Source organism: Diceros bicornis, chromosome 10 (genome assembly GCF_020826845.1).
Source record: "Diceros bicornis minor isolate mBicDic1 chromosome 10, mDicBic1.mat.cur, whole genome shotgun sequence".
In the NCBI taxonomy this organism is placed as follows: domain Eukaryota; kingdom Metazoa; phylum Chordata; class Mammalia; order Perissodactyla; family Rhinocerotidae; genus Diceros; species Diceros bicornis.
The window spans coordinates 5,475,371-5,763,728 of NC_080749.1; the positions used below are offsets into that span (position 1 = coordinate 5,475,371).

The following is a 288,358-nucleotide window of genomic DNA, read 5'->3' on the forward strand; positions in this document are numbered from 1 at the left end:
TCCCCATGACTTATTTATTTTATTACTGGAAGTTTATATCTTTTGACCCCCTTCACCCATTTCACCCACCCCCACTCCCTGCCTCTTGCAACCACCAATCTGTTGTTCTCTGTATCTTTGAGTTCGGTTTTCTTGTTTGTTTTTTAGATTCCACATATAAGTGAGATCATATAGTATATGTCTTTCTCTGTTTGGCTCATTTTAATTAGCATAATGCCCTCAGTGTTCATCCATGTTGTCACAAATGGCAAGATTTTCTTCCTTTTTATGGCTGAATAATATTCCATTATACATATACTGCATTTTCTCTATTCATTCAGCCATGGATGGGCGCTTAGGTTGCTTCCGTATCCTGACTATTGTAAATAATGCTGCAGTGGACATAGGGGTGCAAATATCTTTTTGAGTTAGTGTTTCTGTTTCCTTCAGATAAATTCCCAGAAGTGGGATTGCTAGATCATATGGTAGTTCTATTTTTAATTTTTTGAGGAACCTCCATACTGTTTTCCATAGTTGCTGCACCAGTTTACCTTCCCACCAGCAGTGTATGAGGGTTCACTTTTTCCACATCCTCACCAACACTTGTTATTTATTGTCTTTTTGGTAACAGCCATTCTAACAGGTGAGGTGTTATCTCATTATCGTTGCATTTCCCTGATGATTAGTGATGTTGAGCACATTTTGATGTCTCTGTTGGCCATCTGTATGTCTTCTTTGGAAAAATGTCTATTCAGATCCTCTGCCCATTTTTTAATCAGATTGTTTGTTTTATTGCTATTGAGTTGTAGGAGCTCTTGATATATTTTGGATACTAACTGCTTATCAGATAGATGATTTAAAAATATTTTCTCCCATTCAGTATATTGCCTTTTCATTTTGTTGATGGTTTCCTTTCTGTGCAGATGCTTTTTAGTTTGATTTAGTCCCATTTGTTTATTTTTTCTTTGTTGCCTTTGCTATTGGTGTCAAATCCAAAAAAATCATCACCAGGACTGACATCAAGGAGTTTACTGCCTGTTTTCTTCTGGGAGTTTTATGGTTTCAGGTCTTACGTGCAAGTCTTTAATCCATTTTGAATTAATATTTGTGTATGATGTAAGATAGGGGTCCAGTCTCATTTTTTTAAATGTGGCTGTCCAGGAACCACTCTTAGCCCTTAGATGTGTGTTTAATTAGAAGCCTGCCCCTCAGGCCACAGCTGTGAAGATAAGCAAATAGGCCTCTTTCACAGAAAGTCTGGGAGCCTCAGTCTCTTGCCTCTCTGCTGCGTCCTGGGGGTGGTAGCTGGTTAAGAACTCTTTTTCCATTTGTTAGGGTCCTGTGGGACCTGCGAGCATAAGCCCCGCTGCCACAAGAGCCAGGCAATCTAGAGGTGTTCCCTGGGCAGCAGCAGCAAAAATCAGGGTGCCAGAGGAGGGTATGATACGGGCTCAATACAGAGTTGACATAAGGGAAGCCATATTGTAGAGGGGAAACCATATTGTGACTTGAAATGACCTCTGACTAACTCTGTGGATTTTATGGCCCCTCTCAGCTGCTATAAGTTGATAATTTTATTCCTTTGAGTTCCTTAGGAATGTGATGTGATGACCCCCAGGCAGAGAGTCTATGCTGACAGCCATCATCAATGACAACTGAAAGATCAGGGTGTAGGGCGTTGTTCCAGTCCCTGGTGCTTGTCAAGTAAAGCAAAAGACTCAGGAACTAAGACCAGATGGATGCCCCCACCCGGAGACCAGAGGCCTCCATGCAGCAATCAGATTGGATGCCCCCACCCTGGAGCCAGATGCCTCCCCCTCCATCACTCAGAGACCAGCCCTTTATGTAACTGGCCTGTGGTCTTTAACTGGCCTGTGGTCTTTGTTCTGTAAGATGGTTCTTTGAGACATTAGTCAGCCATCTTCCCCCTTGCTAGCAAGCTGTAATAAACTGCCCTTTCTTTTCCACCATCTTGCCTCCTGATGACTGGCTTTTATCTCATGGCAAGCAGATCGTGCCCTTTGTGCAGTGACAGGTACAAGCTGCTTTCTGGGAGATACCCGCCACCTGGAAGGAGGCAGAGGGAGAGTGCAAAGATGGCACCCACCTGCCTCTGTCTTTGGAGGGTATTTCAGTAGGCCTCTAGATGTGTGCTAATTTATTTATTTATTTATTTATTTATTTATTGTGAGGAAGACTGGCCCTGAGCTAACATCTGCCAATCCTCCTCTTTTTTTTTTTTTCTTTCGCTGAGGAAGACTGGGCCTGGGCTAACATCCATGCCCATCTTCCTATACTTTATACGGGACGCCACCACAGCATGGCTTGACAAGCAGTGCATCAGTGCATGCCCGGGATCTGAACCAGCAAACCCCGGGCCGCTGTAGCGGAGTGCACGCACTTAACCTCTTGCGCCATCGGGCTGGCCCAGATGTATGCTAATTTAAATGTCTACCCCTCAGGCGGATGCTTTATGAGAAGCAAATAAGTTGCTTTCACAGGAAGTCTGGGCGCTACTCAGTCAGCTGCCTTTACGTTGGGCTCTGGGGTGGGTGAGTCTGCGCATGTGAGCCCTTTAAGAACTGTTTCTCAGTTCTCTATAGCCTTATGGGTCTCATGGATGTAAGCCCTGTGGGCTTCAAAGCTAGACGCTTTGGGCGCTCATCTCTCAGGTGAAGGTCTTAAAATTTGGGGTGCCAGATTTGGGGTTCAAACCCTTCTTTCCTCAGGAAAAAGCTTGGAGTTGTGAGTTCCTTTTTTTTTTTTTTTTGTGAGGAAGATCAGCTCTGAGCTAACATCGGTGCCAATCCTCCTCTTTTTGCTGAGGAAGACTGGCCCTGGGCTGACATCCGTGCCCATCTTCCTCTACTTTATATGGGATGCTGCCACAGCACAGCCTGACAAGCGGTGCATCAGTGCGCACCCGGGATCCAATGTATATGGAAGCATGTTTTCCAACTGAGCCAGGCCGCCAGCAGCAGAGCGCGAGCACTTAACCGCTACACCATGGGGCCGGCCCGTGAGTTCCCTCTTGGTTATGGGTCGCTGCACTGGAAGTGGGGTTTATGTTGAGGATGTGTCTCAGCCTCTCCTACCCACTTCAATTTGGGTTTTGTCTCATTTGCTCATTGTGTAAGAGTCTCTCAGCTGTGTTTTTTTTCAGAGCATATAGTTCCATATGTATCTGTAGATTCGGTGTGTCTGTGAGAGGACGTGAGTTCATTGCCATCTTGAAACAGAACCCCCAGTTCCCTCTCTTCATTCTTATCTTTTTAATCTGCATTTCCTGCTTTTACCCTTGCTATTGATCTACCTCTCATTCCTCTTTTCAAAGCACTGGTTTTGATTTTGTTTCCTGGCTCCAGTTCGTCATGTACCCTTCTGTTGTTGTCACCGATTAATTGCCGCAAGGAACTCAAGGGAGGTTTTGGAAGCATTTAACTGTTTCTCCAAATTGTTTTTTTTTTTTATTATGTTAAGAGATGCCATCAACAACCATCCTGAACCAGACAGAGCCTACTGCAAGAGCAGCACCTGCGCAGACGTGCCGAACAAGTGCCCAAGAGATGATCTTTGCCTCATCTTTAATGCTAAGATCTCCTCTTTGAGGGGAGCTTAGGCCTTATTACCATAACCTGCAATGTATATGGAAGCGTGTTTTCCAACTGAGCCTGCGCAAGTGAATACCCACCTCTCCCTTTTGAATATTCATTCCCCGTCCAAAATAAAAGGCCCCTTTTTATTTGTGTTTGGAGAGAGCCATGACTTTGGAGATGATTCTGCATGATCTCCTATTTACTGCAAATAAACGCTACTTTGTGTGACAACTACTTCTGGTGGAGAGTCTAATTTTAACTCACCAGGAAGGAATCTACTTTGTTTTGGTAACATTGTTACACTGATTTCTGCCCCCTTTTCTTTATATTTCCTTCTCTCTTGTTTCTTTGGGTTTGTGTTACTTTTTCTAGGTTCTTAAATAGAATTCTTGTGTCACTTGCTGTATTAGATTGCTGTATTAGATTACTGTAAAAAAGTACCACAGACTAGGGGCTTAACCAACAGAAATGTATTGTCTCACAGTTCTCGAGGCTAGAAGTCCAAGATCAAAGTGTCAGCAGGGCTGGTTCCTTCTGCTGGCTGTGAGGGAGAACCTGTTCTACGCATCTCTCCCAGTTTCTGGTGGTTTGCTGGCCATCTTTGGCGTTGCTTGGCTTGTAGAAGCATCACCCAGATTTCTGACTTCATGGTCACTTGGCGTCTCCATGTATGTTCACATCTTCTTCCTTCTTGGTGTGTCTATATCCAAATTTCTCCCTTTTTATAAAAATGGTAGTCATATTAGGGGCCCATTCTTCTCCTGTATTACTTCATCTGAACTAATTACATCTGCAGTGACCCTATTTCCAAATGATGTCACCTTCTGAAGTCACTTTCTTAGGATTTCAACATATGAATTTTGGGGGGACACAGTTCAACCCATAACACTTTGTGATGGTTAATTTTATGTGTAATCTTGGCCATGGTGCTCAGATATTTAGTCAAACATTATCCCGGACGTTTTCTTTGAAGGGATTTTTTGGAAGAGATTAACATTTAAATCAGTAGACTGAGTAAAGCAGATTATCTTCCATAATGTGGGTGGGCCTCATCCAATCAGTCGAAGGCCTTAATAGAATAAAGACTGACCTCACCTGAGCAAGAAGGTAATTCTGCCAGCAAATGGCCTTTGGACTAAAACTTCCACTCTTCTCTGAGCCTCCAGCCTGCCAGTCTATCCCATAAGATTTTGGACTGGCCACGTCTCCACAATCACGTGAGCCAATTCCTTAAAATCAATCGATGTCCTCTCTCTCTCTCTCAGATATATATAGGAGATATATATATAATCTCCATCCTGTTGGTTCTGTTTCTCTGGAGAACCTGGCTAATACACACTTGCTTTTAACTTTTGTTTCTTGATAAGTGTATTTAAAGATATAATTTTCCTCTATGCATTGCTTCAGCTGTGTCCCACTATTTAACATTTAATTCTTACTCTTAATTTCTCACTAATATGTTGGTTTGAAAACATATAATATTTTCAAACTATTTTTTGTTATTAATTTTTATTTTCATTGCCTTTTGGCTGAAGGATATGTTCTGTATCATGTTGGGCCCTTGTATTTATTAAGGCTTCCTTCATGGCCCAGTATATTTTTGTAAATTCTCCCAGTGTATTAAAAAAGAATTGTTCAAGCTTATTAATTTTATTGTCTTCATCTTCTATATATCCACTTATTTTTAAATCTGTTGGTTTCTGAGTTTTTAAAAATCTCCAACTATAATTATTTATTTCTCCCAGTACCTCTGTTAATTGTTGGTTCACATATTTTGCAGTTACATTGTCAGAGGCACATGTTATTTTATGATGATTATGTCTTTATACATGATTGATTCTTTTATCAGTATTTAATGTTCATCATTGTTGTTTACATTTTTTTCCTTGATTTCCATTTTATCAGTTATTAAAATCACTATCAGCTTTCTTTTCATTCAAATTTGTATGGAATTTCTAGCCTTCTTTATTTTCAGTCTTTCGGTGTTTTTAATTTTTAAGTTGTCTGTAAATAATATATTGTCAGGTTTATTTTTTTTATTCTGAGAATTCTCTCTTTTAATTGGTAAGTTTAACTGAAGTACATTTATTATTATTATTTCTATCTTATTCCATTAACTGTCCTTTCTTCTTGTTTAATTTATAGTTTTACATTTAAGTCCATTTTGAGTTAATATTTTTATAGACAGTTCCCAATTTATGATGGTTTGACTTATGATTTTTTCAATTTTATGATAGCACAAAAGTGATATGCATTCAATAGAAATGTACTTCAAATTTTGAATTTTTATCTTTTCCCGGGCTAGCAACATGTGGTACAATCCTCTCTTGTGATGCTGGGCAGCACCAGCGAGCTGCAGCTCCCATCAGCCTGGCGATCACGAGGGTGAACAACTCATACACTCACAACCATTCCGTACCCAGACAACCATTCTGTCTTTCACTTTTAGTACAGTATTCAATAAATTACATGAGCTATTAACACTTTTTTATAAAATAGGCTTTATGTTAGATGATTTTGCCCAAATGCAGACTAATGTGAGTGTTCTGAGCACGTTTAAGGTAGGCGAGACCAACCTATGCTGTTCGGTAGATTAGGTGTATTAAATGTTTCCCACTTACGGTATTTTCAACTTACGGTGGGTTTATCAGGACGTAACCTCATTGTAAGTGGAGGAAGATCTGTATAAGGTGTGAAACTTAGGTTGAGGTTCATTTTTCGGCCTATGGATGCCCCATTGTCCCAGCACCGTGTGTTGAAAAGGCTCTCCTTCCTCCATTGAATTGCTTTTGCACTTTTGTCAAAAATCAGACGGCCATTGTGTGGGTCTATTTCTGGGTTCTCTATGTTGTTCCATTCACCTACGTGTCTCTCCCTCCACCAATACCGTGACACAGTCTTGATTACTGTAGATTATACGTCATGACACTGGGCAGAGTGATTCCTCCTAATTTATTCTTCTTTTTCTAAAGTGTTTTAGCTATTTAAGGTCCCTTGCCTTTCCATATATATTTTATAATAAGCTTGTCTATGTCTACAAAAAAAAAACATGCTGGAATTTTGATAGGAATTGTGTTAAACCTATAGATTAATTTTGGGAAAATTGACAGTTTTACTGTGTTGCGTCTTCCAATATGTCTCTCCATGTATTTAGTTCTTCTTTAATTTCCTTCATCAGCATTTTGTAAATTTCACCACACAGATTACATGTTTTGTTAAATTTATATCTAAGTACTTCATTTTCTTTAGAGTGATTGGAAGTGGTGTTGTGTTTTTAATATTGGTTTCCACATGTTCATTGTTAATATATGGAAATGCAATTGAATTTTATGTGCTGCTTATTTATTTTGATTCTCTTTCTTTGCTTTCTGTTAGATCAACCTTTTTTGCATTGGATTAAAAGTTGTATTCTCGGGCCAGCCCCAATGGCCTAGTGGTTAAATTTCAGCGCACTCTGCTTGGGTGGCCCAGGTTTGGTTCCTGGGCATGGAACTACACCACTTGTCTGTCAGTGCTGTGGCAGTGGCGCACAAAAAAAAAAAAAGAGGAAGATTGGCGACAGATGTTAGCTCAGGGCAAATCTTCCTCAGCAAAAAAAAGAAAAAAGTTGTATTTTTGTTCTTGTTTCATTTGCCCATAGGAGCATTTCCAGAGACTTTAAATGTTTGTTTGTTTTTATAATTTTCACTAGTTTTGCTGGGGAAAAGGTCAGTAGGTCTCCTCATGCTGTGATGCCAGAAGTTATCTTGCCCAAGCTAGTTAGCTGTCTTGACAAAAACTCACCTGGGGAATCTTTAACAGGGGCAAAGACTCTCTCAATCCCTCATGTCCCACTGCAAGTGTGGAGGACACTGGCCCAATACACTAACCAGCAAATGGTCCCAGCTCCGGGCCTGGCTTCCTCCCAGTTCCGAGCAGCCCCACCTGTCCCTTTGCTGGGTTTGTAAGGAGGTGGATCCTGCAGGCCCTGTCTCAGGCAGGCCTCTTTTCCTGTGGCAGCACGTGGATAACTCAGCAGGTCCTGGTGTCTCCTCTGGTCTGTAAGCAGCAGCCATGGTCCTGACGAGCCAGGTGTAATCACGAGTCAGGGCCTCCTTTACTATGGACGGACTTGTGCTATACTTTCTGAGATTGCTGGGCTTCATTCTCATTGGCCCTGAGAGTCGTAGAACTAGCACCTACCCCAGCAGAAAAGGCCCTTAAAGATCATTTCGTCCAGTGGTCTTCAACACCATCACACATTAAAATAACCTGGGGAGCTTTAAAAATATCAATGTCTGGGTCCCCTACCCTAAATCAATTAAACCATAATCACTGAGGGTGAAATTGGACATAGATGTTTTTGAAAGCTCCCCAGGAGATTCAACTGTACAGCCAGGATTGAGAACCAGTGCTCTCATCTAATCCCTTCATTTTGCTGATGCCCAGAGAAGTGACTTGCCCAAGGCCACATAGAGAGTTAGACTAAGTTTACAACTTTAGACTAAGTGTCCTGGCTTTGTCTCGCCACTATCCCTTTGTATCAGGTACATCCTAACTTATTTCTGTGTCTCATCCAGTAACACCTGTAAGGCTAGGTCAAGACAGCGCCTCTTGATTACTGCTATTCGTGATTATGGAACATTGTTCTTGAACAGCTTCCCCAACGACACTGTGAGCTCATTCTGGGCTGAACCAACCTTCTGGGTCCAACTAGACCTTCTAGGTCTCTGGCTACTTCCGCTACAGGGCTGATGATGGCTCCACACCAGTAGGTGCTCAAAACAGCTGCCTGGAGAACAGACAGGAGTACCTGGGTTGGGGAGTCAGACCGAGATTTGAATCGTGGACCCACCCAGTAAACCTTCCTGAACCTGTCTCCTCCTCTGTACCACGAGCTCAAGTCTCACCTTCACAGTTGGGTTTACTGTCACACCTCAGCTTCAGGACCCCTGACTTGCACAGGCTCCTTCCAAGGCCCTGGCAGGGGCTCTCACAGTTTGTAGTCACATTTTTTATTCTTTTCCATAAAGAGAGCCCCCACCAAATGTTATCAGCTTCAGGCCCCCCCAAACTTAGATCTGCTCCTCCCTACCCCATAGAGTTGCTGTGGGCATTCCATAAGATTCTGTCCATAAAGTGTGGGACATGCAGTAGATGCTCAATAAACTTCCCTCCAGAACAGCCCAGAAAAAGGATGGAAAGACAGAAGCTGGTGTGCTTGCTGCAGGTCCCATTTAATGTCCCACATATTGCCATTCAACAACCCAGCTCCCATTCAAGAGTGGCCTCTGGGGCCCAGACACAAGAGGGAGGGAGGCTACGGCACCTGGCTCTCAAGGGAGGCATCCGCAGCTCTGATGTGGCCGTGGATCCAGTCGAGGTAGCGGCTGACTTTAGTGTAAACGCCGTAGTTGTGGAGGCGCCCACAGCCCTCACCCCAGCTCACCAGGCCCACCAGGAACCAGGTGCCACGGAAGAAGGCGACCATAGGCCCCCCACTATCACCCTCACAGGCGTCCCTCGGGTCCCCAAGGATGCCCGCGCACAGCATGTTCTCAGAGACGACGTTGTGCATGGTCCGGACGCACTCGCTGTGCGGGACCACAGGAACCTTGATGAAGTTGAGGACAAAGGTGCGGTTTCTCTTGATCTCACTGCGGTAGCCCCAGCCCGTCACCACTGTCTCCTGGCCGACCTGGGTGAGCTGGCGCTCCGAAAGGCCGCTGTCCGGGAGGCAGATGGGCACAATGGTCTGCGAGAGGGTGGCAGGCTGGGCCAGGCGGAGCAGTGCGATGTCGTTGTCGCTGGTGCTCTTGCTGTAGTTAGGGTGGACGAGGACCTCCTTGATGTCCAGGTCCACCTCCCACTTCTCCCGGCGCCGCAGGTCATACTCCCCTGCAGGGCAGAGGGGCTGTCAGAGTGGGCTTAGGGGAGGCCGACACAACTGTTGAGCTCATGAAGGCCCTGGGGGAGGGCAGGAAGTGGGTCCACAGCTGGAGTGGTCACTGCATGTCCCAGGCACCACCATGGGCCACATGTCTGCACCTCGGATCCCTATCGAGGGTAATGGCCCATGGGTGTCAATCCTAAGGGGGCAATATGCTGGTCTGAATTCAGGACTCACTCACAGACGGAGCAGGGGGGCCTGGGAAGTAACAGCAGTGGACAGTCAGCAGGGAAGCCCGAGACTCCCTGGAAACCCGCGACACAGACCAGAGCCACAAAGGGATGTGTGACTGCAGCTGGAGAGCCAAGACTCTCCTGCCAGCAGTGCCTGGCCTGAGCACAGGGCAGGGACACGCCATGATGGGGGGCATGGCAGGAGCAGCAAGACCCAGAGAGGAGGACCAACGGGACACAGCTCTGCCAGGGAGGAGAGATCTGGACCACACACGAGAGACAAGGTCCTCTCAGGCAAGGCTGATGGTTCCTAGAAGTGGAGGGGAGGGGCACTGGGAATTCCAAGTGGAGCTCCATGGGAGGCCACAGGCCACTGGTTGTGCTGCAGGTAACTGTAGGGAGTGTGAATTTGGTCATTCTCAATACACCTTTTCCTTCTTTTTTGCATATAGAGTGGAGGGAGAGCCCCCTCCAGAAGTTGGTATAAAGTGGGGCTTGGCTTGGGGGCCCCGGACTACTGCAGGGAAGCAGCAGGCTGTTGTGGCAGATGCCAGGGCCCCTGCTGCACAGCTCTACCCCCGTCAGTCCGTGTGAAGCATGGCCCTGAGGCTGGGCCAGGTGGCTGCCTTGGGGGTCTCTGTGCCTGAGGGTGCTGGGGGTCCACACACACAGTCTGCTCCAAGTGAGAGTGAAGAAGCAAGTGTGTGTGTAACCCCCTCACTTGCAGACACATGTGTGCAAGCACCCGGGCCCAGATTTGAAGAGGGCACCAGAGAATCCCCTACTTGCAAAATACCAGGTGTCACTGTGTCTAAAATTCCACCACAAGAGAGGTGGGGTGGGAGCACAGAGCCTCTTCCTCTAAACACCTTCCGTGGAGCTCAAGCAGCCCAGAGACCAGGGTCCCCAAACCCAGCCAGCCTGAACCGGTGGCCCCCTCCCGCCTGGCTCCAGCCCGCACCGAGCCTGACGAAGAGCTTCTTGGAGTCCTCCATGCAGTGGGCTGCGGTCAGCACCCAGGAGGTGTGGATGAGCACCGCCCCGCAGGCCAGCTTCTTCTTGGAGTCCAGCAGGATCACCTGGAATGGGGGTGGGTCGTGACGTCACAGCACAACTCCAGGTCCGGGCCCCTGGGTCTCAGCACAGCACCTGGCACAGTTCTCAAACCTAAGGCACCAGCTGCAGGAGTAGATCTTTCCTGGGTTCCCTGGACATGGGCATGGGAAATGCGGGCATGGACTTATGGCTCTTTTCTGGCATTTTCTATTTCTGCATGTTTTATGGAGTTGGCCTCTTCCAAGGTATCTCCCTGCCTTTGCCCACGCTGTTCTTATAGTCATCCTCAGCAGCACCCAGAGAGTCCTTCTCTCCCTTGGGGGTTCAGGCTGGGCCTCGAGTCCTCTGGGAAGCCTTTGAGGCCCCCAGGCTGCCTTGGGTATCCCCATCAGGGTTCCCTCAGACTCTGTCCTGCTGGCCATCCTGACTCTGGTCCCTCTGGATTGCCGTGTGTTCAGGGGCCTGACCATCCTGGAGTCTGTGAGCTCCCCAAGGCCTGCCAATCCCCAGCTTATTGATTTCTGTACCCCCTCTCCATGTGCCCGGCAGAGAGGGGGCCAAATAAGCGTTAGTTCCCACGGTGAGGCTGGAGAAGTACCCAGGGGTCGACCCTCCTTCTTTGCCCTCCCCCACTGAAACACTTCTCCCATCAGCCAAGCCTCTGCCTAAAACCCCACCAGCAAAGCATTGTCTTTCCAGCTCTTTTTTAAAACTATAACTCTCCTTCCTGCACATTCCCCCAAGCCCCGGGCCCTAGCCGACCCTGCCCTGGCTGCTCCTCTCCCATTGGGTTTCCTCCAACTTTCCCTGAACCCCCCTTAGCACTCGCCACCCTTCCCACCCCCCCCCACCCCCCGCCACAGAGGCAGCATGTCCCCTCCCCGTTTGTGCATCCTGAGCAGGGACTCCCAGCAGGGACTCCCAGCAGGGACTCAGTGACTCCAGACCCAGCTGAAGAGGGTGGCTGTTGCCCCTCCTCTCACCTGCCAGGGGCTGTCTCCCCATCCGGTCAGCTGCCCGTTGACGAGCCTCGGATCTAACTGGTCTACTTGGTCTGTGTCACGTTTCAGGTTCTTGCGCTTCTTCTCCATTCGCTTCCCTGGCCTCCCACAAGGGAACGTCACTGAAGGTAGGGGAAGCTGGTGAGTACCTGCTGGGCACTGCTCCGGAGACTGCCCTCCTCCACCCTCCCGTCTTTGTCCACCTCCTGCCTGCAGGCTAGTTTGCTGCATTGTGGAGTTAAAGGGATAAATGATGCTTAGTCACTCAATTATATTAACCTGCAAACCCCTTGGGTCAGTCAGTCAGTCAACAAGCAGTGCCACCTAATGGCAAAGGTCAGACACTACCTTGGTCATAGCATCACTACCTAGCTGTGTGCGCTTGCGCAGGTTGTTAAACTTCACGGAGCTTAGTATACCCCAGGGCCGTTGGGAGTAATCGTGAGATACATAAGTAAGGTCTCATGCTGGGATGCTGCCAAGCTCCTAACAGAGGTAAGAAATTATGGGGAGGAGGAGGTGGGCATTCCTGGAGAGCCTCAAAGTAGCTCTGAGCACGGCTGTGAGGTCCTCTGGGCAGAGGAGATAGCACATAACAGAGAACTGAGGGCTGGGAGGTCTGCCAGGGGCTGCTCGTGAGGGCCCCTTCACGCTAGGCTGAGAGATGGAGACCTGTTGTAGGAGCAGTAGGAAACCACCAGCCAGGGAACTGCATCATGGCAGAGAAGGGCGACGCGACAACAGCAACAAAATTCCAGAAGCTGGACAGCAGATGGACATGGTAACTGACTTGGCTGACTGAGAAAGCAAAAACCTCAGCCAGGGACAGGGGATGCCAGAAGCAGAGCTCTGACCACAGACCCCCAGGAAGCCAGCGCTTCTGCAGGACACAGCGCAGAGGGGACCACAGACAGGAATGGTGACAGTTTGTAGAAGAAGCTGCTAGAGCCCTAGACCTCTGTCCCGACCCTCAGCAGTAGCTTGACTGCCCCCTCTCACCCCCGCAGCAGACCATAGGTGTATTCTTTGCAGAGGGTGAACCAGAGACTGTCACCTGGGGACTCCAGTCACTGCCACAGGAAAGAGTGGCATGCAAGGCTGACCAGAGGGAGTCACGCAGACCTGCAGACGCCAGCTCCCCTTCCCCACCCTGCTCCAAGGGGCTGGAAGCCAGGCCAGAACCACCCAAGCCAGAGCCTGGAGGATTCCTCTCAGAACTTGGCCTGAAGTACAGACCTAAGGGGCTGGGCAGGAAGGGGTCTGCCAGTGACCTGGGCCTTCGGGGCCTCACAGGAAAGCCCACAGGCCGACAGGTGCACCAGGCATTGCTTTGCAACTTCCTGAGAATCTCTACTTATTTCAAAATAAAAAATTAGAAATTTTTTTCAGTGAAAGGACTAGAATATAAGCTGTGGGAGTTTCCTGAAAGAGGAGCATGAAGTCAGAGATGGAAGGTAGAAGAGAGAATAAAACTAGCAGATCCGCCCAGAGGAAAGAGACCGGAAAAACAGGAGGTCCAGAAAGAAACAAGGGAAAGCAGAGGGGAGATCATCAAAGAAACAACAGAAGAAATGTTCCTAGAGGCGGAAAATCCAAATTTCCCCTTAAAAGGGTCCACCAAGGGCACTGTGCAACCAAGAAAGAGGGCCCACACCAGGGAACACCTTGCTGAAATTCATTATAACAGTTGTAAAACTCAGACTGCTTTGTACATATATAAATTTGATAAAAATTAAAAGGTATAAAAAGGAAAATTTAAAAAGAAGGCTGAATCATGGGTCCCGTCTCTTCTCAAGGAAGCCAGAGGTGAAGGGGGAACGGGATGCTGGGCTGGACCCGGTGTCTTAAGGAAATAAAGCCCCCCCGGATAGAGGGAGGACGATGCTGGACACCTGGCCTCCTGCATCCGCTCAGAGTTTGGGAGATGAGCTACCTATGGGCTTAAGCTCCAGGAGTTGTTCCCAAGGTGAGCAGGGGGACCTGGAGGAAGTCGGGCAAGCCAGGAAAAGAGCAGGCAAGAAACCAGCCCAGGGCAGCCTCTCTCCTCTTGGGCTGACTGCACTGCAGGAGCATGTGGGGGGCGGGCCCGTCTCCCTTGACTGGGACTCCCCGGAGTCTCCCTGTGCCCCGCCCCGCTCAGGGGCTCACCTTCGGGCTCACACTCCCGGTGGTCGTCTCCCAGCCGGTAGCCGGGCGCGCAGCCGCAGCGGCGCCTGCCCTCCTCCTCCAGGCAATAGTGCGCACAGCCGCCGTTGTCCACGGAGCAGTTGGAGAAGCGCGCCTCTGCGCGGACAGGAGGGGCGCGGGAGGGTACGGGGCACGGTGGCACGGCGCGCCCGGCACCCCCCGCCCCCCGCCGCCCGGCCGTCCCCCGCCCGCCAGGCCGGCCGTCTCACCGTGCACGCAGAAGCGGCCCTCCCAGCCCCGGGCGCAGTCGCAGCGGAAGCCGCCAATGCCGTCGATGCAGGTGCCCTGCCCGCAGCACGGGCTGTCGCACGGGTGCTCCGGGGGCGGGGCCGCGCACTGGTCCCCGTCTGCGACATGGAGTGGGGGTGGGGCGTCACTGGTGCCGCCAGCCTCTTCCCTGTCTCCACAGCGGCCCAGAGACCCCGAGGGGGCGCGGGCGCCGCAGCCAGGGGCCTAGAGCGCACTCACCGTGGTGCTTGGACCAGAAGGCCAGCTGTGGAGAGAAGGGGTAGCGTCAGGGGTCGTCCGCCCATGTGCGTATATGGGGAGCCTCCCGGGTCTGGCCCAGGTGGGGCAGGGGAGCCTCTTAGGGGGCAGGGTAGGGAAGGGCTTCCAGACAAAGAGGAATCAACCCCTGCTTGTCACCAGCCACTGGTGCAGCTGCACCCTGAGTAAGGCCACGCTCCTCCTTGCCCGGCCCGGCTCCCTGCCCATCTCCACCCCACATCCTGGGCACAACCTCCCTCCCCTATGCAGCTGGAAGCCTGCTCTCTGGACTGTGCCTGCTACCTCAGCAGCCTCTGCAGTGGAAGGACTCAAATCCCCCACCAGGCTGCTCTGCCACCAGCCCCCATCGCTCCTCTGGGCTTTTCCCATCTCTCAGGCATCTAGTCTCTCCCTAAGCCAGTGTTCTCAAACTTGAGTGAGCACCAGGATCTCGCTGGTGAGACACAAATTGTCAGTTCAGAAGATCTTGGGCAGCAGAGAGTCTGCTTTCCTAACCAGGTCCCTGGTGGTGCTTCTGCTGCTGGTCCGGGACCACCCCACCCTGAGATCCACTGCTTGATGCATGTGCCATCAAGTCACCCCATGGCAGTGGCCCTGCCCCGCTGACCAGGGAGACCTTGGGGTAAGGTGGGGGAGCCATGAGAGGGACGTGATGTGTTCAGATTGCTCCTGGAGAAAGTCTTTTTGGCATCTGCTGAAGAGGCCATTTGGGAACAGAGGCAGTGGGGATCTGGTCAGGGAGGAGGCAGCTGAGGGCAGGAGAGGAAGTAGACTAGAGTTCCCCCTTCAGACTTGAAAGCCCTGAAGGGGAAGGGGGTCCCTACACTCCGCTTGGAAGAGGACCCCAGGGGGTGGCACAACTCCCAGGTCCTAGCAGCTGAAGTGAGCCCTTGGGGATGGAGGGGGCCTGAGCCTCATATGAGGAAGCCACCTCCCTGACCAAGTGCCTCCTACCACCTCAGGGCCACCACCACGGGGCCCTGGGGGCCACAGAGGACACAGACCGTTTCCTCAGATCCCGTCCCCTGAGAATGTGAACTGAGGCACAGAGTGAGTGTTTGTGAACAGACCTCAGGGCGTCTTGGGTCCCATGCACCCTGATCAGCAAGTGCATGTGTGGAGGCAGAGATGGTGGCCTTTTGCTCACAGAGAGAGAGAACGGGGAGGCAGTGGTGGCCACTTGTGGGTGGAGGGTGGACTGAACCACCTACAGAGGACTTGGGTGGGAATCTCAGCCTAAGGGTCCCCCAAACTCTCTTTTACTGGAGCTAATTGCAGAGTTCTGTTTCTTGCAGGCACCTGTGCCCTGACCAAGACCGTAGGGCCAACGTCCTAGTCATTCCACTCACCAGCCCCGAGAAGCTGGGAGGAGAAGGGGCTGGTACCCATTGCTTCCAGGGACTCCAAAGAGGGCCTCAGCGGTCGGGCCCCAGCCTGCTCCTCCAGCTCCCACTGGCTATCAGCCCACCCCGCACCTTCTCCTCTGAACCCAATCGGGTGGCCTTACTGTGTCGTCCACGTCTTGGAAAATCTCCCGGGCCTCCTCAAAGTCACAGATCTCTTCCCTGCACTCCCGCTCCAGGCTGCCAGCCCGCAGCTCCTCCAGGAAGGAGTTGGCGCGTTTGCGGATCCGCAGCACCTGGTGGGCCTGCTCACTGCTGGAGAACACTGAGTCTGGGGGGGTGGGGGGGAGAGCACTTTGGTGGAGGGGCCTGAGGTGGGGGGCCCATCTGGGGACAGCCTGGGGACGTTTCTGTCTTGGGCCCCTCAGGACTTATAACTCCAGGTAACGGTGCTCTCCCCTGCTCCTCTGCTCTCTTCCTCCACACGAAGCAGATGGGCAACCATTGGAGGACAGGGGACGTGACCATTAAGACCTCCCTTTGAACCCCAGCCTGACCTCCATGTGACCTTGAGCCAGTGTTGTTACTTCTCTAAACTTCAGTTTATTCATCAAAAAAGTGAGGATGAAATAATCATGTAAAACACTTAGTACAGTGCCTGGTCCAGAAGTGAGTGCCCCATGACATGTGCTGTTGTTGAGACTACAAAGTGAAATCAGCCTCAGTGTCCTCCGAATATACCTGTGCAGCCCCAACTTGACACTGTCCCTCCATCCACCCTCCCCTCCCCTCACGGAGCATTGCCCATGCCCTCCCCTTGGGCAGGCACACCTGGAGAGCAGCAGACCTGTCACCCAGTGAGCATCACCAGATGTCTCCTGGGCTCCGAGAATTATCTGTTTTGGATACAGGGGGACAGCTAGGATGGAGGGATCAAGCCAGGGGGTGAGCAAGAGAGGCTCAAGGGGGGATGCAAAGGCCAGGAAAGGAAGGTACACCTGAGCTGAGTCTGGACAGATGAACCAAGTGGCCAAGTGGTGGAAGGTGGGGGAGGAAGGGCCCCCCAGGCGGACAAGCAGCTTGAGAAGAGGCACAAATGTAAGAAACAGCCTGGTGTGGCTCAGGGGAAGGTGGGGACTGTAGAACAAACTGGACAGCTCACTCCTCCTGCAGGCCTCCCCGAGCATCCTGGCCTCCTCAGGTTGGCTCTGGGGACCAGGGCTGGGTTGGGGCAGTGGCACCACACATGTGCTTTTTAGGAGAAGAGGCCGCCCTGGGGCAGTGTGGGTGGTGGCCTGGGCCTGGGGCTCTCAGAGTTGAGGGAGTGAGTGGGTGAAGTGGAAGGCCCAGGGGACTCTGTGCCCCACTCCCCAGGGAGGAGGAAGGAGCTTCAGGACAGACCGGCCCTGCCATCACCACAGTACTTTGCCCGGAGGCCTGCTGCTGTGTTCTAACAGCTGGCCTGACTGGGACTCATCAGTTAATTCATCCCTGTTCCACCCGCCTCTTGTTTCACCCTGAGGCTCAGAGGAGATGGTGGAAGGTGTGCAGGGCTGGGCAGGTGCCAGAGCATGCTGCATGAAGGTCCCGAGGGTCCTGGGGAGGGTCCTGGGGGAGGAGAGTGGCCTTACCAGGAGGTGCTGGTGTGCTGGAAATTCCCCAGATGGTCACGGACAGTAAGAGGCTTGCGAGCTGCCACATTCCGGAGTTGCTGATACCTGTCTGAGGAGGACGTCTGAGCTTCCGGCAGCCCCACCAGTCCCTGCTCTGCCTTCCATCCCCAAGGTGGGAGCTGAATGAAAGGGCCTCCGGCGTGTGCTGATTGCCAGGGCAAGAGTGGGGCCAGGGTCCCTGTTCCCTAGACAGACAGCCACCTGGTGCCTCAGTCTCTTTCTCCATACAGGGCTAAGTCACACCACCCGAGTCTGAAGGGTGAAGAGAGAGAGAGGAAAGGCCACAGAGTCCTGGTGCAGACCAAAGGGGACGGAGCACAGAAGGGCCAGGGCAGGCGTCCTCCCTTGCCCCATTTTCCGGTGAGGGTTGGGTAATGGCCAGGCTAAGAGTAATGCTAACATTTATCAGACACTCGTGGTGTCTTTCCAGCGATTTGTATGTGGTTCAGAGGGCAGGCCACCAAGTCAGACCACCGGTGCAAATCCCAGCTCCAGGACAGCAATGTTGGGCAAGAGGCCTAACTGCTTCGGGTCTCAGTTTCCTCATTTGTAAAATGGATAGAAAAACTGTAGTTCTGCCTTATAGGGTTATTGTGAGAATTAAATGAATTATCCACATAAAGCTCTTAAAATACGATTAGCACATAGCAAACCCTCAGTAAACATTAGCTATTATTGTCTCAGTGAAGGCTCACAGCTGCCCAAGAGGCAGGTAATGTTGTCACCTCACTTCATAGCAGGGGAAATTGAGGCTCAGAGGAGTGAAGTAGCTTATTAAAAACCCATAACCAGGAGCTAGCAGAGCTAGGACTCAAGCCCAGGCCTGTATGGCTCGGGGCCTGGAAACTTAACCTGCCCCAAACCACGGGGTGCAGGCATGGCTGCAGAGGTGGCCCTGCCGGCCGGGCGGAAGCTGAGGGGCCCCCATGGCCTCCAAGAGCAGGCCGGGCGGGTAGGCCCGCTCCCGTCGGCACCTCCTGCTGACCTCACTTTCCACCTTCGCTGACACCCTCTGAGGCTGGTTCTGACATTTGTTTAAATCAGACGCCCCAGGTGTGGAGGTGGGGGTGGGGTGAGGAGAATGGAGGGCCCCGGGCTCCAAGCTGCCTCTGGTGATGCCTGGGCCCTGGAGGCCCTTGCCAGCTTCCACTTGCCTCGCAGTCTGGAAAGAAGGAGGCGTGTGATGAGGGGGTCCCTTGTGACTGTGGCACCCAGGCCTGAGGAATGCCAACCAGTGCCTTGGTCTGGCGGGAGGCAGAGCCTTGATGTCCCTTTACCCCAAGCTCCAGCCAACCTCTCGAACCCTGGCTCAAGGATTCAACCTTCACCCCCACTCAGTCCTCCTCCAGCCCCCTCATAGACCTGCCTCGAAGGGGACTTACTGGGGTGGGCCAGGGAGAAACTGCAAGGTCGCCCTCCTGCCGCCATGACAGCCTGGAACTTGAGTTAATCCATAACTGCAAATATTTGCTTGGCCCTCAGAGCCGAGGCCTCCCTCTCCACAGATAAACAAACAAGTTCCCAGCTCAGGATGGCTCAGTTTGCCCAGAGCCCCCCTCCGCCCACCAGTGGTGCCATCCAGGAGGGAGGGAGGTGAGGGACGGGCGCTGTCAAGACTGTCTACAGATGTGGTCTCATTTTAGCCTCATAGTGGCTGGCTGAGGGAGGGACATTGTCCCCATTTTGCAGATGGGGATATTTTTACCCGGAGATAATGCAGTTTGCCTCAGATCAGCACAACTGGTAATGATTCCATATTTCACCAAACTCAGGATGCCATTAATTATAAGATGCACCTATTTTATGTGCCAGGATGAAAGGAAAGAAACGTGGTCAATCACACAATGACACGCCATCCCGATTTCTGATTTTCGTGATGTAAAACATGAAAAGATATGCCTTTCGGGGTCCCTACCATATGGGTGCGGGCCCTCAGCTAGACTTGCAGCTCCCAGCCCTCCCTCCCCCCGCAGTTCCTGTCACCGCTATTAGCAGATGAGGACATTCAGAAATCATTTACTTGCCCAAATTCACCGAGCTGGTAAGTGGCAGGCCTGGACTAGAACTCAGGTCTTCCTGGCACCTTTTAGCCACCTTTGTGAACAACTGAGAAAAACAAACAGGATTCCAGGAAGGCTGCAGTCAGCTCATGGCTGGGATGCCAGAAAGGAGAAGTGAGGAAGTAAAGGGTCGTCCTGGAGCCTTTGCCCAGGTCCTGTCCTGCAGTCCGTCAGCATTTATTAGGCATCTTCCTCCCGCACTCACTGTACCGGAGACACCCCCACTTCTTCCATACCCAACCCCCTCCTTGGAGGTCTGGACTACACTCCTCAAAGTCCCAGCCCCTGCACAGGTCACATGACCCTGCCCCGCTGGCCTCTGGTGACTGCACCGGGAAGTCACCTGACCCAGGGGTCAATCAGGTTCTCTCCCCTAGTCTGCAGGAGCAAAGCCTCAGAGCCCTCATTCCACTGTGAGCACTAGACTCAGGAGATTTTGAAGCCAGTAGAGGAAGCTGATGAGGAGGAAGATGCAGACATGCAGAGAGAAGCTGAGACATGAGACCATGGAGACCTGGAGAGTCCCAGGGAACAGCAGGGATGGGCCCCTACTTCTCGATGATTGGGGCACATCCTGGCTTTGGGTTCGTGAGGGTCCTCCTGCCCTCCTAGGAAACCCCTTCTTTCCTTAATTTCCTTAAATTGACTGAAGCAGCTTGTGTTCCTTGCAACCCAACGCCTCCTACTGAGGAACAGCACATACCTGAGCTTCAGACATACAAGGCCCTGTGCGGCCCACACAGCCCATTCAGCAGGCAACGAGGAACACGGTGCAAGTCTAACAAGGCAGGCCCACAGGGCAGAGGGCAGGTGCTGGTACAGATGGTGATGTTTATGGAATTCAGAGAAGGGAAATCAGCACAAGCTGGGGTGGCCTGGGAAGGCTGCCTGGAGGAGGTGGAGCTTCAGCTGGACTCCTGAGGGCAGGCAGGACCCACGTAATAGAGGCAGGGCCCTTAGGGGGGGAGGGAGCAGGAGGCACAGGAGACACGCAGTGGGGGAGGTGTTGGAGGTGGGGAGGAGTGGGGGGAGGGTGGGAGGTAATAGAATTCGGAATGGAGCCTATGGGAAGTGGGGAGCCAGTGGCTGTTTGTGAGGGTCTGTGGCAGCCGCCTAGAGAAGGGGAGGCGTGGTCCTGACAACTCAGGAAGCATGGAGACCATGTGCACAACCACACAGCTGAGGAACTTGTAAAAATGCCTCCTGTGCCCATGGGCTTGCCTCAGGGGTCCTCCCCCGTAAGTCTGCAGAGTCATCGCTCCGGGCTCTCCCCACCTCCACCTTGCCTACCAAGTGCAGGGCGTTGTGGGTGTTCCCTGGGACTCCTTCCCTCCTTCCCTTCCCCACCGAACTCCTCACCTTCCACTTGCTCCCCAGCCTAGCACAGCTGATCAAGTGAAGTTTATGTGGTGTCCACACGCTGATCCTGAACCTGAATAAGGGGCTTTGCCTGAGGCACCCACATCCAAACCAGCCCAGATGCCCAGACCACTGGCACCCAGAAGAGCCAGGGCAGCTGCAGTGGGAGAAGTGACCAGTGCTGCCAAGGCCTCCAAGGCAGCCCAGACCAGGTCGGCAGGGCTCCTCTTTCAGAGCTCTTCCTGCCTGTCAGCCTGCTGGGGCGCTGCAGTGAGGGGTGCCTGCATCATGGCCTCCTCATTGGCTGGAGGGCGGGAGACCCGGGTCACCTCCCTGAAGCAGGGACGGTCCCCACTACCAGCTATTCCCGCGTTCTGCTGGCTCTGAAAGGCTGGCAGCACCTGGAGAGTGCTGCCAGGAATCCACGCGTCTCTGCTCACCTGCCGCAGGTTTCCAGCAGAGGGCGCTGCTCTGTCCGCGGAAGAGTCCAGGCGCCGTTCTAAAGGGCGCCTCACCCCTTGGTGGACGCTGCTGATTGGCCTCCTCTGCTGGGGTTCCCTTTCCATCTGTGTCCCCCCACGCAGGCACGAATTTAGTCTGGCCGACTCCAGAGGCTAGAGCAGGACGTGGGTATCGCAGCCAGCTGTGATTTAGAGAGAGGAAGGGCATTTGTGAGCAGGAAACTTGCTGCACTTGTGAGGACGCAGGCAAAGGAATAAGAACCAAGGGCGTGGGGGGAAAAACAGACAGCCAAAGCTATCAGATGGCATCGAGCGGTGGGGTGTTCAGAACCCTCGCCTTGGTCTGGCTCACATGAGTTTACACCTCAACTCGGCCCTTCCTGGCAGGGTTATTTGACTTCCCGGGGCCTCGTGTCCACATCTGAGAAGCGAGACCAAGAATCGCACTCTCCTCAGGTGGTGGGTATGAGGATTAAATGAAATAGTTTCTACAAGCTGGGCAGGGCCTGAGACTTCACAGATCAGTCGACAACGATTTCCTCTCTTGGCTCCCCACGTATCCTGGAGAGGTGAGGACCACGCGAAGCTCTTCGACGATCAAACTCCGGGGGGAAATGGGTGTCCCCTTTCATGACTGCCCGTGAAGGGCAGGAGGAGGTCGACCAGGAAGGGGCAGAGAGGAAGGGACAGCTGCCACTTTGGCGCAGCTTAGCAGACACCGGCTCTGAGCAGCCCGAGTCATCCCTCCTCCCCGGCTCTGGGGTGTGTTGTCACCCGGCGTTGGCCCCGGCGCTGGTAATCGTGCCAGGACCAGACCCGAGCTGCTTGGGTTGTGGCTGGGGCTGAGGGCTAACAGGACTGCCATTCTGGTAGCCCACGCCCGCTCCCCTGTGCTGTCCATTCACCCTGGCATGGAAGCCACGCTGCTCACGGCTCACCCGGGTGGGGAGGGGAGGAGAGAAACCAGAGAGGCCCTGGGCAGCTCCCCCTTAAGAAGACGTGGTCCGTGTCAACAGCACAATGACACATTGATTCATTTTTTAAAAAATCAGGTTTGAGGTATAATTTACATGCAAAAACATCGTTCTTTTTAAATGTACAGTTCTGTTTGTTTTGACAAATATGTGTAACCACCACCACAGTCATGATATGGGACATTTCAATCACACTCAAAAGAGCCTCTGTGCCCCACTCCCAGCCCCTGGCAACCACTGAGCTGATTTCGGTTGCTTTTTCTAGAATGGCATATAAATGGAATAGCCTTTTAAGACTGGCTTCTTTCACTTAACACAAAGCTTTTGTGTTCTTTCGCGATGATGTATCAGTAGTTTCTTTCCTTGTATTGCTGAGTCGTTTCCATGATATGGATGCACCACAACTTGTTATCTAGTCACCACTTCTTGGCTATTATTAAATAAAGATGCTAGAACAGTGGTGTACAGATCTTTGCGTGGCCTTATGTTTTCATTTCTCTTGGGCAAATATCTAGGAATGGGATTGCTAAGTCACGTGGGAAGTACATGTATACTTCTGTTAAAAAGAAAAAAAAGCCAAACTGTTATCAAAAGTGGCTGTACCATTTTGTGTTCCTACCAGCAACAAATGAGTGTTCCAATTACTCTGCATTCTCCCCAGCACTTGGTGTGGTCAATTAGTTTTTTTTTTTTTTTTTTAATTTTTAACTATCCTAATAGGTATGTTGCGCATCTCATTGCAGCTTTAATTTTCATTTCCCTAATCCCTAATGAGGTTAAGCATCTTTTCACGTGCTTATTTGCCATTCATATATCTTCTTTGGTGATGTATCTGTTTAAATCTTTGGCCTATATTTTTATTGAGTTTTGAGAATTTTTACATATTCTGGCAACAAGTCCTTGGTCATATAAGTATTTTGCAAAACTTTTCTTCCAGCCTATGGTTTGTCTTAATTACTTAACAGTGTCTTTTGATGAGGAAATGTTTTTAATTTTGATGAAGTCCAACTATCAATATTTTTTTATGGTTCCTGTTTTTGTGTTCTACCTAAGAAATTTTTGCCTTACCCAAGGTCACAAAGGTTTTCTCTTATGTTTTCTTCTAGAAGCTTTATGGTTTTAGCTTTTACATTTAGATCTCCAACATTTTAAATTTATTAATTTTTACATACCACATGAAGCAGCGGTTGATTCATTTTTTTCTATATGGATGGTGGTTCCAGCGCCACTTGTTGCAAACACTAACCTTTCCCCCATTGAATTGCCTTGGTACTTTGTCAAAAATCAATTGACCGTATATGCATGTGTCTACTTCTGCACTCTATTCTGTTCTATTGACCTACATAGAGGTCATCTTTATGCCTACATCATCTGTCTTAATTGCTTAATTGCTACTATAAGACTCCAGTAAGTCATGAAATCAGGTAGTGTAAGCCCTCCAGCTTTGTTCTTTTTCAAAATTGTTTTGGCTATTCTAGGTCCTTTGCATTTCTTTTTTTTTTTTTTTTTTTGTGAGGCGATCAGCCCTGAGCTAACATCCACCAATCCTCCTCTTTTTTTTTTTTTTTTTTTTTTTTTTTTTTTGCTGAGGAAGACGGCCCTGGGCTAACATCTGTGCCCATCTTCCTCCACTTTATATGGGACCCCGCCACAGCATGGCTTGCCAAGCAGTGCCACGGTGCGCGCCCGGGATCCGAACCAGCGAACCCCGGGCCGCCGCAGTGGAGTGCGCGCACTTAACCGCTTGCGCCACCAGGCCGGCCCAATCCTTTGCATTTCTATACACATTTTAGAATCAGCTTATCAATTTCTACAAAAAAATGCTTGCTGAGATCTTTTACTGGGATTGAGTTGACTGTATAGAACAATCCGGGGAGAAGAGACATTAATATTGAGTCTTCCAGGGGCTGGCCCCATGACTTAGTGGTTAAGTGCCCATGCTCTGCTACTGGCGGCCGGGGTGCGGATCCCGGGTGCGCACCGACGCACCGCTTCTCAGGCCATGCTGAGGCAGCATCCCACATACAGCAACTAGAAGGATGTGCAACTATGACATACAACTACCTACTGGGGCTTTGGAGAGAAAAAGGGGAAAAAAAGGAGGAGGATTGGCAATAGATGTTAGCTGAGGGCCGGTCTTCCTCAGCAAAAAGAGGAGGATTGGCATGGATGTTAGCTCAGGGCTGATCTTTCTCACCAAAAAAAAAAAAAAAAAAAAAAATTTGAGTCTTCCAGTCTGTTAGTGTGATATTTCTCTCCATTTATTTAAGTCTTTGTTCGTTTCTCTCACTAATGTTTGGTAGTTTTCAGTGTACAGGTCTTGAACCTATTTTGTTAAATTGATCGCTACTTATTTCATGTTTTTAAAATGCTACTGTAAATGACAGTTTAAAGATTTCACTTTACCATTGTTGCTAGTATATAGAAATACCATTGATTTTTTTATATTGAGACTTTTTTTCAGTTTTATTGAGATACAATTGACATATAACATTGTATTAGTTTAAGGTGCATAACATAATTTGATATACATATATATTGATATATGTGTATATTGATTTGATATGTGTATATACTGCAAAATGATTATCACAATGTTTCGTTGCTATCCATCACCTCACATAGTTACAATTTTTTTTTCTTGTGATGAGAACTTTTAAGATCTACTCTCTTCACAACTTTGATTTATATAATACAATATTGTTAACTATAATTATCATGCTGTATATTACATCCCCAGGACTTATTTATCTTATAACTGGAAGTTTGTACCTGTTGACCATGTTCACCCATTGTCCCTACTCCCCATCCCCTACCTCTGGCAACCACCAATCTGCTCTCTTAATCTATGAATTCAGTTTTTTTAGATTTGACATATATGTGAGATCATGCAGTATTTATCTTGAGACTTATTATTTCATGATTCTACAAGCATGTGCTAGGAAGATCGACAATCCTAGCTTGTCTGGGACTGACCTGATTTTAGCACTAAAAGTCCTACATCTGGTAAAATCTTCCGAGATGAGAAAACTCCCAGTTTTCAGTGATGGATACAGAAGGTTAGGGGAAATGTACAAAACACAAATGTGACCCCAAAAACAGGGGCTGAAAGCAATACTGGTTTTAGTGCCAAATGGACACAGCACTGTCCCTAGTCTCTGTTGCTGAGGACGACGACCATGACTTACAGTTCACGATACAGTAATGGGTCATCTATTATTACACCACTCCTATGACGCAACTTAAGTGCACTCTCATCTGGAGCAGGAACATTCGTTTTGCCTGTGGATTAACTGTTGTGTTTTGTGTTGAGACAGTGCTGGTTTAATTTTTAACATGGTGAATATTGTGACCATGTTTTTTAAGAGTTCAGATAACGAAAATGAGAATGACTACGATACCAATGCCAGTATGAACCAGACATCGTGGTCATTTACACTAAACGACTGTGTTACTTTAATGACAGCTGGAATAACACGTACACTGGGTCAGGAAGGTAGATAATCAAAAAGAGCGTACTGCACGATATGCAGAAAAGAATCTGGGATTGGGCCTGGTGGAGAAGGGAATGTGAAAGCACGTGTAGAAACTGATTCCCACAAATCCCCAATGAGACAGGCAAGTACTTCTAAATTAATCAGAAAGGGTTTTTTGGTCTCCCCAAAAGACACCATTTCTCAGTTGAACATAGTGGCTGCTGAATTGGCTTGGGCATACCACATGAATGAACACATTGCTCCTTTGATTATTCAATGAAACGAAGTGAAGTTATGTTTCCTCGTGCAGAGGCTGTACTTGAAATAACCTGGAGGGGAACAAAAGGCGACATTTTGATCACAGATGTGTTGGCCCTTTACAGTGTGGAGCTGATTCTGTCAGATCCTGCCAACAATCACACTTTCCACAGTATACCAAGTGCTGAGCCAACTCATGGCAATACAACGATGTTGGCCTACCACCTGAGTACTTTGATTTGAAAAATGGAGTTTCAAATTATCTTTTTGATTTCTCTGAAGATTTTAATGAAACTTCAGAAAAAATAAAACAAAGAATGTTGATGATATCTTATCTGAATACAAAGGAGACTTGGCTCATCTGACCACACAGTTGGCAGACGGTGCAAGTGTAAATTTTTGCAAATTCTGTTCCGTCTATGAACTCTTACCAAAGAAAATGAAAAGATCTTGCCTGCTAATGTCCTGCACACCTTGTGCACAACGTTGGCTCACAGAGTGTGGTTTGCTTCCTGTGATATTGAGGCTTCCATTGTGAAAGGTTTGGTTACCTCTCAGTTTCCTTCAAATATGCAAAAGGACTTAATGAGACATTTGACCTTCTGGAAATGAAAGGAGAGGGTCTCCTTTAGACATGTGCCTACAAGATGACTGCCATTGCTGCCACTTGTAGAAGAGATGTTAAAAAGTTAGCCTGCCATAAAATCATATTTTCCAAGTGTGGGATGAGAAGAATGTCCCTCTCTGCTTTGGAAATCTATTGAGAAGGAGAGTGGAGAAAGGATTGCAGTCAAACAGAAATTTATAAACTGTTCCTCCAAAACTGTTTGATGATCTTGGAAGAGGCCATAAAGATCCTAAAAAATGATGAACTGACTGCACCTGAGTAGTTCAGTGTTACGTGTAGTAGTGACAAAAACTCATATAATGAAAAATGTCTCCATTTTTGGGAAATAAAATATCACCAGAAAAGGACAACCAGTTTAAACAAGATTTTCTCATTTCTTTACTAAAACTGGAAGTTATATGTAATCCAACTTTAATTTCACAAGTTTAAATATCTCTGTGCATTAAAACAATTTTCTCTGAGAGAGACAGGTTTAACTTAGGACATCCACTGTGCTTTGACATGTTATAAAAGGATGGACATTTTAGACATGGATATCCTACATGATGAATTTAGAGATGCAAAGGAGTTGTCTGACAAACAGCTGGCCTACCAAAACCAGACTGTAGATACAAAGTAAATGGACATTTTTGTCGAGATGGAAACTAATCCCTACTGGTCTAAAAGCCTGCTGTTGTTAGTAAGATCCTAAGTAGTCCACGCTCACATGATTCTGTTGAGAGGGTTCTCAGCTTGATGCCATCACACCAGACTGACGCAGGAATCCGTGTAACGTGGGCTTAATAAGAGCAGGGCTGCAAGTCAAAGATGGTTACGTTAGACCATATTCAGTTTCATCACTACATTAAAAGTGTCTCCTTGGGGCCGGCCGGTTGGCTTAGCGGGTAAGTGCGTGCGCTCCGCTACTGGCGGCCGGGGTTGGGATCCCGGCGCGCTCCGACGCACCGCTTCTCTGGCCATGCTGAGGCGGCATCCCACATACAGCAACTAGAAGGATGTGCAACTATGACATACAACTGTCTACTGGGGCTTTGGGGAAACAAAGAGTAAAAATATCCTCTGTATCATAGGACAGAAATGTCGTCGTTGTTTTTCATGAAATGTTGGTAATATGTTTAATTAGTCCTATTGTATTTACATTCTCCTTTTAAAAAGTCTTACATGTATGTATCTTCTTTAAAAACAGCTTTCAGTGCCGGCCTGGTGGCATAGCGGTTAAGTTCACATCTTCCACTTCGGTGGCTCGGGATTCACCAGTTCACATCCTGGGCTGGGACCTACTCACAGCTCATCAAGCCATGCTGAGGCGTCCCACATAGAAGAGCTACAACTCTACAACTATGATATACAACTATTTACGGGAGCTTTGGGGAGAAAAAAAGAAAAAGAGGAAGATTGGCAACAGATATTAGCGCAGGGCTAATCTTCCTCAAAAAAAAAAAAAAACCAAAAAACTAGGCGCTTTAGAAAAAAAAAAAAAAGCTTTATTTTTGTAGAGCAGTTTCAGGTTCACAGCAAAATTGAGAGGAAGGTACAGAGATTTCCCACATACTCCCTGCTCCCACACATGCATGGTCTCTCCCATCAACATCTCCCACCAGAGTGGTACATTTGTTACATCTGATGAACTAGATTGATACAGCATAATCACCAAAGTTCATAGTTTACATTATGGTTCACTCTAGATGTTGTGCATCCTGTGGGTTTGGACAACTGTATAATGACATGTATCCATCATTATGGTACCACACAGAGTATTTTCACTGCCCTAAAATCATCTGTGCTTCACCTCTTCATCCCTACCTCCCCACCCCCAACCTCTGGCAGCTACTGATCTTTTTACTGTCTCCATAGTTCTGCCTTTTCCAGAACATCATATAGTTGGAATCATACAGTATCATACAGCCTTTTACATGTATGTATCTTAATACAAAATTTAAGTATCCAATAATGAGTTAAAATAAATTGCTGTATCAGAGAACAGAAACATTACAAAGCTATTTTTATATTTTTCACACATATTTGTTTAATTAGTCCTACTATTATTAATACCATTGTTACTAATCTTATTGTTGTGTTCAAATAATAGCACTTATGCAACAGAAAAGTAAATAACACAGAATATATAATTACCAATAAACACCTTTTTTTATATTTTAATATGATGTAATTCTAATATATGTGATTTCAAATAAACTATTTTTTCATATTTCTGTTAAAGTAACACATATACACATATGTGTATAATTATTTTTTACATAACAAGTGTGTAACTTATTTTTTTAAATTATTTATTTATTTATTTCCCCCAAAGCCCCAGTAGATAGTTGTATGTCATAACTGCACATCCTTCTAGTTGCTGTATGTGGGACGCCGCCGCCTCAGCATCGCCAGAGAAGCGGTGCGTCGTGTGTGCTGGGGATCCGAACCCCAGGCCGCCAGCAGCGGAGCACCAGCGCTTAACCGCTAAGCCACGGGCTGGCCCTATAACTTATTTTTGACATATTATGTTATGATGGGTTTTGGGGTCTAGCATGGCTGTGTCCCAGGCTGGATCTCTAAAGCCAGTCCCCTGAAAGCAAGTTCTACTTGCTTCTCTGCCCTGGTTTGTTTAACCCCCGGGGAAGGAGGGCCCACTAAGTCCCGGTCGCCGCCCTCAAAGGGTCACAGTCTGCTGATGACGCCAGGCACAAAACAGGCAGGCACAAAGCAATGTCGAAGGTACCAGGTCGGAAGTTCCCCCAGGTCCCTCTGGGGCAGCCCTAACCCAGCCCCGTGGAGGCCCTCTCTCTGGGAATGCTTCCCGGAGGAGGCAAGCCCGGCTGGACTGCGGGGGCGGAGGAGAAAGGGGGCGGGAGGTAGAGGTGGCTGGCGTCCGAGGACGCGCGAGTGAGGAGGCGGGTGGAGCCGGCCCTTGGGCCTCTCCGGGCCCCCAAGGGCCCGCCCCTGGGCGCCCCCCGTCTTTCCGGGCCCGCCCTGCGCCCGGGGCCGCCGTCCTCCGGGGCCCAGCCTCCGGCGAGGCCATTGCGCCACTCCCGCAGCTCCGCGGAGGTCCGGGCCGGCAGGGCTGCTCCTGTGGCGGGTGTGCGCCCGGCCCGTCCCACTCGCGCGCCCGCGCCCGCGCCCGCGCCCGCCCCCGCCCGGCGCCCCGCCCCGGCGCCTGCTGGCCGCGCGCCGCCCGCTGAGTCAGCCGGTGAGTCAGCGCCACCGCGCCGGCCGCCGCGTCTGGGCCGGAGCGAGGGAGGGAGGAGGGGGAGGGGGGGAGGAGAGGGGAGGGGGGAGGAGGGGGGAGGAGGGGGGAGGGGGGAGGAGAGGAGGGGGGGAGGGGAGAAGAAGAGGGCGGGCAACTTCCAAAGCAGGGTTCGCGGCCTGCAGGCCAAATCTGGCACGTCTTGATTTTGTTCACCCCAGGAACTAACAATGGTTTTTACATTTTTTGATGGTTGAAGAATACCAAAAGATGAATATTTTGTAATAAATGGAAATTATATAAAATTCAAAGTTCAGTGTCCATGAAAAGTCTCATTGGAGCAGCAAGCTCGTTCGTTGCCTATGTTCACTGCTGCTTTGCAGGACGACGGAGTGGAGCCGTGGTGAGAGACTGTATGGCCCGCAAAGCCTAAAACGTTTCCCATCTGTCCCCTTACAGCAGGTCTGCTGCCGCATTCCAGAGGGTGCTCAGGCTTCGCTGTTAGGGAGGCAGTCTGTCTGGGAGAGCATGTGCTGGGGTGAGTGGGGACTTGGGCCTGCGGGACTCCCCCCTGGGGAGCCATCCAGCCCTGCTCAGCTACCCCAGGGTTTGTCACCTGGCAGGAGAGCCCTCCTCACCAGTGCCCTCCATGAGGGCTGACCTCGCTCTGCTCTCGGGCAGGGCTATCCCCGCTGCAGCCTGAGGACCCAGGTTTGTCCCGCACCTGCTGTCTCTGGGAACCCTACAGTGTGGTGTGGCAGGGTCCCCATGGGGCAAGTGCTCCCCGCTGAGTGGTTGTTGCTCCTGGTTACCCATTAACCAGCCAGTCCTCACACAGAGTTTCAGGGAAGTCTGGCCTCGGATATTGCCTGGTGGCACCCAGGAATGTGACATGCCTGGTCACCTGTAGCCTGGGGTAAAGTGTCTCCGTGATCCAGGTTCCAGCCTTAGGAAAGTTGTGGCTTAAGGCAGTGTTTCAAACCTTTTTTTAAACCTCAACCCTCAATAAGAAATACATTTTACATCACAACAAAGTTTCACAAAACTATCTACCCCTGTTTCACCTGATGGACTCTTGGTATTGTCTATTCTGTTTCTATTTTTTTATTTTTTAATTTTATATATTTATTTTTTTGTGAAGAAGATCAGCCCTGAGCTAACATCCATGCCAATACTCCTCTTTTTTGCTGAGGAAGACTGGCCCTGGGCTAACATCTGTGCCCATCTCCTCTACTTTATATGGGACGCCGTCACAGCACGGCCTGACAAGCAGTGCGTCCCTGCACGCCTGGGAACCGAACCCGTGAGCCCTGGCCGCCAAAGTGGAGTGCGTGCACTTATCCGCTTCGCCACCCAACTGGCCCGCCGTTTCTATTTTTTTTAAATGATAATCATAAAATACTAAACTGATTTTGTGGTCTACTAATAGGTTGCAGCCTATACGATGAAGAATGTGTTTCAGGGCATCCAGGCAGACATACCGTCTTGTCTATTTTTTCAGTACAAAGCACAGCAGCAGGAAAGGGCCTCCTCCACCTGTTGGCAGAGGCCTCCTGGCTCTCAGTCTCCACCACTCCCCTTGACTTCCTCTGACCTAACACAGAGCCCTCAACCTTAATGAGCAATAAATACACGGACCTGCGTGTTGATACCTAATGCGCATGAATCCTGGTAACTGTGATTACCTGGGGTGGGGAGGGGCAGAACCGGGAGTACAAAGAGGCCTGACTTTTCACTGTACTTTGGTGCTGTGAGAATTTTGTTGCATATATATTACTTTAAAATTTTTATTTAAAGACATTTCAAACCTACAAAAGGGTGTCAGAAACAAATGTAACAGTCCTGTACCTACCATGAAGTTCACGCACTCTGCTTTCCTCCCGTTCCACCCTCCCTTCTCCTCCCCACAGACATCTCCAACCAGCCTCAGCACTCCGGGGGTTGGATGAGGCCTCAGAATTCTTTTTTTTTTTTTTTTGTGAGGAAGATCGGCTCTGAGCTAACATCCATGCCAATCCTCCTCTTTTTGCTGAGGAAGACTGGCCCTGGGCTAACATCTGTGCTGGTCTTCCTCTAAGCCTCAGAATTCTTAACATTCCTGGCAGGCCTGACAACTGGTCATGTCAAAACTTGAGCTGAAAGTTATTTGTCATCCTGTGGACTGTCTCCTCCTGACACTGTCTACCAGCACCCAGTCTTTTTGTTTTGAAAGTTTACACTTAGAAAAAAGTTACCAATAGAGCAACCTTCACTCATACTCCCCCAATATTAAGTTCTCATATAACCACAGTATAAGGATCAGTCAGGAAATTAACAATGATATAATACTATTAGCTCATCTACAGACCTATTTCAGTTTTGCCCAATGTCCCACTAACGTCCTGTTTCTAGTCCCGGATCCCATTCAGAATCCCATGTGGCATTTAGTTGTCATGTCTCGTTCGTGTCCAATCTGGGACAGTTCCTCAGTGTTTCCTTGTCACTGTGATGCTTTGGCCAGTTGTTTTGTAGGATATTCCTCACTTTGGGTTTGTCTGATGTGTTTTCATTACCAGATTGAGGTTATGCATTTTTGGCAAGAGTACCGCAGAAGAGATGTCGTGCCCTCCCGGGGACACCGTATCAGGTGTTGTTGATGTGTCTAATTACTGGTCATGGTAACTTGGATCTCTCAGTTAAAGTGGTGTCTCCCTGAGGTTTCTCCACTGTAAAGTTACTATTTTCCTTTGTAGTTAATAAACATCCTGTGGAGAGATGCTTTATGACTATGTAAATATTCTGTTTCTCATCATACTTTTTCCCACTAATTTTAGCATCCATCAATGATTCTTGCTTGTAACATTACTGTGGTTTTTTATCAAATGGTGATTTTTCTATTTCCATTATTAATTGGAATTCTACTGTAAAAAAGAGCTGTCTCTATCCCCCATTTATTTATTCCATAATCTTTATATGTGTATGGACTTTTGGATATTTATTTCATTCTATGGATTATAATCCATTATTATTATTTATTTTTGCTCAAATTGTACCAGATTTGGCTGCTGGGGGCCCCTGTGTCCTTTGGTGTGCCCCCATCATCCTTTGAGCACTTCCTTACTGTCTACCACGAGATGGTCCAGGCTCATCTGGTACTTTCCCTGCCCCAGCCCTGGAATCAACAGTTTCTCTAGAAGCCCTGGTTTGCTTTATTAGAGAATGGTATTTAGAAAGTAGGATCTAGGCACAGTCAGCTTTAACTTGGTTAAGTGAAAATGCAGAACTGGGCTGGCCTTGGGGCAGCTCGGGAAGGAGCGGGGCAATCTGCATGGTGCGAGGAGAAGCAGGGTGACAGAACGCAGAGCCAGTCAAGGCAGGGCTGCTCAGTTGTTGGCTGGGAGCACCTGTGGGGAGCGTGGCCTCCATGCAAGTAAAGGATGGATTCAGAGCAGCGCCCCTGGTCCACTGGGCAGAGCTTGTCTCTGGGGTGTGCGCCTGGGACCTGGAGTTGGGAGGGAGAGGATGACTTTTATTTTCTCCCTTGTATCAGTACTGTATGAATTTTTTTTTTTAAACCATAAGCATCTATTATTTTAAAGATAGTACAGAAAATGTCTACTTTTCAATTTTTTATTTTTATTTATTTTTTTAGTGTTTCCTTCTCTCAAATTGAAGAACACTGTGGATGGACTGTTGCAGTGGAGTTCACCCACCACAAATGGGTCTTTGCCTGGGGGTCCATCTGCACTCCAGTGCCGAATGACGAAATCCTTGGGGCTCAGAGGGAGAGGCGCTTTCAAACTCTCCTGATTGTCACCACAGTAAAAAAATGTATCTTATGACGTGTCCTCCATACAGACTTATACTCAACTGGAACAAAATTTCACAACACAGTATTCACTCTTCTTACGTGTGACACATTCTATTTTCTATTCCATGCAGGTTATTCCCACTATTTTGATTTCACAGCATACTAATGAATGGATCAGGACCTGTAGTTTGAAAAACACCTCTCTGGGCCAACCTCTTGTTGTGTGAACAGGGAAACTGAGGCCCTAAGAAGGGGAGTGAGTGCCCAAAATGCTGTGGCTTTTCAGGATACATTTACTTACGACCTTTAAAACAATGCTACAATTTTATAGCTATTGGGGAGAAATAGGTGTGAATAATGAGTAGATTTTTTTTTTTTGGTGAGGAACACTGGCCCTGAGCTAACGTCTGTCACCAATCTTCCTTGTTTTTTTTTCTTTGAGGAAGATTGTCCCTGAGGTAACATTTGTGCCAACCTTCCTCTACTTTGTACGTCGGATGCCTCGACAGCATGGCCTGATGAGCGGTGGGTAGGTCCGCACCAGGGATCTGAACCTGCAAACCCCAGGCTCCCGAAGCGGAGCATGCGAACTAACCACTATGCCACCAGGCTGGCCCCATGAGTAGATTTTTAAAAAGTGTCAAGAGCTGGATGAAATTAGGCTAAAGGTCTTGAACCAGAGATTTCTGCCCTTATTCAGTAGCCCCAAATTCCTAATGTTGGAGGGCTTAAGCTCTTTAAAATAAATGATTTGGCCTTCATTTGTCCATTTATCTACTTACTCAGCAAATACTCACAGATGGTCCTAGGCAGAAGCAGGCATGCAAGATGGAGGTGTGAGGGCCTTGCCCTCAGGGTGCTTTCCGTCTACTGGGGGGCAGATGTACAAGCTGCCACAGAGGACCCTGCAGTTCCAGAGACGTACAGGGTAGGAGTCAGGGTACTGAGGGAAGCATGGGGGCTCTCAGTCTGGCAGGATGGGAGTGTGACCCTAGGAAAGTGATCTTCTTGAACCTCAGTTTCCTCCCCTGTAAAATGAAGAAGATAAGACCTGTCTCCCTGAGTTGTGATGAGGCTGGGGAGGGCCTCAGGAGAGCATGGCCTGGAGGCCAGCAGCATGAGTAGGAGAGAAGGCATTCTGCAGGGGACCTGCAGGCCTGAGGGGACTCAAGGGGCTCCCGAGGTGGGGCTGGTTAAGGACCTGGGCCTGGAGAGCAGGGAGTGATGAGAATGAGACGGAGGGTCTAGGAGGCACAGAGGCCCCACGATGCAGCCTTGTCTGCCTGCCACACAACAGAGTTCAAACTTCACGCCATGGGCAGTGGGAGCCACTGAAATGCTCTGAGAAGGGGAGTGACATCACCAGATTTGTATCCTTTACACTGATTCAAACAAGAGATTCCTGTAGCCATAAGGAAACCGGTGGTCAAAATCTGACACTGTGCAGTGCCTGGAAGACACCCTGTGCGGTGACTCAGGTAGAGAAAAGGGAAGCTGGAGTTTCCAGTGAGCCCTGACAGTGAGAGCAGGCAGGCTGAGGCATGAAGGCAGCTGCACCCTGCACCCCACCCCGGGCAGAGACCTTCAGCACTTTTCTAACTGCAAGACATGGCCCTGAGAGCAGAGAGAATTCTCCAGTCCTGTCCTCCGAGGGGCTGCCCTAGAGAATCACATCAGTCCCCGACCCCTTTGGACAGGCTAGGCATTTGAGCATATAAGGTGGGGTGTCATCGTGAAGATGTACAGGGGTCTGTACCACACAGACCCCAGTTCGAATCCTGCCTCTTCCACTTACAAATTAGGTGTCTGGGAAAGCTAGTTAACTTTGCCCTGGACTAGTTTCCTCATTGTCAAACGGGGGGAGGGGGTGAGTGTGAATGAGTTAATCTTTAAAGTCTGCTGTGAGCCCCCAATGAGGAGTCGCTCTTAATGTGATCTCATATTCTCCTTTTACACATGAGGCGGCTGGGGTCAGAGAGGTTAAGTGACTCGCCCAAGGCTACACAGCTGGCAGAACCAGGAGCCCAGTGGTGGTCTGACTCTCTGTAGCCCATGTTCCTTCGGGGAACACGCAGCGATCCCACAGCAAGGAGAGCCGGCCGCCTACACCCAGCCTGAAATGACGGGTGCCTGCTGACCTAGTCCTGGGGCCGGAGTGCGCAGCGATGCGTCACCCCAGCCCGCTCCAGCTGGGAGACCCCTCCTCCCCGGCCGCACACAGGCTGAGGCCTGGTTGCCAAGCAATAGGACAGAACATGTAAATACAAAGCAGTCTCTCGCTGTAACGGCGAGCGTTCTTGCGCTGCTGTCTTTTCCTGGATCCTCCCTCGGCCCTCCCTCCAGCTTCTCCTGGGGCAGTAGGTTTGATCCTCGGGCTGAGTTTCCAGACCAGAGTGAATGCGGACTACAGAGGGTGGACTCCTCGGGTGGACGTGGAGTCTGCCCGGGCGATGAATGGGACAAGGCTGCGCAGGGCTGGGCGGCAGAGAGGTGGGAAGGAGGTGTGGGCTGGGTGAGGGCGCTGGTGCCGGGCAAGACTTCCTGAGAAGGCATCGGAGGGACCGGAGGAAGGCTCCTGCGACGGAGCGCATGCCCACTGCCCGGGGGCAGGAGGGGCTTCTGCTGCTCTGGGAGCCTCAGGGCGGTGACAGCATCCTGTGTGGGTCTCAGTGGCACCTCTCCTTGAGCCTGCACGTTTTAAATTCCACCTCGCATTACCTGGTTACCAGTTCAGCTGAAGACCTCTTGAGAGGGTGGCTCCCCCGGGTGGGCCTCTGCCTGCACACTTGCCCGGCTCATGCCCAAGACTGCCTACATGGGAACAGCTGTTATTTTAGGACTCCTCTCCTGGTCAGGCACTGAACTTGGGGCTGCATGTACATCATCCCGTTAACCCTCGCAATGACATTGTAACGTAGGTATTATTTTTAATCAGCTTTGTTAAGCTTAATTTACATAGAATAAAATTCACCAATTTTACATGTACAATTTGATGAGTTTTGACAAAAGTATACAATCTTGTAACCACTATCGCAATGTTCAAGACATAGAAAATTCCCATCACCCCTCTACAGACAGTACACCCCCTTGGCCCCTGGCAACCACTAACCACTATAGTTTTACCTTTTCTAGACTTTCATATAAATGGAATCATATAATATGTAGTCTTTTGTCTGCCTTCTTTCACTTAGCATAATGCTTTTGAAATTCATATTATCATTGGTTTGTTCCTTTCTTTGCTAGCCAGTTGATGAATATTTGAGTTGTTTCCAGTTGGGGGCTGTTATGAAAAAAGTAGTTATGATATACAAGTCTTTGTGTGGACATGTTTTCATTTCTCTTGAGGAAATACCTAGGAGTGGAATTGTTGGTTCATTCAATAGGTATTATTATCTCCATTTTATAGATGAAAGATCGAAGCTCAGAGAGGTTAAGCAGCTTGCCTGAGCTCACACAGCTTGGCAGAAATTCAAAGGCAAGTCTGACCTCTATGGTGGTCACCCATAGGAAATAGGTATTTTTTTGAGTTGAAAGTACTTCTTTGGTCAGTAATTACTGCAGTGATGTGTGCATCGGCTGAATTCAGCTGTGTTCAGGTTCGCAGCTTGCATAACTAGACTGACACTGAGCACAAGCTGCTGAGCCCAGCACGCGCACAGCGACATAGGTCACTCTTTGAGGGCCTTTCAGCAGGTGACTTTAGGAAGCCTAAGGGGCAGGGCTGCAGGGTTTTTGTTGGTTTCATTTTGTAAAGGTGGTGTTTGCCAGGTGTTCCCACCGTAAAGTTACTATTTTCCCTTTGTAATTAATAATTTGAGAGGAGAGACTTTGAGAGTAAGTACAGTCGTCCCCCCTTATCTGCGGGGGATACATTCCAGGACCCCCAGAGGACGCCTGAAACTGTGGAGAGTACTGAACCCTATATGGACTACATTTTTTCCTATACAGACGTACCTATGATAAAGTCTAATTTATAAATTAGGCAAGTAAGAGATTAACAACAATAACTAATAATAGAACAATTATAACAATATTTCATAATAAAATTTACCACAATTCTTAGCAACTTCAGCATACGTTTTCTTTTTCTTTCCTTATTAAGTCGAGAACTTGCACTTTTTCACCTAAGGGAGCACTTTACAACCTCTCTCTGGCATATCCGAATTGCCAGCTACTCTTGTGCTTTGGGGCCATTATTAAGTAAAATAAGGGTGACTTGAACACAAGCACCATGATACCGAGACAGCTGATGTGATAACCAAGATGGATACTGAGTGACTACCAGGCAGGTAGTGTATACAGCGCAGATCCGCTGGACAAAGGGATGAATCACGTTCCGGGTAGGATGGGGCAAGATGGTGTGAGATTTCATCACACTACTCAGAATGGCTCGCAATTTAAAACTTACCAGTTGTTTATTTCTGGAATTTTCCATTTAATATTTTCGGATCAGGGTTAGCCATGTAACTGAAACTGCAGAAAGCGAAACCGTGGATAAGGGGGACTACTGTATCCTTTTCCTCATCAAGCTTCACCCACTGGTTTGAATATCCATTGTGAATTTCCTAACTCCACCATTCCTTTTACATTTGTTGGTTGGCATTCTTTGGTCAGGGAGAGCTTTCTCTTCTTCCTCACTTATGTTTATATCATTATACCTCCTGAGTTATTTTATTATATGGGATTTAATCCATTACTACCATTGTTTTAATGTTCAACATGTCCCCGATTTGGCCAGAAGCAGTCCCTTTAAGCTGACTCCTGTGTCCTTTTAACACGTCCCCATGACTTTCTGAGCACTTCCTTACTCTATGGTGTAAGATGTTCCAGGCTCTTGTACTTCTGCACCAGCCCTGGTCCCTTTCAGTGGAGAACGGCATTCAGAAACCAATACTGGGGCTTGTGGTTACTGGGCTGTCTGACTTCGAGGCCCCTCAGGCTACAGGGTTTTAAGGCAGCGGATTAGGTGAAAGGCAGGGCCATGAGACTGGACTTGTAAGTGAGGACTCAGCAAAACCAGGCATCAGACTGTAACAGAATCTATAGTAAGTGCTGGGTGCACTGGGTGGGGGAACCCAGGCCAGGCCAACCAGGCAGTGCAATTTCGTAGCTCAGAAATATCTCTACAAACTTCATAAATTTATAAACCTCCTGGGGTGGGTAACATCTTTCTGCTCTTCTTGCTTTGGTGTGAATTACTTCCAGGGCAGAGGACAGGAGAGGCTGGTTTGCAAGGATGGTGGTCGGGGGTCAGGGAGAGTTGGGCCAGGTGTGGCAAGGGAAGATCGGTCTCAGGGGCTCCAGATGGTAGATTGTGTCTCCCACTGCAACAGAAAACTGCATGGATTTCTCCTGCACAGACCCTATGCTGTGATCAAGGCTGACTGGTCGACTGGCTCATAAGAGCCTGGTCATCAGAGTGAACTCCAGGGATTAGAGTGGTGACTCATGTGGGGCCACAATCTCCGAGTTGGTCTCCCTGAAAATAACTGTGCCTCCTGGTGGTGTCTGGGTGCCCTCCATTCTGAAGGGCCCACTAGCTTTGCAGTCGACTAGGGCAGGGGCAGTGCTGGGCCTCTTGTGGGCACAGGTGGGGACAAGTGCTCTCTGTTTCTAATGGCTTTCACACGCCTTACCCTGCTGGTGCCCACTGCAATCCTGGGGCAGGATGCCTTTCTTTTCTGTCTTCCAGATGAGGATGCTGAGTGAGCCCAGCCAAGTAGAGAGGCACCAGTCTCTGCCAACTCTGGTGTTCTTCGTGGTTGGGCCTGGCCATGGCAGCGTGGCCGCTGTTTGAGGGCACAGGGAGCTTCACTCTCTGAGATTGGTCTGAGCAGCCTCAGCAGTCTGGAGGGGCCGTGGGGTCAGTAGCACTGCTGCCTCTCAGGACACTGAACCCAGCCCTGCTCAGCTTCAGCCAGGCAGGCCTATGATGAAGAACCAGGCCTTCAGATGAAGAAAGGATGCCAACCCTTGTGACTTGACTTGTAGGAACCAGCTGTGGAAGGAGCTACATGACACTGGGTAGAGGGGTATGATGAGCCTTAAGGATGAAGATGACTAACTCTACTTAAGGATGAAGATGACTAACTCGTCTCTGCTGGTGTCAGGCCCCTTGATGGTGTACTGAGGGGGCTTAGGATCCTGCAAACCAGCTCTGAGAGGAAGCTCAGAGGGCTTGGAGTGAAGGAAGCCAGTAGTTTTAAGAATGGCAGGGCTGAACCTGAATGGTAGAGCCCCAGGTGCTGGGAGAGGCAGCAGAAGGCACAAGACAGGGAGTGGTGGCCTAGGCATTTGGCAACCAGGGAGGGTCTCTGGGACCTGGCAGTAGGGAGGGACCATGAGACATCAGGCACTAGGGAGGGCCTGACAGATGGACCCCTGTGCAGGGCTGCTCCATGAGGTGTCCCAGGGGCCTAGTGACAGCAACCCAATCTTTCTCTGCCACTTTTTCCTCATATGCAAATAAAAATAATTCTGCTGACCTACTTCTCAGGATGTTTGTGAAAAATAACTAATAAAACATGGTAAATTAAAAAGAATGGGGAAGAGGCAGAGAGAGAAGCAAAAAGAGGAACAGGAAGAGAATAAGAAGACAATATAAACAGGAGAAAAGAAAGAAAAGATAATTCTCATTTTGCTGTCAAGTCACAGAAGTCAGAAGCTAGGAGCGGACCATTACGGGGATGCTGCAGTGGTGCAGACCACCAGGAGGTCCCAAGCAAACGGCCAACTTTAAAAAAACACATCATTATTGTTAACAATTTGATGTTTTAAAAGCACATCTTTTACTATAAAGTCTTAGAAGGCTCTAATTCAGATAACCCATATGATTTAAGCACCTCTGGGTCCTTTCCAGAAATAGGAAGTTCTCCCCCAATGGCAATCTATAATATTCCTTTTGCATTGTATCATGAAAGCGAGCAAAATCAGCTAATGCTGGGACAAAGGCTAAGGGAATGAGAAGGGGCCAGTGATTCCCTGTATGAGTTTCACTTCTCAGATTTAAGTTAGCATTGCTAGCCCACGTGGTCCCTCTCCTTGTGCCTCAAACACCAAGGGCAAAAAGAAATCCCTCTCTCTATTGTGTTCCTCAGCAGCCAAGAAGCTGTCATTAGTCTATATCCCTTTTATGAACATCTTTCATTAAAAAGAAATTAGAATAAAGTTAAAACTTTAAGTATAGATAACAGCTACTCAAATTTATGTTTGTAAGTATGAGGGAAGATAAAGAGAAACGACTTATGCTGTGTAAGTGAAAAAAAGCAGGATACACAATTGCATGTAGAGGATGATCACAACTACTGAACACTATCTAAAAATTATCTAAAAACAACACCAGCACAACAAAAATCTACACATAGAGAAAAGATTGGATGGAAATAGAGCTACAGAAGGAATGAGGGATATTTTTCTCATGTTATCCACATTTTCTATTATTAATATGTGTACTATAATGAAAATATGTAACAAACATAATTAAAAAAATATATGTACTAGCAACTGATAAACGAAAGAATTAGAGATGATCAAGATCATAGAAAATTCAAGACAATCCTCTGTTAGAAATCTTGTCATATGGCCTCTTTCCACACTCAGAAAACTTCTTGGGCAATTCCAAACAGCAGAGATCCCAGAAATGCCTTTTCTTTGGTTGTGGAAGCACTGTGGACTTTTTATCAGAGAATTTACCTTACTAATGTTTTGCTTTTTGAAACAGCAAAGTGAGATTCCACACCAACCGCCTTGGGGATAATAATAACAGACTTGCCACAGGTCATTTATACAGTACATGGTATGCCTAAGGGGCCACTCTGGCTCCCCAAGTCCTGACTCCACGCACTTCTCACAGCAGACACTGTTGGCAGCTATGCTTCAGCTGTCCACCCCTCAGCTCCCTTGTAACCTGACCTGGGTTTCTGTCCAGACCTGGACTGGCAGTGTGCCCAGCCCCGCGGCAAACCTCCTGTGGGCTGAACCTATCATGGTAATGCTGACTCCTTTGCAGGCACAGGCATGTGGCCCAGCCAACGTGATGCTATTAGGAGTAGGTTTAGCTACTGGTGACAGACATTTACTCCTCTGTCATGTGGAAGTACAGAGGAAAGTGCTCCAGACTGGGAAGGGGGTTCTGCTTCATTCCTGTGTGGCCCCTTGTCCTCACTCTTCAAGATGGCCTGTAAGTATTTCAGGATGGAGGAAAGGAGGGAGACAGAGGGGCAAAAGCAGTGGTCCCTTGAGGAAGGGTCTCTCAAGGATGGTTCTTGGACCAATACTTCCACTATCTCCCTTTTGCCAGTACTTGGTCACATAGCCATATTTAGCTGCAAGGGAGGCTGGGAAATGAACTCTATTATGGGGGGCCTATATGCTCAGCTAAAATTTGATTACTATGGAAAGAGGAGCATGAACTTGGGGGCACTGTTAGCAGATTTTGCTGCAAAAACAAAAGGGGCAGTCTGCTGGGGGGCTGATGTGAGATTGTCTTTAATGAAAAGAGAATCCCAAGCACACCTAGCCTCAGACCTTGGTTTCTTAATGTCATTCTCCAATAAAAGGAAATAAGGCCCTCTAGAGAAATGGCTGATTCCAGGATTGGGGCAGGGAATATGCAAGATGAATCTGGCATATCTGGTAATGCCAGAAAGTAAGGAAGCACCCAAAAAATAAAAAAAAAACAACAACAGAAACTCCACAATGATGGGGGCATGTCAAAGGGTCAGAGGAGCCAGTGGAAAGAGCTCCTAATGGCCAGACCTGGAACAATTTGAGCAACAGAATAAATAATGTAGTACTGGATTACAATCCAAAGTGTAAAACAAATATCTGTGAGTCCATATTAATTTAAATAAGTGATTGCATAAGTAACTGAAGGAGAAGAGACAAATCTCACACACACAAGAATTCCAGGGAATTTCTGTAGATAGTCTGCACTTAGGGAAGTGGAGCATACTCCCCACTCCTTTGGTGTGAGCACAGTGACTTCTTTGTGAAGAGTAGAGTATGGAAAGGGGGAAAAAGAGTGGAGCAACCTGATAATCAATACCTCAAACAGGCAATCAAGGTCAACCTCAACAGTCATAATTCATGTGCACAGTATACACCTTTGGTAGGCTGTGGTGAGAATGGCACTTTACCTCTGTGATCTTCATCCCCAAAACCTATAACCCTAGTCTAATCATGAGAAAAGTATCAGACAAACCACAGTGGAGGAAGAGTCTACAAAATACCTGACCGTAATCTTCAGAACTGTCAAGGTCATCAAAAACAAGGGAAGTCATAGCAAGAGGAGGCTAAGGAGACATGATGACTAACTGTAATGCGGTGTCCTGGATGGGATTCTGAAACAGAAAAATGACATTAGGTAAAAACTAAGGAAATCTGAATAAAGTATGGACTTTAGTTAATAGTAATGTATCAACATTGGTTCCCTAATTGTGACAAATGTACCATCCTGATGTAAGATATTAATAATAGGGGAAACTGGATGTGGGGTATAGGGGAACTGTCTGTACCATTGTCTCAATTTTTCTGTAAATCTAAAACTGTTTATTAAAGAGAGAGAGAATGAATGCTTCCCCTCCTTCCTGTGTGGGAGGTCACATTTTGGAGCTGAGGTGTCTTCTGCAGAGATGACCATTAACAGCCCTCACCAACTCTGGACCCACCTATTGGATTTTTGTGATGTGAGAAAATAAACTTCATTGTTTAAGCTGTTTGGGGCCAGGTGTCTTGTTCCTTGCAGCTGAATGCATACCAACTGACACTCCTCATATCCCTTTCACAGCCACTACTCTGGTTTAGACCTTCATCTCCTTATTCAAGATTTTTAGCCTGCTCCAACACCCTTCCTTCCTAATCTCCTGGTTGCTCTCTTCCTTCTCTGGCTCTACCCCCTGCCGGCATCTCTCCCAACACCCCAACACCCTGAAGTCAGCAACTCTTGCCATTCCCAGGACAGGGCATGTTCTCTTACACTTCCAAGCTTGTGCACACTTGAATCCCTCTGCCTGGAATGCCCACTCCTCCATCCTTTTTTCTCTCAGCAAATAACTACCCCTGGGTGAAGTTTCAGCTCACCGGGTGCAGTAGGCAGGATTCTCACATGTCCCTGAAGATGCCTGCCTGCTGCTAGACACCGCCTGCATAGCCCTGGGTACTGGGAATATAATGAGCTGCACTCCTATGATTAGGTTACACTGCACAACACAGTTTACTTTAAGAATAGACGATTATCTGGGTGGGCCTGATTTAATCATACGAACTCTTTAAAAGCAGAGAGTTTTTTCTGGCTGGTAGCAAAAGAGGAAGTCAGAGATTCAATGTGTGAGGGAGATTTGACGTGAAAGAAATTCTCTGTTGCTGTCTTTGAGGATGGAGGGGGTCACATGGCAAGGAGTGTTGGTGGGCTCTAGAAACTGACAGCAGCCCCTGGCTGACTGCCTGCAAAGAATTGAGGACCTCAACCCTACAACCACAAGGAACTGAATTCTGCCAACAAGAATGAGGTTGGAAGCAGATCTTTCCCAGGTCTTCAGATGAGAACTCAGCCTAACTGACATCTTGATTTCAGCCTTGTGATACTGGATAGAGAACCCAGCCATGATGCTGTGCAAACTTCTGACCTACAGAACTGTGAGCTAATAAATAGGTGTCATTTTAAGCCACCACATGTGTGGCAGTTTGTTATGCAGCATTAGAAAAACTAACACACCATGCCTCCTCCCTGAAGTCTTCCCTGATTCCTTGGGCACACCTGTAACATCTTCTCTGCTGCTGTGGCATCTCATATACATCCCTTCTATATGGCAAGTCACTTGGTATTATAATGATCCATCTACCAGTCTGCCCTCCTCACAAGATTCTGAGTTTCTGGGAGGTGATGGCAACTACCACTTTATTATTGCAATCCCAGACACAGAGTAGGAAGGCAAAAAATATCTGTTGAATGACGGTTTCACCAAGAAAGAGAAAATCCCAAGATCACTAATTTGTAATCATATATACTGAAATAACCAAGGATGCTGGAGATTTAATGTCTAAGCAAGAGGAAAAGTCACCAATGTAAAAAGGGAACAGAGGAAAGAAAAGAGAATATTATTACTATATGTGTGGGGTGTTTCTAATGAACCAGAAGTGAATGAAGTCCCCAGGTATGGTAGGTGAGGGAAGGGAGGGAAGGAGAGAGCAGAGCTATGAAGAAAAATTCATCTCTATATTACTTAGTAAACAAGTATTTATTGAATGCCTGCTATGTGGTCAGGCCAGGAACTGTGGACGACAATATAGAAGTTTAAGATTTAAATCCCTCCCTCAAGGATATTGAGATCCTCCTTTCTGTGGCACACCAGGCTTAGAACCTTAGAACCCAAAAGAATCTTAAAGACTTTGATTTTAGGTGCATATAAGCTTAAAAGTCCTCCACTTTTTAAACAGGTGGGAGCAAACTGATTTTCTATTTAGCTGTCTATTTTTGAGGTCCTTCGGTATGGGCCCTTCTGTGTGTTGGCTGCCTAATTCTCTGCGGAGGAGATGAACCGTTATTTATCAGATCAGTCTGATAGTCACTCAGGCTGTTTTCAGGCTTTCACTTTTACAAACACCTGTCAATGAACCGTTCCTGCACCTCTGACACTTCTGCTAATGGGTCTGTAATAAAAATTCTAGGAAAGGGACCCAAGCCTTTTGTTATTACACAACACCCTCTCCCTCAGTCTCTGCCCCACGGATGCCAGCTCCCCTGACCCGCTAGGGCCCCTCACTTGGGGGAGTTGCTTACCTCCGGGCCCGGTGGGTGCCGTTCCCATCTCGCTCATTTCAACTGCTGTGGTCTGCAATAGGCAGGAAGGGGGTGGGGTCCATAAAATGTACCGAGAAACCAAGTAGACGCTGGACGAAGGAAAAAAAATGGTACAAGATGTTGCAAGGGGTATTGGAGGAAAGAGGAGATGCGGCGGGAAAGATGCTTTCTGGCTCAGAGTAGCGTGGGTTAAAAGCAATCGCAATGAAGGTTAGTCACAACACGGAGGGCCTCCAACGCTAGCGCGACCTATTTGTACTTTATCCTGTGGGCGATAGGGGGTGAAGGAGGGACTCCGTGGAAGAGATTCGCGTTTTAGACTCTGCACTAGATCTGGGGGTGCAGTGTCAACTCATCTCCCTGGGCCGAGATTTCCACATCTGCTAAAGTGGAAAAGTAAGACTTGCGGGGCCCACCTAGAATGATGGTGAGAACCAAACCTGTAAAACTCAGAAGGCCGATCTCCAGGGAGGAAGTTTACGCTTAGGTGACAAGCCGACAGTAATTTCTAAGTCCTTTAGAAAAAAATTCTGAAACGAGATCCAAAAATTAAGAGGCAGATGGCTTTTCGCCTGCAAACGCCTTGTTATGGCCTCGGAGTGGGTCGCAGCCACTCCTTGCCCGCCACTCCCCGCTCGGCGGCTCGAAGCCCCCGCGGGAGACCCTTCTCGGGATCTGCCGTGAAGCCTTGCCGCCGAGGACTCCCGCAGACGCTGGAGAACCGAGCTGCGCGTGCCCGTGCGCGTGCGCGGAACAGGGGCCCGGAGCCGGCGGCTCGGAGCCAGGGGCGGGGCCGGCGCTGGGAATCCCCACACCGCCGAGCAGGCGGGGCGACCGGACGTGCAAGGGCGCAGCCGGCCGCTGCGCAGGCGCGGGCACGCTCCTCTCGGCCTCCGCGCGGTGCTCCAGGGCAGGCGCGCGCCCGCGGCGGGTTCCGCTCCCGGCGGGCGGAGGGCTGCGCGCGCCCGAGCGGGCCGGCCGTGACGTGCGCCGCTCTACGCCCGACGTCACGGGTCGGTGTGTAGTGGCGGCCGGGCTGCCCTCAACGGCGGTGTCTGACGAGGGCGGTGCGGCTGCTGGGTGCGGCGTTCGGGGTCGCGCGGCTCGTGGCGGCGACGACGACGAGGACGACGACCGGGAGGCCCGGCACCCCCAGCCGCGGAGTCGCCGCTCCAGCCCCTTCTCCGGCCTCCGGCGGCGCCCGGCTCGCGGCTTCCTCCTTTCCTGCCCAGCTTCCCGCGGGCCTCGGGGCCGCGGCGGCAAGAAGCACCGGCCGGCCGCGACGGTCCTCGCGCCCGCCGCCCCGCCCGGCCCGGGCTCCATGTGAAGGAGGGACGGGCCTGACCCGGCCCGCGCCTGACTCCTCGCGCGCCCCTCCGGCCCGCGGGGGCCCGCGGCCTCCCCCCACCGGGGGGCGCGGTGACAGGCCGCGCGGGGGCGGAGGGGCGGGCTCGAAGCGGCGGCCGCTCCTCGGGCCTGCGGCTCCCGACGTCCCCGCGGAGCGGCCGGTACGTGCCTGTGTGTGTGTGTGTGGGGGGGGGGGCGCCATCGCCGCCTGTGAGCAGCTCCCGGGGCGGGGGTTTTGCTAGGGGGTTGCCCCGCTCCCGATGGGCGGACCACCGGCCCCTGCATCCTGTTCTGAAGGCCGGGTCTGAGCGGAGTGGACTGCTGGGCCGTAGCTGTCAGACACGTACCCTGCAGGGATTTTAGAAGGGAGATTGCAGCTGGTCCTTGGGAGAAGCAGAGATGTTACGTGCATGTTACATGTTACAAGCGAGAAAGTGCTTGTCTTTGCACTGCCACAGTGTGGTCATCTATTGATTAGGGTTGATTCCCTCCTCTCCTCTTAGCGCTTGCTGTGCGCCCCGCAGTTGTCGTGCATTGTCTCACTGCGTCTTCTCAGCCCCGTGAGGTGGGTACGTCTCTCCCCATTTTACGGATGAAAAAAATGAGGCTCAGATAGATTAAGGAACTTGCCCAAGGTCATGCAGCTGGTAATCTGGGAAGCCTTGATTTGAATATGATGTCTTTTCTGTAGGACTGTATTTCTGCGTCTTGCAAAAATAAATATTTGAGGAAAATGAGAATAGATGGAGAGTTTCTTCCTGGGAGTAAATTCTAAATTCATAGGTAGATATAGTTTACTTGCCTCTATTTTTTTTTTTTTTTAGTTACTTTTAAAAGATGGCTCCTGGCACCTTTACCTTTTTTGCAGTAGGACTGAACAGAGAAATTTCTCCTCTTATCAAAAAGAAGACATATATTTGGTAAAACTGCATATTTCTTGAAAAGTTTCAATTTTACTTGTGCAGTTTATTCTTAATGCGTACAGGGAACTCGCAGTTGGGTTATTTGCTTGAGATTTCCTTATTGCAAAATTTGTTGCTGGATTATGTGGCAATGGCAACACAGTAATTTATGCATTGTCTTATGCAATATTTCTGAGTTGAGTGTCAAAATTTAATGTGTAGAATATTGTAGAAAGTTACCTTTTAATGGTGTAATTTTTTTCTTTCATTTGTGTTTAGCAACTATCAGTATTTATAAACTAACTGAAAATTCTCATTTTAGCATTAACCTGTACTGTTTCTTTGATTATGGTTAGTGAAAAAGAGCCTTTCCTTTTCTCTTTACAAAAGAAAATGTTGATAAATTCCTTTGAATAATTGAAGCTTTATGTGTAGTTGCAAATGTTTAAGAAATCTATTGATGACCAATTATAGTACTCTGTAATTTTCTTTAGTGTATTATCAGGTTTAAGGAAATTTGTAGTTGAATGTCTTTGTAATGTCTGTAGAGAAAAGGTCAAATTATAGAGTTAACAGGTGGATGGTGCACAGATTGATTTGTTGTTTGGTTAAAATATAAACGTGTGTTCAGTCTTGTTGAATTATGTTGAATATGATATCATTATAGAATGGTTATCTAGTCATGCTCTCCATGTGTGTCTTTTGAGAGAACTAGCTGTTAAAGGCTTATCTTAAATAATTGCATTACATTATAGACTCAATCTTTTAAGCAGTGTTTTAGGTGGAGCTTTCATTCCTAGTGTATCTTATTGCTACCAAAGGGATAAACTGTATTTAATAGATGCTATATTAAAATGAAGTCATGTTTGGTTCTCCCTGGTTGGCACAGCTTTGGTTTCAGGTTTTTTTTTCCCCTTGTAGAATTGGAACTCTCCAGGCTCCCCTTCACCCCTGACTTTTTATTATGAAACAATTTCAAGCATACAGGAAATTGGTAATAGTGAGCATACATATGATGACTCTCTAGATTCAACATTTGTTGACATCTTGCCTTATTTGCTTTATCTGTAAATATGTGTATATTATTTTTGGCTAAACCAGTTGAAACTGAGCTGTAGACATTATGACATTTCACCCCTAAATAGGTCAGCATGCATCGCCAAAGGACATTTTCTTACATAGCCAAAATACCATTATTGTTAATATTATTAGTTAATATTTTGCTATTGATAATTAGGTTAATAGTTTCATATTGATAATTCCTTAATGTAATACAATATCCATCCATATTTAAATCTCCCTATTTGTACTCAAAGAGCCTTTATGGCTTTTTACACCCAGTCCCACCAAACCAGGATCCCATCAAGGTTTATTCACTGCGTTTGGTTAAGTCTCTGATCTCTTCTAATCTAGAACAGCCTCACCTCCCCGTTTTAAAATGACGTTCATATTTTTTAAAAGATCAGGCCAGTTGTCTTATAAAATAAGTCACATTCTTGATTTGTCTGAGTTTTTCCCTTATGGTGTCATTTAGCGTGTTCCTCTGTTCCCCCTATATTAGCTAACAGTGAGCTAGGTTTAAAGGGTTGATTCGTTTCAAATTAAATATTTTGGGCAATAATAACTACTAAGTGATGCTGGTACTTCATATTCCTTCCCATCAGGAGATATGTAATGTCAAGTTCCATTATTTGTGATGCTGAGTTTGATCACTTGGTTATGGGGGTTAAGGTAAGATATGTTTTCCCCACTGCAATTAGCAGGTAATCTATGGCATGATAAATTAGCACTGTAGTGCTAGCCTGTTCTCCAGTAATCTTTCACCAGTAATCAGCATCTGTTGCTGATCCTTGTCAGGCTAACTTTTGAATTTTAGTGTTAATCTTTTGTTGTCTATAGATAGAAACAAAATCACAGGAATGTAAAAAATCCTATGCAGCTAAGTTAATCAGATTCTGATTTCGTGGATTTTTAAGTTTTTTAGTTATGAATTCAAGGTATTTTCTTTTATGAATGTAAATAAACTTGACTTGAGAAAAATAGGAAAAACTCAATGCCTGTCTTTTCCTGTATTCTCACTCAAGGAGTGTGTTTCTTTTTTATTTTCGCTTGAGGAAGATTAGCCCTGAGCTAACTAACATCTGTGCCAATCTTCCTCTATTTTGTATGTGGGATGCCTCCGCAGCATAGCTGATGAGTGGAGTATGTCCGTGCCTGGGATTGGAACCGTGAACCTGGGCCGCCAAAGCGGAGCACTTGGAACTTTTAACCACTTGGCCATGTGGCCAGCCCCAAGGAGTGTGTTTCTTTTAAGTTTTTCTTAACCCATATTTGTTACACAAGAATAGCTAGAAATATAATAAAGGAAGGGTGGATTTACTAAAAAACATTTTGAGAAAACTATTTTCTGGTGTAATGCAAAGAGCACTGGATTAAAAGTCAGAAGATCTAAATTCTAGTCCTAATTCTACCACTGTGTGAAGTTCAAGAATTATAACTTCTTTAACTTCACTGCTTCTTCTCATTTCATAATGATTAAGTTAGTAAACATTTGTGAATTTCTGATAATGAGGCATGTTGGTTACATTTAGAGGTGAACCTCATTGTAGTTAAGCCATATAGAAATAAATCAAATATATGTAATATAAAATTGAATTTATTTCCCAACTAATTAACTGACATTTAGTAGGTGATTGTTTTAAAGAAGAGTTCATAAAAGGATTTACTGAAGTAACACATTCTCTCATTAAAAATACGATTTAATTCATGAGACAGTTTACATGAAGTTTTCCCACACATCTCTTTTGTAAGTCAAGATGAACTGTATATATGGAAATAAAAAAACTTTCCCTTATTCTCAAGTGTTGTGTGGGGTATAGCTCTGTATCTATTTACACATGCACGTATACGTTTATAAGAAACTTGTCAGTGTAATTTTGTCTTTTGTCTTGACTATCCCTGGGATTTATTGGAAACATTGGTTGACTGTGTTTCTCGTGGTGGTTAATCACATATTTGCTTTGTAACATCTCTTCTATTGTTGCCTTTATGGTTGTTTAACACTTAGATTGTACTTAATTTTTTTGTTATACTTTGTCTTCCCAGCTGATAGGATAGAGAGAAAATCTGTGGAGTCCCTCCTGTAACTAGCACACTGCCTTCCTTATAAGTGCTCAAGAGTGCTTTGTTTAGTACTGTAAATTTAAAAAGCACTCTGTGTTGACTTTAACAATTAATATTGACAAATTAAAAGAATAGTTTAAGATATGATTTTATCATTATTATTTTGATAATTCCCAGATTAGGTCTCCTCATTGCCACCACCTCAGGCAGGATGCTCCACTAGCACTGTGTACCTTCCTCTACCATCGTACTCACCACGTTGCACTATAATCATCTCTGTGTCCTCCATTAGGAAGTTAGCTCTTCAAGGACAAGGCAGTGTTTTGTTGATTTTGGTGCCCCAACACCTAGCACAATGCCTGGAGCCAAATATTTATTAAATGAATGGAGAATTGACAGAAGGGACCTCCTTTTCCAGTGTTCTAAGATTCTTAAAAGGTGATGCCGAGGCCGGCCCGGTGGTGTGGTAGTGAAGTTTGTGTGCTCCACTTCGGTGGCCTGGGGTTCGTGGGTTTGGATCCTGGGCACGGACCTAAGCACTGCCTATCAAGCCATGCTGTGGCAGTGTCCCATATAAAGTAGAAGAAGATGGGCACAGATGTTAGCCCAGGGCCAATCTCCCTCAGCAAAAAAAAGGAGGATTGGCAACGGGTGTTAGCTCAGGGCTAATCTTCCTCGCAAAAAAAAAGTGATGCCTACCAACCGCTGATGATTTACAAAATTTTTCTTCTGGATTTACTGGTTGAGTTTTCTTTATTCTCTCTTGTGGTATTATTTATTTTTATTTTGCAAATTTAAGCAACTTCTGCGTTCTAGGCACTGCTTGAGTACTACTTTGAAGATATCCATTTAATGCCTATTAACAGCCCAGCGAATTAGTTACTGTTGTTATGCCCATGTTACAGGGGGGAACTGAAGCACAGAGACAATAAGCAACTTGCCTATGTTCACACTTGTGTGTGGTGGAGCTGGGACAGAATGCAGGCAGTCTGGCTCCAGAATCTGTGCTTCTAGCAACTGCACCATGCCACCTCTCTGCTTTATCAGGGCAACGAGAAACTTGGATTTGCTTTACCAAAGTGATATCATTATCATTCATGGAGTACCTACTATGTCTCAGGGTGGGGAGGGCAATTCCAGAAGGCCTTAAAGAAGAGGCAACAGTTGAACTAAATTAGCAAACCCTATACATTAACTGATTGTGATTATAATATTTATTGGAAAAAATTTAAATATAAAAAAGATAAAGAAGAAAATAAAAGTAGTAAGCAGTTAAAAGTATGAACTTGGGAGTCAGACCTGAATGTGAGTCCCAGCTCTCCTGCTTAACCTCTCTAACCCTTGCTTTCCTTGTCTATAAGATAGAGATAATCATACCTAACTCACAGGTTTGTTATGAGGTTTAAATGAGATAATATGTTTAGTGCCTAGCATATAATAAAGTATTCAAAAAACATTATCAGTTATTGTAAAATCTCCCGTAGTCCAAGTTCATGTCTATCTTGATGTACATGGAAGCCGTCTTATTTAAAGTGATTAGGACTGGTGGTGTTCAGTTTAATTAAAAAAAAATAATATCAGGGGAATAAAAATGACACATTTTTATCTTAAATACTTTATTTTGTTTAAAAAAATGTAGAAGTATAAAGCTGAGTACGTGATCCATCTAGAGTTGTATGATTTTTCTGCCTAGTCTTTTACAGTTTATTCTCCTATACCTACTTTAATAACAATTTTTATGTAACTGTTCTTTGAGTCTGAACATTCAACTTCTTTTTCATAGAAATAACAACTCTCTTTTCACATTCATAATTTCATTGGTTTATGTAATATTTAACTATGTAATTATTTTAACAAGTACATAAACATCTAATTCTTGGTAAGTTGATGAGAGTAGAAATGTACTGTTTTGGTAAAAAATAAGCTTAACTAGTAGTGAACGTTCAGCAGGTTATCAGAAGGCTTTCTAGAGAGAATGGAGAGTGTTGGTTAATTTGCCAAATTGGTTTGTTAAGGAGGTTCGATAAGAAAATGTTGTTTCCTTACCTTCTATCTCTGAGTATATGGATTTATGTATTATACAGATATTTAAACAAAGGATTCAAAGCTACATAGTCATAATATCTCAATTTTATTTCAGCTCATTCAGGTTTTTTTTCATTTGTGCCCCTTTTTTTAAATATTCTTCTTCCTTGGCAATGTGTATAGTTTTTAGATTAGATCTCCATTCTCCTTATTTGTCATCATCTCTCAATATTTTCATCTTTTTGTTATTTTACTTTGCACTCTGGGAGAGTTTCTTGGGTTTGACCTCCATAACCACATTGACAGTTCTGTTCTTTATGCCCTCCAATATACATTAAAAAATTTCGTCTCATGAGATTTTATTTCTGCAGTTGAATCTCTATTATCTTGGCAATCCTTGATCTTGCTGATTTCCTTTTTCCTCTCATCCTTGTTTTGCATCTCAGTCTGGTCTATCCTTTAGCTTTACATTTGTGCTTTATAAAGTCATGTCTTCTGGCCTTGAAGATATCACACAATTTTCTATAAACTTCAGACTGTATCTTGGAAGGAAAGAAGTAGTAATATTTGAGCGTCTATTAAGTGCCAGAAACTTTACACACATTAATATCACAGTAACTATGGTAGTTATATTATCCTGATTTTACAGATGAGGAAACAGGCTCAGAGGTGTTAAGAATCTTGCTCAAAGTCACACAGTAGAGTTGGGGATTTTGTATGGCTCTTCTAATTAAAGCAAGAGTTCCCTAGCCTTCTCTCTGCCTCCGCGTTGCTTACATAGTCTGATTACATGCAGCACTCTCTATGGGCTATGTGTAGTAGAATCTTCTGGGGGTAGGGCCAACATGATTAAAGAAAACATATACTCAAATTCAGATATTATTCTCATCTCTCATCCTGTATAATCGCTGAATGAAAGAGTTCTGAAAAACACTTGGGTAAACTTGTATGATTTCTTTATGTGTATAGTAGTCTCCCTTATCTGTGGTTTCTGTTGCCTGCAGTTAACTGCAGACCAAAAATATTAAATGGAAAATTGTAGAAATAAACAATTCATAAGTTTTAAATTGGGAGCTGTTCTGAGAAGCATGGTGCAATCTCGTGCCATCCACTCCCAGAAGTGACTCATCCCTTTGTCCAGTGTATGCACACGGTATATGCTACCTGCTGGTTAGTTACTTAGTTGCTGTCTCGGTTATCAGATCAACTATTGCGGTATTGCAGTGCTTGTGTTCAAGTAATCCTTATTTTACTTAATGGCCACAAAGCACAAGAATAGTGATGCTGGCAATTTGGATAAGCCAAAGAGAAGCCATAAAGTGCTTCCATTAAGTGAAAAAGTGAAAGATCTTGACTTAATAAGAGAAGACAAAATATCGTGTGCTGAGGTTGCTAAGATTTGTGGTAAGAATGAATCTTCTGTCTGAAATTGTGAAGAAGGAAAAAGAAATTCGTGCTAGTTTGCTGTTGCATCTCAAATATGTGTGTATAGGAAAAAACATAATATATATAGGGTTTGATACTATTTGCGGTTTCCGTCATCCATTGGGGGTCTTGGAATGGAGCTCCTTCGGATAAGGAGAGACTAGTACTGTATTATGTACGTTTTTCAATGGGATGAAAATAAACTGGTCTATTTTAAATAAATGGTATGGGAAGTGTGTTTATTTTTCTGGTATCTAGGAGAAGTAATATGGGAGAGTTTAATGTACTTGGTCAGAGAATTGATGAAATTTTTTGAAATGAGTATAATGAACATTAGGAATTTTCAGTGTGATTTTTTTAAAATTAAGTTTTAGACTGTATTATTTTGAATAGGCTATGAACAATAACCCCCAAATCTCAGTGGCTTAAAATAACAAAGGTTTATTTTTTGCTCATGCTATGTGTTCATTGAGGTTCAATTGGGGGACTTCCACTCAACATTGTGTCAGTGAATAAGCTGGGTAAACTGCAAAACAGGCAAAAAGTTTGAGACACAGATTTGAGTAGAGTCTCAGATGTGCTCCGAGGAAGACAAAGGAGGAAGGGGTTTATAAAGACAAAGGACACAAGCCTACAAAGATTTACAATGAACAGCTAGTGATTGGTTCTGGCATGGGGTGAGCTGACTCGCCAGGATGCAGTTGGTCCTTGGGTTGTATCTAGGCAGATTGTTTGTTCTCGGAATGAGGAAGTGCTTCAAGATGTGACCTCTGGTGTCAGGTAAAGCTCAGAAGTTCAGTTAACATCTGGTGGTGGACGTGGTGTGCATGCATAAGCCCCACTTTCTTAATGGCCTCCCAGCTCCATTTTATGTTAACTCCATTTTATTATTGCCATCCACATTTTCCCCTTTTGATCAAGATCTTTCAACAGAAAGCACTGCAGATCAAATCATTTGATATGTATAAATATATATATATCCCTTGTCACCAGGAAGGCTCATTCTCTGGAGTCATGTCCCACTTAGTGGGGAAAGTGAGATGCTCAATCATCAGTAGGAGTAACGCAGTCAGAGGCTTTGGCTACCCCCGAGCAATACGGAGGCAGTCAGAAAATGAGTCTTAGGCATAGTTTTTATCTGGACAAAGTATTGAGTTCTTAGTTTGGAGTTGCAGGATTGGTTGATCATCTCAAGTTGCTGAGCAATCATTATTCCGAAAGGGGAACACATAGTATGCGATGCCTTTGAGTTCTGTAGCAGTGTCAGCGGTGAGGAGCACTTGGTAAGGTCTTTTCCAATGGGGCTTGAGGGCTGTCTTCCTCTGATGATGCTTCCGGAATACCCAGTCACCAGGCTCTAGATTGTGACCACCAGGATCCTTTAAGTTGGAATCCAGGAAAGTTTTCTTTTATCTGTTGATGATGGGCTTGAACATAAGACATTAGAGACTTACAGTAGCTGGCATACTAATAGACAACAGGGGATCAGCAGAAGGTTGTATACTAATAGACGTTGATCTGCTGATGACTGTCTCATGTGTAGTTTATGTTTTCCAAAGAGGGTACTGCGAACAGTTGGCAAGACCAAAAGCAATACCTTAGCCCAGGGGAGTCCAATCCATAGGTATATAATGAAACCTCAAAGACAGTTCACAGGACTAGAATCTAATATCTACAAAGGTGTAAACATTTTTCTCTCCACAATTACCCTCTTTTTTTAGCAAAAATAATCACAGTAAAACTAATTTTACATTAAAAACTTGGCCTGATATTTTTATATATATATAAAATATTATTTATGCATTACATTATACAATGTACAAATATATATTTATTTTACAAAATAAGAATACTCAGAGTTTCTGAATTCTAGAGGGATTAGGTAGGGAGAAAAAGTAAATGTTTCATCTTCGTTCACAAAGGTATGTCTTACCAAATTGTTGATAGCTTAAGGGAAAAGATTTCTTTAAATCTGGAAAAACAAAACATTAGAGCATCTTTCTCACCTCATGTAGTCCCACGTAATTTAATATTTCTTCTACTTAAATCCAGTTTTTCATTAGTTTTCTCAACTTTGCCTGATAATGGAGGGTGATAGGAACTGTGATAATTCCAAGAAATTTGAAAGATTTTTGTTAATGTTCCTATGATTTGCCCAATGAAGTGGGTGCCTCGATCACTGGAGACTGTGGAAGGTATATCCCAAGTGGGAAATACATTTTCTAACAGTTTCTTTGCCATTGTGAGGGCATCACCTTTGTGGCAAGGGAAAAACTTTAAACCATTCAGAAAACATACATAAAATAACAAGAACATAATGATAACTCATGCTAAGTATCAATTGAATGAAATCCAGCTGCAGGAGCATAAAAGACCCAGAGGGAGGAGTTCTGTGGCCTCTGGGGGACAGAAATAGTTTTTCTTAATGCGCTGCAGTGGGTGATGGAATTTAAAAATGAAAAAATGGGGTTTGCCAGGGAGCTAGGAAGAACCAAGCGGCCATCTTGGGTTTCCCATAGCTCTGACTATTTGTTTAGTTTATAGCCATTGTTTACCCATCTTAATTTCTCTGATTCAGGAGCAGACTTGTCATGTTACAAGGACATCAGGATGGCAAAAGTTTGGCAATAAGGGGTCAATTTTTTTTTTCTGGCAGAACCAGAATGGAATTCATCCATGTGTGTCATAACCTTTATAGATTCTGTTGTTGCTTCCTTTGCATGAAAGTCAGCTAAGGCGCTTTCCTGATTTTCACTGTGAGCCTCTATTTTGATGACAGACAACATTTTATACCAGGACATATTAGACTTGCAGGAATTTCACATAATTTCTAGAACTCTTATACAAAGACATAAAGAAGGCTTAATAGTTATTTCTTAATTGATAATGCTTCCCGTGTAACTTAACATATCAAATAAACCTAATTAGTTTAATATCCCTCTTTTCATAAGGAGAGAGAACAAATCTTTTGAGATGTTTCAGGGATCCTCTGAACAATTCTCAAGTTAGCTAGAGGTCAAAAAAGACTTCATTTAGAATTTGATTTTGGGAAGTTTGTCAAAAATATCCAAGAGGTTTCTAAAATGATTACCTAAATAGGATCACAGACCATTATAAAACTTAATATTTAATTATCTATTTAACCAAAGTGACGAAGAGATTTTGAAGGTAAATATAGAGAGTTATGTAGTTCTGAGCAAAACTGAGCTTTTCTAAGTAATCAAAGACTTGATAAAGACAAAGTACAGGATCTTTGTTTCATAGGCAGATTACATTGAAGGTAAAGAAACTTTTTTTATAATTTCTTATTAAGAGAAGATCAATAATTTGAGAAGATTTTGTCCTTCAGTAGAGAGAAAAGCCAAATTCTAATTTTGCACCAGTATACTTTTGATATTAAAATTCATTTTTAAATAAATTCATTTTAATCTTAGCCAGCTTGACCACGCACTAAAATTTCTTTTTAAAGATTCCTTTTTCACAAACCTACAACTTTCTATGTCTCTTTAGGTTTTGTCCTATCTTTTTCTTTCTTACTTTGGAAAAATAATTTTGTTTTAGGACAAACTTATTTTGTTTTCCTTTAACAAAGATGCATCGTCATTCTTCATACCGTCTCTTACGGAAAACACATATCCTATTTTCCTTGTCTACTTTTCATATGTAGTTGCTTTCTTAATTTCAAAAACTTGCAAAGTTTATCTGAAAAGAAATGATGCAAGGCAGTTGTTACAGAATAATTACAGATTTTACTCTTAGAGAATAGCATAACTGCTTTTGCATTACATTAAATGAATATAAACTCCTTATATATAATATAGTTAAACCATATGCTTTTTTGAAATTACAGTATGAGATTCACTTGTAGCCATAGGTTCATCCTGACATTGCTCTGTTAGACTGGGAATGATAGAACAGGCAGAGGCGCCAAGATCCCCACATCATTGCTGAAGAGAGTTCCTTTAGGTTGAGTAGGCAGAATAAAGATTTGAAAGATGGAACAACAACTTCTAAACTGATGGCAGTGCTATAAACATCTGGGAAGCCACCACCAGAATTCTCAGCCGTGCAAATAGTTGTAAGAAACGGAGGGGCTGGCCTGTGGCTGGTGATTAGGTTTGGCACGCTCCGCTTTGGCAGCCTGGGTTTGCAGGTTTGGATCCTGGGCACGGATCTATACCACTCATCAGCCATGCTGTGGCGGCAATCCACATACAAGTAGAGGAAGACTGGCACAGATTTAGCTTAGGGCTAATCTTCCTCAAGCAGAAAAAGAGGAAGATTGGCAATGGATGTTAGTTCAGGGCGAATCTTCCTCAGCAAAAAAAAAAAAAAAAAAAAAAAGAGAAGTTCTTTTAAACGATTGTTGCTGCCTGGCTGTAAATCTGAAAAGACAAGGCAACAAAGTATGAGCCTATCAGAGAGTGATTACAGCCTGGCCTTGAGGAGTTATCATTGTGTGTGTGTATATAAGACAGAAAGGGTGGTGGTTCTTGTATTGACCTCATAGACCCTTCTGTTGCTCAGATTAATGTGGTATAAGAGCAGTGGCTTTCAAACATGTTAGATCTTTCCATAGCAAGAAATACAGTGTATATTATCCTATATACACTATATATATACTGTAAACAGTATATACCTCCATATATAAAAACATATGTAACTGAAATAAAAATTTAATAAACTGACAGGTATTTCCTATTTTTAGTATATGCTATACATGCATTCTGTTTCGCATCTTATGAAATTATTTTTGTTTATTTACATATATAAGAAATTTGTAATAGACTTATTATGGAGTATAGATAAAATTGAAGATATATATTATCTATTTTGATAAATGTAGATACCATGTACATTTTCTATTTAAATAAATGTTAGTCATAATTTCTCAATGGTCTGTGACTGTAGTTTGAAAAATAAGAAGTTACACTAAATCCTTCCATAGTAGGAGAAAGCTCTCATAAGAGTTCCATTGCTTCTCATCTTTCAAAGGGGCACCTGCTGCTTTACCAGCATTCTCTCAGCATCGGTGCATACAGTTTGCATAGAGTTAATTTACGTTTATTACTCTAAGTGTTCTGACATTTTCTTTTTGGTTCCTTTTGTATTTTCAGCTCTTCTTCCAACTTTCTCCCTCCCTCCTTTCCTCTGTTTGTAATCTTTGCTCTCCAGTAAAAATTAGGAAGCAGGCAATTGTGAATTATTATATATTAGCATCCTGTAGTAGATTAGCAAACCCATAAACATGTTTTATAATTTCTAGAAGCATATCTTTCTTTATAGCAAACTTTTCAGTGTGGCACGAAACGTGTCTGTTGATAGACCCGAATATCTTTTATCTGTCTGTAAAAGAATTAAAAAGTCAAAACCAGACAGGGGCCAGCCCGGTGCTGTAGCAGTTAAGTGCTCGCGCTCTGCTGTGGCGACCCGGGGTTTGGATCCCGGGCGTGCACCGATGCACCGCTTGTCAAGCCATGCTGTGGCAGCGTCCCATATACAGTGGAGGAAGATGGGCACCAATTTTAGCCCAGGGCCGGTCTTCCTCAGCAGAAACGGAGGAGGATTGGCAGATGTTAGCTCAGCGCTGATCTTCCTCACCAAAAGAAAAAACAAAACAAAACAACAACCAGACAAATTTATGTTTAGCAATCAGTGTCTCAGTATACCATCCTATCTGGAAATGGTTTAGATAGTCAATGAGTATCCATTATTTGGTTTAACTTGTATAAGCTTTTATCTCATTTACATTTATTTAAACACTTGTTTTTAACAATTATGTTTGGATTGGACATTAAATAGTTAACCATCATCTCAAGTCATTCCCTCTGCTGACAAATTCTGCAACAGAAACAGCAGGAGCCTACTGACCAGTAAACCCAGGTAGAAAAAGTTGTATGTTTGTGTTACATTCAATATTGATAACTCTGAAGACATGTCTGTTTTTATTAAACAAACTTAAACTATCTTTTATCAAAGATTGTCACAGATCACTTGAACTTGAAAAACATTTGGGTTAGTTTTTATTATATTTAGAAATAATTTATATAAGGACTTACTTTAATTAAATAGAGCTCTTTAGAAATGAACTTGATAATACCATCTGGAGGTAGAAAAATATCACACATACGTAACATATATACGTGTATATAGACAGACACAAACAGAGATCTTATAGTTTTTATTTTAAAAATTTCAGCCATGAATCAGATACAGTAATACAAAGCTCACTAGTTATGAAAGAATAGTTGGATTCAAATTTTGTTTCTGGCAGATGGAACTGCTTAAAAGTTTTATTTTTTGTTTTTTTTTACTTCAGGCTTTACTGATTGAGTTAGCCAGGTTTAGTCATAGGCAATTGTGGGCTGTTATCTCTTGGGGTGTTTACATTCTAAAAACATGGTAAAATTTACAACTTCAAAGGATAGAGAGACAAAAATGCAAGTTTTCTTCTTCCTAGAAGTTTTGGGATAATTTTAATTTGAAACTTTGTTCAGTCTTAGGAATTGAATGTGGGTGAAGGAAGACCGGAGGCAGTGACAGTAATGAAAGAAGTGTTGGCCAACTTTTCTAGCTTTACAAGTCCTTGAGAGAGGTCTGAATTGGCCTTGGTGAATTTAGAATTAACAGTGCTCAGGGAAGCAACCTTTTTGGTGTTTTGTTTAGAGGCCTCAAGATACCAATTAAAATATGCTTCTCATTCAGTTTGTTTAGTTCAGTAACTTTTTCCAATTGAGTGTGCAAGTTAGGAATTTCAAAGGAGCTCCATTTAGGCCAGTGAAGCCTCAAATCTTTCTGAGAAATGTGAATCCAGCGTGATAAAAATCTACACGTAGAATGTCAGTATTCTTTAAACAAAACCAGCAGGAGTTCTAGATGGGGCTGCCTTTCAGCAGTCCCCTTAGAAAATGGACTTCCCATTTGTAGTACTTAGCAAAGAAACATTGGCTCAGCAAAGGAATGAAAACAAACAGAAGTTCCTTAAAGCTGACAATGAAAGGATGGCCAGAACCAGTATCAAAGGATAACCAAATAAAGTCTGGACTTCTCCCAAAAAATAGGAGGTCCAGGCCCAGGAGGACTTACTGCTGGGGATCAGGATTGCCAAGGGAGACAGTAGAGCACAAAAGGACTCTTTACAGGCACCTGTCCGCAAAGTGGCACTGGAATCAGAGGTTGGTTGCTCTGGATCCCACTTCTGACACCATGTAATGTCAATGAATAAGAGGTGTAAACTGCAAAAGAAGCAAAAAGTTTATTTGTGGGTCTTAAGAATTGCAATTTGGGAGACACAGATTTGAGTAGAATCTCAGATGTGCTCCGAGGAAGACAAAGGAGGCAGAGGTTTATAAAGAAAAAGGACACAGGCCTACAAAGGTTTACATTGAACAGCTAATGATTGGTTCTGGCATGGGGTGAGCTGACTCGCCAGGATGTAGTTGGTCCTTGGGTTGTATCTAGGCAGATTGTTTGTTCTTGGAATGAGGAAGTGCTTCAAGATGTGACCTCTGGTGTCAGGTAAAGCTCAAACGGTCAGTTAACATCGGGTGGTGGATGTGGTGTGTGTACATAAGCCTATGTTCTTAATGGCCTCCCAGCTCCATTTTAGAAGCCTAGGCATATGTGACTCCATTTTGTTATTATTGTCCACTTTTGTCATCCTTACTTTGGGTCCAGCTCTGGATCCTCCATTTGGAATCTCACTTGGGAGCAGCCACTGTCTGTAACATTACTTACTGGTTGCCAGCTGTAAACAAAAAGACACACTATATTTTTTCCTTTATATTACATTCAGTACTTCTGACACTTCTGGTCACCAAATGTGTGTGCGTGTGGTTTTCCACACACCAAGCAATTCTGTGATACTGGCAGGGTGTGCTACAATTTAACTCAGTTGTGACACTATCTACCTAGCGATAGTGTCTGATCCAACAGGTGAAGGGCTCAGTCCCACAAGACTGACCTCCCCTTCAGACCCAGTTGCAAGGCTAGGTAGTAACCTGTGCTTCTGATCGACGGGCTATAAATTGGACGTTCCCATCACCCCCTCTTTGGGTTCAATTAATTTGCTAGAGCGGCCCACAGAATTCAGGAACAGTTACTAGGTTACCAGTTTATTATAAAAGGGTATAATTTAGGAACAGCCAGATGAAAGAGATACATAGGGCACGGTGTGGGGAAAGGGATGCAGATCTTCCGTGCTCTCTCCAAGTGTGCCACTCTCCCAGCCACTCTGGGTGTCTACCAACCCAGAAGCTCTCCGGACCCGGTTCTTTTGAGCTTCTAATAGAGGCTTCGTTACCTTAGCATGATTGATTAAATTATTGGCCATTGGTGGTTGAACTTAATCTCTAACCCCTCTTTCCTGCCCAGAGGCCAGGGGATGGGGATGACAGTTCCAACGTCTAGTCATGTGGTTGGTTCCCCCAGGCAACCAGCCTCCATCACTAGGTGCTTTTCAAAAGTCATCTCATTAACATAAACTCAGGTGTGGTTTAAAGGAATTTGTTATGAATGTCAGAAGACGTGTACATTGTTCTTATCACTTAACGAAATTCCAAGGGTTTTAGGAGCTCTCTGCCAGAAATGGGGATGAAGACCAAATATATATTTATCATAAATCACAATATCACATCAGGACAGAAGGAAAATAGAACTTGTCAAAGCGTACTTGTCAAAGCTCGTTTTTAAAGCTTTTACCTGGAAGAAACATTCACCTCTTTACCCACATGTGTTGGTGAAAAGAAGTCTCATGGCTGTACCTGAGTTGAACAGGGTGGGAAGTGCAGTATTTCCATATGCCCAGAAGGAGAAAATCAGGTATTTGTGAACAGCCCTACCGCAGAGGCAATACTGTGGAAAAGGTTTTGAAAATTATTTTTAAAAATTATTAATAGGAGCCAGTGGGAAAAATGTGAGTTGATACTTATTGTTTTTTAATAAGCCTTTGGGAACAGATCTGCAGTCTAAAGTGAAGTCAGGTTTTAATTGTTTCTCTGCTATTATTTAATAATAGTTAAATGCTCCTAGGTCATATTTTGTTTTAGATTTGTGACTTAAAGACGCTTCATTATTATTTGATAAGTTTGTGATTACTCTAAATTTGACTGACTTCTCTACATTTTAATGGTATTTGTGGAGTTTTAATCCAAAATATTTTGTTCTTTTGTTTTAATACAAGGAAATGAAAACAACGTTGTCTGGTTCAATTTAAGGAGAGATTAATATGATTTATATGATGGCTTTAATGTATTTTTAAATCAGTTTAGGCATTTTTAAGTAGCTGTTGACTTCTTTTTAAAATTAGTAATATTTTATTATATAATATGACATTATAATGTATAAGAACAATATGTCAAACAATGTTTACAGAATTTCTGAGTTGCTCAGACACTATAAGGAAACAAACGAAATGGAAGGTAGCTCAACCTTTGTGTTGATAAAAATCTACTTTAAGAGATCCATCCAGTCTGTGAGCAGTACATGGCTGCATTCTAATGACTTCACCCCCAAACGACCATGTCCCTGCGTATATAATCTTGCCCTGTGATTTAAGAAAGAGTATATTAGTTACATGTTCTGAGATCAGGTAATGTATATTATTCAGCATTACAAAGTTATGTCCCATAGTCGTGGACTGTTGCATACTGCCTTAGGGTTGGAAGGTTTACTCAGGGATGTGCCTAAGGGATTTCTTGCCTAGAGTTTTCCTGAAGAGAGTACCACAAATTGTATTCCATACTGTTTGTTGAACACTGATGGTAGGTAGGAAGCCTGAGTTCAGTCTTAAATCTGCCATTAGTTAGAAATAGACTGTGACAGAGTGACTTCAACATTTCTGATTTTGAAAAAGTTGTCCTAAGTGATTTCTTTTTCTTTTTTTTTGTTGAGGAAGATTTGCCCTGAGCTAACATCTGTGCTAATCTTCCTCTATTTTATATGTGGGTTACCGCCGCAGCATGGCTGATGAGTGGTGTAGGTCCGTGCCCGGGATCTGAATCTGCAAACCCAGGCTGCCGAAGCAGAGCATGCCGAACTTAATCACTATGCCATGGGGCAGGCGCCTGCCCTAGGTGATTTCTTAAGGACCTGTCTAGCCTGTGATTCTGTGAGACCTACAACTTAATTGGAAATAGTAAAGAATCAAAAGAGATTTAAGTTTTTTTTTTGCTTGAGAGATTAAGATGACAACAGTCCAGGGAAGATTTGTTATAGGACAGCGTTTGGGAGATAAATAGCTCTATTTATTTATTTATTTATTTTGTGAGGAAGATCAGCTCTGAGCTAACATCCATGCCAATCCTCCTCTTTCTGCTGAGGAAGACTGGCCCTGGGCTAACATCCGTGCCCGCCTTCCTCTACTTTATATGGGACACCGCCACAGCATGGCCTGACAAGTGGTGCATCGGTGCGCACCCGGGATCTGAACCTGGGCCGCCAGCAGTGGAGTACGTGCACTTAACCACTACGCCACAGGGCCGGCCCAGTAGCTCTGTTTAAATGTGATTAATTTGTCAGAGTGAGATCTCTTAGAGGTATTTTATAGCCAGATACTTTGCATTGAACTGTGCTTGACATATAGTGGGCTCTCAGTAAATACTTATTGAAAGAGTGAATGAATACCTTCAGGACTGATGTGATTGAAATCAGAATCACCTGTCAGACAGTTTAGTGCTGAAATCCAGGATAGTAAGTATTGAGCCCTAGAAAATAACAGAGAACTGAATCATTCTCGTGTTACGAATAGGGAACCAAGACTAGTGAAATACATTTTTAGAAATACTTTAGCCAAAACGGGAGGGAAGACCTCTTTTGGAAAAGAAAAAAAAAGTATTAGAAAAATTGTACATACAGTCATCTATGCCCCCTAGAAATTTTAAAATAATTTAGGGATATACTTGGATAAGCCCAAAATGATTACATTAAAAAAAAAAAAATGAAGCTTCCCTACTTCCAGTGGAAAAAAACATTTGGGACAAAGCACACATCAACAAATATTTTTTTTCTCATAATCTTTCTGTATCCTTGTTCTATCTTTCTCCGTCTTCACATCTCTAACAAAAGCATAAAGGTACCTTAAGTGTTCTTAGCTTATTTTCTTCCTAGTTAATAAATTGGTATTGACAAATTGGTATTGACATTTGTTAATCTGATACCCACTCTAGTGTTTTCTCTCATTTAAATCTTACCTTTTTGCAAATGGGAGGATCAAGTAGGGAGGTATGGCTTCGTTAGAATGAGGGACACTTGGGCCTGTTTGGAAGCAAACATGATCAGTGCAGAACTGATAAAAGAAGGCTTGATTGGAGGTTATGGAAAGACCCAGTGGCCTAGATTTGGCTATGTAGGAAGATCTCAGAAGGGGAAATTTGCATAGATTTCTTGGTCAGTAGATTGGGAGGAGGCGAGTAGTTGCATTAGTTACGGTTCAATCAGGGAGGCAGAACTGCTGTGATATTATGGAATAAGGGATTTATGAAATGAGTAAGACCTTACACAGTTGAGGGAGAAACTCGGAAATCGGAGTCTGTAAGGGGGAATTAATCTAGTGGTTAAGATTTGGCACTCTTACTGCCGAGGCCCAGGTTTATTTCCTGGTTAGGGAACCACACCACCCATCTGTGGGTTGTCATACTGTGGTGGCTGTGTGTTGCTGTGATGCTGAAAGCTGTGCCACCGGTATTTCAAATACCAGCAGGGTCACCCATGGTGGACAGGTTTTAGCAGAGCTTCCAGACTAAGACAGACTAGGAAGGAGGACCTGGCCACCCACTTCTGGAAAAATTGGCTATGAAAACTCTAAATAGCAGCAGAGCATTGTCTGATATAGCGCAGGAAGGTGAGAGGATGGCCCAGAAGACCAGACAGGGTTCTGCTCTGCTGTTCACAGGGTCACTAGGAGTCGGAATTGACTCAATGGCACTAACAGAAGGGGAATTGGCGGATCAGAGACAAGTCACTAACCAGCCTTCCTGAAGCAGTGGTGCAGTGGGCAAGTTTTTGCAGGTGAATCTGAGAAGCCAGGTGTGCCTAGCTGCTAGAGTGGGACCACACAGTAGACCTGATAGAAAGTCTATGAAAAGCTTTTGTCTCTGCATAGCTCTGTGGTCTTCCGTCAAGCTTTTGGTGGTGGATGTGAGGTTGCTGTTTGGTCAGCAGGATTGGCAGTCAGGAAGAAGAGCTGCATGTGGAACAGGGGAGAGCCGAGACACGGAGGAATCCGCTGGCAACTCTGCATCAGTCCATCTAACCATGATATTCGGAGGGCAGTTTCCTCCTTTGGCCAGTTCTAACCTGGAACCATATGGGAAGAGGATTCTAGGGAAATATACTTTGAACTTAACCAAGTGGACACACTACAGACTGCCACAGCAGGTGAGGGTGGGGGATGGGGAACCACAGGGCGGGTTGTGGGAGTCCACAAGGATATTTTACAGATCTAGATTTATCCTACTGTGAGAGAGCAAGTTCTTTAAATTCTCGAAGCCTTTTTCCTTTTCTGTGAAATGGGGAGATAATATCTACCTTATGAGATTGTCGTGAAGATTAAATGAAATGTTTGTAAAGCATTTAGCAGAGTGTCAGCACAATGCAAACTACTATAAATAGTAGCTTTTATTATTAGTAACTGTAGTATTAATGAGAAGGGATTGAGAAATAGGAAGGGTGTATTTTGAAAGGGGAGGGGAGAAGTGGAGGGAAGAGAGAAGATGGATGGAGATAATAAAGTAGAAGACATAGTTCCTGTGGTTGAGAATGTTGTAGTCTAGCTGCATAGAACGCATGTAAACATATGGAACAGTTAGGAAGCTATTAAGTGAGGTAATATCCTTTAAGAAAGATGGCTCTGCCATGATGAGTGGAGAGACAGCAAGTGCTGTCATCCCAGTGTAGGTAAGGTTAAGTGGTAATGTTTGTGAAATGCCTAGCACACTGACAGTCCATAGAGGATAATTATTTTCCACTTCTGTCATTTATGGAGGGAATGATGACCAGGTGAGGGGAATAGGGAAGGCTTAGGCTGGGTCCTTAAAAGATGATTTGAACAAGTAGAGAAAAGGGAGGAAGTATTTCAGACAGGAGAATTAAAACGTAGGCATCAACAATGCATGCAGCACTTCATTAGCATAGCTCAGTACCTATTGACTCCTACTCTTTGCTTTTGGTAATTATTTGTAGTTTTTAGAGATTGTCTGTGTTTGCTCCTGCTAGGGTCAATTGCCCACCTCTGGACCATCACTTATGGCCAAGGGTGAGGAACCACACTGTGCTAATTTGGTGACACTTAGTAATCAAGTGGGTGGTTGGAGGTGGTGGCAGTAGAAGGGACAAGTTTCCAGAAGAAGGCCACTATGGGTGAATAACTTCAATCACTCTGGAGCTTTGTTACAGTTTTTCAGTATTATAATTCTACCTTGTTCTCTTCAGTTCCCTGAATTAAGCATTTTATTCTTGTTTATATAATTAATATTTGTTTAGGTTTACTATGTTTACCAATTTCTTTTTTCTTTTTAAACTTTATTTATTTATTTTCCCCCCCAAAGCCCCAGTAGATAGTTGTATGTCATAGTTGCACATCCTTTTAGTTGCTGTATGTGGGACTCGGCCTCAGCATGGCCTGACAAGCGGTGCGTAGGTGCGCGCCCGGGATCCGAACCCAGGCCGCCAGCAGCGGAGCACGTGCACTTAACCGCTAAGCCATGGGGCCGGCCCCTGTTTACTAATTTCTTGCTAGCTTTTTATTCTCCTGGAATGACTGCCCTTCTTCTTGAAGCATATGCTTTAGAAGTTCCTCAACTAAGGGTCTGTTGGTGGTAAATTACGATTTTGGTTTGTCGGAAATCTTTAGCTCTTGTTCTTGAATAGTATTTTAGTTGTGCATGAAAATCTAGTTTGGTGGTTATTTTTCCCTCAGCAACTTGAAGATATTATTCCATTCTGTTTTCTGCCATATAATCAGACATAAAAGGTTATATGAATGTTTTATTAATAGTAATATTTTTTATTGTGGTGTTAGAATATAATTGGCTTTTGAATGGAAATATTCATATTGGTTTTTCTTAATATTTCACTTTTAAAATTCACTAAATATTTATTAAAAATCTTAGGATTGTCAAAGGGAATCAGTAAAATAAGCCTTTAAGAAATTTGTAGTCTCGGAGCTGGCTCGGTGCCTTCCACTTCGGCGGCCCAGGGTTCGATGGTTTGGATCCTCGGCGTGGACCTACTCACCGCTCATCAAGCCATGCTAAGGTGGCATCCCACATAGAAGAGCTACAACTCTACAACTAGGATACACAACTATGTACTGGGGCTTTGGGGAGAAAAAAGAAAAAGAGGAAGATTGGTAACAGATGTTACCACAGAGCCAGTCTTCCTAAAAAAAAAATGTGCAAACAAGAAACTAAAAAAAAGAAATTTGTAGTCTAGTTTTGGTTGTTCACATGCACAATTATTACTAAAATGTTTGACTGCCTTCCCTGTATTAAATGGGGGAAATGGGGTGCAAAGTGAAAGTGCTCACAGTGGCAGTTAAGTTAAATTAGAGAAGTTTTCTTGAATAAGTTGAATAAGTTGTTTTTTTTCTTTTACTTTTTTCTCAGGAAGATTGGCTCTGAGCTAACATCCACTGCCAATCCTCCTCTTTTTTTTTGTTTGAGGAGGATCAGCCCTGAGCCAACATTGGTGCCAGTCTTCCTCCATTTTGCATGTGGGACACCGCCACAGCATGGCCGGTGAGTGGAGTAGGTCTGCACCCGGGATCTGAACCTGTGAATCCGGGCTGCCGAAGCAGAGTGCGCAGAACTTTAACCACTCGGCTGTGGGGCAGGCCCCTGAATAAGTTGTTTTGAGATGGATGTTAGGAGTAAGAATTCCTAATGAGGAGGGAGAGATGGCCTTTCAGGGGATGGGCAGAAGCCCAAGGCTCAGGAAGCGGGATCTATCAAGTCCTTTGGGAAAGGCAAGAACGTTGGATTGACTGAAACAAATGTGTGCTATGTTATGTTGTGGTTGTAGGGACAGTCAAATTTGAGATTTGTTTTTTTAAGGTATTTGTTAATGGGCTAGCAATGTGCAAAGTGCTTTTAGGTGCTGTAGGAGATATAAACATATGTAGGTAATATTTCCTGCCTTCAAGGAGCTTCCTGTATAATGAAGACACCAGCCAGGCACACGTATAACCTTTTTACAAAGCATATAAATGAAAGAGATTATGGAAACTGATTTGATGAGAATTGACTAGCCTTAGGGTTTTATTTTGGAGTTTGAGGTTCTGGCAATATATACTGACTTCAGAGTTCTGACTGAGAAGTGCTATGTTTGATATTTGGGACTTTCAATTTATATGATAAGCAACAGAAAGTGTTCAGTCCTACCAGCAGAATGAGTGTGCTCAGTATAATCCTATTTTGACTATAACCCTGGTCTTGATTTTATTATATCAGTATTAAAGTATAAATATAATTTGGTATTTTGTCATTTTTAAAATCCAGGAGATTAGTGAGGGGAGCATATTGGTATACAGTAGGCATGTGTTAAATGTTGGTTGAATAAATAAACAAATGAGAGGAAATATAATGCAGCATGTGAAAGTGGATTCTGAAAAGAACCTACGGGCCGGCCCGGTGGCCCAAGCGGTTAAGTGCGCACGCTCTGCTGCGGCGGCCCAGGGTTCACCGGTTCAGATCCCAGGCACGCACCGATGCACTGCTTGGCAAGCCATGCTGTGGCGGCATCCCATATAAAGTGCAGGAAGGTGGGCATGGATGTTAGCCCAGGGCCAGTCTTCCTCAGCAAAAAAAGAGGAGGATTGGCAGATGTTAGCACAGGGCTGATCTCCTCACAAAAAAAAAAAAAAAAAAAGAACAAGAACCTAGACAGATTCCAATGCTGAACTTAATAAATGTTAGCTCTTATTATGTCTTTGAGTGTTGCTATGCTCTGGTATTGTTCTAAGTGCTTTACCAAGTAGTATTTAATTTAAATCTTATAATAAGCATATGAAGTGGGTACAGTTACTGTCCTCATTTTACAGATGAGGAAATGGCACTGAGGGCTATTATTATCATTATCATCAATGAATATGGAGTGATGTTTTTGGTAACCCAATTATGAGTTTTTTCTTTCTAGTGCCTGATAGAAATATCAGGGAATGACAATCAGGGTACAGATACCTTATTTACATCAACCTACAGTGATTTGAGAGTTTTAAAAAAGCCTAAACTTTTTAGAGTATTGATTTAAGAGTTACTCCCTTCTCCTTTAAGATAATTTAATAAAAGAATTAAGATTTATGGGCATTTAAAAACTTTCCCCAGCATTCTCAGTTATGGTTTAAGAACTAAGAGGGAAAAAAACAAAACTAAATATATCAACTTAATTTTAACAAACATTTACATAATTATTACTATATGCCAGACCCCTTCTCAGCACTTTACAAACATTAACTTGTTTAATTCCCATGGCAATTCGGTGATGGTATTATACCAGTATAAATTTTCATATTACAGATAAGGAAACTAAGGCAAAAAGAGATTGAGTTATTTGCCTAAGGTCACACAGCTAGTGAGTGGCAGATGCAGATTTCAAACCCAGGTACTTGGGCTCCACAGTCTGAGCTCTTCACCGCTATCCTTGCTGTTGTTATTTTTGTTGGGATCATGACCCATTGAGAGGTACAGTGTGGGTGAGTATGAAGTATTGTTACAGATCACAGATAAATTCAGTTTCAGTGTAATACTTAAAAAAGGAGAAAAATCAGAATTTGTTATTTAGGGGTTAATCTGCCTTTAGCTCTGAGCTATTTGGAGGGAGAGAAGGGAACTGATGTGTATTAAGTTAGAATCTCTATGTCAGGTATTTGTGTTAGGTGCTATACATATTATCTTATTAAGCGCTTAAAGCAAACGTAGGATATAATCTCTGATATCTTTATTTCATAATCAAGGACATGGATACTCTGCATCCACAATGGCCAGAGTCACACACAACTAGGGCCAGGTTTTGAATCTGAGTCCCTGTGTGACTCTAAAACATTATACTACGATACTCTGCTTCCCAAGGAAATGGGAATACTCAAATATGATTTGCCAGATAAACTACATATTCTTTTGAAATATCAATTTAAGAAATGATAAAACATTTTATTAACTAAAAAATCTTTTAGAACTTGATAAGAGAAAAAGGAAGCAAGTACATCTTAAATATGATGATTATCATACATCTTAAATATGATAATTATCATGACAACAGGGACCACTAGATGGAAATTAGATTTTTCTCTGCCTTTCTGAGGATATGCAGGTCTGTTTACAAATGATTGCCACTTTATATGAGGTGTGATCATTCAACCAATTTGAAATTACATATGAGTTATGCCTATTAAGTTATTATTTAGAATTAACCAGGGGGCCAGCTCTGTGGCCTAGTGATTAGAATTGTAGTGCTAGTAGCATTATAGAATAAAATTTTTGTAGCTTGATTGAGGTAATTGACATAAACTGCACATTTAAAGTATATATTGATATATTATTATTAACTAAAGTCCATAGTTTATATTAGGGTTTACTGTTTGTGTTGTACATTGTATGGGTCTTGACAAATGTATAATGGCATATATCAGCTATTGTTATAGTATCATACAGAATAGTTTCACTGCCCTAAAAATTTCCTGTGGTCTACCTTTTCATCCTTCCCTCCCTCCTCCTGAACCCCTGGCAGCCACTGATCTTTTTACTGTCTCCATAATTTTGCCTTTTCCAGAATGACATATACTTGGAATCATATAGTATATAGCCTTTTCAGATTGGCTTCTTTCACTTAGTAATATGCGTTTAAGGTTCCTTCCTGTCTTTTTGTGGCTTGATAGCTCATTTGTTTTTATCACTGAATAATATTCCATTGTCTGGATGTCCCACAGTTTGTTTATCCATTCATCTATTCAAAGATATCTTGGTTGCTTTCAAGTTTTGGCAAAAACTGCTGTAGAGCCAGCCCTGATGGCCTAGTGGTTAAAGTTCAGCTGCCCAGGCTCGTTACCCGGTCGTGGAACCGCACCACCTGTCTGTCAGTTGCCACACTGGTGGCGGCTCACACAGAAGAACTAGAACGACTTGGATATACAACCATGCACTGGGGCTTTGGGGAGGGGGGAAGAAAATCAAGCTGGCCTGTGGTGTAGTGGTTGAATTTGCACGCTCCACTTTGGCAGTCTGGGGTTTGCGGGTTTGGTTTTTGGGTTCAGATCCCGGGCGCAGACCTACACACCACTTATCAAGCCATGCTGTGATGGCATCCCACATACAAGATAGAGGAAGATTGGCACAGTTGTTAGCTCAAAAACAAGAAGATTGGCAAGAATGTTAGCTCAGGGCTAATCTTGCTCATCAAAAAAAAAAAAACTTCTGTAAACATCTATGTGCACGTTTTTGTGTAAACAGCTTTTCAGCTCCTTTGGGTAAATACCAAGGAGCGTGATTGCTGGGTAAATACCAAGGAGCGTGATTGCTGGATTGTATGGTAAGAGTATGTTTAGTTTTGTAAGAAACTGCCAGACTGTTTTCCAACGTGATTGTACCATTTAACATTCTCAACAGCAGCATATGAGCATTTTAGTTGTACAGCGTCCTTGCCAACACTTCAGATGACCATTCTTTTGGAATCTCGTTGTGGTTTTTGATTTGCATTTCCATAATGACTAATGATATTGAGCATTTTCGTGTGTTTATTTGCCATCTTTTTTGGTGAAATGTATGTCCGAATCTTCTACCCTTTATTGCGTTGCTTATATTTCTTTATTGGTTTCTAAGAGTATTTCACATATTCTAGATACAAATCCTTTGTTGGATATATGTTTTGTATATATTTTCTCCTAGTCTGGGGGCTGCATTTTCATTTTCTTCATAGTGTCTTTTGAAGAACAAAAGTTTCTAATTTTGGTAAAGTTCAATGCATTTGTTTTTCATTTGTACTATTGCTCTTCAAAAGACACTGTGAAGAAAATGAAATCTTTGCCAAACTCAAGGTCACTAAGTTTTTTCCCTAGTAATTTTATAGTTTTAGCTCTAGTATTCAGATCTATAATACATTCTGAGTTAATTTTTGTTATGTTATAAGGTAAGGGCTGAGGTATCCAATTGTTCTGCCATCATTTATAGAAAAGATTTTTCTTTCCTCATTGAATGACTCTAGCACATTGTTATTGAGCTATAATTCACATACCATACAATTCACCCATTTGAAGTGTACAATTCTGTGGTTTTTAGTAATGTTTACAGAGTTGTGCAACCACCATTGCATCAATTTTAGAACATTCTCAATACGCCAAAAAGATACTTTGTACCCTTTGGCCATCACCCCCCAATTCTCACATTTCCCCCCAGTCCTCCCATCTTCCCAGCCCTGGGCAACTGTTTACTTTCTGGATCTATAGATGTGCCTATTCTGGACATTTCATATAAATGATATCGTACAATATGGGGTCTTTTGTGACTGGTTTCTTTCACTTAGCATAGTATTTTCAGGGTTCTTCCGTGTTGTCAGATGTATCAGTACTCCATTCCTTTTTATAGCAGAATAATATTTCATTTTGTGGATATACTACATTTGTTTATTCATCAGTTAATGGACATTTGGGTTGTTTCCATTTTTTGGCTGTTATGAAAAATGCTGCTATGAACATTTGTGTACAAATTTTTTTTTTTTTAAAGATTTTATTTATTTATTTTTTCCCCCCAAAGCCCCAGTAGATAGTTGTGTGTCATAGCTGCACATCCTTCTAGTTGCTGTATGTGGGATGCGGCCTCAGCATGGCCAGAGAAGCAGCGCGTCGGTGCGAGCCCGGGATCCGAACCCGGGTCGCCAGCAGTGGAGCGCACTCACTTAACCACTAAGCCACGAGGCCGGCCCCGTGTACAAATTTTTGTGTGGACATATATTTTCAATTCTCTTGGGTAGTGGAATTGCTGGATTGTATAGTAACTCTATGTTTAACCTTTTGAGGAACTGCCAGACTGTTTTCGAAGTGGCTACACCATTTTACATTTCTGCCAGAAGTGTAAGAAGGTTCCAATTTCTTTACATCCTTGTCAACACATTATTATCTGCTTTTTATTATAACCATCCTAGTGTATGTGAAGTGGTATCTTGTTGTGTTTTTGATTTGCATTTCCCTGATTACTAATGATGTTCGAGCACCTATTCATGCACTTATTGACCATATCTGTAGCTTCTTTAGAGAAATGCCTATTCAGATCCTTTGCACATTAAAAAAAGTGGATTATTTGTCTTTTTATTATTAAGTTGTAAGAATTCTCTATATATTCTAAATACAAGTCCCTTATTATGTATGTGCTTTGCAAAGATTTTTTCCCATTCTGTGAATTTTCTTTTCACTTAAAAAAATTAGTTTATTTTTAGGTGTTCTGGAGAAGGAGAGTCATGTTTCCTAATCATCTACATTTTCAGTAAGAGAAGTTTATATAAAATTTTATGCTGATTTTAATCACATACATTAACTCCACCTTAAAAGTTTAAATTTTATCAGTAGGTTAGAAAAGCATTTTCAGAACACCTCTGTAGGAAACAGTATAGCATTGTAGTAAAGAGTAAGGGTGTAGAGTCAGAACAAGTGGGGTTTGATTTCAGCTTCTCTGCTAATAGCTGTGGGACCCTGGGCACACACTTTAACTTCTATACATCTCTATTTTCTTTTTTCTTGCGATATACTTAACATATAACATTATATTAGTTTCAGGTCTATGACATAATGATTTGGTATTTGTATATATTGCAGAATGATCACCACAGTAAGTCTAGTTAACATCCATTAAACACATAGGTACAATTTTCTTTTTCTTGTGATGAGAAATTTTAAGAGCTACTCTTTTAGCTTTCAAATATCCAATGCAGTATTATTAACTATAGTTACCATGCTGTACATTACACCCCCAGGACTTATTTATTTTATAACTGGAAGTTTATACCTTTTGACCACCTTCACCCATTTCCCCCACCCCCGTCCCCTGCATCTGGCAACCACCAATCTGTTCTCTGTATCTATGAGTTCAGTTTTTTTGGGTTTTGTGTTTTGTTTTTTTTTAAGATTCCACATATAACTGAAATCGTATGGTATTGGTCTTTTTCTGTCTGCCTTTTTCCACTTAGCCTGATGCCTTATCTATCCATCTATGTTGTTGCAAATGGCAGGGTTTCCTTCTTTTTTTGTGGTTGAATGATATTCTATTGTGTGTGTGTGTATCTGTCTGACATTTTCTTTATCCATTCATCCATTGATGGACTCTTAGGTTGCTTCCCTGTCTTGGCTATTGTAAATAATGCTGCAGTGAACATGGGGTTGCATATATCTTTTTGAGTTAGTGTTTTCTTTTCCTTGGATAAATCTCCAGAAGTGGCATTGCTGGATCATATGGTACTTCTATTTTTAATTTTTTGAGGAACCTCCATACTGTTATCCATAGTGGCTGCGCCAATTTACATTCTCACCAGTAGTGCACAAGGGTTCCCTTTTCTTCACGTGCTTGCCAACACTTCTTATTTCTTGCCTTTTGATGATAGCCATTCTGACAGGTGTGAGGTGATGTCTCATTGTAGTTTTGATTTGCATTTTCCTGATGATTAGTGATGTTGCGTACTTTTCCATGTACCTATTGGCCATCTGCATGTCTTTGGAAAAATGTCTATTCAGGTCTTCTGCCCATTTTTTAATCGGATTTTTTTTTTTTGCCATGGAATTGTATGAGTTCCTTATATATTTTGGATATTAACCCCTTATCAGGTATATGATTTGCAAATATTTTCTCCCATTTGGTAGGTTGCCACTTCATTTTGTTGATGGTTTCCTTTGTTGTGCCTCTTTTCACTTTCTTGATGGTGTCCATTGAAGCACAAAGGTCTTTCATTTTGATGAGGTCTAATTTATCTTTTTTTCTTTTGTTACTTGTGCTCTTGGTGTCATATCTAAGAAACCATTGCTTAACCCAAGGTCATAAAGAGTTTTTCCTATGTTTTCTTCTGGGAGTTTTACAAGTTTAGCTCTTTTTTTACATCTTTGATCCATTTTGAGTTAATTTTTGTATATGTGTGAGGTAAGGGTTCAGCTTCATTCTTTTGCATGTGGCTATCTAGGTGTCCCAGCACCATTTGTTGAAAAAACTGTTCTTTTCTCATTGAGTTGTTTCAGCACCCTTGTCACTTCCTTGTTTTTGATCTTAGGGAAAGCATTCAGTCTTTCACCAGTGAAAAAGATGTTGGCTGTTTTTCCTAGATGCCTTTATCAAGTTGAGGAAAGTTCCTTCTATTTGTTTGCTGAGAGTATTGTTGTTGTTGTTGTTGTTGTTTTCATCAGGAATGGATGTTCGATTTTGTCAAGTGCATTTTCTGTGTCTGTTAAGTTGATTGTATGGTTTTTCTTTTAGTTTGCTAATATAGTGAATTACGTTGATTTATTTTGCAATATAAGCCAACTCTGCATTCCTGGAATAAATTCTACTTGTCACGATGTATTATCCTGTTCAAATATTCTTGGATCCAATTTGTTAAAATTTAGTTTCAAATTTTTACACCTGTGATAATGAGGTGTATGTTGTTTTTTTTCCTTTCTCTTATCATGTCTTTGGTTTTAGTATCAGAGTGATGCTGTTCCTCACAGAATGGATTGGGAAATATTTCCTCCTCTTTAATATTCTGGAAAGGATCATGTAAAATTGGTATTACTTCTTCCTTAATTATTTGGTAGAATTCACCAGTGAAGCCACGTTGGCTTCTAGTTTTCCTTGTGGAAAGATTTTTAACTACAAATTAAGTTTCTTTAATAGATATGGTACCACTCAGGTTGTCTGTTTCTTCTGGAGTGAGCTTTGGTTGTTTGCTTCTTTTAAGAAATTTATCTATTTCATCCAAGTCGTTTAATTTATTGATATAAACTGTATAATATTTTATTATTAGCCTTTCAATATTTGTAGAATCTAAAGTTTTGTCACCTCTCTTCTGATTTTGGTCATTTGTGTCTTCTGTCCTTTTTTTTTAAACTGATGATTCTGGGTAGTAGTTTAAGAATTTCATGGCTATTTTGAAAGAACCAACTGTTAGTTTTGTTTTCTCTAATGTCTTTCTGTTTTGTTTCATTTATTTGTGCTCTGATATTTATTATTTATTTGCTTCTTATTTTGGCTTCAGTTTGCTCTTCTTCTTCCAGTATGTTTAGCTGTAAACAGAGGTCATTGATTTGAGACCTTTCTTCTCTCTAAATAGGAATTTTCAGTGCTGTAAATTTCCCTCTGAGTACTGCTTTAGGTGCATTCCACAAATTTTCATTTATGAAATTTTCATTTAGAAAATTAAAAATGCTTTCTGATTTCCCTTTTGATTTCTTCTTTGACCCATGTGTTATTTGAATACACATTCAAATTATTGGTTATTTAGTTTCCAAATACTTGAGATTTTCCTAATGTTTTTCAATTTTGTTCGTGGTCAGAGAACATACTTTGTGTGATATGATTTAAAAGAATGTATTTCAAGATATTTAGTAAATTATAATAAAAGTTATTTTATTAATATATGAATATATTGAGGCTTGTTTCATGGCCCCGACATTGGCCTATCTTGCTAAATATCCCACGTGAACTTGAAAAGGAATGTTCTAAAAATGTTAAGTTGATTAATAGTGTTCTTCAGGTCTTCTATAGCCTTATTAATTTTTGTCTGCTTGTTCTATCAAATATTTAGAGAGGGATGTTAAAAATATCCCACTATAATTGTGGAATTGTCTGTTTTCCCTTTTATTTCTATTAGATTTTGATTCATGTATTTTAAAGCTCTTTTAAGTTCATGATTGTGTAGTAGTGTTATATTCTCTTGATAAATTGACTCCTTCATTATAAAGAAATGCCCTTATTTATTCCTGGTAATATTTATTGCTTTAAGATTCACTTTGGTATTAGTATAGCCATTCTAGTTTTATTTTGATTTGTATTCGTTTTCCTTCATCTTACTTTTTTTTTTTTTTTTTTTTTGTGAGGAGATCAGCCCTGAGCTAACATCCGCCAATCCTCCTCTTTTTTTGCTGAGGAAGACGGCCCTGGGCTAACATCTGTGCCTATCTTCCTCCACTTTATATGGGACGCCGCCACAGCATGGCTTACCAAGCAGTGCGTCGGTGTGCGCCCGGGATCCGAACCAGCGAACCCCGGGCCGCCGCAGCGGAGCGCGCGCACTTAACTGCTTGCGCCACCGGGCCGGCCCCCATCTTACTTTTAACCAGCCCTCGTCATTATATTTGAAGTCAGTGTCTTGTCATCAGCAGTCGAATCTTGCTTTTTATAAAATCCAATTTGACCATCTCTGCTTTTTAATTCTGGTATTTAGACCATTTGTATTTAATGAGAGTATCGCTATGGTAGGGATTTAATCCATTATTTTGCTCTTTTCTTTTGGTAATTGGTTCTTTGTTTCCTTTTTCTTCTTTTCTTGGGTTGTTCTGGATTAAATATTTTTTATTTTTGCATTTTATCATTTTTGTTGATGAATAAAGCTCTAGCTTTCTAAAACTTTTTTTAGTGTTTGGCTTAGAGTTTATAGTATATATTTTTAAATGATCACAGTCTGCTTGTAATATAATGTAATATATATCATTTAATGTAGAATATAAGAAACTTAAAATGGTATACTTCCATTCTCCACCCCCTTCCTTTTTGGGCCTTTGTTCTGTTGTGATGCTTTGAATTTTTATATATATCTTCATAACTTCACAATACAATTGTTTTTTAAAGAGATTTTTAAAATATGAAAAAATTTTATGTATATCCGTGTATTTACAATTTCTTGTGCTCTTCATTTCTTTGTGTTGTGCTTGATTTACATTTGATGTCATTTTTCATCTGTCTGAATGAGCCCCTTTAACTTTTCTGGTCTTTTCGAACAGGTCTTCTGGTGATGATTTACTTCAGCTTTTTTTTTTTTTTTTAATATCTGCAAAAGTCTTTATTTGTCCTTTATCTTTAAAAGATGAGTTTTTGGGGTCTAGCATTCTCGACTGACACTTTTTTTTCTTTCAGTATTTTCATGTTGTCATTCCCTTGTCTTCTGGCTTACATTGTTCCCAGTGAGAAATCTGCTGTCATCCTTATCGTTTCATATATATAATATATCTTTTAAGCCATTTGATTGTGATGTATCTTTTTTTTTTTTTTTAAAGATTTTATTTATTTATTTTTCCCCCAAAGCCCCAGTAGATAGTTGCATGTCGTAGCTGCACATCCTTCCAGCCGCTGCATGTGGGACGCGGCCCCAGCATGGCCGGAGAAGCGGTGCGCCGGTGCCCGCCCGGGATCCGAACCCGGGCCACCAGCAGCGGAGCGCGCGCACTCAACCGCTAAGCCACGGGGCTGGCCCTGATTGTGATGTATCTTTGTACAGTATTTTTCCTATTTCTTGTGCTTGGGGTTCGTTGAGGTGTTGGGATCTGTGTGTTTATAGTTTCTATCAAATTTGGAATAATTTTGATATTTCTTCAAATATATTTTCTGTCTTGCCATGCCCTCGTTTGAGGACTTCAGTTACGTGTATATTAGGCTGCTTCAGATTTTCTTAGCACTCACTGATGCTCTGTTAATTTTTTTCCCACTCTTTCTACTCTGTTTCATTTTTATTATGTATTTAACAGTGTTTTTTCCTCCATTTTCTGGTTTACTGTTGTTATCCTATCCAGTGTATTTTTCATCTGTAAAAATTCTATTAAAAAATATCTTCCATGCCTCTACTTAGCGTCTTTCCTCTCCCTCCTTGAACATATGGAATGTAGCTACGACAACTGTATTAATGATCTTGTGTACTAATGATATCATCTGTGTCATTTCTGGGTCTTTGTATTGATTGATTGAGTCATGTTTTCCTGCATCTCTTCATACTTGGTACTTTTTGATTTGATACCACATATTACGAATTTTACCTTCTTGGGCACTGAATTTTTGTATTCCTATAAATATTCAGGTAAGTTACTTGGAAACAGATTCTTTTGTGTCTTGCTTTTAAGCTTTCTTAGGTGGAACTAGAGCAGCAATTAGTCTAGCACAAAATTTTTTCCACTGTTGAGACCAGAGCCTTCTGCCTGCTTTATCCAATGCTCTGTGAATTATGAGATTTTTTAATCTGAAAGTCTGACAGTTTTATGAGGGAATCCCATATGTAAAAGAAATCAAATCAGACCCTCATCTTCTCCACGTCTCACTATATCAGGGAGTATATTTGGCTGAGTGTAGTAAATACAAGGGATTACCAAATAAGGGTAGTAAATACAAGGGATTACCAAATAAGGGAATTAATTTTTTTGTAGAATCAGTCTGGAGACTGAGGGAAGTTGCATGGCCCCTTTTTAGCTTGTTGCTTTGCCATTCTTAGCGTGTGGCCGTGGATGGAAATGTCAAACAAATTGTTTTGTATAATTTGAAGTGTGAAGGTATGGATTGGAGATACAGATTTGAGGGTTATCAACTAGTTTATAGGTGGTGGTTGTAATCATAGGAAAGGATGATGTTGCTCCAAGAGAGCCAATAGAATGAAAAGAGCAGTAGTGTGGGAATGAAACCTCAAATAACACCAAGATTAACAGCCAGACAGTGGAGGAAGAGATTCTGAAGCAGACTGAGGTGAGGTGTGGGGTATGGGATAGGGAATGGAGAATAATGAGAGTGCATTGCCATGGATATTTCAGCTCCTAGCATTTAAACAGCCTTCTTTTTTGAGGGGGAATCATCCACAATATCAGTCTTGATGGAAGTAGCAGTGTCATTTAGTATGACCTTTACTGTAGTAGACCATAATGCGAAGAAGTAGGGAAGTCATTACGTCTCAGTAAAACTGGACGAAAAAAAGTCAGGAAGACAAGATTATATAAGGGCATGTAAGCCTTGGCGAGGACTTTTGAGTTCTTCAAGATGTGATGAGAAACTACCGAAAGGTTCTGAGCAGAGAGAGAATTAACATGCTCTGGCTTTATTTTTTTCTCTGTTTTTTTTCTTTTTTTAATTAAGACTTTATTTTTCTTAGAGCATTTTCAGACTCACGGCAAAATTGAGGGGAAGGTACAGAGATTTCCCACGTACTCCCTGCCCCCACACATGCATAGTCTCCCCAGTTATCAACATCTCCCACCAGAGTGGTACATTTGTTGAACCTAGATTGATATATCATAATCACCCAAGTCCGTAGTTTACATTATGGTTCACTCTTAGTGTTGTACATTCTGTGGGTTTGGACAACTGTATAATGACAAGTATCCATCATTATGATACCATACAGAGTATTTTTACTACTCTAAAAATCCACTGTGCTCCTCCTGTACTTCCCTGTCCCTGCCACTCCTCCCCTATCCTCTGGCCACTACTGGTCTTTTTACTGTCCTCATAGTTCTGCCTTTTTCAGAATGTCATATAGTTGGAATCATACAGTATGTAGCCTTTTCAGATTGGCTTCTTTCACTTAGTAATGTGCATTTAAGTTGCCTCTGTGTCTTTTCATGGCTTGATAGCTTCTTTCTTTTTAGCACTGAATAATATTCCATTGTCTGAATGTATCACAGTTTATTCATCTAGTAATTTACTTTTTAGAAAAGATGACTCTCATTGCTGTATGGAAAATAAATTATATGGGGCCTTGGAGTGAAAACAGGCTAGTTAGACAGGAAGGTGTTTCAGTAATCCATACAAGAGATGATCATGGCTTGGAATGGAGTGGTAGTGGTGGAGATTTGTATTTTTAAGGAAAAGCTAACTGGATTTGCTGATGGGTTGGAATGTAGAGTGAGAGAATGAGAAGAATTAAGATGTTCCAAAATTTTTGTGTTGAGCAACTGGAAAAATAAAGATGCTTTTTTAATGAGATGGAGAAGACTGGGAGGAATAGGTAATGTGTGTGTTTTTTCGACTTTGTTCTCATTCTTAAATTTTTTTCTTTAGAAATAACTTTAAGCTTCAGATGTTGCAAAAATGGTTATAAAGAAGTGTCTTTTCTGATCATTTGAGAGTAATTTGCCAACATGAGGCCTCATCACCCCAGAACACTTTAGTTTGTAATTGTTATCAATAAGGACATTTTCTTACATATCCAGAATACAATCATCAAAATCAGGGAAGTTAACATTGATAGAATAGTATCATCTAATCCACAGAACCCATTCAGGTTTTGCCAGTGGTCTTAGTAGTGTCCTTTTTAGCAAAATAATTCAATCTGGAATCATATTTTGTATTTAGTTCTGTTTCTTTAGTGTTTTTCATCTGGAACATTTCCTCCATGTTTCCTTGACTTTCATGATCTTGACAGTTTTGAAGTTTATAAAGCAGTTAACTTTTAGAATATTCCTCAGTTGGGGTTTGCCTCATGCTTCCCCATGATTCAATTTAGGTTATCTGTTTTTGTCAGGAACATCACAGAGGTGATGTGATATTCTTCTCAATGCATCCTATCAGGTGGTAAATGATTTTAATTTGCCCATTACTGGTAATTTCAATACTGATCACTTGACTAAGCTTTCTGCTAGATTTCTACACTGAAAAAGGTACTTTGTTTTTTTTCCTTTATAATTAGTGAGTATTTTGGGGGAAGGTATTTTGAGACTAAGTATCTCATTCCTCGTCACATTTTCACCTACTAGTTTTAGCATTCATTGATTTTTCTTGGCTGAATTATTACTATTGATGATTGTCAAATGATGATTTTGTAATTTCATTACATTATTATAATTTATTAGTTTACATTCAAGCACTCATGCTTTGAATGTCGAAAAAAGAAAACGCTTCCTCTTCTCCCATTTATTGATTCATTTACTTATAATGTCTCTAGGGACTCACGGATTCCTTTTTTATTCAGTAGGTTGTAATCTGTATTTATTTTGATGCTCAAATTGTCCCATATTTGGCTAGTGGAAGCACCTTCAATTTGGTCATGTCCTTTTGACATGTCCCATGATTCTTTGTATACTTTCTTTCTGGCCCTGTAAGATGTTCCAGACTCATCTTGCAGTTACCGGATTTATACCTAGAATTAACCCATGTTTTCAAGGAGCCCTGGTTCCTTTTATTGGAGATTTATATTTAGAAATCAGCATCTAGCAGATGTACTCATCGTGAGTAGGATGTCACTGTTCCCGGCTCTCAGTGGACAAAGCTATAAAATATATATAGGTGTATATATAGATACAAATGTGTGTGTGTGTACATACACAAATTTACATCTCGATCTATATCCATATCTGTTTCTTTATCTGTAAAAAACCATGATTTCATAATGATATCTCCAATCCCAGTTTAACGTCATAGGGTTTGTTCTTGCTTTACCCCTTTCCATATTTGCAAGAGCCCAAAGGACACTATATTAGATGGGATATCTGTTGAGGGGAGGGTGCAGTAGCAGCCCAGTGTGGTACTATAATTTTTCCTCTCACCACTCCTTTATCTGTGTTTTGCGTAGTTTTACATGTATTTCTGTTTAGTTCTATATATTTAAAAAAAATTTTTTTGAGACTTTCCTTTTTAGCTGTGGATTATTTTGAAGTATGTTGTTTTATTTCCAAATGTTTGGAGATTTTCCTGTTGTTTTTCTATTATTACTTTCTAGGTTGTTTCCATTGTGGTCAGAGAACATACTTTATATGATTTCAATTCTTTTAAATGTGTTGAGATTTATTTTGTGGCCCAGGTCTATCTTGGTGAATGTTCCCTGGGTGCTTGAAAAGAATATGTATTCTGCTGTTATTGGGAGGAATGGGGTGTGTGTGTGTGTGTGAATTAGCTTTATACAATTATTTTTTTAAGGTGCTGAAGAGAAGAAAAAAAATTCTAATAATCATTTAAACTTACTCTCATATTTACCATTTCTAATGTTCTTCATTTTGTCTACTGGATTTGACTTACCCTTTCTGATGTCACTTTTTAGTCTAAAGAACTCCCTTTAGTATTTCTATAAGGCAGTTCTTGCAATGAATTTTCTCCACCTTTGTTTATCTAGGAATGTCTTTATTTCACCTTCTATTTTGAAGATTAGTCTTGTTGAATATATGATTGCTCAACATTTTTGTTTTATTTTTGTCATTTAATGTAATTCCACCTCCTGCCTCTATTATTTCTGATAGAAGTCAGTTGTTAATTGTATTGTTTCCTCTACAAGATGAGTCATTTTTCTCTTTCTGCTTTTGAGATTTTCTTTGGCTTTGGCTGTGATGTATCTAGGTGTAGATCTTTTGATGTTTATTGTGTTTAGAGTTTATTGAGCTTTTTGAATTTTTGTAGATTGATGTTTTTCATGAAATTTGGTAAGTTTTCAACCATTATTTCTTCAAATATTTTTTCTGCCCCCTTTTTTCTTCTCTGCTTCTGGGACATCTGTTAAAGTATGTTGGCCTGCTTAATGTCTCACAGGTCTCTCTGAGACTTGTTCATTTTCTTTCAGTCTTTTTTTCTCTTGTTGTTCAGATTGGATAATTTCTGTTGATCTTTTTGTCGAGTTTAATTCTTTCTTCTGCCATCTCAGAATTACATTTCAGTCCGTCTAATACATTTTACATTGGGGTATTGCACTTTTCCACCCTAGAATTTCCATTTTAGGTTTTTTTTGTTATAGTTTCTCTTTGTCTATTGAGGTTTCCTATTTGTGGAATCATTTTCCTCAGATTTTCCTTTAATTTTTTTAGATATATTTATAATAGCTGCTTTAAAGTTTTTGCTAATTGCATCATCTGGGCCTACCCAGAGTCAGTTTCTGTTGACTGCTTTTTTGAGTATGGGTCACACTTTACTCTTCCTTTGCATGTCTTGTAATTGTTTTTTTTTTTTTTTTTTTTTTGAGAACTAGACATATTAGATAATATATTGTAGCAACTCTGGAATCAGATTTTTTTTTTTTTTTTTTAAACCGACTTGCTTCTACTTACTCTGTGGAATATTATTCCCAATGCTTATTTGGCTGCTATTGTGTTTGCTTAGTTATTTTTGTTTTTCTGTTCGTATTTTTTTAAGCCGGGCTTCCTGGGAGTTACCCTGTGACCACATAACTTAGTGGTCAGTCAGTGATGGGGCAGAGGTTGCACTCAGATACCTCAAGCCTGTCAGGCTTCACCCATCTTCTGGTGGATATGTGTGAATTGGATAGCAGAAATTTAAGGTAATTTCCAAGTGTGCCTCAATTTTTACTTTGTACCTGGCCCTCTTGGGTCTCTACACATGCCCATAGTTTCCTGTCAGCGAGGGATTTGTAGAGAGTCCATCTACCACTTTTATGGCTCTTTCATTTTCAAGATCTTTCCATTAAATTTCTGGTTGGTCTTCCTCTTCCCCCAGTGGAGACACTGTCTTCCTCCTAGTAAAGCAACTGGTTTTACCCATTCCTTTTTGCCCTGTTTTTTCCTTTTATTGACAGTGTCATTCAGTGTGTTTTCATCTTTCACTCCAAATCAGGTCAACCCCTCTAGCAATACAGTTGCTCCATTTCAAGGCCAGCTCTGCCCTGTTGAAAGTTCTTATGCAGACCAAGCTGGGCTAGCGATGAGAGCATCCCCAGGCAAGAAGTCCACAGACTCCCACTGCCTTACCTGAAGTTCTGGTAGTTTTCCATGAATAAATACTTCTCAGTAAATACTTGTTGTTTTCGATTCCTGGGCTTTCGATTTATTTCTGGCCCAGAAATAAACCCACACGTCTTTGGACAGCTAATCTTTGACAAAAGAGCCAAGAACATACAATGGGGAAAAGAAAGTCTCTTCGACAAATGGTGTTGGGAAAACTGGATAGCCACATGCAAAAAAATGAAAGTAGACCCTTACCTTACACCATACACAAAAATTAACTCCAAATGGATTAAAGACTTGAATGTAAGACCTGAAACTATGAAACTTCTAGAAGGAAACATAGGCAGTACGCTCTTCGACATCCGTCTTAGCAACATCTTTTCAAACACCACATCTGACCGGGCAAGAGAAACAATAGAAAAAATAAACAAATGGGACTACATCAAACTAAAAAGCTTCTGCACAGCAAAGGAAACCATCAACAAAACAAAAAGACAACCTAACAATTGGGAGAAGATATTTGCAAACCATACATCTGATAAGGGCTTAATCTCCAAAATATATAAAGAACTCATGCATCTCAACAACAAAAAAACTACCAACCCAATTAAAAAATGGGCAAAAGACCTGAACAGACATTTCTCCAAAGAAGATATACAGATGGCCAACAGACACATGAAAAGATGTTCAAAATCACTAACTATCAGGGAAATGCAAATCAAAACTACAATGAGATATCACCTCACGCCCATCAGAATGGCTATAATTAACAAGACAGGAAACAACATGTGTTGGAGAGGATGTGGAGAGAAGGGAACTCTCATACACTGCTGGTGGGAGTGCAAACTGGTGCAGCCACTATGGAAAACAGTATGGAGATTCCTCAAAAAATCAAGGATAGAACTACCATATGATCCAGCTATTCCACTGTTGGGTATTTATCCAAAGAACTTGAAAACACCAATTTGCAAAGGTACATGCACCCATGTGTTCATTGCAGCGTTATTCACAATAGCCAAGACTTGGAAGCAACCTAAGTGCCCATCAAGGGAAGAATGGATAAAGAAGCTGTGGTATATATACACAATGGAATACTACTCAGCCATAAGAAACGATGAAATCCAGCCATTTGTGACAACATGGATGGACATTGAGGGTATAATGCAAAGTGAAATAAGTCAGAGGGAGAAGGTCAAATACCGTATGATTTCCTTCATTAAGTAGTAGATAATAACAACAATAAACAAACACATAGGGACAGAGATTGGATTGGTGGTTACCAGAGGGGAAGGGGGGAGGGAGGAGGGCGAAAGGGATAATTTGGTACATGTGTGTGGTGATGGGTTGTAATTAGTATTTTGGTGGTGAACATGATGTAATCTATGCAGAAATAGAAGTACAATGATGTACACCTGAAATTTTTACAATGTTATAAACCAATGTTACTGCAATAAACAAAAAATTAAAAAAAAAATACTTGTTTATCTTTTGGCAATTTCCAAATCCCTGAATATTTTTGGCAGTTTGTCCAGTTTTACTCTTATTTTGGGGGAGAAGTTTTGCTGATCTCTTTATTCTGCAGTAGCTGGAAGTCCAGCCAGCAAGTTATTTTTGTTGTCTTCAAAGTATGCCTTGAATCCATCTTTTTTTCATCTTCCCTGCTGCCATATTATTCCAAATGCTTTAATACATCATCATCTCCTTCTGAACCTTAAGTAACCTTATAACTAGTTTGTGCTTCTTCTTTGCCCACTTACAATTCATTCTTTTCTTTAAATAAACTTTTTAGTTTAGAAAAGTTTTAGATTTACAGAAATATTTCAGATAGCACCTAGGGTTCTCATACTCTGCCTAGTTTCCCTATTATTAACATCTTACATTGTTATGATATGTTTGTCACAACAAATGAATCAATATTGATATATCATTATTAACTAAGCTCCATACTTTATTCTGATTTCATTGTCCTTTCTCCATTCCAGGATTTTATGTAGGATGCCCCACATTGCATTTAGTTTTCATATCCCTTTAATTCCTCTGGATTGTGGCAGTTTCTCAAACATTCCTTGTTTTTGATGACCTTGACAGTTTTGAGGAATATTGATCAGGTATTTCATAGAATGTCTCTCAAATTTCATTTTGGCAGGTATTTTTATGAGTTTGGGGAGGAAGACCACAAAGGTAAAGTGCCATTTTCGTCACATTTCATCACATCATATCAAGAGTTGAGTATCAACATGACTTATCACTGTTGATGTTGGCCTTGGTCCCATGGCTGAGGTAGTGTTTGTTGTATTTCTCCATTTTAACGTTACTCCTCCCTCCTTTTACAAATGAAAACACACTAAGCATTCTTTTTTGCTCAACATATATATATATATATTTTTTTTTTTTTTAATTTTTATTTATTTATTTATTTTTCCCCCAAAGCCCCAGTAGATAGTTGTATGTCACAGTTGCACAGCCTTCTAGTTGCTGTATGTGGGACGCCGCCTCAGCATGGCTGGAGAAGCGGTGCGTCGGTGCACGCCTGGGGTCCGAACCGGGACCGCCAGCAGCGGAGTGCGCGCACTTAACCGCTAAGCCACGGGGCCGGCCCTCAACATATATTTTTAACTTTAAGCAGTCTTTGCTCAACATAAATAAATATCCATGTTTTGTTACATGTATCTGTAGTAATGCAAGTAAATCAACTAAATAACATTCAGTGCCTCAACTTGTAATGTATTTATCCATTCTATGATTGATACACATTTTCCGCTATTACTACATTTATTCAGCAGCCAAAGTGATATTTAAAAACATAAATGATCTTACTTCTGCTTAGACTATATTATTGGCTTTCCGTTGTACTACATATGAAATCCAAACTTCTTTAAGAACTTTCTTGGTTGTGGCTCCAGCTTACCTTCTCAATTTATTTCTTGCCACTCGCCCTTTGCTTTGTAAAGTATTAATCACACAGTCCTTCCTGCAGTTCCTGGAGCATGCCAAGTGTTTTGGGCATTTATATGTGCTATTCTTTAACCTTGAAAGTTTTTCCGCTGACTCTTCTTATGACTGGTACCTTCCCAGTTTTTAGAGATCTTACCTATTTACTCATTCACTGAGTTTATTTTCTTCATTGGCACTTTGTAGTTATTTGTTATGTCTTCCTTATTAAAATGTAAGCCCCAAAGCCCCAACAGGGACTTTGTTTTGTTTACTACTGTATATGTGGCATATAGTAGACGGACACTTAATAAAGTTTGGGTTTTTTTTTTTAAGAAATTAGTGAATAGTAGTCCTCAAAGTGCATGAAATGGAGATATTTATAATGTGAGTAGATCACTTAAGATACAAAATGAAATTCTACATTTTAGAAGTAAATGGTTGTATTTGAAAGAAAGCACAGTGTAGGATGAGTAAATTTTAGATTTGATTCTTGTTGGGATTTTGCAAAATGTAAGGGGTTTTTGGTATTTTTTAAATTGTAGTAAAATACAAGTAACACAATTTACCATCTTAACTATTTTAAAATATACAGTTCAGTGGCGTTAAGTGCATTCACATTGTTGTGCAGCCATCACCACCATCCATTTCCAAAACTCTTTTCATCTTGCAAAACTGAAACTCTGTACCCAGTAAACAGTAACTCCTCTTTTTCCCCTGGCAACCACCTTTCTATTTTCTGTTTCTATGAATTTGACTACTCTACGTACCTCATAGAAGTAGAATTATATAGTATTTGTATTTTTGTTGGCTGGCTTATTTCACTTAGCAAAATGTCCTCAAAGTTTATTCATATTATAGCATCTGTCAAAATCTCCTTCCTTTTTAAGGCTGAATAATATTCCATTGTATGTGTATACCATGTTTTGTTTATCCATTCATCTGTTGATGGACACTTGGTCTGCTTTCACTTTTTGGCTATTGTGAATAATGCTCCTATGAACATGGATGTACAAATATCTATTTGAGTCCTTGCTTTGAATTCTTTTGGCTATATACCCAGAAGTGGAATTGCTGGATGATATGGTAACTTAATGTAAAAATTTTTGAGGAACCACCATACTGTTTTCAGTAGTGACTGCACCATTTTACATTCTCACCAATAGTGCACAAGAGTTGCAATTTCTCCACATCTTTGCCAACATATATTATTTTCTGTTTCCTTGATAGTAGCCATCCAAATGGGTGTGAGATGGTATTTTGTTGTGCTTTTGGTTTGCATTTATTTCCCTAATGATTAGTGATGTTGAGCATCTTTTCGTATTCTTATTGGCCATTTGTATGTCCTCTTTGGAGAAATGTCTGTTCAAGTCCTTTGCCCGTTTTTCAATCATGTTATTTGTTTTTTTGTTGTTGAATTGTAAGAGTTCTTTATAATATTCTGGAAATTAACCTGTTATCAGATAAATGATTTGCAAATATTTTCTCCAATTCCATGGATTGCCTTTTCACTCTGTTGATTGTGTCCTTTGATACACAGAAGTTTAAAAATTTTTTAACAGCTCTATTGAGGCATAATTGATATAAAGATAACTGCATGTATTTAATGTGTACAGTTTTATGAGTTTGGACATATACAGACACCTCTGATTCCATCACCACAATCAAGGTAATAGACATATCCAACACCTCCCAAAGGTCTTTGTGTCCTCTCCTTTTTTTGGTGGTGGTAAGAACACTTAGCATGAGATCTACCTTCTGAACAAAATTTTAAGTGCCCAATACCATATTATTAACTATAGGCACTATGTTGTACAACAGATCTCCAGAACTTAATCATATAGCATAACTGGAACTTTATACCCATTGAATAACAACTCCCCATTTTCCTCACCTGCCAACCCACGACAACCACTATTTTATTCTCTGCTTCTATGAGTTTGACTGTTTTAGATACCTTATATAAGTGGAATCATGCAGTAATTGTCCTTCTGTGACTGGATTATTTCACTTAACATAATATCATTCAGGTTCATCCATGAGAAGTTTTTAATTTGGATGACCTCCGATTTATCTATTTTTTTCTTTTGTTGATGGTGTTTTTGGTATCACATCTAAGACATAGTTGCAAAACTCTCATGTCATGAAGCTTTTCCCTGATATTTTCTGTTAAGAGTTTTGTAGTTTTTACCTCTTACATTTAGGTTTATGATTCTTTTTGAGGTAATTTTTGTATTTGGTGTGAGGTGCAGTCTAACTTCATTTTTTTTGTGTGTGGAGATCTACTTTTCCCGTCACCATATGTTTAAAAAACTGTCCTTTCCCTATTAAATAGTCATAGCATCTTGTCAAAAATCATTTGATCATATACACAAAGATTTAATTCTGGACTCTATTCCATTGGTCTGCCTTTACAGCAGTACCACATGGTTTCAATTACTGTAATTTTGTAGTAAGTTTTGAAATCAGGAAATGTGAGTCCTCCAGTTTTGTTCTTTTTCAGGATTGCTTTAGCTATTCGGGGTCCCTTGAGATTCTGTATGAACTTCTGGATGGGTTTTTCTATTTCTGCCAAAAACATCATTGGAATTGTGATAGGGATTGCACTGAATCTGTAGATCACTTTGGGTAGTATTGACATCTTAATATTAAAGTCTTCTAATCTATGACATCTTAATATTAAAGCCTTCTAACCTATGGGATATGTTTCCATTATTTATGTCTTTTTAATTTCTTTAACCAATGTTTTGTAGTTTTTATTGTACAAGTCTTTTACCTCCTTGGTTAAGTTAGAGTATTTTACTTTTTTTGATACTATTCTATAGTCATGCATTGCTTAACGATGGGGATATGTTCTGAGGAATGTGTCATTAGGTGATTTCACTGTTGTGTGAACATCATAGAGTGTACTTAGGTAAACCTAGATGGTATAGCCTATACACACCTAGGTTACATGGTTTAGCCTATTGCTCCTAGGCTACAACCCCATACAGCATGTTACTGTGCTGAATACTGAAGGCAATTATAACACAATGGTAAGTATTTGTGTATCTAAATATATCTAAACATAGAAAAGTTACAGTAAAAGTATGGTATAAAAGATAAAAAATGGTACACCTGTATAGGGCACTTACCATGAATGGAGCTTGCAGGACTGGAAGTTACTCTGGGTGAGTCACTGAGTGGGTGGTGAGTGAATGTGAAGGCCTAGGACATTACTGTACACTATTGTAGACTTTATAAACACTGTACACTAAATTTATAAAAAATTTTTTTCTTTCTCCAATAATAAATTAACCTTAGCTTACTGTAACTTTTTTACTTTATACGCTTTTAAATTTTTTTTAACTTTTTGACTCTTTTGTAATAACACTTAGCTTAAAACACAAACATACTGTACAACTATACAAAAATATTTTCTTTCTTTATATCCCTATCTATAAGCTTGTTCCCATTTTAAAATTTTATTTTATTTTTTTACTTTTTAAACTTTTTTCTTAAAAACTAAGACACACACATTAGCCTAGGCCTACACAGGGTCAGGATCATTGATATCACTGTCTTCCACCTCCACATCTTGTCCCACTGGAAGGTCTTCAGGGGCAGTAACACGCATGGAGCTGTCATCTCCTGTGATAACAATGCCTTCTTCTGCAGTACCTCCTGAAGGACCCGCCTGATGCTCTTCTTGAGGAGGTGTCACTCTTTTCGAAAATCTGTTCATGGTGGTTTGCTTGGTTTGTTTCTTTTTTCCATCATAGTTTTCCTTGTAAGCAGATAATGCCTATGAACATTCCTCTCTATTAATGAAAACTTTCTGATGTTGGAGTCCATGATTTCAAACTTCTTAAGGAGCTTGTTGAGATTGCAAAAGTTTCTGCTAAATCCATCACTTTGAATTTTCTTGGGGGTTCTTCTTTTTCTTCTCCTGCAGTTTCCTCTTCTCTTGCCTCTTCTTCAGCTTTGCATTCCTGTTCCAGTTCCAACAATTCCTCAGTAGTCAGTTCCTCAGGAACCACCTCTAGGAGCTCCTCAATTTCATCCTCATCCACACCCAGGTTAAAGTTGTTTGCCATCTCAACCGCAGCCTTGTTAATTTTTGCAACCTCCTCATCCTTGGCAAATCCTTTGAAGTCATGGACGAACCTCTTGAATGTCTTTTTCCAAATGCCATTCATACACTCCTTGGTGACATCACCCCAAGCCCAAGCAAGATTCTTGATGCAGTCATAGATGTAATCCTTCCGGAATTTTATCAGTGTCTTCCTCAGTTGAAACAATAGCCTGGGCAAAGATCCTCCTCAAGTAGTAGGCATTAAAAACTGCTTTAACTCCTTGATCTATTGCTTGGATCAAAGAGGTGGTGTTTGGAGGGAGAAATACTGCTTTGATATTGGGATGAAGATCACCAATAAAAGGAGGATGTCTGGGAGCATTATCAACAATAAGCAAAATCTTGAAAGGTAGTTATTCTCCAAACAGTACTTCTCCATTTCGCTAGGATAGCAATTCAGGAGGGCATCTTGGGAGAGGAGCTGAGTCATCTGTGACTTCTTATTGTTCCTGTGGTACACTGGCAGTGTGTGCTTATTGACATGCTTGAAGGCCCTGGGTTTCTCACTGTGCCAGATCCCAAAGGGTTTCAATTTGTAGCCTACAGCATTGCCCCCAAGCAAGACTGTTATCCTGTCCTTGAAACCTGGCATTGACTTGGCCTCTTTATGGGTGAAAGTCCTTCCAGGTATCCATTTCCAGAATAGGGGGTTTCATCCATGTTGAATATTTGCTCTGGCAAGAAATTTTCCTCCACAATCAGCTTATCTAGAGTGGCTAAAAAATTCTTCAGCTGCCTTCACATCAGCACTCACAGACTCACCACTCCCTTTCACATTGTGTAATGAATAACGATTCTTGAATCACTTAAACCACCCAGAGCTAGCAGTAAATTCAACATCGTATGGGTCCAGCCTTTTCTTTCAACGTCACAGACAAGCTTTTTAGTTTGGCCGTGATTGTCCTTGTGCTAAGAGGGACACGCTTCTGTGTCTGGTCTTCAATTCAGGTCATTAGAAGTTTCTCCAAGTCTGATATAGGTTCGTCTTGAGTTTTTGTTAGTCTCATTGCCTTCAATGAAACAGATCCTTTAACAGCTTCCATCACTTTGTTCTTGTTCTTCAAGATCGTAGCCATGGTGGAATAGGACATGTCTGACTGGTGAGCAATAACCATCACTGATTTTCCACCTTTGTAGTCCTTAGTCACTTTTAATTTCATTTCCAGGTCAGTCATTCCATGTGTCCTCTTACTGGCAACATTAGTGGTGGATTTTATTCCCTTAGGGGCCACGATGAGCGCCCGATTAAATGAGGCACAAGAGCAAACGATGCGAGGCAAACATGAGATGTATGAGACTGCTGCCGGCGTACTGCGGCATACTGTTTGACAGTAAACTTTTTTTTTTTATAAGTAGAGAGTACACTCTAGAATGACAATAAAAAGTAGAGTACGGTAGGGGCCGGCCCGCTGGCATAGTGGTTGGGTTCACGTGCTCTGCTTTGGTGGCCCGAGGTTTGAAGGTTTGGATCCTGGGTGCAGACCGACGTATCGCTTGTCAAGTCATGCTGTGGCAGCATCCCACATAAACTAGAGGAAGATGGGCACGGATGTTAGCCCAGGGCCAGTCTTATTCAGGAAAAAGGGGAGGATTGGCATGAGATGTTAGCTCACGGCTGATCTTCCTCACATACACAAAAAAAGTATGGTATAGTAAATACATAAACCAGTAACATAGTCGTTTATTATCAAGTATTATGTACTGTACATAATTGTCTGTGCTATACTTTTATACAACTGGCAGTGCAGTAGGTTTGTTTATACCAGCATCACCACAAACATGTGAATAATGCTTTGAGCTAAAACGTTATGATGGCTATAGTGTCACTAGGCAATTAGAGTTTTTCAGCTCCATTATAATCTTATGGGACCACTGTTGTGTATACAAAACATTGTTGACCAAAATGGTGTTATGTGATGCAGGACTGTAAATGGAATTGTTTTCCTAATTTTATTTTCAGGTTTTTCATAGTTAGTTTATAGAAGTGTCACTCATTTTTATGTGTTTATTTTGTATCCTGCAGCTTTGCTGAATTTGTGTATTAGCTCCAACGTTTTTTGGTGTTTGTGTGTAATCTTTAGACATTTCTACATATAAGATCGTGTCACCTACAAACAGAGATAATTTTACTTCTTTCGTTCCAATTTGGATTCGTATTTTTTCTTTTTTGGCCTAATTCCTCTTACTAGAACTTTCGGTACTATGTTGAATAGAAGTAGCAGAGTGAGCATCCATGTCTTGTTCATAATCGGAGCAGGGAAAAGCTTAGGGGAAAGCTTTCAGTGTTTTACCATTGAGTATGATGTTAAGTATAGGCTTTTTAAAATATGGTCTTTATTATGTTTAGGAAGTTTTCTTCTATTGCTAGTTTGTTGAGTTTTTATCATGAAAAGATGATGGTGAATTTTTCTGCATCAATTGAGATGATCATGTGTTTTTTTCCCTTTCCTTCTGTTCATGTGATATATGACATTGATTTTTCATATGTTGAAGTATCCTTGCATCAGTAATCAATCCCACTTGGTTGTGGTCTATAATCATTTTAATATGCTGTTGAATTTGGTTTGCTAGTACTTTGTTGAAGATTTTTGCATCAGTATTCATAAGAGATAACTGGTTTATAGTTTCCTTGTAATGTGTTTGTCTAGCTTTGGTATCAGTGTAATGTTGACCTCACTAATGAGTTAGGAAGTGTTCCTTACTTTTCCATTTTTTGGGAGAGTTTCTGTAAATGTTTAATAGAATTCATCAGTGAAACTATCTGTCCTGGGCTTTTCTTTTTGTGAGGTTTTTGATTACTGATTCAGTATAGGTCTATTCAGATTTTCTATTTCTTCATTATTCAGTCTTGATGGATTTTGTGTTTCTAGAAATTTATCTATTTCGTCTAGGTTATACAGTTATTTGCATACAGTTGTTCACACTACTCTCATATGATCCTTTTTATTTCTGTAATGTTCCCTCTTTCATTTCTGATTTTAGTTATTTGAATCTTTCCTTTTTTCTTATTCTAGCTAAGGGTTTGTCAATTTTGTTTATCTTTGTGAAGAAGCAACTCTTGGTTTTATTGATTTTTCTCTATTTTTGTCTTCTATATTTTGTTTATCTCTGCTCTAATTTTTATTATTTCTTTCTTTATGCTAGCTTTGGGTTTAGTTTGTTCTTCTTTTTCTCGTTCTTAAGATGTAGAGTTAGGTTGTTGATTTGAAATCTTTTTTTAATGTAAGCATTTACTGCTATAAATTTCTCTCTTAGTACTGCTTATGTTGCATCCCATAAGTTTTGGTATGTTGTGTTTTCGTTTTCATTCGTTTCAAGATATTTTCTAATTTCCCTTGTGATTTCTTCTTTGACTCATTGGTTGTTTAAGAATTTGCTGTTTAATTTCCCTATATTTGTGAATTTTCCAGTTTTCCTTCTGCTATTGTTTTCTAGTTTTATTCCATTGTGACTGGAAAAGATACTCTGATTTCATTCTTATTAAATTTATTAAGACTTTTTATAGCCTAACATATGGTTTATCCTGGAGAATGTTTCATGTGGACTTGAGAAGAACATATATTCTGCTGTTTTGGGGTTGAGTGTTCTGTATATGTCTGTTAGGTTCAGTTGGTCTATAATGTTGCTCAAATCCTCTGTTTCCTTATTGATCTGTGTGGTTGTTCTGTCCATTATTGAAGTGGGGTATTGAGTCTCCTATTGTATTGTGTAGGTATGTCTATTTCTCTCTTTAATTCTGTCAGTGTTTGCTTCATACATTTTAGAGCTCTGATGTTTGGTGCATATATGTTTATATGTTTATAGTTGTTATATCTTCATTAATTGACCCTTTTTTCAGTATTTAATGTCCTCCTTTGTTTCTTGACAAAGTTTTTGACTTATAGTCTATTTTATCTGATATTAGTATAGCCACTAGCTCTTTTCTGGTTACTATTTGCATGGAATATCTTTTTTTTTTCTTTTCTCTTTAAACCTATTGTGTCCTTAGATCTCAAGTGTGTCTCTTGTAGACAGCTTTTTTAATCCATTCTGCCAATCTCTGTGACACATTTTGATTTCTTTCTCACTTCCTTTTTGTATATTCTATATTTTCTTTGTGATTAGCGTGGGGTTATATTACATCCTAAAGTTATAAGTTTGTTTTGAATTGAAACCAATTTAACTTCAAACATATACAAAAACTCTGTCCCTATACAGCTCTGTATGTACATTCACCCTGTTTGTTATCAATGTCACAAATTACATCTTTATACATTGTGTACCCATTAATGTAGATTTATAATTATTTTTGTGCATTTGTCTTTTGTATCCTGTAGAAAATAAAAAGTGGAGTTACAAACCAATATTGCAGTAATGTTGGTTTTTATATTTGCCCATGTATTTACCTTTACTGGAGATCTTTATGTCTTCATATGTTTTAAAGTTCTTTCATTTCAACTTGAAGAACTCCCTTTAGCACTTCTTGTAGGGCACTTCTAACGGTAATGAACTCACTCAGCTTTTGGTGGATATAGAATTCTTGGTTGGCAGTTTTTTCCCTTTAGCACTTTTAATATATTATCCCAGTGCCTTGTGGCCTCCAAGGTTTCTGCTGATAATCTTTTTGAGGATCCATTGTATGTGATGAGTCACTTTTCTCTGGCTGCTTTGAAGATTCTCTCTTTGTCTTTCAACAATTTAATCATATTGTGTCTTGATGTGGATTTGTTTCAGTTTATCCTACTTAGAATTTATGGAACTCCTTGGATTTGTAAATTCATGTCTTCTATCAAATTTAGGAAGTTTTTGGCCATTTTTTCTTGAGATAATCCCTTTGCCCCTTTCATTCTTTCTTCTTCTCGGACTCCTATAATGCTTATGTTGATGTTTCATAAATTCCTTATGCTCTGTTCACTTTTCTTCATTATGTTTTCTTTCTGTTTCTCAGTCTTGATAATTTTAAGTGTCCTGTCTTCAAGTTTGCTGGTTTGTCTTTTTGCTTAAATCTGCTGTTGAACCCCTTTACTGTATTTTTCAGCTCCAGAATTTCTATTTGATTTCTTTTTATAATTCCTATCTTTTTGTTCACAATCTCATTTTGTTTTATATATTGTTTCCCTTATTTCATTTTTTCTTTGCCCCTGTTTTTTTTTTTTTTTTAGTTCTTTAAATATATTTAGCACAGTTGTTTGAAAGTCTTTATCTATTAAGTCCATTGCGTATGCTTCTCTACGGCTGGTTTCTGCCAGTTTGCTTTCTTCTTTTGAATGGACCATGTTTTCCTGTGTGTGTTTTGTGTTTTTTTTTGTTACACTTCGTAATTTTTGTTGAAAATTGGTAATTTGAAAAAACAATCACTTCTCCCCATGTTTGCAGACTGGTTCTGTGTCAGACCAGTTCTTCACTAATTAGCTCAGTGTGCTCTGGGGTTTAGGATTACCCCAGTGTGAAGTCTTCTGGTCTTCTCAGACCTTTTCTGGGCATGCCTCTTGCCAAATCTCTCTGTGGCTTTTTTGATTCCTCCATATATACAGCTGCTTTTAGAGGTCTTAAATTCCCAAAGAATCTTACCCCAACTTCTCCTTGGGTCCCTAGATGTTCTACTGTATGTGTCTCTACCTGTAATCTCTTGTTCCAGGCATCTGCAGGTCTGTAGGCCCCTTGCAGTTTTCTGAGTAGTCCTGGCATCTTTTCTATCCCAGCTCTGAGTTAGGTAAAACAGAGAGCAGTCCTTCAAACCCCCAGCTGCTTAGAACATTGCAAAGAAGGTTTGCTCTGTTCCCTGTAGTTTGAGGGAGAGAATTGGGAACTGGGCTCCCGCTTCCTCCAGACCAAGACTGCACAGGGAGGGGTGGAGCAAGGTAAGTAAAAATGCCACAAAATTTTCTTTTATTTTGAATGTAGCTTTTACTTGATTGGATATTCACTTGGTTGTGTAGTCATTTGACTGTTTTCCAGAGTTCCTATAAGGTTACTTTTGTCAGCCTCTGGTTGTTTTTAAATGTTTCCATGGGGGAATTAGGGCTTGGAGCTTCACAGTCCATCGTGTTGCTGAGGTCACTCCTGAGTATCTCATGTCTTCATATTGCCTCATAATAGTTTATTATGTAGATATACACACATTTTTCTTATCAGTTCCTCAGTTGATGGACATTTGGATTGGTTCCATTTTTTGGCTCTTATAAATAATGCTGCAAAGAATCCATTCAGTTTTGAGGAAAAGATACTCTGCATCAAAATACCCTCTCCATTTTATGAAGCTTAAGTAATATTCTAGTAAGTGTCAATATAAATATATAATATATTTAAAATATATTTTTAAATAAACATTTATATATATATTTAGCAGTACATTGGCAGAATGGCATTAGTACATTGGCAGAATGGCATTAGTATTATTGTTAGAATTGCATCACTTTTTAGCACATCTGTCTCTGTTTAGTTTGTATTTTAATTTTGTCTGGAAATACTAATTGACGTTTACAGATATATAAAAATTAATTTGTTGCCCTCTGCATTATCTATTATTGTGTAACTAGTTTCCCCAAAACTCAAGGGTTTAAAACAGCGAACATTTATTATCTCACAGTTTATGTGGAGCAGGAATCTGGGCAAAGCTTACCTGGGTACCCTTGGCTCAGGATTTCTCACAAGGCTGCAATGAAGGTTTTGGCCAGGCTGCACTCATAGTAAGGCTCAACTGGGGGATCACCTGCCTCCCAGTTCATTCATTTGGCTGTTGGCAGGGCTTAAATCCTTGTTGGATGTTGGCTGAGACATCAGTTCTTTGCCATATGAGCCTTTCCATAGGGCAGTTTACAACATGCTGCCTGGCTTTCTTTAGAGTATGCCAGTGAGAGAGAGAGCAAGATGGAAGTCAGTCTTCTTGTAACCTAATCTTAGAGATGACATCTCATCATTTTTTTCATGTTTCTTTTTTAGAAGTGTCACTAGGTCCAGCTGCACTTAACAGGAGGACATTACACAAGAGCATGAATACCAGGAGATGGGATCGTTAGGAGCCATTCCAGAAGCTGCCTACCACTCCCTCTAATAAGTTTTCAGTGTGCCATCTTTTTGAAATGAACGCTTATAGTGGAGATTATGGACAGTGAGGAACATTGTGATATAAAGGCTTTTTCTTAGTCTAAGCCTAAGTTATCTTAGATAAATGTTATAAGTTGTGGGTGACATGAAGTGTGTGGTCGGTATAAATTATTTTCTCTTTTGAAAGTTTCAAAAGATTATGGAGTGTTAATGATATTTCACTATAAAGCAGTTTTTGTTTTTAGCATGTTTTTGTGAGTTTAGTGTTTTAGAAAGTTGTTTGCATTATTGAGTTCCAGAAATAGGTTACTTTAAGTGTGTTTTGATTAGATCCTGGAATGAGAATGATTGTTAGACAAAGGATACATTTCAGAAAATAAAACCACGTGTAATCAAAGTTAAAAAAATTTTTTTAAATGATACATGGAATGTAAGTCATCTTTGCTTTAGATTGAATTTTTATGGGCTGAAATGTCATGAATGCTCTCAATTTCCTGTTGATTTCTCACAGTGCTTTCATACATGTCTTTTAACTTGTAATTTATTTATACCAATAGAATGGAATGAGTCTTCTAATCATTATTAGCTTCTTATAAATGTGAAAGTCAATATCTTGTTAGAACAGTTTAACACATTTAGATTGAGTACCAGTTTTGACTGTCATTTGTAGGTGAAGACAAAGAGGTAAATAAGATTTGGTTTGGTGTCAGTGAATTCATGATCTAATTGTGGATAATGGTGGGCTTAATTATAATGAAATACACTTATTTTAATAAAACAAATAGTTTTAGTACAGTATGGTAAATGCTACAAACAATTGGGTATTTCTTACCTATGTTTTAATGACGTATCTCTGTTAATATCCATGACATTACAGCAGTGTCTTTTTCTTTACTAGTCTATGGGCTTTTTGAGTGTGGAGTGCAAGACTTTGTCTTAATATCTCACTAATTTTCTTTAGTAAGAAAATTTGTGCAGACCTTTTGTTTCCTGTTCTTTTAGATTCAGTTTTCTATCTTGGCAAGCCATTTCCTCTCCTGACTCCTGTCCTCCATCCCCCACCTCTCACTTTTTTGTCTTCTGTCATTCATTCTAAAATCTGCAGCAGCTTTTATGAGCCAGGCACTGTTCTTAGCGTAGGAGGTGCAGTGATCAACCAAATCAACAAAGTGTCTGCTTTTAAGGCACTCACATGCCAGTGGGGGTGGAGGCACAATAAATAAGTAAATTAATTAAGTTAAAAGTATTTTTATATCATCATAAGTGCTATCAAGAAGCAAAAATTGAATGATAAAACAAAATAATACGGTGAGTAGGGGGAATGTTTTAGATTAGATCGTCACAGAAGTTCTCCTGGAGATCTGAGCAGCCATTTAAAGACTTGAGGGAAGACCATTAGGTGTAGAGGAAGTAAGTGCAGAGGCCCTAAGGTGGGTGTTATGACCTGAGCTAAGTCAAATTGGTCATGCTCAATTGTGTTCTTTTAGGTGGATAAAGGTAGCTACCATTAGATAAAGTTAAGTGAAGATCGGCTGCCTTCTTTATGATCTATTAGCTTATAATGAAAAAAAACCTTAGACCAGATTCTGCCATATATAACAGACACTTATTTCACCAACAAATTCAAAAATAGTAAGTGCCATATATTTTATAAACTTGATAACTTCCCAGCTTTCTGTCCTTTAGGTACTTATACCTAGCATGAAAAGTTCACTTAATATATAGATGCAACAAAATGCTAGAGGCAGGAGTTGGTTAATCTTATAAGTGGCATCAAATAACCAGAATCCTCAAAATGAATGACTGGCCTTGGGTACTATATCTTTAAGAGTATAGGCTTTTACACATTGTTCATGCAAGGTATTTTAGCCAGTATGGTGTTTTATTTTAGCCAGTCCCTATATTTGAACCCCACCAATTTCATGAATGAAAACTCATTTCTGATATCTTTTATGCCAAATAAAAACATATAACACACACACTTTTATTATTCATTATGCACATAGCAAAGGTTCTGATGTTGGGAATAAAGGGAATAAAGAACCAGTAGTAACTGGAATGTAGCCTTTCTGAATAAATAATAACTGTTCATGTTCCAGTTTTGTCAGTTGACCTAATAATGGCCTTTATAGCATTGTCTCCCTCTGATACAGGGTCCAGTCTAGTGTCAGGATCCATTTCATTATCATGTCTCTTTACTCTCCTTGAGTCTGCAACATTTCCATAGCCTTTCTTTGACTTTTGTCTTATTGACATTTTTGAAGAATGCAATCTTCCTTTTTGTTTAAATATAGTGTTTCTCATTCTGTATTTGTCTAAAGTTTCTTCATAATTATATTTAGGCTGTGCATTCTCAGAAAACTGCTTAGTTGATGTTGTGTCCTTCCCAGGGTATTACACCTGGAAACACAGGATGTACATCTGTCCTTCACACGTGATATTAATTTTAATCACCTTGTTAAGGAGTTGCCTGAATTCTCCACTGTATACTTACTGACTGCATTAAATTTATTTGAGTAAAGATACCATAAACAAAGTGTAGGGATGAGACGCAGACCATAATGACTCTATCCAACAAAGTTTTTGTATCCAAAATTTTAAAATGTGCAAAAGACTTAATCACATTACAAAAGAGGATATCAAAATAGCTGGTGAAGTAGTGAAATGGTACTGAACATCATTAACATCAGATAAATGTAAATTAAAACTGTAGTGAGATATTACACAACCACCAGAATGACTAATAGGGTTGGTGAGGATGTGGAAGAACTGGACCTCTCTTACATTGCTGGTGGGAGTATATAAATTGACACAGCCACTTTGCAAAAATGTTTGGCCTTATTTGCCAAAACTAACTATATATGTGTCTTAAATATGCTTTTTTTTTTTTTTTAGGAAGATCGGCCCTGAGCTAACATCCATGCTAATCCTCCTCTTTTTGCTGAGGAAGACTGGCCCTGAGCTAACATCTATTGCCAGTCCTCCTCCTTTTTTTCCCCTTTTTCTCCCCAAAGCCCCAGTACATATTCGTATGTCATAGTTGCACATCCTTCTAGTTGCTGTATGTGGGATGCGGCCTCAGCATGGCTGGACAAGTGGTGCGTCGGTGCGCGCCCGGGATCCGAACCTGGACTGCCAGTAGCGGAGCGTGCGCACTTAACCGCTAAGCCATGGGGCCGGCCCTTATATGTGTCTTAGAGACCTAGCAATTCCTTCCTGTGTATATATCCAATGGAAATATATGTTTATGTTTACCAAAAGTAAACATATTATTCAGGTATAGTCAAATAATGGAATATTATTACACAGCAATGAAAGTGAACAAAATACCCATACAGATAATGTGGAAGGATTTTAGAGACATAATAGATATTGAGTGAAAATAAATTCAGAAGAGTGTGTCTTGTATGATTCAATTAATATGACATTTAAAAAGAGGCAAAACTAATCTATGGTAATAAGTGTCAAGATCATGATTACTCTTGTGGGGAAAGGGTGAACTGACTGGGAATGGGTACAAGGGAGCCTTCATGGGTGCTGGAAAATGTCTATATTTTTATCTGTTTGGTGGTTATGTGGGTAAATGCATATGTAAAATATATATCTAAAATTTGTGCACTTTATAATAGATAAGTTCTCCATTCAAAAAATTGGAGTGATAGGTAGAAAAATGTATTCTGCCTTTTTCTGTATGCTTGAAATGTTTTATAATTAAATAAGAATAAAATTATGCTGTGAATTTTTGACTGTCAACACTAATAGAAAACAAATTTGAATTATCAAAAAACGTGGTAATAGTCAAGTACTTGTTTGCCTTTGGAATATGCTCTTATTGTAGGCTTGAGATGTGATTCAATCCAGAACAACATTCAGTTGTTCAAAAGAGGTGCACAGTGTTTCTCAGACTGTCCTGGCTATTACATCCTTTTTGTTGCAACCGGTTTGGTCCTTGTGTAAGGTAAATATTTTGAGCCTGCATCAAACCTAACAGTTTTTTTGTAGGTTTTTTCATAGATTTCATAGAGCTCATAGTTCAGGAGCTCAGGTGCTGTTATATTATTATGAATACTGAGAAAATGAACTTCTCTCTCATGTCTTTCCCCAGAGAAAGATGAGAATAGGTGCTTTAGTTCCCAGGGTTTCCCTGCACGTGTGCGCACTCACACGTGTGTTTGTGTATGTTGAGTGAGTGGTGGGGTTTAGGTTGAAGCTTCAAGGAAAAAAGCAGAGGGCCAACTATCAATAAAGCAAGTCATTGACAACGTATATATGCTCTCAGGAGAGTGGAATGCTGGAATAACTGAGTAGATACTGGCACTGAATTGAGAAGTCTGATATAGCTACATTTGTAGCAGTTAGCCTGTGTTACCCACAGACAATTGACAGAAGAAAAGTTAAAATAACTTGTGGATAAGACCTTTCAGGTACAGGTGTGATTCACCTTTGCTTAGCTTTTTCCTGTTAATTTGTTGTACACTTAATTTTGTAATTTTTTTCATGTTTTTGCCAGTTTTAGCCTCAGAATATTGTTAAAAGTACCATAGTTGTATATATGAATGTAACTTGGAGCTGATTGCTATTAGTTTTATGCTTCCTTAGCTGTTGTGGTTTGGGCAATTTCTATTGCTTTTCCTGAAAGGGATGTTATTGATTTGTTTAATTGGAAAAGTTTTAGTTTTTATAGTATTTTATTTCTGAGATTTGTCTTAAACATTTTAAGTTAAAAACTTTGAATTAAAGGAGCCAGCCCTGTGGCCTAGTGATTAAGTTCGGCAGGCTCTGCTTCAGCGGCCTGGGTTTGGTTCCCAGGTGCAGATCTACACCACTCATCGGCGGCCATGCTGTGGCGGCAACCCACATACAAAATAGAGGAAGATTGGCACAGATGTTAGCTCAGGGCAAATCTTCTTCAGCAAAAAAACCCCCCAAAACAAAAAAACTTTGAAAAATTCAATTGAGGGGCCGGTCCCGTGGCTTAGTGGTTAGGTGCTCACGCTCCACTGCTGGCGGCCCGGGTTCGGATCCCGGGCTCGCGCTGATGCACCACTTCTCCGGCCATGCTGAGGCCGCGTCCCACATACAGCAACTAGAAGGACGTGCATCTATGACATACAACTATCTACTGAGGCTTTGGGGAAAAAAATAAATAAAAAAAAATTAAAAAAAAAAAAAAAGGAAAGAAAAATTCAGTTGAGAATTTAAATTTGTAGAAAGAGAATGTACTGAATAAAACTTCCTCAACCACTTGGTGGTGTTCTCTATGTGTATATTGTAGAGTAGGAGAACTTCCCATGCTAGCTGTTTTCCCAAAAGGTGAACTGGAGTGACATACAGTATTATAGAAAGTCTTCTTGAATGAGAAATAAGAAATGGGTATTCAGGTCCTAACTTTGCCCAGTCTTATGATCTTGAGTAAATTATATTATCCTTTTGGCCCTCAGATCTCTCATTTATAAAATAGAGTTCTTAGACTAGATCTCTGTTTCTCAACTATTTAAAAGTTAGCCCTAAACTTGCCTTGATTAAAAAGCCCTAAAAACTCATACAGCATAGTGGTTGCCTTTAGATGTGGTACTGATAGGGTGATGAAAGGAGCGTTTTCATGTTTTATGTTGTATTCCATGTATTAATATAATTAAATTTTTTCTTTGATAATCCTTTAATGTTATTTGACATTTCAAAATAATATTAGAACTAAAAAGAAATTAAAGCAGTTGTAATGTTTAATTTGTTTTTTCAAACTGTATGTATGCAGCCCCCAACAGAGAATTACTAGAATACGTCAGTGGTTGCAAAGTGGCAGCGTGAAAGGAAAATACGCACAATGGTTTTTGTAAAAATATGAGTTAGTTGCTGATATTTGAAAATGAGATCTCACATTAAGTTTGAAGCTTTCTGAAAATCAGCATATCTGATAATAACTGAGCCTGAATTCCTGTAGACAGCTGTTGACTGAAGCTGAGTAGCTGTTGCTCCTTTAGATGGGCAAATGATCTCTAGTTATTCAGAGAATCTGCCACTTCTTTTATCTCTTTCCTTCCTTCCTCACTCCCTTCCTTTCTCCTGAGATATAATTCATATACCATGAAATTCACTTTTTCAAAGTATACAATTCAGTAGGTTTTAGTATATTCACAAAGTTGTGCAACCATTACCACTGTCTAATTCCACAGTATTTCATGACCCCTCTTTGTGCCTGTCTGCAGTCATTCCCTATTTCCCGTACTCCAGCCCTAGGAAACCACTAATCTGTTTTGTCTCTATAGATTTGAGTATTCTGGACGCTTCATATAAATGCAGTCATACAGTATGTGGCCTTTTGTGTCTGGCTTATTTTACTTAGCATGTTTTCAAGGTTTATACATGTTGCAGCACTTCATTCCTTTTAATGACAGAATATGACTGAGTAATATTCCATTGTATGGATATGTACCATTTGTTTATCCATCCTTCAGTTGATGGACATTGAGTTTTCGCTTTTTGGCTCTTGTAAATAATGCTGTATTGAATGTTAGTGTACAGGTTTTTCTGTGGTTATATGTTTTCATTTCTCTTGGGTATATACCCAGGAGTAGTGGAAATAGTGATTCATATGGTTCCAGTTTCTCCACATCTGCGCCAACAGTTGTTATTGTATGTCATTTTGATTATAGCCATCCTAGTGGGTGTAAAGTGGTATGTCGTGGTTTTGATTTGCATTTCCCTGATGACTGATGATGTTAAGCATCTTCTCAAGTGCTTATTGGCCATTTTTATATCGTCTTTGGAGAAATCTATTGAAATCCTTTGCCCTTTTTATAATTGGGTTGGTTGTCTTATTATTGTTCAGTTGTAATAATTGTTTATATTAGACCCTTATCGTCAGTTACATGATTTGAAAATATTTTCTCCCATTCTGTGGGTTGTCTTTTCACTATCTTGATAGTGTCCTGTGCACAAAAATATTTAATTTTGATGAAGTCCAATTTATTTTTTCATTTGTTGCTTGTGCTTTTGGTGTCACATTTAAGAAACCATTGCCTAATCCAAGGTCGTGAAGATTTATATCTCTGTTCCCTCCTAAGAGTTTTATAAATTTAGCTTTTACATTTAGATCTTTGATCTATTTAGAGTTAATTTTTGCATATTGTGTGAGGTAGGGGTCCAGCTTCATGCTTTGTTCCGCATGTGGATATCCAGTTGTCCATTGCCGTTTATTGAAGACTGTTCTTTCCCCATTGTCTTGGCCCCTTTGTCAAAAGTCATTTGACCATAGATGTTTGAGTTTATTTCTGGACTCTCAATTGTATTCCACCAGTCTTTATCCTTATGTCAGTACTCCCACTATTTTGATTGCTATGGCTTTGTAGTAAATTTTGAAATCAGGAGTGTGAGCTTTCCAACTTTATTTCTCTTTTTCAATATTGTTTTGGCTATTCAGGCCCCCTTGTAGTTCCTTATGAATTTAAGGATCAGCTTTTCCATCTCTGCAGAAAAGGCCATTGGAATTTTGATAGAGAATTGCATTGAATCTGTAGATCACTTAGGGAGTATTGCCATCTTAAAAATGATATCTTCCAGGGGCCGGCCCTGTGGTGTAGTGGTTAAGTTGGCGCGCTCTGCTTCAGCAGCCTGGGGTTCACGAGTGCGGATCCCGGGTGCAGACCTACATCCCACTCATCAAGCCATGCTGTGGTGGCGTCCCACGTACAAAATAGAGGAAGATTGGCACAGATGTTAGCTCAGTGCCAATCTTCCTCACCAAAAATAAATAAATAAAAAAATAATATCTTCCAGTCTGTGAACATGGGATGTCTTTCTGTTTGTTTGTTTGTTTATTTTTATTTATTTATTTAATTTTTTTGTGAGAAAGATCGGCCCTGAGCTCACATCTGCCAGTTCTCCTCCTTTTTTGCTGAGGAAGACTGGCCCTGGGCTAACATCCATGCCCATCTTCCTCTACTTTATATGGGACGCTGCCACAGCATGGCTTGACAAGCGGTGCATCGGTGCGCACCCGGCATCCCAACCGGCAAACCCTGGGCCGCCACAGTGGAACGCGTGCACTTAACCGCTTGCGCCACTGGCCTGGCCCCATTTCTGTATATTTAGATGTTTCAGTTTCTTTCAGTAATGTTTTGTAGTTTTCAGTGTACAAGACTTGTGTTTTTTTGTTAAATATATTCCTAAGTACTTTATTCTTTTTGATGATATTATAAATGGAATTTATTTCTTAATTTTATTTCTATATTGTTCACTGCTAGTGTATAGAAATACAGCTTATGTTTGATTGTTGATCTTATATCTTGCAACTGTGCTGAACTTGCATTAGCTTTAATAGTGTTTTTGTGAACTTTTTAGGGCTTTCTGTATACAAGATTGTCACTTGCAAATAGGGATAGTTTTACTTCTTATCCAATCTGGATTCCTTTTATTGCATTTTCTTGCCTCATCTTCTGCCTAGAACCTCAAGTACAATATTAAATAGGAGTGACAAGACTGGACATCTTTGTCTTGTTCCTGATCTTAGGGGGCATGCATCCAGTCTTTCACCATTAAGTATGATGTTAGCTATGGGTTTTTTCATGGATGCCCTTGATCAGCTTGAGGAAATTCACAGTCTTTTGAGCATTAAGGACAGTTGGATTTTTGTTCATTTATTTTTTTTATTTTTTTTTGTGAGGAAGATCAGCCCTGAGCTAACATCCGGTGCCAATCCTCCTCTTTTTTTTTTTTTTTTTTTTTTGCTGAGGAAGATTGGTCTTGAGCTAACATCCATGCCCATCTTCCTCTACTTTATATGGGACGCTGCCACAGCATGGCTTGGCAAGTGGTGCGTTGGTGCACGCCTGGGATCCGAATCTGTGAACTCCAGGCTGCTGAAGCAGAGTGCGTGCACTTAACTGCTTGTGCCACCGGGCCGGCCTGACAGTTGGATTTTGACACATGTGTTTTCTGTGTCTACTGAGATGATCATTTGGTTTTTGTCCTTTATTCTATCAATGTGGTTTATTACATTGATTTTTGTATGGTGAACCTATGTTGCTTTTGTGGGATATATCTCACGTTTATGGTGTATAATTCCTTTTTTTATGTTCTGGATTAAGTTTGCTATTATTTTATTGAGGGTTTTTATATCTGTATTCACAGGAGTATCAATTTGTAGTGTTCTTATAATGCCTTTGTCTGGTTTTGTTATCAGAGTAATACTGGCTTTAGTATTCTCTCCCTTCTTTTTTTTTTTTCTTTTTGTAATGATTAGTGGTAATTCTTCCTTAAATGTTTGAAGCCATCTGGTCCAGGACTTTTGTTTGTGGAAAGTTTTTCATTTCTAATTCAATTAATCTCTTTACTTTTTATAGTTCTATTCAGATTTTTAAGTTTCTTAGTGAGTTGGTTTTGATAGTTTCTTTCCAGTAGTTTGTCTGTTTCATCTAGGTGATCTCCTTTGTTGACCTACAGTTGTGCATAGTAGTCCTTTATCCTTTTCATTTCTGTAAGGTTGATAGTAATGTTTCTTTAATTCCTGAGTTTAGTTATTTATGTCTTCCCCCTTTTTCTTGTTTAGTCTAGCTAAAAGTATGTCAATTTTATTGATCTTTTCAAAGAACTAATTTTTTGTTTCATTGATTTTTAAAATTTCTATTGTGTTTTTATTTTCTAGTTTATTTATTTCCACTCTAATCCTTTTTGGTTTTTTTTCCTTCTGCTTGTTTTAGGTTTAAAATGCTTTTCTTTTTCTAATGTCTTAAAGTTGAAGGTTAGGTTATTGATTTGATATCTTTATGGATTTTTAATGTAAACATTTGCAGTTATAAATTTCTCTCTTAAGTGCATCCAGTAAGTTTCAGTATGTTTTTTTTTCATTTTCAATCATCTCAAAGTATTTTCTAATTTTCCTTATGACTGTTTTTTTGACTGACATTGGTTCTTTGGGAATGTGTTGTTTAATTTGTACATATTTGTGAATTTCCCAAATTTTCTTCTGTTATCAATTTATAATTTCATTGCATTGTTGTCAGGGAACATACTTCATATGACTGCAGTCCATTTACACTTACTGAGATCAGTTTTATTGCCTAACATATGGTCTGTTCTAGAAGATGTTCTACATACATTTGAGAAGAATGTGTATTCTGTTTTGGAGTTGAGTGTTCTATAGATGTCTATTAAGTTTAGTAGTTTTATAGTCTTATTCAAGTCTTCTGTTTTCTCATTGGTTTTCTATCTACTTCTTTTATTCATTATTGAAAATGGGACATTGAAATGCCTATTATTTTTGAATTGTCTGTTTCTTGTTTCAAGTCTATCATTTTTTTCTTTAGATATTTTAAGACTCTGTTGTTAGGCACATACATGTCTATAATTACTATATCTTGTTGGTGAGTTGGCCATTTTTTCGTTATAAATGTCCTTCTTTGTCTCTAATAACAATTTTTACATTATATTCTATTTTGTCTGCTATTAGTATAGCCACTCCATGTCTCTTTTGGCTGCGGTTTATATAGTATATTTTTTCTGTCTTTTTGCTTTCAGCCTATTTTGTCTTTGAATCTAAAGTGTGTCTGGGGCCAGCCTGGTGGTGCAGTGGTTAAGTTAGGCACACTCTGCTTTGGCAGCCCGGGGTTCACAGGTTCAGATCCCAGTTGTGGATCTACACCACTCATCAAGTCATGCTGTGGTGGTGTCCCACATACAAAAATGGAGGAAGACAGGCACAGATGTTAGCTTAGGGCCACTCTTCCTCAAGCAAAAAGAAGAAGATTGGCAACAGGTGTTTGCTCAGGGCCAATCTTCCTCACCAAAAAAATAAATAAATAAAAGTAAAGTGTGTCTGTATACAGCATATAGTTGGATCATGTTTTTTTAATCTATTCTGCTAATCTCAGCCTTTTTACTGGTTCGTTCATTCCGCTTATATTTACTGTAATTACACATAAGGTAGGATTACATCTGCCATTTTAAATTTGTGTTATGTCTTTTTTGTTCCTTTTTTTGTTTCATTATTCCTCCATTCCTGCTGTCTTTTGTGTTAAATAGATATTTTCTAGTGTGCCATTTTAATTTCCTTATTTCTTTTGCTATTTTTTAAAATTTATTTTTTAGTGGTTGACTTGGGGATTAAAATTAACTTCTCAACTTAAAACAGTGTGGTTTGGGTAATACCAACTTAATTACAGTGGTATACAAACACTTTTATATAACTCCATACCTCCCCTTTCCTTTGTGCTATTATTATTATACTAAGTATAATATATTGTATGCCCAGCAACACACTTATTATTGCTTTATGAAATTTCTTTAAACCTGTGTATTAGTTCCCTGTTGCTGCTTGTGTGGAAAAGAGTTAACATAGCATGCTCACTGCTTGTCCTTAGAATGAACTGTTTATGAGGTCTACCCTTGGCTGGCACCTGAGAACTTGGATTTCAGGAAGATTCTCATCTGCCTGACTGATAAGAATGGTACACTGTGCCTAAACTGCTTTCACAAAGAATATAGTTTATGCTGAACACTGTTTTTTCTGGGAGTCTGGAATTTTGGTATGTGCTAGGCAGAGGGTGCCTATCTGCTCAGCCCCTAATAAAAACCCTGAGTGCTGAGTCTCTAATGATCTTTCCTGGTTGGTGACATTTCATATGTGTTGTCGTAACTCATTGCTGGGGGGAATTAAGTGTGTCCTAGGTGACTCTACTAAAGATCCTTAGGAGTTTGCTTCTGGCTTCCCCTGACTTTGTCCCATGTGCCTTTTCCCTTTGCTGATTTTGCTTTGTATTCTTTCACCATAATAAATTATAGCTGTCAGTGACTATATTGCTGAGTCCTGTGAGTCCTCTAGCACGTTATTAAACAAATCTTGAATACTCCCTACCTACTGCTGTTATTACCACAAATTTGGTGGCTTAAACAACATAAGCTTGTTACCTTAAAGTTTTGGAAGTCAGAAGTCTGAAATGAGTTTTATTGGGCTAAAATAAAGGTGTCAGCATGGCTATGTTCCTCTAGGCTCTAGGGGAGAATCCATTTTCTTGCCTTTTCCACCTTCTAGCAGCTGCCTGCATTCATTGGCTCGTGGCCACCTCTTTCCATCTTCAAAGCCAACAATGACTGGTCAAGCCTTTCTTATGCAGCATCGCTTTGACACTCGCTTTCCTGCTTGTTCCTTTCATTTATAAGGACCCCTGTGATTATGTTGGGCCTAGCCAAATAATCCAGGATAATCTTCCCATCTTAAATTTCTTGATTTATCATATCTGCAAAGTCCCTTTTGCCATGTAAGGTAATATATATGCAAACGTTTTAGGAATTGGGATGTGGACATCTTTGTGATGGACCATTTTTGTACCTACCAAGTTAGATAGGAGAAATAAAGAGCTAGAAAGAAAAAATACATTTATGTTGTCTTTTATCTTTACTTACATAATCATCCTTACTGGTGCTTTTTCTGCATGTGGATTGGATTTACTGTCCAGTGTCCTTTCATTTCAACCTGAAGGACTTATTCTGTATTTCATGTAGTGTTAAGTCGGGTTGTGACGAATTCTCTGTGTTGATTTATCTAGGAATGTCTTAATTTTGTCTTCAGTTTTGCAGGATGGTTTTGCTGGATTGATTTCTTGGTTGACAGTCTTTTTCTTTCAGCACTTTGAATATGTCATCCCTCTGCCTTCTGGCCTCCTAGGTTACCAATGGGAAATCAGTTAGCATCCCTTGTACCTTCTGAGTTTCTTTTCTCTTGCTGCTCTCAAGATTTTGTCTTGCAACAGTTTACTTATGATGTGTCTAGGTGTGGATCACTTTGATTTTATTCTATTTGGAGTTTTTTGAGCTTCTTGGTTATGCAGATTGTTTTTCACCAAATTTGGGTAGTTTCTGGCCATTATTTCTTGAAATATTCTTTCTGCCCCTTTCTTTTTCTCCTCTTCTCTTGAGACTCCCATTATGCATTTGTGGGTGTGCTTGATGGTTTCAGTTGTTGTACTTTCTAACTCCAAAATTTCTATCTGGTTCCTTTTTATATTTTCTGTTTCTTTACTGATACTGTTTGATGAGACATCATTCTCATACGTTCTTTAGTTCTTTAGACATGGCTTCTTTAGTTCTTTGAACATATCTAAAATAGCTGATTTAATGTCTTTATCTAGTTAGTCCAACATTTGGGCTTCCTCAGAGTCAGTTTCTGTTGATTGCTTTTTCTCTGTCTATGGACCATACTGTCTTTGTACGTCTCATAATTTTTTCTTAAAAATGGACATTTTAAATATTGTAACACCTCTGGAAATCAGATTCTTCTCCCTCCCCAGTGTTTTTTGTTTATCATTCTTATTTGTTAGTGACTTTCTGGAACTGATTTTTTAAAGTCTGTATTCTTTGTTCTGTGTGGTCATCGAAGACTGGTCAGTTAGTTTAGTTGTCAGCTAATGATTAGACAGAGATTTCCTTAGATGCCCGGAACCAGTAAGTCTCACAGTCTTTTTTGAGAGGTTCTCTCTGTACTTGCTGGAGCTGGCCTTTGTCATTTTCCCAGGCATTTACAACTCCACCTTAGCCTTCACTTACTGCTGCACAGAACCTCAAGGTGAAAGCCTAGGGCCTTCTTAGGCCTTTCTTGAGTATGCAACAGCTCTGGGCATTTGTGTGACTTCTGGATTCTCAGGAATCTGTTGGAACTTTTCAAAGCTCCCTATTGACAAACTAAAAGAATTTTTCATCTCATTCCTCAGCTTTTCTAAAAAAATTTTTTTTATTATTCTATTGTTTGTCCTAACTGCTCTCCCTTTCCTCAGACAGTTGAGATGTGCAATAGTTGCCCCTGATTGATTTCAACAAATGCCCCAAGCTCTTTGCACTGGAAGAGCTTTGAGTCAGGTTAAATAAAGCCAGTCTTTCAAGAGAAGTCTACCAGCCAACCACTAAACAGGTCAAATAATGATTTTTTGGGGGAATCAGACTTTAAAGGTATTCCCATCCTATTCTGGCCTCTCCAGTGGCTGCCAGGCTGTTCATCTGCACCGTGACTGTGGGCTGTTGGTTTACATTGCAGAGGGTAGGGGGATAGGAATAGGGAAGGTCAGAATACCACAAGGCTCTCTCTTTTTACCGAGATTCTTAAATGCTGCCCAGATTGCTGTAAGCCTTTGATTAATTCCAGAGTCCTGAAAAAGTTGATTCTGACAATTTTTTCTTTTATGGAGGAGAGATTTTTTTGTAGGTCTTTACTATTTTTGTTGATGTCCTCCCTTTTGTCTCAAACATGACCTTTTCTACTCATCTTTATATCTGCCATTGCCCTGTAGGAATTTAAGTTTATTAGATTAACTTTTAGGATTTTGACTCTCAAAAATTCTGTTTTTTTTCTAGCTTAGACAGAAGCCTGAAAAATACTGAAATTAAATTTGATATAAAATAATACTGATCTTTAGTTCATTCTCAATAATTGAGTATCTGGGAAAAATAAAGCACCTCTCCCCAGCAAAATTTGTAAAGTATTAATATTGTATATTTCTCATTAGTGTTATTTAAACTGACTTTTCTTTTTGTGACTGCCTCTTCTTATTATTATTATTAACATGTTCGTCTTTTTACCTCCTAAGGCAGTAAAGAATGCTGATGGCAGAACCGTTTCCCTAATTTTCAGGTTGTCAAGTTGGTTGCCATAATGGGTGAGTTCAAACTAAAAGCATTTTTTTCTATAATTAAAGGAAAAAATGGGAGAAAAAATTTTTCTCTGTGTGTATGATAAACTTTTTTATAAAGAAATTTTATGATGTAGATTTAAGTAATTTTTATATTTACTTAATAGATTTTCAATTAAAGCACTTTTTGTGTTAACTGTTTTGGAATGACCATTTTATGCAGGACATAGTAGGGACATATTCAAAATAAATTGTTAAGATGGATTGTTATTTTCTTAGAGCCTGATGGCCAAAGAGAATACTTGATAAAGAAACCTGACTTTTAAAGGTTGAATAAATGCTGAGGAGTGATTGTTATAATGACCCAACAGTGTTATAATATAGATAGACTGAAGAAAATAGCAGCATTAAAATAATAAATCATAAAATTTTATAACAGACTAGAGCCACATATCATTGGTGCTAAGGGAGGATATGTTGTACAACGCTTGTGAATATCCTGTGGTATCATAATGTTAATGGAAAGGGAGGCTCAAGTATGGGAATGCATTGTGGGTGTTCAGCTTACATATCATTTCGTTTTCTTCTTTACCTCCTTTTCTTTTTTTTCCTTTTCTTCTTGGGGTTGAGGGTTCCAATATGTGGCAGGGATTGGACAGGGAAACACTAGAAAGAAATGGAGCAAATGACCTCCTCTATCCTACATGGGGAAAAATGGACTGAGTAGTTGGAAGCTAAGTTTTTTAAATTAGACTCATCCTGATATCTTAACTCTGGCACGTACTTGCCATTGTTTGTCTTTGCACGCTTTTCCAACCACTTGCTTAACAAATGTATTATTGACTCTTATATGTGTATATATGACATTATAGGCCAAAGAGCTTAAATTTGTCCATGTTCTTTAGTGGAAGGGCTAGCACACTTGCGTGTGTCTACTTGTGGCAAATGTGTAAGCCAAAGCTCCACCTTCCTACTTTTTAAATTTCTCCTCTTCTTTCTCTTTTTGTAACCATGAGTGCAGTGCCATCATGTGGTCCAAATTCTCCACTCTTGTCAGCTTCACTTTCAGTTCTAAATTGGGTATCCTTTTACTGAACTTGTGTCAACTTCATTTTGGTTGCTTTCACTTATGGTCTGAGCTGTGTATTAAACCAATTGATTTCTACTGTACTTCTCGAATGGTACTTCACTAAGCAACAAAGCAAAGAACAGTTAATTGCTTAAAAACATGTACAAAGGTGGTCACAGAAAACCATGAATATTTAAAAGTGTGAATCACAGATGTTTGAATTTTTGATTGAGGATGTTCTCAAGTATAATGAATAAGCATGTAAAGTATCTAATTAACCATTTCTGATAAAAGATTTTATTTGAAATTATTTCCCAAGTATTTTCTGTTTTTGTCCTCAGCTATGTCAGAAACCCACTGCTTCTTCAGTGTGAGTTGGTCAGACTCTGGGATCCTCTGGGCATCTCACTACCTTTTGGATCAACTCATGATCTTTATGTCATTTAACCTGTCTAATCTGCCTAGTACCTGTGACCACCACAGAGATTTTTAATAGAGGAAACAGTCTAAGAATTGTTAAAACAGTGCTAATAGTGTATGTTCATTACTCTGCTTGAACTTTTATGGATTTGTTAGCTTGCATCTTGTCAGTCTCCTCTAAGTTTCCTATTGGGTAGTTATCTACCATGTGATTCTTCTTCAAGCCAGGAAAAGAAGGAGCTCTGTTAAATTGCCCTTCATTTGTATGTCATCTCCTTAAGAAGTTACTTTTATTCAAATGGCCCTCTTTACTTTTTCACATCTATGATAAAAAACTACTCATTTTTTTAAAGAAGGAAATTAGTATGTGTAAATGTGATAAGAGATTTAAACCAAAGCATTCCCAGGCATTTTATTTATTTTAGTATTGTGATATTAAACATGTGAAAATGCCTAAATTCAAGTGTTTAAGTTTTTTCTAATGAAGAAAATAATTAGAAAATAAATACGTTTAAGTATTAGAGTTCTTCTCTCCCCTGTATAGAATTAAGGATCTTACCTTTCTCAAGAAAGTTACATCAGATAATTTTATTCCAGTTGAGATTATTCTCAGCTTATTCTTTTCCTAAGGGAAGATGTATTTTTATCAATACATGACATAGTCTGGCTTGTACCCATGGACAGTACACATGTTGTAATTACATTATACCCGACTGGTTGGTTCAGTTACTCTTTGGCTAAGCTGATATTATGATGAAATTTTACTTTACACAGGATACTTTATGAAGGATTATAAACATTTCTCTAAACATGGAATTTATTAATAAAACCTTTGGAGCCATTAATTTTAATTTTAACATGCAAATTGTTTCACAATAGAACAATATATCGAGTGATATAAAAAATTAATACACATTAGAGAAGTCAGCTATTTGTGTATTTGAAAGACTGCAAAGCCATTGAATTATCACATTCTTTTTAATGATTTCCCCTTGCAGGATAAAGCATGTTTTAATTATTACTATTCTAGAACATAAATTATTGCTCACCAAAATGGTTACATTTTAAAATGTAAGCTGTAAAGTCCCTCAATTCTTTTCTATACCAATTGTTGATTTTCATTAGTAGAATTGATTTGCTAGTGAAAATCAATTAAATTGTTCCTGAAGTTTTCCAGAGAGCATATAATTGGCATTACTAGGAGGCTCATGCTTATGATCTTAGAAAGAAATCTTTGATATATTTGGAAGAGATTAAAAGTTCATAGTTCATGATCCTTTCACTCAGTTTTATGGATTCAGTACTTTGAATGGATTTTTCTTGCATTGTTATCTTTTAAATTGTTACTGGCTGAGATCATTAAATAGTCTGTTAAATGTTTGTAGTCATGTTGAACCTTATGGTGAAGAAGTTCAAGAAAACACTTCCAAATATCAGTAGGCCATTATCCACAGATAAAGCTTTTCTTTGTTTTTGACTGGAAGTACTGATAAAAGAGAAAAACTCTAAAAGGATTCTGTACTTTGAACATAAATGCTAAATCATGATGGTATGATAGAAAGTTGTTTATTTTTTCCTCACTTGTTTTAATTAAAATTTTATATGTCTTGTTGATACTTTGCTTAGGAGTCATAGAAAAGAATTTGTCATTAGTGGGGCTGTTTTGACCCATATCCTAAGATGTTACATCATTAGAGGAGTCAGAATGACTTCTTCTTGCCTATAAATGTCTCATGTGTGGACACCTCGTATGATGCTAGTGCTTGGAGTCTAGTGCAATTTTAATGTTACTTGTCTTCGGTTTTTAAATACTTAAAATTTTATTTCACCAAAATAATAGAAGTGTAGATATTGAGAATGTTCTAGATGTATTTTTGCATTAAATTTCATTATAAATTTTGTGTTTGTGTGTGATAAATACATATTGAAATTACACTTCTGTGTATATGTGATTTTAAAAATATGTAGATGATCAGCAAGCTTTGAACTCAATCATGCAAGATTTGGCTGTTCTTCATAAGGCCAGTCGACCAGCATTATCCTTACAGGAAACCAGAAAAACAAAATCTTCATCACCAAAAAAGCAGGTATTTATTTCAGTAATATTTTAATAAATATATATTGTTTTGTGAATTATTTTCCTTGAATATTGTGATCTTACGGAGGGTTTGTTTCAAGTGTTTAGCTTTTACACTTTTGAATCAAATATTTTGTTATTTGTCATACATTTTTCCATAAGGACATATGTTTTTGAAAAATGGTAGAGTTTTATTTAATATGGTAACTGCTCTCTAAAGCTGGTATTTCATCCATTCTTAAAGCACTTAAGATAAGCAAATTATTTTTATTTAAATAATCTGTTATTCTGTATATAAATGAGAATCATTTTGATTCTTATAAATCAGATTTGTTTGAGATGTCCAATATTAAAACTGGAAATATAGTATTCTATATTTCTCTCTAACAAGATTATCAAATGTCCTATACCCATGATGCCATCACTGGTAGATCTTGGTGCTGTTTCCTCTTGAGCCAGATTCAGCAACTTGGTTCTCGTTTCAGCTCTTTGGCAGACACTATCAATCAATTGGAGTTGACACTGAAAATGAAACCTCCCTCCCCCTCTGCTCTATTTTAAATGAGTGACTAAGAAAAAAATGATTTAGAAATTCTGGAAATTGTATCTGATCTCTGAAATGATTTATCATTTCATTACAGAATGATGTCCGAGTCAAATTTGAACATAGAGGAGAAAAAAGGTAAGGAAAGAAACACTACATGGCAGTTTATTGTTTTAATCAAATGTGTGTCCTAGTTAAAGGCATTAGAGGTTCTTTCTAGATTTTAATGAAGGTTCATTTTGAGAATGGAATAATAATCGTTGGTATTGTGTAACATGTACTTAGACTTAAGACAGAATGTGTCAAAATTCAGGCTAAACTTTAGAAATTATTAATGTTTTTACTTTGCAATATTAGGAAATAAGATCATTGCATAATGCAGCCCTTAAATATTACCATTTTATTTTACTTTTACTCAGTGCAGATTAAATATATTTCTCCTTATCATAATTGTACCATCCCTTCAGATACTATACAGAATTTATGTATATGGACTACAACATTCACAGTTTTGATTATTCTCAAGACACCTCAATCATATGACATGTATTTAATTAGTAACATTGAGGAAGGTGAGTTGGAATGGTGGGTCTAAATTATTTAGCAGAGGTGTAAGCCTAGCCTTCCATTGGATATCTGTATCTCAGTGCAGTGGTGAAGGTGGTGGTGGTGGTGGTTGACATCAAAATTGCTAGCAAGGCCTAACAGTTAGAGAAGATAAGATTTCATTTCTGTTATTAGTGTCTCATTAAATTAACTTAATGAGGGCAGGCTCCATGGCTTAGCGGTTAAGTGCACGCTCTCCGCTGCTGGCGGCCCGGGTTCGGATCCCGGGCACGCACCGAGGCACTGCTTCTCCGGCCATGCTGAGGCCGCGTCCCACATACAGCAACTAGAAGGATGTGCAACTATGACGTACAACTATCTACTAGGGCTTTAGGGGGAAAAAAAGGAGGAGGATTGGCAATAGATGTTAGCTCAGAGCCCGTCTTCCTCAGCAAAATGAGGAGGATTAGCATGGATGTTAGCTCAGGGCTGATCTTCCTCACAAAAAAAAAAAAGGAAAAAAAGAAAAAAAAATAATTTAATGAAAGATCTGTCCTTTTTAAGGACTTTTAAAAAGGTTCATAAGTCATATAACCTTATACAGAGATGTTAAAAAAAATGATATATACCAGATATACCATACAAGTGTTATCCAATCTACTTTTTTCCTAATTACAATTCTTTTATGAACATTTTCTGTTTTAATTTATTTATTGAGTATTTACTATATGCTGGGCCATGAAGGAATAAAGTGAGTGAAACAGACATGGTCCCTCCCCTTACAGAGTTCACAGTCTAGTACAGTAGTCTCCAAGCTCAGGTGCATGCTCCCCAAGGGCAGCACAGGCCAATCCTTTGCAATATAGGAAGAAAATGCTAGAATTTTAAAATTTTAATCCTCTAAAAACATTTATTTTGGGGGTATGCTTACATGATGTGCTCAAAAATGTTGAGTTGATAAGGGTACAGAAATCAAAATTTGAATCCCCGAAGAACGACTTTATTCTTCTTAACAGTTTTGTTGCATTCCATTTTTGGATGTCACATAGTTGAGTTTAATCACTCTGGATGAACATTTTACATTGCTCTTTAATATTCATATAACAGTTTGAGTGCAGATTATAAACTGCAGAACATTTTGAGAATTTTCTTTTTATAATTTTTATTAGGATAGAACAAACTTAAGAGTTTTTTAACTTTGTTTTTTGTTAAGAATTAGCGTGCTTGATCAAAAATGAGCTGTTGTAGTGTTCAAGTAAAGTGAGTGTTTACATTTTTGCTTAATTTTGTATTTGTATCACCCAAGAGATAAGTGTGGCAAGTATGTTATTTATGCCTAAAAAAATAAAATATCTTAAAATTCTGTCTACATAGAATCCTTCAGTTCCCCAGACCAGTTAAACTGGAAGATCTGAGGTCTAAAGCTAAAATTGCCTTTGGACAGTCTATGGATCTACATTATACCAATAACGAGGTAATAAACATGTATAGTTTAACTTTCAGTAGTTCCTACTTTGGAAAGTAGTGTGTTCATTTAAGAGATTGCTTTAGGACTGTTGTGCTTTTATTTAATAATTGATAAGGATATGATATGTTAGAGGAATAAGATATCACAAGTAAATTTGTAAATTTTAACTAATTAAAATGGATTTTTCTGTTGTGGAAAATAGTGAAAGGTGCTACTGTGCAAATAGTTGAATGAGAATCTATTAAAGGAGGAAATAGATGTATTACGTAGAAGTTTGCAGCTTATGTTTTATTTCTACTCTATGTACTTTATTGATGAACTCTCTTTTCTTCTCATGCTCTATACTTCACTACAGAGACAATAGAGCTTTGGTAGTTGGACAGTTTAGTTAAAACTTAAAGGATTATTTTCATGTTGTTAGACATGCTTAGATCATTATGTTTATGTTGGGGAGTCAGTACATGTGATCTTGGGGCTCACTCTGACACTGAGGAGCTCTGTGTTCTGGGGAAACCCCTTTTGAACCTTCTGTAAAAATTGGAATTGGATTAGATGATCTCTGAGGTTTCTTTCAGATCCTATGAGATCTCAAGATCTTGAGATCTTAAAATTTGCAAGGACAATTTACTTAATTGGTGAATTTGTCGTTGGGTTTTTTCCCTCAGAAAATACTTGTTGAATTTCCCAGGCATAATGCTGTGGTTTATGAATTGCAGCCTATCATGGACTTGTGGTAGAAGCAGACAATTAATAAATGAATTGTTTAAATATGTGGAGTTCTTTGAAGGAAATGCATAAAGTATTGTGATAAAGAATAAAGGCAAGGGCAGTAGGTGTCCTATTTAGATAGTACTCAGGAAGAACTAACTGTGGTGGTAGTATTTAATTACTGAGACTTGAAGTGTGAAAGGCCAACCCTGCAAGGAGATTGAGGGGAAGAACATTCCTGGTAGAAGAGCAGCTTGAGAACAGTGCATACCGAGATCCTAAGATAGAAAAGACTTGTGTATTTCAGGAATAGAAAAAGTGCCAGTGGTAATGGAGTGACAGCGGAGAGCTCAGTAAAAATTAATTTGAGAAAACATGTGGAAGTGCTTTGCAAAGGTTAATGCATTGTGCAAATAAAAATATTTGAAAATATTAGATTTTCAAATAAATTATTGTTAATTTAAAGCAAAAGAATATGCTAATGTTGCTTGTCTAAAGAAACGACTTACAGCTGAAAGTGGAAAATATTTTGATAAAGTCAAAATCCATGTCCAAACAAATAATATCCCTGAACAAAATGATGAGTACTATACTATAGTAATACCTTAAAATTTTATTTTTCAAATACTTTTTGGGTTTTCAATTAGCTGTGAACACCTCTTAAGAGTCACCTGGTCCTATCTTGGCACTTATTATTTCTGTTTGTGCTGGCCTGATTTCCAACTGCTAGCCCCTGAGACTCTGAGGGCTTTTCAGAGGTAAGGCCATATGGTTTAGGCTGAAGTACATATAGGGGTGGAGGGTGGGAGATGAGGCTCAAGGAGGGGGTGGGGGTGAGAAGTGGGGATGGATGGCTTCCACTTACCCACAGTGGTAACTTGCTGGATAATACACCCTTTATGGGCCACCTGTTCTTCCCTGTCTTCCCCATTCCCCTACCAGTGCTTCCTGGTATCTCTTCCCACATAAACGGATTTGAACTTGAATCTTTATCTCATGATATGATTCTAGGGGAACTCAGATGTGTATTTGTTTCTGTTTGTTCTAAAATTGTATCATGGAAAACTTTCAAATGCTGAGATACATTAAGACTACAGTATTGTCTTGATCTACCAGCCTAGTAGATGTGTCAAGAAAAATGTTAGTTCGATATGATTTGTTCATATTGTACCTATTCTGGCTCCTAGAATTGCTGTTTCTTTTCTGAGTTGTCCCAATTTGTTTACATAATTTTTTCTAGGGTTTTCTTGAGGATTGACATCAAGCTAACTGATCTATAGTTTTTGGAACCCACTCCCATTTTCTAAAAATTGGAAAATTTCTCCATTTTCAATTTCTTTTTCTCATGCTTTCTGAAGGATTTCTGGGAGTGGTTCTACCATTATATCTGGGTGGCCTCTTGGCAGGAATGTGGTAGAGGAGGCATTAGGGTAAGATTATGTTGTTTAAAATTTTTTGCAATTCAGAGATTCTGTGCGAGTCTGTGATTCTGTGAGTTAACCATGTCCTGATTCACATCATGACAAACCCAATGCATGCCCTTGGACAGTGGGGGTACTAGGGAAAAACTTATAAGGGGTGTTAGTTTTATGGGCCTGTGGACAAGCAAAAAAAAAAAACTCATTTATACTGCTTGTTATTTCCAGTTCTGTAAATATTTTTTTTCTAGTGTAATATAAATTCCTGTGTTCTAAAAGAACCATTATTATATAAACTTGTAGTTGGCCAGAATCAAAACCACCAGAAAATTTATGCTGGGATTGGTTGGATTTGTTAGTTGAGCTCCTCTTTATCTAATAAAATGTTGAGTGTGTGTGTCTCTGTGTTTGTTGTCATGGGGGATAGATGTGGGAGTGTGCAGGCAAAGTAAGTGGATGTTCTAAGATCTTGCCTGTTTTAGATGAGAGAGAAGGAAAGCCTCCTTATGGACTATTTTCATGTTTCATTGTGTAAAGTCAGGAAGATAATTCACTTCTTTCAAATTTAGGTTCTGTTTAATGGTTTTTGGACTCAATTTTTAGTTTCCTTTCCAGAAAGTATTTATATTAACATAAAACTGATTTATCAGTAATAAGCCAGAGGGAAATAGATTTCATGAATGAGGCTGAAATCAGTTCACCAAGCAGGAAAACATTGTGTGATTTATTTAGTATAATTTAGACAAGCTGGGACTTGTTCTTGACTGTTAGTTCTCATTTTAAAATTTGTAATAGGTGACCTTAGAATATATGAGGGATCACATCAGAACCAGAGGTAGTAGTCCAAGATGCTGCTCCAGGCACTTCTCCAGAATGTACAGATTTCATGTTAGCAAACTGAAGAAGAGCAGAATCATTTATGTTACTACTTTGTTTCTGTGATTTAAACTAGTGTCTTTTCCTCCAAAAGCAACAGTATCTTGCAGAAGTAAACAATCCAATTATAAATAACTGTGTAGTAAAAGTAAATATTCAGGTTTTCCCCTCAAATGAAAAATTGGCAAAACAGTCCTCGTCATTGCTTTTAAGTGTTTTTTAGTGGTTAAAATATTGTAAAAGAATGTTGAAAATAAGAGCAAGATGTGCCAATATGGTTCATAATTGATATGAAAATGAAACGAATTTAATTAAGTAGATCAGGCTTGTTCTATAATACCAAACAGTTAATATTCTTTTTTTATTAGAAAAAAATTCTCATAGAGAAAAAAAAGGGCCTGGTTAATAGATAAGCTGTAGTAGTATACAGTTAGCTACAAACAGGAATTGGGAATATAATTTCAAGTACAGAGTAAGTAAATGTAAGCAGATTGTATGATGGAATTCACATTAGTCCTGCTTTGTATTTGTGTCTGATAGCCCTTTAAAACAAGGAATTTTTTCATAAAGAAGTCTGCAGAGAATGAATGCACATCATGTCAGCTAGTGGGTACAGATGAACCTTTCATTCTATGATATTTGTTAAACAGTATTTACCAAGTGTTTGCTCTTTACTGTGCTCTGTGTTAATTGCTGTTGGGGGAGGGGGGGCCTTGTCTTCAAGGAATTTATACTGTGGAGGACCCAAAACTAACTAGGCCTTTACATTTGAATGTCTTATATACTGTGCTATAGGCTAACAAGTGCGGAAATATGTTCACTTGTTATTCTGTCCTTTCAATGAAATGGAATATACTTTGAAGATTATTGACAGAGTCGTCTTAAGCTACTAAAGTTTACTTTTTTTTTTTTTTTTAAGAAAAGAGTATTTTGATTTTAAGTTGTGTGAATCATGCTTTTTCTCATAGACCTCTCAGGTGCTTTTGTCCTTTATAATATCTGATCCATGAGAGGATTAATGAAAGCAGATTTCCACGTTTAGGATTTACTATGGGATTTTTAGCTTTTTTGTTTTAGAGTGTAATGGTTAAGCACCATGGTCAGAGATAGGAGCCCCAGGTGGGCTGTATTGCAGGCACACTACTAGTGGCACCCCTCCATGGCAGCTGTCACAGATGCTCATTATATTTGCTGTGTTGATAAGCACACTGGGTGAGAATACAAATCCGTGGTTACTACTGAAAAAAAACCCCTAAAGGTTTCATCAATGCAGATGGAAGATAAGTACCTTTATTTTATATAGTTTGTGTGTGTACTCCTTAATGATGTTTTGGAGTGAAGATACTGTATCTTAAGTTTAGCAATATTATGGAAATATCCTAGAAAATTAATCTTTAAATTTGTTTTCTAGAAGAATTTAATGATTAATAAAGCAAAAAAAAATTTTGTCCATATTCATTTAATGATTTTAGTGGTGGTAGGATGGGGTCTAGTGGTTAAGATTTGAAGCTCTCACGGCCTCATGCCAGAATCATTTCCTGGTCAGGGAACCACACCACACATCTGTGGGTTGTCATACTGTGGTGGCTGCATGTTGCTGTGATGCTGAAAGCTGTGCCACCAGTATTTCTAATACCAGCAGGGTCACCCATGGTGGACAGGTTTCAGGGGAGCTTCCAGACTAAGACTGACTAGGAAGAAGGACCTGGCCACCCACTTCTGGAAAAATTGGCTTTGAAAACCCTATGAATAGCAGCAGAACACTGTCTGTTATAGCGCCGGAAGGTGAGAGGATGGTGCAAAAGACTGGGCGGGGTTCCGCACTGGTGTACACAGGGTCACTATGAGTTGGAATCCACTCGAGGGCACTAACAACAAAGGGTGGGAAGCGCAAAACATTGTAGATACATACATTCATTCAGAATTTATAATTATTATACTGACAAAAAGCAAGGTATTTTGAGATTTATAATTTCATAGTAATGGAGATGCTCCTGGAAGGACTCAACCGTATGAGATTGCTGCATGATTCCTTATGTTCCTTTTTGTTTAGTTGGTAATTCCATTAACTACCCAAGATGACTTGGACAAAGCTGTGGAACTTCTGGATCGTAGTATTCATATGAAGAGCCTCAAGATATTACTTGTAATAAATGGGAGTACACAGGTATGAATTGGGATTTTTTTCAGTAAGGATTATAGGACTTATGCCTGTAAAAGTCAATATATGAAACACAGTTACATTCTTTAATCATTGATATATTTTCAGTATGATTAAATGTAAACTTACACATTGTAATTGCTCTAGTTTAATATCCTTGCTCCTCAAAACTCTAGCCAAAATTACAAATAAGTATAATATACTGAACATATGAAACTAATAGAAACTGAGAACTTGGGAAGAATTATGTTAGAACCTATATTTCCAAGAGTAGATTTGATGAGACCCACAAACAATATAGAATATCTAGGTTGTATTTGGTAGGGGATAGGATTCTGTTTAAAGCCCTAAAGGGGAAGAAGAACATTAATCACCCTTTTTCCTTTGTAGGCTACTAATTTAGAACCATTGCCATCACTAGAAGATTTGGATAACACAGTATTTGGAGCAGAGAGGAAAAAACGGCTTTCTATAATAGGTAAGAAAGCTAATGTTTGAATCACGAACTGGGTGATTTCTCAGTTTCTTCTTTATCCTTTAATGTAGGGCAACACTTAACATAACCCTAATAAATAGCTGCCCATCTCTGTGCTCGCTGTGGTTTATCTCAGTTAACTATGTTCTAGTATCCGAGGTCCCTTGAAAAGTTATGTCAAGTATATAGGATTTGAAATCTCCAACTTAAATATTTTCTTTCTTTAAATATCTAGGGTATTTTAATGATTAACAAATTCAAATAAAACCTCAGAGAGATTTTAATTGTACAAATAAGTTGGAGGGAAAAAATTAAAAGAAGTAATTCTAATATATTAAATTAATGGATGGACTAAGTTCATAAGCCTTTCTCTTAAGTTTCAGTTATTGCCAAGAATGCTATCAAAATAAAGATTGCTAAGAGTTTCCAGGTTATGCTTTATTATTACTTTATTAGCATTCAGTTTTTATTTGTCATTAATAATACACTGTTATAATGAAGCTTATAGTATAAAGAAAAATGGATCCTGTGTGCTGTTTTTTATAGGAGGCCTATTAGAGAGGCATGGGCTGGACAGAGGGGCTCTAAATTCCCCAATAGTGTGTATCTTCTTCAATTTGTATAAAACATTGATAATCTACATTTTTATATGGTAATGGCATTACATTGCTCAAAAGCCACTGGTATAAGTGTTTTTAACAGGGCAGTGAATGTGGTCATTAAAGATAGCATGAAAACATATATGAGGGATGGATTTGAAGGGGAGAAGTGAAAGAGGAGGCAAAACAGATGAATAGGAAGGAAGCAGGAGAGTGGGACAAAATAAGAAATGTGGTTGGGAATCTAAGACTAGTAACGGAAGAGGATTGTTAATAGCAAAAGAAAAGAGTAAATTGGTATGTGAACCACCAAAAAAAAAATCTGTTATTCATGTTCTGTTTTGGTTGCCAGAAGACCAAAGCTTCTTCCCCCAGAAGAAGCTATTTTATGACTATTTCCTTCTAAGTGTGTCACTTATATAAGTCCTACTTTTGGTTTCAGAAATTCTGGAAATGTGAGCAGCAGAGATAATATACAAATATAAAAATTGCTTGTCTTCTTTTGGATATATTTTGATATAATTTAAAATTTTGGTGAAAGAACATTAGAGATACCTGAATTCAAATTCCAGCTAATTAATGAGATTTGTAACTTTGTCCACATCTTTAAATCATGGGATTGTTGTAGCAATAGAGAGAACCCTTTTTAAAAGTACATTTTGCTTTTCAAACTAGAAAGCATGACTATTGTTAATCATACATTTCTTCATACATTTCTTTCTTTATTCCCTTCTCCTATTTAAAGTAAAAAGTCGCCGGTTCACTTTAGTTGCATTAGACAGAACAAGCTAAATGCACTAAATTGACTTTTTTTTTTTTTTGCCGAGGAAGATTCACACTGAGCTAACATCTGTTGCCAGTCTTTTTTTTTTCTTGAGGAAGATTAGCCCTGAGCTAACATCTGTGCCAACCTTCCTCTATTTTGTATGTGGGACGCACCACAGCATGGCTGATGAGTGGTATAGGTCTGCGCCGGGGATCCAACCCCACGAACCTGGGCTGCCAAAGTGGAGTGCACCGAACTTAACCACTACACCACAGGGCAGGCCCTAAATTGACATTTTAAATTCATTTTGAATTAAAACTGTACTGAATACTTCACTCTTGTTCTACTAATAAATATTCTTGTTGTTTGACTTCAGTGCCAGAGTAAGAAAAAACTGGAAATTGTCAAGTATAAAATTACTGGTCTTTTATTGGCACCTCTTTAAACTTGGAATGGCTTTGATAGATATGACCATTATCTTTTTTCCTTTTTTATTGACAATTATTCCTTTTAATTATTTTCATAAAAGATAGAGGAAAAACTTCCTTTGGAATTGGAAGTGTATGCTGGTGTGGAGGTTTCAACCAAGAGTGCATTGGCTTACCTATTACTAACAAAAATTAAGAAAAATGGGTTATCAAGTAAGGAGATGAAGAAATTTTCATAGCCTCCCCTCCCCCCATTTCCTTTTAGTAGTGAGTATATTGATCTTCTTCAAGGGTATATGGAAGGAATAAAAAATATTAGAGACCATGTGATCATAGTTGTTACAAAGCCTAAATCAACCCCTGGCTCAAAGTTGAGTCCCTAATCATATTAGAGTCAAGTGTAGAAAATTATCTCTTTTATGCACATCTCTTGGTAATCCTTTTGTTCTCTTTCTCCCTATCGCATCACTAACACGTGCTGGCATATACTTAAAATGACCCCTTTCCATAAGGCAAAAAGCCTTTTTGGCTTTAAATCTGACTGGAACTTAAATGCTCACATAACTGCCCCGTATCTTTTTTAATTTCAAAAAATTAGGCGGAAAGTTGAGAAACTGTGTTAATAAACACAGCATTATCTATAGAACCAGGTAAAAATGAAGTGAATTATTGTCTCATAAGAAATGATGTGATTAATTATATGAACTATATTAGATTCTCTGATTTTCTAAACTGCCAAGAAATTCAAATTCCAGAAATATGGCTTGCCACAAAAAAGCCTAATTTTAAGTACACAAGAATAAAATCTAGGATTCCAAATTAAAAACACTTTAATATGGACCAAATGACTAATAAGTAATCTCACTTTAGATTTAGATTCTAAAGATTAAAGAGCGGGAATGGAAAGAACATCATAGAGCCACATGTGCATAGCATATATGTTCATTATGAATAATTTTACCATCACAACACCCCTGCAAAGGAGGGATTTAGTCCCATGTTTACAGAGGAGGAAACAGGTTCATGGAGATTGGATAACTTTCCCAAAGACACACAGCTGGTAAATAACTAGAACTGGGGTTTAAGCTGAGGTCTGCCTCTAAAGCCCATATTCTTTCCACAACATCATGATGCCTTCCATAAATTATGTTAAAAGGTAACATATATTTGGGTACAAGTGACCTCTGGAAGTTCAGAACCAGTGGCATTTATCTAAAAATCTTTATTGTATTATCAACCCCATAATACGTTGTCAGCAGTCAGAAGAACTGCTATACCACCTAATAAGTATAAATGAATATTACAGTGAGGTTAATAATTATAGTAGGGTGGGAGTTTAGAAAGGTAAAAACATTTGAAGTTTTACAGACATGAATGTTCTGATAAGTTTTAAAAAAACTGAATTTCAGTGGCTAAATTGTTCATACTATAGTCCAGAAATTTTGTGTATGTATTTATCAAAACAAAAGTTGGTTCCCTGCTGGTATTTATAAAATCATATAATTTTTCTCCTGTGAGGTCCCACTAGTAGAGATAGAAGCTCCCCTCCCCCGGGATACATTCCGGATGAATTACACCAGGTTGCCCGGAATGGGTCATTCACCAGTATCAACAGTGAAGGAGAGTTCATTCCAGAGAGCATGGACCAAGTAAGCAAAAGTTGAATGTGTTTTTTCATTTCATTTAAAGGGATGTTGTGTGGTTTGGCAGGAATCTCAAGTGTGTGTGTGTTTTACCTCTTCTCCATATCTTCTTAAGTGAACAAAACAATAAAAAATATACAAAAATCCCCACTAATTTACATGTGCTTTTGTGCGTTCATGTATAAATAAAGCTGAAATAAGGCTTGATTTTCTTATCTTGCTCATCCGTAAATGAAGGAATGCATTTGTTTATAGTCCTGGGATTAACATTCAGACTTTTCAATTAACACTTGAAAGATATAGTAAAACTACAGATATTTAACTTTTTGAAACTGAGGTTTGTCAGCTTTCTAAAACATTTTTAAATGTTTTTAAAAGTTTTTTTAGTATTGAGGTATTTTCATGGGGTTGCTGTTGTTTCCTTAACATTACCTTGGCTGCTTATACTATTGCAGGAGTTTACATTTTCTAATAATAGAGCAGTCACGGTGTCATTACTCTCAATTTGAGCAGGGCTATTGTTTAGTTTTCAGTAAGCAAAATTATATGAAATCTTTAGCTTTTAATTATTTAGCTAATAGACCATATAGAGAAAGAATATTTTTCTCTTAGGAAATTTTGAAGTTGTAGCCTACCTAACAAGGGACAACTATGTTTAAAACATTTAAAAATGAGTACGACTGCTACTGGATATGGGGTTCCTTTTTTGGGAACTGTAAAAAGTGTTCTGAGACTGTGGTGAGGGTTGCACAACTCTCAGTATACTAAGAACCATTGAATTGTACGCCTTAAATGGGTGAATTTTATGTTACATGTTATCTCAAAGCTGTTTTAGATTAAAAAACAGTAGCTTCTGGATGTATCACATTGAATCATGGTGCAACTCTTAATTTTTCTAGATGTTGGACCCATTATCTTTAAGCAGCCCTGAAAATTCTGGCTCAGGAAGTTGTCCGTCACTTGATAGTCCTCTGGATGGGTAATGTTGATTGTAATTTTTGTTTTTAAATATATGTAGGTAAATAAGCATATATATAGCATGTTGAATTATCAACTCTTTTGTGCTCCATTCAGAGGAATGTTATTGATACTAGTCTATACTTAACAGCAAATGAATTTTTTGACAGTTTGGACAAATCTCTTAACCTCATGGGGCCCAATATCTTTATTAGTTAAAATGATACCTCATTATAATATTTTGAGTATTCCTGCTTGCCAAAATTGTGTTTGAAGCTAAATACAAACTTAGAATTTATGTACATTTACTTTTAAAACTGTATTGGTGAAACTGCTATCAAATTTTAATATGTTTGGTTTTGGAGATTTCTTGAGTTGTTTCACCTATTAAGGATTATGTTCATTCTGGCACTAAATTATAAATAACTTATATTCTTGGTAATTGTGGCCCAGTGTGTTGGTTGTCATTTAAAATTTAAGTACTTTGGTGAAGTAGCTGTTCAGTAACATAAACTGGGTCAAGTTGCAATGTGAATTTCCTTTACAAGTGCTCCCTCTCTCCTGGTTTCAATAGGATAATGCTCACCTGTAGCACACAAAGTTACCCTGTAACACACAGAGTCAATATCTTTATTAACATCTTTACCTATTTAATCTCCTCTGTGATTGCTTTATGAAAGCAAATTCTGGAAATATAACTAATATTGTATGGGGATATACATTTAATTTTCTGTTACCTGTATACATGAAATCTTTGTGCCCATGTCTACCTCAAGATAGACATTTAAAACACTTAAGGGGCCGGCCCTGTGGCTTAGCGGTTAAGTGCGCGCGCTCCGCTACTGGCGGCCCGGGTTCGGATCCTGGGTGTGCACCGACACACCGCTTGTCCGGCCATGCTGAGGCCACGTCCTACATACAGCAACTAGAAGGATGTGCAACTATGACATACAACCATCTACTGGGGCTTTGGGGGGGTGGGGAAGGAGGAGGATTGGCATGGATGTCAGCTCAGAGCCAGTCTTCCTCAGCAAAAAAAAGAGGAGGATTAGCATGGATGTTAGCTCAGGGCTGATCTTCCTCACCAAAAAAAAAAAAAACCACTTAAGAAATTCAGGAAAATAGTAATGTGAAAGCTATATATTGAGTGCTTAATATTTGAAAAACACTGTCCTGAGCACTTTACATATATATACATATGTGTATATATGTAGTCGATGAGTTGGAAATTATTCTCTCTTCTTTATAGATGTGGAAACAGTCTCAGAAAGGTGATTGGCCAAGGTTGCAACAGCTAGTTAAGTGGCAGGGCTGGGATTGAAACATAGATGTTTCCAAACATCTCTAATTCTAAAACATACCATTCTCACCACTATACTCTGGGTTAATTTTAAAAGCCAGGCTCTCTGCCTGCATGTACCAGATAAGTGTTTAAAAAGAAGTTTCTCTTTTTTCACTTATGTTAACATTTCCAAGTGAGCCCCTTGATATATATATAATACATACATACATGTATATATACATATACATACATATGTATATATGTATCTCCACACATACATACATATAGATATTGATATTGCATAAAGATTTTTTTATATGTCTTATTTACATACTTTGTCTTAATTTAACGTGACATTTTCTTTTAGAGAGAGCTATCCAAAATCACGAATGCCTAGGGCACAGAGCTACCCCGATAATCATCAGGAATTTTCAGGTTAGACTCCACATGCTGAATGTTTAAATGTTTATGTCATCGAATAATGTTTTGGCTGGGAGGGAGAGGGGAATTAAAAAAAAATGTGTTTTTCATCATTAGAAATATTTGACTTTTTTATAATATATAACTCTCTTACATGTCTTAATAGACTATGATAACCCTATCTTTGAGAAATTTGGAAAAGGAGGAACATATCCAAGAAGGTATCATGTTTCATATCACCATCAAGACTATAATGATGGTAAGTTTCTGGCAATTAGACCATAAGAACAGTTTGTTAAAAATCTCAAAGATAATCAAAATAGAAATAAATTTTAAAAAATCTGATAATTAAGTAATACCATTAGAAATAAATTTGTTCCTGGGCCGGCTCCGTGGCTTAGTGGTTAAGTGCTCATGCTCCGCTGCTGGCGGCCTGGGTTCGGATCCTGGGTGCGCACTGACACACTGCTTCTCCGGCCATGCTGCGGCCGCGTCCCACATACAGCAACTAGAAGGATGTGCAGCTATGATGTACAACTATCCACTGGGGCTTTGGGGGGAAAATAAATAAATAAATAAAATCTTTAATAAATAAATAAATAAATTTGTTCCTGAATCACTTAGTTTTCTGCTTAAAAATGTCTTTTTTAAAGAAATTGGATGATAACTAAAACTATAATAACAGCTTATGCCAACATCCGTCATAGTACTTATTTTTCCCTTAGAAGAAAAAGAGTAATTAAGAAATATTAGTTAGAAAATTACTCCTTGATGATGAAATTCATACTTGAATTAGGAAAAAAAAATATTGTTACCTATAAACTTTCCAGTTTTTGTATTATATTTTAAATCATTATTGGAAATGAGAATAAAATATGTATAGTTTTCTCCTTTTTATCCAAAAGTGAGAGTTCTGATTTTATGAATGTGTATATATTTTAATATAAGAGATTATTTGAATTTGTATTCAAATCCTTTCCTTTTTTCCCCATTTTTCTCTTCATTTCTGCTTTCACCTTTTCTCTTTCTTGTATTTTCATTTTTGACTTCATGATTCAATGTTAACAAGGATATTTCCTTGAACTCTTTTATTATTATTTTTTTTGTGTCTGAGGAAGATCAGCCCTGAGCTAACATCCGTGCTAATCCTCCTCTTTTTGCTGAGGAGGACCGGCTCTGAGCTAACGTCTATTGCCAATCCTCCTCCTTTTTTTTTTTGTTCCCCCAAAGCCCCAGTAGATAGTTGTATGTCATAGTTGCACATCCTTCTAGTTGCTGTATGTGGGACGCGGCCTCAGCATGGCCGGACAAGCGGTGCGTTGGTGTGCGCCCGGGATCCGAACCCGGGCCGCCAGTAGCGGAGCTTGCGCCCTTAACCGCTAAGCCACGGGGCCAGCCCTCCTTGAACTCTTTTAAAAAATACTGCTGTTAAGTTTAAAATATATCATCAAATAATCATTGCTATTTCAGTTTTTTAGCCTAGTCACAGGATAAGTTTCTGTTCCTTATGTTACAAATTTTAAATACTTTCAATACAACATATTAATAAAAGTTGTAAGGTAATTCTGTTTTCATTTTGTAGGTCGTAAAACTTTTCCGAGAGCTAGAAGAACCCAGGGGACTAGCTTCCGGTCTCCTGTGAGTTTCAGTCCTACTGATCACTCTTTAAGCACTAGTAGTGGAAGCAGTATCTTTACCCCAGAGTATGATGATAGTCGAATAAGAAGAAGGGGAAGTGACATAGACAATCCTACTTTGACTGTAATGGACATCAGCCCACCCAGCCGCTGTAAGTCATAGAAATTGGCGTAGCGAAATATATAGCAGAACCTTTGCAGAATTTTATAGTATTAAAAAGAATAAATACCAAGCCAGTCCTCAAGGTGAGACCAACTTCTTAAAAGAGGTAAAAATGGTATTTCTAAAAGTGATTGGATTGTTAGGTATAAGCATGGTATTACTGCTAATTACTTTAGATGATTCTGTCCTTGGCTTTTATTAGGAAAATTGTTACCATTTAGTCATTCATTCATTTATTCCACATATTCTTGTTGAGCGCTGGAACTGAGATTTCAAATATGACCTCTAAGATGTGATCTAATGGGGAGAATAATGTGTGGAGAAATAATTATAGTATAGCATTTAATCTAGTTCTTGAACGGGAATGGGAATTCACCAGTTAAGGAGGTCACATGTGCAAGAGGCTGTGGCATGTTCCGTAAATGGGGAATAGTTCATTTTTGGGTGAAGTGGAGGATATCTTACTTGAAACAGTGGGAATAGGACTAGAGTGGTAACTAAGGCCAGTTTGTCAAGTATTTGGACTTGATTGCATAAGCAATGCATAAAAAGATTCATGCTCAAAGATATTTATTGCAGCAATATTTCCATACTCTGAATTCTTCCCTTTTGTGCTAGTGTTGTCATATTTTACTTTTACGTGTATGACCTTACACCACATTGCTGCTATTTTTGCTTTAAACAGCTGTCTTTTAAAGTGGTTAAAAATAAGAGAAGAATGTCTTTTATATATATATATATATATACACACACACATACACCTTCAGTTTACCTGTTTCTATAGATCTTTATTTATGTACATCCAAGATTCTGTCAGGTATCAAATTTCTTCTGCCTGAAGAATTGCTTTTAACCTTTCTTGTAATATAAGTCTGCTGGTAATAAATTCTTTCAGCTTTTGTTTGTTTGAAAAAGATCTTTATTTCTCTATTTTTGAAAGATTTTTTTTTCTGACTATAGAAATGTGGGCAGGTTTTTTTTTCTTTTAGCACTTTAAATCTATTTCTCCATTGTCTTCTGGTTTGTATACTTTCTGAGGAGAAGTCGGCTGTAATTCTTATCTTTATTCCTCTGTCTGCAGTATACTTTTTTCCTTCTGGCTGCTTTCAAGACTTTCTTTTGTTAGAATGAGAGTGTTGCTCTTTCTGGCTTTCTATGTCGTAGGTAAATGAAAAGCTAATTACAAATATTGCTGCAATAAAGATTAGAAATAGTGCATCTTACAATTAGTGGCATCTTAGATTGAGTGAAAGATGCTATTACATTTGTAATCGGGGGAAAAATAATCTCATTGGAAAAAAATGAGTCATGGGGATATGCACATTTTTTGGGTTTAGAATTCTTAGAAAATTGCCTAAAGAGAAAAATTTTCAAAGATGATGTTAATTATGAATTTGGATGATCTTGATTTTTCCTTATATCCAAGCATATTCAATTAAGAATATCACTAATGCAGTATACTCATTTAGTCCTTAACCATTTGTGTGCCACCTGGCTATTCCATTTTAAGAATATGTTCTTTTTTAGCACCTCGTGCTCCAACCAACTGGAGATTGGGCAAACTGCTTGGCCAGGGAGCCTTTGGCAGGGTCTACCTCTGTTATGATGTCGATACAGGAAGAGAATTGGCTGTTAAGCAAGTTCAGTTTGACCCTGATAGCCCTGAGACCAGCAAGGTAAGAATCACTGCACAAGCTACTTTGTCACATTATTAGAAGCATTTTTACTAAAATAAATATAACAATAGAATTTTTTGTTTTTCCTTAATACAAATTATTTGCAAAACAAATAGATAATTAGTTATGTTTATCTACTTTGTACTGTGGATTTTTCTCTTTCAGTACTCATTTATATTCCTAATCTGGTTTAGTGTTGCTTTAGCATACCATCAAGGACTGCTATAAAAGTTATTGTTTAGAGACTTTAAAATGTTTATTCCTTGGGAAGTAAAATTTCAGAATGAAATCACCCAGTGATCCATGAATTTCGAATTTTTTGCTTTTACCAATAATGCTGTAAAGACTTAACAGTGAGTTCTGTCTTTCAGGAAGTAAATGCACTTGAGTGTGAAATTCAGTTGTTGAAAAACTTGCTGCATGAGCGAATTGTTCAGTATTATGGCTGTTTGAGGGATCCCCAGGAAAAAACACTTTCCATATTTATGGAATATATGCCAGGGGTAAGTTAGTACATCCTTCAAAAATAGACATATTCTATTTAAAGTCTTAATTAAGGAAAGGAAAACAACAAAACTTTGATTATAAAATGTTATACCTAGTTAAGGACATTTTGAAAGAGTTTTAAATTAGAGTTAATATAATTTTATTTTCTCTCTTCATCTATCATTGTATTTTTTAACTCATTTTTTACATTGCTAAAAATGTATACTAAAATAGGTTACAGACATGATACCAGTCTATATCTAGATTTCCCTAAGTGCCCTAAAAATATCCATAGTGGCTGGTTTATCCAAACCGGGATCCTGTCTAGGACCACACATTACACTTAGCTGTTACATCCCTTACTCCTCTTTTATTCTATAACAGTTTTCACATGACATAGATTTGACAAAGAGACCAGGCTAGTTGTTCTGTTGACAGTCTCATCTCACAGATTTCTCTAATTACATCCTCATGAAGTTGTTTAATTTGTTCCTTTATCCCCTTATTTCCTGTAAACTCCAAGTTAGAGCTAAAGTCTAAATTAGATTCAAATTCAATATTTTTTAATTAGAATGCATCATAGATGATGCTGTGTATTTCATGTTGCTTCCCATTAGGAGACATACAGTTTCTGGTTGTGCCACTGTTAGTGATGCTAAGATTGACTGCTAGATTAGGGTGATCGACATCCCATTTCTTCCATTGTAAATTTTGTTTTTTCCTGAAGACCAGAAAGTAATCTGAGCTACAGCAGTAGCACATAGGAATATCCATTTCCTTTTCAACCATCCACCTAATGTTTTTAACACAGATTGATAATCATTGCCTGAGTCAGTAATTTCATTAGGAGTTGCAAAATGTGATTTGCAAACTTTGTCATTCCTTCTATGTTTTTTTTAGTATTTACATTCTAATACTAATGATTTTCAAGATGGTGGTGTATTCACTTGTTTAAAAATAACATGCATTCCCATAATTTAATAGGCAGTATATGTTAGAAAAAAGATTTGATTTGTGGGTCTTTAAGGGAGGGAGTAGCTTATTAGAATGGTATGTAGAATGTACAAGGTTGCAATTTAAGCTTATGGATCAATAAAACGGTGGATCAGTATCTGATAGTAATGGTCTTAACCATTCTCAGTCTCACAAGAGCAATAGTAAACTTTGTTTCTTATCGTCATGAATAATTGTTTATAGTGACATCATTGTTACACATCATTGCTACTTTTTATTTTCAAAGATTATGTTGGCAATGTAAATTGGTTTTTTAAAAAATCCCCTTTGGAAAACAAATTGGTGGGATGTATTAAAGGGCATAAAAATCTTGAAGCCTTTTGACCTGGTAATCTCACAGAAATTTTTTCTACAGAAATAATCCAAAAGAAGGAAAAAACTGTGTACATTTATTTTAGTATTATCTGTGATGGAAAAAAAATGAAAATATCAGTGCCCACAGTGGAAGTAAATTATGATGGTATTGTCCAAGAGAATATGTATTAAAAATTAAAATTGTGAAGGCCATGCAGCAAAGTTAGAGGAAGGACTTATAGTAAGAGGGAAAAAGAATATACATAAAATGCTTTTTAATAATGATTATAATATTTTAAAAGTATCTATATTTGGACAGGGACAAAAGAAACTTAGAAACATGAAAATGTGTTATGTTGGAATTGTGATTGATTTTTCTCTTTTATTCAGATTTCCACTACTGTTTGTGCAGTGAATATTTAAATTAAAAATAGAAAATAATTATGAATAAGTGTGAATAGAGACCCAGATTGTTGAAGATAAGATTAATTAAAATGGTTAATTGGTTAGAACTGATTTACATCACAAATAGGGATGGGTTATCTCTATATATTTAGCAGTCTTAAGACTAAACCATGACTATTCAGGAAGAGGTGTTAGATCATGTTTATCATTAGCTACACTTGGTTTTGTAAGAGCAGCTATCTCTTCAAAGTATAGGTTGTCATTCCTTGAATTTGAAAAGCATGTTACTAAATTAATAATAATTCATCAACAATCTAAATGAATACTTATGGCAAGCCCATGGCATTTATAGGCTGAACATATACATATATGTTCCTAGTCTTTCCTGAATCTCCAAGTTTGTGAATGATGCTATATAATTTCTCTCATTAAATTTATTATGATGGACCCTTTTATGCCCTAGATTCAAGCTTTGCCAAAATTGTCATTCCATTCTTCAGTTCTCCCAAATATAGCATTCCATTCCTTTGTTTATCAATAACTACTTTCAGACTAGAACCATAACTTTATTTTCAGTACCTGAACTAGCAGTTGGTTTTTCTGTCTTACACACACACACACACACACACACACACACACTCTCTCTTCAGCTGGCACAGCGCTTCCCATCCCATTTCAGTTGTTCACACTGAAAAAAACATTTTTATGGTACACAGGGGTAAACGGACCATACCAATGGAGCTGTTAGCAGCCATAGGCCACTGGCTCAGCTGCCTGAGGGCCCAAAGGATCCATAAGTCCATCACTCATTTACAGCCTATAAGTATTTTGGGGCTTACTGTTTGGAAACTTCAGTTCTAGCTGTGTTATTTTGTGTATTACTTCAAGTAGAGACACAGTAAGTAGACTGAACAAACAAGCCACATTGAATTATAGGTGTGGGTGGTTGGCTGGGTCCACTCACTGCCTAAGACTTTCCCCACATGTTTTTGCAAGTTTGGGTCAGCAGAATTGCATCCTGCTTGTTCCTTCAGGGATTGCTCATGAATAGTGGAACCAGCAAATGGTTAAACCTGTGAAATCCAAGGATCTACTTTTATATGACAAAATACACTTTTTACCAAAATTCAAGGAAAGGCAGAAACACTTGGATATATTCCCTATTTAAAAGAAAATATTTTATCCCTTAGGAAGCATTTTATTTCCATCTTTTAAAGTGGTGATTATTCATCATATTTGCACAGTGGAATTAGTAGGGAAGCTTTTTCAAAATTCAAGTACCTACATCTCACCTCAGACTGATTCAGCAGTCTGAGATGGCCCCTCATCCTGCCTTAAAAAACACTTAAAAAAATTTGAAATTTCTTTTTAATATATTTTCTTATGTTTTGAACTAGAATATTGAGTATATAAAGGAAAAACTAAAATCTCATATGTGTTCTTGATTTTCTAATTATACCCATTCTTTCTTCTGAGAAGTAAATTAGAAGATATCAATAAAACATTGTTTTAAAACCAGAGTAAGAACAAAATAAATAAAATTAAAGTAGGACATATATAGAAGAGCTAGCAGGAAAAACAAAAAATATATTCAGGGAGAAAAAAGCAAGATAAAAGTACTGGAGAATTTTTGAAAACATGATTGCAAAGGAATAGGAAATAGAACCAACGTAGTCATAGAAACAAGGGCATCAGTCAAAAAATAGTTCCAAAGGCTTCCTTCAGCTATGACCCCTACTCTTTCACAGCTCTAGTCAGGGAATATGGTAGAGTTGTATATGAAATTTGATGTTATATAATGTCCTTACTCAGAATTCCTGTGCTCTCCAACTAAAGCCTCTCGGTTGTGAACTAGGATTCTTTTAAAAATAAAGATTTAATAGTAGTTTTCATTTCAAACCATATCATAGTTTTCTTTCTGTTTTTTTTTTTTTAATCTTAGGGTTCAATTAAGGACCAATTAAAAGCATATGGAGCTCTTACTGAGAATGTGACTAGGAAATACACTCGTCAGATTCTGGAGGGTGTCCATTATTTGCACAGTAATATGATTGTTCATAGAGATATCAAAGGTAAGTAATGAGGTATTTTTAATTTTAAGTACACAGTTCTTTTTTTGTGAATGTGAATGAAACAAGTGATATGATTAAGGAATTTAACATGTAAATTAATACATCTACCTTTAAAATTCCATAGGAAAACAATTCTGCATTCTCACTGACTCAGTCAGTATTTGGACTACTCCTGTTGTTCAGGTCTCCACAAGTGAGAAACTCCCCTGTGGGGGTTCACAGAATTAATAAAGTTCAAATGATCATAAAAATGAGACCATGTTTTCATAGAGCATAGGCCTTAGAGTATAGTGGCTCTGACATCAGATGGCCTGTTTCAAATTCAGGCTTTTTCCGTCCTGTGTGACTTTGGACAAGATATTTCATCTCTCTCTGCCTTAGTTCATTTTTAAGGGGGTGATAACAGTATCTAATCATAGGATTCCTTTAAGATTAAACTAGTTAATGCATATAATATGCTTAAAACAGTGCCTGTACCTAGAAATCACTCAAAAGTTGGCTATGATGATGATATGTTGAGATCATATTTAAAGACATGGGAATGGATGTTATTACCTAGGGAGAGAATAAGAAGAGGGAAGAAAAGAGCCTAAGACTTAGCTTTGATGAACTCCAACTCAGTTAAGCTCCCTGTTTAAAACTCAAAAACTCAGCTGTTTTCAGGAATCCAGTATGTAAGGTAAATGCATGAAGTGAGACAAAAGTGAGTGGTGGAGATGTGTAAAATTTGAGAGTGCTTAAAACTCTGTACTGCAAAGCATACCTGGAGGTTAGATTCTATAAAAACTGTGTTGTGACCCCAAATTTAAAGATCACTTTATTCAGTCAATCAATAAGAATAATAAATACACACATGTATAAATAATAAATATATTTTTCATTGGTCTTTCTAGGGGCTCTTATGAGTTACCAGATATTTACTTCCTTCCTGTTGTGGTGTGCCACATCCTGAATATGGCCATATTCAGGCCAAAGAGAACATTCCTAACCAGTTTCTGGTGATAAAGTAGAATCTTCTGCAGAATGCCTGAGCCAGACCACATGTACTAGAATGGAGCTTACTAGTGAGTCTGAAAGGATAAGGACATGGCTCATGATCTAAAAGAAATAGGAGCCTGTCTTTCATCTCAAGATCTACCCAGTGTAGGCAGACCTCAGTTGTCAAGTACAAAAGCTGATAGCTTAAAGAACCACATAGGGAAATTATTTGATTGTGAATATTCTATTAGGAATAATCTCTGTTCAAGCCAGTCTCTCTTTAGCTCTCATAATGAGACAAGGTAAAGGAACTGAGGGGAGCTACCCCCAAATGGATCCTCTTCTAACCTTGCCAGAAAGAGTGGTGAACTGTCCTGGTAAAATGAGGAGGTTGGAAGCAAACTGATTTAAAAGCATTATAGGGCAAATATAGTGAAAGAGAAAAGTAAGATATAAAATTGGATATGCAGTATGATCTGAAGTTTGTAAAGTTAAAGTATGACCTAGAAGAAAAATTTCCATATGATTAACAGTGGTTGTTTCCAAATGGCATGATGAGTAATAGTTTTCTTCTGCATACTTTTTACTTTTTCTGTATTTCCCAAATTTTTATAATGAGCAGTTTTTAAATGGTGAAGGAAAAAGAAAGATAGTTGATTACTTTTAAGTTTAAACCCATGAGTTCATAGTGAAACTTAGGATAAAAACAAATTGATCCTTGTTTCTAGGGAACCAACTCATTATTTCATAATAGGATTCCTTTATTCTGCCTTTCTTTTATGAACTATACCACTGAGGACCAAATAGTGGATGAAAGGAAACTTATCTTTTTTTTTTTTTTTTTTTAATTTTTCCCCCCAAAGCCCCAGTAGATAGTTGTATGCCATAGTTGCACATCCTTCTAGTTGCTGTATGTGGGACGTGGCCTCAGCATGGCTGGAGAAGCGGTGCGTCGGTGCACGCCCGGGATCCGAACCCGGGCCGCCAGTAGCGGAGCACGTGCATTTAACTGCTAAGCCACAGGGCCGGCCCGGAAACTTATCTTTATAAAACTATTTTGGCTAACAAATGAAGAAGGAATGACAGAATAGTACCATTTTGAAACCACTAATGAATTAATAGATTCATTAAGCACTAAACATTAACAGCTGCTGACATCACTAAAACAGAGACAGTCTAGCATTACATACTTCCTATTCTTACAATACATTATCATCTATGAAGGAGTTTTGCCAAAAAAAAAATTGAACCTGAATCTAATCAAGCCTCTAGGTACAGCTATCAAATTATAGAATTATAGAACATATATATATGACAGATGAACATGTTAAATGACCCTTTGAGATGGAGTCAGCAAAATCTAGACCATGAGAAAGCTATAGGCAAACAACTTACATTCTTCATAAATTGCAAAGGATAAAAAAGAGATTAGAAGGAACTTTAGAGTAGGAAAGACTTAAAAGATGTTATCAGTGAGTCTCAATGTATGGACCTTATTTGGATTCTGATTTTTTTTTAAAAAACTAAAAAAACAGTGTATATTTAATAATATTAAGGAGTTACTGTCCATCCTCTTAAGTGTGGTAAGAGTCCTTATCTTTTAAAGATAGATACTGACCTATTTATTGATCATGATGTCTTCAATTTACTTCAGTAATATGAGAGGGGAAGAGGGAGTGGCTGGCAGTATGGTTGGGGAAGATAGTCCAAATGGTTGTTGGGGCTGGGTTTGATAGTTTGCTTTTAACGTATCGAAAATAAGTTTATTTTTATTTATTTATTTTTTGTGAGGAAGATTAGCCCTAAGCTAACATCCGATGCCAATCCTCCTCTTTTTGCTGAGGAAGACTGGCCCTGGGCTAACATCTGTGCTCATCTTCCTCTAGTTTATATGGGATGCCGCTACAGCATGGCCTGACAAGCGGTGCGTCGGTCCACGCGCGGGATCCAAACCTGCAAACCCCGGGCCGCCAAAGTGGAGTGCGCAAACCTAATCGCTAGGCCACCGGGCTGTCCCCCAAAATAAGTTTTAAAAAATTAGAAAACTATATTGGGAACCTGGCCACACATTTTCTCCTCAGCCCTTTATATAGATGGGCATTGGTTCAGCATTGGAGATTACTCCCCAAAGATAGCTCTCCCTGTCTGTGACCTGCCCAGGACTTTTCTTCCAAGTTCGTAGCCAGTAAAAACTGGCTTGTTTGTTGTCCTTCCCCTGGTTAAATATTTTAGAGACAGTAGCTTTTTTTGACAGAGTCCTTTAAGTATTGGACGGTGGAGATGTTAAATGGGCAGTGCTGTTTTAGAGAATCAGTGGTGCCGTGGCACACTCAGGCTTATGGCATGCAAAATGGTCCTGGAGCCTCCCCTGGAGAGAGGCTTGCAGAGCCTTCATTGACTAGGCTGGGGAATCTGCGGGGAGAACAGAAAGACAAGTGCAGAAGCTCACAGTGGGGATGGACAGTCTACATTCTCTCTGATCTCTTATAGAGATTTTCTCCCCTATTCACTCTCCTTCTTAGAGACATTTTAAAAAAACTAGGTACAAGGACAAATAAGAAGTCTTTTTTTTTTTTTTTGTGAGGAAGATCAGCCCTGAGCTAACATCCGATGCCAATCCTCCTCTTTTTGCTGAGGAAGACTGGCCCTGGGCTAACATCTGTGCCCATCTTCCTCCACTTTATATGGGACACTGCCACAGCATGGCCTGACAAGTGGTGCATCGGTGCGCACCCAGGATCCGAACCCGGGCCGCCAGCAGCAGAGCGCACACACTTAACCGCTACGCCACAGGGCCGGCCCCGTGTCTTTTTCTTTTTTTAATATAAAATGTGTTTAAGGTTATGGAAGACTTAAATTTAAGAATTGAAGTTTAAAAATTAAAATTAGATAAATTAATGAAATAAATCACTTATTTAACAACAGTTTATAGGAAAAGCTAAAAATGAGAATAGAAATAATTTATATAAGATAGAAACTAGACGTATAATTCCAGAAAAAAGATTGAGTTTAAAAATGATAAGTAAATGAGGAAATAGAGAGTGAAAAATAAATAAACCTAGCATCTAGATCTTGGTTTTTGATACCATTCCCCACTAAAAGAAACCAGGGCTCCTTGGAGAAATGGCTGATGCTAGGACTGGTGCAGGAAATACACAAGTTGAGCCTGGAGTATCTTCTAGTGCCAGAAAGTTAGAAAATGCTAAAACACAACCCCAAACCAAAACCAAATAAGAACACAATGATCAGGATATGGCAAAGGGGCACAGGAGCCAATATAAAGAGCTCCCAATGGCCAAAGCTGGAACAACTTGAGCGAAAAAATAAAAGTCATATTGGATTATAAACCAAAGTATAAAATAAATATCCATGTGTTCATACTGATATAAATGAATGGTCGAATAAATAGGGAATAATTCCCTCATGCAGAATAATTCCAAATAATTTATGTAGCTACTCGGCCTGGAGCATAACTCCTTGCTCCTTAATTGTGGGCTGCACATAGTGAACTTTTTCCAAAGATATAGTATAGAAAGGGGGGAAAGAGTAACCTTACAGTGGAGAACTCAACAAACACTACTGCAAGCCGGGTGATCAAAATCAGTTTATAATAAATAAAATTAAAAGTTTATTATAAATGAAATTTTAAACAGAAAGCTCAAAGCTTGCTTAGAAGATTTAAAATATATATAGGAAACTGAGAAGTAAAATTAATATAAAGCAAAACAATATTATGAAAAACTGTAAAATGAACTTAACTAACAATTAAGTTATATATAGCAGGGGGAAAAAAGTGCTGGAAGTTTTTGATTATGAGGGTCCCTCAGGAAGATCCGGAGGTTCAGAAGCTAGCTTCTCAGGGAAATAAGTTTCAGCTTGGGCTTCTTGCTTTATGATAGAGAAACGGGGGCCAAGAGCCTGCTATTGCTTTCTTCATCCTTTGAGCTTCATGCTCTTAGCCCTTTATCCCTTTCTTTTCTTTTTCATCCTCAGTCCCCACCTGCACCAATCCTTTTCAGTGGGAGAACCGTCTTAGGTTCTGAAGCACATACAGCTGACTCTAAAAATTCAGTGTTCATGTAGTAAAGCCTTAATGAGCACTGACTGTGTGACTGGCATTATGCCAGGTACTGCTTGGAAGATGAAAAGCAGCTTAATTTTGGAGACAGGTTGAAGAGTCTACTAAGTAATTCTCTGCTGTTGTTCCTTTACATTATATTCCAAACTGCCAATAAAAATAATGAAATGAGGATATTCTTATTTTTAGGTGCAAATATCCTGCGAGATTCAACAGGCAATGTCAAACTAGGAGATTTTGGGGCCAGCAAACGGCTTCAAACCATCTGTCTTTCAGGGACAGGAATGAAGTCTGTCACAGGCACACCATACTGGATGAGCCCTGAAGTAATTAGTGGAGAAGGCTATGGCAGAAAAGCAGATATCTGGTAGGTTTTGATGCCGGATTTGCCTGCTTTCTTACGTATTTCCACACAGGATGGAAATTACTGAGCCAGATTTAAATTATCTTTTGTACTTTTGAAATAGGATGTCAGGATTACAATGATTAATAGCATTTGAAATATGCCTCTTTGAAGCTTAATAATTGACTAAATAAATAGAGTCTTTAAACCTGTCTTCCATTCTTTAGGAAGGATTTCGTCTTAAGCAAACTTCAGCATTAGAAAGCTATCTTCAGTTTATTTCCCTGAAGAACTGTAAAAGTAATTAATCTTTAATGTTAGTTTTTTATAATTCACTTAGTCTTTAATTGCTTCATAATTTTAAGTTAGAACATAAAATGGCCATTTCCTGCTTTCCACCCAGAAAAGTGTTTAATAGATATTCATTTTAGGCACCTAAAGGCAAACAAAGAATTTCTAATGTTTGTATTCTTTTTAAGATAAAGACAAAAAGTTATATTTAATGTCAGAGAATTATAAAATTATAAAAATTATAAAATGAATAATGTTCTTTGCCTAACCATTTGAGTCAATCCTTAAATTGTGGTTTATTTTCATTGATTTTTATGTTTAAATTACAGTTTTATATAATTATAACCTTTTAATGAAACTTGAAACTTGAAATCAAGTTGTATTTTAAATATGTATGGACTTCGCTCCTGTTTCTCATTTTGTAGTTAACTTGCTTTCTTTCATGATGATATAGTTTGTGTAATGTATTATTATTTTTTTATTTCCTTTTCAGGAGTGTTGGCTGTACTGTGGTAGAAATGCTAACTGAAAAGCCTCCTTGGGCGGAATTTGAAGCGATGGCTGCAATCTTTAAAATTGCCACTCAGCCAACAAACCCAAAGCTGCCACCTCATGTCTCAGACTATACTCGAGATTTCCTCAAACGGATCTTTGTAGAGGCCAAACTGAGACCTTCAGCTGATGAACTCTTAAGGCACATGTTTGTGCATTATCACTAGCAGCCAGTAACCTCTCCTGTGCCTCTACCCAGCTCCCATCTATTCATTCACCTTCTCTCTGACTGCACTTTTCTTTTTTATGAAAAAGAGAGATGGGGGAGAAAAGAAGACAAGAGGGAAAGTGTTTCTCTTGATTCTTGGTTAAATTTGCTTAATAATAATAGTAACCTAAATTTTTTATATTTAATCTTTTTTTCCCTTGCAAGAACTTGAAACTTTTTTTTTTTAATTTTTATAATGTACTGATGTGGTTCAGAGAGATAAAGCACTTTAGTACATAGTCACTCTTTTTAGTACAAATCATTTGGAATACCTAAAGATTGTAGAGTCTTTCCCTGTGTCACTGACAGAATGGTGGTGATGGGGAGACACGAAAAACAAGGAGAAGAAAATGATGTATAATTTGTAGTTTTTAGTGATAATATTTAAAGTAGATCCTCATTTGTGGGGTTGAGCCCTAAACTTGAGTTTAGGGTAGGTACTCAACTTAAAGAATATAGGTTCCTTCTCATATCTGTATTCTTTAGATCCTAACCTCTGTCTACCAAGCTTTTTGCTCAGTAGGAATCTTGATAGAAAATATGAATCTCTAAGAGGTATGTTTATTTGTTAATCCTAACCAGTATAATAAGCAAATACACTATAACAGATCCATGTTACTGGAATCTATAAACCTTGAGGGATAGCTTTCTGATTGAAAAAAAAGAGATCAAGCAGATATGGGAGTCAGTGAGCAAATCTAAATTAAAAGACAAAAGGAGATTGCTCTAATTAAATGTGTGAGTAGTAGAAGAGACCACATTTGCCAGACAACAGAAATAATGAAGAACTAAATGTTGTTTAATATATTTTAAACTATGTTCATTACTTGAGGAAAGTCCTAAAATTAAGGGAAAGGAGAAATAATCAAAATCACGTATACCATATCTTTCGGTTTCCAGCTCCTGATTCCCCATAGACAACATTCTTTAGGAACTAAGAGTTTAACCCAGAGTGTCCATGTGTTAAAGCTAGTGTCATGAGATAAAACCCTTGTTCTCAGGATCACAGACTACTAAAGCACCTCAAAAAACAGTTATGATGTGAAACAGTGGTTCTCAAGGGCGGGGTCCGGGGGGAATTTTGCTTGGCATTTGGCAATGCCTGGAAACATTTTTGGTTGTCAAAACTAGGAGGATGCTAGTGGCATCAAGTGAGTAGAGACTAGGCATACTGCTAAACAAACTACAATGCACAAGGACAGCAGCCCGCCCCTGCCGCTCCCCCACAAAGAATTATCCTGCCCAAAATGTCAATAGTGCTGAAGTTGAGAAACCCTTATGTAAAGACCAGCCCCAGTTATAAACTGAAAACAGCCATTTACAAAGCAAGTTCCTTGCAAAAAGTAAATTTCAGAGAGAAAGTGATGTAATGCATAGTGAGGATTTTACAAGAGCAGATACCTCTACTTCAAGTCAAGGGTCAGTGATCTCAACAAACAGCAAATAGCAATCCTGTCCTTACCAGCTGTGTATTGCACCCAAAGCAGTATCTTCCATTTTACAAATGAAATGAGTTTAAACACGGAGCCTATTGAACTCAGCCATCTGTATAGATTCTTTCCTCAAAAGTCAATTCATTATTGTGGGAAAAGAAAAGCATATCAAAACAAAGTATAACAACTTCATAGGAAGATTAAAAACTGCCAGGTATTTCTAGTATAATATATCCATTAAGAGCAAGTAGAAGGCGACAGCTGGGAAAGTCCCAGTATCTCTGAGGGACTTGTGCTACTGAAAAACATGAATGATATCAGTAATTTGGCCACTTGCAGTTTTTTTTCAGCAGATTAAAGCAAGTGCTAAGTACTTTATTTTTAAAGATCTAGAAAATAGTAGTCTTCCTGGAGGCCCTAAATGTGATACCTTTCATGGGATTCACAAAGGACTCAGGTGTTTTATTTTCTGCTACAAGTTATGCTCTTTTAGGGACTCTTTTTCTTTTTTTGAAACACTTTGTTTCTGAAGTTAGGTATTTTACTGTATCAGGGTCCTATCTGGCATTCCCTGTAGGAATATTTGAAATTCCATTTGCTAGTCTGAGAAGAAGTCAAAGCACAAATTAGTTGTCAAAGCTTCTCCTATCCCTTATACTCAAAGGAAGCAGCTTGTAAGGAAGAATATGAATTAGTGGCCCCCTCTTCCTAGAAAATCAACTGCCAAATCTTGTGCTATAAACATAGTCCCCAAGGATGTGGATCTATTATAATTTCTTTATCTTTTATGAGTGAAGGCATCTCTTCTACTTGAGCAAGATCACGGTGTCTGGACCAGTGGGCTTTTCCTTTGTTTCTTTGTCTTGTGTGGTTGTGATTTCCTTTTGGCTCATTTTTGGTCTGTCAGGGTAAGCAGCAGTGCAGAAGATGAGACAGTGCTCTTTAGACAGAAATCTTGGGAGACTGTGAAGTCCAAAGCAAAATTATTTGCTTTTTTCAGTCTCTTTTTTTCTTTTCTAAATGCTATAGAAAATAAAATCACCTGAAAAGAAACTACTACTTTAACGCTGCTGCAGAAGACTTTGTTTTACAAGAAAACTATTATTAGCTATGGGAAAGTATTGTTCTTTATGTAAAGACTTAAAAATAGACTAATAGTTTACAGAATTATTATATAAAATGTGATGTGAATTTATTTCAAACAAGTTGTAAAGGTACCAAAAACCACAATAAAAGTTAATATATATAAAAACTACTAAACAAAAAAAGCTTGAAGTGGGGTGAGGTATGGAAGACCAAAAGTACATTTAAAAAAGAAAATTTTGAAAGGAAACACCTCTATCAGGGGCAGTTAAATATAACACTCCAGTTTTTTCTTTCTAATAATGGTGTGGATCAACAAATGAAATTTGAACTTTTAAAGATGACTCTAAATGTATTTTGTTTTTTAAATGTATAACTGATTCTTCTATACTGTAATGTTTCTTTGCTGAGGCTGGAAAGTGGCCAGACTGCTGACTTTGTGCCTTTAAAATGCATTCTGCTTTGATAGTGGCAGACTTTTTTGGTGCTGGAGAAGATTCACTAGCAGTCTTAGATGTGCTTTTCAGGAAATATCTTTCTCCTTAGGCCTTGAGAGACTCAAAATGGCATGACTTAGGCTTGGACCAAATATAAGATCTTTTACATTGCAAACAAAGTGTATTGAATAAAAAGATTGAAAAATATCATAATGACTAGTGGAAATTTTGATGATTGGTAATTCTTTAAAATGTATTTAAAAGTATACAGACTTTGAAATTTTCAGTATGACTATCTTAAAAATTTTCAAATTTTCCTCATTTACAGAACATGTTTCTAACTTGAAAAATGGTTAAAGACTATTCCCTTAGAAAGTTTTCAAAGCACAGTCAACCTTACATAATTTATATAAGAGATTGAAATGCTAATACACAGGGTGAACTATAAAATAAAAATTAAAACTTATTTCAGAGTAAGTTGCATTGGCTTTGACTTGAGAGAGTCTTTATCTTATTCCCAATAGAAACTACATTAAAAAAGTAAAATTACTTCTTTAGAGTAGGCTTCTGCTACTTCAGCTCTTATATATGTCAGGTCTAGTCTATAGTATTTCTGAGATGGAGTTGATATAAGATACATGAAATCACTAAGAAAATCAAATCTGAATAGTTTATAGGGACAACCAAGCTTGGGTGCAAAAGCCAAGATGTTCGCCAGATGTGAACTCCTTGGCCCGCGGCAAAGTTCTGTGCCAATGATTTCATTTGGCGTCTAGGGACCAATAGCTTGATATAAAATCACCTGGTGTCAATCAAGTATAGGAATCTATCAATTTTTTGTAAATAGAGTGAATCTTTTTCATTTGCTTATTCAATAATTGTGGCTTATTGTGTCAGGTACTAAATTAACTTATCCTTAAGGAGGTCGCAGTCTAGGAGGAAACATGGGCAAACAGATAGTTACTTACTTTATGGTATACCCTAACTCTGAAAGTTTAGCAATGATGTTTTAAAATGCGATTATTTTTTATGAAGTGAGGGAAAAGCAATTTTGTATATTCATTGGCTATTATAAACTAAAATGTCATTAACAACAGGGATTAAAAGTATCCCCAAGTTGGAGGGACCCCCATAGATCATGCAGCCTCTCTCTCAGGACTCCCTCTTACAAAACCCAGCCTCTGCTCAAACAGTTCCAGTGATGGGGGTCATTTATTACATAACATAGTGTTTTTTTTCTTGCTATTTCTTTTAAAGAAAAAAAAAATTTCTTTTGGTCTAAATTGTTAAAATACCCAAAATATTTGATAGAAATTGAATTCTGTCAACAGTGTTATTTATACTAAGATCAGGACAATTTCTTGAGACCTTATTGTCTTATATTAAGTTGGGCCTTTGTTACAAAGGTAATGTTCATATTTATTTGAATTTTAAGATTGGTTAAATGTTAATGAAAAGCAATTGTTAATTTTTGGTAGTGCCTTTTTCTCTGTATGCCTTAATTTTATTTTATATCAATAATAATTCAAGTTAGCCACCAAAATGAAGGTTTTTCCAAAATCAGTAGGCTTCAAGAGTTCATTTGGCCTTAGACTGTGTATTGCCCCTTAAACATTTCATCATGCCTGCTTCCTCCTCCTTCCCTTTTCTACCTCTTTTTTTTTTTTTTTTTATGTTAGAAGAGAAACATTAGTATTAGTCTGAGATAGACACACTGTAGTCTCCACTAGGCATGAATTCCTAAGATAAGGCTAGAAAGAGGTATTCTAATTCTAAAGAGACATAGTAAATTGTTTTTCAGGTTGATTACTTGATTTTCAATCACATTGGCACTGTCCAAATTCTTTGTATATCATGTTAGTTATGATTTTCATAGCAGAGCTAGAATGGTTGTATTTGCCCTAAAGAGGTCGTTTAAATGGTTTACAAATGTTAAGGCAATGAGACTTCGGGCAGTGAGCAAGAAATCCAGGGATAGCAAATTCTAATCCTTACTTTTTAACTAATATTTTGACTAAAACTCTAGCTTACTTTTCTGTGAAGTGTGTGTGTGTGTGTATGTGTGTGTGTTTGCAGTTGGGGCAGGGGTGGGAAGGAAGGAAAGATATGAATGTTCAATTAGATTAGTCTTTGTTCTTGGAAGAACAACTCAAATGTGTATGACCTACTGATGATGGATGAGTGTAATCGTCCTCAGGTAGGAATGCCAGCACATTTTCCAGAAGTAGCTAGTACAAATGATTGTTTAATAGAGGTATTTATTTTAAATTGCCAAGCTCTTGGTTGCTAAAAGTAGATTAAAATTGAATTTGTGTGTGTGTATAATAGTGAGCTTTATATATAATTCTTAAATAGAAAGTAATTGATTTTGCATAATTCTTCATGAACTCTTTGGAATAGAAATTCTGCCAGATGTTATCAAAACAAGCTTCCTTAGCTTACCAAGTGTTTGAAAGGAAATTGTCTTATACCTCTTTTTGGTTGGCTAGGGAAGGCATGCTGTGAAGCCACTGTTTCTTCTTCGTAGTCTTCTTTGGCTTTGCTTTGACTTCTGCCACAGTCTGGACAGGATGCCAAAATAGGCGTGAGAAGTATCAGGGCCAACTATTCTCCGTACTCACCTTTCAGAGCTGTAGATGGTACTGAGCTCTCAGGGGAGTCCAGAGACTCTTGGTGATAGTGAGAGTGGATAGTTTAGTTTCAGAAAATTGAGGGAGAAGTCTTAGCTATAGTAAAGAGAAGAATACATTTTATCTATTACCTATCTCATGTAATTCATATTTTTCATAATTGTGCATTTTAATCGACAGTAATGATATTTTTATTAATAACAGCCAAGGCATTAAATCAGTGAGTACTATTATTCCCTATGACTGATGACTTCTTGTTTGTATTCACAGTCTGTATTATCAGAATCACTTTAAAACCAAAGCTTTTATATTCCCTGCACACATAGCCAAAATGATTAGCACTGTTGCTTCTGCCCACCTGTAAGCTAACAGTATAAAAATGATAAAGCAGGTACTAGTAGAATTTCTATGTCAATCTATCCTTCAAGTAAAAGGACAGGTGCTCAGTGTTTGCATTTAGACATGCAGAATTTACTTCAACTCTTACAGAATCATATGGACATTATGAACTTGAGCTCGTACGTGTGCCAATCTTATTAACGTCACTTGACCATAGATGCATATACATACACATTGACATATGATGCCTCAGGTTGGTGGCATACTTTCTTTCCAGTGTCTTAACATTTATGAACTTTTGTTTGACTTGAGGGGCATTTCAGGAAAGCTGTGAAGAAAAGTAGGTTATAGACAGATGTCTGCTTTGTGCCATAGACATTTTGAAACATAAAGAAGAGTCTGCTCTCTAGTATACATGCAGAATTTGTCCCAAATAAGGATTTCTGAGTCCCTTAATGCCAGTTGAGAACAGTAAAGTTTAAAGCACTTTTGGTTCACTTATTTATATTTTTTTAGAATTTATTTTTTAAAAGCATATGTAAGTAGTGGTGATTTTAGCATTAGCATTACTTGGAGGGGAGAGATAAGTAACAAAATTACATCTTAAACTCTATTAGATACTTAGATGCCAAAATGGATTTGACATATTCTCATTTTTCCAAAGACTTTTTTCCACCTGGAATAAGAAGGGAAGACTAGTGGAAACATTTGAGCTGGAAATGGCTTATGGGCAAAAGAAAGTGGGCCAAACCCTTGCAATATACCCTGTTCAAGTGAAGGGACAGTGTCTAAGGATAAGAATACTTCTTTAAAAACAAACAATTGTTTTTAATACAATCTTAATTAGTAAGTAAAAGGTTTACATTTTTTCTATTGCTATTGGTTTTAAAATTTGCTACCCTGCATTCTGAAATATTATAAAAGAGTTAATACCAAAAATACTTTTAATGTCTGACATCTCTTACATTTCACATGGTTTTTTTAATTCAAATATCATTGTAAATAAACGCAAACTTGGATAAATTTGAGAATAAACTTTTAATTGTTGCAAACTATGAATATCAATTTGTAAATTTACCCTTTGACCTAATGTACATTTTTAAATGTAGCCATTAAATTCTCTATATTTAATCTATTAGTTTCTCTCTGTAAACGTTTTTAATCTCATTTGAATGCTGGGCAGTTTATAATTATGTACAAATGTGTTTTTTTCCTATCAAGGTTGACTTTTTTGCACATTTTTGGAAATGTTTAATTTGTACACTGATTTACTACTCTGACCAATAATTGTTGATGGGTGTATGAGCATCATGAATGCGTGCATTGAACTACTGTCTATGTCTCTGTGTTTTAACTTCTTTCAAGATGTAGCCATCAGTAACTGCACTGCTATTACTGACTTAAATGGACCTTCTTGCTTTTACAAAGTATACTTCTCTATGGTTCTATCTTTGTTGAAGAACTCAGGAGTTCAACATCACTTTCTGATTTTATATGTATTCTAAAATCCACGACTAAGTTGAAAGTATGCTTGTAACTCTGCGTATCAGGGGATGTGTGTATGGAGATGTCTTTTTCTGTCTGTAGGCACATGTATATAACCCAGTAATTTCTTATTTTCATTTCATTTCTACATTTTTATGAACTTGTTTTATAAGGGTACTGTTTAGTTAGAATAATTAAATATATATAAAAGCTTTCTGAGAGATTATTTACTATATGAATATATTTTCAGCTGGCTGATCAAAAATATTTTTTTAATTTTGTTTTTAACCATGCAAAATGTATTTGTATTTCCAGACTTGGATGCAGATTTACTTAGATATCAATTAAAATACTCTTGCAAGAAAGAGCATTGAATTCTCTTTTGAGGATTCTATGAAATGCAAATTAAGAGGAAAAAATAGGTTTTAAGCAGTAGCAAAAACCCACTATCCACTAAAACGGCCTTTGAATTCTCAGAGCTATGAAAAAATGTGAGGAACTAAATTATCTTGAAGAGATATCAAGATGTTTTATCTCCAGTTGCTGTTGGCCTATCGTCCTCTTGTTTTTGAATATTTTCTTTATTCTACCCCAAAGATTTCAACTTTTAGTTTTTCTCTTACTGGGCAAGGTCAGACTGAATTTATAAAACAATACATTGACATATTGTGATTCTCTGTAATTAACTATAAATTGGTTTAGAAATGTCCAAACAGGCATTGTGTCTTAATACTGTACTGTGTATTTTAAGTAACTGGCAGAAAAAGAATTGGAAATTAAATTTCCAATCTGATAATGTTATTGTACCTTAGGAAAACCTTGTTTTTAATATGCGGTACCATGTAAAATTACTTGTGTTAGGAATAAAGTCCACTGTTGAAGTTGAATGTCACTAAGTTTATTATGTTACAAGGAGCCAGTATGATTAGAAAAACCTACCAGAAGCCAGATATAGTGTGGTATGTGCCACATTTCATACACATTTTGACTTTGTGTTGTTCATTCAAAATTGTGCTTGTAAAAATGTATAAAATTTCTGAGTTTTACGATTTTTATGTACTTTTTCTTGCTGGTAAATAGCTTTTTTTTTTAATGTGAAAGAAACCATGTTTATATTTTGTTAGTGATCAATGACTTTGTTTATATGGAAATTTGTATATTGTTGGCACACATCTTTGTTTAGATTTATTGTGCATGAAGGCCTGCAATAATTAGCACAATGAAAATTGCTTTTTCTTACATGTTCATTTTTTGAAAGATTGAGGTGCAAAGGCTTACTCTAAGTAACCTTCTGGACTATGGAATGAATATAAATGAATGGCACTTTGAGTGTTAATAAAGCTGATATTTATTTCCACTGTCATCCTTTTGTCCAGATCTGTTCTTGGACACAGTGTATTCGCAGTTGTCCCTCCTTTGCCTGAGTCGATTACTTTCTAGGAGAACAAGAACAGACTAACCTAGAAACACTGCAACTAAATCTTTTCAGGATATGTCTATAACGTCCTACCCAACATGCTCTGGCATATCTTTTTCTGGACACTTTGATTACCCAAATCAGAAATTAGCAGTGATTAAAAACAAACAAAAACAAAGCCTGCTGTCAGAGTGTAAGGAATGGATGCTCCCACAGGACGAGCTCATTTACATTAATACCTTCATAGGGCAACTTAGCAATGCAAGTTATATGTCCTCTGACCCAGCATTTCTCTATCTAGAAACTAATCCTGAGGAAATGATTGCAGATGTGCTAAGATATATCTATAAAAGCCCAAAGTGGAGGCTCTACTTGTCCAACAATAGGGGCTATTGTAACAAAGTACCACAAACGGGGTGGCTTATAATAGAAATTTATTGTCTCAGCTCTGGAGGCTAGAAGTCTGAAATCAAGGCGTCATAAATCATGGTGTCAACTCTCTGTTCCCTCTGAAACTTGTAGGGGAATGCTTCCTCACCTCTTTTTTTTTTTTTTAATTATTTTATTGTGGTCGTATTGGTTTATAACTGTGTAATTTCAGGTGTACATTATCTATCAGTTTCTGTATAGACTCCATCTTGCTCACCCCCGAGAGTTGAGATTTTATCTGTCACCATACGTGTGCCCCTTTACCCCTTTTGTCCTTCCCCCCTCCACCCCTTTCCTCTCTGGTAACCACCAATCTGTTCTCTTTATCCATGAGTCTGTTTATCTTCCACATATGAGTGAAATTATAAGGTGTTTGTCTTTCTCTGTCTGGCTTATTTCACTTAATACCCTCAGGGTCCATCCATGTTGTCGCAGATGGGACGATTTTGTCTTTTTTTATGGCTGAGTAGTATTCCATTGTATATGTATGCCACATCTTTATCCATTCATCCACTGATGGGCACTTGGGTTGCTTCCACGTCTTGGCTATTGTGGGTAATGCTGCAGTGAACATAGGGGTACATAAGTCTCTTTGTATTGTTGATTTCATGTTCTTAAGAGTGAAATCGTATCAAGCATCTTTTCCAACCACAATGCTATGAAACCAGAAATCAACTACAAGAAAAAAGCTGGGAAAGTCACAAATATGTGGAGAGTAAACAACACACTACTGGAAAACCATCGCATCAATGAAGAAATCAAAAGAGAAATAAAAAATTACCTGGAAACAAATGAAAATGAAAACACAACATAGCAACTCTTATGAGATGCAGCAAAAGTGGTATTAAGAGGGAAATTTATAGCTATACAAGCCTACCTCAACAAACAAGACAAATCTCAAGTAATTTAAACCACACCTAACAGAACTAGAAAAAGAAGAACAAACAAAGCCCAAAGTCAGCAAAAGGAGGGAAATAATAAAAATTAGAGCAGAAATAGAGACTAAAAAAACAACAGAAAGGATCAATGAAACTAAGATCTGGTTCTTTGAGAAGATAAACAAAATTGACAAACCCTTAGCCAGACTTACTAAGAAAAAAAGAAAGCCTCTCATATTTTAATTTTAGCAGTAAGGAGAAACCAGGCCACACCTTTAACCTTTCCTTAGAAATCTTTTCAGCTAAATATCCAAGTTCATTGCTTACAAGTTCTACCTTCCACCCAACAGAACACAATTCAGCCAAGTTCTCTGCCACTTTATGACAAAGATCGCCTTTCCTCTAGTTTCCAATAACATATTCCTCATTTCCATCTGAGTGCTCAGCAGAATCACCTTTAATGTCCATGTTTCTACCATCAGTCTCTTCAAGGCAGTCTAGGCTTTTTCTATCATGCATCTCAAAATTCTTTCAGCCTCTAACCATTACCCAATCCCAAAGCCATTTCCACATTTTTAGGTGTTTGTTACAGCAGCACCCCACTTCCCTTTACTAAAATCTCTACTAGTCAGGGTCTCCAGAGAGGCAGAACTCCTGTGTTGCATTCCGGAGGCAGAATTCCTTTTTCCTTGGGAAACCTGTCTTTGCTCTTAAGGCTTTCAACTGATTGCATGAGGCCCACCCACATTATTGAGGGTATTCTGCTTTACCTAAGTCGGCTGATTATAAATGTTAATTATATCTAAAAAATACCTTAATAGCAACATCTAGACTGGTGCTTGACTAAACAACTGGACACCACAGCCTAGCCAATTTGACACATAAAATTAACCATCACAGGGACTGAGCAAATAAATTGTGGTATATCCATACAATGGAACTCTTCACCATATATGATTGACTGAAAGAAAGCAATTTACATGAAATGCATAGTATGATCCCACTTTTGGTTTAACAATAGTTAGAAAAAAATATTGGGAGAATATATACTTCACTCAAGTGGTGGTGGAGTTATGAGTGGTTATTGTTTTTGCTTATCTATAATTTTTAAACTTTTATAATAAACGTGGGTGTTTTTGCTTAGTACAACATATTTTCTTTTTTCCCCAGCATTATTGAGATATAATTGACATGTAACATTGTGTAAATTTGAGGTGTACAACGTGTTGATTTGATACACTTATGTACTGGAAAATGATTACCACCACCACAATATCTGTCATGTCACATAATTACCATTTCCTTTTTTTGTGGTGAGAACATCAAGATCTACTCTCAGCAACTTTCAAGTATATAATACAGTATATTAACTGTAATCACCATCCTGTATGTTAGATCCCCAGAACTTAATCATCTGCTAACTGAACATTTTACTCTTTGACCAACATCTCCCCATTCCCCGCCACCCCCTAGCCCCTAGTAACTACCACTCTACTCTATGTTTTCATAAGTCCAGATTTTTTTAGATTTTACATATACATACAGTATTTGTCTTTCTCTGTTTGACCTATTTCACTTAGCATAATGCCCTCAAAGTCCATCCATATTGTCGCAAATGGCAGGATTTCCTTATTTTTCATGGCTGAATAATATTCCATTGTATATATATATACCATATCTTTATCCATTCATTCCTTGACAGACACTTAGGTTGTTTCCATATCTTGACTATAGTGAATAATGCTGCAATAAACATGAGAGTGCAGATATCTTTTCGAGATCCTGTTTTCATTTCCTTTGAATATATATCCACAAGTGGTATTGCTGGATCATACAATAGTTCTATTTTTAATTTTTTGAGGAACCTCCATGCTGTTTTCCATAGTGGCTGTACCAATTTACACTCCCACCAGCAGTGCACCAGGGTCCTCTTTTCTCCACATCCTTGCCAACATTTGCTATCTCTTGTCTTTTTGATGGTAGCCATTCTAACAAATGTGAGGTGATATCTCATTGTGGTTTTCATTTGCATTTCCCTGATGATTTGTGATGTTGTGTCCTTTCATGTACCTGTTGACTATTTGTATGTCTTCTTTGGAAAAATGTCTGTTCAGTTCCTCTGCCCATTTTTATATTGGATTGTTTGTTTTTTTTGTATTGAGTTGTATACCGTCTTTACATAATTTGGATATGAACCCCTTATCAGATATATGGTTTGCAAATATTTTTTCCCATTCCATAGGTTGCCTTTTCATTTTGTTGATTGTTCCTTTTGCTGTACAGAAGCTTTCTAGTTTGTTGTAGTCCCACTTATTTATTTTTGCCTTTGTTGCTTGTGCTTTTGGTGTTATATCTAAAGAATCATTGCCAAAACCAATGTCAAGGAGTTCTTTCTCTGTTTTTTTTTCCTATGAGTTATATAGTTTCAGGTATTATATTTAAGTCTTTAACCCATTTTGAGTTAACTTTTGTGAGTGGTGTTATTTAGGGGTCCAATTTCATTTTCTGCATGTGGTTATCCAGTTTTTCCAACACTATTTATTGAAGAGACTATCCTTTCCCCATTGAATTTTCTTGTCAAATATTAGTTCACAAAATATTTTTTTGTTTTTATTTTCTTATTTTTCCAGATTTATTAAGGAATAATTGACACCTAAAATTATATATATTTAGGTGTACAATGTGATGATTTGATATATGCATACACTGTGAAATAATTACTACAATCAAGTTAATTAACACATCCATCACCTCACATAGCTAATTCATTGTGTGTGCGTGTGTCTGTGTGTGTGTGTGTGGTGCTAACTCTTAAGATCTACTCTCAGCAAATTTCAAGTATACAATACATTATTAACTACAGTCACCACGCTGTACATTAGATCTTTAGAACTTATTCTTCTTATAACAGAAAGTTTTTACCCTTTGACCCATCTACATTTAAAGTAATTATTGATAAATAAGAACTTACTATTGCTTTTTGCTAATTGATTTCACATAGTTTTGTAGTACTTTTGTTCCTTTCTTCCATCTTGCTGTCTCACACAAAATATTTTCTTAATGTTAGATTAGCCATTCTTCCTCATCATCTTCAGTAAAATTAACCAGGTTTGGCAGAAAGAGCTTTAAAAAAAAAGGCCATATGTTTAATCCACTATTTCTATTTCTCAGAATTTGCCTTAAAAAAACAATCCCAGATGCAGTTAAAGACTTATATCCAATGATATTCATCACAGGGCTATGTATAATAGGATAAACTGGAACTATCCCAATGCCCCAAAATTAGGGTTTGACTAAATAAATTATAATACTGCCATACAATGGAAAATTAAGTACTCATTAAACATTCATTTTAATGAGGGGTGGATAAAGCTTATGTTAGAAGGATATAAAATTATATGTTCAAATAACATCTTCATGGTGTAAAAAGAGCAACTCACAGAAAAAAAGCCTGGAAGAAAATAACCCAAAATGTAGATAGCTAGGGATAGTGTTATCCATGATTTAAATAGCCTTTGCTATGCTTTTCTCTGCTTTCCAAGATTTTTACATGGCATGTATTACTTAAATCAGAGGGAAAATATAAAAATGCAAAAACCAGTTTTACAGGTGTGGTTCTGGGGCCAGCCCGGTGGCGCAGCTGTTAGGTGCACGCGCTCCGCTTTGGTGGCTCGGGGTTTGCAGGTTCGGATCCCGGGCGCGCACCGACGCACTGCTTGTGAAGCCATGCTGTGGTGGCGTCCCACATAAAGTGGAGGAAGATGGGCACGGATGTTAGCCCAGGGCCAGCCTTCCTCAGCGTAAAGAGGAGGATTGGCATCGGATGTTAGCTCAGGGCTGATCTTCCTCACAAAAAAAAAAAAAAAAAAGGTGTGGCTCCTCCACTTCTTGAGTAAGTGAAATTCATTTAGGGCAGAGACCAACAAACCTTCAATTTACTGAAGGTCATTAAGCTGAGAAGTGATCTCTACATTGCCAATCCTGTGGCTGGGTCTCAGTCTTCAATTTGCTCAGCTGATCAGCAGCATCTAATATAGCCGATCACTTCCTCCACCTTAAAATGAAATGAAATAAAAGCAGGACTTCCAGGACTCCTGATTTTCCTCTCCCACTGACTGCTCCTCAACTGGTGTTGCCCAGTTCTCCTTCATCTTCCAGCCTCTTCACTGTGAAATGTTCCAGACCTTTGCTTTAACTACATTCATTCCCTAGGTAACCTCAATCAGTTCTATAGCTTCAGTACCACCAATAGGTTGACAATTCCCAAACTTATATTTCTAGGTCCCTGAACTTTAGACTTACATCCAACTGCATTCTTGACACTTCATTTAATTGTCTAATAGGCCACTTCTATGGACTGAATTGCATCCTCCCCAAAATTCATGTTAAAGCTCTAACCCCCGACGTGACTGTATTTGGAGACAGAGCCTGTGAGGTGATAAAGGTTAAATGAGATCATAAGGGTGGAGCCCTAATCTGACAAAGCTGGTGCCCTCATGTGAAGAGGAAGAGACACCAGAGAGCTTGCCTTTCTTTTAACTCCCATGTGAGGACATAGTGAGAAGGCAAGAGGGTGGCCAACTGAAGCCAGGAAGAGAGAAAGATCTTCATCTTGGACTTCCAGCCTCCTGGCTGTGAGAACTGTGAGCTGTGAGAAAATAAATTTCTGTTGTTTAAGTCACACAGTCTGTTACAGCACTCCAGCCAACTAATATAGCCACTCACATTCAAAATGTCCAAAACACCTTTCAATCTGAACCTTCCCTAAGGTACACCATTTTTGCAGTTGCTCAGACCAAAAACCTTGGAGTTCTCCGTTAGTCCTCTCCCTCACTTTCCATATCCAGTCAGTCAGCAAATGCTGCTCTAACTTCAAAATATATTCAGAACGGAATCACCCTTCATCACCTTTATCCCTACCACCCTGGTAAAGCCAACAATTTCTCAACTGGAGGGCAGCATTAGCTGCCCTTGACCTTATAAAGTCTATCTTCAACATAGCAGCCAGTGTAGAGTGATCCTTTAATACTAAATCAGATTGTCACTTCTCTGCTCAAAACTCTCCAGTGGTTTCCCATTTCAAAATAAAATCCAAAGTTTTTGCAATGGCCTACAAAGCTCTACATCAGTGGTTCTCAAACGTAAGCATCAGAATCTTCTGGAGGGCCAGACTGTTGGGCCCACCTGCAGAATTTCATGATTCAATAGGTCTGGGATGGGGCCAGATACTTTGTATTTGCGCCTTTCTAATTAGTTATCACCAGTTTCCATATGATGTTGATGCAGCCAGGGGACCCCATTTGAAGAACCACTACACTACATGTACTGTACTATGTCCTCTCCCCTACGTCTCCCAGCCATACTGCTCCCTCTCAGCCTCCTCTTCGACGACGCCAACCCTGTGTCGGCCTCACACCTGTGCCCGCACTGCTCCTCCCTGGTACTTACATAGGACACTGTCTCACTTTCTTCAGATCTTTTGCTGAAATAACACCACTTCAGAGGTTTTCCGGGACCACTCCATTTAGAATGACACTACCTGTCACTGCGGGCCGTTTTATTTCTCTTTAGAGCTCTTAGCACCGTATTTGTTTACTGCCCACACCTCTCTACTAGAACTTAAGCGCCAGGAGGCCAAGGGCTTGACATTGTTCACTGTCCTACCCCAGCGGCTAAAACAGTGCCTGGACGATCACAACAGGTGCTCAACAAATATTTCATTGACTGACTACAGCAAAGAATGGGGAGAAAGGAGCCTCCGCCAGGGTCACACCACACACGCTGCTCGGCCGCCACGCGCCGTCGCCTGCCCGGCGACCCGGCACCCAGAGGCGGGACTTCCTGTGTGGTTGCCGAAAGAGCTTCCTGTGTGAACCGGAAGTCTCCCTGGGACCTGTAGCCGCGGCGGGCCGGCGGCGGTGGTGGACTGGGGCTGTAGCCGCCATGGGCAAAAGAGACCGGGCGGAGCGCGGTGAGACGCGGCGGGGGCGTGCCTGGGCCTACCTGCACTTGCCGTCTCCGTCGTCCTGTGTCGTAGCTGCCCCGCGCTGCTCGACCCCGCCGCCCCTCGGCCTGCACACCCGTGTCCCGACGGGCCGCTGGGCGGGGGCGAGCTTGGGTCTTTGGGCAGCCCCGCGTCCTGCCGGGTGGGAAGGTTTGAGGGAGAGTCGCCCCGGCTGCAGGTGGACCCCTCTGGGAGTGCGTGGCGCTGGTGGCAGACGGCTGCGGTCAGGTTCCCCCGGAATGCAGCTGGGCGGTGCGGAGGGGACCCTGGGCTTCTCCTGCCCGGCTCACTTCTGTGTCCGCATCTGCAGATAAGAAGAAGTCCAAGAAGCGGCACTATGAGGACGAGGAAGAAGATGAAGACGACGCCCCCGGGAACGACTCTCAGGAGGCGGTGCCCTCGGCGGCCGGGAAGCAGGTAGATGAGTCCGGCACCAAAGTGGATGAGTATGGGGCCAAGGACTACAGGCTGCAGATGCCGCTGAAGGACGACCACAGCTCCAGGCCCCTCTGGGTGGTAAGCATGCTCTCAGCCAGGCAGGGCCCCAGAGTCTGTGGGGCCAAAGTGGAAATGCAGGGTAGTGCTCTTAAGGACTGGCTGGAAGAGAGCTTTCCTACACAGTTTGAACAGCCCGAGATGGGAATAAGCAGGAGGGATGCACACATGGGCCGGCTAGACGTGGGCTTCCTTCATCTCTAACCCCTCCTTTTACTCCCCTTCCCTCGATAGTTCTACTGCATATTTGGAAATACTTTTATCTACCAAATAAATGGCATTTATTATGTAACATTTTAGTTCCTCGTTTTTATTTATTTTTTATTTTTATTTTTTTTGGTGAGGAAGATCAGCCCTGAGCTAACATCCATGCTAATCCTCCTCTTTTTGCTGAGGAAGACCGGCTCTGAGCTAACATCTATTGCCAATCCTCCTCCTTTTTTTTCCCCAAAGCCCCAGTAGATAGTTGTATGTCATAGTTGCACGTCCTTTTAGTTGCTGTATGTGGGACGCGGCCTCAGCATGGCTGAACAAGTGGTGCGTTGGTGCACGCCTGGGATCTGAACCCCGGGCTGCCAATAGCGGAGCGTGTGCGCTTAACCACTAAGCCATGGGGCCAGCCCCAAGTTCCCCATTTTTAAAAATTAATGGGAGACATATATATGTATATATTTGGTAGGCAACTTTTTGCTCAACTTGAAGTCATTAATGTTCTACATTTTATTTGAAGTCTAGCCCAAAGGGAACTTGAGGAGAGCCAGTAAGGTAGGCTTTCCCTGTGAAGAATAGTGGGAAGCAGCTACTGACTTTGAAAACCTTTACTTCTTTTCCTCTCTGTTCTTTGTATCTGATTAAGTAACAGGCCCCCCAGTTGACTGAAGGAGTGCTTACAAAAATATCCCTGGTGTTGAAACACTTAAAGATCACTTTTGGGGCAGCTTATCTCTTCTAGATAATGATAAGAGAAAGAGTCTAATAATCTCTGCAACTCATTAGTTTCCTTGTCTGTTGTGACGGTTTGGTGTTTCTCAGGCTCCTGATGGCCACATCTTCTTAGAAGCCTTCTCTCCAGTTTACAAATATGCTCAAGACTTCCTGGTGGCTATTGCAGAGCCAGTGTGCCGACCAACCCATGTACATGAGTACAAACTAACTGCCTACTCCCTGTATGCAGCTGTCAGCGTTGGGCTGCAGACCAGTGACATCACTGAGTACCTCAGGAAGCTCAGCAAGACGGGAGTACCTGATGGGATTATTCAGTTTATTAAGGCAAGTGGAGGCTGAGGCTGGCTCTTTTGCCCTACTTGTCAATGTGGTAATAGTGGAGACAGGTGCTACATTTTGTTAACCTGTGGCGGTCATGAAAATGCCATTCAGAGCTAGTGTGGGGAGCATAAAAACTGATTACCCTAGCTGCTGCTTCTCTGGATCCAGCATTGTGTTCTTGCTGAGGCCACACTTACCATGAGCTGCTGTTAGCCAGTGGGTACTAACACAGTGGGGGTAGTAATTTAGGCCCATTCTGGCCAGGGTTATTTGGGAATGCAGTGCAAAGTGAATGATGTTATGGACTGAATTGTATCCCCTCCAAAATTCATATTGAAGCCCTAACCCCTAATGTGATTGTATTTGGAGTAAGGAAGTAGTTATGGTTAAGTGAAGTCATGAGAGTAGGGCCCTGATCCGATAGGATTAGTGTCCTTATCAGAGGAGACACCAGAAGACTCATGTGCTCTCTTTCTTTCTTTGCACATGCACAAGAAGAGGTCATGTGAGCACACAGCAAGAAGGTAGCCCTCTGCAAGCCAGGAAGAGAGCCTTCACTAGAAACTGAATCCCTGGCTTCTTGATCGTGGACTTCTAGAAATAAGTTTCTGTTGTTAAACCACCCAATCTGTGGTGTTCTGTATGGTAGCCCAAGCAGACTAATACAGGTGGTAAACTCCATCTAAGGCTGAATACCTGCACCAATGGTCACAATTTCCATTAGGGAAAGTCAAAAAGAACTTCAGATGTTGAAGTGGGTAGGGTTCCATGTGAAGAGCACCTTGAACATGCTTGGGTTTGTTCTGAGAGATACGTGAATGCCATTTAGAAGAGATGGACGGTGGCTTTTGGTGCCCTCTGCTGGTCTAAAGGGAGTTGGATTCAGACCCCTAAATCTGGAGTGGCAGAAGATGAGTGCCATAGGCATCCAGCACAGTAATGTATCCAATCTCAGAGAAGCTGGCAGGAGCCCTGGAGAGAGTTTTCTCTTCTTGTGTGTGGAAGGGTGCCCAGGGAGAAGGGCCTGCACCTCACTGGAATGAGCCTACATCAGCACCCTGGTTGTGCTCAGTCTTGGCTGGGAGCTGCCTACAGGAATGTAGGTGTTGGTGCAGTGCTGTGATGGATCCAGGAGGGCAGCAGTGGAGGCAGGCAGCAGCCCGAGATCTGAGTGGTTAATTTTCACAGCCACCACACAGCCTCTGCTGCATTCCATCCTAAAGATTGTTGGGAACCTAGGAAGATTTAATCTGTATTCTCTACCATCAAGAAGCTTCCATTCTAGTTGGGGAAATAGTAACATTGGTGAGGAGGCCAGGAGGCTTTGCATTTAATTTACACAGCAAACAGTTCCTGAACACATCCTCTATGCCCTCTGTGCTGGAAGCTGTAGTCATACTGCTGTGGCAGGATGAACCTCTGGGTTAGGATGGGGCCTGTGGGAATGGGGAAGAAAGGGAAAGGGAAAATAAAAGAAAGATTTTAAGCAGTGTTTTATAAATTAAGGGATGTGCATCAGAATTAGCTGGGCAAGAGGAAGGTTTTGCTCTTGAAAAGAAGAGGTTAATAGAAAAAGCTCAATTCAGGCAGATCTAACCCCTTTAGGATCTCACATTGGTTGGTAGGTAGTAAGATGTGCCCAGTAATGAATGTGTTCTGAGTGAGCTGCGTATTGCTAATTTTGCCTGTTTGATGTTGTCACTCGCAGTTGTGTACTGTCAGCTATGGAAAAGTCAAGCTGGTCCTGAAGCACAACAGGTGAGGGATTCTGTGACAGGCCCGTCCAAGGCACTTTACCCTCTGCACACCAGGTGGCAAGTAGCTAACGTTTGTGGAGTGTCTGCACCAACACCTACTCCCCTGAATAAGAGGATAAAAGGAATAAGTGAAGTGATGTAGCCAAAACTGGACATCTGTTCACTGGCCACTGCGTTTCCCTTAGGAATGGAGCTGGGGCTCAGACCCCTGCTTTTTTGACTTCAAAGTGAGGCTTTGCCCATAACCCTCATATGTTATATCCTGGTCAGTAGCTCATAGCTCAGATTTAGCAAACAGTTGTGGGAGAGTAAGAAAATGGAAAGAAGTATGAGGCCACTATTTTCAGACCATCTAATTGAATGAGCAACAGAACCTTCTGGAAATGGTGTACTGGTTAGCAGGCACCTTCTTCCTCCTCTCTTGTAGGTACTTCGTTGAAAGCTCCCACCCCGATGTCATCCAGCATCTTCTCCAGGATCCAGTGATCCGGGAATGCCGCCTGAGGAACTCCGAGGGGGAGGCTACCGAGCTCATCACAGAGACTTTCACAAGCAAATCTGCCGTATGTGGGCTCCTGGGTCACCCTTGGTGGAGTGGGACATTTGGGATTTCAGCTCTCTCAGGTGCTTTAGTCCAGCATTTGCAGCCTAGTGGCCCTGTAGTTTTCTTGCAGCTTTGGCTCTTGCTTGGTAACAGTAGGATTAAGAGTTGTGTACAAGCCCAGATCCTACCTTTCTCTTACAGATTGCTAAGACTGCTGAAGGCAGTGGTGGGCCCTCCACTTCCCGGGTGACAGATCCACAGGGTAAATCTGACATCCCCACGGACCTGTTTGACTTTTATGAGCAAATGGACAAGGATGAGGAAGAAGAAGAAGAGACACAGACGGTGTCTTTTGAAGTCAAGCAGGTTAGTGAACATTCCCACTCCTGGTTTCTTCTCTAAGCTGGTGAAGAAGCTGGTCCAGCCCTGCGTGGACTCTAGTCTGTGTGAGAGGAAGGAATCCCCATCTGTTCCTGAATTGCTTTCTCCTTTTTGGCTTTTGTGGGCTCTAGCATCTTTCTTCCTAATGGAGTTAGATCTGAGTGTCCTAGTCCTTAGGCTGATGGGTCAGTCTTCACAAGTTCCTGAGGTGATGTGAGAAATGGTGCCTGAGGGGCGTTTCTGGTGGCTGATTGGATTTAATTTTGTGTGTCCTTAGTTTGAGTTGCCTTTCTAGCTTTAACCCAGCTGTTATCAAGCAAGATCTGAATTGCAAAAGTCTAGATAAACTTGTTTTTTTGACCATTTAGACCCCTCAGAATGTGTGCTCTTTATGAGCATGCTTTGGCCTTAACAAGATTATAAAACCTCCATTGTGCTCACTCCCCAGGAAATGATTGAGGAACTCCAGAAACGTTGCATCCACCTGGAGTACCCTCTGTTGGCAGAATACGACTTCCGGAATGATTCTGTTAACCCTGATATCAACATTGACCTGAAACCCACAGCTGTCCTTAGACCGTATCAGGAGAAGAGCTTGAGGAAGATGTTTGGGAATGGGCGTGCACGTTCGGGAGTCATTGTTCTTCCTTGTGGTAAGTGAAGCCTGAAGGAAGAAGATGACCAGGCTGTTGTGTCTGGATCTGCCAGCTGCCTTCCTCTCTCCCTCTGTGCTTTTCTCTAAATCACACCTGGCCAGGGAACAGCCAAGGTCAGATGACTCCCTGATTGATGACTTGACAAATATTTGAGTGCTTGCTATGTGCACAGCCCTGACCTTGGCACTGGGATGTAATGGTAGATAGAACGACATTCCTGACTTCATGGAACTCATTCTGGTGGGATGTAGAGAGACGGTAAACAAATCAGCTAAGCAATGTATAAAATCTTGGGCGGTGAAATAAAACAGAGCAGGGTGAAGGATTAGACAGTGATGTGGGGTGGGTGCTATTTTACATACCTGGGTTAGGTTCTTGTTCTTTGCAATTGGTTTCATGATTTTTGTATACTTGGAGGCTCCATAGCACAGAAACTTTGCTTGTTCCTGGACAGCCTACAGTGTGCACGTCCAAGAAAGGGCAGTAGCAGCCCCCTTGGCACGTGTCAGATATCATTTGTCCTAAGCCATGTCAGGTCCTGGCCTAGGTCGTCGGCTAGAGGTCACAACAGACTCATCTGGGGACTCTACCTAGACTTCAGGGGCAGAATTTCAAGGGGCGGGGCCTGTGCCTGCAGAGTTTTTTTTTTTTTTTTTAAAGCTCCATGGGTTATTTTGATGCACATTCCTGGTGAAGGAAGAATTGCTGTTTAAAGGAATAGCTCGATTTTTATCTTGATCTTCAAATGGTGGATGGTAGTAAACTGGGGAGCTCCTGGAGTTTCGCCTTGTCTGTCTTTGCTGGTAGTGGACACCCTCCAGCGTTCCGGAGTTCTCAGCCCAGTTTGTTGTGTGATCATAGCAGCTGTCTGCTGCCGAATCCCTCCTCTCTGCGGTCTGTGTGCTCGGGGCACTGTACCCCCAGCAGCGCTGCTTTCCTGTGGCCTGGGGCAAGTTACGCCTTTGTTTTCTCATGTGTGGAATGGCAATAATAGGAATGTCTCTTAGCTCTGGTTTGTTTTGAGATTTCAGCGTTTAAACAAGATGCATGTAACGTGCTACAGTAGGGCCTGGCACTTGTCTGTTTTACTTCTCACATTTGGTGTGAAGTGGGCGTGTCTCCTTTTTATAAAGAAGAAAGCAGAGGCTCTGGAGCATTAGGTGCCTCACAGTGTCAGCTGAGGATAATTTGCCAAGATCTGTGTGCTCATGAGTCGTTGTGTCTGTCTCTGTCCTTCCTTTCAGCCTGGCCTTGGGTAGGATTGCCCTCTTGTTTCTCATAGGTGCCGGGAAGTCCCTGGTTGGCGTGACAGCTGCGTGCACCGTCAGAAAACGCTGTCTGGTGCTGGGCAACTCAGCTGTGTCTGTGGAGCAGTGGAAAGCCCAGTTCAAGATGTGGTCCACCATCGATGACAGCCAGATCTGCCGCTTCACCTCCGACGCCAAGGACAAGCCTATAGGCTGCTCCATTGCCATTAGCACCTACTCCATGCTGGGACACACTACCAAAAGGTCCTGGGAGGCTGAGCGAGTCATGGAGTGGCTCAAAACTCAGGAGTGGGGCCTCATGATCCTTGACGAAGTACACACCATACCAGGTGAGCAGGCTGAGAGCTGAGCTGCCCACTCACTGTATAGACAAAAGATGAGGGTACCTCCATCTTTCTAGAAAGACTTGCTGGATAAAGCTTTTAAATAAGTCATAAGCTTATGTGGAGGGGTGCGGGCAGGTGGTAGATGGGTGCACACATTCACAGCTTTCCCTAATCACTGGCCCAGAGTGGTCTTTTAGAAAATGATATTTTCTTCTTTCCTCCATCTTATTGTTGCAGCTCAACTTACCCTTAACCCATTTTTTTATGGTTCTGTGCAAACTAGAACTAGGAGCATTGAAAAGTCCTCGCAGTGGTGGTGTTTTATTTGCAGGCTAAAGTATTGATCCCTAATATGTTATTGAAGCCCTACTTCTCCATGTGTTGCAGGCAATCCTTTTTTTCAACAGCTATATTGATATAAATTATGTGCCATGAAATCCACCCATTTTAGGTATACAATTCAAGATTTTTAGTAAAATTATGGAGTTGTACAACCATCACCATGATCAAGTTTTTTTTTTTTTCTTTATTGTGGAATTTTTGTTTTACATCATTGTTTGTCGGTCAACATATAAATGCGTCCCTTCACCCCTTGTGCCCACCCCCTAACCCCCTCGCCCCTGGTAACCACCAGACAGTTCTCTTTGTCCATGTGTTGGTTTATCTTCCACTTATGAGTGAAATTACGTGGTGTTTGTCTTTCTCTTTCTGGCTTATTTCGCTTAACATAATACCCTCCAGCTCCCTCCATGTTGTTGCAAATGGGATGATTTTGTCTTTTTTTTGTGGCTGAGTAGTATTCCATTGTATATATATACACATCTTCTTTATCCACTCATCAGTTGAGGGACACTTGGGTTGCTTCCGTGTCTCAGCTATAGTGAATAATGCTGCAATGAACATAGGGGTGCATAAGCCTCTTTGGATTGTTGATTTCAGGTTCGTTGGGTAGATTCCCAGTAGTGGGATAGATGGAACCACGATCCAGTTTGAAAACATCTCCCTCATACTCATTTACAGTCAGTGTTTTCATCCCTAGCCCCAGGCAACCACTAAATTTCTGGAAATATCATATGTATGTTGATGTTCCTCTTTAACCTGGGACCCAGGTCCCAGAGGGTGGCAGCCAGGTTTAGGATTGGTTATGTGGTGATGTGGATGTAGAGGTGTACCCTACACAATTCACGCTCGCCGTGCGTGTCTGTCACTTGCCTTGCGTGTCTGTCTCTTTCCTCTGTTCACTGGATCACTTTATCTCTGGTTGGGTACAAGAGTGAAACCAAACAGCTCTAAGGGATTTTGAGTTCAGACCTTGGAAGCCCCGTGGCCTGGCTGTGCTCACCTGGCCAGAGAGCAAATGTTAAATAAGGGAATTCTAGCAAATCAGAGTGAGTTTCTTGACTGTTAAACATTTACCATGTTGGATTAGGTAGATTAGGTAGAATCCCAAATAGATTTGGGATAGATTTATCTCAAAAGCTGAAGATTGCTATGTTCTTTTACAGATCTTCCAAAAGGAGCCCTATTAGGTCATTATATTATAAGATATTCTTATTACAGTACTTGTATATGTTAAGTGCTTACTGCATACAAAGCATGGTGCCATTTTAACAAGTATTTATTGAGAAACTGTTAAGTACCAGGCACTGTACTTGGCCTTGGAGACAAAGTGGGAAGGACAGACAGTCAAAGAATCACACAAATAAATGTCAAATGACAACCATGACATCATATCCAGTGACGCAAGCCAGACACAAAAAGTCTGTACCATGCTTCCATTTATATGAAGTTCAAAAAGGAGGCAGACCTCCTCTCTGATGACTGAAGTCAGAGCTGTGGCTCCCTTGAGGGACAGTGCTGGTATTGACAGGAGGGGTCAGAGGAGACACTTCTGGGTGCTAAGAACACTCGTATCTTGACCTGGGTGGTTCCACAGGTGTGTACCTGTGTAAAAATTAATTGAGCCATGCACTTCATTGTGTGTGAGTCCTTCCCCTGTGACAGCCGTTATGGCAGTAAGAGAATGTAATATCGGGATGTGACTGGTTTGCAGGGCAGAAGCCACAGTGGGAGGCTTGTTTCTGGCTGCAAAGTGACTCATGCTTCCCTTGGGTTGATATAATCCCTGGGGCCCACATTAGGGTGATGTCTCCATTGCCTTGGCTACCATGTCCTTCTGATGTGGGGGACCTGGTCTAGCGTCCTTGGCTACCCCTTTCTGGAGCTGGCACAGTTCTGAGAGACAACCCTGATACCGGTTTTTTGTTTGTTTTCCAAGTGTGTGTGTGCAAACCATGTTAGGCTTCAGTATGTGAAACTCTGTAAGACCTGAACATTTACTTGGGGTTAGACAGCCTTCTGTTATATCACTGTTCTTTTGTTTTTGGTTTGTGTTTTGGTACAGTCTGATCTCTCTTTCCTCAGATTGTTATGTCTATCTCTGAAGTATCATTACCCTTACCTTTAATTGAGTTATAAGATAAGCATGACTCAGACATTTTAACCTTCCTTCATAGTATTAGAATTTTTAAAAAGTGAGCCATGGAAACTCATAAATTGAGTCTTTTAAAATGAATATCTCGGGCTGGCCCCGTGGCTTAGCGGTTAGGCGCACGTGCTATGCTGCTGGCGGCCCGGGTTCAGATCCCGGGTGCTCACCGACGCACCGCTTCTCTGGCCATGCTGAGGCCGCATCCCACATACAGCAACTAGAAGGATGTGCAGCTATGACATACAACTATCTACTGGGGCTTTGGGGGAAAAATAAATAAATAAATAAATAAAAAAAAATAATACAATAAAATGAATATCTCATACCCTTTTGTATGTTTATTTAATTTGATAAGTCAGAAAGAATTATAACATTCAAAAGAAAGGAAGACAAAGGAAGTTGCTGGTTGACGAGAATGAATCTAATTGGGAGAGTGTGGGAGGGAGTTTGCTGAGACGGGTAGGGGTGCCTGGGGGTTCATCTCTCTGTTTTCTCCTTGGTTTCTGGGAAGATGGTGGGAAGCTGAGAAGAACTGGCTCCTGTTGTTCCTCTGATCCCCCCAGACACCCAGCCATCTTTCTGGTGACTTTGGTACAAGTCTCAGGGTGAGCAGGTTCCTTGTGTAATTTAGAGCTCAGTGGCATTTTAAGTGTTGTAGATCATGTTTCAAATTACCATTTGTGCTCCTACTGATAGCTTAGCTGTTGTGAGGAGAATGCTGGAGTTTGCTAGCTTGGAGCTTCCTTCAAGCCACCTCTCCCTCTTGTTCTCCTTTTCATCCTTCTTTTGAACAGGTCTAAAAGTGATGATTAGGGGACGGCCCGGTGGCATAGTGGTTAAGTTCACGTGCTCCGCTTCTGGTGGCCCGGGGTTCACGGGTTTGGATCCCGGGCGCAGACCTATGCACTGCTCATCAAGTCATGCTGTGGCGGCATCCCACATAAAGTAGAGGAAGATGGGCACGGATATTAGCCCAGGGCCAATTTTCCTCAGCAAAAAAGGTGGAGGATTGGCAACAGCTGTTAGCTCAGGGTTAATCTTCCTCACCAAAATAAATAAATAAATTAAAGTGGTGATTAAGCATTCTCACCTAGTCATTCTTATCTGGAGCCAGATTCCTGTGATCTAGAAACCCTGGCGGTTAGCCCATGTTAGTGTCACGGGCCAGCGTTAGGTCGTGAGGCTATATGTGGTACTTGAGCATTTGAAAAAGTGACAATGTGAACTTGCTGATTGTTTCCCCAGCCAAGATGTTCCGACGGGTGCTCACCATCGTGCAGGCCCACTGCAAGCTGGGTTTGACTGCAACCCTCGTCCGGGAAGATGACAAAATTGTTGACTTAAATTTTCTGATTGGGCCCAAGCTCTATGAAGCCAACTGGATGGAGCTGCAGAACAACGGCTACATCGCCAAAGTCCAGTGTGCTGAGGTAGCTGTCCCCTTCCTGGCACAGTCTCTAAGGGAGAGACTCTTCCCATGGTTAAGGGGAAACGGGTCAGGTCAATTTCTCATGGGCAGATACACAGGTCAAGACCTGAGCAAAAGTGCTGCCACCTCATGTAGCGCCCTCAGTAGCCCCGTGAGGTGGGCAGTGTTCTACCACTTCCCGGACGTGTGAAACGGAGTCTTGTTCAGGGGCACACAGTCGGTAAGTGGTAAAGTTAGGATGCTAATTCAGGCTTGCTCGGCTCCAAAACCCATGCTCTTCCTCCTTTCTGGGAGTGAGCACCTCAGGGTGCTCCTGCCCACCCTCACTCACCCCTGAGGGATTCTTGAGTGGGCCTGTTTGGGCAACCATCCAGGCCACCCCCAGGGCTGAAGCCTGTTGGTTTTCATGCCCTGAGAAGGCACCTGTGGCCTTGATGATTTTATTTCTAAGAACACGTTTTCCCAGTATTGTTCTATAATGGATACCTGCACAGGTATTTGTTAAAAATACATGCTCAAAGGTAAGTCTTCTCAGAAGGAACAACAGCAAAAATCCTTTCTGGCTCCATAAACTGACTGTCACTCAGTGGCTAGATTAGGGTGGCCTTTGTCCTGAAAGGGCAGAAAGGGGCCTCTTGGGTAAAGATGAGTGTGGGGAACCTGTGTGGGTAGACTTGCTCTGTTGAAAAGCTTCCTTACCCTTTAGTTGCATCTTCATAGTCACCACCCATCTTATGAAAGAGAGCACTGCAGAACCTGAGGCCCCTGTTCCTCTCTGGTTGCACCTGCCTTCCCCTGCCAGGCTAACCACCATCTTGGAGCTTAGGTTTATCATTCTCTTCTTTTCTCTATTATTTTACCTCCTGTGTATAATTCCCTAAATAGACATTGTTTAGCTTTGCCTTTTTTTTCCTTTGTGTATATGTAAATAGAATCAGGTTATATATCTTCTTGTATGACTTCTGTCTTTTGGTCAATATTTCTGTTCTTTGCCTAATGCATTATTTCTTTGACGATGCATGTAGCTGTGGTTCATTCCTTTGAACTGCTCTGTAGAATTCCATTGTACAAATATACCACAGCTTGATATATAATGGAATATTATACAGCAGTAAAAATAAAATCTTTTCTAATGTTGACAGATATTTGGGTTGCTAAGTTTTTTTAACAGCTTTATCAAGGTATAGTTTACATTCTGTAACATTCATCTGTTTTAAGTAAATACTGTGATTTATAACTTCTATGATTTTAGTAAATGTAAAGGGTTGTGCAACTATCCCCACAATCTAGGTTTTGAACATTTCCACCACCCCCAAAAGTTCCCTCATGCGCATTTGCATTCTGCTTCTACTCCTAGCGCTAGGCAGCCACTGATTTATTATCTGTCTCTATAAATTTGGGGCTTAGTTCTTTTGCTATTATGAAAATATTGCTGTAGATACTTTTGCACCTGTTTCCTGGGGTCCTTGTGTCAGAATTTGTCTAAAGCGGTGTTGTTCTCATTGTGGACTGTGACCCCATAGTAGATGGTGATGTCACTTCAGTGGGTCTTGACCAGGATACTATAGAATCTAGCAGAATGCATAATATGTATTAAGAGTATATATTGTTTGCTAAAACTATGTTTGTGCATGTGAATATATTGTGACATAAAGTGATGCAAGTTTGAAGGCCATTGCTCTGGCAGATACACCTAGAAGTAGCATTGCTGGGTTGAAGGCTCTGTGGATGTTCACTTGACTAGTCATGTCACAGAAAACTATTTTCTAAAGTGGTTGTACCAGTTAACACTCATCAAGGGTGAGTGAGATTGCTTCACATCTCTCTTCCAGCATTTAATATTGAGTTTTTTTCTTTGATTTTTGCTGACCTGAGAAGTGTGAAATTGTATTCGTTTATGGTCTTAATTTGTGTTGTCCTGGTTACTAATGCCGTTGAGTATCTTTTCATGTTTATTGGCCATTTGTGTTTCATATTCTGTGAAATGCAGGATTTTAAAGATATTACTGTGAAAAAGGAAGTGCTTTGCCTATAAAGAGCTAGGAACTCTAAATGAGTTATAAAAGGATATGGCCTAGAGGGAACTAGAAAACGCAACAGCAAAACCTATGAATTTGAACTCAGCACAGATGGCATATAGTGATGGCAGCTAATTCTACAGTGGTGGCAGTGTGAAGAAATAGTCTGTGATGGTCACACAGAAGTGGCCCTGGTCGCAGCCAGACACTCAAGAGTCTGTCAGTGTAGGCTTGTGGCCTGTTCCAGTGCAGAGTTACCAGAGGGTCCTTTTTATCTGTACACAGCCTTGAGACCTTTAGAACTCAGGACACTTAAGTATGTCTGCCCAAGCTTCCTTTAGCTTGTCAGCAGCCTAGGCACAGGGCCTAGCAAGAGGAGGCCCTCAGGAGTGTTACTGTCATTCTTATTTGGATGCTCAAATTGTCTCAGGTGTGACCAGTGGGACTCCCTTCAAGCTGGCTTCTATGTCCATTTGACATGTTGCCATCATTCTTTGAGTACTTCCTTGCTTTCTGGCACAGCAAGATATTTCTGGCTCATCTGGTACTTTCCCTACCCTGGCCCTGGAATCAGCCATTTCTCCATGGAGCTTTTTGAGTAGAGAATGTAATTTAAAAACCAAGATCTGGGTGCTAGGTGTGTTAATTACTACTAGGATATCATTACTAGGCTCACTCAACAGACAGAGCTAGGTGGTGTGTGTGCAGTTCTCCGTATCAGTTCTGTGTGTGGACTTGTGTGTGGAAGTGTGATCTGAATGGGAGGGGTTGCTTGCACCACTGCTGAGAATCTGCTTTCCCTCACCTGGAGCTGGTGTGAAAATAATTCTCTGGATATTGATATAGTTAAAAAATCTTAGTTAAGTGATTAACATGTAAGAATGTCCTAGTTCAGCATTAGATTTTTAGGTTTTGTTTTTCTGTGTGTATTTTTACAGTTTTATTGAGACATAATTCACATACCATTGGTTCTGTTTTGATTTGTTTTAGAGCTAATTCTGCTGAATGAATGGTCTTCAAAAGTTGCCAATCGTGTGATATTTAAACTTGCAAACTGACTGCTGATTCTTATTGTATCACAGGTTTGGTGCCCGATGTCTCCTGAGTTTTACCGGGAGTATGTGGCAATCAAAACCAAAAAACGAATCTTGCTGTACACCATGAACCCCAACAAATTCAGAGCTTGCCAGTTTCTGATCAAGTTTCATGAAAGGAGGAATGACAAGATTATTGTCTTTGCTGACAATGTGTTCGCCCTGAAGGAATATGCCATTAGGCTGAACAAGTAAGAATGAGAAGTTGGAGTTGCCTCCAAAGCCAGTTTGTCTTCTTGTGAGAGTGCAGAAGATGCCTTCTTTTTTCTCGAAGGCCTTAGGAACTTCTTAGGATCTAGAGGTCTGGTTCTGTGGCCCCAGTCCTAGGAACCAGGTGAGAGAGAGGAGCTGGTGGTCCGAGTCAGAGGTTAGAGCATATAGAAAAGGGAGCCTGGTCACTCGAGCCCAGGGAGCAGGGGTAGCGTGCTGCTTTGGAGCTGGGCTCCAAAGGTGGGCATGAGTTGGCATGTGCATTTTCAGCCCTAGTGAGCACTCTGGGTGGAGACGAGGTCAGACTGTATGGGCTTGGGGGGCCAGCATCCCAGGTATAGCCCGGCATCTGGAAAGAGTTTCTCGGGAAACACCCACCAGAGTCCTCACCAGTCTACACCCCCACCCACATACCTGTGTTTAAAACCTGGCTATTGTTGCAACTGTGACATACAACTATCTACTGGGGCTTTGGGGAAAAATAAATAAATAAATAAAATTATCAAAAAAAAAAACCTGGCTATTGTAAATTCCCTGCCAAGTAAGGAGGAAGAGACTTGTGCTTCCTTCTATAGTGATGCAAGGCTTCAGGTGTTCTGAGTGTAGCAGAAGGCAAGGTCCTCTGCGGAGACAGGCCTTAATTCTTTTTGTGGGGGTAGGGATGCCGAGGAAAGAATGGAAGCAGACCAGCTTCTCTTTAGCAAGGAATGATTTAATTCTCACCTCAGCCATATGAGGTCATTGTGTTGTTCCCATTTATAGGTGAGAAAACTGAGACACAGAAAGATTGTTTCTCACATTTCTAAAATTGTACCTTGTAATTTAGAAAAGATTTTATTTTTTATCCAAGTGTAACAGATTATTATGAGAAACAGCAGTTCCTTGCACCTGTCTTCTCACTCACCAATTCCTGTTCCCCAAATGCAGCCACTTTCAACTTCCCTATTTACCTTTGTTTTTTTTTGGTTTTTTTGTGTTTTTTTTTGGTGAGGAAGATTAGCCCTGAGCTAATGTCTTGCCTATCTTCCTCTTTTTGCTGAGGAAGATTGGCCCTGGGCTGACATCCAGGCCCATCTTCCTCTACTTTTTATATGTGGGACGCCTGCCACAGTGTGGCTTGATAAGCAGTGAGTAGGTCCGCACCTGGGAGCCGAACCTGTGAACCCCGGGCCACCGAAGCAGAGTGCACGAGCTTAACCACTATGCAACCAGGCTGGCCCTAGCTTTGTATTTTTAAGTAATAATTTATATAGCAATTTCTTGATTAATTGTAGAAATTCCCTGTTAACTTTCTACCATGGGAGTTGAGGATTTAGCTCTCTTACATACACGACTTCCTGCCCCACCATCCTCCCAATATGTTTGGGGTTAAGTTAGTATTCAATGTTACATTATTTTGACTGTATAAGTATTGTTCAAGCCAAGGCATGTAGTGTATTATGATTACATTTTCTTTTTTGTAAACATTTGTTTTTCCTGGAGTTAATATTTGCCTTGTCATTGCTTTTTCTTGGTTTTCTATACACTAATAATTACTCCTCTTCAGACTCTTCATGCAACCGTAAATTCTTAATAGGGACAGACCCATCAGGTAATCTCTCAGTTCCTCTTTTCTTTCTTTCCCTGGTGGGATCCCTACCAGCACTTCATCCTCCACCAGTACTTCTTCCTCCTACTCTGCTCTGGCTTGCTTCCTCTCTAGGACTGGAGATCCTGCTCAGCTGTCATCTTTGGGTTTCCCTCTGACATCCTGTGGAGCCCTGTGCCTCTTCCCTGTGTTGGAGCCCCTGTTTCCGTGTCTCAGGTCTCCTCTTTCTCAGTCACTTGTTTTGATGGAGCACGTCCTTCAGTAGATTCCTGAGAGAAGGTATGTAGGAGGAGAATTGTATAAGACTTTGCTTGCAGGTGTCTTTATTCAGCCTCACGTTTGATAATTAGTTGGCCTGGACCTCAGCATGTTAAAGCAGGGCTCAGTTTTCTCAGGGTTTCTGGTGCAGCTGCCTGGAAGTCGGATGCCCTTCTGATTCCTCTCTGTACATGATCTGTTGTGGTGCCGGTCATGTGTTTTCCTTCTCTAAGGAAGCTTGGGGAATGTTTTTTTTTTTTTTTTGGAAATTTCAAAACGGTATCTCTTGTTTTCACCATTGCAAAACAGTGTGGTCTTTTTTCTTTCATTGTGATGGGCACTCAGTACACCCTTTCAATCTGGAAACTTATGTTCTTCAATTCTGAGAATTTGTCTGTTTTTCCTTTGTTCCTCATCTCTGTTTTCTCTGTTCTCTCTTTTTTGAATCTCTGCTTGTCAGATGTTAGATCTTCTGAACAGTTTCTCTAATTTTCTCCTCTTTTTTCTTCTATTTTTGTATCCCTTTGTCTTCAATCCTTGTACTGAAGCTTTTCTTAATTTCCAAGAGTTCTTAATTGCTAACTGTTCTTGTTTCTTGAGTACAGTGTTTTCTGTGAGGCAATTGAAGCTTTTGAAGCTTTCTTCTGTTCCCTACACTGTCTCTTTTCTTCATTTTTTTTGTTTTGATTGTTTCACCTCTGTCTTTAGAGCCCCTCTTCTGATTTTTGGTAATCCTGCATATATTTTCTTGTTTAAGAGTTGGTCGCTAAAAGACTGATTGGCCTTTCTGTATAGCTTAGCGGGTTTGCTGGCCTGTGGACCTCACCACAGTGTGCTTGGGCAGGGACTCTGTTTTGTCAAGAGATGGCCAAAAGCCGCTATCTCTAGGTGTTTTGTCTTAGGCTGGACAGTTTCTCCAGAGAGGAATCTTCTGGACCCTGGCTACCAGCATGTGTTAGGGGAGGGAGAAGAGGGTCCCCTTCATCTTCATTTGCAGTCTCATTTTTGTCCTCAGCTCTGCCTAAGGTCCCAGAATGCAGACCCTCCTGTTCAGAATCTGGAAGGTAAGCCTCCAGTTTTCTGCCAGGTGGGAGGAGGCATGCCTGGCTGCTAGGGTTGGGGTCTGACACCACTCCTCATACAGATACTCTGCCAGCCCTTCTGTCTGTAATCCTGCCCCACCACCCACCTTCTGAGGCAACTGGTGACTAGTTCCTGAAGCCTTCTGTGTTCTGCATAGCAAGTTGGCTTGTTTTGTATTGGCTTTCCCTCCTGCTGGCTTGGGCTTCTGCTTCCTCTAGTCTACTAGCTCAGTTACCCTGCCTGCATCCATCTGCTTTTCGACTTCCACAACGCTATTCACTTTTCTATTCTGCTGTTGCTTCTTCTCCTTTTCTCTTTGCCCTTGTGGGTTCGTGTCTTTTTAATTTTTTACTGTCACATTGGTGTCGATTCGAGAGAGGCAACAAGATAATGCATATATTTACTGTGTCATGTTTAACAGGCATCTTCCCTCCTTATTCTCCCTCCCATTCCAGTACGCCATCCAGATTCTTCCTGGAGCCTCCTTCAAGTGGCCTTCCCCACACCTGCATTCGAACACACCTGAGGCTTGTCTCTTGGTTGTAGCCTCCTGAGCATCTGCGTGGCACTACTGAATCTGAGCCAATTGGGCACAGTAAAGGGCAGCGGGTTGTGGCTCTCTCATGGATGCTAGAATGATAATCAGCTTTTACTTATTATTATTTTTTGTGCCTCTGACCTTTAAATGTATGAAGTGTTTTTGTTTGTCTTGTTTTCTGGCTTTACAATGATCCAGCGGATCCTGGGCATTACTCCATTCTGTAGCGTGGGACTGGTGTGTGGCGAGGAGTCTCCAAGCTTCTGGTTCGTCCTGGCCTTAATAAGAAAGGAATAGGTGTCACTAAAGTGCTTTGCAGGAGAGACTCTTTGGGCTATTTGGTAGTGTGGGGTAGTGGGCAGAACATCACCTTTGGAGTCAGACACACTGGATTTGACTCCCAGCTCCTCCTCTTATTAGCTGTGTGACCTAGGGAAAGTTGTTTACCTCTCTGAACCTCCTTTTGCTCTTCTGTCACATGGAGTTACCACCACCTCTCTCTCAAGATTCTTGTGCCTGGCATCTAGTAGGTGTTCAGCAGATGTCAGGTTCTCTTTCTGGAGGATGGTTACCTTCTGTCTCATTTCCTGTATGGGGGAACCTTCAGAAACTGAGGGCTCACCATTGTGTGAATAGTTTTTCCTGGTGATGGAGGAGGAAAAAAAAGAAGCACCTGAAAATCTGGCTATCGAGAGAGAGGCTGTTATGAAGAGTGGAGTTTCATGACCTTTTTCACAGTATGACACACTTAGAAAATAATAAGGTTTGTGTGGTGCCCTGAACACTCTCATATAACAGGCTTGAGTGGTTGGGGCATCCAACTTCCCCACAGGCAAGGGGTTTGCTGTCTTGGGTACACCGTAACCAGTTTGTAGCACAGTGTTGGGAAGTGCTGTGTGGAGTATCAAATGTAGTGCTTCCTGAGCCTTCGCTGGGCACTGTCCCGGGATGGCTGATGGGCCCATGTGGTAGAACACCCACACGTGGGTTTAGCCTCCCTGGGCTCCTGACCCCTCAGCTCCTCGTGTGTCAGTTGGGAACATGAAACCTACCTTTTACACTTCTGAGGAATATGGACAGAGACAGATGGATTTTTTTCATTGTAGTAGCCAGCTCATTGTTTGACATGAGTAGGCCCTGCATACCTGGTGGCTGTCCTCTTTGTCCTTGCTGTCCTTGTCATCGTCACTGTCATTACTGACCCTTGGGAAGCTACAAAACCAGGAACTTCCAAGAAAGGCAGAGAAGTGGCATTGCCAGGTGCCACGAGGTCACAAGTAATGAGGTCAGACAGGGTTGTGCCGTTTGGCAGAGAGCTGGGAATTAAAGAGAAGTGTTTTGAACTTAGTGTTATAGGGGGTCAGTGAGGAAAAATCTTTGCTCCTTTCTGCTCCTTTCTCGGAGAGTGCCTGTGTCATTAGGAAACAGTTGCTTCCAAACTTTTGTTCGCAAATGTTTTCTTCCCCACTCCCATTGGGCTTCACGAAATCCAGGGGATTCTGCTTGTATAGACACTAAGCTTAGAGTGAGAAATGTTGAAGCAGGAAAGAGCACAGTCCAAAAGCAAAGAAAATAGTGAAGGAGGGAATCCTGAAGAGAGTGGTGACCTGAACCTCGGCTTGGCAGGGATGGGGGGATGGGGGGTGTGTGTGTGTGTGTGTGTGTGTGTGTGTGTGTGTTTTAGAAGGAGGGTGGGGAAGGTCTGTAGCCACTTATTTTTTGGGTCTCCTCCTGATGTTCTTGCATGACAGAGGGTTTCCTGGGAGAGAGAAACCTTGCGGGAGCTCCCTTTCCCTCTGACGTGCTTTCAGGATAATTGAGGAGTGATTCTGTGGTCTTCCTAACACGGCTGTGTTCTTTTCTAGACCCTATATCTATGGTCCTACATCCCAGGGAGAAAGGATGCAGATTCTCCAGAATTTCAAGCACAACCCCAAAATCAACACCATCTTCATATCCAAGGTCTGTGTGGCATGCAGGGTGGTGGTGAGGCCCAAGCCACTCCAGGGCCTGGGAGGACACTGGGTGATTTCTGGGCAGTGAATTGGCATTTGTTGAAGGAACATCATATGCAGTTTTCATTCCCCTGTGTCCAGTGTCTGGGGGCAGGGAATGTTGCCTGTTGGGTAGTGCAAGAAGCAGATTTAGAGTTTTAATGTACTGTGCATAATCTATGAAGTCCTTTATCTTGACTAAAGTTTTTCCCACCTCTTTTTGAGATACAGGGATTTTAAGTTGTATTTTCTTTATACAAGGGAAAACAGTTCATTACCTAATCTGGCAAAGTAGGCATTTGGATGAGGTTCTCTTTGTGGAGTTGGAGATTCCTGTGGGTCGTGGGCAGCCTTTGTCCTGGCTCCTGGTGTGCCTTGGTGGTGGGTGGTGAATGTAAGCACAACACACATTCACGCAGGCCCAGCTGGGTGATGGTTTTAATTTGCAGTTAGATGCTGTGGCCCAGCAGTTTAGAACAGTCATTCAGATTACCAAAGCCTGAAAGAAATGAGATTTACCTGTAAAGTGATCATGGCTAGGTCAGTAAGTACCAAACTGCCGTCTGTGGCTGGGAACCTTGATGATTGGAGCTCCCAAGCTGAGGCAGCTACCCTGAGTCAGAATCCAGCCCACTGCAGGCAGTGGCTCCTACCAGGTCACATGTGCCACACGTGCTGCTGGTCTCAATGGGCTCCAGTTAAGAGTGTGGATGATTTTGTGCAGCTCCACTTCTGTAGCAAAAATGAAGAAGAATCACTCACAGGGAGTTTCCATCGATAGGGCCCTCTCATCCTTGGACTCCTAGCAGCCTGCCGTGGGACTGTTGCTGGGACAGGTGGTCCTGCTCTGGGTCCTGATGGCTTCTTTAGGGCAGCTCTCAGGAGAATTCACACTAGGTCCTAGAGGCCTGCCTGATCCAATGGATCCTGGTACAGAGAGAAGAGGGTAGTGATTATTTTTCTAAATTATCTAGAGCTTATTTAAATTTGAGGCCAGTTGATTTTTTTTTCTCTTTTTGTCTCATATAAAAACCTTCCCAAACTCATAGCTGCTTCATTTCTGTAGGTGGGTGACACATCGTTTGATCTGCCAGAGGCAAATGTTCTCATTCAGATCTCATCTCACGGTGGTTCCAGGCGGCAGGAGGCCCAGAGGCTAGGGCGGGTTCTCCGAGCCAAAAAAGGTAAAGGTAGTCTTCCCTCTTCTGACCCGGGAGGTCTTTCCTTTTGAACCACTTCGGTTGGGAAGAGGGTTGGGTTAAGCTGCCCGTGTGTTTGTGACAGTGAGCTTGCACTCCTTGGCTAGGTAGACTCTGAAGGGCGGGGGTCTCGAAGCAAAGACTAGTTTTTTCTCATGCTTTGGGGGTGAATTGGTGGGTGTTTTCCACGGCCTGGAATTCACATGGATTATCCTCTAAGCTGAGCACTTGTGTTAGTAGATTGTAAGAGGAGCCGGGGGAGCAGTGCTTTATAGTGTAGGCACAGAAGGGAAAAAGCTGAGCTGAGCCCCCAGTGGAAGTGTAGGAGCTGGAAGCTGTCCCCTGGGCCTTGAGTCAGGAATAAGGAGAGGGTTTGGTAGGAGCAGCTTGGGCAGCCACAAGACGGATACCTCACTCATAACCTGTGAAGAGTGGTGCCCTGAGTGGCAGCTTACAGCAGGGGTGTCGCAAACTCAGTGACTGAGGAAACGAGGCCTGGAGTCTCTGCTTGTTAACTGTGGTCAAAGGGCCTGACCTTGATCCTGGGCATGGCAGGGACTGATGTATCCTTCTGGACACAGGCCCCGTCCTCAAGGAATTCGCTTATCTTAGGAGGTGTCTGGACCGCTAGGATGTTTGAAAATGACAAGATTAGTGGGCACATGTGAATTGTACTGTATTCAAATATATTTAAGAAGCAGCTAATTGATTGTGTTTAAAATAGAGACAGGGCAAGTTAGTAGAAATAGCAAGCATGGACTTGGGTCACACAGACCAACTGTGTGACCTTGGGCAAGTAGTTTGCCCCTCTGAGCCTTGGTTTCCCATCCAAAGTGGGAGTGACAATCCTATCTTGCAGGACTATTGTAAGGAATGGGACATAACAGAATATAGTAGGCTGCTGGATAAATTATAGCTTTTATAAATTGTCAGGAATATAATCTGACTAGCATATGTGAAAGTAATTTATTACTTATTCCTTATTCTTCACTGCACAAGAAAAGAAACAAATCTAATTTGAAAACCCCTTTGAATTTTATAAGGATTTTGTTTTTTTAAAATACTATTTAACTCATTTTACAAGACTGGTGTTACCCTGATACCCTTACCACAAAACGACACTACAGAAAAGAATATTACAGGCCAATATCCCTGATGAACATAGATGCAAAAATTCTCAATAAAATACCAGCAAACCAAATTCAACAGCACATTAAAAGGATTATTCACCATGATCAAGTTGGGATTTATCCCTGGGATGCAAGGATGGTTCAGCATACACAAATCAGTAAGTGTGATACATGGCATTAATAAAATTAAAGAGAAAAATCTTATGATTATCTCAATAGACGCAGAAAAAGCATTTGACAAAATTCAACATCCATTCATGATAAAAACCCTTAAAAAATTAGATATAGAAGGAATGTATCTTAACATAATAAAGGCCAAATATGACAAGCGCACAGCTAACATCATGCTCAATGATGAAAGGTTGAAAGCTTTTCCTCTACGATCAGGAACAAGACATGGGTGCCCACTCTCACCACTTCTATTCAGCATAGTACTGGAAGTCTTAACCAAAGCTGTCAGGCAAGAAAAATAAATAAAGGCAATGGAATTAGAAAGGAAGAAGTAAAGTTGTCCCTATTTGCAGATGGCATGATTTTGTACATAGAAAACCCTAAAGACTCCACCAAAAAACTGTTAAATCTGATCAACAAATTCAGTAAAATTGCAGGATACAAAACTAACATTCAAAAAAACCAGAAGCGCTTCTATACACTAACAACAAATTATCTGAAAAAGAAATAAAATCCCATTTACAATAGCATCAAAAACAATAAAATACTTAGGAATAAATTTAACCGAGGAGGTAAAGATCTCTACACTGAAAACTACAAGACACTGATGAAAGAAATCAAAGAAGAAAGGTATGCTGTGTTCATGGATTGGAATAATTATTAATATTGTTAAAATATCCTTACTACCTAAAGCCATCTATAGATTCAGTGTGATTCCTGTCAAAACTCCAATGACATTTTTTGCAGAAGTAGAAAAAAAATCCTAAAATTTTTATGGAACCACAAAAGACTCCAAATAGCCAAAGCAACCTTGAGAAAAAAGAACAAGATGGGAGGCATCACAATTCAATATTTCAAGCTATATTACAAAGCTGCAGTAATCAAAACAGACACATAGACCAATGGAACAGAAAGCCCAGAAATAAACCTGTGCATGGATGATCAACTAATATTTGACAAGGGAGCCAGGAATACTCCATGGAGAAAAGACAGTCTCTTCAATAAATGATGCCAGGAAAATTGGATATTTACATGCAAAAGAATGAAACTGGTCCTTTATCTTACACCTCACAAAAATTAACTCGAAGTAGGTTAAAGACTTAAATGTAAGCCCAGAAAACCGTAAAACTTCTAGAAGAAAACAGGAAAAAAGCTCCTTGACATCAGTCTTGGTGATGATTTTTTGGATTTGACACCTGAAGCACAAGCAACAAAATCATAAACAAGTGGGACTACATCAAACTAAAAAGCTTCTGCACAGCAAGAGAAATGATCGACAAAATGGAAAGGCAGCCTATGGAATGGGAGAAAATATTTGCAAATCAAAAATCTGTTAAGGGGTTAATATCCAAAATATATAAAGATTCATACAATGCAATAGCAAAAAACAACATAATCCAATGAAAAAATGAACAAAGGACGTGAACATTTTTCCAAAGAAGATATACAAGTGCCAACAGGTACATAAAAAGGTGCTCGACGTCACTAATCATCAGGGAAATGCAGATCAAAACTGTAATGAGATAACACCTCACACCTGTTAGAATGACTATCCTCAAAAAGACAAGAGATCACAAGTGTTGTCGAGGATGTGGAGAAGAGGGAACCCTGTGCACTGTTGGTGCAATTGTAAATTGGTACAGCTATGGAAAACGGTATGGAGGTTCCTCAAAAAATTAAAAATAAAACTACTACCATATGATCCAGCAAAGGATCAAATCTGGGGTTACCAGACGTGGAAGGTGCGGGCATTGGATGAACGTGGTCAAAAGGTACAAAAACGTCCAGTTATAAGGTAAATAAGTACTGGGGATGTAATGTACAACATGATGACTGTAGTTAACCCCGCTGTGTGGTATATTTGAAAGTTCCTGAGAGTAAATCCTAGAAGTACTCATTGCAAGGAAAACATTTTCTTCTTTCCTTTTTTTCTGTATCAGTAGGAAATGATGGATGTTAACTAAATGATGGTAATCATTTCACAGTCATGTAACTCAAATCATTATGCTGTGCACCTTAAACTTACACAGTGCTGTGTGTCAATTTTATCTCTAAAACTGAAAGGAAACAAGAGAGAAAAAACTATTTGATATAAGATATTTGGCCCTTTGCGTCTCTGAGCTCTTGTAAGACTAGGAAACAATTGAATTCAGAGGCAGTACACAGATACTTAATCTACTGACATTTGAACGGTGAAGCAAAAATGGTCAGATTTTCCTGAAGGATCAGCTTTTAAGGCTGTAATATTTTCTGTCCTAGTTTCTGTGATAATTCTGTTCTAGGTTTTTTTCTCTGAACTGTTTTTTTTTTTAGCAACTTTCTTGAGATATAATTCACATATCATACAATTGATCCATTTAAAGTGTACAATTCAGTGGTTTTTAGTATATTCACAAAGTTGTGTAACCATCACCACAATCTATGTTAAGAATATTCTTATCACCCCAAAAAAGAAATCCTTACCCATTAGCAGTAACTCCTCATTTCCTCTTGCCTCCCAACCCCTAACCCCAGGCAACCACTGATCTACTTTCGTCTCTATAAATGTGCCTATTCTAGACATTTCATATATATGGAATTAGATAATTTGGGCCTTCTGTGACTGGCTTCTTTCACTTAGCATAATGTTTTCAAAAGGGTTATCCATACTGCAGCATGTATTAGTACTTCATTTTTTTTTTTTTTTTTGCTGAATAATATTCCACTGTATGGACATACCTCATTTTATTTATCCATTCATCTGATGATGAACTTTTGGGTTGTTTCCACTTTTTGGCTCTTAGAATAATGCTACTGTGAAATTGATGTGCAAATTTTGTGTGGACATATGTTTTCAATTCTCTTGGGTATATATTTAGGAGTGGAATTGTTGAGTCAAGTAGTAACTATATTTAACATTTAATAAACTGCCAGACTGTTTCCAAAGTGGCTGCACCATTTTCCATTCTCACCAGCAGTGTATGAGGGGTTGCACTTTCTCCACATCCTCGACAACGGCTGTTATTGTCTGTCTTTTTATTCTAGCCATCCTAGCGTATGCCAAATAGTAGCTCGTTATGTTTTTGACTTTCATTTCCCTGATGACTAATGATTTTGAACTCTTTTGTGTACTTATTGGCCATTTTTATATCTTCTTTGGAGAAATAAATATCTATTCAGATCTTTTGTCCTTTTTATAATTGGGTTATTTGTCTTCATTAGTGAGTTGTAATTGTTCTTTATATAACCTAGATACAAATCTCTTATCAGATATACACTTTGTGAATATTTTCTCCCATTCTGTGGATTGTCTTTTCACTTTCCTGATGATGTCCTTTGAAGCACAAAAGTTTTTAATTTTTTTTTTTTTTTGTGAGGAAGATTAGCCCTGAGCTAACATCTGATGCCAATTCTCCTGTTTTTGCTGAGGAAGACTGGCCCTGGGCTAACATCCATGCTCATCCTCCTCTACTTTACATGGGACGCCACCACAGCATGGCTTGACAAGAGGTGCACCTATCCGCACCTGGGTTCTGAACCTCTGAACCCCAGGCCACCGAAGAGGAGTGCGCGAACCCAAGCGCTGTGCCACCAGGCCGGCCCCATAAGTTTTTAATCTTGATGAATTCACTGTGCAGAGTCAGGGGGATTACCTCCCTGACTGCAAAGATCTTGCACTGCGTTACTTGCTTTTGAGCCCTGGGCCCTTAGTTCCTGGCATTCTAACAGCTAATGTCCTTTCTCCTGCCCTCTCCCCCAGGGATGGTCGCAGAGGAGTACAATGCCTTCTTCTACTCGTTGGTGTCCCAGGACACACAGGAAATGGCTTATTCAACCAAGAGGCAGAGGTTCTTGGTAGATCAGGGTTACAGCTTTAAGGTATGTATCCCTTTGGTCTCTGGTCAGAGTAGGACCGAGGCCTTTTTTGTACCCAGGCGTCAAGAGAAGTGGGGGCCGTTGTCAGCACCAGTGTGGGACAAAGCTCAGGCAGGCACAGAACGTTAGGGGACTGGAGGCCCCATCTCAGACTCCTTTTATCTTTGCATGAATTGTGGGGAGCTTTGAGGGAAAATATTGTGCAGGATCCCCTCCTGCCCCAACTTCCTACGGTGAATGGTCGAAGAATGGCGCCTCTAAAGCAAGAATCTCTGCTTGGTAACTTTTACGCTTGTCTTGTTAGATGGTGGTGGGACAGTGTGCTAGCCTAGCAGGACTTGGTTACCAAGGAACTGTGGCCGTCACTGTGTTAGTCCGAGCTCCTTGGGATTACTTTCTCAGTGGGGACCCCCTCTGGGTGTCTGGGAGAGCACTTCCTTTAGGCGCTTGGTGAGCCTGGGCGTCAGTGGGCCTCACAGACGTCAGAGCCATCCATGTGCCACAAATCAGGTGTTTGAATAACTTGGAAAGTTCTGAAGCTTGCGCTAACTTTCATTGGCTGAGGCATTTGCTTTCTTTCCTATTGATTTCTTTCCAAATAGTAAGTTTATGTCAGGATTTAGTGTCCCAAAGGGTTTTTATTTGTGGGGGTGGGTAGAGGGTGCTGGAAGCAAGGGACTAAAAGGACATCAGTAGAATATACAGGTTCCCAGGTTCTCGATTTGCAAAAGACTGGACTGCCTTTTCAGACACTCGAGCTTGAGTCTTTTTACAAATGGGTGCGAGGTCCCACCCAGCCTCCAACAAGAGGACGTGGTGGTCTGACCCCTCCTCTTTTGCCAGAGGCAGGGACACTTTTCAGACTTCTCATGCTGGGCTAGAGGACAGGACACTTGGGACAGTTTTTTGAAGGATTTGCGTTGTGACCTTTTTATCCGTCTGTAAAGCATACGTGCTCTTAACAGCATTGGTACCTCCTGATTCCTGGGAGAGTTGTCAGGGTGAGTGAAGCCCTGAGTTGGGAAGTGCCCTGGGTGCCGCGACGAGAGGGCCCTGAGCACATGGCTGTGTGTGCTGGTTGGAGCTGCCTTTGCTGTCCCCACCCTCAGCGCCACCTGCTAAGAGCGGCAGGTTAGATGTCCCAGAATCATGACCCTGGAATCCCAGGAGGGCTGAGCAGGCCAGGCCAGCAGTGTACCCTATCTGTCCCCAGATCTGTGGCCCCTGAAGGGCTCAGCCAGATCCTTACTTCTGGGAATTTTCTTTTAATTAAAATTATGAAATGAATTAGAGAGAGAGGCAAAAATGTTCCCTTTCCATAATCAGAAATCCTAGCTTTCTGCAGGGATAGGTAGATCTTGTAGTAAGTTATCCCCAAAGAAATGAAGACCAACTCTCCACTGTGCTGGAATCTTGCTCTTTTAGAAAAAATCTTGTCAGTCCTCTCTCGACGTCCTGTCGTTTGTAAGTGCTCCCTCCTGCTGGCAGCCCTGGGTGCGAAGCCCAGGAGGTTGAAGGCCCTTCTCGAAGGGCAGCAGGCTGTGCCTTTCAGTTGTTGGTCCCTTGCTTTGCTTACTTGGTGCAAGATGGGAAAACTGCCAGCATGGGTGTTTTAAATTCACCACGATCCCTGTTGATCTCACGTAACTGATATGTGATGGCAGCAGATTTCTCTGGAATTTCCTTACCCTCTCCTGCTTCACAGTCACTAGTTAAGCTCTTCGTTAAAGGTGGCTCCTGAAGCTGGTCTCTGGACTGCCCAAGAGGAGCTCTCTACTGTTAGCCACCTGCTTAGCTGGGCCGGTGGGAGGGAATTGACCAGAGCAAGTGAACCCAGAACAAGGCGAGATAGGGCCAAGGGAGAGAAGACAAAAGGGGACACGTCGCCTGTGGTTTCGGCTCTGCAGGTGATCACAAAGCTTGCTGGCATGGAAGAGGAAGAGCTGGCGTTTTCAACGAAAGAAGAACAGCAGCAGCTCTTACAGAAAGTCCTGGCAGCCACCGACCTGGATGCTGAGGAAGAGGTGGTGGCGGGAGAATTTGGCTCCAGATCCAGCCAGGTGAGTGAGTGGGTGAGGCTCCCCATGTCAGTTCTCCAGAAGGAGAGAATTCTAGACACAGGCACATGTGTATAGTCGTGTGGGTGTATGTGCCTGTGTGATGGTTGGGAAACACAGGAAACTGTAGAGAAGAGAATAGTAGAAACAGCCCCTGTTCACCTTTTGGCATGTATCCTTCCTTCTGTACCTGTTGTTTTACATGGCCAAGCCCACAGTGGCTGTGATTGGTCTCCCGCTCTGCTCACGTAACAGTCTGGCGTTAGTATTTTGGTTTTTTGGGTGGGTTTTTTTTTTTTTTTTTTTTTTGGTGAGGAGGATTGGCCCTGAGCTAACATCTGTTGCCAGTCTTCCTCTTTTTGCTGAGGATCATTGTCCCTGGGCTAACATCCATGCCCATCTTCCTCTATTTTGTGTATGGGACGCCACCACAGCACGGCTTGATGAGTGGTGTGTAGGTCCGCGCCCGGGATCCGAACCTGTGAACCCTGGGCTGCAGAAGTGGAGTGTGCAAACTTAACCACTGTGCCACTGGTCCAGCCCCAGTATTTTTAGTATTTTGATGTTGGAGCCCAGGATGGCAAACATGACCCCAGGCTCTCACTAGGGTGGCTGCAGGAAGGAGTGTGACGGGCTGGGGGCTGCCACTCTTGGCCTTGGGCAAGTCATTTCATCTCTGGCTTCCTCCTCAGTAATAGAGCTGAGCCTTCCAGCCTGTAAGACGGGTCTGAGGATCAACTCATATTGTAGTTTGAATACTTATTTTGAAAAACTGAGTTCTCTGAAAATACTCAACTTTTCATTTATTGCAAATACTTATTGAATGCCTGCTATGTGCCAGGCAAATATAACATGGTGTAATTAATGAAAGTGTCATTATGGGGAATTCTTATCAGGCCCTTCCAAGCAGAGAAGGACAGTTCAGTCAGGTGCTTGTGAAACTAAATTGGTGTTAGAGCCAAAAGGCGAGCAGTGGCTGGAGCAAGGAAAGAGAGCAGAAGCATCGCCGGGGGGACTGCCATCCCTGCAGCCTGAGACCCTTCCCCATACCTGAGGGTTGGGGGCTGGGTCTTCCTCTGGCACTCTCCATGGAAGCCCCAGGGAAACTCCTGCGTCTGACTGCATCCTAAGGTGGTGTCTGATCAAGCCCACCTCGCAGTGGGTCACTCCAGGTCAGGCTGTCGGAGGCATTGCTTCAGTGCCTGTCTACACACTTCACGTGTAATCTGCTGCAAGTGGTGTGCCAGGCCGTGGGTCAGACCCTTGACTTGTGCACATTCTGTTCACACCACGTTTGTCGAGCAGATGCTGTTGTCCCCATTTTACAGACGAGTTCACTGAGGTGCAGACATTCAGTATTTGCCAAAGGTCACCGAATGAGATGTAAAGCCAAGATTCAAGCCCAAGGCTTTCTGGCTTTCCACTTGATTTAAAGCCTGTGGTGGCGTCTCAGGAGATTTTGAGGGACTTCTTCCCTCACTGTTAAAAAATTTTGTTCAGAAATTGTCATTAAGAGAGGCAGGGTAGCGTTATGGTTAAGTACAGGGCATCTGAAGTCAGACTGCTGGGTTCAAGTCCCATGTCTTTAAGAGCTGTGTGATCTTAGACAAGTTACTTAATGTCTCTGTGCCTCAGTTTCCTCTTCTGTAAGATGAGGATTATAATGATTGTGAGGATTAGATGAGTTAATACATGTAAATACATGTAAAATTCTTAGAACAATGCCTGAGACGTAGTAAGTGGTCAGTAAATGTTATTTTAAAATTTTTATAAAACTTATGATTATAAACGTTATAAAAGGAGTGCCTTTCCCCTTGGAAACTGATGGTGGCCCGGTCCCCTCACAGGTATCTCGGCGCTTTGGCACAATGAGCTCCATGTCTGGGGCCGACGACACCGTGTACATGGAGTACCACTCGTCCCGGAGCAAGGCTTCCGCGAAGCACGTGCACCCGCTTTTCAAGCGCTTCAGGAAATGACGCTCACAGGTCCTGTCGGGGACAGCTGGTGCTCTGCACCGACGCTGGAAAGGGATTTCCAATGTGATTTTTCTTTCCACAGCTGTGTTCTTTCCTCCAGCCTTGGCCCAGCTGATCTGGAGTCAATATCTGCTGACTGTGTTGAAGAAAATGCATCAAGAGCTTGGTTCTGTCTTCATGGGTCATCCAGGGTTTTAAAACGAGGGAGCGGGGGGATAAATTTTTTGGTCTTTTCAGACCACTTTTTAAACTTGTTGGAGAGTGGTCATTCCTGTATATAAAAATTTGTAATATTTAAGGTGTATTTATCTTAATGTTCTCCTGAATAAACAGGAGCAGAACATTTAACCACTCTTCATCATAGGCATGGGTTATGTCTAGATGACAGACCTCCCTCAGGGCCCCACTTTGTAGCAGGCACAGAGGAGTAACATGGGACCCATCCCCAGGGAGCTGCTGGCGAGACAAGAAGAGAAGACTTGCCACTGGGTGTGGAAGTGGTGACACAGGAAAGGCCCCAAGGAGCTTGGGAAGGGTGGTCCAGAGAGGGAAGAGCCTGCGGAGTTTGCAGTCCTGCCTGTTCACTGTCCAGCTCAGGTGGATCCACTGCAGGTGCCCGCAGCGCGTAGGTCCTCTGGGGCACCTGAAGGCCATCACCTCCTTAGGAAGCCACGGGCACACAGCTCCTGACATTTGATCTCTGAGACAATGATCTCCTATTTCTCCCCAAAAATAACATTTCTGATATTGCTGGGAGGCTGGATTCCTCTTGTCATAGCAGTTTAGGACCCTTGGGTCTTTGATGGCTAGTTCCTTTAATCTGAAAAATGTCTTTGGGCCTTTTTTCTCATGTTTCTGGTATGAAAGAAAAGGTGTTAAGGAAAAGACAGATAAGGCAGGATTGCTCCATAAAAGAAAGACACACACAAGGCATAGGTCATGAAGAAAAACTTGTTCTTCTGAGGAGGCTTATTCTAATAGGCAACAGCGCTGCCCCTGGGGAGTGTTGACAGCCTGTGCTAAATCAGGCCTCTGCATTTGGAGTCCCTGGCCGCCTCTGCAGCTCAGCTCAGCAGGCCATCTCCTGTTGTTGTCAGTGCGCACGCCTGTCCTGCTCCCCAGAGCAGCCGCAGACCAGCCCCGGGGAGAAGGCAGTACCCATCTTGTCAGCAGTGCTTTGAAGCAAGAGCCACCTTCCCTGAATTCTGCTTCTCTGAGCTAACTTTTTGGGGACAAACACACTCTCATAGTCTGGCCAGCAGTTGGTGCCGACAGGCAGCTAGCCGCTGTGTCCGTGCAAACCCCAGAAATGGCCCTGAGCAAGCAGACCTGAGGCCTTTGCTCAGGCACGCACGCACTGAGGCCTGCAGACCTGCCGGTCACTCACCCAGTGGGCTGGCACCCAAATGTCTCCAACTTGATTATAACCATGATTGTTTCCGGATTCTCATCTCCTGTCACACCTTTATGCTTAAAATACTCAAACAATACAAAACACTTATTGTATTTTCACATTTGTGTCCTTGGTGGTCACTGTTTTCTTGTTCCCTAACCTGTCTACTGACAATGTTGAATTTTACCTGAGCCCTGTGATCCTGGAAAACAGGGACTGTTAAAGAAATCCCCCATCTTCTGTGTTCTGGAAAACAGCTTACTGCAAAGAACCACCCTTCCACATGTGACTTAGATAAGACTCATGGATGCCCCCCTGGCTTACCTGTGACAGGGCCAGACACACACCTTCCAAATTCCCATTCTTTACCTCAAATGATTAGCTGAATTGCTTGTCCCCAGTGATCACTTGGAACAAAATGCTTGTTAACCAAACCTTGGTTAAGATTCTCTCCCTCCCCCAGGCCCCTGAGCTTTGGCCCACCCTCAGCCTGCAGCCCCTCCTGAGAGCAGGCTGGACTCCTGTCTGACCATGCCACTCCCATTCACCCCACTTCCCGACACCCTCTTTCTGCTTGTTTCTTCCTCCCTGTAAGAGAAAAACTTTGTTGCCTAACCCTTGAGACACCCGCAGATGCTACAGTCAGCATGTTCTCCCTATTGCAATGGCGCCCCCCCCCCCCCCGCCCACTGCAATAATCCTTTCAAATAAAGTCCTTACAAGTCTGGATTTGGTTGTTATTTGACACCATGTAACAAATTCCTATTTATTCTCTAAAAGTAACTTGAGACATCATCTCCAAGAATCCTAACTCTTGCTTCTGCCCCTAAAAGTAGTTCCTCCACTGTGCTACGTCCTAGGCTGCTGCACGTATGCTGCCCTTTTGTTGTTTTTTTTTTTCATTTGTATCCTATTAGTCTGAGTTCTTTCTGTACCCCAATATCTAGCATATAGTAGGTGCCCAGTGACTATTGAGTTGGACTCTTCAAATTTTATGGACTTAAAAGGAACACAATAACCTGCCTGCTTACACCGTGAAGGAAGTTGTGAGTAAACTAACTGCTCACTGGTAGCCATGTATTCTGTTATCCCTTCCTCCTGCCTTTTCACTGAAGCAGCCCTTAGACCCTGTGGCAGATGGAATTTGCAGGACTAAGTACCAAATAGAGCTGCACAAAGAACTACAGAGATTTGCTTAGGGTCCTTTGAGTCTTCCATTGCACACTGAGCAGCACATGCATGTAAGGAAGCTACCCAAGGCTGGGAAAGGAACCACATGCAAGGATTAGGGGAAGCTTACCCAGGGCGTGGACTATTCCTGTTCCCACCAGCCAGAGTGAAAAACCTCATAATCTGGGATATCTGGTAGAGTATTCAGCAAGGTTTTGCCTCAATAGTGTGGAAATTTAGACCTAATCTAATGCTGCATCGGTCCTGTTTCTAGCAAAGTTTGAAAGCAAGACCCAAAAGGATCAAACTATTTCCAAGTAGCTTACCACATCCCAGAGTAAGCTAAGTATTGCAGTACAAAAATATCCAAAACCCAATAGAGTAAAACACAATGTCTGACATCCAGTCAGAACTTACCAGGCAAGCAAAGAGTCAGGAAAATACAACCCATAATGAAAAGGAAAGTCAAAAGGACCCAGAAACGACCCAGATGATAGAATTCGTACGCAGGGTATTAAAAGTCGTAACTTTATTCCATATATTCACAAAGCTGGAGGAAAGAGTCAACATTAGGTCGACAGGGAAGATATAAAAAAGACCCACATAAAATTTCTAGAGATGAAAACTACAATGTCTAAAATGAAAAATATATTTTGTGCATGTCTTGGACAGCTTCTGAAATGGCTACCAATTATCCCACCTCCTGATATTCAAGCCCTTGTGTATTCCCCTCCCTTGAGTGTGAGCTAGAAGAACAGACTTGCTTCTAATGGACAAAATCCATCACAGTGAGGGGATATCCAAAAGGCTTTAACTTCCATCTTGTTTCCATACTCTCTGACACTTCTCATTTGCTTGCTCTGACAAAGCAAGCTGCCTGGTGGAGAGGCCCCACCGCAAGGATCTGATGGGGGCCTCAGTCCAATAGCCCACGATGGATTGAATCCTGCCAACAACCACAGGAAGGCAATTGGGAACAGATTCTCTCCCATTGAGCCTTGAGACGACTATAGCCCTGACCTGCCCCTGTGATTGCAGCCTGAGAGAGACCCTCAACCAGAGGACCCAACTAAAGACCTGGATTCCTGCCACACACAAACTGTAGATAATAAATGTCATTTTAAACCAGTAAATTTAAAAATTCTTATTATTTACATCTCTTTTTTAAAGAATTGATTGCTAAGGTCTGGAGATGAATTGTGGTCATTGTGGCACATGGTTACACAGCAATAGGTAACAAATACAGATTTTGATACCAGAGTGAGATGCTGTTATAACAAATACCCAAAAATGTGGAAGTGGCTTTGGAACTAGGAAGTGAGCAGAGGCAGGAAGGATTTTGAGGAACGTGTTAGAGAATGGCTAAATTGCCTCGAACAGATGATAGAAATCCAGACTTTGAGGACACTGCCAGTGAGTGAAAACGAGGTGAGGAACATGTTATTGGGAACTGGTGGAAGGGGGATCTTTGTTACACAGTGGCAAAAACTTAGTGGCACTGTCATCTGCAGTTACGTGGAAAGCAGAGTGTGTCTAATGGACTTTGTGATCTAGATTTGCAAGATTTGCTAAGATTTGCAAGTAAAATGTTCATGGTGCCTCCTGATTTCTTCATGCTGCTTAAATAGTAAAATGTGCAAGGAGAGAGAAAAAGGGCAGAACTGTTTTTAAAAACAAGCCAGTTCTTGACAGTTTTAAAAATTCTCAGATTCTCCCAACAGCAACTGATAACTAAAACAATGGGATTGTTGGAGATTAGATATTGTAAAAGGAAAGATTAGTGAACTTGAAAACATATCAACATAAGGTCCAAAATGAAACAGAAAAAAGTCTGAAACAAAATGAGCAGAGTATCAGTGAGCCATGGGGCAACTTCAGGTGGCCTAATATGTGTGTATTCCTAGTCCTTGAAGCAGAAGAGGGAGAAGGGAAGATAGAAAAAGAACGTTGAAGAAATAATGGCTGAAATTTTTCCAAACTTGGTGAAAACTAGAACTCTCCAGTTCCAAGAAACTCAATATACCCTAAGCACAAGAAATACAAAAGAAACTACACCAAGGTACATTGTAATCAAATTGCTTAAAACCAGTGATAAAAAGAAAATCTTAAAAAGGAGCCAGAGAGAACACTATGTACAGGGGAACACAGATAAAGATGACATCAGATTTCTTATCAAAAACCACGCAGTGGAGCAACATCTTTACTGAAAGAAAAAAACCACCACCTAGAATTCCATACCACTGAAAAGATCTTTCAAAACCAAAAGTGAAATTCTTTTTAAGATATGGGAATGCTGAAAGAATTGATCATAGCAGACCTGCACTACAAGTCATGTTAAAGGAAGTCCTTCAGGGAAAGGAAGTAATACTAGTTAGAAATCTGTATCTACACAAAGGAATGAAGAGCACAGCAAACTACAGTGGTAAATGTAAAAGATTTTCTTAATATTTACATTTCTTTTTTTAAGAAGGAGAATTAAGTGCTAAGTTCTGGAGATGGATAGTGGTCATGGTTGCACAACAATGTGAATGTACTTAATGACACTGAATTGTGCACTTCAAAGAGGTTAAAATGGTAAACTTTATGTTATGTATATTTTACCACAATAAAAGAAGATAACTTTTTACAGCATAGATAATATATTGTGGCGTTTATAACATGTAAAAGTAAAATGTATAACAACAATAGCACAAAATCCAAGAGGGTAGAAATGGAAGTATACTATTGTAAGGTTCTTGTGTTATACATGATGTGGTGTAATGTTATCTGAAAGTAGCCTGCGATAAGTTATAACACCACTAAAGCAACCGCCAAGATAACACAACAAAGACTTATGGCTAATAAGCCAACATAGGAGTTCATGGAATGAACTCATGGAATCATGAACAACATGGAATCATGAAAAATACTCAACCCTAAAGAAGGCAGAAAAAGAGGAAGAAGGAAACAAGGAGCAGATGGGACAGAGAATAACCAGGAAATGGTCTAAACACCCTCAATTAAAAGGCAGAGATTGTCAAATTTTGAAAAGAAGAACCAAAGTACACTGCCTACAAGATTAAATATTAGGATGCAAATAGGTTAAAAGTAAAAGAATAGAAAAGTATATGCTGTGGTAACACTAAGCAAAAGCTGGAGTGGCTATATTAATATTGGGCAAAGTAGATTTCAGAGCAAAGACTATTACCAGGGTCATTTTATAATGCTAAACGGGTCAATTCATAAAGAGGAAATAATAATTCTAAACATTTATGTCCCTAATAACAGTTTTAAAACGATGAAGCAAAAACTGATAGACCTGCAAGAAGACATAGACAAATTCACTGTATATTCAGAGATCTTAATACCTCTCTCTCAATAACTGTAGAATAAGTCAACCAAACATCAGTAAAGATGTAGAGGACTTAACAACACTATCAGCCAACTTGTCCCAATTGACATTTGTAGAAACCCACCCCGTAATAACATAACACACATTCTTCTCAAGTTCATACAGATCATTTGCTAAGAGAGCTTCAATTCTGGGCCGCACAACAAGTCCCAATAAATTTGAAAGGATTCAGGCCGTACAAGCTATGTTCTGTGACCACAGTGGAATTAAATTAAAAATCAATAAAAGAAAGATCTCTGGGAAACCCCCAAATATTTGAAAACTAAGTAACACAATTCTAAATGAAAAAAAAAAAAAAGTCAAAGGGAAATTAGTATTTTAAATTGAGTGAAAATGAAAACTGTATTGTTTATATTTTTTATTTTCTGTATATTATGATGTTTTGACATATTAAAAACCTTTCTAGCTGGGGAGAGCCTGTCCCTTGCTTGGCTAGCCAATTCTCGAGATAGCAAAGGGCTCAGCCAGGAGCACGTCTTTGATCTGCAAACTAAACATTCCAGAGCCATGCATCCTCTGTCTGGCTGGCCCATACACTGCAGGAGGCAATATTCCTCTGCCTTAGTCATCCCAGGTCCAGGTACCAGGCAGCTAGGGACTACTGTTATAGTTTAGAGCCTGCTGAAATTATTCAAACTAGCCAGTCCTAAACTGTTCATCCTGCCCTGTCTTGCCTGTCCCACAGAAACTCCAACAGAGGTTCTAGCCTCAGCTTTCCTCTTGCTCCTGCTTTCTGCCTGCTGACCACACGGAGGCTTCCCCATGTGGCCTTGCATGGTGTGGTGTGCTGTGCCTCCTGTTTCTAGGACCTGTAAACATAATAAACTTTTGTTTTCCTGAGCCTCTCTTGTGTCTCCTTTTATGGCCGCACTGGACTGACCATCACATAAAGAACACGGAACAAAATTTGGGGTATGCAACCAATGCAGTACTTAGAGGGAAATGTATAGCTTTAAACTATGTTAGAAATGAAGAAATCTCAGATCAATGACCTCAACTTCCAATTTAAGAAATTAGAAAAAGGAGAGCAAATAAAACACCAAGCAAGCCAAGGAAAGGAGATAAAAATCAATGAGGTAGGAAACAAAACACAATACAGAAAACTGACAAAACTGAAAACTGATTCTTTGAAAAAACCAATAAAATTGATAAACTATTAGCCAGACTGATCAGGAAAAAAAGAGAAAAGACACAAATTACCAATGTCAGGAATGAGGGGTGACATTACTATAAATTCCACAGATATTCAAAGGATAGAAAGTGAATATTATGAACTGTACACAGTCTTCCCTCCCCCAAAAAATCGTTCTATGAAGAGAGCACTACTTTGATAATAAAAGCAAAGACAGCCCAAGAAAAGAGAAAACTACAGACCAATATCTCTCCAAACATAGATGCAAAAGTTCTTAACAAAATTTTAACAAATCAAATCTAGAAATCTGTAATAAGGATAATACATCATGACTAAGTGGATTTTATCCCAAGATTGCAAAGTTGGTTTAACATTTGAAAATAAATCAATGTCATCCACCATATTGAAAAACCATATGATCATCTCAATGGATACAAAGAAAATATTTGACAAAATCCAACATCCTTTCATGATAAAAATTCTCAGGAGACCAGGAATAGATGAATACTTTCTCGAACTGATATAGGGTATCTACAAAAAACCTACTAACATCATACTTAATGTTGAAAGACTGAATGCTTTCTTGCTAAGATCAGGGACAGGGTAAGTATGTCCATTCTCACTACTTTTATTTGACATTGTACTGGAGGCTCTAGCCAGTGCAATAAGGTAAGAAAAAAAAAGTCATACAGATTGGAAAGAAAGGAATAAAACTATCTTTATTTGCAGAGGACATGATTACGTAAAAAATCTCATTGACTCTACAGAAAAAGCTGCTAAGACTAATGAGTGAGTTTAGCATGGTTGCAGGATATAATATCAACATATAAAAATCAATTATATTTTTATAAACTAGCAACAAACAATTGGAAATTGAAACAAAAATACTATTTACAATAGCATAAAGAATATGAAATGCTTAGGGATAATCTGCCAAGAGATATCAATTGTGCCTGTATGAATCTATAAATTAAATCCATTTTAAATCAAATTTTTATCCAGATTTTTCACGGAAATTTACAAGCTAATTGCAAAATGAACATCAGAGAATAAAGAAAAATATTAAAGATAATTTACAAGAAGAGTACTGTAGGCACAGGACCAGAAAAAGACACCAATGGAATGGAGTAGAAAGCCTAGAAAAAGACTCATTGCTGAGAACTTGATCTGTGACTGAAGTAGCATTATATGAGCGTATATATACACACATTTTTCCTGCCTCCTTCCTTTCTTCTCATCTCCTTCCTTCCTTTCCTCCCTCCTTCCTTCCCTCCTTCCTTTCTTCCTTTCTTTCTCTCTCTCTTTCTTTTGTTCTTTCATTCCTTTGTTCTTTCTTTTTTTCTCATTCTTTCTTTCTATCATCCATCTATCTGCCTATTGTCTATCTATCTATCCATCTATCTATCTATCTAATCATCTATCATCTCCCCATGAGTTCACATTGATACTAGTAATTCCAATTCAATGCAAAGGGTTTATTTTATCCTTCTTTTCATATTTACAACTCCCTTCTCTGACGGTGAAAAAGCTGGCTCCCACTTACACTATATATATACATATATATGTATATATATATATATAGTCAATCCTAGAATGTACACAAAGTAGTTTCAGAGGTGTTACTTTTTGCTTCTATGAAAAAGAAGCCTACTAGTTAGAGTTCAATGTTTGTTTAGGGATATTTGGGGTTTTTAGTCTTATGTTTGGGGCATATAGTCCTAATACTGTGTTCAAACATTGCTTAGGTTCTTTCCCCAATCCCCCTTCAGCGTGGTTATGCTATTCATTTGATATGCAGTTTGGTTCATTTAGAGGTTTATAATTGTTGTTGTTAAGTTTTAGCTTGTGTTAAATTTTCCCCATCCTTGGTGATTTTACTTATTTTCCTTTTGTTAGTATGTGAAATACTAACATGGTTCTAAAAGACTAGACTGTACTAAAAATTATATTCAGAAAAATTTTTCTCCCACCCTTATTTCCTGTCTTTTCCATCCATTTCCTGACATGCCCTATAGGTATCCAATCTCAGCGTATAGTTTATCTTGCCTGTGTTACTTTCTGTAAAAGTGAGTAGATGCGTGTATATTTTCTTATTTTTTCCTTCTCTATTATTATTTCTTCTTTCTTACACAATTGGTGGTATACTGCAGATAATTTTTTGCACTTTGGTTTTTTTTTTAAAACTTAATAAATTATGGAAATCATATCAATTCATAGAGATCTTCCTTTGCATTTTTTTTTACAACGTCATAGTAGTCCATTGTGTGAACGTATCATAGTTCATTTAACCACTATTATTATGGACTGAATGTTTCTCTCCTCTCAAAATTCTTATGTTGAAGCCCTAACCCCCATTGTGATGGTATTAAGAGGTGGGGCCTGGGGTCGGCCCTGTGGCGTAGCGGTTAAGTGTGCGTGCTCCGCTGCTGGTGGCCCGGGTTTGGATCTCAGGCGTGCACCACTTGTCAGGCCATGCTGTGGCGGCGTCCCACGTAAAGTCAAGGAAGATGGGCGGGGATGTTAGCTCAGGGCCAGTCTTCCTCACAAACAAAAAAGAGGTGGGGCCCTTGGGAGGTGACTAAATTTAGATGAGGGTGGAGCCCCCATAATAGGATTTGTTCTTCTCCTGTACAATGCAATTTCTTCTTGTTGGAAGTATATCTTCAAGGTGAATTCCTAGAAACGGTATTGCTAATTCAAAAGGTAAATGCACGTATAGTTTTGTTAGATACTGTAAAATTACCCTTTACAAGGGTTGTGCTAATTCACATTCCCTCCAGCAATGTATGAGATGCTTGTTTTTCCACTGCCTCACCATCAGATTATGTTGTAATTTTAAATTTTTGCCAATGTGATAGATGAGAAATGGTATTTTAGTGTAGTTTTAATTTGCCTTTCTCTTACAAGTGAGGTTGAAAATCTTCATTTTTATATATAATTTTTGAATTACCTGTTCTTATCTTTTGCCAGTTCTTTGTTCCCTCAATTTTTAAGTTACTTACATACTGGCATATTGGTCTTTTATTTGTAACATATGTTGCAAATATTTTCTGCCAGTGTGTTGATTATCTTATGACTTTGTTTATGGTGATATTTGCCATGCAAAACCACAGTTTTTTGTTTTAATCAAATTTATCCATCTTTTCTTTTAGTGAATTTAGTGAATCTCGATTTTGAGTCATAGTTAGAAAACCTTTCCCTATATGCAGATTAAAGAGATATTCACCTAGTTTTCTCCTAATACTTATATGGATTCAGTTTACATTTAAATCCTGATCATTTGGAGTTTATTCTTGAATATGATGTTGAGCTCAATCTTATCTTTTTCCTAAATGGCTAACCAATTGTTCCAGCACTATTTATTAAAAAGTCCATTTTTGCCCTGGTGATTTGAGTTGCTACCTTTATCTTATACTGAAGTTCCAAGTGTACTTGAAATTATTTTTGGCTTTTCTATGATATACTTGATAAACTAAGATAGACCTGCCTGTCTATGCATATGTTAGCATCACACTGTTCTAATTTATGTTTTGATGTCTTGTAGGGCTATTTACCTCCTATCTTTTCCTTTTAGTATTTTCCTTGCTATTCTTAAATTACATGTTTATTTTTCCATATGAAATTTAGCATCAACTAGTATAGTTACATGAAAAAAACTTCTTAGTATTTTTATTGGGATTGCATTAAATTTATAAATTAACTTAGTGAGACCTGACATATTTATAATATTGAGTCATTTTATCCAAGAACAAGAAATGTCTTTGCATTTGCTTGTCTACTTTTATGTTTTTACAGTTTTCCTCATGTAGATTTTTATATTTATTATATTTATTCTTGGGTAATTTATCTTCTTTGTTGTCATATAAAAGGGATTTTCTCTATTATACACTCTTACTGGTTATTGTTTGTATAGTTGAACACTACTGATTTCTATATACAGCCTGTAACTTTATTGAAATATTAGTTTTATCGTGATTCCCTAGGGTTTTCTATGTACATTCATATCATCTGCAAAATAGAGCTAGTTTTACTTTTCTTTTTCAAATCTCATGCCTGTAATTGATTTTCTTGTCTAATTGGCTAACACGTGGAGTATAATATTGAATAGGAGTGGAGATGGTGAGCAAACTTGCCTTGTTCCTGATCTTAGTGGAAAGTTCCTAGTGTTTCCCCATTAAATGAGAGGCTGGCTTTAGCACAAAGGGGTGTGTGTGTGTGTGTGTGTACACGTGCACATGTGTGTTTTTACCTGTTAAGAAAGTATCCATAAATTCCTATTTTCTTGAGTGTTTTTAACAATAATTCATGATGAATTTTGTCAAAGCCTTTTTCAGCATCGGTGGAAATAAACTTATGATTTTTCTCCTTAGATCTAGAAATATGGTGTGTTAGTTTATTTATTAACATTTAATCAAGCTTGTATTCCTGGAATAAATCCCACTTGGTTATGTTGTATCATTTTCATAGCGTGGTGTCGGATTCTGTTCACCAGTATTTTATTTAGGACGTTTTCATGAATATGCATGAGTGATATTTGTCATTTTCTTTTTTTACTGTCTTTATCAGGTTTCAATATTATTCCTCTTTTATAAGAAGAGTTAAGAAGTTTTCCTTCATTTTCAATGTTCTGGAAAAATTTGTGAAGCACTAATTTTGTGAATTAACGCTGTGAAAACTTGTGGACTTGGTTCTTTTTCTTTTTCTTTTTTTTGCTTAGGAAGATTGTCCCTGAGCTAACATCTGTGCCAGTCTTCCTCTATTTTGTATGTGGGTCGTCACCACAGCATGGCTGATGAGTGGTGTAGGTCTGCACCTGGGATCCGAACCAGCAAACTCCAGCTACTGAAGCAGAGCGTGCTGAACTTAACCACTAAGCCACGGGGCTGCCCCCAACTTGGTTCTTTTTTTATGTGGAAGTTCCTTTATAATTTCCTCTATTTCTTCTGGGGGAAATTAGTCTGTTTAAACTGTCTATTCAATATTTTCATAGAGGTCTGAGAAATGGTTTCTTAGGATTTTAAAAATATCTTCTGTTTCAATGGTTATTTCCCCATTTAATATTTTTTATTTTGTATTTTTGTACTGTCTCCCTTTTTTCTTGAGTAAGCAGTTTGTCTATTTTGTTAATTTCCCCCCCTAAACAAGATTTTGATTAATTAATTGGATCTATTGTTTTTTGATTCTTCACCTTAATTTCTGCTTTCATTTTTATTATTTCTTTTCCTCTTCCTTTCTCCTTTCTCAGCTTTTTGAGCTGAGAACTTAAATTCTTTAATTTTTATTGATAGAAATGTTTAAGGCTACAAAATTTCCTCTGATCACTGCTTTAAATGAATTCTACAGATTATGCTATGTAGTTTTCATTATCAATTTCTTTTAGAAATTTCGTAATTTTGATTTATATTTTTCCTTTTGCTCCAGGAGATTGATAGAAAATTATTTAATTTCCAGGTGGAAGGGCTTTTTAAAAAATTATTGTTAATAATTTCTGGTTCTTATGTTCCAGCACCATTTGTTGAAAGACTTTCTCCATTGTATTGCCTTTGCTCCTTTGTCAAAGACCAATTGACTTTATTTTGTGGATCTATTTCTGGGCTCTCCATTCTGCTCCATTAAAATACTTGTGTATTCTTCCACCAATACTACACTGTCTTGATTATTGTAGCTTTATATAAGTCTGGAGGTTGGCTAGTGTCAGTCCTCCAACTTTGTTCTTCTTCAATATTTCATAGGCTATTCTGGGTCTTTTGCTTTTCTCTATAAACTTTGGAATCAGTTTGTTGATAGCCACAAAATAACTTGCTGGGATATTGATTGGGACTGTGTTGAATCTGTAGATCAACTAGGGAAGAACTGGCATATTGACAATATTGGGTCTTGCTATCCATGTAATGGAATATCTCTCCATTTATTTAGATCTTCTTTGATTTCTTTCAGAATTTTGTAGTTTTCCTCATATAGATCTTGTACATATTTTACTAGATGTATACCTAATATTTCATTTTTGGGAGTGCTAATGTAAATTGTATTCTGTTTTTAATTTCAAATTCTGATTGTTCATTTCTAGTATATAAGAAAACAATTGACTTTTATATATTAATCTAGTATCCTGCAACCTTACTATAATCGCTTCTTCATTCCAGGTGTTTTTTTTTTTTTTGATCCTTGGGATTTTCTACATGGACAATCATGTCATCTGCAAACAAAGACAGTTTTATTTCTTTCTTCCCAATCTGTGTACCTTTTATTTCCTTACTGCATTAGCTAGGACTTCCAGTATGATGTTGAATAGGAGTGGTGAGAGCAGACATCCTTCCCTTATTCCTAATCGTAGCAGGAAAGCATCTAGTTTGATAAGTATGACATTACCAGTAGGTTTTTTGTAGATGTTCTTTATCAAATTGAGAAGTTCCCCTCTATTCCAGTTTGTTGAGAGTTTTTTTTTTTTTAATCATAAATAGATGTTGGATTTTGTCAAATGCTTTTTATGCACCTATTGATATGATCATATGATTTTTCTTCTTGAGCCTGTTGATGTGATGGATTGCATTAACTGGTTTTCAAATGTTGAATCAGCCTTGCATATCTGGAATCATTCCTGTTTGATTCTGGTGTATAACTCTTTTTATACATTGTTGGATTCAATTTGCTAATATTTTGTTGAGAATTTTTGAATCTCTGTTCGTGAGAGATATTGGTCTGTAGTTTTCCTTTCTTGTAATGATGTTTTTCTGGTTTTGATATTTGGGTAATGGTTGCCTCATAGATTGTGTTAGGAAGTATTCCCTCTGCTTCTATTTTCTGGAAGAGATTGCAGAAAATTGGTATAATTTCTTCCATAATGTTTGGTAGAATTCACCAGAGAACCCAACTGGACCTCGTGCTTTCTTTTTTGGTAGGTTATTTATTATTGATTCAATTTCTTTAATAGACACAGACCTCTTTAGATTCTTTCTTTCTCCTTGTGTGAGTATTGGTAAATTGTGCCTTTCGAGAATTTGGTCCATTTCATCCAGATTATCAAAGTTATGGGCATAGAATTGTTTGTAATACTCCTTTGTTATCCTTTTGATGTCCACGGGATCAGTAGCTCCCATAAAAGTATTATCCTCTTAATGTCCCTGGCTCCTCTTTTATTTCTGATGTTGGTAATTTGTGTCTTCTTTCTGCTTATTAGTCAACATAGTTAGAGGTTTATCAATTTTATTGATCTTTTCAAACAATCAGCTCTTGGTTTTGTTGATTTTCTCTATTGATATCCTGTTTTCAATTGAATTGATTTCTGCTCTACGTTTTATTGCTTCTTTTCTTCTGCTTGCTTTGGATTTAATGTGCTCCTTTTTTCTGATTGCCTAAGGTGTAAACTTAGATTATTGATTCTAAATCGTCTTTCTTTTCTAATATATGAATTCAATGCTATACGTTTCCCTCTAAGCACTACTTTCACTGCATCCCACAAATTTTGATGCTATATTTTTATTTTCATTTAGTTTGAAATATTTTAAAGTTTATCTTGAGACTTCTTTGATTCATGAATTATTTAGAAGTGTGTTGTTTAATCCCCAAGTATCTTGGGGTTTTCTAGATATTTTTCTGTTATTGATTTCTAATTTAATTCTGTTGTGGTCTGATAGCATACTTTGTATGGTTTCTATTCTTTTAAATTTGTTAAAGTGTATTTTACAGCCCAGAACATGGTCTATTTTGCTGAATGTTCTGTGTGAGCTTGACAAAAATGTGTATTCTGCTGTTGCTGGATGAAGTCATCTATAGATGTCAATTAGATCCAGTTTAATTGACGGTGCTGTTCACTTCAACTGAGACCTTACTGATTTTCTGCTGCCAGATCTGTCAATTACTGATAGAAGGGTGTTGAAATCTCCAACTATAATAGTCAATTTATCTGTTTCTCCTTGCAGTTCTATCAGTTTTTGCCTCATGTATTTTGATGCTCTGTTGTTAGGCACATACACAGTAGGGATCATTATGTCTTCTTGGAGGATTGATCCATTTATTATTATATAATGCCTCAATTTTTCCTTGCTTTGAAGTCTTTTGTCTGAAATGAATATAAATACTCCAACTTTTTTATTTATTTATTTATTTATTTATTTATTTATTTATTTTTTGTGAGGAGATCAGCCCTGAGTTAACATCCGCCAATCCTCCTCTTTTTTTTTTTTTTTTTTTTTTTTTTTTGCTGAGGAAGACGGCCCTGGGCTAACATCGGTGCCTATCTTCCTCCACTTTATATGGGACGCCGCCACAGCATGGCTTACCAAGCAGTGCGTCGGTGCGCGCCCGGGATCCGAACCAGCGAACCCCGGGCCGCCGCAGCGGAGCGCGCGCACTTAACCGCCTGCGCCACCGGGCCGGCCCCTCCAACTTTTTTTTTTAAGTGTTAGCATGATGTGTCTTTCTCCATCCCTTTTCTTTCAGTCTATCTACATTTAAAGTGAGTTTCTTGTAGACAACACATCGTTGGGTCTTATTTTTTATTTACTCTGTCTCTGTTTTTTAATTGATGTATTTAGACTGTTGATATTTAAAGTGGTTATTGATATAGTTGGATTAATATCTTATCATATTGTTACTGTTTTCTATTCCTTGCCTTTGTTCTTTGTTTCTCTTTTGTTCCACTCGTTTTCTGCCTTTTCTGGTTTTAATTGAGCATTTTATAAAATTCCTTTTTCTCTGCTTTCTTAGCATACCAATTATACTTCTTTGCTTGTTTTAGTATTTGCCCTTGAATTTGCAATACACATTTACAACTAACTCAAGTCTTTTTTCAAATACTATACCAGTTCACAAGCAGTGCATGCACCTTTAACCAAGTATTCCCAAATCCTCTCTCCCAGCCCTTATAACATTGCTGTCATTCATTTCACTAATCCATAAGTTATAATCACTGGATACTTTGTTGCTATTTTTTTGAACAAATTGTTATCTATTAGGTCATTTAAGAATAAGAAAAATAAAAGATTTTACTTTATCTTCATTTATTCCTTCTCTAATACTCTTCCTTTATTTATGTAGATCCAAGTTTCTGACCGATATAATTTTCTTTCTTTCTGAAGAATTTTGTTTAACATTTCTTGCAAAGTTGGTCAACTGCTGGCATATTCCCTCATTTTTATTTATCTGAGAAGGTGTATTTCTCCTTTACTTTTTAAGGATAATATTCTGGGTACAGAATTCTAGGTTAATGGGTTTTTTTTCCCAACACCTTAAATATTTCACACCACTCTCTTCTTCCATGGTTTCTGCAGAGAAGTCTGATGGAACTCTTATCCTTGATAGGTAAAGTGTTTTTTTCCTCAGGCTTCTTGCACAATTTCTCTTTGTCTTTGATTTTCTGCAGTTTGAATATGAAGTGTGTTGTTTAATCCCCAAGTATCTTGGGGTTTTCTAGATATTTTTCTGTTATTAATTACTTTTCTGTTATTGTTACCTATGTCTAGGTATAGATTTTTTTGGTATTTATCCTGCTTGGCATTTTCTGAGTTTCTAAATCAGTAGTTTGGTGTCTGTCACTAATTTTGGAAAATTCTCAGTCATCATTACTTCAAAAATTTCTTTGTTCATTTCTTTTTCTTGTATTCCCATTATGTGTACGCTACACCTTTAAAATTTGTCTTATAGTTCTTGGATATTCTGTTCTGTCTTTTTCATTCTTATTTCTCTTTGTATTTTTGTTTTAGAAGCTTCTATTGACATTTCCTCAAGCTCACTGATTCTTTCCTGGACTGTGTCCAGTCTATTGATAAGACGACCAAAGGCATTCTTCACTTCTTTACAGTGCTTTTGATTTCTAGCATTTCCTTTCAATTCTTTCTTAGAATTTCCATTTCCCAACTATTCTCTCATATTGTCTACCTTTTTCATTAGCACCCTTAGCATATTAATCATAGTTATTTTAAATTCGTAGTCTGATAATACCCACATCTCTGCCGTATCTGAGTCCGGTTCTGATGTTTGCTCTCTCTTCAAAGTGTTTTCTATCTTTTAGGATGCCTTGTAATTTTTTGTTGGAAGCCTGACATGTTGTACTGGGTAAAAGGAACTGAGGTAAATAGGCTGTTATTGTGAGGCTTTATGTCTATCTGGCTAGGAGTTAGCCTGTGTTTACTATTCGTTGTAGCTGTAAATGTCAGAGGCTAAATTTCCTCTGATTTTCTTGTTTTTTTTTATCTCCTCTTATCACACAGAAGCCCTACTGATGTGCTAGTAAGATATGGGGGAAGGGGAAACGTCCTCTAATCTTATGATTAGGTCTCAGTCTTTTAGTGATCCTGTTCCCCTGTGCTGTGACCTTCTCAAGTGATTCTCAGATTGTCCCCACTTAGGTAGGACAGGAAGGCTACAGTGGGCTGTAGTGAGGTATTTACCTTCCGCCAGGTCAGTTAAGCCCTAATAAAACCTCAGTCAGTTAGGCTCTGGTAAACAGTTTTTCTTGAAAGCAGTCCTTGTTAAGAAGAACAGAGTGCTCTGATGTCTTTCCTCTCCCCTTCTAGAAGTATAGGGGGATTTTTCTCTGATCTTCATTGTGAGAACCTGGTAGAGCTCCTGGAGGTAAAACTCAGGCAAGTGTGAGGGCTTCCCCAAGACTAAACCCCCTTGTATTTTTAACTCTCAAGTTTGTCCACACTGAGTTTCCAGCAATTCATCAATTACAGTTTAAGTTTCCCTACCCTGGTACTGGTTCCCGCAGAGGTTCTACTCTTGGGCTTCATCTCTGGGAAGTTGTGATTTTCTGTATCCACCTGTTGGTCTCACCATGTATGGGGCAGCAGTTTGCCCTGTGACCTCAGTTCTCTGCTGGTTCTAAGCAAGTTGTTGTTTTTCAGTTTGTTAAGCATTTTTCTTGCTAGTATGAGAATGATGACTTCCAAGGTCCTTACATGCCAGACTGGAAACTGGAAGTCTAGCTTCTTATTTCACTTTCTTCATAATGACATTTGAAGCACAAAAGTTTTTAATTTTGATGAACTACAACTTACTTTTTCTTTTGTTGTTTGTGCTTTAAGTGTCTTATCTAAGAAACCATTGCCTAATCCAAGGTCATGAGCATTTACCCCTATGTTTTCTTCTTAGAGTTTCATAGTTTTGGCTCTTACATTTAGATCTTTGGTCTATTTTGACTTAATTATTGTACATGGCATGAAGTTGGAGTGCAACTTCACTCTTTTGCATGTGGATATCCAGTTGTCCTAGCACCATTTGTTAAAAAGACTGTTCTTTCCCGTTTAACTGTATTGTCACTTTGGTTGAAAACAAATTGACTATAGACGTATGGGTTTATTTCTGCACTCTCAATTCTATTCCACTGATGTGGATGTCTGTCCTTATGCCAGTACCGCATCATCTTGATTATGCAGCAATCTTGATTATGTAGTAAGTTTTGAAATGAGGAGGTATGAGTCCTCCAACTTTGTTCTTCTTTTTCAAGATTGTTTTGGCTTTCCTTGCATTTCCATACAAATTTTAGGATTAGGTTGTCAATTTCTACAAAAAAGGCTGCTGAGATTTTGATGGGGATACATTGAATTAGTAGATTAACTTGGGAAGTACTGCTATCTTAATAATATTGTCTTCCAGTTCATATATATGTATGTCTTTCCATTTATTTAAGTATTTTAAAATGTCTTTCAACAATGTTTTATAGTTTTCAGTGTCCAAAGTCTTGTACTTCTTTTGTTAAACTTATTTATACATATTTTATTCTTTTTGATGCTATTGTAAGTGGAATTGTTTTCTTAATTTCGTTTTTGGATTGTTCATTGCTAGTGTATAGAAGTACAACCAATTTTCTATATTGACCTTGTATCCTGCAACTTTGCTGGACTTGTTTATTAGCTCAAATAGTTGGTTTGTGTGTGTGTGTGTGTGGATTCCTTACAATTTTCTATATATAAGATCATGCCATTTGCAAGCAGAGATAGTTTTACTTTTTGTTTCCAATATGAATTCCTTTTAATTCTTTTTCTTGTCTGATTGCCCTGGCTAGAACCTCCAGAACGATGTTGAATAGAAATGGCAAAAGCAGATATCTTTGCCTTGTTTTTGATATTACAGAGAAAGCTTTAATCTTTTTTCATTAAATATGAAATTATGTGGGTTTTCTTATAAATGCCTTTTACCAGGCACCCAATTATTGTCATCTCCCTTTTTGACATGAGGAAACTGGGGCTCAGAGAGGTTGACTAAGTGCCGGGTCATATAGCTGGTAACTGGAAAACTCCGGATTTGAACCTGTTTGGTGGTCTCCAAAGGCTCTTGGTACCTTCCCCCTCTGCCTGGGAGTGGCCAGCAAGGAGAAAGCCCAGGAGGAGAAGGGACACAGTGAGGGCTCAGTGGGTAAAAGAGCAGATTTTCTCCACGCTACTTTAGAAACCATCCATTCCAGTAATTAGCCCACTGCGCATTGGGCCCTCCTACACTGAGACAGTGGCAGATTCACTGTGTGGTCCATCCTCTGCTCTACTGTCAGCAGCAGTTGCTGAACGTTGGCAACAGGCATTGTCATCGGAGGTGGGTCCTGTTCACTGTCCCTGCCTCTTCTCCAGAGGGCTGGGGAGTCCCAGGGTAAAAGCATTTGCTAGAAAAGTAATATGCTGGGTGCAAACAAATGATCTTTTACATTTTGCTTTGTTCGTCTTTTCCAGTTTGTTATCTGAATGTTTTTTTCTTAAAAGATGTCCACAGCAGATTTTCACTAATAATAAATACTGCTCCTTCACAAAGTTCTCATCTTTTTTTTTTTAAATTTTTTGTTTATTGCAGTAACATTGGTTTATAACATTGTATAAATTTCAGGTGTACATCATTATACTTCTATTTCTGCATAGATTACATCATGTTCACCACCAAAATACTAATTACAACCCATCACCACACACATGTGCCGAATTATCCCTTTCACCCTCCTCCCTCCCCCCTTCTCCTCTGGTAACCACCAATCCAATCTCTGTCTCTATGTGTTTGTTTATTGTTGTTATTATCTACTACTTAATGAAGGAAATCATACGGTATTTGACCTTCTCCCACTGACTTATTTCACTTTGCATAATGCCCTCAATGTCCATCCATGTTGTCACAAATGGCTGGATTTCATCGTTTCTTATGGCTGAGTAGTATTCCATTGTGTGTATATGCCACATCTTCTTTATCCATTCGTCCCTTGATGGGCACTTAGGTTGCTTCCAAGTCTTGGCTATTGTGAATAACGCTGCAATGAACACAGGGGTGCATGTATCTTTATGCACTGGTGTTTTCAAGTTCTTTGGATAAATACCCAGCAGTGGAATAGCTGGATCATATGGTAGTTCTATCCTTGATTTTTTGAGGAATCTCCATACTGTTTTCCATAGTGGCTGCACCAGTTTGCACTCCCACCAGCAGTGTATGAGAGTTCCCTTCTCTCCACATCCTCTCCAACACATGTTGTTTCCTGTCTTGTTAATTATAGCCATTCTGATGGGCGTGAGGTGATATCTCATTGTAGTTTTGATTTGCATTTCCCTGATAGTTAAGATAGACATCTTTTCATGTGTCTGTTGGCCATCTGTATATCTTCTTTGGAGAAATGTCTGTTCAAGTCTTTTGCCCATTTTTCAATCGGGTTGTTAGTTTTTTTGTTGTTGAGATGCGTGAGTTCTTTATATATTTTGGAGATTAAGCCCTTGTCAGATGTATGGTTTGCAAATATCTTCTCCCAATTGTTAGGTTGTCTTTTCGTTTTGCTGATGGTTTCCTTTGTTGTGCAGAAGCTTTTTAGTTTGATGTAGTCCCATTTGTTTATTTTTTCTATTGTCTCTCTTGCCCAGTCAGACATGGTGCTTGAAAATATGTTGCTAAGACTGGTGTCGAAGAGCGTACTGCCTATGTTTTCTTCTAGAAGTTTCATAGTTTCAGGTCTTACATTCAAGTCTTTAATCCATTTGGAGTTAATTTTTGTGTATGGTGTAAGGTAAGGGTCTACTTTCATTTGTTTGCATGTGGCTGTCCAGTTTTCCCAACACCATTTGTTGAAGAGACTTTCTTTTCTCCATTGTATGTTCCTGGCTCCTTTGTCAAAGATTAGCTGTCCATAGATGTGTGGGTTTATTTCTGGGCTTTCTATTCTATTCCATTGATCTGTGTGTCTGTTTTTGTGCCAGTACCATGCTGTTTTGGTTACTATAGCTTTGTAGTATATTTTGAAATCAGGGAGTGTGATACCTCCAGCTTTGTTCTTTTTTCTCAGGATTCCTTTAGCTATTCGGGGTCTTTTGTTGTTCCATATCAATTTCAGGATTCTTTGTTCTATTTCTGTGAAAAATGTTGTTGGAACTTTGATAGGGATTGCACTGAATCTATAGATGGCTTTAGGCAGTATGGACATCTTAACTATGTTAATTCTTCCAATCCAAGAGCACAGAATGTCTTTCCATTTCTTTGTGTCTTCTTCAATTTCTGAGCAATGTTTTATAGTTTTCCGTGTACAGCTCTTTCACCTCTTTGGTTTAAGTTTATTCCTAGGTATTTTATTCTTTTTGTTGCAATTGTAAATGGTATGATAGTATTCTTAATTTCTCTTTCTGCTACTTCGTTGTTAGTGTATAGAAATGCAACTGATTTTTGTATGTTGATTTTGTATCCTGCAACTTTACCATAATCGTTTATTACTTCTAAAAGTTTTCTGGTGGATTCTTTAGGGTTTTCTATATATAAAATCATGTCATCTGCAAATAGTGACAGTTTCACTTCTTCCTTTCCAATTTGGATTCCTTTTATTTCTTTCTCTTGCCTGATTGCTCTGGCTAGGACTTCCAGTACTATGTTAAATAGGAGTGGTGACAGTGGGCATCCCTGTCTGGTTCCTGTTCTTAGAGGGATAGCTTTCAGTTTTTCGCCATTGAGGATGATATTAGCTGTGGGTTTGTCATATATGGTCTTTATTATGTTGAGGTACTTTCCTTCTATACCCATTTTATTCAGAGTTTTTCTCATAAATGGATGCTGTATCTTGTCAAATGCTTTCTCTGCATCTATTGATGTGATCATGTGATTTTTATTCTTCATTTTATTAATGTGGTGTATCGCGTTGATTGATTTGCAAATGGTAAACCATCCCTGCATACCTGGAATAAATCCCACTTGATCATGGTGTATAATCTTTTTAACGTATTGTTGTATGCAATTTGCTAGTATTTTGTTGAGGATTTTTGCATCGATGTTCATCAGTGATATTGGCCTGTAGTTTTCTTTTTTTGTGTTGTCCTTGTCTGGTTTTGGTATCAGGGTAATGTCGCTTCGTAGAACGAGTTAGGGAGCTTCCCCCCTCCTCAATTTTTTGGAAGAGTTTGAGAAGGATAGGTATTAAGTCTTCTTTGAATGTTTGGTAGAATTCACCAGGGAAGCCGTCTGGTCCTGGACTTTTATTTTTGGGGAGGTTTGTGATTACTGTTTTGATCTGCTTACTGGTGATTGGTCTATTCAAATTCTGTACTTCTTCTTGATCCAGTTTTGGAAGGTTGTATGATTCTAAGAATTTATCCATTTCTTCCAGATTGTCGAATTGGTTGGCATATAGCTTTTCATAGTATTCTCTTATAATCTTTTGTATTTCTGAGGTGTCTGTTGTAATTTCTCCTCTTTCATTTCTGATTTTACTTATTTGTGCCTTCTCTCTTTTTTTCTTGGTGAGTCTAGCTAAAGGTTTGTCAATTTTTTTATCTTTTCAAAGAACCAGCTCTTGGTTTTATTAATTTTTTCTATTGTTTTTTTGGTCTCTATTTCATTTATTTCTGCTCTGATTTTTATGATTTCCCTTCTTCTACTGATTTTGGGCTTTGTTTGTTCTTCTTTTTCCAGTTCCTTTAGGTGCATTATTAGATTGTTTATTTGAGATTTTTCTTGTTTGTTGACATAGGCCTGTATTGCTATAAACTTCCCTCTTAGAACTGCTTTTGCTGTATCCCATAAATTCTGGCATGTCGTATTTTCATTTTCATTTGTCTCCAGGTATTTTTTGATTTCTTCTTTGATTTCTTCATTGACCCAGTCGTTGTTCAGTAGCATTTTGTTTAATCGCCACGTATTTGTGGCTTTTCTGATTTTCTTCCTATAGTTGATTTCTAGTTTCATACCGTTGTGGTCAGAAAAGATGCTTGGTATTATTTCAATCTTCTTAAATTTATGGAGACTTGTTTTGTGGCCTAATATGTGATCAATCCTGGAGAATGTTCCATGTGCATTTGAAAAGAACGTGTATTCTTTGGTTTTTGGATGGAATGCTCTGTATATATCTACTAGGTCCATCTGTTCTAGTGTATCATTTAAGGCCAATGTTTCCTTATTGATCTTCTGTTTGGATGATCTATCCATTGGTGTAAGTGGAGTGTTAAAGTCCCCTACTATTATTGTGTTACTGTCTATTTCTGTTTTTATGTCTGTTAATAATTGCTTTATATATTTAGGTGCACCTACATTGGGTGCGTAGATATTTACAAGTGTTATATCCTCTTGTTGGATTGTTCCCTTGATCATTACGTAATGCCCTTCTTTGTCTCTTTTTACAGTTTTTGTTTTAAAGTCTATTTTGTCGGATATGAGTACTGCTACCCCAGCTTTCTTTTCATTGCCATTTGCATGGAGTATCTGTTTCCATCCCTTCACTTTCTTTTTTTTTTTTTTTTATTTATTTTCCCCCAAAGCCCCAGTAGATAGTTGTATGTCATAGCTGCACATCCTTCTAGTTGCTGTAAGTGGGACGTGGCCTCAGCATGGCTGGAGAAGCGGTGCTTCGGTGCGCGCCCGGGATCCGAACCTGGGCCACCAGCAGCGGAGCGCGCACACTTAACCACTAAGCCACGGGGCCGCCCCATCCCTTCACTTTCAGTTTGTGAGTGTCTTTAGGTCTGAAGTGTGTCTCTTGTATGCAGCACATATATGGGTCTTGTTTTTTAATCTTGTTTTTTAAAAGGCACCCTATGCCTTTTAATTGGAGCATTTAGTCCATTGACGTTTAAAGTAGCTATTGATAAGTATGTACTTACTGCCATTTTTTAACTTTTTTTTTCTCAGTGTTTTAGTAGTCCTTCTCTGTTCCTTTCTTCTTCTATACAAAATTGATGGTCTCTTTAGTTTGACCTGTCTGAAAGCTCTACTCTTTAACTCCCCTCCTCCCTCCTTTTATGTTTTTGATATCATATCTAACCTCTTTTTTGTGCATTTGTATCCATTACCCCCTTATCATGGAAATAGATAATTTTTCCTATTTGTGGTCTTCTCTTTTCCCCTTAAATCAGTCCTTTTAACATTTCTTGTAGCACTGGTTTCTTGGTGACAAACTCCTTTAATTTTTGCTTGTCTGGGAAATTTTTGTTCTCTCCTTCCATTTTGAATGATAACCTTGCAGGGTAGAGTATTCTTGGCTGTAAGTTTTTTCCTTTTAGCACTTTAAATATATCATGCCATTCTCTTCTAGCCTGTAAGGTTTCTGCTGAGAAGTCAGCTGATAGCCTTATGGGGTTTCCTTTGTATGTAACTTGACTTTCTCTTGCGGCTTTTAGGATTCTCTCTTTAATTCTGGACATTTTGATTATGATGTGTCTTGGTGTGGGCCTCTTTGGGTTTATCTTGTTTGGGGTTCTCTGTGATTCCTGTACTTGGATGTCTGTTTCCTCCCTTAGGTTAGGGAAGTTTTCATCTATTATTTCTTGAAATAGATTCTCTGCGCCTTTGTCTCGCTCTTCTCCTTCCGGGACACCTATAATACGGATGTTAGTGCGCTTGATGTTGTCCCAGAGGTCCCTTAGACTGTCCTCACTCTTTTTAATTCTTTTCTCTTTTACCTGTTCAGCTTGGGTAATTTCTTCTAGTCTTTCGTCCAGCTCACAGATCCGTTCTTCTGTATCCTCTACTCTGCTTTTGAGTCCCTTTAGTGAATTTTTCATATCCAGTATTGTATTCTTCATTTCTGATTGGTTCTTTTTTATATCTTCCATTTCTTTGTTGACATTCTCACTGAGTTCATCTATTCTTCTCCCCAGATCAGTGAGCATCCTTAACACTCTTAGTTTGAACTCTCTGTCGGGTAGGTTGCTCATTTCTGTTTCACTTAGTTCCTTTTCTGGGGTTTTGTCCTGTTCCCTTACTTGGAATATATTCCTTTGTCTCCTCATTTTGCCTCTTTCCCTGTGCTTTTGTCTATGTATTAGGTAGGTCAGCTACATCTCCTGCTCTTGGATAGGTGACCTTATGTAAGTGATGTCTTAGCAGGCCTGCAGTGTGCTTCCCTCAGTTCTCAATGTTCCAGGGGTGACCCCTATGTGGGCTACGTGTGTCCTTCTGTTGTGGCCTGTTTGCTCTCCCTGTAGGCGCCCAGGGAGGCCGAGCTATGCTCCTGGCCAGCTGTTGTAATGCTCAGCTGCTTGTAGTTGTTGTGGGCCCTTCAGTCTCTTTATCAGGTGTGGGGAGCCCCAGCACAATTGGCTGCAAGTTCTAATACCACATTTGTGTTGCAGTATTTCTTTTAAGTGAGTAGGCCCCCAGCGTGGCAGATTGTTAGGCTCAGGGGCTCATAATTGCTATAAGTCTCCAGCCTTTAGGTCTCTTGTCAGCTCTCTGAGGATTGCAGCTGGGTGGGGCTGGCCTCAGGCACGGGAGCACCCAATTGTTTCAGGCTTTGGAAGGTGGGGCAAACCCCCTATGCGGGCCTTTGAGAAGCACAAGTCTTCTGCAGCTGACAAGCCCTGCCGCCCACAGGTCCACACACACAGTCAACACAGTCCTGCCCCGTGTGCATGCCCCGACCGCCCGAAGCGGACCCAGTCTGTCCACGGCAGGAGCCCCACACACTCCACACCGCCCCGCACTCTCCACCCGCTCCTTGTGCATGCCCTGCCCCACTGAAGTCGGCTCAGTTGCCAGGCTGCAGAGAATCCAGTCACCAATCTATACAGGCCCACAAGTTGCCTGAGGGCTTGTTGTTGGGTGGGGCCAGTCTCTAGGGTGGGCTGCCTGCCCTGGCTGAGCTGGATTAAATCGGTGCTCTAGCGGGTAGGGCAGACTCTGGGCTAGCAGGCTCCAGGGAGAACTCCAATGGCGTCTGTGTCAGCACGTCCACACCAGGCCACAACAATGGCCGCCGCAATGTCCCAGTCCCTGGAGAGGTCTCACCTCTCACCGAGATGCACACAGGGCCTATTGGGTGAGTCTCTTTTCACCAAAGCACTGTGCACCTTTCTTTCTGGTGATTTTAGGTTGCTTTCTGAAACGGCTGAGTTTGCGCGTGGGCCCTTTAAGAGCCGGTTTTAGTTTCTTTGTGAACCAGCTTTTCTGGGGGTACTCCCTAATGTTTTAGTAGCAGCGAAGTCAGATATTATGCCACTTGTCTGGATTGTGCTGGGTCCACAACATGTCCCCAGTGGGGGCGCTCCCCAGCTCAGAGCCCTGCTCCTCCAGGGAGGCTGCGTACCTCTGGGCTGCTCCCGGGCTGCCGTGAGGTGCTGTGGCTTGTGAAGGCGGCGTTTTTTCTCTCCAGAAGGGAGTTTCTGCCTCTTCCACCTCGGTTAGGATTGTCCTTTGTTGCAGGAGTTCCTCTTATCCAGCTTTCAGTTCTGTCTCAGGGGTAATTTTTCCATGAGTAGTTGTAAATTGGCTGTGTCCGCGGGAGGAGGTGAGTTCAGAGTCTGCCTACGCCGCCATCTTGATTTCCTCTAGTTCTCATTTTAAAGGTTTTCTCAGAGATATATTAGGATCTATTTCAGAGTTTAGACATGTTCCTCAAGCCGTCCTATGTTCTCATCTAATAAATGAGATGGACAAATATGAAATGGAGGAAAAAGAGGTTTGGGTGAATTTGCCAAGGTCAAACAGCAAGGTACAGGCATGGCCAAAACTAAGATCTAGGACGTTAGCAGAGGTCTACAGTACTGTTCTTTCTAACCACACAGTATTGCTTCACAAAGTGCTGGGCCTTTTTCGGAGACTAATCACTCCCCATGCTCTGCCCTGGTGCCATGGTGCAGAAGCTGAGCTGTGAGCATGCAGTGCTTGGCTAAACGTGCGGGCTTGGCACCCAAGGCCTGGTTTGAATCTTGATTGCACTGCTTACTGCCTGTGTGTTATTGAACCTCTTTGAGTGTCAGTTTCTTCATCTATAAAATGGGTGTTTTTATGAGAATTAATTGAGAAACTGTGTAAAGAGCGCTGTATAATGCCTGACATATTGTAAATGCTCAATAAATGGTAGTTGTGATTATTTTAACACTTTTCCTTCCACAGTTCAAAGAACAGTTTAATTTTTAGTACATCCGTCTCACATTGAACACCTTGCTGGTGGCTTACTTTCTTCAGTGTGTATTTCGGTGCCTACATTCTCCTCACTTTAGGGCCCACTCTCAATGCTGAGAAGACTTTTCACTGATAGTGGGAACCTATATAGCTCTTCCTATTGGCCTAACACGGCCTCAGGCCTCCATGGAGTTAGGGTGATTTTGTGGAGAAATACCAATTCTCACTCTAGGTGGAGAGCTGCAGGTCTTCAAAAAGGGTTGTGGGTAAAACAACAACAATGCGACGGTGCAACCGAAGGCCCGCACCTCAGAAAGTAACGGTTGAGAGTCCACCAGAACGTCTGCTTGTCTTCCTGTTTCCAGCAGGCTCACCTGTCCTGGGAGCTCCCACACGATGAAGGCCCTGAGGTTTCCAGGTCAGTGCTCTGCTCCTCTGGAAGCCCTGTCCCTGGGCACATGGGCAAGGGAAGGTCCTGTCTCCCACACCAGAGCTTAATGGTCATCACTGGGCACCCAGTGCCCTGGCCCAGAACATCAGTCAGCCCTTGTATGCTCTCTGACCTGGAAGGCAGGGAGAGCGCAGGTCAGGAGTTACCCAGACACCGGCTGCACTGCCTGGAGCGCTGGGCCAGGCCCCTCCAGTTCTAAGACCACTGCGGTGTAACATGTGCTGTGTGGTGCTCTGAGCCCAGACTTGCACCACACAGAGCACAGTTTGAAGACCTGGAACCAGGTCCCAGTTCCTAGCTGTGTGACTTGGACAAGTAACTTCTCCTCTCTGAGCCTCAGCTTTCTCATCTGAAGCAGAAGGGACAATAAAATGTTGATGGACACCTTATGACATATGGTGGTGGGTGATCAGAAAGTGTTACCTCATTCTCAGTCACTTAGCTTCTCTGGGCCTCCATTTCTACTTCTATCAAATGGGGATCATAGTCCTGTACCTGTAGACCCCACAGGGTGTAATACAGAAAAAGTCAGAGGCCAATCTCAAGATGTCACAGGCAGGACGTTGTGGTAGAAGACAAACGCAAAGTGGTATGGAAAGAGATGGAAAGTTCTGTGGTGTGAGGGGGCCAGAAGGCACTTCAGTGAGGAAGTGGAACTTGAACTGGCCTTGTAGTGGGGAGCCATTAAATGGGCAGAGAAGAAGCCAGACGCTCCTTGTGGGATGAGGAACGGTGCAGGGGGGCTTGGAAGTGGGAGCAGCACTAGCAGGAGCAGCACGCCCTGCTTTGGGACTGGCCAGGTGTGCCTCGCTTTGCTGGAAACCGTGTACCCACTGAGGGCTCTATGCTGACAACTCATGGACTGAGATGTGACTAACACAGATCACACCAGTCCTAAAAAGGGCAGAAGAGCTTTCAGAGCATAAAAATGCACTGTGAAGCCAGCATTCTCATTCACACAAAACCCTGCTCATGAACGTTTAGAGTGACTTTATTCATAATCGCCAAAAGCTGGAAACAACCTAAATGTCCTTAATTGATCAGAATGATTAACAGACTAGAGTACATACCCATATTGGAATACTGCCCAACAATAAAAAGGAACAGACTAGTGGCAATGCGGCAACATGCTGAGTGAAAGAAGCCTGGTTCAGGAGGCGATCTGCTGTGTGACTCCCTTTGTATGGTATTTTGGAAAAGGCAAAATGATAAGAGGCCTAGCTGGGGTTGACTATAAAGGAGCATAAGGGAGTTTTTTTTCCCTTTTTTGCAGGGAAATATTTGCCCTGAGCTAACATCTGTTGCCAATCTTCCTCTTTTTTTTTTCCCCTCTCCAAAGCCCCAGTGCATGGTTGTATATCCTGGTTGTAAGTCCTTGTAGTTCTTCTATGTGGGCCGCTGCCAGAACATGGCAACTGACAGACGGGTGGTGTGGTTCCGCGACAAGGAAACTAACCCGGGCCACCGGAGTGGTGAGAGTGCTAAACTTTAACCACTAGGCCATCAGGGTTGGCTCCACAAGGGAATTTTTTGAGGTGATGAAACTCTTTGATATCTCCTCTGTGGTGGCAGTTACACAGCTGTACGTGTTTATCAAGACTCATCAAACTGTACACCAAAAAGAGTCCATTTGACATTATACCTCAGTGGACAAAGGACATGAGATTGGCGTTCAGGGAGACAAATTCACATTTCAGTCACCTTCTCTTGGTGCCTCCCACATCTCCTAGCCTAGCGATTTCCACACAGCAGGAACTCAACAGTCACAGATCACAACAAATTAATTGTAGCCTCATCCAGTTCTGGGGTTGATACTTCCTAACCTTCTGTGATTGCTATCAGAGCACATATGGGAAGAGGCAGGGCAAGTGGGTACAAAGAGGGTTGAACTAGGAGTTGGGAAAACTAGAATTATCCTGGCATGTGCCTGCTGTATGACTTCAGACGAGTCACTCTCATAATCTCTAATAATCAGTCACTGATCCATCTAGTGAAAGGGCTGCTGAGAGGATCAAGTGAAAATAATGTACGTTGTAAACTGTAAAGTATTGTACACAAACCAAGTGTTACTATTGTTATTGTTACTGTATTTTCAAATAGGGAACATAAGTATCAGGATTTAAGTGACATGTCCAAGAAAAGAATCCTAAAGTGAAACCCCATCCTCTACCCTTCTCAAGTTAAAAGAAAAGTTGTTGCTCTTAAAACAGAATGGAAAGCAAGCCTTGAACCAGCTATTCTAGGCAATTTAGACACCATAATAACATGAACCTTGCAAGCGACTGAACCCGTAGAAGTCTCTGTTCCCTGTTGGTTCCAGGGAATTCATCTGTTCAACAACAATATGTTAATATATGAAGTACCTGTGGCTCGTGCGCCATGGTTTGTGCGAGGCATCAGGACCCATACGGAGCAGACAGGAACTGGTCAGCAGAGCTCCAGGGTGGAGGCAATGGCACAACCGCCCTCAAGGACGAGAGTAGGAAGCACCTAGGTCTTGGCGGTCTATACCAGTCTGTTCAGTGGACAGTGGGGTCACGAATTTGTTTAGCTACTGGGAAGTAGTTTGACTAACATCAAAGTCATGTTTACCATTGCAGGAAAATTTCCATTTGGCAAGTAGGTGGTTTGTGGTTTATATCTCTTAGCAGTGGCAACTGAATGCAACAGAAATCTGTTTAGACATCTTAAGTGTCACTATGTGCCCGCTCTGTTTTAGGCTTGGGGGACTCCAACCTCGAGTGAGACATGATCCCAGCCCTCACGATGTTCACAGTTCTAGACTCAGGCTAGGGAACTGTTAGGTAGACAGGTGAGCCCAGTCAAGCGTTAAAGGGTACAGATGGTAGCAGACAAGTGTACCGGGCGTGCGCACCAGGCAGCCTGCTGGTAGTTCATTTCCAGGGTCTACAGGAGGAAAACAGGCTGTTGAGGTAAAAATGTTTGATACTTTGAGAGTTTTCTTTCATTGTAAATTAAGCATTTAAGTTGTTGAGAGTTTAATCATATTGAAAGTTCCCCTTCCTATCAGTCAGGTATTCTCATTAATGAGGCTCTGACGGGACTGAACCTGAATCTGCAAGATTGAGGACCCCCCTGAGCCGTGATGACTTCACCAGGTCAAGGCCACTTCGTAGAGGAAAAAAAGAATGTGCTGACTCACCCACGGGAGAAGTCAGGGGGTTGGGGGTGGTGGATCCAGTGTCTCAAGTGAGGGTGTCAGGGCTTTCCCTCCTTTGTTTGCGAAACCCTCAGCAGAGTGCTCTCTGTGTGCGATGGGACAGATGGCTCACAGGGGCTGACACACTGCAGTCCCCAAACAAGAAAGCGTCTGCACTGAGTGAAGCAAAGTCCCTTGGGGACTCTGGCCACCCTGGGGTAAGGAGCCCCGGACAGCTAGCCCCATCCAAATCACTTGGAACAAGCAGGGCAGCTTTGAAACGGGGAGGGATGGCTCTCCAAAGAAAGGGAGAGTGAGCTAACAAGACTCACCTCCCACTGAGCATTCTAGAGACCGTCAGGGGCCTCTGCCCCATGTGGCCTTTCTCTCAGAATTCACTACCAAGTCTCATTCTTTGTTATCCGTCACATCATTAGTACCTAAAAATGGTGAATGCTATGAAGAGTGTTCCTTATTAATGCAACCAGCACTGGCCTGCTCTGAATTCTCTTCACTTATATGCAGAGCAGGTGGAGTCAAAGTAAACTTGGAAGCCGATTCGGATTCAAATGTTAACTCTGCTCCTAGGAACTCAACTCTTTTGAGCAAGTCTCTTAAGCCTGTTTCCTTATATAAAATGAGGCTAAGGTGCCCCTGGCATAGGGTGGTTGTAAGAGTTAAATGGATTAAGGGTGCACAGGTGCCTCAGATAGTGCCTGATGCTCAATACGCATTTACTAAAATGCAAACCAATATTTTGTAACGCCATTCGGTGGAATGGGCAGTTTGTTATCAGAGGAAGTTAAAGCTCTTTTGGCAGCTAAACAACTGCTTACAAGGCTTTGCTGGGGGCTGACCCTGCTGGGGAACCCCACGCCTCTGTGGGGAGAGGTGAGTCTTCTCTCTGTCTCAGCTGAGGGTTGTTGTGGCTGAGTGTCAGCAAGGGCAAACAGCACCAGCTTAGTCACAGGGAAGACGATGTGAGATCTTTCAGTTGTCTTCTGGAATCACTTTGTTTCGTTTCTTTCTGTTCTGCCTTTTTATTGATGGGTCTGGGGAAGTAACAGGATCACTGTATTAATTCTTCTTCTTCTTTTTTAAACACCATTAATTCTTCAAATGGAAAATGAGACCAGTCAGTGGCATGGAATCCGAGCCGTGGAAGCTAGCATGGGTGAGAGATGTTTCAGCAGACCACGGGATGCTGAGTGAATTATTCCTGCCCCACCATGACCAACAAGTTTGGGTTTGGGATTCCGAGCCCTGCTTCCTAGAGTGTCTTACACAGTAGCTCTCTTTTCTGAGATCCAGCTTGATCATCCCTGTCCTATTCCAAGAATATACTTCACTGAGCTTTGCTTCCTAATGCCCCCACGTTGCAGTTCTGCATCTAGAGACTTATCTGAGGTCACCTTGACTGGAGTTTTGGGAGATGTTAAGATTGTCTCCTGGTTTCACTTCCACAGATGGCTCATTATTGTATGTAGAGTTTGTCTAATATTTTATTTTATTTTATTTTTTTGTGAGGAAGATCAGCCCTGAGCTAACATCCAATGCCAATCCTCCTCTTTTTTTTTTTTTTTTTGCTGAAGAAGACTGGCCCTGAGCTAACATCTGTGCCCATCTTCCTCTACTTTATATGGGATGCCACCACAGCATGGCTTAACAAGCGGTGTGTCGGTGCGTGCCCGGGATCTGAACCAGCGAACCCTGGGCCGCCGCAGCGGAGCACGCACACTTAACTGCTTGCACCACCAGGCCAGCCCCCTCATCTAACTTTTAGAGGGCACCTTTACCCCCCTTCTTTTTGGAGGGTAAGGGCAGCTCATTGTTTCCCTAGGTACTGCCAACAAACTGACTTTCTTAAGGGACAACATCTGTACAAAATCTTCTGGTTTCAGCTCAGCCGGGGACAGATGGTGCTGTCCTGTCTACTTGAAATCACAGTCTCATTTCTGTTTCTTTTGTTCTCTGGGGAGAAAGGAACAAACACATGGATGGTATTTTCCTGTTTTGGAAAAAAAATTTTTCAGTTATTTTTTACTTATGTTTAAGATTCTTATAACATTCCATTCTTTATTTCCTCCCCATTGAACTTCCCCACAACTATGAGAATCATTTATTCTAAATAATCTTTTTTTTATTATCCTAAAAGCAATATTCATTAGAAAAAACCTAGGCAGAGACTGAAGTAACGGTTACTTTTATAACTTGTTTTGAGTTAGAGTAAAAGAAATTCTCCCAATCAGAATGATTTATTCTTTTCTGGGTTCACACATGTTTCCATTAATAATAATTAGCTACAAAACAGTAATAAGAAAACAGTACACTGTTCTACTGCAGAATTTCAGATTGATACTTTAGACCAATGTACCGAGACTCTAAAATATAGCCTTCGGCTTAATTTCATGAGATCTTGAGGCACATGTCAAGAACTGATAACTTGATTTGTATCCACAATTATGAAACTAGCTTCAAAAGCCACCAGAGACCATATCCTAAGACACAAGGGAGCAAGGGTGCTCCATGAAAACCTGTTCCTAGGACTGATGAGCTCTTCCTTCTTCGTTGTCTTCCATCTCTGTCTTCTTGGACTCTCCTCTACCTTCCTCTCTTTACCACAGTCTTTGTCTTCATTAGCACAATGGAGAACTAGCTGTGTTTTAAGTCATTATATATATAAATCTATCTGTAACAGTTCCTTGTCTAGATTGGACTGACTTGCCTTTTACAATATATGGTCCTTTAATGATTTCTTTGTTCCTGAGGACCAGTAACCTTCGGAAATTCTTTAAAAAGTCTCTAGAAACAGTTCCTGTGCCATTCCTCATTCTCTGCCTTCTAGCTGACTTGCTACCTCACTTCTGCCTGTTGAAATTGGTCCCTTTCTCCAAAGCCTGCCTAATAAGGCTACTTCCCTCAGGGTGTCTTTCTTCTGCACCACCCCGTCCTACCCTATAACTAGGTGTGAGCTATCCTTCCCACAAATTCCAGTCATACTCTGAACCTGTTTTATGACACATGGTAATCTGGCTTGTATTTGTGTACCTCTTTTATTCTTCTTATGTGTTATGAGCTCCTTAAAGGCAGGCTTAATGTCTTACTCTGCATCCCTTGCAGCTATAGTGCCTTATAAATAAGAGTTGCTGAGTATTTATTAATCAAATTCTAGAAATTGAATAACTATAATCTTCTTTGCTTCACTTACATACTTATTTAATGAAACAGAGTTGTAAAGTGTAATCTACTAATCAAAAACAAAATACTTTTGCTTAATAATGATACTTTGTGTTGTAGACATTTTTCTTTTTAACCTTTAGATGCATCAGTACAAACTGTACGGAATCTTTAAATAATGTTCTCATTTTTCAGAGTAAGCTGCTGAGCTCCTAACTCAGAATCTGGACTCCCTTCCCCAAACCAGAGGACACACCTCTTGCCCTTCTCATGCCAAGTCCCTCCCTTTGTGGCCCATTTCCTTTTTGCAGCTCGGCACTGAGATCTGAACTATGTGGGCCAACTCCTCTCCTCACCTTCACAGGGAGGTGTGCGCATTTCTCTCAGTGTTATATAACAGGACCAATCCTTGTAAGAGACCAGAAGGCGGCCAGATGTTCACAGCAAAGTCGCTCAGCCCACACCACACTGCCTCACTACTTCCAATGGTGCCCTGGGATAAAATTGAGAACCATAAAAGCCATAGATGGAAACATCATAATTATCATTATGGAAACTGGTGGTAAAATAATAATGTGGTCATTTTACAGTATTTGAACTATGTGCCAAGTTGTCTAACATTTTTGTTCTCAGTTTGCCTGTTGAGTTATAATTGTATAACTTGAAATCATGAAGAACTGTTTCTACAGGACAAAAAGGTGGATTAGGTTTCTTTGGTGTACTCTCTATAGTAATTTTTAAGGAAGGAAATAATTTTTAAAATCTCAGTACACTTTCTTTAGCTATGGTTGGAAGTGGGATTGATCTTAAAACTTTGTGGTTTCAAAGAACGCTTAAGGGGTGAATTAATCTAATGTGAAGAAAAAATAATAATCGCCTCATTCTCTTGCAGCCTAATCACAGACCAACCCTTTTTTCCAGCCTTAGGGGAGGCAGCCTTTAATAATGGTCTGTGTAAACTGATGCCCAGGCGGTATGAGTTCCAACAAGCGCTGCTCCTACAAGTTAAAACTGAGCAAAGAGCCACCTCAAAGGGCAGCCCCCGATTCAATCAACCAACCAACCCAAGCGATTGCCATGGCTCTGCTGGCGCGGATCCTGAAGGCCGGTCTGAGCGCGGCGCCCGAGCGGGGCGTGCTCCCGGGCGGCGGGGCCCCGCGGCTGCCGGCGGGGGCGCAGGCCGAGGACAAAGGAGCCGGGCGGCCGGGGCCGCCGCCAGCCGGGGGCCGGGCAGAGGGGCCCCGGAGCCTCGCGGCCATGCCGGGGCCCCGGACCCTCGCCAACCTGGTAGAGTTCTTCTGCAAGGACGGCTTCAGCCGCATCCACGAGATCCAGGTAGCGGCACGCGCTGGCCCGGAGGGCGAGCGGCCAGAGGCTGCCTTCCTAGCGCAGAGAACTCGGGCGGGGGGCGCCGGGGAGGGGGGCTGCGGAGGGGGTCGGGAGAAGGGACCCCGGGAGGGGGCGCAGTGGAGGGGTCCTAGGAGGGGGCCAGGGGAGGGGATCCCGGGAGGAGGCGCCAGGTCCGGCTGGGGAGGGGACGCTGGGAAGGGGGCGCCCGGGGGAAGGAGCACAGGGCGGGGGTGCCCGAGGAGAGGACGCCGGGCAGGGGTTCCGGGCAGGGCGCTTCCCCGAGCCGCTCGGCCCTGGCGGTGGGGACCCGGTTCCCGAGGGAGGCCCGCGTGTCACCGGGAGGAGCGCCCGAGACGAGCGCCTCTCCGCGCCGGGGGCGAGGAGCGCCGGGCTCTGCAGGGCACTGTGCCTTTGCGTGGCCGAGGGCAGGCTGCGTTCGTTTCTGGTCCCTTTTACTTGTGTTTTATAAATGAAAAAAAAACAAAAAACAACGGAGGTTCGGAGGTTCTGGGTTAAGCAACCCCTAAGAGATGGGGTCGACAAAGACTGTGAGCGGACCTCGGCATCCAGCCAGGACACGGGGTGCCTTAGGGAGAGCCCTGCGCTCCAACAGCCCTTGGAAGAGTCGGGGCGGCTCATGTTACAGTCCTCGTCTGGACCCTGAGTCCTGCACTTCCAATGCCCACGTCAAATTGCGTCTTTCATTACAAGGTGACCCTCTCTACCTTTAAGAGTCATCACATCCCTGCCCTCGCACTTGCTGTGGCATCTGCTTCCTCCACATGCCATCTTCTTTCTCAGGGCTCCCACCACAGCACTCACTGTTATTTCTGGGATCTGGGCCTTTTGACCTCTTCCAAGAACACCTTCCTTCCCCACCACCTACTTCCTTTTGTTCAAAGCTTACCCTCCATTCTTCAAAGCACTCCTCAGAGGAAGCCTGTTGTAACTGCCCACCTGGGTTTCCCTCATTCAAGTGTTGCTCAACCATTAAACATACATGACTGCGCAGAGGCCCTGACTACAGCTGAAGTAGAAACTTCATTAATAGAAAAAACAGGGGAGCATGAGGAGCGATTTTAATTCCACTGAAATTCCAACTGGCCCCTCCTCTCCATGCCCTACACCAACCCCACCCAGTTTTTCCCTGACGTGCTTCTAGGGGTCGAACATGATTTTCTCTCTTCTCCATGTGGAATCTGAATATAAGCTATCAGGATGTTAGTTTTCAAATATGGTAAAAAGTATTTTGCTGACAAGTTCAATACAGCCCAAGCTTTTGTTTTTGTTTTTCACATTTCTCCATGTCTGCTTCCATCTACTTTATCCTCACACCATAAGCCCAAAGTTTGTTCCGCAGACAGGTTTCTTTGAGAAGCTGTTAAGACCTGTATCTCTAGCGGGAGCCACCTCTGCACAACCAGGAAGTGTCTCTGTTCACATGGGTGTTTCCTTGCATTGGCCCTGCTTCCAGCTGTCACCCCAAACCCAGCCCTCCTACCGAAGGCTCCGCAGAGTGGGGTGCAAACCTGCCAGGGGACAGGCATGGCCTGACTCACCTGGAGCTTTCTCACACGCAGCAGACAGGCCCCCCATGCTCCCAGCTTCATCCTCCTCTGGGTACCCTTTTTCCTTCACTTTCCAGATGCCTTGTTGCATTTGCAAGAGCGCTCATCCTCCTGCAACCCCTCTGAGGACCCCTGGGGAGTGCTTGATGGCTTGGGTTGCCCACACTTAAGCCTGGTCTGCCAGGTGTACACAGGCTGCTCTAGACTGGATAAGGTTATAGTACAACCCTCTTGCCAAGCTCTCCAGGTTGCTCATAAGGCCCTTCTAAGGTAAGAGGAAGAGAGTTATTCTGTTAGCATCATGCCCAGCTTGCTTTCACTCGATTTATAATCCAGGATGTGAGTGCACAAGCCATCTTAGCATTCATCTGTACGGTTCAAGCTTTCATTTCACAGGTGGAAACAGCCCAAAGTGAGGTCACACAGCTAGTTAGTGGCAGAGTAGACGCCATAATCTGGGTCACCAGAGGCTGTTTCCAGTGTGACAGAGCAGGAGGATCACTGGTACCAAGAGTCCTGTGTTCAAATGCTAGCACTCTACAACCACCTGTGGAGTCTTGGCTAATCTCTTATTCTCTCTGGATCTCAGTTTCCTCATCTATGCCGGAGACCAACAGTCCTCATCATCTCATGGGCTATTGTGAGGTTAAATGAGATTAGGGTTGTGGAAGGGCTTTGTAAGCTGTATTAATATCAAAAATAATAATAATTAACATTTGTAGAACTCTTTTCATGTGCCAGGCACAGTTGTAAGTCCTACATGTGAGGGACATTCTGTTATTTCTCCATTTTGCAAATGAGAAAACTGAGGCACAGTGGGACCTAACTTTCCAAGGTCACCCAGCTAGTAAACTGTGAGCCAAGATTCAAACTCCAGAGTCTGTGCTCTTAAGGTCTCCACAAGCTCTAAGTACTACAACTGACTGTATTGTTCCATGGTCTACTGCCAAAAAGTGCTGTCAATGCTCTGTATCATCTCTCTTGTTCTCTAGACTGCCTGGTCACTTGCTCCCTTGTGCTGATTGTGCCCATTCAGTAGCTGGATTTGCTTGAGGAGTGGCCCATCTTCCATTAGTTCCTGTTAACAGTCCTCTCATCAGTGGTCCCCTTCAGAGACCTGGAGGAACACTCTTTTGGGGTCACTTGTTTGTTAGGCAGAAGTGATCCCTTGGCACCTGACACATTCCAGTTGAGTCTGAGTGTCTTCATCTCCAGGCAGGGAGACTTCACCCATTTCTGAGGTTGAGTAATAAGAAATGTTGGCAGATGCCAAAGAGAGACTTAGTCATTTTCCCCAGGCTCAGCCTTGGCTATGTAATGCTGAGCCATGCTGAAGGTTACTTCCTTCCCTCCCTCCCCCCCTCCCTCCCTTCCTTCCCTTCTCTCTTTATTTCTTCTCCCCCTTTCTCCTCCTCTCTCCCTCTCCTTCTCTCCCTCCCTCTCTTCCTTCCTTCCTTCCTTTATTATTTAATTGGATAGTTTAACCCATTTACATTTATTGCAATTTCTTTTCTTTTTTTGGTAACAGCTTTATTGAGATATAATTCACATACCATACAATTAACTCATTTAAAGTGTACAACCATCACCACAATTTTAGAACATTTTCATAGTTTCAAAAAGAAACCCCATATTGTATCCTTTAGCTATGACTCCCCAACTCTCCCATTCCCCCAGCCTTAAGCAACCACTAATTTACTTTCTGTCTCTATGGGTTGGCCTACTCTGGACATTTCATATAAACGGAATCATATAATATGTGGTCTTTTGTGTCTGGCTTCTTTCACTGAGCACCATGTTTTCAAGGTTTATCCATGTTGTAGCATGTATCAGTACCTCATTCCTTTTTATGGACAAATAATGTTCCAGTGTATGGATATACCACATTTTGCTTATCCATTCATCAGTTGATAGACATCAGGATTGTTGCCACCTTTTGGCTATTATGAATAATGCTACTGTGAACATTCAGCATAAGTTTTTGTGTAGGCTTATGTTTTCATTTTTTTTGGATATAGATCTAGGAGTAGAATTGCTGGGTCAAGTAGTAACTCTCTATTTAACCTTTTGAGGAACTGCCAGACTGTTTTTCAAAGTGGCCGTACTATTTTACATTCCCAGGGTTTCGATTTCTCCATATCCTTGACAACACTTGTTATTACCTGTCCTTTTGATTATAACCATCCTAGTGGGTGTGAAGTGGTAACTCATTGTGGTTTTGATTTGCATTTCCCTAATGACTAATGATGTTGAGCTTCTTTTCATGTGCTTATTAGCCATTTGTATATCTTCTTTGGAGAAATATCCATTCAAATAATTGCCCAGTTTTTAATTGGGTTATTTGTTTTTTTACTATTGTGTTGTAGTAGTTCTTTATATATTTTAGCTATAAGTCCTTTACAGATATGTGCTTTGCAAATATTTTGTCCATTCTGGGGATTGTCTTTCACTTTCTTGATAGTGTTCTTTGAAGCAAAAAAGTTTTAAATTTTGATGAAGTCCACTTAACTATTTTTCCTTTTGTTGCTTGTGCTTTTGGTGTCATCTCTCTTTTTTTTTTTGAGGAATATCAGCCCTGAGCTAACATCCATGTCAATCCTCCTCTTTTTGCTGAGGAAGACTGGCCCTGGGCTAACATCTGTGCCCATCTTCCTCCACTTTATGTGGGACACTGCCACAGCATGGCCTGACAAGCGGTGCATCGGTGCGCACCCAGATCCGAACCCTGGGCCGCCAGCAGCGGAGCGTGTGCACTTAACTGCTACACCACGGGGCCGGTCCCCCCCCCCTTTTTTTTTTTAGCTGAGGTAGATTTACCCTGAGCTAACATCTGTTGCCAATCTTCCTCTTTTTGCATGCGAGCTGTTGCCACGGCATGGCCACTAACAGACGAGTGGTGAAGGTCTGTGCCCGGGAACCGAACCTGGGCCACCAAAGCAGAGCACGCCAAACTTAAGCCCTAGGCCACCCAGGCTGGCCCTTGGTGTCATATCTTAAGACACCATTGCCAAATGTAAGGTCATGAAGATCTACCCCTATGTTTTCTTCTAAGAGTTTTATGGTTTTAGCTCTTACGTTTAGGTCTTTGATCCATTTTGAGGTAATTTTTGTATATGGTGTGAGATAAAGGTACAAATTCATTCTTTGTGTGTGGCTATCCAGTTGTTCCAGCACCATTTTTTGAAGAGACTATTCTTTCCCTATTTAATTATCTTGGCACCCTTGTTGAAAATCAATTGACCATAGATTTATGGGTTTATTTCTGGACTCTCAGTTCTATTCCAATGATTTAGATGTCTATCCTTATGCCAGTACCACACCGTTTTCATTACTTTTATAGTAAGTTTTGAAATTGGGAAACGTAAGTGCTTCAGCTTTGTTCTTCACTTTCAAGATTGTTTTGGCTATTCTGGGTCCCTTGCATTTCCATATGAATTTTAGGATCAGCTTGTAAATTTCTACAAAGAAGCCAGCTGGAATTCTGATAGGGATTATGTTGGATCTATAGATCTACTGGGGGAGTATTGCCATCTTAATAATATTAAGTCTTCCAATCCATGAACATGGGATATCTTTCCCTTTAGTTAGGTCTTCTTTAATTTCTTTCAGTGATCTCTTGTAGTTTCCAGAGTATAAGTTTTGCATTTCTATTGCTAAATTTATTCCTAAATATTTTATTCTTTTTGATGCTATTGTAAGTGAAATTGTTTTCTTAATTTTATTTTTGGATTGTTCATTGCTAGTAAATGGAAATACAATTGATTTTGTATATTGATCTTCTATTCTGCAAGCTTGCTGAACTTATTTATTAGTTCTGATAGTTTTTTAGTGGATTCCTTAGAATTTTCTATATGCAAGATCATGTCATCTGTGAATAGAGATAGCTTTACTTATCCCTTTCCAACCTGGATGCCTTTTCTTCCATTTTTTTGCTGGGGACCATTTTTACAGGTTCATTACAGATTGCTCATAGAGGGCTCTCTCCACAGAGCAGGCTGGGAGAGCCATTGAGGGCCTGTGGGAAAAGGGCTGGCAGATCCTGTTTGGTTCAGGATAGTTAAGACTCTGCAGTTCATCTAGGTCCACATTTCTCTCTTGTTGCTTCACACGGCTAAGGTATTTTACAAAACATATTTTTAAAGAATAAGAAAACTTCTGTGAATATGATTAATGATGTGAAAACACATTTTATTGTTGGTGCCGTGGAGTTGATTGGAACTCTAGTGACCCTGTGGATAGCAGAGCAGAACCCTGCCCAGTCTTTTTGCACCATCCTCTTAACGTCTGGCGCTATATCATTCGTAGGGTTTTCACAGCCAATTTTTCCGGAAGTGTGTGGCCAGGTCCTTCTTCCTAGTCTGTCATGGTCTAGAAGCTCTGCTGAAGTCTGTCCACCATGGGTGACCCTGCTGGTATTTGAAATATCGGTGGCACAGCTTTCAACATCACAGCAACATGCAGCCACCACAGTCTGACAACCGACAGATGAGTGGTGTGGTTCCCTGACAGGGAAATGAACCCACGGTGGTGAAGCACTGAATCTTAACCACTAGATCACCAGGGCTGGCTGAAAATCCGTTTATCTCAGAAATATTTAAAGTTGCTACTCTGATTCAGCTCTGTATAATGTAGAGCTTCTCTCTGCCCAAATTTTCTGCCTTAACACACAGGAATGTCTATGTCAAAAGTATATCATATCTATGTATTTTTTCCTTTTTTGATTTCTCCATGGTATTGCAGCAGAAGCACACACAGGAATATGGAAAAATCTTCAAGTCTCACTTTGGTCCTCAGTTTGTAGTATCTATTGCAGACCGAGACATGGTGGCTCAGGTGCTCCGGGCGGAGGGGGCTGTGCCCCAGAGAGCCAACATGGGGTCCTGGCAGGAGTACCGAGACTTACGAGGGAGATCCACCGGGCTCATCTCGGCGTGAGTATGTGGGGCCAGGCGGTGTCACTAGGGGAGCGGGGAGCTCAGGGAGACCTCCTCCCTGAATGCTGGGCTCCTAAAAACCAGCTTTTATTAAAGCACAGAACTCCCAGTGGAATAGTATCAAAATAGCCTCTTTATGTGATCTCCTAAACACAGGTGCCAGAGGGCCAGTCTGGGGCTCTCTCCCTCCTTCTCTGGGAAGAAGTTTGATGGCAGAGATGAGGTGGGAGTGGTGCTAGCTGAGTGATGGGGAGGAGCTGTTTCTCAAGCAATGCTTTGTGGCTTTAGGTGTCCATTCAGTGACAACCAAGGGAGCTGAAGTTCAGAGAGCCCATCTGTGGACAGGGGATGAGGGCGGTCAGCTGTTTTAGGAGGCCTCCAGGAGGGGCTGAGAACCTCCAGCATCGACTGCCATGTGATGATTTTCCCGTCTCGTAACAGACTATGATTATTATTTCTAAACAAGGTTCACTGACACCTTTGTGCCTTCCAAGAGCTAATCAGCACACTCCCAGGCAGGGAGGAGAACACGGAGCAGCTGCAGATCCTCTGGTCCAAATCCCTTTGGTTTAGAAACTCTATTTGTGGCTCTTTGATATATATGTTATTAAGCATGAACTGGGGAGAAATACAACTGTCAGTTTCTCAAATAAGGTAAATAAAAATTGTAATTGGATGTCACCAAGGTCCCTCAATTTCTGTCTTGAGAGAAATAATCAAACAGCTCCTCCCATTTGTCCAGCCCTAGAGGGGAGTGGCTGCATGGTGAGGCACAGCTCCCCGCGCCATCAACAGGCATCTGGGCACCAGCCACGGCCTTGGAGCTCAGGAGTTTATACATGTAAACTTTTTTCTCTTTTGCTAATCGGAGCAGTCTTGTGTCTCTTTATTATAATATTATTGCAGGGTTTTTCAAAGGAAATTGTATTACTTTTAATAAAGAGGATTCCCATTGACAATTTTTTCCCTTCAAGTTTGCTTCAAGGGCAACAGCTAAAGCTCTAACAGACTCCAAGGCCGAAGTCAGTCCTCTCTCCCTGAAGTGTCTTTCCTGTCTTCATTCCATTTGGATTGGCAGATCTGCTTGACTCTTGATTGCTGGGAAATTTTTCAGACGTTCCTGGAATTCCTTTCCAGAATGTCAATATAAGTAAGATGATTTGAAACCGACTTTATTCTTCTAGGGAGGGTGAACAGTGGCTCAAGATGAGAAGTATACTGAGACAAAGAATTCTGAAACCGAAAGATGTGGCCATTTTTTCGGGAGAAATCAATCAAGTAATTGCTGATTTAATTAAAAGAATCTACATCCTCAGGAGCCAGGCAGAAGATGGAGAAACTGTGAGCAGTGTCAATGACCTTTTCTTCAAATACTCAATGGAAGGTGAGGTGAAGTCAGGAAGTGGGAATGATGGAAGCGTGGGTCTTTGTCAGAAAACAGCAGTTCATGTTCCTTGAGCATTTCCTGTCTCCCAGGCCTTGTGCTAACCCTGTGCATACACACATACATCCAATCCTCTCAGTGCTACTGGACCAGGCATACCCTGCTGTTTTACAAATGGGAAACTGAAGACCTGCCCCCATTTTTAGTGACAGAAACTTAGTTTTAAATCCAGGTCTTTTTAACTCAAGAACCATGCTCCTAATTACTACACATTTTGTTTTAGCACAATTTTAAAAAAGCGACAGAAATTTAGAGGGCATCTACTACAAAGTCATTCTAGCTTTTTTTGTGTGAGGAGATTGGCCCTGAGCTAAGATCTGCCACTCCTCCTCTTTTTGCTGAGGAAGACTGGCTCTGAGCTAATATCCATGTCATCTTCCTCCACTTTATGTGGGATGCCACCACAGCATGGCTTGCCAAGCAGTGCATCAGTGCATGCCCGGGATCCGAACTGGCGAACCCCGGGCCGCCGCAGCGGAGCACACGCTCTTAATCGCTTGCCCCAGCGGGCCGGCCCCATCATTCTGGCTTTTTAAATTCACCTTGCATGGGTTGTCCATTCCTGTGGTTCAAAAATCAAACCGAAAAGGTATTCGTGGAGAAGTCTCCCTCTCTCCCGACCCAGCTAGGTCACCAGTTTCTTATGTATCATCAAGAGATATTTTATGTACATACAAGGAAATACACGGGAATATTCTTTTTACTTAAAAAAAAAAATGAAATGGTAGCATACCAAACGTTTTGTTCTGTACCTTGCTTTTTTCGGAGGACCTATCAGGTTTCTCATTCTCTCTTTTTTTTTTATGAGTTTCCCTTACTTCAAATTTAACTTTTTAAGTTAACTTTTTAAAGTTCTAATATTAATGCTTTCTAAAAATAGTAACAAAATCAAAAGAGAAGTGAGTTGTAAACACACTGGAAAATCCTGCCCTTCCATGATCCATTGAGGCTGTTTCCTCTGCTTCTGTAGCTCTCTGGGCCTGGGGTCCCCACTCTGTGGCCAAGAGGAGTCACGTTTCAATTCCCCAAGGCTGGGGAAGGGGCTGGGACATTGGGGTTTTGCCTCGTGGGTCTTGAAAGAAACTGTTGAGCAGAGGGTGATCGGCAGAGCAGGGCCAGGCTGGAGAGGCCTGCCATCTGTCAGCCCTGAATCACACTGCCCTGTAGCTCAGGGCGTCACGGAGGAAACCTCGGGGGATAGAGCACAGGCCCCACTCACAAAAGGCACCTAGATTGCTTTAGAAAATTACTTATATGGCCAGATACTGAGTATTGATACTGTCAGTAATCTAGAAGAAGGCTGTTTTTAAACTCTCTTTCCCGTGCAGGAGTGGCCACCATCCTTTACGAGAGCCGTTTGGGCTGCCTGGAGAACAGCGTTCCGCAGCTGACAGTGGACTACATTGAGGCCCTGGGGCTCATGTTCAGCATGTTCAAGACCTCCATGTACGCAGGCGCCATCCCCAGGTGGCTCCGCCCGCTCATCCCAAAACCCTGGCGGGAATTCTGCAGGTCCTGGGATGGACTCTTCAAATTCAGTAAGAGAAGACTTGAGGGGCACCTTTTGTAGAACCAGCTTGACTTGACTTTACCACTTGTGGCCTATCTAACCTCATGAGGACAGTGGGTATTAGGGAGAAGATGACCGGATGTAGTTACATGTTGTTATTTGGACTCACGCACTTTTAGATTGGCTTCTTGAATGAGCAAAAAGCATGTGAGTTGTCACTGTAAGTAACATGACCTATTTCTCTCTCTTTTTTATTTTTTTGGTGAGGAAGACTGACCCTGAGCTAACATCTGTTGCCAATTCTCCTCTTTTTGCTGAGGAAGGTTGGCCCTGAGCTAACATCTGTGCCAATCTTCCTCTACTTTATATGTGGGTTGCTGCCACAGCATAGCTGATGAGTGGTGCATAGGTCCGCGCCCGGGATCTGAACCTCTGCACCCCAGGCCGCTGAAGCAGAGCGCTTGAACTTAACCACTAAACCACTGGGCCAGCCCTGAGATTTCTCATTTTTAAATTATTTTTATTTTAACAAACATGCTACCAGTGATATATGCAAATAAATGTTGTCTCTGGGAGATGGTGTCCTTAGTCCAATAATTCTGTCATTACTTAACATGCAGAGGGAATTTCAGTCCTGTGCACATTCATTTGAACATTCTCAATTGCAGCTTTTTAGAAAGAGACAAATTCATTTATTTCTTACCTGGTGAAAACAAGCCAGGAGGAACCATTTTGTTCAAACCAAAGGTGAACCTACAAAGCAAGATTAGTTTTCTTATGTGGCTAAAAATTTTACTATAAGAGAATTTCCAAAAAGGAAAAAAAAGATTTCCAAAATATTTAGAGCAATGCTAACATTGAAAGAAGTGTCCCATGGTATCTTTTGAAGGTCAGCATTCATTTGATATATGGGTTCTGATGAAAATAATATGCTTGTATCTTTTTATGGTAACATCTCAGATAATAATGCATGGCCTTTTCCTCTCAGTTCCTTCTACCTTTTGGAAGTGAAGTGGGAGAAAAAGGAATCTGTAGTCTTGTTACTCCAGACCTTTTTTGGCTACTTGATTAGTAAAGCAAACATTTGCAAATATCTTATAGATTATTTTTTAAAAGGAAGAGATATTTAGCTTGTCTTTAACTTTTCATTCATTTATACAAACAAGTGTCTGGATGAAGTTCTGAGGTTGACAATAAGTCAGTCTGGGTTTGTTTAGCTTCTGAACCTGCCACAGAAGAGGGAATCGAGACTGAAGAGATTATTAACGAAAACTTCTTTCAAAAGAAATACTGTTTTCAAACAGGCCAAATCCACGTTGACAACAAGCTGAGAGACATACAGTGCCGCATGGACCAAGGGGAGAGAGTGAGAGGGGGGCTGCTCACATACCTCTTCCTCAGTCAGGAGCTGACGCTGGAGGAGATCTACGCCAACATGACTGAGATGCTGCTGGCTGGCGTCGACACAGTGAGTTGGTTGGTTTTTCTCTTTTCTCAGTAAGCAAAGCACAGTTAAATCCAGTGGCCTTTCCGAGTAACCTGATGGTTACTTTAACAGTACATACACATTTGCACTAGCTGAACATCTGCTTTGCTGCTGAAAGTCTCTGGGAAAAAACTCTACCCTTTTTTTCCCCGCAGGTATAAAATGTAAAACTAAGGTGCACAAGAATTCTGTAAAAAATGTAACCACAATTCCGTTATCACACACACAAAGTAACAATATGTTTTAAAGTTTAAAAATCATTCCTGATTTGCAAACATTTGTCCATTGTTTAATAATATCAGAAATGAAGAGGGCACAGACATTAAAAACCTTATTATTTATCATTTAAAATATTCCTGGCCATGGAGAACTCCCCAATTCATTTTATAAAGGAAGCATAACTTTAAAACCTAAATCTGCTAAAGAAAGCATTAAAGAAAGAAAAGTTTAATAAACAGTTTGACTTATGAGTATGTGTATCAACTTTAAATAATATCCTAGTGAGTAGATTCAGGGCCCGGCCTGGTGGCATAGTGGTTAAGTTTGCACACTCTGCTTCGGCGACCCGGGGTTCGTGGGTTCGGATCCCAGGTGCAAACCTACACCACTCGTCAGCCATGCTGTGGCAGCAACCCACATGTAAAGTAGAGGAAGACTGGCACAAATGTTAGCTCAAGGCCAATCTTTCTCACCAAAAAATAAATAAATTAAAAAAATCCTAGTGAATAGATTCAATTATTGTAGCCGATGAATAATATACTATGACCAAGGAGGGCTCAATATCAGGAGGAAATGAAGCACTGCTGATTGACTTAAAGGGAATTCCATACCTGACAATTAAGTGAGAAATGAAGATGTGGAAAAATGTGTATACTGTGTTCCCATTAGTAAAATAAACAGTGGCCCCACCCCACCTGTCCCCGTGCACGTGCCTGTGTGTAAGTGATTGCATGACCATGGAGGGGAGGATGGAGGGTGCATACTAGACTGTTAACGTGGCTGGGGGTCAGGGGGTACGGGGGCCATGGGAGCCAAGTCCCCTCCCATGTACAATATGATACATTTATTCATGGATGAAAAATGATATACATGTGGGTATAAGTACAGAGAAATTGTAAAATTTTCTAAGAGGAGGTGTGAAGCAGCACAAGCAGGGCCCAGCTCTCAGTAACGGGGGAAGAGGTCAGGGCAGTGGAATAAGGAAGGCTTGCCCGCTGCCTTACGGTTCCCAGCCCTTCAGAGCTGAACAGCTCAGCCTGTCGCCTCACAGCTTCTCCTTGACGCCACTGCTTCATGAATTTGAATAAGGCACAGAGCTCCTTTTTAAAGGGGGAAAAACCCTAGGGCTGACATTATTTTTATTACAATGTCACTTAAACATGTAAAAGCACAAAGACTTAATATACACTCCTTATGGATCTTCTACAACAATAAAACAAAAAGTATATAAATTAAATGCAGACTAATGGATGAAATCGATGCAGTCAGTGAAGATTCTAATTAGCTATGTGGCTGTGATGGGTGGTGTGGGTTTGTTGACTAGAGAAGGAGTGATTGAATGAATGGCCTTGTCTCTAAGCTGATTTGGACACACTTTCCTCCTGCCCCCTGGTGGAAACTGAGAGCATCGCCATGAGTTCTGCAGAAAGGACCTTTTCCTCGGAGAGAAGTGATGCAAGGAACATCAGGAGACAAAGTCTTAGAATTCCATATTCACTTTTTAAGTGTAATTTTTAAAAATCAACTGGCTTGCAGTATAATTTATGCACAATAAACTGCATCCATTTAAACCCTACAATTCAACACAGATTGTTGACAGATGCAATCATTTATGAAAACACCACCACGATCAAGAGCCAGAACATTTCTACTACCCCTGGAGTTTCCTCACCCCCATTTCAGCCAATCCCTCCTGATGCCCCCACCTCAGGCAACCACTGATCTGCTTTCTGACACTGTACATCAGTTTGCATTTTTCTAGAAATTTATATAAATGCAAACATACAACATGTATTTTGCATCTGGCTTTCTTCACTCAGCAAAATGATTTTGAGATTCATCCATTTGTTGCATATGAAAGTAGTTTATTCTTTTTTGTTACTGAGTAGTATCCCATTGTATGGATATACCACATTTAGTTTTTCTGCAAAAATGTGATTTTAATAGAAATTTTCTGTTCTCGTAATAGGAAGCATCTAAATTATTTCCTTATCATTTATAAGGAAGAGCTTACACATTATATTACATATTACAGGAGAGCTTGCCATCTAAAAACATATAAGATCTATTAAGGGAAATGATATCAATATGGCCTACTTATGTTAGATTTTGTTTTTAGATGAAAGAAAGAGCATTTATTCTCTGGAATTTCCTTGTTTATAAGAGAGTGAAAATAGTCACATAGGTAATAGTATTGATTTTAGTGAAAAATCTTGGAACCTAAGAGAATAAAATAGAATTATTCTCAATAACCAGAAATGTAATTCTTCAGTCTGAGAAGTGGCAGAAAAATGACGCCGCTTTGCACAAATGAGCTGTCACTCCTGATGTGTTGCTGTACTTGATACGTGTGAGGGAGGATGGGTAACGGATAATCTGTTCATCACCAGCCGCACCCCCTCTAGATGAGGGAAACCAGCACAGGCCCAGCCCAGCTCTGATGGCCTGCAGGATGCCAGAAGATCAGACAGCCTCAGGCCCTTTCTAGCAAAAACCGGATGACCCTTGCAAAGAAGGTCACAGAAAGTTCCAAGCACAGCCTCCAGGCTTGACCAGCAACCTCGAATCCTCTCAGTCTCCACTGAAGAGGAGGAAGATTGCTTGTAAATGGTTAAAAAAAGTTCCAGAATAATTTTCCCTGTGGCTCTTCACTGAAATAGCACTTGAATCACATAGTTGATGTTACTTTCCGAAAATATTTGTTTTTTTCTGGCATGCATTAAGGAAAATAATCTGTTTTGGTAAGACACAAAACGCTCCGATAGACGTGTGAATGTGACGTCACGCCTGGCGTAGTCTGCTGCTTGTTCCCCTCACCACGTGCCGTGTCCGCCTGTTGCTCCCTTAGACGTCCTTCACGTTATCCTGGGCGGTGTATCTCCTTGCCAGGCACCCGCAAGTGCAGCAGACTGTGTACCAGGAGATAGTCAAGAATTTGGGGGAAAGGCATGTTCCAACGGCTGCAGATGTCCCCAAAGTCCCGTTGGTCAGAGCTCTGCTTAAGGAAACCTTGAGGTAAAAGGCTCACCAAAATTCATGTCGAAAACTGTGTCCTTTAAGTCTGATTCTTTATCATAACAATTGCTCCTTGACTTAAAAACTGGATCCTAAACAAATGCTCCACTGCCCTCAGAGGCTGAAATGTTGAGGAAGGAGATGTTCGTAACTCTCTTTATTTCCCCTCTGCCCTTGTCAGAATAGCAGGAAGCCTCTTCTGTTGTATGGTTTGAGACATTCATTTCTTTATAAAGATCTTTGGAGCCATCCTCTTTGTACCTGCTTTAGTCAACTGGCTCATCAAGTGTTTCCCAACATGCTCCTCTGAAGATAAAAAGCGGAACAAGACTGATTTGTCAGGAACATATTTTGAGCTGTTTGGCTAATTACCAGACTTGCTTACACAATCCTGTGGTTCTTGTGTGGACATCCTAGTTGGGTTGGAGACACCAAATAGTGAGGCTCATTTACTCCTGGTCAGGGCTTTCCTGACACTCAGAAAAGCTGGAGCCTGAGGGATATGGGTGGCTGTGGGTGATTTGGGTGGGAGTGGGATTACGTGAGTGGGGAAATTCCTCTGAGGTTCCGGGATCCAGAACACAGCGTTCCTCTGTGGAGGGAATGCCCTGCCAGGGAGCAAAGGTCATTTACACAGTATACACTAAAATAATTCTTTTAAACCTGACTTGATAATGATATTTCAAGTTGTATTGCATCCTCAATTGACAGCATGCTGTTTAATCTCAAAAAAAAAAAAAAAAAGCTAGTTGTGTGTTTACTGTTGTTTGTCAATTAGTTGTATTCACAGTTTTCTCAGGGTCGCTGCTCTGCGACGACCTGAAAGCTGAAGCATTTCTCAAAATGTGTTTCCTCGAACGCTGAGTCCTATGAACTTCTTCCTTGATAGAAGGTCCCATGCACACAGATTTCAGACAGGTGGAATTACTCCTCCTGGCACACGGCAGCATGTTAAAGGCTTTGCTTTGCGTTCCGTGAGCTTTTTTGATGGTGAGACTTTCTCACCTTCCCCAGGGTCCTCACCCGGCAGAGCTGAGAGTCACGAGGGTCCTTGCAAGATTTCTTAGTTGAAACCGTACTATGTGTTACATTTTAGAAAATGAAGATGGCAATATATCCAGACTTTTAAATGTTTAGTAATATATTTTAAAAGTCACCTCTCCATTCCCGTTGGCTCCTTTCCAGGCTGTTTCCAGTGCTGCCGGGGAATGGCCGCGTCACCCAGGAAGACCTGGTTGTCGGCGGGTATCTGATCCCCAAAGGCGTGAGTTTGTGGACATGGGTGGGGAGTTGGGCTGTGCAGTGGTGGATGAATTGGAAATCTGCTTGTGTGTTTAGGAAATCCTCGTACCTAAGCAACTATCAATGGGTTTCCTTTTCTTCGGCATATATTTAACGATGAAGATGGGGTTTTGGGGCAAGGAGGTGAACTGTGTGATATGGCTCGAGCAGAAACAAGGCCAGATATTTCTGTAGCTTACAGGCCAACCCCCCTCCCCCCCTCCCCAGAGGCCCCCTGGAAGCAGCACTTCCCCTCCCGGGAGTGTCGGGCGCTGATGGCCTCTTGGGCCCTCACGTGGTTCCTCCTGGTCAGAAGCTCCTCTGGAGGGGCGTCCAGCTAGGGCTCTTGCCTCAGCCCTGCTTTCGCGTGATCCCCTTCTTTGTTCTTTTTCTGCTGAAAATGGTCTCAGACCCAGCTGGCCCTCTGCCACTACGCCACATCCTACGAGGATGCGAACTTCCCTCGGGCCAAGGAGTTCCGGCCAGAGCGCTGGCTGCGGAAAGGAGGCCCGGACCGTGTTGACAACTTCGGGTCCATCCCCTTCGGCTACGGGGTTCGGAGCTGCATCGGGCGGAGAATCGCCGAACTGGAGATCCACCTCGCCGTGATCCAGGTAGCGCGAGGACCGCGGCCTCTCTTCCTGGGCTCGCCTGGGGCCAGGCTCGGGTCAGACAAGGGAACGTGACTCTGAAGACGTGAGGGCGAGAGCTTCCCGGGAATCCTTTCCGAGAAGTGCCACCGCGCCGTCGCGTCTTGGGCCCCTGGCGCCCGCCTTCTCTGTCCTCACCCGAATGGCGTGGGCAGAAGTTAGAGCCGTGCCCCCCGCGCCGGCCCCTCTGCACGCCCTGTTTACGGGAATCGGCCGTTCACTCGGGGAGCTGCTTCTCAGGCTCGTTTAGCTTGCACAACACCAGGAAGCCTTGGTTTTCGTTAGAGAATACCTATGTGCTAATCTCTACGCAGTAAAATAGATACTTTTGTGCTTATAAGGTATCTGAGTTCAGGCTGTAGCAGGAACTAAATAATGTCTGAAGGAAATTTTATAAAAGAAAACCCTATAGTAGAGAAAATACTACCCATTAGCCTTTCGGCAGTTTGGGAAGACTACCACTAACCGTGTTCGCCATGGAAAGCCTCGGCCCAAGGTTGGGGAGCTACTGTCGTTGACTCCAAGCATGGGAAGGACATGGGGATTACTGGTGCCCCAGTCTCCCCATTTTACTGATGAGGAAACCGAAGCTCAGAAAGCTGGGGACACGGCACAGTCGCAGAGTGGCAGGTGCAGGGCAAGGTGTCTTGACCCCTTCCTGCATTTCCCCCACACGTCATGGAGGAGCTTTCCTGCAGGCCCGCAGAGCTTAGAGCCGAGCACTGATGGGTGGGACCTGATGGAAGATGGCGTGAGAGGCGCAAGGGACCGGGGAAGCCTGGCCGGCCTGGCAGGGGCGGAGACGGCTCCGGGTGGCCGGCACTGGGGGAAGGCCCTGAGGGCTGGGGAAGGGGAGGGGCTCCTGCCCGGGGAGGAGGGCGCGGAAGGAGGCGTGGGGAGCACCTCGCTGGGGTCGGGCCGGCTCTGGTGGAGGGCGGCTCGTGGCCCGGCTGGACTGCGCGGGGCGGCGTGCGGACACCGCCGGTGCAGGCGTGGCCGAGCGAGAGGCCGCTGGCTGGGCGGGGCTCGCTGCAGGCCCAGCGCTGCCGCTCTCCGGCTCCGACGCCTCGGGCCGGCCTCCGGGCGGCGCTGCGCCTGTGTCCTCGCCCGCACCGCCGGCCGCGTCCCCGCCGGGCGGGCGTGCGCGGAATCGAGGTCGTCTCCGCGCGGGGGCCGTGCCGCAGCGACGCTGCCGTCCGCGCCTGCTCCGTGTGCCCCGAGCGGCTTCTGCAGGGGCTGCGGCTCCGCCACAGGCGGCGGCCACGGCCCACAGAGAGCCGTTCGGACAGCTGTGCAGGCGTCTGCTTCCTGGCTCCGACTGCCCGAAGAGGCGGAGAGGACAGCCGGAGCGACAGGGCCAGCCGGGCGCTGCTGCGGGAGGGCGCAGTCGGAAGAGCGTCAGGAACGGGGTGTTGGGTGGTGGGGGGGGCTTTATTTGTTTGCTGCTGTTAACACACGAATGTGCCTGCCTGAGTTTTTACTTAGAGCCCTAATTTCTCCTCTGCAAGTGTAGAAAGGGAGCATCATTATTTGTAATTGCTGAGAAAAAAAAAAGGCAGAAATAAACAGTACTAGGAATGAGAAAGGAGACAGAACTACAAATGGAGTAGAAGATTTTTTTATCAAGAAAATACTACAAATAGCTTTTTTGCCAGTACATTTGAAGACAGATAAAATGTACAATTTACTAGAAAAATGTAAATTACCCCATTTGACTCCAAGAGAATAGACCTCAGATATGAAATACATTGAGTCAGCAGTAAAAAGATCCACCTCGGAAGTGTTCCAGACCTAGACAATTTTATTGGCAAGTTTTATCAAACCTTCAGTGAAGGAGTAGTCATCATCTTATACAAACAGAGACTAGAAAAAGGAAGTCCCATTTTTATGAGACTTGCATAACCTTCATATTTAAAACCTAGCAGGGATAATATGAGAAAGGAAAACTACAGGCTAACCTGATTTATTAACAAAGGTAAAAAATATCCTAAATGAAAAATTGGCAAACCAGATCCAGCAATGTATGAAACAGAAATGCATCCTCACCGAATCAGGTGTATTCAGGAATGCGAGGATGGCCCACCTCAAGAAAGTCTGTCGATATAATTCACCACAATGACAAATTAAAGGAGAAAATATGGCCACCCCCCCAAATAATTGATAAAATCCAACACCCACTCACGAAGACACCCTCTTAGCAGACAGTAATGGAGGAGCTTTCCTTAACCACATCAATGGTGTCTTCTCCAGCAGAGCAGCGAACCTGCCTGTGGGACCTGAGGAGGATCAGGACGGCTTAATTGCTGCAGCGTTAACCATGTTTCCTTAAAATCACGAACGAGATATTCATATGGCACTGAGAGCGTTTAGAAGGTTACTCCAGCTTCTTGGGAGCTGTAGACTTGAGGTGGAAGAGGGGGCTTTGTTTTTTGTATTTACGTCTCCTGTGTAATTTTGGTTTTTCAATGAGCATGTGCTGCCCACTCAGCAAAAAAGACTGTGTGGCACATTGGCCTTGAAGTGGGAAAACCGATGTGTGAGTTCTCCTTCTGCCACGTGGGAATGTGCCAGCAGTTCTAGGAGGTCAGAACAAAAGGTCAGAGGTTGGATGTGTAGATGAAGCCATCTCAATGCCAGAACATGGTGGAGCGGCCTAAATACAAGTCATTCAGTTTGTCGCTTTAACAGGACGAAGTGATGAGCTCAGCCTATGTCCCCATTGCAGCCCTGCCCCCTGCTGACCCCCCTAGAGCCCCAGCTCACCCGAGGACCCATCAGTGGGTCCTCCTTCGTTGCCTGGGAGATGAGGCTGGTGAGAGAGTCAGGTGGGGTAGGGGCTGGGCAGCCTGGATCACCTGTGACAACAGGTGTTCGCCACACCTGACCCTCTGTTAGGTGGTTGGGGCAGGGGAGGGATCAGCAGCCAGTGTGCCACCTGGCTGGGGGGCAAAGCACTCCCTCCCATCCAGGAACCCATGCAGGTTTTGACAGAGGTCTTCAGAGCAGGCTGCCTTTTGTTCTTAAGCCCAGGGTGACTTTGAACCTCAGGCCATGGCCAGCTGGTGGGGAAATTGTCACTTTAGGCTGATGGTGTTCATTAAACCCATTGTTGAGGTACTTTCCAGCAGGCAGGGCTGGTTCTCCTTTTGAACTTCGGAAATCAGAAATGGAATAAAAACTACAAATGAGGACTGTTTAAATTAAGGACGTTAACAGATGAAGTCCGTGGGGACATTCCCCTCCTTCCAACAGCTGTACCCTTGCTGTGCCTGCATCGCTTCTGAAGGGGTTGCAGATCCTGAACCAGCAGGAGACCTGGAATTTCACTTTGTTCTTCTTTTCTCCTTGGCCTTTGATTCCTTCTTTATCTAGACCTATAGTGGAAGCATTAGGGTTAGAAGTTTGAAATGCCTAATAAAATGTAAGTCATTTGAACACGCTGCCTGCATATCTTGGTGACACCAGCTTCACAGTTGCTCAGTGACATGCTGGGCTCTTGTCCAGGACCTAGTGCTCTGCTTTCACATGCCCAGCATCCTCCTGCCCGAGGGAGTCGCTGTCCTCCAACACCGGCTCTTCTCTTCTCGGCTCCCTGCAGCCCGGGGCGGGTAAGAGGACTGAGGAGCCCTGGGAATCTTCTGCTGTCCCGATTTAAATCCCTTCCCTCTCTTTCTCTTCTCAGTTGCTTCAACATTTTGAGATCAAAACACCTCCTTGGACTAAAGCTGTTCCTGCAAAAACCCACGGGCTTCTGACTCCAGGGGAGCCCATCCACGTGCGTTTCGTTAACAGAAAGTGAGCCTGGATTTTTAAATCCAGCCAGCGGACTGACACACTGCGTGTTCATGTGTCACCGATCGCGGCGCGGAGGAGATGATCCCGTTCAGAGGCTGTCTTGGTTCTAAACTGGCCTCACAGGTTCTGGAAGACTTGTAAATCTTTACACCAAGTAACGTGAAAAGATTGTTATTCTACTTCTGCATACCGGAGTTGCCTTTTCTTTGGGGAAACAACAGTTTAAAACCCAGTGACAGTGAATTCTCGTGTCTCATATGTTGTCTTACCTTGCGCTATACCTGATAGAGTCTATACTAGATAGTATTATATAGTATATAGTGACCAATAGTCTGTACATTTATTTGTGCAAGGAAGTGTTGGTTTACTTATAAATTCAGTGCTTGACTATATGTTCTCGAACACTGCATCAGCCTCCGTGCTAGGAGGCAGTTTCAGCTTCTTATTCTCACGTGAAGAGGGAGTGTTCAGGGAGCCTCTGGAACGCTGTAAGCGCGGGAAGAAAGCGCAGAGACGACGCCATCTGAGCACCAGGTGTCGATTCTGCAGCGGGGCTCCAGTTAAAAGGACCAGATTCTTATTTTTCTCTCCAAACTTGTGCTTCCTTTTCTAGTCATAGCTTCTAAAGAAGTTGAATATTAGTTTTAGTTTGAAAGAAATAATCAATAGAAAATAAAACTCCTGGTGAAATCAAGAATAATCAGATTTTCTAACCAAATCTAAATACTAAGCAGATTGCATGAGAACTGAAAATCGGACTATTGAGGAATTTCATTGCCTCAGCGGAAAAAAAGGAATTAAATAAGCATCGGGTAAAACAGTGTAACTTTAGAACATTTTTATTTCAAGAAAAAATAAATATGTAAACGGACATGCTGTAGATGAAATAATGTTTTTATCTTCATAGTGTTATTTTACATTTCCGCATGGGCCCTGCGATACAGCTGCTGCTCGGGGCTCCCGGCTCGGGGGCGCTCAGGAGGGCTCCGTCTGGCCAAGTCCTGTTGCCTTTCAGGCCACTTGCTGGTCGCTGATAAGAAAAAACACAATTTTATGATGTTATCTCAGCACCTCCGTGCTTGAAACCTCTTATTCCCAATCCCATAATTCTTTCTACGTAATCCTTACCCCAAAACCACTTTCCTACTAATATATACTGTAAATCTTTTTTCTCCTCTTTGGTCATTCTGCAAATAAATAACATAGAAGTAATGTCCATTTCACATACCATTTTTGTTAAAGTATATAACAATGTTGAAATGTTTGTGTAATGACAGAATAACTCTAGTGTGAGTGCTATAAAAATATGTACAGTTAAATATGAAATTGTGTCATTAACATAAAATGTTGGATTACTTTGAGGGAGCAGTATGTACATTAACTTTTATAACTAGATACTTTTATAACTATACTGTCTGAGACTGAAATTAAAATATATTGAGACTAACTAAGCAACTTGAAATGACCTCTTATTCTACACTGCAACCCTCTAATGAGTGGGGCACGGGGTGACGAGCTCAAGTGCAGGTCGGGGGCACTTGACCAGCCCCCTGTTCAGTCTCCGAGAACAGAGGAGCAGATATTAGGAGCCTCCTGATGTGATCAATGGGAAGAACATGGCACCAACTATGAAGCCTTCTTACCAAAGAATTTTAAATTGAATTGGGTAAGTCTCTAGATCCACTACCAGTTTATAGGAAATACAGGGTATAGAGGGACGTGTTAAAACTCGGTGTGGATGCAATCACCAGAATACAGCAAAGTCTACAGGACAAATAACTTGGTTTTTTCAACAAGTAAGTGACAAGAAAAAAGAAAAAGAGGAAGGGGAGCTATTCTAGATTGAAAGAGATTTAAGAGACATATTAACCACATGCAGTGCTGGACTTGGTTTGAACCTAGATTCAAATAAGCCACTTATAAAGAGACACTTAAAAGATAATTAGGGAAATTTGAACACTGTGTATTTGATAATATTAAGGAATAATTGTTAATTTTGTGTGTGTGATAATGGTAGTTATGTTAAAAAGAGAGAGATCTTATCGCTTGGAGATATCTCTGAAAGATATGAATATGTAATGTTTGTGGATGAAATGTTATGACATCTTGGATTTACTTTAAAATAACCCAGCTGTGGAGGTGGTCGTGTGTGAGGTGGCTGGGGTGTAGGGGAGGAAGAGGCGAACCAAGAGCCGCCCAACATTGATGATTGTTGAAGCTGAGTGATGGCTACGTGGAGGACTCACGACACTGTTTTCCCTACTTTGTGTGAACATTTCCATAATAAAATGTCTTCAAAAACCAAAGACTTGATGGATTAATAATCTCATAGTTCATTTCTTTTTCATTGCTATTCACAAACCGACAAAACTGACCATAAATTCTTTCTGGAGCTATCCCTTCTCTTTCAATAATTGTTGTTAGAAATTATTGGTTTAACTAACTGTAGTTCAACCGTTGTGCTAGGATTTGGGTGACCTGTCAGACAGGGGTCAGCCAGACTTCATAGCTGAGGACAAATCCAGAGATGTCAGTAAGGAAAGGAGGCGTGAGGCCAGGCACTGTAACCAAGGAGGGGACTTATGTGGGCAAACCACTGGGTGGAAGACAATAGAGAGTGGTGGGGTCTGTGGAGTGTGCTCCCTACCTGCCGGTTTTCAAACTCCATTTCTAAAAATGGGCTGGTTAAATAGAAAGCATGAGCAACTGGCCAGGTCTGAGAGATGGCCAAGGCACAGGGTACACCAGTGAGAATCTGGACCCAGCATGGGGAAGTGCCCAGCACGATGCTGCTCCATAATCCCCCTCTCGGTCAAGGTGGCTGTGCCCGTGGGCCATTCACTAAAATGAAGGAAAAGCTGGGCAGCCAAGTACCAGGAAGGACTATGTGAGCGGAGCCTTGGCTGCAGGATCTCGAGCAACCACTTCTCCAGCTCAAAGTTCACGTTCCTTGAGGCATTCAACTGGCTACGCCTGTGATTGACAGGTGCCCTGACCAAAGGAGAGAGGGATGCTGAGTGGGTAAACCAGAGCTGCCACCAGGACAGCATCACCAGTAACTCGTGCTGGGCAGTGCGTAGGGTGAGACAGAACAACATACCCTCTGTCACTGCTGTCCCTTTGAACCTGTTCTGTGGTCATTTCTAGCCTACATTGCCCCTCTTTCCCGCCTTCAGATGAAATCTTGCACAATTTTCGATTTTAGGTCACTCTTAGAAAAGAAAAAATCTCCAATTACTGTTAGCCACCATAACATTCTCATTTAATAATGAAGATACCCAGTCCAGTGTAAATAAAATGTCTCTGAATTAAAGTTAAAGTCAGCCTCCCCCCCCACCCCTCACACCGCCCAGTTCTGGACAGCCCAGGCTGGAATCCTCTGGAGGGGAGGGGCAGGTTGGCTTCTTCTCTATCTTCTGCCTGGTCCTCCCCCTTCCCTCCCCAGCCCCACTCCCACCAAGAGGCTGTGCAGCTCCTCTGGGATTGGACCTGGCCGGGAGGGTGTGGGGTGGTGGGAATGGTGCTCCTGACTGACCATGAGGTCTGGCATTAGGCCCTAATGTTTGCCTGTCAGTTATTGAGAATGGAGTGTTAAGAATTCCCACTCTGGTTGTGGATTTATCCATTTTTGCTTACTGTATTTTGAGGTCCTCTTATTAGGAGCCTCCAGGGGCAGTTCTGGTCTGTCTCCCGGTGACCCGCTCTGTTCGTCCTGAAGTGCTGACTCTGCATCCCTCCTGGGACCATTGCCTTAAAGCCCACTCTGATCTGACATGGATTTAGTTAGTCCAGCTTTATTTTATTTGCTTGGCATTTCTATTCTTTTACTTTCAGTCTTACTGTGGTCTCCTGTTTTAGATGTGTCTCTAGTAAGCAGAATGTAGCTGCCTTGTTCTTAGCAGTCCCATGTAGTGATCTCTGCCATTTAACTCAGCGTTTATTTTCATCACTGAGAAATTTGGATGTGTTTTTACTGTTGGGTTTGTGCTTTCTATTTATTTTCTTCTCCTCTCTCCCTCTTCTTGATTCTCCTTTCCTGACCTCTGTGACTTGGAGTTTTCTTTCCTCTCCCCTCCCTGCTGGCTGGGAAGGTAGGCATTCTGTTCCCATTCTGTTAATGATCACCTCCAAACACGTTAACACGAACACTTAACAAAGTCTGCTTGGAGCCTGCGTCTCCACCTCCTTCTTGAAACGTAAGGACTTGGCCGGGTCTAATTCTGACCACCGCCTCTCACTTGTATGTTCTTGTTGTCCAGGGTTTTAGTTTCACTTTTTCTATCCTCCATATTACTCATTGTCACTACGGTTTTATATGGTAAATACTCCTTTAGGTTTACCCACATATTTACTTATGTCTTTGCTGTCCATTTATTTCTTGCATCTCATTTCTTTCTTCCTGAAGTACATCATTTAGAAGTTCTAGAAATAAAAATCTGTTGGTGGTAAACTCAGTTTTTGCATGGAAATGTCTTTATTTCATGCTCATTTTTTTTTCCACATTTTCAAGTTTTATATAAATAGTGTCACACTGTATTACTCTGCAGCCTGCTTTTTTTCTCCCAAGATTGTTTTGGGTGATTTATTCATGTTGTTACATGTAGCTATGTTTCTTTCCTTTTAACTATCCATGGTATTTCATTATATTAATACAGCACAATTTATTTATCCATTCTCTTGGAGAAAGCCTTTTCAACTAACAATTTATTTTATTATAGCTATCATTATTACACTTTTATTTTGAAAAATTTCAAACAACCACAAGAAGAGAACAATGAACACTCATGTGTCCAACCTTGATGATTATCAGCTCAGAGGCAATCTGGTTTTGTGTGTATCTCCACTTCCCAGATTATTTTGAAGCAAACACTATATATCACATCATTACATGTGTTAATAGTTCAGTGTCTATCTCTAAAACATAAGGATTATTTAAAAAAGATAACCATAGTACTGTAATACCACCTAAAAATTTAACAATGATTCATTATTATTGTTAAATATCCAGTGTTCACACTTCCAGTTGTCTCGTGAATATAATTTTCAAAATAGTTTGAATCAATTCAAATAAGGTTCATTCATTGAGATTGACTGATTTGTCTCTTAAGTATCTTTTAGGGTTTTCCTTTCTTCCTCTTCTCTTTCTTTTTAAAATTTCTTTGCAATTTGTTTGTTGAAGAAACCAAGCTGTTTGTCTTACGGAATTCCTCTTATGGCATCTGAATGTTGCTGATCTCATCCCTATGGTATCATTTAACATCTTCTATCCCTGTTTTCCCATATATTTGTAGCTGGATCTAGAGGTCACCCTCATTCTTGAATACTTTAGTTGAGTATAAAACTATATTGGTGGTTCTTTTCTCTCAACACTTTGAAGATATTGTTCTGTTATCTTCAGGCTTTGGTTATTGCTGTCGAGAAGTCTGAGGTCAGTCTATTCTTACTTTGTAGGCAATTTATCTTTTCTTTCTGGGTGTCTTCACTCTTTGCCTTGCAGTTCTTCAATTTCATTATTTTTATTTGTCTTACTTACAGCTCATTATAATCCCCAAATTGGAAGATTCATGTCCTTCATCAATTGTGAAAAATTCTCAGCCATTATCTTTTTGAAAATTTCTTTCTCCTATTCTCTCCCTACACTCCTTCAGGAACTTCTATTAAACATAAGTTAGATCTTCTCATTCTGCCTTCCATGTCTCATTTTTTCTTTCAAAATTTCCATCTCCATTTCTCCTCAGTGGCATTCTTGGGAATTTCTTCAGACTTATGTTCTGGTTCACTGTTTCTCTCTTCTGCTGTGTTTTATCTGCTATAAACATGTCCATTGAATTTTCCACTTCAGTAACCATTGGGTTCTATAACCCAATAAACACTATTGGGTTCATTCTTAAGTGTGCCTGGTAACATGTTTTAATAATATCTTGCTCCTTTATTAAGCTTTGATTGCTTCCTTTATTCTTTCATAATCTTAAACATAATTATTTATAATCTATGTCAGCTTGCTCTGTCATCTGGAGTTCTTCAGAGTCTAGTTCGATGGCTCACTGGTTCCTTTGACTGTCACTCTGGTGGCCTGTTTCTTCACTTGGTGGTGGTTTGGGATTATGCGCCCCTGTGGGTTGGGCTTCGTCTGTGGTCGTGTGCGGGCAGATTGAGGGTCCCTCCACAGGAGCTTTACATTTGCTTTTGCCAGACTCCTCAGGGGTGGTAACAACTCGGGCTGCGATTTTCTTATTTCTCAGCAGTGGGGGTCCTGGGCAATGCGTGAGGGCAGGCCTGTGGCTATGTATTCTCATGGGAACATTTTGAAACAGTCTGAGACAAACTCCTTTGTAGCCTTTTTTTTTTGCCACTGAACGGATTTTGTTTATTCTCTAAAAGTGTAGCCCTTTAAGGCTCCTGGCTTTGTGGGGAGCCCAGTTCTGACCTCCCTCTTCTGTGCTCAGGCCGTGTCTCTAGCTTTTGTGGTGTCAAAACGCAAGCCCTTTGGAAATTGCTCACCTCCGCACAAAGTGTTAGCCCCACTTACTTTTTTGGTTTTTAGATTTCTGTCTGTGATAGGTAGAATAGTGTCCCTCACCCCAGGGATGTCTGCATCCTAATCTCCAGAACCTGGGAATACACTCGATTCCATGGCAAAGGGGAATTAAGGCTGACTTTAAGGTTCGATGATTATCCTGGGTTATCTGGGTGGGCCCAATGGAATCACAGTGGTCCTTAAAAGTGGAAGAGGGAGGCAGGAGAGAGTCAGAGCGAGGTATGACTGCAGAAGAGGGTCGGAGAGAGGCAACGTTGCTGGCTGTGAAGCTGGAAGGAGGGGCCGTGAGCCAAGGAATGCAGGTGGCCTCTGGAAGCTGAAAAAGCCACAGAAAAGGGTTCTCCCCTGGGGAATGCAGCCCAGTGAGAGCAGTGTTGGACTTCTGACCCACAGAATTGTAAGATAATACATTTTGAGTTGTCTTAAGTGACTAAGTTGGTGGTCATTTGTCACGGCAATGATAGGAAACTAACACACTCTCCAAAATGTTTGGCCTGCATCTTTTAACTTTTCTGTGGACTCATCCATGCATTTAAAAGGACACTTACTGTACTTCATCCAGTATTTCTCAGTGGTTCCTGGTGGGGGGCTTTCCCACTGAAGTCTACCATGTTGCTGCAAACAGAAGCCCTGCCTTCGCTTCAGAAAGATTCGTTCTATCTTTTACTCCCAGGCCTTTTTTGTTTGGGTTCTTCCGTTGTCCTCCTTCTCAGTCCACCCGTGTGTCCTCTCAAGGGAGCACAAGGAAGAAGAAGAGCGTCGCCAGGTTCCTGCATGGCACGTCTTTGGAACAACACAGATGTGGGCAGTGAGGCTTTGAATGAGTACGATCGTGATGGGTCCCGAGGTCGGTGTCACACACGATGGCCCTGGCCAAAAACCCATGCTGTGTATCTCTTGGGATGACATGTAGAAGGAGAAGAAGATTTTAGTCACTGCCAAATGCTTCATTTTATATAAAGGCTCTAATTTAGCTCTTGGATAATAAAAACCTTCTCTCTAACTGCTGGCTTGGTTCATCCTTAGACTCTCGGCTGAGGAGCTGGTTCTGCTTTGGCCCTCGGTGGGTGGGGACAGCGGGGGCAGGAGCCTCCAGAGAGACTCATGCACCTACCATTGCATGAGTAAATGTTGGCCTTCAGGGCAGGTCTGTGATTGCAAGTGTGGTAAAGCCCTGAGTACTCCCCGGTACCAGTGTGGGTTTTTAAATGTCGACCTGGGGCAGCTGGCTGTGTTAATATTACCACATACGGATTTTCAATTACAGCCTCAGTGAAACCCAGGATGCAGGGCCCTCCTGGTTCCCCCGGAGCCTGAGTGGGGTCAGAGGCGAGGGCAAGTGGGCTGCCCCTGGAGCGTGATGTCCACACAACCCAGGGACCCCCGGGGTGTTTGACGTTGCCTGCGTGTGAGAGAAGATATGGCCCGAACATATTTCCTTTAAAACTAAGTTTTTAAAAAGAAAACAAAAGTGTTTTGGCTTTTGGTAGAGATAGAGAGAGATAAGTAACACCCTCCTCCAGGGTGTGGAAGCAGTTTCCATAAATAGATGATTCTGGAGGGGCAGCAGGGGGTTCCCTGAGCAAACGACTCCCAGATAACCTGCCTCAGGGAGGCCGGTGGAGAGCGCCGTGGACATAGTCCATCTCGGGCAGCAGGCGGGCACCTGTGCGGCCCCAGAGTTCTGTGTCTCCCCTCGCTATCATCCTGAACATCACTGCCAGCGGGTCTTCCCCAACACTTCTCTCATCTGCACCTGCCCTGAAGCTCCTGAGATGAGCAAAGACTCATGAGACGCCTCTGAGCTTTGGTGCGGACAGACGGGAGCTGGGGTCTGTCCAGACCTCAGTGCTGTCCAGTGCCAGACCGAGTCAGACACTCTAGGACCGTGAGGTCTTTACAAGGGATAGGAATTGCTCTTTTGCTTGATGAGGATTAAATAAGATAGTGTACACAAAGCACCTGGCACATCGCTAGGACTCAGGAGAGGGTGACTCTGTGTCTTTCCCCACACTGCTTGATGAAGCAGCCGCACAAAAGAACTGCTCAGTACTATTTGCAGCTGAATAAACACTGGGTGGGGAAACGGTCTGAGTTCCAAGTCCCAGTTTAGTGTGGTGACTATAAGCCATAAAGGATGGAGGACAGGAACCATGTGCACCGTTAAGGTTGGTCTTGGGGGCTGAGCCATTACAAAGTCATGGTCCAGATAGGAAAACGGCAAAGTAACTGACGTGAAGTCCCCGTGGCACTGGGAACCACTCCCAGTGGAGGAGTGCACGGTGTGGTGTGCGGACTGGGGCGTCAGGCTGCCTGGGCGGGGGTCCTGGCCTCCCTGCTGACTAGCTGCAGGACCTTGTGAGGTGACTGGATACTCATGCCCCAGGCTCTCCACCTGGTGGCAGCGCCGGCCTCTTGGAGCCTGGCCCGTGGGAAGGAGGTCATAAATGTTTGCGTCATCACAGCTCTCTCCAAGTTTGCTCTACTCCCCGCTTCTCTCTGCCTGCAGATCTTTTCTCTTCCTCAGAGCCTCTGTCGATGGCAGCTCCTGCTCACACATTACCTTGGCTTTCCACACCTCTCCTCTCATGTCCTGATGCTCCTCAGGGCTTCTGTCCTGCTTGTGTGGAGCCGCTCAGCTCTGGGCCCCCCGGTCACGTGCTGGAGCCAGCTTGGACCACACCGGCTCCCAGGAGCTGGTTACGTCTTCAGCTACCATGGAAATCAGTCGTGGCAGGAGTATTTGCATGACGAATATCACCACACGACCGCAGTGGCTTCTGATGCCAACTACCTGGAATTGGGCCAAACTTCACAGGTTAAGGCACTGTCCTCCTCCAGACGGACCTCACTTCAGACACCAGCTACAAGTTTGGGGGTCCTCCAGGCCACCCTCACTTCTGACCAGATGGCTATAAATTTGGGGGTTCTCACTACCCACTCAGGTTTGATGATTTGCCAGAACAACTCACAGAACTCGGGAAAGTTCTGTACTTATGATTGTTTATGGTTTGTTATGACACATGGATACAAATCAGAACCAGTCAAAGGGAGAGATGCATTAGGGTTTTGTCCCCAGGGACACGTTATCTTCCTGGCACATAGATGTGTGGCCATTTGCAGAGCATTGCCAATCAGGGAGGCTCACCTGAGCTTTGGTGTCAGAGTTTTTATTGGGGCCTCATTATATAGACACACTGATTGAAACATTGCCCACGTGACTCCATCTCCAGCCCCCCTCCCCTACCCTAGGGTCAGACTGATATCACATGACTCAACGCCCCAGCCCTCTAACCACATGGATGGTCTTTTTGGTGTGACCAGCCTCCTTGAGTCACCTTGTTAGCATAAACCATCAGGTGTGGGCTAAGGGATCTACCACGAAAACACTCAGGAGATTCCAAGGGTTTAGAGGCTGCCTCCCAGAAACTAGGGACAAAGGCCTAAATTCTCTGTTGTGTAACCTCAAGTGAGTGCCCACTCTCCCCGGAAACCCCTCCATGCACCCTTGACACGGCTCCCACTCCTGTTTCCGAGAGCAAGCACCAGACAGACCAGACTCATCCTTTCCCACCAGCCAATGTCACGGGTTGGTGTCACTGGTCCAAAATCAGGAGGGTGGGGCGGGGTGGGGAATGGGGTCTGAGAGTGTAAAGCATGACCACCTCATCGCCATCATTAGCTCCAGCTATGTTCAGGCCTTCACTGGGGCTCCAGGAGCAGTCGGTACCTGGGTTGGTGCATCTGCGGGGTTAGGGAAGGAATGTTGGATAAGGGATCGGGTGGGATGGTTTTCATTTTGGTCCCTTTAAGCCCCTTGACATCATATTCTTCCCCCAGGGGAGGCCAGTCTTGTCTCTCTTTCTTTTTAAAACTTCTTCACCAGCGTTCTCAGGCTTGTGTCACAGCTGCGCACAGCCTGGCCTGGGGGTCTCCTTCCCGCTTTTGACTGCCTATGCTGAAGCTGAGGCTGAGGAGCCTGGATTGATCTTTGTCTCAAAAACAACAAATCTTATGAAGCACCCACTATGCGCTAGGTCATGAGTAGAGAGAGGTGTGTAAAGCTTCAGAACAGTGCTGTCCAATAGAAAGAATGTGAACCATGTATGCAATTTTAAATTTCTAGCAGCCACACTAAAAAAGTAAAATAAAACAGGCCAAATTAATTTTAATAATATGTTTTATTTAACTCAATATATCCAAAATATTATAATTTCAGCATTTAATCAATATAAAAATTATTAAAGAGATATTTTACATTTTGAAAAATTTGGTGAATATTTTATGCTCACAGCACATCTCGATGTGGCCCAGCCCCAATGCTAGTGCTCAATGGCCTCCTGTGGCCAGTGGCTGCTGTACAGGACAGCATAGCTACATATTTATTATAAAACTATATTTTATATACTTTAAAATTATATATATTATATATTTTTATATTAAATGTGTGTGTGTGTATATATAATATATTTCCTCCTTTAGAGGAAAGACGTTGGAGAAAAGCATCTTCAGGAGGCCCTGTGCCTGTATCGTGGCTCCACTGCCCGCTGGCAAGTTAGCGGCCTGCCGGAGCCTCTGTCTGCTCCTCTCTGGGACGGGGTAGGAACACCGACACAGATGGTTGGGAGGGTTAAATGAGACACTGTATGGAACGCAGTACACAGCAGGTGGTTAATAAATAGCTTATTCTCTATTCTCGGGGACTTCAAGTAGTGACAAGTTATTAAGTGGACTTCTGACCCGCCTGTAGCAGAATTCTAATGAAGAAATCATAGTTATGTACATGCAGCCGACAAAGCCTGGTTTTTGTTGTGTATCTAGGGCTTCCCAATGTGGAGCGGGTGGAACACCAGTTCTGTGGGCTGTCAGTGGAGCCCCATTAATGCATCACATTACGGTCACATACATCACACCCACGGTCAGATACATTTGGGGAACAATCAGGTTTCTTTACTCCAGGGCTTCTCAGAGCCTTAGTATGTTAGCATATTAGTATGCTTTGTGATTCTCTAAAAGTGGGATGTGTCCAGATTTATTTGACCATGTAACTTTTTCTACAAAAGATAAAAGAGGGATGGGCAACACCTTTCTAGGCTCCCTACTGTTTATACTAATTCTTTAAGAATCACATGGAGCACACCTTGACTTCACTTCTTTATTGCTTTGATTACATGAGTTAAGAGCAATTTATGCTAGAATGGAAAGATTGCCTAAGAATATGGGCTTTTAAGATAGGTTAGATTAAGCATCCAAGATTCATAGGATGATGCCATGTTTCTGCTGGAAGACCCAGAGAGGATGCCTGGTCCTGCCTCCGCCGCTTCTGGCCCTCCTGAGCTCTAAGCACGTGGCTTGACTGCGTCCTTCTCACGACCCATGATGGGCCAGGAAAGCTGGCTCCTTTGCTGCGGACCAACCCTGGACAGAAAGTCCTTCCTAATCCAGGCCAGGTCTGTGTCCTAGAATGGATCTCCTCCCTTTCCACATGGCGGCCTCTCACTAAACACTTGAAGATGCTGTCTCTTGTGTCTCCATGAAGTCTTCTTTTCTCCAAGGTAAACGTCCTTGTTCTCCCAGCCTTGACTCATGTGCTGTGGCGTTGAGACCCCTTGCCACCACGGCCCCTTCCTTCTTCCTTTGGATGCGTTCCATCTGACGTCTCCATGTCCTTCTTCAAGCGTGGTCCTCAGAGATGGGCCAGGGCATGGGGAAGCCAGTGATATGGCCAGCTCCGAGGTCAGGTTGGCCAATGCCTCCCTTGTTAGGGGCATTATGAATCCATTGATCCAGCTGGGATGTGGTTAACCTCTTGGCACCCAATCACTGTTGACCTTCTTGAAGCCTGAGAAAAATTTAGCCCCATCTTTCCTCCCACATGAACCACGCTTCACCAGCCCTCCTCTGCCCCTGCATTTCGTCCCAGCCTAAATTTGTCTTTGTTGGTTTTAGCTTGTTGTTCTGCTGATTGGATCATTTTTATATCCTGGTTTTGTTAACTCAAATATTGAATGACTCTGCCAGCATTGTGTGGGTCACAATTTTGGCAACCACATTTCCTATGTTCATGCAAGTCATTGGCAAGAATGTACGGAGCTGATTGCTGCAGACCTCCCAGCCTCTGGTGGACATGGGGTCCTGCTGCATTGATCCCCACACTTCCCTGCTCAGAGTCCCCGTACCTGTGGGCATTTGCGCCTTTCCTCCGAGTCTTCCAGGCAGCCTCACAGATGCTAGCAGCAGTTCTCTGGGGCTGTTACTCTCTTGAATCCTTGTGTAGGTCCACAGCCTGCTGGCTGCTCAGCACGGCTGACACTCTGCACAGTGAGCCCTGTCGCTGCCTCTCTTGGCTGCCTGAGCGTTGAGGCCCCACTGCACCAATGCCGCTGAGTTCCCATTGCCCCTTCACAGGGACCTCTGCCAGGTTTGGTGTAGAAATGGGGAGAAAGCCCCTCTCCCCAGTCTGATCCCATCTGGTCCCCTCACCCTGGGTCTTTGCAAACAGGGCGCAGACGCCATGCTTTCCACTGTCCCTTCTCCCTGCCTCTGTCCCCAGTGACCCTGCACAAAGCTTTCTCTGTAAATACTTAGGGCTTCTCTGGAGGCATTTGGTTTGGGACACCACAACTGAGGAATGGCTGCCTTTTACCACTGGCTTACTGCGTTCCAGAATTTTCACCTTCTTTCTCTCTCTTTGTCTTCACCACAGCCCCCGGGGATGCTTTTATTATCCCCACTTTTCAGATAAGAGAACAGAGGTTCAGAGATATTACACAGCTTGCTCGAAAACCATAACGATGGTAAGTCACAGGGCTAGGTTTGAATCCAAGTCGTCCATGCAAGTATTTATTGAGCACCTACTGTGTGCTGCCTGCCTCCAAAGCCCGTGCTCTTTCTACTGCTGCCTGCAGCCTCTCAGCCTGCTGACCAGGAGTGGATCAGAGCCGGAGGCTGGCCAGGTGGGGTGGGGGTGAGGGATTGGTGAAGAGTGGGGAGATGCCAGGCCCACAGGGGAGGTGCTTGCTGCCCCTGCCCCACCACTAGATGGGGCTGGTGGCCCGGCGGCTCCAGGCCAGTGCTGGGGTAAACTGTTGTTCACATCGGGGCTGCCCCTCTCTCTAGGCGCACGTCATTCCTGTAAGCAGGACAGCTCCCGCCATGCTAGGAGAGCGCTTTGGAGTGGCCAGGAAGCCACCAAGAGGTGTTCCCGTTCGTGGAAAGCTGGAGCCTGAGGGGACTTGGAGACTCTCTGTCTTGTGACCTGCATTTTGATTTCTCAGAAGTTGCAGCTGTGGAAAACTCCAGAAGGTGGGTGGGCCCAAGAAAACGCTGGAGGATGGACCTTAAGCCCAGCTTCTCCTGGCAGGGAGTCAATGGAAAGAATCCTGGAACTGCGGGATTAATTTTTAGATTTTTTTCCCCTGCAAATTTAATTTTGAAAAGTTCCAAGCTTACAGAAACGTTGAAAGAATAGCACTATGAACATCGATTTCTACCTCACCCAGACTCACCCCTTGTTAGCGGTGGCCGTGCCTGCTTAGTCTCTTTCTCACAGTGTGTGTGTGGGTGCATGGGTGTGTGTGTGCACCGCGTGTAAGTCAGTTGCAGACATGATACTTCTTCCCTGAACACTTCAGCATGCCTCTCCTAAAAACGAGGACATTCTCTGACATAACCGCGATGCTCTTGGTGGTATTACTTTTAATTTTTTTAATTTTTTTTTTTGGTGAGGGAAGATCAGCCCTGAGCTAACATCCATGCCAATCCTCCTCTTTTTGCTGAGGAAGACTGGCCCTGGGCTAACATCTGTGCTCATCTTCCTCCACTTTATATGGGACTCCGCCACAGCATGGCCTGACAAGTGGTGCGTCGGTGCGCGCCCAGGATCCGAGCCTGGGCCACCAGCTTGGTGCTTGCCCGGGATCCGAACCTGCGCCGCCAGCAGCGGAGCGCGCGCACTTAACCACTATGCCACTGGGCCGGCCCCTTGGTGGTATTACTTTTTAAGAAAAGAATGGAAAGGAATATATACTTGTCTTAAGTCCCCCAAATGTACTTGAAAAGTCCCCAGTGAGATCTGGTTGCCAAGAGTGAGAACACTGGGAAGCCAGGTTAAGAGATTCACCCCTCCTTCACCCGCTTTGAGAGAAACTTAGGCTCGCTGTGGCCTTGGCTGGGTGCCCCTAAGGACAGGCCTGTGTCCCACCCACCACAAAAGGTGAATTCACAAAAGACACAGCCCCCGGGGCCTTGGCTGGGCGGGAGCTCCGCGTGGGACAGACAGCACAGGCACAGCCCTTGGTCCGGCACTGGCCGGCGAGCCCAGAGGCAGCGCTCAGGAGATTCCGAACTTGGGCACAGCCCATGGCGGGTTCCAGGAGCAGGCAGAGGCTCAGCTGGCCCAGGATTCCAGAAAAGGGGACTGGGAGGGTGATGCTCAGAGTAAACAGTGGCTGGGGGCAGAGCATTGAGAAAATGTCCTTTTCCATATCAGACAACTGGGGGAGTGGCTAGTGGTCAACACGGGGGTGCTAAGCACTGCCCCTCCTTATAGGAAGTGGGGAGTGGGAGCTCTAGAGAGGGGATTTGAAGCCAGAGTTCCCTGTGGAGAAGATGCGAAGAGGGCACAACCCAGAGCTGGGCTGAGGGCCCACTGCTCCAGAACCCAGGCTCGAGCTGGGCTGCACAGGAGGGGCAGTGAGGAGCTGCTGTTTCTTGGGAAGGAAAACTTCCATTTAGCACGTGGACCCCAGCTTGAGTGGAAGCTTCTGGAGGCCACTACCCTGAGCGGGGTGAGTCCCAGGGCCTTGCCCTTATAACAGCTGGGGCCTTGTTGGAGGACAGCAGGCCCCTGGGAAGTCAGGAACCTTCTCTATGTTGCTGCTTGCATGTTCAGGGATCTCTGAAAGGAGGCTCTGAGTTTCTGTCCACTCCCTTCAACCCGTCCTGGTCAGTCCCTCTCGATTGCGCGCCATGAGGCCAAGCCTAGTTTTCAGATCTCTTGACACTTGAAGGCAGATCGGGTTGAATCTGGCCTTGCCACACAGGGAAGGAAGATACAGACACTCAAACTGTTCTGGAAAAAAGAAAAGAATGCATAGATGCATTCAGTCATGCACTCAGGTATTACAAAACTTCCAGGAATTAATTCAGACTAACTGGGCATTGATCTGGCACTGACTGGGAAAGGGCCTCGGTGACATCTGGTCCAACCCAGCGAGCAGGGGCAGGAGGGGCGCTGGCTGCCTGGCTCTGTAGGATCACAGGGCTCTCTGTGCCTGGGCGCCTGGTCTGTGTGCTTTACCCACAGCCTTTCAGATACCCTGACTGACCTTTGGTGGTCTCCTCTGCAGGGTGAGGGGGAAGGGGTCGCCTTTGGGTCCTCCTGCGAGATGCTCTGTTAGGACACAGGCCCGTGTCTCGTGGTGTGCTCTTTTTCAGCAAAGTCACCTGTGCTCTGGAGGCCAGGTTATTTCTGGGGTCCTTTATCTAAGAAACAGCCCGGGGATGCAGAGCAGCTGGTTGTCTTCCCTTCCTTGGCAGCCCAGCCCTCATTTCTTTGGAAACACACCACCATTCACTTTTGCCCTCCATGTGATGGCCAGACCAGTAGGGAATTCAGTGCCAACCGTTTCTGCATCCACGTCTTGGAGGGCCCAGCCGTGACGGAAATTCAAGGACGGACGATGACTCACTGCTTGCACCTGGGAGCATCAGGTTCCCAGATCCCCTCCTTGGATGCTTGAGGTAAAGCTGAGGAGTAATCCTGGCACCAGAATGACACCCAAGGGTGCCTGGCCATTGCCCTGGAGGAGTGATTCTCTAATGTTTTGGTCTCAGGAGCTCATCAAACTCTTAAAAATTATAGAAGGCCCAAAACAGCTTTAGCTTATATGGATTATATCTGTAGATAGTATATTAGAAATTAAAACAGGGTATTTAAAAACCTCAATTCTTTCATTGTGTGCTTTTATTCTCTGGCCCTCAGTGTCCTCCGCTGCATCTAAACATGTCCTCTGCCGTCCTTCTCCTCTGCTCTCCCCTCAGAAGCTGCCGGCTCTAAGACATCTATCTTTCTGTGCACGTGTGCAGGCAGTGAAAGGCTCACTCACCCCGCGCAGCTGGTCTCCGTGAGGAAAAGCTATAGTTTACCTCAGTATCTCTCACTAAGGGGTGAAGGGCTGCTAGCCCCATAGCATCCAGGAGAAAGCTGATCAGAAGAGGAGGCATGTTAATGCAAATAACTCTCTCCCTCCTTGGCTTTTCTAGCAATGTGACAGTAGAGCGAACATTCTTCCCATCTCTGTGGGAGTTAATACGGAGTCCTACGATCCAATGTCCTGGACTCTCTCTGCTCTTCAGAGCTGTTTCTACTCTTCTACTTCTACGTCCTTAAAATGACTCGCCCAACTCCCCAGCATGAGTGGGGTCTCCAAGCATCAGAGGCCCCAGGAAGGTGGGGCTTGTGGCCTATCTGTCCCCAGAATCTCAACATATAGCACTACTGCTTCCTATCTGTGGGTCTGCGCCCGCCCTGGGCCTTGAGCCCCCGAGGTGTCTAGTTGTGAATGGATATTCAGCAATTGGCATCCTGCCGGGCACAAGGTTGGCACCAAACACGCAGCCCTGGAGCGAATGACCAAAGCACCCATTGCGCACCAGGACGTCTAATGGGTTTAGGTTTGCATTAAAGCTGCAGGTCTCAAACTTTTTGGTCTCAGGATCCCTCTTCCAAATTACTGAGGACCCCAAGGAACTTTTGTTTATATGATTACAGTGATGTATCACTTAAATGATGGAGATACTTTCTGGGAAATGTGTTGTTAGGCAATATCATCATTGTGCGACCATCATAGAGTGCACTTACACAAACCTAGCTGGTATAGCCTACTACACACCTAGGCTGTATGGTATAGCCCATTGCTCCCGGGCTACAAACCTACACAGCATGGTACTGTGCTGAAGACTGTAGGTAATTCTAACACAATGGCAAGTATTTGTTTATCTAAACATAGAAAATGTACAGTAAAAATACCGTATAAAAGATAAAAAAATGGTACACCTGTATAGGGCACTTACCATGAATGGAGCTTGCAGGACTGGAAGTTGCTCTGGGTGAGTCAGTGAGTGGGTGGTGAGTGAATGTGAAGGCCTAGGACATTACTGTACACTACTGTAGACTTCATAAACATTGTACACTCAGGCTACACTAAATTTACAAAAAATACTTTTCTGGGACCGTGTCAAGATGGCGACATAGATAGACTTTGAACTCACCTCCTCCCATGGACACAACAAATTTACAACAACTCTTGGAACAATTACCCCTGAGAGAGAACTGAAAACTGGATGACAAGAACCCCCACGACAAAGGACGGTGCTGACTGAGGTGGAAGATGCAGAAATTCCTTCCTGGAGAGAAAAATGCCACCTTCAAGCTGCAGCACTTCACAGCTGGTAGCAAGCTTAAGATATGAAGCCTTCCCTGGAGGAGTGGGGGATCTGAGCAGGGGAGTGTACCATACAATAAGCAGCTGTTGGACTCAGCACAACAGAGACAAGTGTCATCTTACCTGGCTTTGCTGGCTATTAACTACAATGGGGAATACCCGCAGAAAAGCTATCAGACATCAGGGAAAGAAAAGCCTGCTTTTAAAGGGTCCACACACAAATTCATCCATTTCAGAAAGCAACCTAAAATCACCAGAAAGAAAGGTACACAGTCCTTTGGTGAAAAGAGACTCACTTGATAGGCTCTGGGTGCATGTCAGTGAGAGGTGAGACCTCTCCAGGGACTGATCATTGGTGGCAGCCACTGCTGTGACCTAGTACAGGCATGATGACACAGACGCTGGCAGAGCCCATTGGAGTTCTTCCCCTGGCCTGTTAGCCCAGGGTCCACCCCACCCACTAGAGCACCAGTTTAATCCAGCTCAGCCAGGGCAGGCAGCCTGCCCTAGGGACTGGCCCCACCTAACAGCAAGCCCTTGGGCAAACTTGTGGGCCCACATAGGCGGGGTGCCTGGATCCTCTGCAACCAGGTGAGTGGGTCCACCTCTGCGGGGCAGGGCACGCACGAGGGGTGGGTCTGTGTTGGTGGAGTGTGTGGGGCCTCTGCAGTGGGACGACTGGGTCCACTTCAGTGGGTCGGGGCATGCCCACTGTGCAGGACTGTGTTAACGGGGTGTGTGGCCCTGTGGGTGGTGGGGCCTGTCAGCTGCAGCAGACTTGTGCTTCTCAAACATAGGGGATCAGCCCCACCTCCCAAAGCCTGAAACAACTGGGTGCTCCCCTGCTTGGGGCCTGCCCCACCCAGCTGCAATCCTGAGAGGGCTGACAACAGCTTTGCAGGCCAGAGGCCTACAGCAATTGTAAGCCCCTCAGCCTAGCAACCAGCCACACTGGGGGCCTACTCACTTAACAGAAAAACTGCAACAGGAATGTGCTATTAGACCAGCAGCCAACTGTGCTGGGGCTCCCCATGCCTGATAAAGTGTCTGAAGGGTCCATAAGAGCCACACGTAGCTGAGCATTACAACTAGTCGGCCATGGGAACAGCCTAGCCTCCCTGGGCACCTGCAGCAAGAACAACCCTGCCATAACAGAAGGACACACGTAGCCCACACAGGGGTCACTCCTGGAACATTTGGAACTGGTGATGAGAGGGAAGCACACTGCTGGGCCTCATAAGGCATCTCTCACATAAGGCCACCTCTCTAAGATCAGGAGACATAGCTGACCTGTCTAATACATAGACATAAGCACAGAGCAAGAGGCAAAATGAGGAGACAAAGAAATGCGTTCCAAGTAAGGGAACAGGGCAAAACACCAGAAAAAGGACTAAATGAAACAGAGATAAAAAATCTACCTGACAAAGAGTACAAACTAAGAGTCATAAGGATGCTCACTGATCGTGGGAGAAGAAAGGATGAACTCAGTGAGAACTTCAACAAAGAATGGGAAAATATAAAAAAGAACCAATCATAAATGAAGAATACAATTATGGAAATGAAAAATTCACTAGAGGGAATCAATAGCAAAGTAGAGGACACAGAAGAAGGGATCAGTGAACTGGACGAAAGACAAGAGGAAATTGCCCAAGCTGAACAGATAAAAGAAAAAAGAATTAAAAGGAAGGAGGACAGTCTAAGGGACCTCCAGGACAATATTGAGCACATAACGTCCATTTTATAGGTGTCCCAGAAGGAGAAGAGAGAGACAAATGGGCAGAGAATCTATTTGAAGAAATAATGGCTGAAAACTTTCCTAACCTAAGGAAGAAAACAGACGCCCAGGTACAGGAAGCACAGAGAGCACCAAACAAGATGAACGCAAAGGGGCCCACACCAAGACACATTATAATTAAAATGTCAACAATTAAAGATAAAGAGAGAATCCTAAAAGCTGCAAGAGAAAGGCAACAAGTTACATAGAAAGGAAACCCTATAAATCTATCAGCTGACTTCTTAGCCAAAACTTTACAGGCTAGAAGGGATGATATATTCAAAGTGCTGAAAGGAAAAAATCTACAGCCAAGAATGCTCTACCTGGCAAGGTTATCATTTAGAGTGGAAGGAGAGATAAAGAGTTTCCCAGACAAGCAAAAACTAATGGAGTTTATCACCAAGAAACCAGCCTTACAAGAAATGCTAAAGGGACTTATTTAAGTGGAAAAGAGAAGGCCACAAATAGGAATAAGAAAATCATCCAAAAGAAAAAAAAGCAGGGCTGGCCCTGTGGCGTAGCGGTTAAGTGCACACGCTCCGCTGCTGGCAGCTGGGGTTCGGATCCCGGGCGCGCACCGACGCACCGCTTGTCAAGCCATGCTGTGGCGGCATCCCATATAAAGTGGAGGAAGATGGGCACAGATGTTAGCCCAGGGCCAGTCTTCCTCAGCAAAAAGAGGAGGATTGGCATGGATGTTAGCTCAGGGCTGATCCTCCTCAAAAAAAAAAGAAAAAAAAGCAATAAAATCACTGGTAAAGGCAAATATACAGTAAAAGTAGCTGATCAACCATCTAGGAACCTAATATGAAGGTCAAAAGACAAAAGTACTAAAATTATCTATTTCCATGATAAGAGGGTAACGGATACACACACACACACACAAAGAGGTTAGACATGCTACCAAACACATGAAATGTGGGAGGAGGGGAGTAAAAGAGTAGAGCTTTTAGCAAGAGTTCAAACTAAAGAGACCATCAACTTAATATAGATTGCTATATGCATAGGTTATTATATATGAACCTCATGGTAATCACAAACCAGAAACCTACAATAAATACACAAAAAATTGAGAGAAAGGAATCCAAACATAATACTAAAGAAAGCCATCAAACCACAAGGGAAGAGAGCAAGAGAAGAAGAAAGGAACAGAGAAGAGCTACTAAAACACCCAGAAAAAAGTAACAAAATAGCAAGAAGTACATTCTTATCAATAGCTACTTTAAATGTCAATGGAGTAAATTCTCCAATCAAAAGGCATAGGGTGGCCGAGTTGATAAACAAACAAGACCCATATATATGCTACATACAAGAGACACACTTCAGACCTAAAGACACTCACAGACTGAAAGCCAAGGGATGGATTTATCCAAAGAACATGAAAACACGAATGTATAAAGATACATGCACCCCTATGTTCATTGCAGCATTATTCACAATAGCCAAGACTTGGAAGCAAACTAAGTGCCCATCAAGGGATGAATGGATAAAGAAGATGTGGTATATATACACAACGGAATACTACTCAGCCATAATAAAGGAGGAAATCTGGCCGTTTGTGACAACATTGATGGAACTTGATGGTATTATGCTAAGCAAAATATGTCAGAGGGAGAAAGTCAAATAACGTATCATCTCACTCATATATAGAAGATAAAAACAACGACAGCAACAAACACATAGAGACAGAGATTGGATTGGTGGTTACCAGAGGGCAAGGCGGGGTGGGAAGAGGGCGAAAGGGGTAATTAGGCATATGTGTGTGGTGATGGATTGTAATTAGTCTTTGGGTGGTGAACATGATGTAATCTACACAGAAATCGAAATATAATGATGTACACCTGAAATTTATATAATGTTACTACAATAAAAAAAAATAAAAAAATAAAGATAAAAGAATCCTCCCCTCATTTGGCACAGTGTGCCATTCTTGCAGCCACTGCACAGACACGAGTCACAGAGCTGGAATAGGACAGTCTGGACAGCCACTCTGTATCGTCCGGGCAGTGGCGGCTGTGACTCTAGGGCCAGCTGCAGGCTCCAGGTTCTGTGGTGAAATGTGACTTTGGGCTCCATTCCTTGCTGCATAAACTCTGAGCCTAGTTCGCTGGCCCTGGTGGAGATTTTGTAAGCTATTCAATATCTTTTTAATAAATTTATTTTCTCCATTAAAAAAATATATTTGTTTTTCTTTCTCCAATAATAAATGAAACTTAGCTTACTGTAACTTTTTTGCTTTATAACCTTTTTGTTTTTAACTCTTTCATAATAACACAGCTTAAAATGGGAACACCTTGTATAGCTGTAAAAAAAAATTTTCTTTTTTATGTCTATGCTACAAGCTTTTTTGTATTTAAAAATTTTTAATTTTTTTTTACTTTTTAAACTTTTTTCTTAAAAACTAAGGCACGAACACACACATTAGCCTAGGCCCACACAGGGTCAGGATCATTGATATCACTGTCTTCCACCTCCACATCTTGTCCCGCTGGAAGGTCTTCAGGGGCAGTAACACGCATGGAGCTGTCATCTCCTGTGATAACAATGCCTTCTTCTGCAGTACCTCCTGAAGGACCCGCCTGAGGCTCTTCTTGAGGAGGGTTCACTCTCTTCAGAAATATGTCCATGGCGGTTTGCTAGTTTTTTTCCATCATAGATTTGCTTGTAAGAAGATAATGCACCATGAACATTCCTCTCTATTAATGAAAACCTTCTGGTGTTGGGGTCCATGTTTTCAAACTTTTTTTTGCAGGGGGAGGCTTAAACAACAAGCTTGCAAAAGCTTCTGCTAAGCCGTTTGCTGGGAATTTTCTTGGGGGTTCTTCTTTTTCTTCTCCTGCAGTTTCCTCTTCTCTTGCCTCTTCTTCAGCTTTGCATTCCTGTTCCAGTTCCAACAATTCCTCAGTAGTCAGTTCCTCAGGAACCACCTCTAGGAGCTCCTCAATGTCATCCTCATCCTTACCATCTCAACAACAGCCTTGTTGATTTTTGCAACCTCTTCATCCTTGGCAAATCCTTTGAAGTCATGGACCAACTTCTTAAGTATCTTCTTCCAGATGCCATTCATACACTCCTTGGTGACATCACTCCAAGCCCAAGCAAGATTCTTGATGCAGTCACAGATGTTGTAATCCTTCCAGAATTGCATCAGTGTCTTCTCAGTGTCTTCCTCAGTTGCAGCAATAGCCTGGGCAAAGGTTCTCTTTAGGTAGGCCTTAAAAGCCACTATAACTCTTTGACCCGTTGGCTGGATCAAAGAGGTGGTGTTTGGAGGGAAAACTATCACTTTAATATTGGGATGAAGATCACCAATAAAAGGAGGATGTCCGGGAGCATTAACAACAACAAGCAAAATCTTGAAAGGTAGTTATTCTCCAAACAGTACTTCTCCTTTTCACTGGCTTAGCAATTCAGGAGGGCATCTTGGAAGAGGAGCTGGGTCATCCATGACTTATTGTTCCTGTGGTACACTGGCAGTGTGTGCTTACTGACATGCTTGAAGGCCCTGGGGTTTTCACTGTGCCAGATCCCAAAGGGTTTCAATTTGTAGCCTGCAACACTGCCCCCAAGCAAGACTGTTATCCTGCCCTTAAAGCCTTGAAACCTGGCATTGACTTGGCCTCTTTATGGGTGAAAGTCCTTCCAGGTATCAATTTCCAGAATAGGAAGCTTTCATCCATGTTGAGTATTTGCTCTGGCAAGTAATTTTCTTCCACAATCAGCTTATCTAGAGTTTCCAAAAATTCTTCAGCTGCCTTCACATCAGCACTCACAGACTCACCGCTCCCTTTCACATTGTGTAATGAATAATGATTCTTGAATCACTTAAACCACCCAGAGCTAGCAGTAAATTCAACATCGTATGGGTCCAGCCTTTTCTTTCAACGTCGCAGACAAGCTTTTTACTTTGGCCGTGATTGTCTTTGTGCTGAGAGGGACACGCTTCTGTGTCTGGTCTTCAATTCAGGTCATTAGAGGTTTCTCCAAGTCTGATATAGGTTCTTCTTGAGTTTTTGTTAGTCTCATTGCCTTCAATGAAACAGATCCTTTAACAGCTTCCATCACTTTGTTCTTGTTCTTCAAGATCGTAGCCATGGTGGAATAGGACATGTCTGACTGGTGAGCAATAACCATCACCGATTTTCCACCTTTGTAGTCCTTAGTCATTTTTAATTTCATTTCCAGGTCAGTCATTCCATGCGGCCTCTTACTGGCAACATTAGCAGTGGATTTTATTCCCTTAGGGGCCACGATGAGCAGAGCAAAACGACATTAAATCAAGCACAAGAGCAAATGAAGCAATCAAGAGACGAGTAAACACAAGATATATGAGGCTGCTGCCGGCACAACATGGCATACTGTTTTACAGTTAACATTTTTTTTCATAAGTAGAGTACACTCTAAAATAACAATAAAAAGTATAGTATAGGATAGTAAATACATAAACCAGTAACATAGTCTTTTATTATCATTATCAAGTATTATGTACTGTACATAATTGTATGTGCTATACTTTTATACTCCTGGCAGCACAGCAGGTTTGTTTACACCAGCATCACCACAAACGTATGAGTACTGCATTGTGCTATGACATTACGATGGCTACAACGTCACTAGGAGATAGGAATTTTTCAGTTCCGTTATAATCTTCCGGGACCATATGCAGTCCGTTGTTGATTGAAACGTTGTACATCATGTGACTGTATATCTATTAATATTTTTCCTGTTTGAAACTGAGAAAGTTTTAAATACTTATTAATTCCTTAAAAAAACAAAGCCATTTCATGCAAACATGAATAACATATTTTTATGAAAAATAACTACGTTTCAAAAATAAATTTAGTGAGAAGAGTGGCATTGTTTTTACATTTCTGCAAGTCTCTTTAGTATCTGGCTTAATGGGTGACAGCTGGATTCTCCTGGCTGCCTCTGCAGTCAGTATGTTGCTACAGGTTGTTTTGATGGAAGTGCTCGGAGGAACATGTAGCTGGAATAAGGAGCTGTATTTTCTTTCACAGCCTTTTCAGGTAGCTGTGGATCTGCTGCTTTGTTACTGCACCAAAACGTGGTGAGGAGTGGTTTCTTCAAGGTTAATTTCAATGCGGAATCTATTTATCCTCAGTTTATCCTTAAACCACTGGTTCAACTTGCTCCTTGAACAGATCTATACCCCCGGTGTAATGTCATGTGTGGGTCATTGGGAAGATGCACTGAGTTAGGCAGTTTGCCCCGATGTTGACACTTCTTATCATTCAATATAAAAAAATCAAAATTGATAATGTTGCTACCAATCTCGCCAAAAAAATCTGCAAATATTTAGAGGCTGTCAAGTTCAGGATGGCAGATGCAAGTTTGGAAAATTTCTGATTTTTGCTTGAATGCTTAAAGTTTATCGTTGGCAGCAAATACTGTCATTGTTTCCCTTGAAATGACAGGCTCGCTTTGTTCATTTTCAAAGAAATGTCTGTCAAATACCCAAGTCTGAATAACTATTGTTTGTAAGTCATTCTTTCAAGTAAAATGGGATTTTATTCTTTCAAGTGAAAATGGTGTTCCACGAACAGAAAGTGTCCAGATCAGCCCGCACACCAGCAGTCCCACAGGTGCTCTCCTTGAGACACTCGTCACGTGCGCATGTGTGAGAGAGGGCCGCCGGGCCACCCTGAATTAATACAGTTCGTATTTTTACTGCTTCATTAAGGAGAATCTTAAGAGGAACTGGCGCTTCTTAAGAAATGTGCGCGTGGGTGGTGGAGCATCAAATGACGGCCGCTGTGTTTGGAGCCGCTGCCTGCGCCAGCAAAGGCCGGGCCGCTTTACCCCCACTGTCTGTGCACCACCAGTGCAAGTGCCAGTACAATGAAGGAGGCGAGCAACATTTCAGTATTACTATGAGAATAATTTTGAGGTCAAGAGACCCATACAGGTCTCGTGGATTTCCAGCTTGCCTGGACTATACTTTGAAAACCTGTAGATGGAAAGTATCCTAAAACTGGTGTAGTCCATCAATCTCTTCTTAGCATGGCTCCCGAGTCCCCATGGGCTGGGTGCCCAGCAGTGGTTCCACAGACACCTGCTGGCTGATGTTTGCATCTCTGCGATGCAAGTTTAGGGAACAGAGTCTGGATAAAGGTACCTGCCACGGGGAAGTGCTCAGAGCCTGGGGGCTGCTCCCTGGAGACTCATTGGTTTGGGGCAGTGCCCAGGCATTGGTATTTTTTTAATATTTAAAATATTTTTAAGTCCTGCCACATGGAAACTAATTGCAAGTCTGTCAGGCCAAGAGCAGAAAGGCAGGCCAACTACAAGGTGCAGAGCCCTCGGGCAGCTCTCCCCTTCCCTGGCTTCTGCTTAGAACTGTCTAGACAGGGCATCTTGACCTTGGGCCACTGGCCCTGGGCTATGTTGCTGGGTGGCTTCCAGCGCCCTCCTGAAGAATGTGCTCTCCGGGGGCCCCGGAGGGGACTGGAGGCGCTGGTGCCCCGGGTGCCCTCAGAATCGCAGGGCAACGGGCTCCTGAACCGGGAAGGGATTTAGCCACAGGACAATGCCTTCGCTCTGCTACCGAGTTTTGGAGCCACACTGGGCAAAGCTAGGAGGCCAAGGTGCTGTGAGTGCAGTACTGCCCTCGGCGCTCGGCCCTCCATCAGGGGTCTCTCTGCTCTTCTCACTCTGAGAGAGGCCTCCCAGGCCCTCGCACCCGCTGGCCCTAGGCGCTCTCTGTCAGGCACTCGAGGCCCGGATCTCCGCAGGCTCCGCCATCCATCTGTGAGCCCTTCTCCTAGGGTGCTTCTCTGGCTTTGCCGAGGAGAAGGTGCCAGTGAGAACATGGCTGTTCTGGTTCCTGGCAGTACTTTCACTTTCTTTTTTTTGTGAATGTCCTCTGCCCTCCAGAGAGCAATCAGGGCTGCTTGTCTAAAAAGCTTCCCGAGTGATTCTAATGTGTGGCCAGGGGGCGAACCTGGTTTTATTTGCTTGTTTATTCCTTGATATGGATTATTCAGCAGGGAAACCAGGGAACACATTCTCAGACCCAGAGGGAAAGCAGAGATTATGTGCCCCACATGTGGTTATGCAATTTAAAAAAAAAGCAGTTTGTTTCTATGTAGCTTACAGTTAAGCCAGAACTATAATTGAAATTTGGTTAACACTTTCATTGATTATGTTTATCTTTTTGTGATCAATTCCAAAGAGGTACATGTGTTTGAAGTCTTGAAGACCTAGTTTCTGAACAGCACTATGGGCTTGTAAGAAAAGGAACATTATTTTATAATGTGGAGTGTAGAGAAAATATTTTGGTTTTTCTGCAGGCTTTTTTTTTTGCCCCCCAAAGCCCCAGTAGATAGTTGTATGTCATAGTTGCACACCCTTCTAGTTGCTGTATGTGGGACGCGGCCTCAGCATGGCCGGAGAAGCGGTGCGTCGGTGTGCGCCCGGGATCCGAACCCAGGCCACCAGTAGCAGAGCGTGCGCACTTAACCACTAAGCCACGGGGCCGGCCCTCTGCAGGCTTTCTGAACAAATTTGCTGATGCTTGGAATCCTGGGTATCTTAGTCTGCTCAGGCTGCCATAACAACTCCACAGGCCTTGTGCTTTACACAACAGACATTTATTTCTCACAGTTCTGGAGGCTGGAAGTCCCAGATCAAGGTGCTGGCTGATTCACTTCCTGATGAGAGCCCTCTTCCTGGCTCGCAGATGGCCACCTCCTTGCTGGGTCCTCACATGGCAGAGAGTGAGAGACAGAGAGAGAGAGAGAGAGTAAGCTCGCTGGCGTCCTATAAGGGCACTAATCCCAATAGGCAGGCCCTGCTCTCATCCAACCCCAGTCACCTCCCCAAGGACCCACCGCCACATAGCATCATACTAGGAGTTAGGGCTTCAACATATGAACTTTGGGGAGACACAAATGTTCAGTCCATAATACTGGGCTAAAAGCAAGCCTGAAAAGTTAATTTACAACTGTAAAGATAGTGAGGGAACTGTAGAGAGGTCTACCCAAGGTGGGGGTCTGAGCTTACATTTTAACCAGGAGTGAGGCTTGGGAACTGGAGACACTGCCCCAGGTCCTCCGGCCCCTGCAGGGGTGTACCTGCCCTGCAGAACTAAGAGCAAGAATCCAGGATCCCTGCCACACAGTCTCCAAGGAGCAGGCGCGTTCTCCTCCTCTCAGGAGAGGAGGGACCCTGAAACATCCTCCTCCGTCCTCCGTCCTCCGTCCTCGGCTCAGCTGTGTCCGCTGCTCGCTGGAGATTGTCCATCTGGCTCTCGCTGAGTCACCCAGGGGGAAGGACTGAAACAGGGGGGGGCCACAGGCTTGTTATTTACTGTAAGGTCATTAATGAGAAGTCTGTCTCCATCCAGAACACCTCATGTATGCATTCAGGATAAAATTAATAGAGACGAACATCAAAACCCAAAAATATTAAGTAAAACAAAACAGGAAAAGTGTTATATATCCTGAATCACTGATTATAACTAAGCAAAGTGCCCTCTAAGTAGAAGAAAAAATAAAAAAGAAATGGATCAAATGATTCATATGAAGGGAGTTGCATGGAGAAAAATTTGGTGATTTTACTTTTCTTTCCCCCCTAAAATTTTCCTAAAGAGTGTATATTAATTTGACAATGGAAAAAATAAAAAAGAAAATACCTTTTGCATGAAGGTCATAACAGAGAACATCTCTGTATTTATTATCTATTGCTGTGTTGCAAATTAAGCCAAAATGTAGCAGCTTAAAGCAACACCGCTTTATGATCTCACACTGTCTGTGGTCAGGGTTGTGGGTGGCTGAGCTGGGTTCCAGGGCCCCGGGATCCCACCACCTTAGCAGTACAATCAGTAAATATCACAAATTGAACTTGTAAGTTATACTCAATTCACGAAATATATTCGAGGGTCTTGTTCTTTCCTGTTTTTCTATTTTGGGGTTTCATATGAGATTTCTAAAGGTTTTCATTGTGACTGTGCTGCCCCTGTCTTCTCAGGGCCTCTCACCCCTGCCCCCGCAGCCTGAGTGTGCTTGTGTTAACGCGGAGTCCGTGAGCACTGGAGGGGCAGGTTGCGGTGCTTGGTCTTCTTGGCAGCGTTTATTGTGTATCTGGAACCAGTCACAGCAGAAGTGGTTACAGAATTTCTTGGCAGTAAGTGTCTTCATTAGTGATCTACATAATCAGGCATGATGGCATGGGGTGGGGGGACTGTGGCTTGTAACAAAAGATGAGAATGAAATAGAAAACTCCTCATTTGGAAACACAGAAATGAACTATGCAGGGACATGCCACTTTTACCTGGCATCTTGGTGACTTCTGGGCTCTCCTGGCCTCTGCTGCTCACCTCTCTCCAGGGACCAAGGCCTTCTGACCTCCACCCACAGGAGAAGGCCCTGGGGAGTGCCTCCAGGTTCTCAGCAAGGCCTCCAGGGACTCCCAGCCCTGGGCCTCCTGTCCAGTCCTGGCTCAGCTGACCCACCCTGGACTAGACCCTGGTGGGCAGGGCAGGGCAGGACCATGAAGGAGCTCACTTTCCCAATGATCAGCTCCTTTCCCGTTTGGGGAATCCCATGACCAGCCCTCAGGGAGATGCTTCCTCCTGCAGGCAGGAAGGCAGCCTTGTTCCAGGCCTCCCACCAAGGCCCCGCAAGGTCCCACCCCCTCGGCAGCACAATGACTGTCAAGTGTGGACAGCTGTGGTTGTTTGCCAGGCCTCCTTGAGGCAGGACTTCGAGATTCGAGCTGTAGAGGAGGTTGAGGGAGTAAGTACAAGCAGGGACCACTCACGCCAGCATTTGGGGGTCCTGAAAAAACTTTGGAGTCCAGAGGATACATGTGTGCATTGGGTTGGGTAAATAGTGACTGTGAACCCACCTTCTCCAAAGGCTCGGAACGCTGCTGCTTCAACCCCAGATCACAAATCCTGCCCAGTGGGTTCTTTGTTCCTAATTGTTAAGAAAACGTACAGGACTGTTTATAATAAAAATGAAGAATGGCTGAAGGTCCAAGGGGGGACGTGGTGCAGGTGGCCCTGGCTGCCGAAGCGCAGCAGGGATGCGTTTGGAGAGCATTGCAGCTGCAGGGGCGGACTGTGGAGGCTGCAAGCAGAGTGGGCAGGAACCAAGGGTGGCCCAATCGCTGCCCGGGCCCTGTCCCAGAAGCCATTTGGAGAGGGCACCGCTGCCAGTGGACACCCACTGCCACCCTCCCTGGGGCCTCGGCTCCTCTGCTGGGTTAGGTGATCTTGCCGGCTCGATGACTCTGGCAGGAGGCCCCAGTCAGCTGACCCTGAGCTGTGTAACCTCCCCTGGCTGCCAGGCAGTGAGGAGGGAGAGGGCCCGGCCTCCTCCAGCCACACAGGGAGGCAAAGCCTGGCTCCCACGAGGCAGATAGGAAGAGAGCTCCCCTGGCTGGGTAACCCCAAATATGATGCCCTCTACAATGGCCAAGAAATTGTGGTATTTTAACCATGCGTTTGAAATGATTGGTAAAAGAACTCTGTATGTATATATGTTGTTGAATGTTTATATATATATATATATGTATGTTATAACTATATGTAACATAATGTGTAATAATTATATATGCTATATATAATATATTTAGCATGTATATATAATGTTCAACAACAGCGTCAGAGCTGAACGTAAAAGATCATTCTTGCTGGTTTTATAATTTTATGAAAACACATATATGTGCACTGGCTGGACTGTAGCCACTGGAGTTCACGGTTTATATTGTTCTTTTGAGTAGGTGCTATTTGAGTTCAGAGAAGCTGTGATAGAAATGCCTGTGGAAACAGTCATTCTCTAATTCACTTGATTTTATTCATTTCGAAAGAAACATATCTTTTGGTGGCTTAAGAGGCTTCTAACCCAGAATCTCAAGAGGGTGATTCCCACCAGAAAACCTCTTAGAGCCCGTGGCAAAGAACACACAGTTTGGGAAAGACCAAGGTTTATGTCAGAGCTTGGAATAAGTACTCAACTTAGAGTAGTGGGGCTAACTGGGCATTCTCCCCAGGCGTTACTGGGCTATCCTGCCCATTCAGATAAGAAAATGGACCACTCATTTGGGCTCCACATTCACAGTCACCCTGTTTCAAGTTCTGTGCCAGGCACAGTTGACAGAAATGAAGGCTGCTTGGTTCTGCACCCAGGGAAGTTACAGTCTGGTGGAGGAGACAACAAATAATTAGTATGTTATAATGAGCTATACTTCTTAGGAGTACACTGGTGGGTGTCAAGTCCCAGAATAGACTCAATGTATCTTTCTAGAGAGTCGATTTCATCCCATGGTAAATAATTTAAAATCAGATAATGTTATATTAAAACACTTGGGTATATTGTGGAGTAGAATGCAAAATATGAAGTGGACATTGGTGAAAATCGTGCAGTAAGGACCTCTGAAATTTTTCTCTATAAACGCAATGAGAAAATTGGCAAAAATGGTCACAATCAACTTTTTTAGAACTCTGGACATTAACCACCGGCTTGCAGAAATCTGAGGAGCACTTATTCAAGTAAAACAGCTGAATCTTGGCAAGAATAGTGAGCTTTGTGGCATTTTATTTTGTCCTAGACCCCATGGTAGCCTTAGTAGCCTTGAAAAATAACAGCCCACATTTGCAGTGAAAATCAGCAGCCTGGCAGCCACCTAAGGGAACAGAACCGGCCTGGAGCTCTTTCAAAGCCCCATCACCAGCGAGCTGTTGTTATTTGACCTATTGGTGGTTCCTTGGAAGATCCCTACTTGTGAGGCTGTCTGTATTTGACCAGATTCTGAACACACACAGTGTGAAAAGCCCTTTCCTAGGGAGCATTAGTTGAAAACAATTATAGGCAATTGATAGCAGTTGGGTCAAATAATAGACTAGTCAAAAGGCTTAAGAGGAAAGCTGGGGAATGATCTATCCATAGGAGTATTGAAAAGCTCTAAAATATTCATGGGAATATAGAAGGCCCTGCTAACGCGTAGGGCTGTGAGCATGCTCAGGGCTGTCAGACTCCAGAAAGACCTGAGGAGGCCCTAAGCTCTCCCTCTGGCTGAACTTGAGGCTCTGTGCAAGCAAGAAGTGAAGGCTATCAGAGTTGTAAACTGCCCGGCTGAGTGCTGAAGGCATGCCCAACACACACACACACACACACACACACACACACACACACACACAGCCCCTCAGCAAAGACTGGGAGACTCACTGGTTCCAGGTGTTTAAGGAAATCTCTGTCCAATAATTAACTGACCTCTAGGCTAACAGAGCAGAAACTTTAGAGGCCACATGTGATAAAGAATACCTTCTATGCAGAATTAGTTCAAAAATGGCACTAAACAAGAAAAGCAATAAAACAACTACAACAAACAGCAAAAACAACAAACCTTTGGGAGAGAGAGAAGCTGATTTTCAGAATTGCCATAGCATATTATTTGAAATGTCCAGTTTTCAACAAAATATTGTCAGACATGGAAAGAAACAAGAAAGTAAGGGTCATTCACAGGAAAAAAACTAATCAATAAAATCTGTCCTTGAGGAAACCCAGATGTTGGACTTATTAGACAAAGACTTGAAATTAGCTATTTTAAACATGTTCAAAGAACTAAAGAAAGCCACATCATACTAAAAGAAAACATACATATTAATTATATACAATTTCTCTTTAATGGTGTTCTCTATTTGTTGTGACATCATTTTCATACTTTCTTTTAATATGACATGGTGATATGTATATGTATATATGTGTATATATGTGTGTATACATATATATACTAGATGTGAAAAGTACGGTAACTAAAATGAAATTTCACCAGCAGGGCTCAACAATATATTTGAGCAGACAGAAGAAAAAAGTCAATGACTTTGAAGATAGCTCAATTGAGATTATGTAGTCTGAGAAACAGAAAGAAAAAAGAAGGAAGAAAAATTAATAGAGCCTCAGAGAACTGTGGGCACCATCAAATATACCAACAAATGCATAATGGGAGTCTCAGAAGGAGAAGAGAGAAAGAAAGGGGCAGAAAAAACATTTGAAGATATACTGGATGAAAACTTCCGTAATTTGATGAAAAATACAATTTCATATTTTTCATTAAATATATAATATATATTTGTGAATACTCAACAAACTTCAGGCAGGGTAAATTCAAAGAGGTATGATTTGTCCACACCTAGACACATCATGATCAAACTGTCAAAAGACAAAGACAAAGGGAGAATCTTGAAAGCAATAAGAGAGAAGTGACTCATCATCAATGTCCAAGGGAGCCTCAATAAGATTAACAGCTGATTATCCATCAGAAACAGTGGAGGCCAGGAAGCAGTGGGATGATATATTTAAAGTGGTGAAAGAAAAAAATTGTCAAGAATTTTATATCCAGCAAAACTGTCCTTCAAAAATGAAGAAGAAATTAAGATATTCATATATAAACAAACACTGAGATAATCCATCCCTAGGAGACCTGTCTCCTAGAAATATAAAGAAATATTAATGGGGGTCCTTCAGGCAAAAATAAAAGAAACACTAGAGAGTAACTTGAATCCTCATGAAAAAATAAAAAGCACCAGTTAAGTAACTACATAGGTAAATATAAAAGACAGAATAAATGTATATTGTTAGTAACTCTTTTTGTCTTTCCCATCTGACCTAAAAGACAACTGCATAAGCCAATAATTATAAACCTGCGTTAATGGTCACAAAATGTATAAAGATGCAATTTGTATGAAAGTAACACCACAACGCAGAGGGGAGGGAATGGAGCTTTATAGGAATAAAGTTTTGTGCCTTTGTTAATCAATATTCCCTAGACCTTTCAGCAGAGACATCTGCTTGTTCCTGATCTTAGGGGAATGAACAGCCGAGGGCCAGCTCACCTTTCCCCCAGGACGTGCAGCAGCAGGGCTCCTGAGCCCTCCCTGACCTGGCATGCTGCTAAGAATAGCAAGAGCACAGTGTGTGCCTCCGAAGATCTTCCCGTGGAGTCATGAGTTTACAGCCCGTCCTAGAACAAAGAGGCCTTCAGCCTGCAGTGCTGCTTTGAGAAGTGCCTCTCCCTTCAAACTCCAGCCTTAAATTGCCCTCCTCCAGGAAGCGTATCTTGATTTAATCAAATCTCTCTGATTAAATTTCTTGAATAACTAAACCTGAATTTGGCTGATGAATAATCAGTGCTGTCTGAGAAGTAGGTCTGTCGGGCTGTGAGGGAGGACTCTGGCCCCAGCATTTGCTTTTCACCTTATTTATCCTCTTTTTGGATAAAGTGATGTATAACATGAATATGAGTTACAACTCTTTAGTTGTGACAGAAACCCAACCCAGACTTGGGTAATAGCTGGGTTGATGGAACAAGGAACTCAGGGCTACCAGGACGTCCTCTCCTTTGTGGCTTGTGCTTCTCTTTGAAGGTTGCCTTCATTCTCTTCCACTGGCTTTCTCCACACAGTGAAGGGCATGGTTTTAGAAACTTCCAGGATTATGTCCTCACAAATTTGCCACCTAAGAGGAATGGGCCTTCCTCCTGGCTCCCAGTTTGTAAAATCCCTGGGAAGGGCTCTGATTGGCCCAGCCTGAGTCAGGTGCTCACCTCTGGACTGATTACTGAGGCCCGGAGGTGGGTCCGACTACATGTCTGACGGGGGTGGCAATCCTCCAAGAAAGGAGCTGTCGTTTTTAGATGAATGGGAACAGTACTGGGCAGAAAAACACATGATGTCCCTTACATGATGCTTACTGGACTTTCTGATGCTAAAGCTCTCAGGATGATAAACTGCTGGGATAGCAGACTGAGGAAGATATTTACCATTTTTTGCCTGCTCAACACCTGTTTCCCTTTTCCATAATGACCACTCCTATTTCCTTTGGGGAACCACTCTACTCGTGGTCTCAGCCCCTGTATTGGGAAGAGACCCCCCCCAGCCAGGAGTGGGACACATGACCCCCACTGGTTGGTCAGTATAGTCCATTCCCTGTGGCCACCCTGTGGCTCCCAGACCTGGTTGACCCCGTGTGCACCCCAGGGCCCTCCCCAAATGTACAGAATCTGTAAGTCTGGGGCTGGTCCTGGATATCTCTATTTTTAGTAAGCTCTCAAGCAAATATGGATGATTAGGTTTGGGAATCATTGCCCCATGGTGTGTATATACAGTAGGTGCTTTCTAGCTGCTGGTGTAATGGAAAGGGTGGAGTTGGTTTTCTGGGTGAGATCTACTAGCTGTCTTTGAGTTGCCCATGGAAATAGAGCTGCCAGGACCCTCTTTGTGTGTTCTGAGGTTGTCCTGCCGCTTTCAGCTGGCGATCCAGGTCCTCCCTGTGTGACACGGCACTTGCTGATGGGAACATGGCCTCCTGATTCCAGGAGCTGGCGGAGCCCCTGAGGTCTGGGACACTTGAGAAGACAGCCAGCTTGAAATGGGCTCGCCCCATTAGTTCCAATCAGGCCACCTCAGGATGACTCAGTTAGAATGTCAAGGCCTTCTAAAATTAATCTGCAGCCACATCTAAAATCAGTGTCTTGCATAAAGTCACCAGCCCCCTCCTTGCCCCATAGAGGGTGTGGGGACTTGGGGCACTGGGCCTGGACCGTCTCCATCTTCCAGGCTCTCAGACATTTGTCTGAATTTAGACTTGCTAACAGACAGTTTTCCTTCTGCTTTTCCTTTTCTTTTTTTTTTAAATACTCTCTCTTCTAACTGAAAGCAAAGGCTATTTTTATGACCAGGGGTTTCATTTCTCAAAAGGAGGACGACAGGCAGTGGATATTTTAGTACTGTGTCCTTAGTTCTTATGAATGGAATTTAGGTATAAATTTAATCCAAAATATTCAGAGCTTTTGTTTAAAGATTTTTTTTCTGATTAAAAGGGTTGAATATAATCATTGTAAAAGATTCCAACAATACAGGAAGTTCTAAAGAATTAAGAAATAATTAGTGAATATTCCTCATCCAGAGAGAAGCACTTGTTGGTATGTTGGTGCATTTCCTCCTAACGCTTTTTAACAAATCCCTAAATCCCATAGATTTGAAAAAAAATGCGTAATTTGCACAAGTGGAAATAAACGGCAAGTCCAAGAAAGTCCTTGGATTCTTGTGCAAGACAGTCTCCTAGAGGGAAGAAATCAGCTATTTGGAGTCTCTACATCAAAGTTGCTTTGAAACTGTCTTTTGCTCTCATAGTTTGTTGATGAGATTATAAATGAAAACCTTCTGGAAGGCAATTTGGACTTATGTATAAAAAACCAAACCTGCCTACCCTTTGATGCAGCAAATGCGATCACAGGAATATATCCTAGAGTAGAGCTTCCCAGACTTTCTCGGTTCTTGGTGCCTGCAGTGTCTCAGAAATTTTTTCACAGCTCCTCCTAGGCCAAAAGAAATACCTAACAGTTCCGTTTATTCAGTCATTAGGGCCAAATAACTTAAGTATTTTTGTCCTAACAACTTAGTAGTCATTTGAAAAAGTAATACACATAATTTGAAAAAATTCTTTTTATTTTATGCCTAAGTAACATCAGACAGCAACATTGGAAGCTAGAAGGCAACGGAAGAAAGTCTTCAAAATTCTGAGGGAAAATGCTTTGCAGGCTGGAGTATTGTGCCTTGTCTGCTTCATCCTTGTATCTCCAGCCCCTGATGAGGCTTTGGCTCAGAATAGATGCTCAATGAGTCTGTGCTGAATAAATGAATGAATGAAGAAATGTACTAATGAATGAATTTTTAGGGCTTGCCAGTTTCTGATTTTTCCTGAAAGTCTTTGGAGAAAAGGGCATCTGTCACTTAAGCCTGAGCCTTAGAAATGTGCATCTGCATCAGAAGCCAGGCGGAGGGGGTGGAGTGGGAGAGGACACACAGACACCCCCTGGATGTTCCATATGACCCAAGGTGGGGGAGCAGGCACAGGAAACAAATGACCCTTTGCTTTCGAAGCCTGGTTTGGAAGAGAGTATGATTTGATAGTTAAGGGGACCAAGAACACAATTTCAGGTTTTCCCGGGCTGGCTCAGTTAAATCATCTGCCGAACAGTAATAATAATGATATCTATTCTCATAGTGAGAATTAGGTGAGTTTAACAGCATCCTGGCATATGGTTAGCACTCCATAAATATTAGCTATTACTATTAGTGGTTAATCTCTTAGAACCACTTTGTTGTCTCTAAAATGAATTAACATCCAGCTCACAGTCGAGTTAGAGAGATGTTTGTGGGCACGTTCGGGGCTCACCGTGGTCCTCCAGATCACGTGCCTCTCCTGCTCCCACATCAGTCTGCTGTGGGCAGACTTGTTATGTTCCCCTTCTGCCCCTCCTCTTCTCATCCCTGTCTCCCTCTACTTTCTCTCCCGCCCCTCCTGCTTTCCACACCAAAGAGGAACAGGAAGTGAAAGTAATAAAAGTAGAAAAAGAAAAGGACCTTTTCCTGTAAATTAGGGATGTCTTCTGATGCTCTGGGTTCCTGTCTGTCACGATATTGGATTTGGGCTTTTTGAAGGTAGCCAGCAGGCCTTCCTGGCGATTCTTGTAGACTAGAAGGCCTGGATAGAAGGCTTAAGCAGAGAAGTAGCTCTTGTAAGATCCTGGTCCTGGCCAGCCTTACTCATTCTGGAGTGGAGGGGTCTGACCCTCAATGCCTAGTGCCCCAGGCTGCTAATTCCTGGAAATGCCACAGTCCAGGTGCTCCTGGGCGATGCGTGGGCTTCTGCAGGGGCTAAGAGATGATGGCCCAGGAAAGCTAGTAACTGAGAAGTCCACTTAGCTTGGAGCTGGCTCTATTTTATAACATCCCCTGGGCACTAGGCTCAACTAAGCTAATTCCTTTAGGGAATGCTTGAAGTAGACAGGGTTTCTATTTACACTAGGCAGGACTCCCAAGAGATAAAGTAGCAAATCGTGATTATCACCATCACACAGTAGATTTTAACTCAGCACATGCAGCAAACCAAGACCCACACTACACCTTTGCGTACCTTATCTCATTTAATAATGACAAACACCATGTGCAATAGACGTCATTTATCTCACTTTGCAAATGAGGAAACTCAGACCCAAAGAGGTTAACCTTCATCCAAAGACACATGTGGCAAAACTAATACTGACCACAGTCTGTCTGCCTTGAAGATCAGTATTATGTGATATGAGACTATTCATTGAAAAGTGGATGTATAATCATGAGAAATTGGAAATCAGCCTTGATTTCCAACAGTAGGGCATTGATTAAATAATGTGTAATACATCCATGCAAGGGAGTATCAGACAACGATTAAGAATGATGCTGAGTATTTATTGACATGGGAATATTTCCACAGTATATTCTTAATGAGAAATGGTATATATAGTGTGATTCTATTTTTGTAATATAAAACAAATGTTGTAAGACCTTACAAATATCACTAGGAAAAAAATCACATATGCATAGAAAAACATCTAGAAGGATAAATGCCAAAATGTTAACCTTGGACCTTTTCAGTGTGGGATTATGGGTGATTTTTACTCCCTTCTTCATTGTTCACTTGTGTTTTCTAATTTTTCAACAACTCTCATGTATTACTTATTTTAAAAGGACAGAAGAAAAGGGATACTGGTCTGGGAATAAGGAAATTCTGTGTTTTAATGCCAGATCTGCCTCTGACTTGTGATCTTGGGCAAATCCTTTTCCTTCTTGGTTTTGGCATCTTCATCTGTAACAGGAGCAATTGCCTAGTACACAGGAAGGCCCATGAGGGCAGAGAACACACCTATTTTGTTCTAGAAGTGTCTGTAACATAGGCTACACTCAGTAAACAGTAAATTAATGAGTATGTGAATGAATGAATGATTCAAGAGTCAAGAATTAGGGGCTGTAATGAGTGGAAGAGTTTCAGAGACATGGCATGCAGCAGCGGTCCTCAAATGTGGTCCAGAGGCAGAAGATCTGGAAGTTGTGGGACATTTTGTGGACACCATGAAATAATTACCAGACTGGTCTTGTTACATTCAGTTCACCAGCACGGGAAGTCAGTTCAGAGCTCTAGACTTAATGTTGAACAGACTTGGGTTCCAGTCCCAGTGCTGCTCTTTGCCAGCTGCGAAATCTTGAGCAAATTATATATTTTTGTAAGCTTGTTTTCTCCTCTGTAAAACGAGAGTAATAATTAATACTTAGCTCATAGGTTTGCTCTTAAAATTTGAACAATCTGTTTCGAAATTAGTTCAAAATAGTAGAACGAATTCCAGCCACTTTTCCCTATCCCATATTCTTAGAAACATCAGAAAAGATAAATATACATAATCCATAAATGTTCTGGCAAACAAGAAGGGGTAAAGTCAGCGGATCTGAAATTGTGAGGAATTCCTGAAAGAAGAAAGATGTTGGAGTTGGAAGAAAGAAACCACCCGAGAACGTGTGTGGGAGAGACCTGCTGTGAAAGGTGGGGGTGGCTTTGAAGGTGCTTCCAGCTTCAGGTCAATGGATGGGGTGGTGGCACCTGACAGGGTAATGTGTTGGGTTGTTGCTGTAGGAACGACCAAGACAACCAGCTACCTACTCCTCCCACCTCACCTTCCTCACTTTCCCAAACTGCAGAAGTATCTACCTCCATCATGGCAACGGGGGCATTCAGGCTAGAGAAGCCAGGCAACACCCAGGAAGAATGGACGCTAGAAACTGGCACCCTTTTCCATCAACTCGTTTCTTACCCACTATCCTCCCTCCCACACAATGACTGGAGACATCATCCACAGACTGGGTGACGAAGAATCTCAAATCCAAGATGAACACACAGCCAAGAGTCGTTAGACACTGAGGAAAACCACTACCATGAAGGAGGCATGGAGCACAACAAACAGAAGCACTGACACCCGAAGAAACAGAGCTGGCTGAGCAGACAGATTAGACACTTCGATGTGCAGAGTTAACGTCCTCAGGGAGTTATTAGAGGAAACAGTCTGAGATCTTAGAAATAAAAAATAAGATTCTCAAAAGTATCCTCAATACACGGGCTGTGAGCTAGTTGGACACAGATGAACAATAGCATATAAGTAAGCTGGAAAGTCAGATTGAGGATTTCTTCTAGATTGCACTGCAAAAAAAAAAAAAAGAAAGAAAAGATGGAAGCATAAAATAACAGTTAGGATATACAAATAACAGATTCAGAAATTTACTATCCAGCAAATAATAGCTCCCAAAAGAAAGAATAAAGAAAATGGGGGTGAGGAATAATGAAATAAATACAGAAGGAAATTTCTCAAGTTGACGACAGATGAAAGTCCTCATACCACGTGACGAGCAGGACAGAAAGTAAGATGACGAATAGACATGCCGGGTGAAACTTAGAACATGAGGGATGGAGAAAAGGACAGCAGATTACTCACGAAGGAAAGACAGTTAACATCAGATTCAACTACAACACAGCATGCTGGAATATCTTCAGAGATCCAAGAGAGAATTATTTGAACCAGCCAAGCTATCATTCAAGTGTGAGGACAAAATATATAAAGACAATTTCAGGCATCCGAGGATGATACAATAAATCACCTTCCATCTTACCTATAAGAGGATGTACTCCAGCACGAGGAAAACAAATCTAAGAGAAAGCTACGGGATTCAAGCAGCAGTGGTGAATGAAGAAATCAGTAGGATTTGTTGATGTCTAAATCGGTGTTAATTGAAAAAAAGCTGCCCTCTGGGACTGAAATCCCAAATGGTATTAACATTGCCGTTGGGGAGAGAGAGAGAGGAAGGA

At 41.7% G+C, this 288,358-nt stretch overlaps 4 protein-coding genes and 2 long non-coding RNA genes across 13 annotated transcripts; 3 read left to right on the forward strand and 3 right to left on the reverse strand.

Moving 5' to 3' along the window:
- Nucleotides 1-8,701: 8,701 nt before the first annotated feature.
- On the reverse strand, nucleotides 8,702-20,441 carry PROC (protein C, inactivator of coagulation factors Va and VIIIa). Its single transcript, XM_058548758.1, has 9 exons — nucleotides 20,208-20,441; nucleotides 17,403-17,493; nucleotides 15,936-16,102; nucleotides 14,390-14,414; nucleotides 14,131-14,268; nucleotides 13,883-14,017; nucleotides 11,717-11,856; nucleotides 10,639-10,756; nucleotides 8,702-9,452 (listed from the first exon to the last, which is right to left on the reverse strand). The coding sequence occupies exons 1-9, from the start codon at nucleotides 20,250-20,252 to the stop codon at nucleotides 8,875-8,877; spliced, it is 1,437 nt and encodes a 478-aa protein (XP_058404741.1). The 5' UTR covers nucleotides 20,253-20,441; the 3' UTR covers nucleotides 8,702-8,874.
- A 4,681-nt stretch (nucleotides 20,442-25,122) lies between these two features.
- On the reverse strand, nucleotides 25,123-46,186 carry LOC131410625 (uncharacterized). Of its 3 annotated transcripts, XR_009221363.1 has the most exons (5): nucleotides 45,881-46,186; nucleotides 45,420-45,529; nucleotides 42,871-42,981; nucleotides 27,367-27,454; nucleotides 25,123-26,103 (listed from the first exon to the last, which is right to left on the reverse strand). It is a non-coding gene; the product is annotated as an uncharacterized LOC131410625 (long non-coding RNA). The 3 variants fall into 3 exon arrangements; XR_009221362.1 differs by lacking the exons at nucleotides 25,123-26,103; nucleotides 27,367-27,454 and adding an exon at nucleotides 33,225-33,331 and having other exon boundaries at nucleotides 45,881-46,181; XR_009221361.1 differs by lacking the exons at nucleotides 25,123-26,103; nucleotides 27,367-27,454 and having other exon boundaries at nucleotides 42,312-42,981; nucleotides 45,881-46,179.
- A 517-nt stretch (nucleotides 46,187-46,703) lies between these two features.
- MAP3K2 (mitogen-activated protein kinase kinase kinase 2) lies at nucleotides 46,704-147,645 on the forward strand. Of its 4 annotated transcripts, none has more exons than XM_058548761.1 (17): nucleotides 46,704-46,948; nucleotides 114,480-114,548; nucleotides 117,979-118,097; nucleotides 118,729-118,769; nucleotides 120,552-120,651; nucleotides 125,701-125,814; nucleotides 126,199-126,286; nucleotides 129,595-129,725; nucleotides 130,619-130,698; nucleotides 132,326-132,393; nucleotides 132,545-132,637; nucleotides 133,961-134,167; nucleotides 135,706-135,854; nucleotides 136,226-136,357; nucleotides 139,996-140,125; nucleotides 145,371-145,548; nucleotides 146,309-147,645. In XM_058548761.1, the coding sequence occupies exons 2-17, from the start codon at nucleotides 114,545-114,547 to the stop codon at nucleotides 146,532-146,534; spliced, it is 1,860 nt and encodes a 619-aa protein (XP_058404744.1). In that variant the 5' UTR covers nucleotides 46,704-46,948; nucleotides 114,480-114,544; the 3' UTR covers nucleotides 146,535-147,645. The 4 variants fall into 4 exon arrangements, with proteins under 4 accessions (XP_058404744.1, XP_058404745.1, XP_058404746.1 ...); XM_058548762.1 differs by lacking the exon at nucleotides 46,704-46,948 and adding an exon at nucleotides 47,065-47,707; XM_058548763.1 differs by lacking the exon at nucleotides 46,704-46,948 and adding an exon at nucleotides 47,065-47,352.
- Nucleotides 147,646-154,201: 6,556 nt separating this feature from the next.
- LOC131410626 (uncharacterized) lies at nucleotides 154,202-162,534 on the reverse strand. The gene is made up of 3 exons (XR_009221364.1): nucleotides 162,155-162,534; nucleotides 159,678-159,829; nucleotides 154,202-156,389 (listed from the first exon to the last, which is right to left on the reverse strand). It is a non-coding gene; the product is annotated as an uncharacterized LOC131410626 (long non-coding RNA).
- A 49-nt stretch (nucleotides 162,535-162,583) lies between these two features.
- On the forward strand, nucleotides 162,584-194,599 carry ERCC3 (ERCC excision repair 3, TFIIH core complex helicase subunit). 2 transcript variants are annotated; one of them, XM_058548760.1, is made up of 16 exons: nucleotides 162,584-162,677; nucleotides 163,021-163,226; nucleotides 164,238-164,474; nucleotides 166,180-166,229; nucleotides 166,656-166,791; nucleotides 166,974-167,138; nucleotides 167,602-167,806; nucleotides 169,092-169,406; nucleotides 173,140-173,324; nucleotides 176,424-176,626; nucleotides 181,978-182,074; nucleotides 183,173-183,290; nucleotides 188,346-188,464; nucleotides 190,369-190,521; nucleotides 192,366-192,506; nucleotides 192,580-194,599. In XM_058548760.1, the coding sequence occupies exons 1-15, from the start codon at nucleotides 162,650-162,652 to the stop codon at nucleotides 192,495-192,497; spliced, it is 2,349 nt and encodes a 782-aa protein (XP_058404743.1). In that variant the 5' UTR covers nucleotides 162,584-162,649; the 3' UTR covers nucleotides 192,498-192,506; nucleotides 192,580-194,599. The 2 variants fall into 2 exon arrangements, with proteins under 2 accessions (XP_058404743.1, XP_058404742.1); XM_058548759.1 differs by having other exon boundaries at nucleotides 192,366-194,599.
- A 33,129-nt stretch (nucleotides 194,600-227,728) lies between these two features.
- LOC131410627 (cytochrome P450 27C1) lies at nucleotides 227,729-249,096 on the forward strand. Of its 2 annotated transcripts, none has more exons than XM_058548765.1 (9): nucleotides 227,729-227,986; nucleotides 234,310-234,500; nucleotides 235,688-235,887; nucleotides 237,276-237,485; nucleotides 238,762-238,925; nucleotides 242,011-242,177; nucleotides 243,363-243,441; nucleotides 243,869-244,072; nucleotides 247,791-249,096. In XM_058548765.1, exons 1-9 carry the CDS (start codon nucleotides 227,729-227,731, stop codon nucleotides 247,905-247,907), a joined length of 1,590 nt encoding a protein of 529 aa, XP_058404748.1. In that variant the 3' UTR covers nucleotides 247,908-249,096. The 2 variants fall into 2 exon arrangements, with proteins under 2 accessions (XP_058404748.1, XP_058404749.1); XM_058548766.1 differs by having other exon boundaries at nucleotides 227,933-227,986; nucleotides 234,383-234,500.
- Nucleotides 249,097-288,358: the final 39,262 nt, after the last annotated feature.

Excerpts from the sequence above, each read along its gene's own strand:
- PROC (XM_058548758.1), bottom strand. The coding sequence starts at position 20,252 with ATGGGCTGTGTGGGCCGCACAGGGCCTTGTATGTCTGAAGCTCAG. Across the intron at positions 16,103-17,402 it reads CAGCACACCAGCACCTCCTG|ACTCAGTGTTCTCCAGCAGT; the intron begins GTAAGGCCACTC and ends CCACCCCCCCAG. Across the intron at positions 9,453-10,638 it reads GAAGCTCTTCGTCAGGCTCG|GGGAGTATGACCTGCGGCGC; the intron begins GTGCGGGCTGGA and ends TCTGCCCTGCAG.
- MAP3K2 (XM_058548761.1), top strand. Across the intron at positions 132,638-133,960 it reads CCATCAAGACTATAATGATG|GTCGTAAAACTTTTCCGAGA; the intron begins GTAAGTTTCTGG and ends TTCATTTTGTAG. Across the intron at positions 145,549-146,308 it reads GGCAGAAAAGCAGATATCTG|GAGTGTTGGCTGTACTGTGG; the intron begins GTAGGTTTTGAT and ends TTTCCTTTTCAG.
- ERCC3 (XM_058548759.1), top strand. The coding sequence starts at position 162,650 with ATGGGCAAAAGAGACCGGGCGGAGCGCG. Across the intron at positions 162,678-163,020 it reads AAGAGACCGGGCGGAGCGCG|ATAAGAAGAAGTCCAAGAAG; the intron begins GTGAGACGCGGC and ends CCGCATCTGCAG. Across the intron at positions 164,475-166,179 it reads GGATTATTCAGTTTATTAAG|TTGTGTACTGTCAGCTATGG; the intron begins GCAAGTGGAGGC and ends TGTCACTCGCAG.
- LOC131410627 (XM_058548765.1), top strand. The coding sequence starts at position 227,729 with ATGGCTCTGCTGGCGCGGATCCTGAAGGCCGGTCTGAGCGCGGCGCCC. Across the intron at positions 235,888-237,275 it reads CTTCAAATACTCAATGGAAG|GAGTGGCCACCATCCTTTAC; the intron begins GTGAGGTGAAGT and ends TTTCCCGTGCAG. Across the intron at positions 243,442-243,868 it reads GGTATCTGATCCCCAAAGGC|ACCCAGCTGGCCCTCTGCCA; the intron begins GTGAGTTTGTGG and ends AAATGGTCTCAG.